The 288,358-nt window shown below is 49.0% G+C and overlaps 3 protein-coding genes and 2 long non-coding RNA genes across 35 annotated transcripts; 2 read left to right on the top strand and 3 right to left on the bottom strand.

The window, feature by feature from the left end:
- Positions 1–47,619: 47,619 nt before the first annotated feature.
- LOC140635873 (uncharacterized) lies at positions 47,620–52,186 on the bottom strand. Its single transcript, XR_012033195.1, has 3 exons — positions 51,924–52,186; positions 49,993–51,297; positions 47,620–48,096 (listed from the first exon to the last, which is right to left on the bottom strand). It is a non-coding gene; the product is annotated as an uncharacterized lncRNA (long non-coding RNA).
- Positions 52,187–52,249: 63 nt separating this feature from the next.
- FRMD1 (FERM domain containing 1) lies at positions 52,250–85,423 on the top strand. Of its 10 annotated transcripts, none has more exons than XM_072831131.1 (17): positions 52,314–52,381; positions 53,299–53,408; positions 54,376–54,510; positions 54,692–55,356; positions 69,056–69,177; positions 69,333–69,468; positions 73,188–73,278; positions 76,354–76,433; positions 76,708–76,784; positions 77,707–77,893; positions 78,030–78,185; positions 78,729–78,794; positions 79,252–79,320; positions 79,940–80,114; positions 80,687–81,019; positions 82,151–82,230; positions 83,297–85,423. In XM_072831131.1, the coding sequence occupies exons 6-17, from the start codon at positions 69,400–69,402 to the stop codon at positions 83,420–83,422; spliced, it is 1,509 nt and encodes a 502-aa protein (XP_072687232.1). In that variant the 5' UTR covers positions 52,314–52,381; positions 53,299–53,408; positions 54,376–54,510; positions 54,692–55,356; positions 69,056–69,177; positions 69,333–69,399; the 3' UTR covers positions 83,423–85,423. The 10 variants fall into 10 exon arrangements, with proteins under 10 accessions (XP_072687203.1, XP_072687232.1, XP_072687193.1 ...); XM_072831092.1 differs by having other exon boundaries at positions 53,299–53,418; XM_072831112.1 differs by lacking the exon at positions 52,314–52,381 and adding an exon at positions 52,597–53,021 and having other exon boundaries at positions 53,299–53,474.
- Positions 85,424–86,251: 828 nt separating this feature from the next.
- Positions 86,252–93,268, top strand: LOC140635876 (uncharacterized). Its single transcript, XR_012033209.1, has 2 exons — positions 86,252–92,526; positions 92,635–93,268. It is a non-coding gene; the product is annotated as an uncharacterized lncRNA (long non-coding RNA).
- KIF25 (kinesin family member 25) lies at positions 90,186–140,952 on the bottom strand. Of its 3 annotated transcripts, none has more exons than XM_072831073.1 (15): positions 140,840–140,952; positions 132,330–132,395; positions 127,304–127,438; positions 125,864–126,002; positions 125,081–125,184; positions 121,540–121,628; positions 119,443–119,479; positions 109,590–109,657; positions 102,599–102,673; positions 99,936–100,085; positions 95,141–95,317; positions 94,009–94,163; positions 92,613–92,780; positions 92,097–92,252; positions 90,186–91,137 (listed from the first exon to the last, which is right to left on the bottom strand). In XM_072831073.1, the coding sequence occupies exons 1-15, from the start codon at positions 140,909–140,911 to the stop codon at positions 90,983–90,985; spliced, it is 1,746 nt and encodes a 581-aa protein (XP_072687174.1). In that variant the 5' UTR covers positions 140,912–140,952; the 3' UTR covers positions 90,186–90,982. The 3 variants fall into 3 exon arrangements, with proteins under 3 accessions (XP_072687174.1, XP_072687177.1, XP_072687185.1); XM_072831076.1 differs by having other exon boundaries at positions 127,316–127,438; XM_072831084.1 differs by lacking the exons at positions 109,590–109,657; positions 119,443–119,479.
- Positions 140,953–143,306: 2,354 nt separating this feature from the next.
- Positions 143,307–280,892, bottom strand: AFDN (afadin, adherens junction formation factor). Of its 20 annotated transcripts, none has more exons than XM_072830825.1 (35): positions 280,735–280,892; positions 243,216–243,411; positions 239,567–239,682; positions 237,293–237,456; positions 234,627–234,787; positions 228,786–228,943; positions 221,015–221,126; positions 219,719–219,886; positions 216,831–216,875; positions 211,528–211,622; positions 210,168–210,430; positions 204,488–204,557; positions 200,516–200,634; positions 196,464–196,525; positions 196,136–196,341; positions 194,192–194,212; positions 193,313–193,458; positions 192,937–193,031; positions 192,247–192,512; positions 190,801–190,944; positions 189,145–189,343; positions 185,610–185,713; positions 183,273–183,359; positions 168,706–168,771; positions 168,421–168,494; positions 167,855–167,973; positions 166,258–166,452; positions 165,519–165,610; positions 164,994–165,179; positions 161,151–162,149; positions 159,162–159,197; positions 152,428–152,562; positions 149,290–149,584; positions 146,043–146,127; positions 143,307–145,252 (listed from the first exon to the last, which is right to left on the bottom strand). In XM_072830825.1, the coding sequence occupies exons 1-35, from the start codon at positions 280,837–280,839 to the stop codon at positions 145,099–145,101; spliced, it is 5,538 nt and encodes a 1,845-aa protein (XP_072686926.1). In that variant the 5' UTR covers positions 280,840–280,892; the 3' UTR covers positions 143,307–145,098. The 20 variants fall into 20 exon arrangements, with proteins under 20 accessions (XP_072686926.1, XP_072686955.1, XP_072686933.1 ...); XM_072830854.1 differs by having other exon boundaries at positions 152,428–152,556; XM_072830832.1 differs by having other exon boundaries at positions 159,162–159,194.
- Positions 280,893–288,358: the final 7,466 nt, after the last annotated feature.

Genomic DNA, 288,358 nt, shown 5'->3' with positions numbered 1-288,358 from the left:
ACACCCTTGGAGTTTGAACAATTCTAGAGGCTTTACTGTGTTACAGAGGGATCCTTCAAAAGTGAGCGCGGCCAGCTGTGCAAGGAGGAGCTGCACACCGAGCCTCACACACCAGGGGCTGCCAGGCTCCTGTTTGCTCAGGCTGCCAAGCCCCCGTCCACCCGGCCACACCCCAAGCAAAGTAGTGTTTTCTGAAACACAGGAAAGTTGTGTCACATCAGCACATGTGTGCTCACATGCGTGTGGTGCATGTGTGTGGGCATACGTGTCTGTGTATGAATGCACGCGTTGGGCTGTCTTCATTCTTTGGCCTTTATGATGCCTGCTTCTAGAAAGAGTTCGTAAATTTTATTTTGTAACGAAGTCAGTGAATATTACCAATTAAAGTTGTAAAACACTGAAAACAATGAGGAAAGTAAAAATTACCTACAATCCCATCAATGGGATGTATTTACAAAACGGTGACATTTTGGTGTAAGTAGAGTGTGCATGCTATTGTGTGTGTGTGTGGTGAACAGGGCATAGGCTTTCGTGGATACATGAAGATAGAGCCATGTCGTGTGTGCGTGCATGTGTGCATGTGTGTGCATGTGATGAACAGGTCATAGGCTTTTGTGGATACATGAAGATAGAGCCGTGCCATGTGTGTATGTACATGTGTGCACATGTGTGTGCATGTGATGAGCAAGTCATAGGGTTTCATGGACAAGTGAAGATAGAGTCATGTCGTGTCCTGTGTGCTCATGTGTGTGCATGTGATAAACAGGTCATAGGCTCTTGTGGATACATGAAGATAGAGCCATGCCATGTGTGTATGCACATGTGTGTGCATGTGTGTGCATGTGATGAGCAGGTCATAGGGTTTCATGGACACATGAAGATGGAGCTACGTCATGTCATGTGTGTTCCTGTGTGTGCATGCACTCACTACTCCCAGACTGCTGTGTGCAGCGTGGTGGCCTGAGGAACACCCACACTGACTTTAGAAGCTGTGTGTATTATGTGACACATATCACAGATGGAATAGTAAGTAGGTATGATTTAGTCCGCTGTTTCAGTATTATCGATAATGCTAAGGCATTTCCTTATAACAGAGTATAAATTCCTTACAAGAATTACAATGAAAAATATTATATTTTTTAGGAGCTGAATTTCCTGCATTCAGGAAATTTGTTGCAGGCAAAACTAACCTGAAAACTCTGCCTGGCACCAATGCCTCAACTCAGGCTTTCCAGTTACGGTCTCTCAGCGCTCCAAATTTCCCAGCATGGCACTCAGTGCACAGAGTTATTAAATCTGTTCATTGCTCATTTGGCCCCAGAACAGCACAGGGGTTAGGGGCGCTGACCCCCTGCATACTCAAAAATCCACATGTTCCTTTTGAATCCTCCTCAAAACTTAATTACTACAGCCTAGTGTTGACCAGAAGACTTAACCCATAACATAAACAGTAGATTAACACATATTTTGTAAGGCATATGTATTATACACTGTAGTCTTACAATAAAGTAAGCTAGAGAAAAGAAAATGTCATTGAAGAGTCATCAGGGAGAGAAAATCATTCGCAGTGCTGTCCCGTATTTATCAAAAAAAAAAAAAAAACAAAAACAAACCAACAAACCTCCACATACAAGTGGACCTGCACAATTCAAACCCATGTTGTTCAAGGGTCAACCACAGGCTGTCACTGCATGAGGGCAGGAACCAAGCATCCTTTTCTCTGCTCTATCCCAGTGTCTATGATTGGGAAACTGAGTAACAGATGTTTAATTCATACATGTGTTCAGCCGATCGGCATCAAGGGCTATCACTGCAGATGAGGCAGGGCACAGAAGAGCATCCCTACTTCCCATCAGGCTGGGAGAGAGAACACACACGCACAGGTGTGTATCCACATGTACACGGCGTAGATGTCACAAAGAAAGATGAGCATAGCAAGGGGGGCAGCAACGGGAGCTGGGGTGGAAAGATCTAAGGACCACAGTGAACGGAAGGGTGCTCTGTGCTCATCGGCTGGACACTTACTATTATAGAGACAGTGATTATTGTCCAAGATGAACTAGAATCAACAAAATGATTCTACATTTACAGAAATGCAAAAGGCAGACCCGAAATTCATATGGAATTTGAAGAGACCCCCTAAAGTCAAAATAACCCTAAAGGAGAAAAAGTTGGAGGACTCATGTTTCCTGAGTTCAAAACTCACTACAGTGCTACAGTAACCGAAATAGTGTGGTACTGGGGAAAGACATACATTGGTATAAATATAATGAATAAAAACAATGGCATATAAAGTGATGGGACAGGAGTGAGAGTCCAGAGATAAACCTGCACATCTATGGACAATTGATTTTCAACAAGGTGTTATGACCGTTCAGTGGGAAACCAACAGCCTGCAGAACACACGGTTCTGGGCCCGTGGACATGTGCACACGTGCACGAGCACTATTGTGTACTTATCTCCACCACATCCAAGCTCCCACTCAAGGTGAGTCAGACCTGGGGCACCTGGGGGTCAAGTCCATTGAGCGTCCAGCTCTCGGTTTTGGCTCAGGTCCTGAGCTCAGGGTCCTGGGATCAAACCTGACATCATGCTCCGTGTTCAGTGGGGAGAGTCTCCTTCTCCCTCTCCCTCTGCCCCCAATCCTGCTCAAAATCTCTCACTCCCAAATACATAAATAAAATCTTCAAAAGAAAAACCAAACCACAAAAGTTTAAAGTGGGCAAAGGATACAAATGGACATTTCTCTGAAGGAGACACACAGATGGCCAACAGGCCCATGGAAATACGCTCAGCATCATTGATCGTTAGGGAAATACTCGTCCAAACCACAGTGAGACACCATGTTATACCCACTAGGATGGCCGCAATCAGGAAAATGGAAAATAACAAGTGTTGTGGAGGAAAAATGGGAAACCCCCCTCCCCCATACATAATGACGGAATCTAAGATAGTACAACCACTTTCAAAAATAGTTTGATGGCTCCTCAGAAAGTAAATATAGAATGACCATATGGCCCAGCAAGTCAACTCGTATGAATCGTGTTAAAGGGACGGCCAGGGGTTAGAGCTAGAGCTGCCTGCAAGGAGAAGATTCTGGAAACTCAGGGAGAGGTTGTTGTAAAGAGCTCTCCACGTCATGCAAGAATCTTATGCCACAGGAAGTAACCGCTCAAGGAGGCGGTGTTCCTGGTGGCCCCGCGTTAGGAGCACTGCTCTGGGGGCGAGTGGAGGGTCATCGGGGAGGAGGAGCACTGCGGCAGAGGCCAGGGAGGAGGCAGGACTAGTTCAGGAGGATGGTCCACTGACCCAGAGGCCACGGTAGCAGAAGGAGGACCTGAATCCAAGCAATGGTCAAGAATCGGAGCACGAGGACCCAGCGTGTCACCAACAAGGCCTCATCCCGCCCGACGTGCACACAGTCCGTGCTCTGTGCATGCTGGCATCACTGACGCCGCTGTTTAGAGCAGATGGGCTCATGCACAAGGAGGACAGCACTGCTGTGGCATTTCTAGTCAGAAATGCAATACCAGTGAAATCGCATTCTTCCTCACGCTTCTGGACAGTTCCATCCTGGGAGCACAGGTTGTGAGATGAAGTAAGTCGAATCTGTCACAGAAATGGTCTGTAAGGAGAGAAGATGGTGGGGACAAGGGTCTATTTGATGGTGTGACTTGCCAGGACCCTGCTGCCCCCGCATGTGTCCCCAGAACTGATGCATGCTCTGGAATATGCGCCTATCACGTCCAGTGGTGCTGCTCTGTTCTGTGGTCCCAGCACTGAGTGGGGGGCAGCAGCCTCCGAACCCCACCGTCCACCCTCCCTGCTCCGAGGTCCTGCCCAGGAAGTGGCCTCTGCTGACAGATGGGGCAAGGCCCAGGTGGTACACAGATCAGCTGCTCAGACCCCTCACAGGGACAAAGAGGAGGTCACTCTGCATCCTGTAACTGGTGGTGTCTCACCCCAGGATGGTGGTGAGGAGCAGCTCGGCTCCAATCCCTCAACACAGGCCAGTTGAATCTGCTTGACCTGCTTCCGTAACACAGGGTCTTCAGGGACAGGCTGAGGCTTGCTGAGTTCCCGTCCGGTCCTTCCTGCCTCACACACCCCATGGCGGACTCTGCACACCGGGAAGGAAGGAAGAGGGGCCACCATCGATCTGCACACGTCTTGTGCTCCTCTGATGCCTCTGGGCTCCTGGACCTCTGTGCCCTTTCTCCAGCGAGGCTTCCCCAGCACGCCTCACTGGTCCCCAGCAGCACCAGACCTCATGGGAGAGACCCAGTGCGTTCCCAGCGTGGCTCTGGGCCTAACTTTCTAAAACACCAGTTCATTTTAAGTATTTGATTTTTACAGATTCAGAGCCTCTGGTTGGTAATTATACCAGGCAGTGGGGAGTTTCCGCATGTTCAGAGGAGGGATGGTTTGCTTATACCTACTCAGTCATGGCCCTGGAACTAATCTAGGAAGCAGACAGCTTTCTACTCAGATGGGAAGTTCTCCGGGAACAAAGTTTGTGGCATATTGTTCTTTGTATTGTGACACAATGGAAAGTTTAGTAGGTTGTGTTTTTTTTTTTTACCAACCAAACACTTGCATTGTGATATTGTAAGTCGATCTCTTGGCTCTGGCTCTGGCTTTTATTTGGGATGACTGCTAAGGAAGCTAACAGCCAAGCTTTGATTCTTTGTGCTGGGTAAACTCACGGTTATTTACATTGGCACCTTGCAACCTCACCTGTCCCAACTCCCAGGTAACCGAAAGCCCTCTGGGTCTTGCGGGCAGAATGAGCCATTGAGCTGAAATTCTACAGGATAGCACGTCCTGTCTCTGCAGAAGGAAAACCTTCAGAAATCTGAATGCGCAGGCACACGTTATGTGAGCCTGGTGTGATGTTTGTCTGTCCCATAGTTCGCGGGAGGCTGGTGCTGTCCAGGGGCAGCGAGACGGGACCCGCTGAAAAAAATCATGGCAAAGAGTTTAAGGAAACAAGTCACATTTTTACACTAAAGAATTCGTAAGCTTTTATGAGAGCATTTCCATCCTGTGACTGTATTTCTGTGCCAGCAGTCAGTGCTCTGAGGACACAAGGAAGGTGTTAGAACCATCAGAAGATGTGGATTCCAGCTCCCGCCTCCCCGAGTGTCTGGCCTGGGACCTCCCAGGTCTGAGGAATGGGGAGAGGTGCCGTGACCTGGCTCACGGTCCCCCCACAGCCTCAGAATCTACCAAGAATCCAGCGAGTGTCTCCTCCTCGAGGTTTGTGCAGAGGAAAGGGGTAGCAACCAATCGTCAGCACGTGTGCTGGGCTCCTGGGAGCCCCCGAGAGGCAGCCCCCAACCTGGGGACCAGACTGAGAATCTGATGGGAGCCTCAGACCCTGTTCCCAGGAAAGAAAATGACAAAGCACACACGCACACACATGCATGCACAGGCACAAACACACATGTACGGTCACACATGCAGGCAGGCACACACACAGAGGCATGCACATGCATGCCCACAAAGAGGCACACACACAGTCACACATGCACATGCATGCATGCACAGAGGCGCACGTGGGCACTCAGGCATGTAAATGCAAACACACACAAGTGCACACACAGGGACACCTACACCATACATGCATACATACGCACGCACACAAAGCACATAGACACACATGTGTACATATGCACACAGACACACATGCATGCATGTGCACATGCACAGACACACAAGGCACACAGACACACACACATGAGCACAGGCACACACAAGTATACATATGCACACACATGCACATGTGTATACACTACACACAGACACAGACACAATGCACACATATGCACATACATATGCACACACAGACACACATTCATGCACACACACGTGCTCACATGCAAGCACACGCACACACGCAGAGGACCAGGTCTTAGGGCCCTTTCCTCCACCAAAACCCACTGTGCTGGCCCCATCAGGCAGCCCAAATGGCTCAGCTCAGACGACTCAGAGGAAGCGTCCATGCATCACATAGTCTGACATGCTCGGGGTCAGGGAGCTATTCATGGCAGAGTCAAGGTGAGGTGCAGGTCCCCTATGGCACGGGCTTGCCACATGCCACCACCAGGCCCCTGGCTCCATCTCAAACCTGAGAGCCCAGCACCCCCCGGGCCGGGGACACAGTGAGGACGGCTCAGATGCAGCTCCTGGGCTGCAGGCCTCATTCTAGGGCAGAGTCACAGACGAAATAATCACGAGTGCTTATCTCACACGTCACTGAACAGACGTTCATGTTGACGCAAAGTGACAGCGATGTTAAGAGTAACAGGAGGTCTGACTTGGGGATCAGGGACCTGAGGCTGAAATTCGTCCCTTGATTTGACCCCCTCTTGGGAGCCCCCAGGGCCCGGGATGGGGGGCTCGTGATCACACGGCCTACCGAGTGCCAGGTTTGGGAAGCGACCTTGTGAAGGTGTGGGCAGTCCCTGACCCCCCGCTGGCTTTTGCCAGGGCTGCCACAGACACAGGACAACCAGCGAAGGGCATGAGGCTGCTGTGAGGGACACACGGGGCAGCGACCCAGGGCCGGGGTCGGACACGCAGTGCTCCCCACTGGCTTGGCAGTGAGGGAGGCCGTGCTGGGCAGGGGGAGGCTTACCACAACCATGACAGGGTCCTGGGGCACCAACGGCTGCCCACAGGGAGGACGAGGGGTGGGAAAGGCTCTGAATGCTGTGCCCGGCCGGCCCTGCACCGGTGCTGTGTGCCCGAGCTTCGGGCTGCCCCATGTCTGCTGCAGACACCCCGGCGCTAGCTGGTGAATCCTCAGTCTCAGTGAACGCACGCCCGTCCTAGGACAGGCACCTGTCTCTGCAGCCTTGTGCCCTCCCTCACCAGCCATGTCCTCACGTGGGGTCACAGAGTGTGGGGGCCCCGAGGCATGGCTGCAGGGGTGCAGATGTGCCCACCGCCTGTCTCCTGACCCTCCCTGCACTGGCATCAGCTCCAGCCTCCAGCGCCCTCCCACCTGAGCGCCCAAGGAGGCTCCTCCTCCACTGTTCTCTTTCTCTAGTGGCTCCTCTCATCCCCTTCCCTCACTGTCAGGACTCCGGTTCTGACTCTGGGGTCCCCCCATTCACCCCCAAAACCGGCCTCTTTCCAAGTGTGTGTATAGCCAAGCAGCACCTCAAACCTGGGGCATCCAGTCTGCATCCTTTCCATCTTCCTTCCTCCCCTCCCCTTTGTGGGATGGAGGCAGATCCTGACCCTTGGCTCCAGGGTCACCTTCAGAGGTGCCCCATTTTCTACCTGATGGAACTTGCAGGGGGGCTGTGACCCTGCACATCGCCTGCATTCACCACCCCCAGACCCGTCCTCTGCAGGTCCCAGCCCACACTCCCCGCCCTCTGCAGCACCACCCCTTGTGTCCTACCTTATCTGCCCTCATATCCCATCCCCTCACTCCCAGGGCCCCCACTGCCATCCCTGCACCTAGTGGTGAGCTGCTGTGCCACAAGTGCTCAGTGAGTCCCTATATGTTCACGTCCTTCGATGACTTTTATTTAATAATATGTTTCCCACAACATTAAGATTTTAGTAGGTAATATGTGTAGGATTCCTGACTAAACGGCCAGCTCAGCGTCCAGGTCCTTCCCTCCCGTGAATAGGAAACAGTAAAGAGATGGCAGTCATGACTCTGGGGCTTCAGGGACAGGACAGGGACACAGGGTAGTGTGGTGACAGGATGCCCCGATTCTTTTCCATGCCCACATTTTAAGTACTAATCTGCTTTCCCAGCTTAGCTTGGAAAAATAGAATTTGATCTTAAGAGAAGAAACTGGGGTGACATGTCGGTGTCTCTCCATGCACCCATAAAGAAGGAAGTCTGGGGGTGACACAACAGTCCTGCAGACAGGGGAAGGGATGTTTACAGGCTTACGTGCTTAAAAACAAATCTCTGGTGGGATGATTGAGCACACCCAACAAATGTTTGCTTCTTGGGGGATCTGGCGAGGAAGAAAACACTGTCATGACTCACCCCCCACCATGGCCAGGGTGCACGGGCAGTGGGGTCCCTGCTGCCAGGTGGCAGACCGAGGCAGCATGGCCTTGGAACCGATGGAGGGACTCTGGAAATCTAAATATGTTCAGTGGTTTGAAAAGAGAAAGGGGGAGTCACTCACATGGCCCCCAGAAGCCCCCAGGACAGCCCTGCTCTCTGGGGCAGACACGTTGGGTGGCCCTCATCCAGGCCCATGACCTCCAAGTGCTGGGGGCCTGTGACTCAACCACCCTTGGGGTGCCACATCCACAACTCAGAGACCCAGCTTGCTTGGAATCTGCATTTAGATTTGGAGAGGGGTCAGTGGAAATGAGAGTAAGGGTGTATTTTATCAATAAATAAATAAATAAATAAGAAGAAAGAAATGGCAGGGACACACCCTTCTGAACAGTTGGGGTAACCACACCTGGCAAACCTCAAAGGGCAGATCTCCACCACAGAATGGCAGCTCTAGGGCGTTCTAGGTGTGAGCCCAGAACACACACCCTGCGGGAGCCCTGGGAGCTCAGGGGCGGCCCACCCAGTGACACACCCCAGAGGACACTGTGCATGCACCTGCAGGGTGGGCTGGACCAGGCCCTGAGGGCCACTGACAGCACTGGTTGCCCCCTTGGAGAAAGCCATTCAGTAGATAAATGCCTAATCCCGGTTCATCCTCATATCCTGCGCTGCCCACCCCTCCACAGCTTTGCTTCCTGCAGATAGGATGCCTGGGCCTCCTAGCACTTTATTATTCTTCCCTCCCCGTCCCCAGCCCCTTCTCCCACTGCCAAGCCCACCCAACCCACCAACCGCCACTCATTCTTCAGACCAGTCACATGCCTTTCCACCTCATCTCCTCACTCAACTCGAATGCTCTGACTCCAAAGGCAAGCTGTGGATGGTGGGCTGCAAGTTGGGGCCCTCGTTGCTCCCGGGGAGGTGCTGACAGAGTCACCCACTAACTCCTCTGCACGAATGGGCTGCCTCGACCCAGACACTCTGTTACATGGCTAATTAGGGAACGACTCAGTTTAATCACATTCATATTAAAAGCAGACACTATTTGCCTGACGGAAGTGAATTCTCTTGCAGGCTGGGAGGGAGGGCACCTGGGAGCAACACTGAGGGGAATGTGGTAACCTGTACTGGAGCAACTGATGTAAATGTCACTTACCATCCACGTGTCTGTGCAGATGGCTCGGTGAGCATCCATCACCTCAGTTAAGAGGACTGAAGCCAGGAAATCCTCTCACTTTTTTAATAGAATTGCCAACGAGATATTTGCAGGCAAGCCTTGTGGGTTCCCTGGAGAATTCCCCTGGCCAGAGGCTGAGGAATCCAAAATTAGAGGCATGTTAGCCTAGTGCTGGAGTTGGGGTGCAACCCAATCCTAGATGACCCATCCACCCCCTGAGACAAGAGAGAGCCACCTTCGCTGGAGGCAGATTGTGGCAGTGCCACACTGAGGCCAGGGCATCCCACAGAACTGGGTGGAAAGTCATGTGACTTAAGTGTTTAGAAATAAGAAACAAATCCCTTCAGACCCAAGCAAGAGGAGAGGAAGAGAAGTGGGCTGCTGAGTTAACGGTCCCCTCCAGGAAGGGAGTGGGTTCCTACAAGACTGTATGAGCAACTTTCTGTTGTCCCATGACAAACCTCCAGCAGTCCCTCAGGGACAACCTGACTGTGGACCAGAAATCTCTTTCTTATGATTGTTTCAGAACATTATCTGGCCACACACACACTCCACCAAATCTCTTCTCCTCCACCCAAAAAAAGTTTTTAATTATTTTTAAAAATTTATATTGGTGAGTTTGAAAGGACACTTTGGCACATCCTTGTAATCAGTTTATCTGAGAAGCTTTCACAACAAGCATAAGTTGGGCTCACCTGATACCCCAACCCCCTAACACCCTGTGTGGCACAGAAGTGCTGTGTCCTGGTGGGCAGAAGGGAGAGCCAGGGACTCCACCTCTATGCTCCTCTGTTTCTATACATTCTTCCATGACCACTTCTCATCTTCAGGTAACGTTCTTTCTTCAAAAGATACTCTGGTTGGCTCAGCCAGGTGATGTCCAAATCTCACACATCCTAGAGTCTTTCTGCCTTAAGAGGTGAGGCCAATAACTTTGAGAAGATCCAGGTACATTGACCACCAGTTCCTTGAGTTCAGGCCAATCTGGGGACTGGCTTCAAGAGGGACATTGAGGGGACGCCTGAGTGGCTCAGTGTTGGGCTTCCTGAGCTGGCGCCTGCTCCTTGCTGGTGCACACAGAGGTTCTTACAAGTGATACCAGCTTCCTGACAGTGGAAGAGTGTGTGTCCCCTCCCTGGTCATTGGCATTGAGACTCTCTGGAGGACTCATCTGGTGAGGAGGAAACCACCCAGGGACAACTGGCAATACTCTGTGTGGCTCTTCCCTCCTCTGAGCAGAGTCCCTGGAGGCCAAACACCAAGGTTATCCCCAGCCTCAGCTGTGACCCCTGTCAGGCTCAGGGAGAAAGGACCCTTTTGAGGCTAAGGAATTATTTCATTAGGTTCACTGGATTCATCTAAATCCTAATTACCATGCTGCAGTTTTATTCTTGACAAAGCAGCTCTACGATTTACATTATATTTACATTTTTCTGGTGGCAGTCCCGGGCCTGCGCCATCCCAGACTTGGAATGTAGCAGACACTCAACATGGGGAGCATGAACCACACATTTGGTCTTTACTCAGAGACTAAACTACTTGCCCACGTCACCGAGCCTGAGAGCACGCCCACATTCAGGTGGCCTCCGGGATCCTGAAGCCCTCCCTCACCCATTCTCCATCATGCCTCTCCATTCCTGATTCTTTAAGCAAAATGAAACCAAAATGAAAGGAAATTTATTGCATGTTTGAGGGAGCAACCCATCAAACAATTTTCGGTAGACTTTAAGTTGTCGATTTACTTTTAACTAATTATTGTTATGGGGATAGATCAAAGGACATGGTTATCAGTAGCAGTCAGCACTCACAGTGAGACAAAACCCCGACAAAATGATCAAAATCTAATAACAGAGAGTGGCTTCTCATACACAGATTTCATCTTATTTGATCTTTTCTGGCACCAAGAGAGCTCAAAAAACATATTATTAGTCACAAAAGACCACATATTGTATGATTCCATTTCAATGAAATATCCAGAATAGGCAAATCCATGCAAACACCAGTCGATTGTGGCTGCCTACAGGCAGAGGGATGGAACATAAACCTGAAAACTTGGGGTTCAGAGTTTCTTTTAGGGTGATAAAAATACTCTAAAATTGATTGTGGTGATGGTTGCACAAGACTGTGACTGCACTAAAAACCACTGAATTGTGTACTTTATAGGGATGGGTTGTATGGTATGTGAATTGTGTCTCAGTGACATTTTCTTAAAACAAATTTCTATAGCCACCTTGGGCCACACTTAACACTTACTGAATGGCTACTTTGTGCAGGTGCCTTACCTACATCATGTGGCCGGATGCATCCTCTCAACAGTCCTGCCCACAGATATGAACCCCAGTCTCCAGGTGAGGAGCCAGGAGACTGAGGAATTTAGAGATTTGCCCTGAGCCACAGAACTGAGAGTGGGAGACAAGAACTCCAAGTGCTTCTGATGCCATCACTGAAGCTCCATGCTCCACTCACATCCTGCCTCCTCTGCTCCACCCCTACCTCCCCTGCTTCCTCCTCCCCTTCCCATGCCCCTCCTCCTCTATCTCTCCTGCTGCCCATCCCTATCTGTTCTGTGACCCCTTTGAGGGAGGGAGGGCAGGCAACAAGGAAAAACAGGAATTTCACAAACCTTTCCATTTGATACTTTCTTAAATAAAAGTAGTAAATGGGGGAGGTACTTCTTTGATCCTCTTTGGGGAGGCTTTCCATATTTGGACTGTTTTAATGTGGGCTTTGTTTTTCAAAAACAGCAGCACAGTTTTAAAGTAAATGCAATTTGGGGAAATTTTCTGTCTCTGGCAAAAACAGAGAATGGAATATGGCAGGATACTGAAAGCCAAGTTTCATTTCTGTGAACCCTTTTACTGTGAAAAGATCCACACAGGAAGCTGAAGATATGTGTGCATGACCTGGTGCGTGACAGGGGCACACCTGCGCCTCCTGGAGGTAAATGTCCCTACTTCACCCACATAAAGGGAAAGGCAGCGCCACTAGGCTCCTGGCCTCCCTGAGAGAATTATCTCCCTCACCCCAAATATGCTCCAGGAGTCTGATATCCATGCTCATGCATGAGGTGCCCAGAAGTAGATCTTTGTATTTAAACTTTCTAAGAGAGATTAATCCAAGGTCTTTCATTTATAAATGATAGTGTTCCCAGCCCCAGACTCTCCTGATAGCCAGATAGCTCCAGAAGAAAGAAGAATGGAACCACCTCACTTTCAAGTCAAATCACAAAGAGGGAAACTCTCACATCATAATTTGCTGTTATGAAGAAGTGCTAGGGGGCACCTGGCTTGCTCAGTCAGTGGAGCATGTGACTCTTGGTCTCGGGGCCATGAGTGCAAACCCCACGTTGGGTGTAGAGTTTACATATAAATAAATAAATAAATAAATAAATAAATAAATAAATAAATAAATAAATAAAAAGAAATGCTAGAGATTGAAGGAAGAGCCAGGTAGCCTGAGGGGATGGGCAAAATCCCTGTAGGCAGATGCGCCTATAACTCTACCAATCTCTCAGGGTTACTCCCTCGAATGCCAATGTACAGTACGTCACTTATTCACTTATTCCACACCCATTCTGTTGATAACCAAACACAACTTGAGCCAGTAATGGTCATTAAAGTGCAGTCCAGGAATGCTCTCACCCTGTCTCATGTAATAGTCAAGGGGTCACCACTCCTTGGCTGCTCTCTCTATAGCCCTGTCTCTTCACAGAGAGAATTAAACTGAAAACTCTTCACAGAGAGAATTAAACTGAAAAGACCTAGTCGTTCCCTGAGTAAGGCTCCTATTGGTCTTACTATTGTGTTCCAGACTTTTTAAAAAGGCCATGGGAAAACAACCAAATTCTTTCCATTCCACAACTTAAATGTCTCGAGATATCTTGCACGGGGAAGGGTCCTTGACTTAGGGGTTATTGTAGGGAATGTTGCTGGGAGATGCCTGTCCTTGCTGTGCTCTGAATGTAGGTCTGCTGGTGATCTGGGATAGCAGGAGCAGTAAAGGAATCAGTAAAGAAGTGGAACCTCCTGGACCTGCTGCAACCAGTTCTTTGTTGAGAGAAACTTGATGGTGCCCTCGAGTGGAGCCATATCATGTCATGTGGTAGCTTGAAATGCACCTGTTGCAACCTTCCCATAAACCGTCGTTTGTCAGATGAATGTAAATATCTGGAGGAAGGATCACCTTTTCTAACTCATGTGAAGACATCTTCAGGCTCATGGTGGCACTCGATCTGAGGAGGAGGACAGGATTATAAAGTGTTTTTGTTGGCACAGGCCCTAGACCATGTCATCTTCCCTGTCACCTCTATCCCTCATGTGACAGGGGAGAAAATAAGGCCCAGAGAGAGCAGATGCCAGAGCTACTAGTTGGGATATGTGTGGGACATGCAAATGCCCAGACTCTTCTTTCCATGCATATTTGGGGAAGATGTGAGTTGCTGTTGGCTGAGATTTGAAAACAGAAAGAAAATATTTGAGCCACAGAATTGCAACATCCCATAATTAAATCAATAACCTAAGTTCAAATCACTTTATTCAAGTACCTTAAATATTTCTTAATGCCCATTTTCTTCTCTTTTTCTTCTGGAAACCATCACAGCACATCCAGAATATTCCAACACCCTGGAAACGTAAACATGCTCCCTACGTTCTCTAACCCAGAAAAAACCCTGAGACTGTACCTCTGTGTGTCTATCATATTTTGCATTGTAAGTCCCCCAAGGGCTAAGAACCATTCTTCAAGTTTTTCCTTCCAAAAATGATGTGTGGTAGAGTGTGTACCCCACCCAGGGAGGAGGACAGGGCTTCAACTGTGAGGTCAGTTCTCAGGCCATCCCCACTGGGGTGGCGAAAGGACTTGAGCCACGTGATGACAGAGATGGAATATCCTGCATGAAGTAAAAGTGAAGTCATGCTGTTGCATGGATCTGGTGACCTCAGGGCATTAAGTTCCTTCCATCTTTCGGCACTTGCTGGGACTCATTAGTTATATCTTCCTATGTTATGCAATCCACCTTTTAATTAAGCATTGCTATGCTGATGTCCTCATTAGCAAGTATGACAGTAGGTTAAAGGTGGAAAAATAATTAGTAGAAAGTCGATGCTTCCAGCTATGAACAAGTGAAATTGGAAAATAAGAATTCATTGCCATTTACATTAGCATCCAAAAAAAAAAAAAAACAACTTAGGGACATGATTAACAAAGTATATACAAGATCTATGTGAGAACAAAACTCTAAGGAAAGAAATCAAATACTATCAAATAAATGGAGAGCTATTCCATGTTCATGGACAGCAACAAGACTCAGTGTTGTCAAGACATCAGTTCCTCCCAGCTTGATCTTTGAATTCAGTGCAACCTCAATCAAAGCCCAGCAGGTTATCTTACAGATGTTGGCAAACTGATCCTAAAGCTTATATGGAGAGGCAAAAGTCCCAGGAAGTCAGAATTTCCACACCCACCCAAATAAGGGCTTACATTGATTGACACAGAACCTTTCATACCATCCGTAGCCAAGGTTATGGAGCCAATTGACCATGGGGAGAGAGAGACACAGAACATAGTTACTCTTTCCTAGGTCTGAGAAAATAAGACCAAGTCCTCAAAATGCCAAGTCCTAGTTAGCATCCGTATAACACAACGTTGCCTAATTGCTGCCTTAGCCATCAAAATGCACCCTTCTGTTAATTTTCCAAGTTACGCTTTTGTACATGTCACCCCAGACTCCAGAGAACCACGTGAACATTCCCTCCTTCAGCTAATCCCTGAAATCACTGTTGTGCACCAGGCACTGTGCTAGACCCTAGGAGCCAGCACTGAAGGGCAGGTGGGGTCCCGGGTGCAGCACTGAGGGGCAGGTGGGGTCCCGGGTGCAGCACTGAGGGGCAGGTGGGGTCTCGGGTGGGAGGTTTCAGTGGTGACAATCTCTTCTATTTTATCATAGCAGTGGGTTGTGCCCTGGTGGCTCATGGCCTGGCTTCCACCCCCGACCTCGCCGCTTCCCTGGGTGCATTCTCTGTGCCTCAGTTTCTTCATCTATAAGCGGGGAAAACAACAGTACCAGGTTCCAGGCATGTGAATTCATCCTTAGAATGATCCTCAAAACTTGGCAAGTACTTGGTGAATATTAACGGTGTTTATTACCACCATTACCATTTGTTTTCCAGTATGGCCACCCAGGTCATCATATTTGAAGGAGATAAAAAACATATAGAAAGAAGAGCTATAATAATAATGGCTGAGCAGACAAAATTCAAGCACTTTGTTAAAGAAATGCTATATGTCTCATTTAAAATTGGTCCATTTTTATTTAGCCAATGATTTGTATTTTAATTTAATTTTGATTGCTCATTTTCCCATGAATAAGATTAACAATACTTGGGCAGCCCTGGTGGCTCAGCGGTTTAGTGCCACCTTCAGCCTGGGATGTGATCCTGGAGACCCAGGATCGAGTCCCACGTCAGGTTCCCTGTATGGAGCCTGCTCCTCCCTCTGCCTGTGTCTCTGCCTCTCTCTCTCTCTCTCTCTCTCTCTCGTGAATAAATAAAATCTTTTAAAAAATAGCTGCTTTAAAAAAAAAGATTAACAATACTTACTTTAGAAATCAATCGCAAATATTAAAGTTCAAACGTCACCAAATCGTCTAGGACACACCTCCCTCACCCCCTCCTGCCCCCCGCCAGTGCGATGGAGCAAACGTGCCGTTTCCATCCTCCATGCAGGACCAAGGGAAGCCCCTCTGGCCCCAAGCCACATGTGAGTGGTAAGTGACTTGCCAAGCGACAACATGTGATGAGTTTCCTGTTTCTGTGAACACAGACGGCGGTTCTACCTGAATGGATGAAGGGATAGGAGACAAGAGGCAAATACCCCTAGAATTGAGGACATTGGGGTCACTGACACTTGGTTGGACGCATTGACTGAGCCTAACACAGCCACTTGGGGCCCAGATCCACAGCTACTCAGTGACCTGACCGGAGCACTGCTGACAGCCACCTCACAGAGTGACGCAAGATGGCCCCATGGATCCCTCAAGAGCCTAAAACTATCCCAAGTCCCTTAACAAGAAGACGACGGGGTCCAGTCACATTCTCAAAGCTGAAGATTGGCTGTTTTGATCACCTTTCTAATGTTTTTTCAGGGTTAACAGAAAAGTAACTGGAAAATAACCCACACAATGCAGATTTCCATGAAGCCGCACAAAAATGATTACATTTCAGTCAACAAGTGGCTAAAAGCTGGGAACATGAAGGAGCATCAAGGAACATGTGCCCCATGACCCATGCAGAGCAGCTCAGTGGCTGCCTTCACCCTCGGTACTGGTTTGTGTGTGCAGAGCACCGGCGTGGCCCGTGGAAGTCTGGAGTCCACAGAGATTTTGTTCATCGTTCTACCCTCTTCTGTGTTGAACACAAGACCTCATGTCAGAAAGTATTGGTTTGAAGTAAATCGTACTTTAAAAAAAAGGAGTCCACTGGGCCAACTCTTGCTCGACCCGAGGTCAACCACTTCATGCCTCTGTGACTCCAACATGCCACTTGACATTTCTGGGCTTCTTGGCTCTTCTGGAAAACAGAGACACAAAAATAACCAGATGCGCATCTGAGCCAGCATTTCTGAAAAAAAAAAAAAAGTCACAAAACATCTAATATAACCAAGCTGAACAAAGAATCACTCTTTTTCTTTCTGTGGGTAAAAAACCCCGCATCAGCATAGATGTAGAATCTCTTCTCTTTGGAGCAGGACAGCGATGGGCACGGATCAGCCTGTACGCATACCGAAGCCTGGGCCTTCACCCAACTTTGTTTAGTCTAGAAACTGGATTTGAAAGCTTGCACAATATTCTGGGAGGGTTTTATTCTTGCTTTTCTGTTTAAGCAAATATGAATTATACAGCAAGCAAAAATCTTCTGCATGATACAATAGATATTGTTCTAGAAAGAAATGCACACTGTAGGGTGGTGTCATCACAACCAAATTTTGTAAATAACATTTGGTAAAGCTGTGAGAATGAAGATAAACGTCCCTCCACCCATTCGAGGGTTCCAGGGACAGCTGGTGTTCCGGAGCAGGCAGGGTCAGGTCCTCCACCCCGCGGACAGACTATGAGGAGACAGAGGGGTCGACAGCGCCATGGGTAGCTTCCTCTCCTGCATCCCACAGGGCTCCTGGATGGGAGGACTTGCAGAGCTGTGGGGTGAGGCATTGCTCATCATGTGGGACCGTCCTACTTAGGGCAGAAAGTTACTGTCCTACCCTTCCATGCTGCTCTAACAAAGCACCACAAAGTAGGGGTTTGCAGACCACAACAACTATTCCTCACAGTTCTGGAGGCCGGGAGGCCAAGGCCAAGGCTCTGGCAGACCAAGGCTCTGTGCGGACCTGCTTCCCGGTGCACAGATGGGCATCTTCACACTGCGTCCCCACATGGCGGAAGGAGCAAGGGAGCAATCTGGGGTACTTTGTAAGGACACGAAGTCCACTCCTGAGGGCTCCACCTGCCACAGGCCCACCTCCAAAAGCCATCACATTGGGGTTAGGATCCTAGCACATGAATTTTGGGGAGGGCACACACATTCAGTCCATAGCATTTATTATCCATAACCCATACCCACTGGGTGACTGTGGTGACCTGCCAATCAGAAATGACCCAACACCCCAGGCAAGCCCTGGATGCAGATAGCCCCCACCCTGCCTGAGTGAGAAGCACTCATAATACGACTCGGTCAGGTTAGCCTGTGACCCATGACCTCGGGGGGTGAACATTCATGACCCACGCAAACCAGCAACAGCTCCTGACATAACTTTGGAGCAGAAGGGCCCCAGACCCCCACCTGCCCACGGCTGGGACAGAAGGTCTAGTCCCAGGGAGAGGAGCCCCACGGTGCACACACAGCTCCCACTCGGATGTGAGTGCAGGAGAGAGCCTCAGAGATGGCCCCTGGAGATGCCCTCTTCTCCTGCCTGAACCTGGGGACTGAGGGGGTCCAGGTACTGCCTGGTCTAACCCTGGTGCAAGTAAGGGTATCCAATGGTAAAAATGTAGGTACTAGGGTAAAATTTTGTTGAAATAAGAAAAGCAGTCACACAAAGCACTGGAAACTAGGGGATTGTGGTTCCTTTCTTCTGAGATCTCTTTAGGTAACCCACCCCAAATGTCTCCTGATTGCAACCTGCCTCCCACTCATCCAGAATCCTTGGCCACCCTGGGCATCCAGGACTCATGGGCCTGTGCTTTCACCTCCCTTAGTCTGTGGCCTGGGAGGCAGCCCAGGGTGAGAGCAGCACCTTCCATGTCCCCCTTCCTCCCATCTCCATAGGACTGTGGGGAGCTGCGGCTCCTGGCGAGTGGATGTGGGGTCCGTCACATGATGCTGTCAGGGACACTTACACCAAAGTGTCTCAGAGGACCTAAGTATGCTGGAGGATCCACCAGGGTGAGCACCTCCCCACTTAGGAAAGATCCGGGAAAGAATTAGGATGAGGGGACCCTTGATCCAGGGTCAGCGCCTGAGCCACGGGATCGCCAGCAAGGAACTCGGCTGTGTGTACCTCAGTGGCTGACGCTTGGAAATGTTAGGCACAGTCTGCTTTTACTTAGCAAAGGACCTCAACAAAGAAGGTGGAGCCCGGGGTCCCCTCACCAGATCTGTGACTTGAGCCAGATAGTTAGCGGGAAGGTGGCATCTGAGGGACCCACCGCCTGGCTGCACGTGGCAGACAAGACACGCGTGTCCTGCTGACTTCCACACTCGAGCTGTGCCAACCTGGGCAAGCATGGATTTTTAGGTCAAGCCGCCTGAGCTCTGATATAATAGCAGCCAAGCTGTATTACGTGGGGGACCTATACCATCACCTGTGAGTGACGGAGCAGCAAAGAACAGGTCCTGGGGGCGGGGCACGCAGGTTACCCCATGTGCTCAGCTGCCTGTCACTCTCCTTGATGCTCATTTGAAGAGAGCTTTTATTTTTTTATTTTTATTTTATTTTATTTTATTTTATTTTATTTTATTTTATTTTATTTATTTTTGAAGGGAGCTTTTAGACACAGCAAAGCACATATTTCCGTAATGTCTTCAAGCTTATGCCTTGGTCGTGGCTTTAAATGTTTAAACCTATCTCCAACGGGTTAAAATGCCACAGAGATCACAGCACTGATTACCGCTTCCACCTGGGAAGGTTTCCTGCATGTACCTTGTAAACCTGAGGTCCTCCCTGCATGGAAAGGGGCGCACATCCTCAAGGAGAAAAGACAGAGCCGTAATTATGAGCGCCGTGCACGCGTGTGGCAGAGGGATGCTGGATTCACGGTTTAATAACGCGAGTGGAACATCCAAAGGGACGTCACCAGCTTGAGGAGATGAGGTGACAGGACTCAGAGATCTTCGAAAATAAAATAATTCATCACTGTTACTCAAGTAATGAATATGCCCTTTACTCTCATTGCCGGCGTTCGCAGCAGGGCTGTGACAAACGCAAAAGGCAACCCAAATAGGAACAAATATTGAAGCCATGTTCCCTAAAATGAAGGTGTGGGTGCAGTTGGAGCAGAGCCAAGACAAGGCAAGGGGGCACGGAAGTCTCCGGAAACAGCCTGTCCCCCGGTCCCCTGCAGGGCCCTTCAGGTCAGGTGGGCCACAGGAGCGTGTCAGAGGGGCCAGGAGGGGTCACCCCAGACCTCATTGCTTCCTCAAGTGTGAACTTGGTGCTGCACCATCCGCTCCAGTGAAGGGGGGGTGCTCAGCCCACAAGGGGAGGCTTACACCCAGGCCCAGGCTGCTCCCGGGGGGCTTAACCCTCCGCATTCAGAGCTCTGCATCTCCCGTTACTCCTTGTCACTCCGCCACCAGACAACTGCTGCCCTCAGGGCTTCGGCCAGCAAGCCCCAGAAGGTTCAGCTGAATACAAGCCTAAGTCCTGATTTTCATCTGAAAAGTCAGTGTCCACCATCCGGTAAGATCAAGGACAAGCCAGTGTCAGCGCTGGAGGGATGGGCGTCGGGGCCTGGAAGCAAACTCTGACGACAGGTGCTCCTGGAGAAGAGGTACGTGTGGTCCCAGCCCCCAGGGTACGGAGATGACCCCATGAAGAAACCACTCCTCATGCAGGGGGACCAGCCGCTGGCTTGTCAGACCACCCCCATTTAGCTCCGAAAGTCCCAACCAGACCAGGGCGGTTGGGTGGCCTGTCGTCAACGACGGAGGACAGAAATGTGGTCTGGAAAAACTTCTGCTTATTTCATTTGCTCTCTTTGTTATGTTGTCACAAGACTGATATATAACACCATTTGCCTAAATTCATCTGAAATAACAAAAAAATCTCTAGGTGGTAAGAAAGCTTTGATTCCTGGGTTCATTGGCATCACTTTTCTCTTTTTTTTTGACATAACTTTTTCTGTAATGAAACAAAAAACGGTGGTGTCCTTTCTTCTGGTGGTTCTTAGGTTCATCCAATGGTGTGATGGGCTCACTCCCGTGACCCAAGCGATCTAATAACAAGGCCCAGCACTGCTAGAGCACGCTGAGGAGGTGCCAGCGACCCCTGGTGTCGGGCACCACACGGACACGGACAAGGAGACATATGCATGGGGACGACCTTCACATGGTCACAGTAGCAAAGCAGATGTGATTGGCCTCCCGTCCAGGAGGCCAAGCCAGTGCCCTGGAAGCAGGCCTCCACCCTCACAGCCCAGAAGCAAGTGCTCTTGCCCAGGTCCTGGGGAGCCACAGAACCCCTCTCCTCGGGCACCTCCCTCCTGGCGCTCCCAGATGGACGAGCCAGGCTCCAACCCACTCAAGGCAGGAGAGGAAGGAGAGAGGCTTCCATCCGCTCCCTGCTGGGCTCTGGAAGCCGTGCTGCCGTCATACGGAGCCTCAAAACCACCAGAAAGCAGGAGGTGAGACTTTGCTTTTGCCATGAACTTGACAGCTGAAAAGTCACTCTCATTTCCAAAGCACAGGGTGGCCTTCTAGACTAGCGCTGCTCAGGGGGGGCCCACTTGCAGGGCTTGCTACCCAGCTTAGGGGTAAGAAGGAGCGGCGGGGCATTGGCCCTGGCGCCAGCGCAAAGGGAGAAGGCCGACACTCTGTCTTGCGGGTCAGCATCACGGGTGCACCAAATACAGCCCAGGCGCCCTTTCTGGCCACTCCCTTGGCCACGCGGAGGCTCCGCAGGGATGCGAGAGGATTAGCTGCCTTTGTCGAAAACTGTTTGGTTCATCAGAAGCAAAGACAAGTCCATTACTGACTCACTTTGCATCTTGCTGGGCAGCAGAATTTGTCACATGTCGATGCCAATTTGTTTTTTCCAGAGGGCAAAAGTGTCCTTTCAAAAGGGCCGGGACTTGGCTTGGCAGTGGCTTTTCCTCTCTTGTCCGACGTCGGGCCCCACTGCTCCCGATTCCGCTGGAGGCGTGTTGTTTTAGCTGCAGACACTGCAGCTCCTCTAATCCGTCCCTAGGATCACCCGGCATCGGCTGCTGCGCACCTGCTGCTCCTGGGGACGCGGCTCCGCGACCCGCTCACCCCCCTCCGGCTGCAGGGCTGCTCCTCCAGCAGATGACTAAGTTGGTGCAAAGTGTGTCTCATGAGTTTGCAGGTTTTAATGTCTTCATGGCTTACAGGAGATAGGGAGGGGTTAGCCCACTTAGAGACGCGACATCACGGTGAGGGGCTTTATAAAATTTCAGCTAAATGGAAGAATGCCCTGTTCATTTGGAAATCAGACCCTTTCTTTCCAGGGCCATTCACCCGGGGTCCCTCAGCCACAGATGCGTGATCTCTCCTCCTGCCACCTGCCTCTTAAAAAGACCTCTTTCTGGACTTTCCTACCAGTTTTGATTCTAGATCATCACAATGTGCAGCCCTGTTGGCAATCTTTAGTTTTCCTTCCTGACCTCTCCGAGATGGAGAGGGAGAGAGGAACGCCCCTCGATGAGAATGTGGGCAAATCCGTGAGTCCAGAAAGGATGGCAGGAGAAACGCATCCCAGGCTCCCTGGGGAAGGCGGGCCGCTCTCCCGGGATGTTGCTGGCTGCCCTGCAGGTGAGGGTCAGGGACCAGAGGGCAGGACGGGGGCCACCACCCCCTCGGGGAAGCCGGGAGCGGCCCTGCCCCTCGCTGTGATCACTAAATGCCGAACAGCACGAAGGCATCAAGGAGGCTTAGATTTCTGACAGCAAAGCTGGAACATAAACTCTGGGACTCGGGAGGACGTGCTGAGAACGGTGAGTAATGCAGAGGTCTGCTCTTGTGAGTCAGGAGGCCCGGCCTGGAGGGAACCCGGGTTCACACACACACACACACACACACACACACACACACACAAGCTAAAGGATTAGCAAGCGACGATTAGCAAGATCGGGCTCAGCTCTGGGTTGGGCATTTTTCTGTGACGCCTGGCAAGACCACGAGGTGCTCCCGAGCAGAGATGACCCTGTTCTCCCAAGCTCGAGGAGAGGCCGCGGAGAGAGTGGAGGTTCGGATAACGCCTAGGGTGTGCTCCAGGAAGCAATCCTTTGACTTTGTAAAATACTAGCCCTGCAACAAAAATGTCACCCTACAGACTCTTCCTCACGTCGGTGGCATCCCGCTGGGCGTCGGGCAGGCAATCAGCATCGCGAGAGTCTGGGAATAAGACGTGGAAAGCAGGTGCTCCCAGACCCTCACCCCCCACCACCCACACTGAGACCGGATTTCTGCTGCTGGTTCGGGGTGTTTTCCAGCAACTCAAGTCAGGCAGACGGTACAGCCCAATCTTTCTCCCCAAGATCTGCTGTGGGACAGTTAAGATATGAGACCTAACATGGTGATGACTTTATAGGTCTCACCTGAAGTTAATAGCAGATTTGAAAATACAACTCAGGGGATGCCTGGGTGGGTGGCTCTGCGGTTGGGCGCCTGCCTTCGGCTCAGGTCCTGATCCCGGGGTCCAGGATCGAGTCCCACATCGGGATCCCTGCTTCTCCCTCTGCCTATGTCTCTGCCTCTCTCTGTGTGTCTCTCATGAATAAATAAATAAATCTTTAAAAAAAAAAACCTCAAGATTCTTGATGGACAATATATTCCTTGAATTAATCTAATCCAGACAGACACACAGCACAGTTATTGACACAAGAGATGACATCTCCAGGATTGTTCTTAAAGGTTGATGGTGACATACTTGTCATGTGCCCCAGTGGCTCACCATGCACCTGCCTGGGACGTCTGGGCATTGAATCCACCAAATGTACAAGCACGGCAACTGCCGGTCACAGTGTGGCTGCAGCCCACCTGCCACCTCATCCACAGCCTCCACCCCCACAATCTCTTTTTGGGCCTCTCAGGAGACCCTGCACAGGTGGCCATGCTTTTTCTCCACGTAAATGGTTCTTCCTCCCCATCATTCTCAAAGAGATATTTACACTCATCTTTCCAGACCTGGTTCATCTTTCCAGGCCCTTCTTTCCAGGCCTCCTCCAGGTCCCTCCCCACCGTCACCCACACCCCAACCCTTGCCCTCCCCTCCTCATTTCCTCACCCCCCTGGAGGCACGTGGCTCCATCTGTGATATGCATTCCCCTTTCTGTCTTCCCACTGGGTCCCCTGCCCTTATGTCCCTGCAAGTGTGGGGCGCACGTGTACTAGCCATTGCACACGGAACCGCCACGTGTGGAGCGTAATAGAAAACACGTCAACCAGTCGGACGGACTGCTCCCGAAGCCTTCCACTTCACTCTGCCAGAAGGAAACAGATATGGGGAAAGCAGGTGGATTTCTGTTCATCTAGCTGGTAGGGGGAGAGAAGCCTGCTCTGTAGCTTTTCCCAATTTCCATGATGCAAATATTCCTTTCATGGTCGACTTCAAGCTACCTTGACATCAGGCTCCCAAAATTTCTAGGTATTTGAGACTCGGCCCTCATTAGCAAATTGGAGCCAGCTCCAGCGCACGGGGCCACACCACTGTGCCTGGGAGGCAGGGCACAGAAGACCTAGAGCCAGCCTGGCTTTTGGCACTGCCAGCTTCCATCCTGTGCCTCTGACCAGAAAAGGATACTATTTTTTTTTAACATTTATTTATTTATTTGAGAGAGAGGGAGAGGGAGAAGCAAACTCCTCCCCCAGGCAGAGAGTCCCACGCGGGACTCGATCCCAAGACCCTGAGATCATGACCTGAGCCAAAGGCAAACGCCCAACAGACTGAGCCACCCAGGGGCCCCACAGGGATACAAATGTAAAAGCTCATGGGAGAAAATATACAATCCAGCAGGAACGCAGCCCAACAAGGGCTCAGACAAGACCCAGGGAAAATCAGGCCTGCCAGGCAAGGGTTCGATAAACCAAATCCTCCACCCTCTCTGTTTCAGGTGGGCTGCTTTTACCAACACCGAACTCGAGGTCCTGTTTTCCCGTGAATTATAAGTGAATTCCAACAACATAAATCACTTTATCATCACCTTTTTATTTTGAAAATGATGTTTGTCCTGAAGGAAAATGAACCAAGATCCCAAATGGAGAGTATCACCAGTTAGAGACATGCTTGAGTCTTATTTTAAAACCATGAGGAAGGGAATCCCTGGGTGTCTTAGCAGTTTAGCACCTGCCTTCAGCCCAGGGTGCGATCCTGGAGACCCAGGATCAAGTCCCAGGTCAGGCTCCCTGCATGGAGCCTGCTTCTCCCACTGCCTGTGTCTCTGTCTCTCTCTGTGTCTTTCATGAATAATAAATAAAATCTTAAAAAAAAAAAAAACATGAGGAATACATGTTCTAAATGCCAGAAGACATTCACTCTACATCAATGATTCTTCAGGAGCCTCTAATGAAATGCACCCAGTCTGCTGTGTTTGAAATATCTTTCACAGACAGCAAAGCCAACATCTTGATATGTTTTATTCTTTTTTTAAGATGTTTTATTTATTTATTCATGAGGGACACAGAGAGAGGCAGAGACATAGAGGGAGAAGCAGGCTCTCCCTTCGGGGAGTCCGATGCAAAACTCGATCCCAGGACCCCGGGGATCACGCCCTGAGCTGAAGGTAGATGCTCAACCACTGAGTAACCCAGGCGTCCCTCAATCTGCTTTATTCTTAATAGAATGTTTAATGAGCTCAGTTAAAATCAAACGAAAGCATTATGATGTTAGCACTGACTAGATCACACGCACTGAACATCTGTCCGGAGGCCTCTGACACCCCTGCCTCTGCAGTGGAGCCGAGCAGGCTTCCAACCAGTGGTTTTGGGGTCAGAGAACAGGACTGTGAGGTTAAGATGCCCAGGGGCAGGGAGACCCCAGATGCACCTGTCCCCATCACCGACCCTCAGGGAGGCTTCTGGGCTGCTTGCCCGCCTCCATCTCTGCCTAGTTTCTCCATCTTCCAGCTGGGGAGGGGTCACCTTGTGCTCATCAGAGTTAAGTCCCCAGTACTCATGGGACCATAGGCTTCAGCTAGTCTGCCTGCCTGCTTGCCATCAGGAGGACGCACGTATAGGTTTTACAGCTGATCAGAGTTCATGTCCCCCTAGTGCTGCTGTCTCTGGGTGATTCCCACAGCTCGTGTTGCCCTGCGGATGTTGGGGGGGGAGGGTTACTATTCGTCTAATATGACTTCACTCGGCTTCAAGCTCTTCATGTGGCGAACCAAGGAGCCATTGACATGGTTTGTGAGATCCCTTCCAGAGCAATTCTCTACAAATTTAAAATTCTACTAGAAAAAAAATGCAGCTGCAAGTACCAAAGGTCAAGGGCTCGGTCACGACCTGGAGCCCAGGGACCTCGGTGAAGGCTGGAAGTGTCTCCCAGCACAGAGCTGACCCTGTGAGCCTGGCTTCCAGCCACACAAAGTGATTTCAGGTAGGATAATAGAGAGAAGCAAAGTCTCCATTTCCCCGCCACTGCGGTGGGAACTCCTGCAGATTGGGAGTGCTCCTGGCAGCAACACAGATTTTACATCAGGGATGCTCGCTGGAAGAACCCCAAGAGCCTTGTCAATAACCAAATCAACATTTGGCCAAGAAAGCCACACGTAAGAGAAAACAGCCCACAGGACACAGTGGAGACATAAGACCTTCCAAAAATGCAATAAAAATCTTGCAGCTTGCAGCTCCCTGTGACTGGGAACACACTGCCTTGGCACATTTCCTACCCGAAGTCTTTAGGTCCCAGGATGAAAGTCATCGCTCTTATGGATGGCCATCTGGGGTGTGGGGATGTGGGACTCCGCAGGAAGTGCAAACATTTGCTCCCTCCCCCTAGACCTCGAGGCGGGACAGGTGTTTATTATGCTCAGCACTTGGCCCACTCCAAGGGCTGGGGATGTATTAGGTCTGTCCCAGGTGGGACCACATGTGGCTTTGTGGGTTCTGGCCCCGCTGATAGCTGGAGCCCAGAGAGACAGTGGCCAGGGCAGTCATGGGAAACAGAGTCACCCATCATTACTTTGGATGGTCCACACCCCAAATCAAGGGTCCTGTTCACTATTCACCCCCATTCTGGTTTGTGCTTGAGCTCTCGCCAAAGAAACAGGGACAAAGAGAGGTGAGAGTTCATGCCTCCTCTTCCTCATCTGCAGAGGAGAATGTAGCCTCCTGCTGTCTTCCTCAGTCCTCAGCCCCTAGTATCCAGCCCTGAGAAGTGCCTTTAGAATTACCTGCCATTTGTTATTATTTTCAATCAACCCAGACCCTGCGCTCATTATTCGGTGTGCACTAGCCTGGTTGTTCCCACAAAAGTCGTATTATAGCTCCCATATGATAGTTGGGGAAGTGGGATAGAAAATACATGGGTGTTCCCAGGGATGTACCTCTCCGAAGGCGAGGAGCAGAGATCAAACTGGAGCTACCGGCGAAGACCAAAGATGATACGCCCTCGGCACTCTCCTCCTGCGTACCTGCCATAGGAAACACTCATAGTTCTCTGCATACAAATTTTATTTAATTTTTTTTGTTTTTTTTTGCATACAAATTTTAGAATTGAAGCAAATGGATGGTATTCATAACATTAGACAAAAATAAATAAATAAATAAATAAATAAATAAATAAATAAATAAATAAAAATTAAATAAATAAATAAATAAATAAATAAATAAATAAATAAAGAGAGTTTCACCCTCCGTGAAGAGACCGTGTAGACAGCAGAAGAGAAACAAGCCCATTGGAACGGGGTCCCTGCTGCCGGAGAGAGATGTGCCATGTTTCCAGACTGGTCACTACTGTTGAAAATTTGATATATCACCTTCCAGATAGTAAATTTCCTTTTGCATATATGAACATATAAAATTTATATATGTTTATATATAAACCTACTTGTGCATGCATATGCATATGTAACACCTAAGTACTATTTGGCAACTTTTTCAATAAATAAACCTAGGCATCTACACACATCTGTACAAATTCAGCATTCCTATCATTTTTGATGGCGTACCGAATGCTGTTACCTGCTATTCTACTTAGCCCATTTTATTCCATTCAGAACCTTTGGATTTCTTAATATTTTGTTATTTCAAACAAGTTCTGCAATAAACATCTTTGCACAGAGGTGAGTTTCTGGCCTATGAGCAGACGTATTCATAATTTCGACAGATATTGCAGGTTGACCTCCAAAAAATAAGGAAATTTATGGTCCACCAGGTCGATGAGAACACCTGTGTGCCCGGCCTAGGTTCTGGGTCTGTCTCCACGGATGGCTGAGTGGAGTGGAAACGGAAGCAGCCCTGCCGTGGGGAGCCGCCCCGGGTCTCGTGGGCTTCAGCATGGATCCTCACGCTTACTGGCCATTGGTATTTTTCCTTGAGGATTATCTCTTTGTATCTTTTGCATATTTTTCAATATTTCATCCCCCCCATTGATATGTGGGTAGAGTAGAATCACAGTCTTTTTATTTGTCACATGAGAGAGAAATATCTCCTCTACTGTGATGCTTATGTTTGACTTGGCTTCTTCCTGCCAGACATCTTTACGTTTACAGGGCACACACTGTCTGTTTTCATCCTTTCTATCTTTGGGGATTTGGGTCATGCCCTCGTGCCCCAACATCATGAATACATTTTTCCCTTTCCCCTCTAGTATTTTATGGTTTCCATGTTAAAAGGTGGCCTGTGAGCCAGCTGGACTTCATGGCTGGTGCCAGGAGCAAAAGGTATCTTCAAACCTACTGCATGTGCTCCCTGCAGTGGTAGGGTGTCAGGAGAGACGCAAAGTTCTAAAAAAATCAGAGCTATCGATTTTATATCATGAGAGATTTTCTCTTATTACTCATTCTGAAAACCCAGTGAACAATTCTCTCCTTCCGTGAAGGAGAATCCCACCTACAAACCGTCCTGGGACCGATCCTGATCCTGCACATCCCAGGCCTCACAAACCCCTCAGGAACTCAGCCTGCATCTCGGCATCAGCAACAGGCTCACATTGCCACCTGCTGGATGTAGAGGCAAAGACCAAATAAAACAAAAGCAAAAAAAAAAAAAACAACGGTCTTGCCTAGAGGACCTTTTACGATAGACAGAAGTAATAAGCATCTTTTGATTTTGGAGACTTTCTCACAACAGCCGTGAGATGGGTCAGATGGGGGATCCCAGGTCAGATGGGGGATCCCGGCTTAGAGCTCAGATGCTTTCTGCAACCCTGTAGTTTAACATGACACCATATCCAAGGACCTAAGGATTCCACTGGAATGCGAAAATGTTGATGAGAAAATTGGTGTTCGAATAAGCCTTGTCACCTAGGAAGACGTCATCATCTAAGTACAGAATAATTTATAAGCTTCCTGCAAGCCTCCCCCCTCTACTTGAGATTGCATCCGTCGGGGTGGCGGAGAGGGTGACAGTGACGGTGATGGGGGCGGTGGGGCCAACCAGCAGACACACATCACCTCATCTAAACCCCTAAGGACGCCAAGGAGGAGGTGGTCCTGGTCCTAAGGTTGTCTTCACTCTACAGATAAGGAAGCCGGCGTAACGGAAACAAGAAGCTACCCAGGATCTCGCACATCTAGAAGCCGATGAAAAGGGCATCCATCCACTTCTGCAAAATTTCGTCCTGGAACCATGTGCACTTTCCAGGTGTGTGACCCGCAGGATGAAGGCTGTTTCCAGTTTGGCCCACCTAACACAATTGGGAAGCTGCGTTCTCAAAGCAAGAAAAGTTGTGGAACGCATCCCCCAAACAAACACGGAAGATGTTCCCACTTCTGCTGTTGGGTGCCATGAACGTGTTCTCCCTTGGGGAAGATGTGGGAGACGTCTTGCCCGTCCTGCCCCCGACCACAGCTCGGAGTTCCCTCACCCCTTCCAGGGCATGAGGTTCATGGTTCCAGAGTCGGTGCAAAGAAGCCACTCGGCCTGCTCCGGGCGAGCCTGAGTTTCCGGTAACGTGTCCCACAGCCAGAGGAAAGTCTCACCGGGGACCAGGCTGGAGCCCGGGGTCTGCACGCGGCCCCCACTCGGGCTTGGCTCCAGGCACCAAGGAAATGACTGCAGGAGACGCCCTGGAGACAGGTTTCTGCTTAGGAATGGAGCAGTCCTCGAGATCTGGAGAGAAAAGGGGTGCTCTGCTGGGGTGAGACACACCCGTCGTGTGAATCCGTGTCAGCCCTTCTGTCCCTGTCATGTCACTTACAACCCATTTTGTCTGCATTTCTCTTGCTTCTGTTGGACGTTCGGCTCCTGAGGGTGGTGCTGCGGTGTGCTCGCCCTCCTCCCTTCCTGGCCCTGTTCACAGGGCGCCCTCCGCAAACACCTGTCACCAGCAAACGCTAGCCCAGGGGCTCCGTGCAGCGGGCTTGGCCGGATGGGCTGCGGGACCCTGTGCACTGCTCCGGAAGCCTCACCCCGTCTACGTGAGCCTCTGGTAGAGACGATGGTGAGGAGGATGACACTTTTCCTGCATGAGGTCAGCAGAGCATCCCAGACAGACAGGCAGTCCCGCCAGGGGATGAGAATCCCGGGAGCTTCCAGAGAGCAAGAGGAAGGTGTGTGTGTGTGTGTGGGGGGGGGGGGTTTGTGCAGCCCCACGTGCCCTGAAGCCAACACCCCTGAGCTCCCAGAACCCTTGTTCCACTCTCCAGATCGCCAAGGTGGAGTGATTAGTGTGAAGCCACCTCCCAAAAGGTTCCCCAAAATCTGCCAAACGGTTCTCAGTGGGCATCAAATTCTGTGTTCTTATGTTTTGGGTGGGAGGGATTAAGTAAACCTCCTTTAATATTGTCACATAATCTTCAATGTTATCACAATATTATCAGATTGTTTCCAAGACCACTGCTTGGGCATTCTATTAACCCAAGCAATCTAATTAATTGAAGGGTTGAGGCCAGTTTGTGGAGAAGCCATGAGCTGAGCCGTACAATCAGCATGTGGAATGTACTGGAAACATCTGATGCCCCATCAGCCTTCTCCTGCAGCCACTGCGAACTTGCTGTCCGTTCCCAGGTTACAGGAGGACACGGTGGGCAGCTTGGGGACCCAGGCAATGTCCCACAGGGCTCAAGGTCATGCACCGTCTGGCTGCCCCAGGTGAGTCGTCCCCTCATGCAGCAAACACTCACAGGTGCTCCAGGTCCGCCAGGTGTTCCAGGACCGTGGGGACACCGCACCACGGAGCAGACATTCCAGCAACAAGAGACAGAGAATAAACAGAAGATGTAGTAAGTAGGTAAATGAGAACTTACCGGAAAATAAACCAAGAGAAAGAATTAAGTGATCATCCTGCCCTAAGAAAGAACAATTTACACTTCGGGGTAACCCTAAGTGTGACTCTCGCACCCTAATTGATGATTGATTTTTGAAAATTAATTCCAGTAAATAATGATTGATTTTTGATTATTAATTCCAGCAAATTCCATCCATCTTTGAAGAGATGACAGGGATAGAAAAATGGAACTCAATTAAGAAGTTGCTTTATCAGCAGATGATACCACCGGATGACAGGTGCATGCGGAGCCTCGCGGCAGAGGTCCGGGGCCACGCAGGAGCCCAGCGGTACCAGGCAGCCACGAAGCCTGCTTCCTCGGGTGCAGAGGAGCCCAGCCCCGGCAGGAAGCACCTCGTCCAGACTCTGCAGAGCTGAAGTCACAGACAGATCAGAGGGACAAGGCCAGCGGCACCAAAATGGGAGCAAATAGCAGAACTAACAAAAAAATGTGGGAGCTTCCCGGGGACGCGGGTCAGCCTGCCGGCACGTGCACGCCACCAGGAAAAGAGAAGAGGGCCGTGGGGGTAACGGTGCTACACGGCGGGAGGCTGAGGTTTCAGAGCAAGTGCAGGCCGCCCCGTGTGGCTGTCCTTCCCGGAAGACCCCGACCACCTGGGGCTGAAGCTGACGGGGTTCCCCTTGCCGCAGCCACACGGGCTCCACCGGCCGGCGGGGGTGCATCTGCCGCAGGCTGGTGAGAGCAGCTTGCCCTGGATGGGCCTTGGGAGGCGGTTTGCGGAAGGGCTGAGGACGTAGCGGCCCACCTGAGATGGGGTGCTCCGGGGCCAGTGTGCTGCATGGGCCCTTCAGGGTGTCCTGTGGACGCCAGTCAGCAGCCACCGCGGGCTCCGCACCCCTGCCCCCCCCCCCGGGCAGCCCCTGGGTGCAGGCACTTACATAACCCTCTCTGGGCACTGAGGGGACACACTGTGGCCAGCACGAGGACCCCACGGGACCCTCCCAACACCCCGAGGCCTCACTCGCAAGGAGCCTTGGAAGCCTCGAGCACCCAGCGGGGCTGGGGGAGAACCCGCTGCTGGGCACCTGCACCCTCCCTGGGGCCCGGAGCGCAGGGTGAGGACCGCACCTCCGTGGTGAGGAGCAGCGCCTCTGCTCAGGGGGCCGGCGGCACCTGCCCTGAGAACTGGCACCCGTCCTGTTTATGGACCGACCGGAGGATCCATCCGTGAGCTTGTGGCGGGCCAGAGCTGGGGTACTTGAGACGCGCTCTCTCTTCCAAGTCTGAGGAGGTTCCCCAAGGTCAGCATTGTGACCCCGATGGGTCAGTGAGGAACTGAGGAGCACCTGGCGGAGGTGTGGGATGTGGGGCCCCACTGGGCTGCCCCTGACGCTGTCTCCAGGCCTCCCCGCTTCCCCCTCCCCTTTCCCCAATTCTTTTCTCCCCCTCCCCCTCCTCCCCCATCCTTCTCTTCCCCCCTCCCTCCTCCCTTCCCCTCTTCCCTCCCTCTTCTTCTCCTCCTCCCCTCTCCCTCCCCTCTCCCCCTCCCTGTCCTTTCCTCCCTCCCTCCTCCTCCTTCCCCCTCCTCCCTCCTCCCCTCCCTCCTTCCTTCCTCCTCCTCCCTTGCCCCTCCTCCTCCTCCTCTCCCCCTCCTCCCTCCCTGTCCCTCCATCCCTCCTCCCTTGTCTCTCCTCCTCCCCTGCCTGGATCGGCTTCATTTCCCCAGTGTGCGGCCTTCTGGCACGGGACAGATGCTCTACTGTTGTTTGGTGAGTGACTAAAGGCTGGCAGCAGGGACGGAGTCCCGTGGGGGGCTCTCTCTGCCCAGGCCCAGGTCCACCACTGGAGAGTTCCCACCAGGGAACTGGGTGACCGCAGCATGGCCAGAAGAGCTGGGGGGCTGTGGGGGGTCCAACCAGAGCAGCTGCTCTCTCTCCCTCCAGCACCCCTTTGTGCAGATGTTTTCCCAGAAGTTAATTATTTGGGGTCTGTGAAGGCATTGGAGTTGAAACATGGTGACCGTGCTGACTGCTTTGAAGCAGCGCTTTCCATGCCTGGTTGTAATCACGGCTGTGAGCATCCACAGATGGCAGGATAAAGCACTCCATGGCTCCTGGGAGGGGAAGCCAGGTCTGAGGCCAGAAGAGAAAGGGAAACTGTGCACATGCCAGTACCCACTTACCTTTGGCCAGTGAGGGGGACACACATTTCCCTGCAATTCAGATTCATTGCGTCAAAGTCACTGGGCCGCCCAAGCAAGATGGTGGCCATCTATGGCCACAGTCACTGGGAGTCAGTGTAATAGGGGGTTGCCAGGAGGTGGTCTTCCCATGGTGAAATCACTCTCTCCATGAACTTAGCAGAAGCTAAGTTGTTTGCTGAATAAATAACACATTATTTCATGGAGGGTTTAGCAAACACATCGCTGTGGTCTACAAACTAACATTTGTTGGGTGCATATTAGGTGCCATGCTAAGCCTCTTATGTACATGGGGCCATTTGATCTACACAGCACCTTCATTAGGAGGGTATTGTTATTATCTCCAGCTTATAGATGAAGAAACTGAGACGGATAAAGTGAGTTTAATAGAGTGCACTGGGCATGATTGTACCCTCTGGAGTTGCTGCCAGAGTTTAAAACCACTCCATCACTCCTATCATTTTTGCCTTAGATAGTTTATGTGTCAGTGATGATAGTGATAATGCAGTGATGATGGTGGTGGCGGTGGTAATGATGGTGGTGATGATGGTGACAATGGTGGTGATGATGGTGGTGAGGATGACGGTGACAATGGTGGTGGTGATGATGGTGGTGATGATGACAGTGACAATGGTGGTGGTGATGATGGTGGTGATGGTGTGATGGTGATGGTGGTGGTGATAGTAGTCACAGTTATATGATGGTGATGATATGACAGTGATGACAATGATGGTGATGAGGGAGATGGTAACAATGATGGTGGTGGTGATAGTGATGATGGTGGTGATAATGATGGTGATGATGGAGATCTTGATGACAGTAGTGACGGTTTTAAAGTAGAAGCTGGTGGCTGCCATAAAACACTCCGTACTACTAGGTAAACTGGCAATCCAGCAGCATGAGAACAATACTAAACCTCTTCGCAAAAAAAATGAAATATTAGGAGAGAAAATGTCTAGACCAAGAGGCAGAGCTCTGTCCATCAGGTGGAAGATGAAGTCACCTGCACAGTGATGAGCTTGGTAAACAAAACAAAGAGCTCCATCAGAGGGCACTTGAAGAATTTCTGAACACTTGGCACTGCCGGTGAGAAACAGCCCAGACAGACGCCTCCCACGCAGCGGGGTGTTTATCCTGCCATCTCAAGTACAGCCGGCGGGCTGGGTGCATCTGAAGGACCACTCAAATTGGAGAGGACAATTTTCTCGACTTTGAAGAGTGTAGATCAAGATAGCACGCACCTGGATCTTCTCGAGCAGGCTTTTGATACGGATGGGAACGTTCCCGGACAGACACCAGGCCACACCTACAAAACTGTGAGGCTGTACAAGCATACGCAGGTCATCGGGCCTGAGAAAATGAGAGGTGACTGTTGAAGCAGATTCCCATGACACGGATGTAGAGATGCGGCGTGAGTCCTAAGCTAATAATGTACAAATACTTACTTAATATGCAAGGCAGTCTAAAGAGGAAACTGATGTGACAGCAATTGTCAGTATGGAAAGGAGGAAAAAATATTGATAGCGAAATGGTTACTTATTCTTCAGAGTAGGAAGTGGATCAGATGCATTGAGATCGGACGTCATGAAGGGACCTGTGGGGTCTCAGCATGTTGACTTGATGTAACTCATTTCTTTTTTTTTTAATTTATTTTTTATTGGTGTTCAATTTACTAACATACAGAATAACCCCCAGTGCCTGTCACCCATTCACTCCCACCCCCCGCCAACCTCCCCTTCCACCACCCCTAGTTCGTTTCCCAGAGTTAGCAGTCTTTACGTTCTGTCTCCCTTTCTGATATTTCCCACACATTTCTTCTCCCTTCCCTTATTTTCCCTTTCACTATTATTTATATTCCCCAAATGAATGAGAACATATAATGTTTGTCCTTCTCCGACTGACTTCACTCAGCATAATACCCTCCAGTTCCATCCACGTTGAAGCAAATGGTGGGTATTTGTCATTTCTAATGGCTGAGTAATATTCCATTGTATACATAAACCACATCTTCTTTATCCATTCATCTTTCGTTGGACACTGAGGCTCCTTCCACAGTTTGGCTATCGTGGCCATTGCTGCTATAAACATCGGGGTGCAGGTGTCCCGGCGTTTCATTGCATCTAAATCTTTGGGGTAAATCCCCAATAGTGCAATTGCTGGGTCGTAGGGCAGGTCTATTTTTAACTCTTTGAGGAACCCTTTTTGAACTCGGCCATAGTAACTTCTTGCAAGATACATCCACGAAGGCAAAAGAAACAAAAGCAAAAATGAACTATTGGGACTTCATCAAGATAAGAAGCTTTTGCACAGCAAAGGATACAGTCAACAAAACTAAAAGACAACCTACAGAATGGGAGAAGATATTTGCAAATGACGTATCAGATAAAGGGCTAGTATCCAAGATCTATAAAGAACTTATTAAACTCAACACCAAAGAAACAAACAATCCAATCATGAAATGGGCAAAAGACATGAACAGAAATCTCACAGAGGAAGACATAGACATGACCAACATGCACATGAGAAAATGCTCTGCATCACTTGCCATCAGGGAAATACAAATCAAAACCACAATGAGATACCACCTCACACCAGCGAGAATGGGGAAAATTAACAAGGCAGGAAACCACAAATGTTGGAGAGGATGCAGAGAAAAGGGAACCCTCCTGCACTGTTGGTGGGAATGTGAACTGGTGCAGCCACTCTGGAAAACTGTGTGGAGGTTCCTCAAACAGTTAACTCATTTCTTTTTGAAGCAATTTTCCTTTCTCTTGATCCAGGCATTCTGCGTGAGAGGGTGTGGGGTATGGGCAGCCCGAAGAATGCTAGCGCCCAGCAGGAAACGGCCCCAGCACGAGCTGTGGAGAGAAGGAAGAGAGCCCTTAGCACAGGGGCCGCAACCCCAGAGAAGTCGAGAAAAACACAGCGAACGGCTCCAGCTGCTGCCACCAGATGGCGCCACCAACACGCCCCGCGATGCTGGTCTGGGTAATTTACAAAAATAAAATACTATTCTTTCGTGTGACCGGCTATTTGCGACATATTGTTTTCAACTCGCTATGACACAAGTGTGTATTAAAATCCTGCAATTCTATAAGGCACAGCTGACTTTTTAAAAACACACGTATAACCTTAAATCAAAATACGCTTTGTCAGTCTGATTTCTGGCCTTTTGCAATCTGTGTGTTATTTCCCGTCATTCTGTCTCAGACCACAACCTGTCTTCATTTCAATTCAACAAAATACAGTTTAGTTTCATGTTCTGCCCTTAGATTTTCATATATGCTGAGTGTTTTCTTACTCGCCCCAGCCTGTGGTTGTAAAAACCAGGTACGCTTGGGTGGTGGGGATAGGGATAAAGTTGTCACCTCCCTCGCTGACTCATACAGGTGACCTCTGCCCTTTCCGAGGACAGAGTGGCTTCTGCACATGGTTCAGACCACCTCCACCCTCCCTTCTTGCTGATCCCGTGGGAAACAGGATGTAAAACCGGCAGCACCCCAGACAGGCGGGCGGAGCAGGCGGCATGCCCTGGGGCAGGCCGCCCGCGTTCCCAGGCTTATCATCACGGCCCGGGCACAGACCAGTCTTGCCAGCCACCTGGCTGAAGCCCACATGCCACCGCGCGATGCTGTGGGAGGAAGACCAAGGCGGAGAAAGTGTCTCCCAGAGTGCAGGTGGCACCAGAGCAGAGTGTGACAGTGTAACCCACACAGGCGGTGGGAGGCAGGGCATGATGGGGACACGGTGTCCTCGCTGATTTCACGCGTGTGCGCTCTCTCCACGGCAACCTAGCTCTGACTTACCGACAGCCCGTGGGCCCCCAGTGCCCATGCCTGACTTGCTCCGAGGGGGCTGACCTTTGGCACCTGCCCAGGGGACAGATGGGGCTGTCACAGTGGAGAAAGCTCCAGTGTCACTGATTCTGCAAACGCCCTGTGAAGGTGTGGTGCAGCCGCCAGGTCCCAGCTCTGGGTCCTCCTGGTGGTGTGAGTTCAAGCCAGTGGTGTATCATCCACAGTGAAAGCAGGAGAACCCGGTGCCAGAATTAGCGTGAGGGCATGACCTGGTTGTGTGTGTGGTGAGTTCTGACCTCACAGGCTGGTAAACGGCTGGGCTTCAAGCCTGTTCCAGCTAACTCTTGCTGTGTAACAAAGAGTCCCTAGAGGTGAGGGCTGCAGGGCAGCATTTCTATCCACATCCTGGGAAAGCTGTCCTTGGTCTCCGCTCGGGACAGGATCACAGGGGCTCACGGAGCTAGAAGCAAGACGGAGGCTCCCTACCACACCGCCTCCTTCCCAGCACAGAGCCTGGGCCCCGGGGAAGGGGATGCCACGAGCTGCCAGGGAGGGACACACACGAGTGAGGGGGTGGCCTCCTTCATTCAGCAGGCCTGCCCGGCACGGGGGAGGCCCAGGGCACCAGGGGGTGGGGGAGCAGGAATACACTGTCTGCTGCAAACCCGAGCGACCTGCCGTGTGGACACTGAATGTGGAGTCACGATTACCACGGAGCCTGTTCCTGCCCCTCGGAAGACAGGCGTCTGGCCAGCTCCAGAAACATGGTCTGGGCACCACGTTTCACCTGCCGGCCTGAGGGAATGAACGAGCTGGGGTCAAGGAAGTGTCCCGTGTCCTGAATTTGTTTTCTGGGGGTAGTATCAATGCTGAGGAGAAAGCAGAAATCTGTTTAGACTGCTCTCTAGGCCATGCTACAAATTCAGACCACACACACACACACACACACACACACTAGGTGTTCATCTGTGCTGGGAAGTGCCCCCAGGGTCCAGCCTCAGCTTGGTGGTCAGCCCGGGCCTGGCCCGTGTGCCGTGTGCACAGTCACCTGGAGGAGCCCCGGACAAGGGGCCCACATACCTGCCAGGCCGGGCCATAGCGCAGGGGCCGCCTTCATGCTCCAGAATGTCCAGCAAGACCCCCGTAGGCCCCGTGTGCCAGGGCAGGGGCTTCCTCTGAGGGAGTTGGAATGGGAAGAAGCTGTGCTTCTATGAAATCACCAACTTCTGGGGATCCCTGGGTGGCTCAGCGGTTTGGTGCCTGCCTTTGGCCCAGGGCACGATCCTGGAGTCCCAGGATCGAGTCCCACGTCGGGCTCCCTGCATGGAGCCTGCTTCTCTCTCCTCCTGTGTCTCTGCCTCTCTCTCTCTCTGTGTCTCTCATAAAAATAAATAAATAAATCTTTTAAAAAAAGAAAAGAAAACATCAACTGCTGCAAATTTTATAAAGTACTTATAAAAACATAGGCTTGCGTGTTCAGTCCCTTAGCTGGGCCCTGGCAAGGTCAGCGTCCAGCAGGAGCTTCATTCTCTTGATGAGGAGGCTCCCCGCACAACCTCCACAAGCTCTGTGAGTGAGCCTCTGTGGGCGGGGCAGCCCCTCGGAGGACTCCTACCCGGAGGCCCAAACCGCCAGGACCCTGTGCAGCCAGGGCACCTCCTCCAGGCAGGCCGCAAGGTTGCACCGTGGGATCGGCGGGTGCCAGGGAGGTGGGATGGACGTCAGCCCCACAGCAGCAGAGGCACGAGTGCCCCAGACACGTCCCAAAGCTCCACCTCAGTGACCAAAGAAACACACTGAAGTGAGAGTTTTAGAGGCTTTTTAGAGCGTTTTTAGAGACTTTCACCTGTTGGTTTGGTGGAGATAGTTTAGAATTCTGTTAATATTGCCGAGGAGGTGAGAGAATGCAAATTGGCATGAGTCTAGAGGCCAGTCTAGAATAGGTGTGAAAGCTTTAAAGTCCCTGTGACCCGGCACAGAGACCTGGTGCTGGCTGCCATCTGCTCACCGCGGTTTCTGGAGAGGCCCCAAGGCCTCCTCGGGACTGGGGCCTGACCAGCTATCTCAAGGCGTCTCCCAAAGAGATGGCACCTGAGGTAGGACCTCAGGATAAATCCAGAGCCTCGGAGTCCTGCTAAGATGAAAAGCCTCCATCCTTTGCTGCTGACCACCCATGTCCTGACCTGTGGAATCTTCTGGAAAGGCTGCTGATGGGGCAGGGAGCTGCCTAGTCCATCTCCATCCGTGGGTCTCGGGGCGAAGGCAGGACCGACAGGGAGCAAACGCACGTGCTTCCTGGGGTCCCTCCCCTTGTTGGACAGAAGGAGCAGCACAGTGTGAGGCGGGTGGCACTGCCGAGGAAGGCTGTGGCCTGTGAGGGGGCGGGAGCCAGGTGCAGGGAGACGTCCCCAGGGTGCTCTGCTCCGGCCGCAGAAGAGCCAAGAGCAGCAGCCGTGGGTGCTCCCGGGAAGCCCACAAATTCCCCAGCAGAAAATGACGTCTGAGCTTTGACAGGGCAATACACGCCGTATGCTCTTTTCCTGCTTTCTCTTTTCTTGGGGAGTGGGTTTGGTCCTATGCCCCCAAGCCCACGAGCATCCTGCATGGTCCCTGTGTACCAGGCTCCCGCACGGCTCCGCAGGCTCACGGCACAGGCAGGTGTCTGGTGTCCCCACGGCACCTGTGACCCAACCCAGGACTCTGGCAGCCTCTTTCCATTGCGTGGTTCGGCCGAAGTGTACTTTTGTGGGTCACGTCCCAAGAGATGTGTGCACTGAGCAAGGTCGATGGTGCGGGGAGCTCTGCCCAGATCAGGGGTTGGAGCGTGCACCCTACGCCAGGCTCCTGGAGAGGAGGGCCTGCCTCATAGAGCAGACCCCACACATGAGACCCCTCCCCATCTGGCTCCCACGGGGTCAGCGTTGCAGTTCCGAGCTCCATACAAAGGCCCTCTGTCCCTCGAACAAACTTCAGAGGTCAAAGGCCGTGAAGTAAACGGAAATGGGGAGTGGGGGGAGAGGGTACCACGGAGCTGGCAACTCTTCATTCACCAGGTGTGGCCTTGGAGAGCACCCCAAGGCCCACTCACACAAGCATTGCCTCCAGCAAACTTGAAGGGAAAAGTCTTTAAAACGTTACCTATCACATCACCCCGAGAGAGCAGTGTCTCTCCCCCCAGACACGGTGCCCACCAGCCGGCTGCTTCAGTCTGGGGCCTGGCATCCCCGGTGCCGACAGCCATCCTCACGTGTCCGCTGACCGGGGCAGGTGCTTGCGGCCACTAGGCACCTGCTACCCTCTCGTCCCCGCCACGGTCTGTGTGTCTCCCGGTCGTATTTGCTGTGTCGATGTCACCAGGTCTGTGTTTCTGGTTTTGTTCTGCTTTATCTTCCACGGATCTCATTGGTATCTCTTACCAAACTCACTTTTGTTCAGGGTGATAAAAGCTAAAATGCAGAAGGCACGAATGAAGATGGAGAATGATGTGTCTGTGTGAGCGGGCTCACACCACAGTTGGGTCCGCAGGCTCCAATTCATTAGAAACGGTCCTAAGACCAAAGAGAATCCAGCATTTTTTCCGGAAATATAAATTTTTTTGAAGGATAGAAACTGCAGTATTGGTAAACTTGAGGTGTCCCTCCAGTGTCCCTGAAATGTGAGGTGAGAGCCCTACTGTCCTCACAAGCTCGGCCAGGATCCTCCTGATTTCCTGCTGGCGAGGCTCGCAGAATGTGCTGACAGCACCGCTGTGTAGATGAGCCCCCCACCCGGATGCTGGAAACGCATCTGCACACGGTCCTCTGCCAGCATTGCCCGGCCTCAGGACCAGAGGGTCTGCGTGAAGCCCTGCTAGAGCTGCAGGTCCGCAGAAACCACATAGAAAGATCTCGAAGTCCGCATCCATCTGACAGCACTTTGGTCTGCAGAGACACGGGGAATAGTAGACTAAGCTTGACACATGTCTACTTACACCTGAAAGGAGGCTTTGCCCCACGACCTCCTCTTACAAGGAGCAGGTGAGCTGGGCTTTCACAACTTCGTTTTTTATTATAAGACTAGCACCTAAAATAGCAGTATCTATGCTAATCAGTACTGTTAAAATTCTAATGCATTTCCTTCCACTTTTAAAAGTTGCATCTGGATTGTATTATATATGGTTTTATATCCTGTGATTTCATATGATGGCAATTTTCATGTGAAAAAAATATTCTTCTAAAACACAGTGGGTACAATCTGCAGAAATATTTGATTATCTTGAATCAAAACAATACTTTCTTTAAAAGATTTCTTGGGACCCCTGGGTGGCTCAGTGGTTGAGCATCTGTCTTTGGCTCAGGATGTGATCCTGGAGTCACAGGATCGAGTCCCACATCGGGGTCCCCGCATGGAGCCTGCTTCTCCCTCTGCCTGTGTCTCTGCCTCTCTCTGTGTGTCTTTCATGAACACATAAATAAAATCTTGAATAAAAGAATAAAATAATTCTTTATTTTAGGCAGGGAGAGGCAGAGGAAGAGAGTCTCAGACAGACTTCACGCTGAGCATAGAGCCCGATGCAGGCCTCGATCTCACGACCCTGAGGTCATGACCTGAGCTGAGATCAAGAGTCGGACGCTTAACCAACTGAGCCACCCGGGTGCCCCAAATCAAAACAATATTTTAAAACCTATTCTCAACTGCTGCTCTAAATGGCATTTCCTGTATTTGTAATATTAAAAGTGATAATGCATTAGCTTTCTTGTATATAGATATTAATGCACATGAGGTCCTGGGAAAGTGCCCGACCCCAACTACTGTGTTGTTGTGTTTTACTGTTTACATCTAACTCATTGGTTAACACAGACTTGGTTTACTGTATGATATGAAATAATCCAAATTTCCCAGATGTTTGAATGGTGCTCCTAGCACGGCTTATGGAACAGCCCCCCGTCCTGACCTACGCTGTCATGTGACCAGTGTGCATGGATACACATGTCAGGATCTGTGTCTGTCTCCACGGACACGTAGACCCGTCTGCCTGTCCTTTTGCTACTACCCCGCACTTGTGACTGGTGCAGCTTGAAGATCACACAATAAAACAATCATGACTACGTCCTGTTCATTCCCCATTTCCTCCAACATTTTCTTGACTATTTTTACACATTTGTTTTTTGTCAGAAATTTTTTATTTATTTATTTTTAAATATTGTAGTTATTTATTCATGAGAGACACAGAGAAAGAGAGAGAGGCAGAGACACAGGCAGAGGCAGAGCAGGCTCCATGCAGGGAGCCCGACACAGGACTCGATCCTGGGTCTCCAGGATCAGGCCCTGGGTTAAAGGCGGCGCTAAACTGCTGAGCCACCCAGGCTGCCCAGAAATTTTTTAAATGCACTGGGATATCTTATTATAAATGAGGTACCCTTGTAAAATAATTTTACAAAGAAACTCCTTACAATATCTATTTCACAATGATTATATCATCTACGAGTAATTATAATTTTGTGTCTTCCTTACTAACATTCTACCAATTATTTCCCCTTCATATTTCATATATTTCATAGCATTTCTAGAAGTTCCAGAACAATGCAATATGCACTAAGTAATAGTAGGGGCACCTGTTTTAATCCCAGTGGGTGCATATCTAGTGTCTCACTGCCAAGAAGGATCTCGATTTGTAAAGAGACTCATCTGTTTAAAAAAGTGTATTTCTTGGTGAAAGGGAATAAAGGGGAAAGGAGAAAAAATGAGTGGGAAATATCAGAAAGGGAGACAGAACATGAAAGACTCCTAACTCTGGGAAACGAACAAGGGGTGGGCGGGGGGGGGGGGTTGGGGTTACTGGGTGACGGGCACTGAGGGGGGCGCTTGATGGGATGAGCACTGGGTGTTATATGTTGGCAAATTGAGCATCAATTAAAAAAATAAATAAATAAAAATAAAGTGTATTTCTATATCAGCTCAATCAAATATTTACCAGGAAAATATCTGGAACTTTGAGAAATAATTTTAGAGCAATTGCAAATTACCATATAATTGTAATATAATTTCTCAATATAATGCATTGTGATGATGGGTTTCACTGTGTTTGGTTACACATCCAATCCTAGAATGGTCATGGCTTCTTAATTTTTTATATATTAAAAGAACTTTGTGTAGGGCAGTCACATCTGTTGCCATGGGGGGAGAGTCTGCAGCTGGTGTGTGTATGTGCATGTGTGTGTGTGTGTGTGTGTGTTTGTACACACGGGTGGTCACCTCTGTTGCCGTGGGGGGGTAGCAGGTACACCTGCTGCAGGTGTAGATGCATGCACGCCTGTGCACATGTTTGTACGCACATGTGTTTAGCAGAGAACGGGAGGGGTCCTGCTCAAGGAAATCTCTGAGGAGCACTGTGCCCTTAGCTTTTTCCTCTCCTCTAAATAAATATTTTCACATACTAAAAGCTTTCTTAAAGTAAAAAGAAATTTTTTTAAAAAGTAAAGCTGCAACACTTTCAAAAATTATTTTTAAAAAAATTATTATTTAGCCTTGACACTTTAGATCTTTTTTTCTCCCCTCTACAAATTATTCACATCATTTTAGTAATAGTGAGGTGTGCGAAATGTGGACTTGCCCATTTCTCTGGTCATCTCTTTATAAATAATTTTCAAATGGTGTTATGATCCTCACATTCCAATTTTTAACCACCGCACAATATGCTGTTGCTACTTATCCCTCCTTTTTTTAATTTTTATTTTATTTATGATAGTCACAGAGAGAGAGAGAGAGGCGCAGAGACACAGGCAGAGGGAGAAGCAGGCTCCATGCACCGGGAGCCCGATGTGGGATTCGATCCCGGGTCTCCAGGATCACGCCCTGGGCCAAAGGCAGGCGCCAAACCGCTGCGCCACCCAGGGATCCCACTTATCCCTCCTTTATATGTTTCCATTGTTATAAATTTAATTAGCCTCTTACAAAGGTAAACTTGATGAGCATCTTCATATATGTCATTTTTTACGAAATACATTTGACACACAACATTGTCTAACTGCAGGGTGCACAAGTGTTGATTTAATGACTTAATTTTATGTATTGCACTAGGATTGTGGGTGTAGCAATAGTTAGCCTCTATTACATTGCTTAATTATCCCTTCTTTCCAGTGGCTGGAATGATTATGTTCTGGTATGTTAGTAGGTTTGACGGCTGTGGTGCGACACAGCTGTCCGTGCTCGTTATACTGGACACTGGATCACTGAGGTCCATTTATTACTCACTACAAGCTTGGATCCTTAAACACCATCTTTCTTTTCCCCCCACCCCCCAAACCCTGGTAACCACCATCCTACTGAGCTTGATTCTTTAGGTTCCGCGTGTGAGATCATGCAGCACCTGTCTTTCTCTCTCTGACCTCTCTCACTTCGCATTCCGTGCTCCAGGTCCATCCGCGGTGTCACAAATGGCAGGCTGTCCTCCCTGATCATGGCTGGCCTGTCCTCCGTCATGTCATGCACCACGTCTTCTTTATCCCTTCCTGCAGGGATGCACATGTTGTCTCTGTGTCTTGGCTCTTGTGAGCGATGCTGCAACAAACTTAGGAGTGGGGGTGTCCTTTTTTAAAGCACCCAGGAGTGGGGTGGGTATGAGAAGTGTGGACATTTTGGTGACTCTTTACAGTAGCCAGATGGTCTGGGGACTGTGTTGGTCGGCTCTGGCCGCCACGACAAACCACAGACCCCACGGCTTCAATTCTTTCCCAGTCCTGGAGGCGGGAGGTGGGACCCCCAGGCTAGGGCAGGCTCGTCTCTGCTGAGGCCTCGCCCCTGGGTGCACAGACGGCTGTTTTCCCCCATCCCCACATGCTCATCCTCTGGGCGTGTCTTGTCCCACTCTCCTCTTCTCTTAAGGACACCAGGTATCCTGGATCAGAGCCTGCATCCCTGGATCCCTGAGCTGGGGATGCCTCTGGCCCCCCTGAGCTGACCTGGCCTGGGGACTGGGGGTGGGCACTGAGGTTTACTGGGCTAGGGCCTCCAAAAAGAGGCTAGGGCAGGCTGGTATGGAAATGACCACGCAGGACCCTGTGCCCTCGACCCGACCGGCCCTGAAACCCTGGGCACCTGCCTGGGCACCGGCCATGCTCGCCCTGCCTGCCTGGGCCGCCCCAGGTCCGCTCCGGTGCCTCTCTTCCCTCTGGCTTTGCCCTGGGGCTGCCGAGCAGAGGCCACTCAGCTTTTTCTCCCCGCTGTACTTCTCCTATTTGATAAGGATCTTTTGGGCATTCCTGTAAGCTGGTGCTGAGGGATTATTACAACCCGCACTCTTCTCATGTTACTCTTGCTGTCCCTTTAGCCTCTTGGATTTTTTTCTCCTCCTTCTCTCCTGCAGACTCCTGAGGGTGATTTCCATCTGATGCTCTATGTTACCCATCTATCCTGTTCACATCCACCTGTCATGTAGGGACTTACAATAAGAATTATATATATATTTGGCCTTTGTCCCAATTTCCTGCATAGAACTCCTAAAACCCTTGGAACTTCCCAAGTGGCCAGACTGACAAACGTGTCTTGGGTGGTTAAATGAGGTGACTTTGGGAAAGCCATGTGGGTAGGGGCAGGTTGCCAGTGGAACCAATCACCTGATGAGAGGGTTAGCACTTTCCATCTCACCCCTGACCTCAGGGGAGGGGAGGGCGCTGGAGGTGGGGTTCAGTCACCAGTGGCAATGATTTCATCAGTCAGGTCTGTGCGATGACCCTTAGTGAAAACCCAAAGGATGGATGTGGAGAGCTTCAGGGTTGGTGAACACGGGGGATCTGGGGAGAGCGGCATACCTGGGAAGGTTGTGGAAGCCCCAAACCCTTTCCCCTTTCACCTACCCTTTGTGCAGCCTTCCCATGTGGCCGCTCCTAAGTCTTATTCCTTCCAAAAATACTGGTGATCTCCCAAGTTTCTTGAGTTTAACTAGTGGAACCAGTTCAACTGGTTTGCTGAGCCACTCTAGCACAATAATCAAACTCAAAAGAAGGTTGTGGGAACCTCTGATGTTTGAACCTTTTGGTCAGGAGCATGGGTGACAGTCTAGAGGGGGCAGTGTGTGGGGTCTCTCTCCAGGTAGGCGGTGGCTAGGTTGGGTAGGACACTTAGCTGCTGTCTAGAACTGCTGGCCCCAGGATACCCCACTCCCCAGCCCAGCCCCCCCACACACACACATACCCTCTCCTTATCCACTCATGCCTTTGTGGACACTTAGGATGTTTCCACATCACAGTTACTGTAAACAAGGCCGCAGCGAACGTGCTTTCCTTTGTTGTCACACTCATTTGATTTGAACTACGAAGCCAGCTCAGGGGCGCCTGGGTGGCTGAGTTGGTTGAGGTCAGACTTGATTTCAGCTCAGGTCATGATCTCAGGGTCCTGACATTGAGCGCAAGTGCGGATCTGCGCTCAGGGGGACTCGGCTTGGGTTTCTCCCTCCCTCCCTTTGCTCCTCCTCCTGTTCCAGCCTCACTCTGTGCAAGGGCGGTCTCTCAAATAAATGAATAAAATCCTTAAAGATGAAATACTGTGCTAGTTCAGTCCTGAACAAATACAATTAACAGTGAGTTAAATAGTGCAGCTTTGCGTAGGTTCTGGAATCTGTATCTTAATGTCAGTGTCTCCAAAGGACTCGGGAGCTGCCTCCAGCTCATTTCCAGGACTTCTGGGACAAGTGTTTTAACAGCATCACACCCTGCAGCTCGCTTCGACGTCCACCTCCGCGCCTCCCTTGACAGGCACGCTTGATGCCCCCACTGCACCCTTAGTGGGTGCGCCACTCTGGCTCCTCGGAGGGTGGCTGCAGGATGCGGGCTGCTCGAGGTCAGCGGGGAGAGGACAGCAAGCTCTGAGGTTCCCCAACAGGGGAGCCCACGGGATTCAGGTATGGATTCATGAGGACAGTGCATTCACTTTCCACAACAAATCCAAGAAGGGCCCATCACAGTTTCTACCACCCTCTTCCCACCTAACACTCTGCAGGGCCCTCAGTACTTGATTCCTTGTTGAACCATCCTGCCCGGCGTCCTCATGCCAAGTGACCCTCCCTGTTGGCATCCTCACTCTGGGTCACCCTCCCCACCAGGTCCTCACTCCAGGTGACCCTCCCTGCTGTCGTCCTCACTCTGGGTGACCCTCCCTTCTGGTGCCCTCACTCCGCGTGACCTTCCCTGCTGGCATACTAACTCTAGGTGACCCTCCCTGTCAGTGTCCTCACTCCAGGTGACCCTCCCCTCCGGTGTCCTTACTCTGGGTTCAGAGCATGTTTGCCCCTCTCCCTGGGGCCTCAGGACAAACAGTGAGAGCTCAGTAGATGGTTTTCGATTGGCTTAATGCATCCCCAATCTGAGAGGGGATCTGAGTGGAAGGCGCTTGAAATCATCCTAAATCTCATTCTCTTTTCTCCCCTGTCGGCAGTAACAACACACATAACCTGTTTTACCAAATATAACAATGTCTGTTCTACCAGAAGGTCACTGATAAACTCAGCTGTCCACACCACAACCAAGAATTAAGACACAGACCAAGAAGATCTGTGTGAATGATGGAAAGGAAACCCCTAAAGCTTAGGAGCAGGGGTGCTCACTGTACTCACCTAGGAGTATCTGGGCCATTTCCATGGGGCCAGCTCACTGTATCCCAGGATGGTTCTGACCCTCTTCTGAGCCATCACTGAGCCATCGCAGAGGACAGAAGGGAAAGGAAGGGGTGACAGGGGACAGAGCTTACACACCAAGTGGATAACTGACAGATTAATAATGGACAGATAGAAAAGTTAAAGTAGATAAAATGAAAACCGCTTTTTTTTATTTTATTTTAGGAGGGAGAGAGAATCTCAAGCAGACTCCCTGCTGAGCATAGAACCTGACCCAGAGCTCGACCTCACGATCCTGAGATCCCAGCTGAGTGGAAACTGGGAGTCTGACACTTAGTCTGCTGAGCCATTCAGGCGTCTAAGGGAAAAATAAATTTTAGACTGATGTTGGCAGCCTGGGCCACTAGAGCGGGTGCAGTCCGTGCAAGACGCCTTATTCGTCTCCAAGGACATCACTCTGTGACATAGGAAATTTGAGAAATATTAGCCAGATTAAGTTTTTTAAAGATTTTATTTATTCATGAGGGACACAGAGAGAGAAGCAGACACAGGCAGAGGGAGAAGCAGGTCCATGCAGGGAACCCGATGCGGGACTCGATCCAGGGTCTCTAGGATCACACCCTGGGCTGAAGGCAGGCGCCAAACCACTGAGCCACTGCAGGTGTCCCTAGGCAGATTAATTAAAAAAAAAAAAAAAAAGCTTACAGGGTGGTGAGTAGATGATTTAGGTAGAGGCAGGAAGATAATAGCGTGTATTTCACAGGTACCCGTCTATAATGAGCACGTTCTTAAAGTGACTAAGTATGTGCAGGCATCGCTCCCTCGGCTGCTCGTTTCCCCAGGACATGGTACGTCACCTGTAAGCTCTCGCTAGAAGGACAGAGGCCGGTGGCAGCTGGTTTGTTTTGTTCAGAGAGACCTCTGACTCTGGTCCCAACATAACGTTCCTCTTTGTTTCATGACAAGATAATAAAATGGGTCCCTCTATCCTTTCTGTCACCTGCACCCTGGAGGTGGCAGGGGCGTGGCTTCCTGTCCTGAACACGGTACTTAGGTGTCACGTTGGCGTCCTCCCACTGGAACACCAGCGAGGACTGGCGTCTGATGACACTCTCGCTTCATTTCTGAGCTGCGGGCAGCACCCAGGGCTCCCGGGGGTGCCGAGCGAGAGGCCAGGTCCCTTGTCACCAACGCAGCGGGCAGCCAGGAGACTCCTCTCGGCTGGAAGAGCCATCACCGGCAAGGAAACCCCCAGCTTATCCCCCGGGGCCATCGGCGCAGAAGCTAGATCTGTTCCTGGAAAATACTGCCAATTCTTCTAGAAGAAACCACTGTGCCTAGTTGCGGGTATGACTGTTGCCAACCCCCACTTTCAGCCTGAAGAGAGCCCCACGTCCCTGGGGAAGCAGCCTTTCCTGTGTTCCCCTGAAGCCCCGTCCTGCTGAGAACAGCCCCTGGTCACGAGAAACAGAATTAAAGAATCTGGGATGGGGGGTTAACTAGTGTCCCTTCTCTGAACAAAGACATGTTCATGTCTGAACCCCGGCACCTCAGAATGCGCTGGTTGGAAATAGGCTGGTTGCAGATGTAATTAGTTCTGATGAGCTCACACTGGAGCAGGAGGGTGAGCCCTGGCCCAGTATGACCAGTGTCCTTATAGGAAGAGGGAAGGAGAGGACTCAGAGACCACAGCCCGGTGAGGATGAGGAGGAGATCAGAGCGGGCCGTCTATAAGCCGAGGGATGCCCCACGTGGTGGCAAGGCCACATCTGGGATGGCGTGGGGTGCCGCCCTGCCCACACCTGGAGGTCGTACTTCTGGCCTCTGGGACCAGGGTAAATAAATTCTTGTGGTTTTAAGCCTCCCACTTGGTGGTACTCTGTGCCAGTGACCCTGGGAAACTCATCCGGGCTGCACCTAGCTGCACTTGGCACCTTTTCCAGGAAAACACAAACGCTTTCAACACAGAGGGCCAGGCATCTCCTGGCACAGTAACGTGAAGGATGGGGAGCTCTTCGTGAGGTCGCTGGAAACTGTACCTACGTCCCCCTTCAAACCACACCCCAGCCCCACCTCACTGGGGCCTATTCCCAGCACAAAACACTGAGAAAATGGGATACGTGGGTTCCTGTTGGCCTCCATTTGCAGGTACCCCCTGATGCCGCTCACACGCAAGAACACGCGGAGCCGCCCCGATCTGTGCCACCGTCAGCCCGAGCCCGGGAGCCACGCACCACAGCCACATGCAGGACGTTAGCATCCTGGGACGGCGAGACAAAGGAGCCCGGACGGGGCTTCAAGCAGTAAATTCTCTTCTCTCACAGATCTGGTGACCAGAAGGCGGAGATCCGATGCCCCCGAAGGCTCTGGGGGAGGGTCCTCTCTTCTTCCTCATTGCCTGGTGGTGCCAGCCTTAGTTTACAGACGCCTCATCCCATCTCTGGCTCCATCCTCATGGCCATCTCCTCCCTGTCTGCCTCTGTGTCTCTTCTCCTCTTCCTCTAAGGACACCGGTCATATTGGATTGGGGCTCCCCGCACCCCTGCACATGACCTCATCTTACCTTGATAGGCCTGAAAACACCTGATTTCCAAATAAGGTCATGTTCACAGGTTCTGAAGAAGGACTCTGCACACCTTCCTGGAGAGCACAGCGCCGCCGCCACTCCCAACTTGCAGCACTTGACAGAGAGGGGATTCCCTGAGGCCCCACCCCTTCTGAGGACAGGACAGAGGGAACAGCTAGGGGGGGCCTCCTGGCCGTCGGTGTGAACTGTGACAAATTTTGATGCAAGCTGGGAGTATGGGTCCAGGAGAAGTTGGCAAAGCTCTCCTACAGACGTGTGAACCACACACACCTGCCAGATGTCATGACCCCTGGACCGTAGCCTTTCTTGAGGTCTGCATCTGGCAGGTTATCTCCTGAGGAGGCTCTGAGCTGTCTAGCAGCTGGTCTGCGATGACCTGTCCCCAGCACCAAGGCCTTTACCATCCATTTGTCCTCCTTGTGCCGGCTCACAGATGGCACAGGCCATCTTCATTCAAATGGGTCATTGCTCCGTCACCCCTGCAGCTATCAAGGAGTCGAAAGGGGAAAGTAAATTAAGACCGGCCCGCAGGAGCTCCTGGCTGTGAGGGGAAGCACCTGGTGCTTTCCACCTGCTTGACACAGTTTAATCACGTGGCCACATACTGTTCTGCTGTGTAGACAAAAGTAGAAAGGCTAAAAGTTGCGTAAGCCCTTATGATGCCAGTTTCTGAATGTTTTATCAATATTGACTCAATTAATCCTCACACAGCCTTGCAAGTAAGTACTATGATTAAGCCCATTTTACAGATAGAGAAACAAAGGCAGAGAGATGCTAAGCTACCTAAGATCACAGAGCAAGGAGGTGACAGAACCAGGGTTTGGGCCTCAAAAGTCAAGCTGCAGAATCCACGTGCTCAGCTATGGGCTCATACTTCCCTTGTCAATTTTTGCTTCGGACCCATCACGTGAGTTAGTGGAGAGGGTTGTTTCGAGGCGTATGAAAGTTAAATAACAAATGCAACGGTGTACTTTATGATGGTTTGCTAACATGCTCATCTCTTCAAGAAGCTCCTGCTTGCTAAGGAGACGCGCCCACTAAGTGTCGGTGCAGCAGCGAGTAAATGCCATCAGCGGGGACGAGGGAGGTTCCCCGGGCTCCAGAACAGGGAAGGCTGTTTCCTGCTTGTTAACCACGGGGCCTCGCAGCCGGGATCTTCTCTGAGCCTCGGTGGCCTCCTCCGTAAATCGGGAAGGTTGGTTCCTGCTCAGCAGAATTCTATATAACCACGAACACGGCGCAGACGGCTGGCATGGCTGACGCTTGTGCACAACTGTGAGGCTGTCGGGATGGAATGGGGAGACGTAAACAACCACGCTGCGAGTGAACCTGTGATAGGATGGAGGTCTGACCTGAGGGTTCAGAGTCCAGAGGAAGAGCCACTAATGAGGTGGGAAAAGCTTTGCCTGAGCTGATACTTTTAAGTGTGGCCCTGACATATGAACTTCCTCTGGGTGTTGGGATTTCAGCAGTAAATGAGAGAGACCGTGGTGGGGCTCACACTGGAAGTGGGGGCGTCTGTGCGCAAGGTGATGCACTAGGAGATACAGGAGGGAAACCAAAGCTGGGGATAGCCAGGCGAGGGGCAGGCAGGAGAAGGAGAGACCTGAAGGAGAGGCAGAAGCAGCCTCTCAGAGGCTGGGGCTGTGATGGATGCTGGCACTTGGAGCCCAGGGGTCACTGAGCTGGGGCACCTTCCAGGATGCGGGGGGCAGCCCAGCCGGCCTAGGAGGAGAGGCGCCTGAGCCCATTCACTGCCTGCCGCAGGCCTCAGGGGTCTGTCCTTGCTATTCCAAGGTCTAGGCCCATTGACCCCGCCCCTAAAGGTTTCTGCGGAATGTCACTGGGTGGCTGGTCACCCCCAGGGAGGGATCTGAGAAATCCCACCGGAGCCAGTGACGTCTGACCTGCGGACCCCTCACTCGCAGCCACTCCCGCCGTCCAGGGTCTGCCTTTGCTCCTCGGACAATCTCAGTCCTTCCTCGGGGACATCCCTCCTTGGGGCCCCCGCAATTGCAATAGCTTCGTGTCCACAGCAGTGGGACCAGCACCCGGCACCCCTCATAGCACCGCGGGCCCTCCCCGCGCTGCCGGGCCGACTCTCCCTCTGAGGGTCCCCGCAGTGCGCGGCACCTGCGGCGCGAGTGGGTGCGGGTGCGCGCGGGGCTGCGGGCGGGGCGGGCTGCGCCGTTGGCTGCGCAGGGGCGGGGCCGGAGCCCGGCAAACGGGGTCCAGCTCGCGCCCAGGGCGGGGGCGCGACCTCGCGGGGGCTTCTCCGAGGCCACGCGCTCCCCCTCCGGCTCGGAACGACCCCGACGGGCGACCCCCGACGGCTGCAAGCCCAGGAGGCCGAAGCCCCGGGCAGGTGCGCAATCCCAGGGTCCACGCACCTCGGCAGGCTGCGAACCAGGGGCCGGCCAGCCCACCTGCCGCAAGCCCGAGAGCCTCGCTCCTCCCCTCTGGAGTGGGCACCCGGGGCGGGGGAGGGGCGGGGCCGACGCGGCAGGGATGGAGGAGGGTGGGTGGAGGGGAGGGGACAGGGCGGGGGCGGGGCAGGAACTGGAGGGGAGGGGAGGGGAGAGGGCGGGGCCGAGCCGGAGGGGCGGGGGCGGGGCGGGGCAGAAGCTCCGGCCAATCCGCAGCCCCGGCGCGCCCCCTCGGCTCGCCCCCCGCAACCGCCTCCTCCCCGGGCTCCACCGAGATCCCGCATAACGGCTGCCGCCTTCACCCCGCTGCGCTCGGACCCCGACCTGGACCCCCACCCCGACCCGGACCCCGACCCCGACCCCGACCCCGACCCCGACCCCGACCCTCACCCGGAGCCAGACCCCGACCCCGACACGGACCCGGACCCGGACCCCGACCCCGACCCCGACCCCGACCCGGAGGCGGACCCCAACCCGGAGTCCAGTCCAGACCCGGAGCCCGACCCCCGCCCACTCCCCGACCCCGACCCCGACCCCGAAGCCTGAGTCCGACCCGCGCAGGGACTGCGACCCCCGCAGGTGAGCGCGACCGTCCCGCCCCCTCCGGCGACCCCGCGGTGGGCAGGCCCGGGGGGGGGGGGGGGGTGAGGGGTCGCGGACACCGGGTGGACGGGCTGTCGCCTCCACGCCCCCGCCTTAAGGGCTTTGCCCCCAAAGTCCCGAGCCAGGGGCTCAGGGGCTCCCTCGGTGACGTCGGAGTCCCTGCTGCCCACACTCGGCCTCTCTGCCCCCACCCTGGGTCCCCCCACCACCCTTCTCCCTCTCCACCCTCCCCTGTTTCCTCGTGGCCGAGCAGGTGCAGGGGCGCTGGGGCTCCCGGGCCTCCTTAGTTTCCCGGCCCCAGCGTCCATCCGTGTGGCCTGAAACTTCAGTTTCCTGAGCTTGTCTGGAGAGGGCTGCGCCCAGGTGCCCGGAGGTGCGGGAGGCTGGCTGGGGGCCTGGGTCTTCGGTGCCTGCAGCTGGCAGCTGGAGGTGGGGTCACCACGGGGGTACCTGTTGGCAGGCTTAGGTGGTTCGGGTGGTTTGTGTAGAGGTGTGGAGGGGGGAGTAATGAAAAAGGTGACAAAATGACACATTAGCATCCAGTCACAAAGTGGAGGAAGCCCGGGGAAGCTCCTGCTTTCTTCCTTCCCTGAAAGTAACACTGCAGCGGCCGGGGATCGGGGAGGTCGTGCAGGTGTGCGAGTGCGGGCTCCAGGGAGCCCGTGCATGGGTGCTGGCGTGTTCCCACCAGAGAGGACTTTTCAGCCAAACGTGGGAAGGCTGCTGCCGGCTGGGTGGTCCTGAAACAGGCTCATCCCCCCTTTCTGTGGGGGCCTCAGCTTCCCGACAACTGTTGGCAAGAAGTGAGCTGCATCCCACACCCACCCAGCAGGTTCCGGTGGGGGAGATGGGAACACATCCAGCCTGTCTTAGGAGGGACAGACAGAAGAAGGAAGCCTGGGGGGGAGGTCAGCCTAGAGCTCATGTTGGTTGTGCACTTTTGGGGGCCTACAAGAGGAGGCTCTGTAAGTGCCCCCATTTAGCGGGGTGCTTGTGTCCACGTCATTCTTTTTCCGGAGATGAGGATGGTGGGGACGTGAGGGCGCCTGCGGACCTGACCTGATTAAGCTCAGTGCAGTCCCCCAGGTGCTCAGGGGTAGCACCGAACCCCTCCAGTAAACGAGAGCTGTGGGGTGGAGCCTCAGAAAACCCTCAGCCCATAGACATCCAAGAAAGGCAGGAGCCCTAGCGCTTTGGTGTGCAGCAGGACGCGGCAGGAGTGGGTGACCTGCTGTCTAGACCAAGGGGCAGCGCCTGCTTCCCGGTCCCCTCGCCCGGCCCCAGGACAGCAGACTGGTCTGCTCAGCCGCGCACCCCACCCTCCTGACAGGGTCCCGGAGGGGGTCTGCGTTGTGTGTCTTCTACACGTTGCTGTAACCTCGAGGAGCTTTGACAGCCGGCGTGGGCTAACCGGGGCCGTTTGCTCTCGCAGTGGGTTAAACCATCCACGGATAAGGCATAGGATGTGAGTAAATCCGCAGCTTCTCCGGGACACTTTGTGTTCCTTTACTCCATCCCGGGAAGAGGTTGCACAGGGGCACATGGGGTGCAGAACCCGGGGAGGTGCTCTACACCGCAGATTTGTCTGCGGCTGTACAAATGCTTGCTCTGTGCAGCCAGTGACGGAGCTATTTCTTTACTTGTAGGAGGTGTCAACGTTTGTTTTGAAGTCTCAGGATTCTTAAGACGGTGGTTTTCCAAAGAACTGTCCCACCCAGAATCACTTGCTTAAATACTTGCGTGAAGTACCATCCTAAGGCTCAGGCTGTGCATTTCTGTACCTGGCAGGAGTTTTGCATTCTGCTCTTAAAAAGACGGGGTTTTGAAGAGCAGCTCAGGACCCCAGGCCCAGGGCACTGTCACCATGATGGCGCAGGGGTCACCCGATCTTAGCTCTTCTCCCTGAACAAGTGGCGTGACCCTGGGCGCCCAGCGTAGGGGTGGGTGGGGGCAGGGCAGCACGGTGGGCCTAGGTGGCCAGCCACCCTCCCAGCCTCTTCCCTGCACCCCCCTAGCAGGGCCAGCCTGCCTCTCCGGGCCTGCATGTGCTGGTGCTGGGAAGCCCTGGCCAGAGGCTGATGTGAGCGTGTGCGGGAGAGACCGTCACATCCTGATGATGCTTACAGTGGACTACACGCCGGCCCCAGCTAAGGGCCGTAGGGGGATCGGGCCCCTCAATTCTGGCCTGTGCTCCTCCAGCTGCCTGCCTGGCCCTGGGCCCTCACTGTGCTGCTCATGGCTCCTGGCCAGGACCCTGCATAGAAGCCCCTCTCCCCTGGGAGCATGGAGGGACGGTCGCTGGTGGCACCAGGTGAGGGCTGGTTCCCGGGACTTGGCCCACCCTCGGGGTGTGGGTGCAATGCTGAGAAGCAGCCAGTGGTCCTGGGGGTGGTCATTTCCCATGTTACCTCCACTGACAGTTTCACGGAGGAGGAAGGAGTGGATGTGTATGGAGTGTCCATGGACACCCAGGACACCAAATCCTGCTCTTGGGACGAGGCAAGAGTGACCCTAACAGTAACCGTGGGTGGCGTGCCCACTCCTCACCCACAGGGAAGAGGTGCCTGCCTGGCGGGCTCGTAGCCACCTGGAAAGGGCACAGGTTCCCCTTGCCTGCTGGCCTGGCTGGGACTGACGCGTGGCCCCAGACAAGGCTTGAAGGGGGGTGAGGAAGGCCCTGTTGACACTGGAGTCAGTTCTTCCTTCAAACACTTGTGGAGGGCCTGCTGTGTGCTGTGAGTGGGGTTGGTGGCGGGATACACTGGCCTGTGGGCGACCGGTCACCACTCTGCTCCCACCCCAGACCCCTGGTCAGAAAGCTGCCACTAGGTCACAGGGAGAGGTGGCGCTGCAGCCGGACTGGTGCTCAGAGGAGACCTGCAGATGCTGCGGGGGCAGAGCACCTATGTGGGGATCAGCCAGGGGAGTCTGGGGGGCCGAGGCTGGGGTGGGAAGGGGCCAGGGTCTGGGGTAGCACATGGCAGGTGAGGGAGGGAGGGAAGGCCTCGGAGGGGGGACTTGGGGGTTCCTGACCAGGAGAGGGCAGGAGGGAGGCTGGGTCAGAGGGGCCAAGGGACAGTGGGACCCTCATGTTGTCTTATCACGTTGTCCGGATGTCTGGACCCCTGTGTGGAGAGACAGAGGGAGGATGGGAAGCTGTCAGGGTGAGCAGGCTGCCCGGGGCCTCATGCAGGAGACCCCCGGGTGGACAGAGGGACGAGGAAAGCATCCGAGTGACAGGAGGACGCATCGCCAGCAGGGAGGGCAGGAAGGAAAGCCATCCCGTGGCAGCCGGGCACACAGGCCAGCTGGGCCCACGGTCTAGGGCCAGGGTGGGAGGCTCAGGTGCCTCCCTCAAGCATCGAGCACCCCTGGGTGCCCTCGAGGCCAAGGCTGTGCACTTAGACAGTGGAGCGTGGAATTGGGAGCATAGTCCGAGTTCTCCAGGGCAGTGGAACCGCCAGGATATGTGTATGGGGGAGATCTGGGGAGAGACTGAGTTTAAGGATCAGGCTCACGTGGTTGTGGGGCTGGCACTCCTGAAACCTGCAGGGCGGACCTGCAGGCTGGGACCCCCGGAGACCTGACACCGCGCTCGCATCCAAAGGAGAACCCCTCCCCTCAAGGAACTCAGGCTTTTCTTTGGACATCTTCAACTGATGGGGTGTGGCCCACACACAACGTGGAGGAGGCTCATCTGCTTCCTCAAAGTGGACTGACAAGGGTTAATCTCACCTAGAAACCCCTCCCCTGGGCACTGCGGCCTGGCCAGGGGACACGGGAACTGACGTCCCCGGGGCTCTGCAGGGCAAGGCTGTGCTTGGTTCTCACAACTGGGCAAGTCCCTGTTGGCCCCTCCGGGTGCTGGGGGCACTGGGGCCCCAGGGGCTATGAGCCCCCACAAATAAAGGTTACGCCGTGCTCCGTCACACCCTCCTGAAGCAGGGGCACAAATTCATGGGGCAGCATCCACTGTCACTTCATCTGTGCTTTGCCATTTGTTGGTCTGAAACCCCGGGAGCTTCCTGGGTGAAATTCAAAGGGCCCAGGGGAGCAGCTGAGGAAAGACCCAGGCCCCTCCCGATGGGGAGGCGGCTATTTCAACAAGCCAGGGGACTTAGAGGGAGGCTAGCGGTGGGCGACCTCAAGGCCCGAAGCTCTCCGCACCTGCCTGCCAGGACCTTACAAGTTTGTAGAGCCGCCTTCATGGGGTTCAGTCATGTGTAGTGTCCAGTGGGTCCCAACACCACCTCAGTCTCCCGAGGCTGAGGCCACCGGGCAGAGTGTGCCTTCGGGGTCAGGGGAGCAGGGTGGCGCCGCCAAACACAGTGTCCAGCCCGGGGTGGGGTGAAGGTGGGGAGGTGTGGGCCTCCTGAAGACCTCCCCCAATACCAGGGCACGCAGGTCAGTGCTTAGTGGCCCGGTGCCGGGGGGCACTGGACGTGGGTACCGTGTGCCGGGATGCAGGCCCACGCCTGACAGGCCTGATGAGGGCACAGGACAAGGTGAGGGGAAGCCAGTGGCCTCACGTGTCCTGCAGGGCTCTACACACTCTTACGTGTGCTCCAGGTCACTAGATACACTGCTCCACGGAGGGCCGCGGTCAAGCAAGTTGGAAGAGGCCCTGGAGCGCAGCCAGGCACTGTGGAGCTCAGCATCCGGGGCCGTGACTCAGTGGGACTCTGGGCGGCTAGCCCAGTCCCCCCCCACACAACCCGACCCCAGCCTCCTAAACCCTTGCGAGACCACAGTAGGAATCAGAAACCAGGAGTCTGGGCCACACAGTAGGTACAAAATAAATGTTGTCTGAGGCCGTTTGGGGTCCACCCAGTGTGAGGAGCCTCCACCCTCTGGGGACATTTCCCACCACACCCTACCTTGGGCATGGGAGGGTCACTGGTCGCAGGGACTTGGCCTGACTCATCGTCTGCCTGGGGCCTTAAGTGCCCCGGGGCGGCGCTCCAGGGTGCTGCTAACGAGCAAGTCAAAGATCAGAAGTCCTGGTGTCCGCCCGGCAGAGGGTGTGGTTGGACAGGACAGGCCCCTCTCAGCAGAACCTGGGGCCAGGCGCGCGCACACACACACACACACACACACACACACAGAGCGGTGCCCCACCCCCACTGCCACTCTGTCCCCTGAGGAAGGGGACACATCACAAAGGCTTTGGAAGGTCTGAGCAAAGTCTAGGGGCCTGGCCCTGGCCCTGGCCCTGGAGCCCCGGCCCTTCCCTTCCCCAGGGCTGCGCCGCCAGCAGGCCCCCTGCACCCCCCCACCCCCCACGCCACCCCCCCAACCCCCGGCTCTGGCATCTGCCCCCCTTCCCCAAGTCTGTGGCGCTTGCCAGGTGACTGGCTAGTTCTGGGCCACCTCCCCCGCAGAGGCCAGCGCCCCTCCACCCGCAGGCACAGGGACAGGCTGACCTGTCAGCTCTGAGAGTTTGCTGACAGGGTTGTATGTGCATCTGTTCTGCTGGGCGTGGGACCCCTTTGTCTCGCGGTGGCTGGAGGGACACGGCTCCCTGCCTGCGCTCTGGCCCTGCTTTGTAAATTCATGACGGGACGTCCGGAACACCCAGGCGCTGTCCCCTCGCGTCAGGCTCCTGTGCTGATTGTCTGTGGGGTCACAGGGGTGGTCTGTGCCGTGGCAGGCTGGAAGGCCCGTGGTCCTCGGGGGCTGCACCGGGGACAGCCCTGGTCCCGAGGCCCCTGGGAATGTAGGCCCCGCCCCAGGCCTGAGGAGACAGAGAAGGGTGGAAGAGCACCTCCCAGGAGTTTGTTACTAGCCTCGTCAATCCGTTCTGTTCTGGAACATTCGTCTTATCCCTGTTGGGCCTCTGTCTCCTCCAGCCGTAAAGTGGAGCCAACACTAGCCTTGTCTTATGGGACCGTGTGTATGAAAGCGCCTGGAACAGCTTAAAGCATAAATGTGACACATAGTAAATAAAATATGAAGTACAGGTGTCAGGTGTCAGCCAGGCTCCCCGGCGGTTACACCACAGCCGAGAAGGGGGCAGAGGGTCCAGGGGCCGCCCTCCTGGGAGAGCTGACGCTCCGAGGCCACGTGCTAGTGAGTGGCTGGTGGGCCCCGGGTCACCTGTACAGCACGGGCACCTGTTACGAGGGGACCCGGCTGATCACCAGGCGCCGGGGTTCGCTGTTTAACATGGTGACACAGCGCCACGCCACTGGAAATGAAACAGCAAACACAATGAGGCCAAAAACCTAACAAAAGGGGTTTGTTTGCATCTTTAGCTCCGGTGTACCTGCCCTCGAAGTCAGCTTCCTAAATGAAAGAGCAGAAAGTTCTGGTGAAGAGCAGCTCTCCAGGTGGCTGTTCAGAGAGTCTAATCATGGAGGTCCAGACTACATTTATTTTACTCCACACGAAGGCGCGATTAGAGTCTATAAAGAGTTCCAAAGACTTAGCCTCTAAATCCCATGTTTGCTGCAAAAATCTAAGAGCCTCTTTGGAGTTTCTGTAAAAAGACTGTGAGTTTGTTTGGGTCTGCCCTTCTGGATACAGCTACCAGCTTGAGCAGATGAAAACTTTGGAGTTGGTCCAGGAAACCTGAATCATGTTGTAAAAGTTAACGTATAAATTTGGATGGAACCTCATTCTGATCTACAGTGACATCCCCATTTGTGGCTGGACATCACCAAGTGTAATACTGAATGTTTCATTCAGTGTGTGACAGACTAGGAGAAGTAGTGCACGAGTGGTGAGCGTGACCTTGAGTTCTAAAGTACAGGAGCATAGGACCATGACCCTGAGCTCTGAGGTGGGGGAGCATATGTGATGACCGTGACCTTGAGCTCTGAGGTGGGGGACCACATGTGATGACCATGACCTTGAGTTCTGAGGTGGGGGAACCGTGTGATGACTGTGACCTTGAGTTCTGAGGTGGGGGAGCACGTGTGATGACTGTGACCTTGAGTTCTAAGGTCGGGGAGCACATGTGATGACCGTGACCTTGAGTTCTGAGGTGGGGGAGCACGTGTGATGACCGTGACCTTGAGTTCTGGGTGGGGGAGCACGTGTGATGACTGTGACCTTGAGTTCTAAGGTCGGGGAGCACATGTGATGACCGTGACCTTGAGTTCTGAGGTGGGGGAGCACGTGTGATGACCGTGACCTTGAGTTCTGAGGTGGGGGAGCACGTGTGATGACCGTGACCTTGAGTTCTAAGGTCGGGAAGCACATGTGATGACCGTGACCTTGAGTTCTGAGGTGGGGGAGCACGTGTGATGACTGTGACCTTGAGTTCTGAGGTGGGGGAGCACGTGTGATGACTGTGACCTTGGGTTCTAAGGTCGGGGAGCACATGTGATGACCGTGACCTTGAGTTCTGAGGTGGGGGAGCACGTGTGATGACTGTGACCTTGGGTTCTGAGGTGGGGAAGCACATGTGATGACCGTGACCTTGAGCTCTGAGGTGGGAGAGCATATGTGATGACCATGACCTTGAGTTCTGAGGTGGGGGAGCACGTGTGATGACTGTGACCTTGGGTTCTGAGGTGGGGGAGCACATGTGATGACCGTGACCTTGAGCTCTGAGGTGGGGGAGCACATGTGATGACTGTGACCTTGGGTTCTAAGGTGGGGGAGCACATGTGATGACCGTGACCTTGAGCTCTGAGGTGGGAGAGCACATGTGATGACTGTGACCTTGGGTTCTAACAGCTCTGGGTCCTTAGAACCATCTTCCAGGATTGGATGCTGTGTGCTCCATACAAGTCAAAGGCTGCCTTTGTGCTCTCTTCTTTGGCCAGGCCTATCTCATGGGACAGTGGCCATGAAGGTCAGCCCAGTGATGGCCTTCTACCTGGGCCAGGTGTCGTCCATCCACTTAGTGGGTTGTTATTGAGAACTTAACCTTAGCCCAGATGGTCATCAAGGCCGTGGGGACGCAGTAGCCAGGACACACATACTGGCTGTGGAGGAGCTTGTGTCGGTGGGCAAGGCATGTAATCAGCAAGAAATTAGGGAAGCCATCTCAGTCCCACTGCATGTCGGGAGGAAACAGAAATGGTGATGAGCCTGCGGGTCGCTGGAGGGAGAGCTGTGGCCTGGGTGGCCAGAGGAGCCCCCTCCACAGAGGTGGCATTTGAAGGAGACGAGAGTGAGCCATCGGCCCTGCTAAGCAGCTCTGAGCACAGCCTTGGGGGAGAGATCCCAGGGAGTCGGGGTGCACAGGGCTCCACTGTTCCAGCTGCCGAAGGGCGCCCGCTGGCAAGGCCAGTGGTCGAGACCGGGCACTGCAGCTGTCCAGACAGTTTCTTCATGACGGTAGATCTGCTCCAGAGTGAGGGGGAGCGGGGTAGGACCGGGCTCTGGAGGGTGGAGGGGGGATGAGACGGTCGGCCTCATACCCGGAGGTGAGCAGCCCAAGGCCTTTGTTTCTGATCGACCTTTGCACGGCAGTGAGTAGACACGGGGTCCCTCAGCAAGGTTTCTGGGTGCCCGCTGGGTTCGTGTGTCACTCCACAGCCCTAGTTCTCAGGCACGGTCCTGGGGACTGGATCAAAATGCAGATTCTCTGGCCCCACCGAGCTTGCCGGGCCTGCCACAGAGTTCCCATGTTACAGATGTGCGGTGTCAGAGAACCCTGCTCCCTGGGGCAAGGGGCCCCTGAAGAGGCAAGACAGAGGCCCACGGGTGGGGGGAGTCTGCAGACAGCACCCCGGGGAGGAGGGCCGGCGGGGAAGCGGAGGTGCTCGAGCACCGACTGGAGGAAGAGCGTGGGGAACGTATTCCAGGTGGAAAGATCTAAGGTGGGCCTATGAGGCGCAGCAAGCAGCTCGTGGGCGAGGATTCGGGGCAGGGCCTGTAGGGTGTGGGTAGCATGGGGCCCGACGAGCCACTCGCCCCGCAGGGTCCCCTGATGCCAGGGATGTGAGCAGTCTTCTTCATAACCAGGGAAGATTTGGGGTGGCCTTAGTCTTTTTCCATCAAGTCCTTGGGAAGTTGGCAGCTCGCACTGGCGATGGCAACTCCTAGTAGTTCACAGGGCACCTTTTCCTACTGAGCCCAAGGCAGTGAAGAAATGGACCCAGGGACCCCACATACGCTTGGAGAGCCTGCAGCTCCTTCCGGGGCCTGCAGGGGTCGGCAGGCCAGGCAGGTCACCCCAGAGCCCACCAAGCAGGCCAGAAGTGAAAGCGGTAGGAAAGCCATGGGTGGAAGCCAGGAGAGCTGGTCTTCAGAGATGGTGCGCCTCAGTTTCCAAATCTGTACAACGAGAGTAATAGCCCCTCTAGAGGATCAGTGCACTGAATCAAGTCGGCAAATGTTCTAGGCAAGTAGTGGGTATTTTTTAACTCCGCATATATTTGTTGAGCCCACACAGCAGGCCTAGAGCTGCTCTTACGGGGGGCTGCAGCAGTAAGACTTTCGGAGCTGCCTGCCAGCGGGGACAGACAGACATAAATGAACAAACGTGTCCAGTTACCTCAGTGCTGTGGGAGATGGTGAGCGCTGGAAGTGAGGATGAGCCTCCCCAGCAAGGAGACGTGAGCTGATTTCTGAATGCAGCGAGGTGACAAGCCAGGCAGATGTGCAGGACAGAGCCTTCCATGCAGAACAGCAGGTGCAAAGGCCCCGGGGCAAGAGGGCAGGGAGGTCGGGGAGCAAATGGACCAGCCGTTGGAGGGGCTCGAGGGCCACTGTAACTTTCCAGGACTCCAGCTTCTCCCTTGAGAGAGGGGGAGCTATTTTTGGGTTTTGGGCAGGAGTGTGGTGATCTGCCCCTTGTTCAGCAACATTCTGGAGGCTAAGGTGTTGAGTATGGGGGGGAAAGTCTGGAAGGAGAGACTTTGGGAGCCTACTGTCACTGTCCAGGCTGGAGGCGAGAGATTTGGACCAGGTGTGCGGGGGCTACGTGGGCAGGTAGGTGCAGGGGTGTTTCCAAGGTAAAACATTGGGATTTGCTACTGTCTGGGCTTAGGGGACGGGGAGGGGGGAGAGAGAGAGGAGGTGGCCACAAGCCCTGTGTCCTGAGCAGTGGGAAGGACAGAGCGTCGTCGCTGAGCAGGCCATCGTCTTCACTTCTTGGTGACAAGAGTAGCACCTGGCGGCTCGTCAGTGGGGCTCAGCACTTGTCCCCTGGATGCGTGAAGGGGTCCTGCCAGCATTGGGGTGACCTGGGGCCTGCTGGGGACGGTGCTCCCCACTCCAGGGCTCCGGGCTCCTGGCTCCGGGCTCTAGGGCTCCTGGCCCCTGGCTCCTGGCTCTGGGCTCCTAGCTCAGGGTTCCTGGCTCCCAGCTCCTGGCTCCTGGCTCCCGGTTCCTGGCCCCAGGCCCCAGGCTCCTGGCTCCAGGCCCCTGGCTCCGGGCTCCTGGCTCCGGGCTCCTGGCTCTGGGCTCCAGGCTCCTGGCTCTATGGCTCTTGGCCCCTGGCTCCGGGCTCCTGGCTCCTGGCTCCTGGCTCTAGGGCTCCTGCCTCCTGGCTCCGGGCTCCTGGCTCCTGGCTCCAGGCTCCTGGCTCCAGGTTCCTGGCTCTGGGTTCCTGGCTTCTGGCTCCTGGCTCCTGGCTCCTGGCTCCTGGCTCTGGGTTCCTGGCTCCTGGCTCCTGGCTCCAGGGCTCCAGGGCTCCCAGCTCCCGACTTCAGGCTCCAGGCTCCTGGCTCCAGGTGCTGGCCGTGCCTGCCGTGTGGGGTCTTACCTTCCTCTGGTACAGACTCCTGCTTTCGCACTAAACCCCAGAGGCACTTCTGTCTAAAGCAGAGTGTTGCCGTGGCCACGTCTACCCGAGGTTCCCTGCCTGCACGGTGCCCTCGGGAATGTCCAGGAGGCCCAGGGGCGGACAGTGAGGATTGAAAAGCACCAGAAGCCAGGTGCTTCTTAGCATCCCAGGCACAGGGGCTTAGTGGTGGGGGTGAGGGGCGGGGCGGAATGAGGAGGACGGCTTGCTTCCTCCCCTTAAAAGCTGTGACAGAGGGCACACTGACACCCCTCCAGGAGGCCTGGGGCTCAAGGGCAGCTCTGTCTGTGTGGTCAGGGCAGGGCAGGGCCTGGATTGGGGGTGGGAAGGCCTGGGTCCCCACAGGCACCCCTGACGGCCGGGAGGCCTCTCCGCATGATTGCACCTCCAAGTTCTGTGCAGACTTGGTGCTTAAAGCCGTTCGGGGCTAGACCCCCTGACAGACAGGTGGACCAGGACGGGGCAACCTCAGCGTCTGGGGCCTGTGTCTGGGCAGCAGGTGGCATAGGAGGCCCGCAATGCCCCTTCTGCTTGGAGGCAGGGCCAGTGACGGGGGCCGCCCTCCTTCCCAGGCCCCTGCACTCTGTGGCCCGCCCCAAGCCCACCAGGGATGAGCTCCCTGTGGCCAGGACGCCCTCTGCCCCCCCCCCCAGGCTGTGCTGTGGGCATCACCCTCGGGACCGTGCTCCCTGACCACCTGCCTGAGCAGGACAGCCACCGCCACCGCCACCGTCATGGAGGCCCATTGTCCCCCTAGACAGGGAGGGATGGCATCTGACCTCGGGGGGCCGCCCCCCTCAGCTTCCGTCTGTGCCCCGTGCCTGGCAGAGCCGGGTCTGGGGAGAATAACATGGAAAGGATGAGGGTTCTGGTTTTTCTACAAAAGTCTGCATTGTCGTGACCTAAAGGGCAAAGCGACCTTGAGCTGAGGCCCGGCTCTTTGGGGGCGGCCCGCTGGCTGTGGCTGGGAAGCTCTGTCCCTGCAATTTTTCTGCTGGCAAGGAGGGTTGCAGTCTGTCTCTGGGGGCCCCACGGAGGCCGATGCCGGGGCACCCCAGCACCTGCTTCCCCACGCCTCCGCTTCTCCCGTGACCCGTCCTGCTGGGACTGTTGACTCCCTTTGGCTTTTTTAACCTCGTGGTTACAAGCGTTTGACACTGAGGACGCACAAACATCCCGCACATCCCATCCTGACACCCCCAGATGTGAAGTAACCACCTTCCCTGCATGCAGACCCCATGTCCCCTGCTCTGCTCATGCCCCAGAAATGCTCCTCTGGCTGGTGCGCAGACTCCCAGCCCCGGGGACGGGGTACCAGCTGCAGTCTGACGGGCGACGACCGAGCAGGACGCGCTAGGGGCCGGGCCAACTCCGCTGGCCAACAAGCTGGTCTCACTGCCTGTCTTTGTCCCCAAAGAGGCCCCTGGGCTGCCGGCCACCCCCACCTGGTGCTCTGTGGGGCGAGTACTCAGGCTCCCCGTGAGCCTTCAGGGCCAAGCGGGGGGAGACCCTGGCTCCGGGAGGTTGGAAGTAAAGCATCATGTTGTGATGAATGGATTCATACAGTGGTTGGGGGGGGGGGAACGGTCTTCTCCGTCTCCCCGGGGTGCAGAGGATGTGCTGTGGCCCCCAGCCTGGGAACGAGGGCGCGTCCCTGTCCTTGTCTGGCAGACCCAAGTCTGGGGCCCCTGGGGACCCCGTGTTGGTGCTCGGGGGGACTGAGTGCCCCCACCCTGCCCGTTCCCATCCCCAGGTGCTCTTCTGTTCAGGTCACTTCACGTACGGAGCCTCTCGCTCAGCTGGGCGGGCTGACCTTTCTGATTTCGGAACACGTGTTCGCTGTGACTCACGGTGATTCACCTGTGAAGGGGAAGCCTTCCGTAAGAATTTACACAAAAAGCACACACCATTGAGCGAGAACGTACTGAACGGTTTCTGAACACTCCGTGGCTGCTTGAAGGGTGGCCAGGACGTCTGTCCCAGCTGGCCTAGGACAGTGACCACCTGCCCCTGGCCTGGAGGTACCCTCCCCACCTCTGATGCCCGGGGCTGGGCAGGGCCTGTCTAGGAGGGGAGGCGGGAGCACTGCTGGGGGCCTGACCTGTGCTCCACCGGAAAGAGATGATGGCACGCTGCATGGGCCTGGGGGGCGGTGGTCTCTGGTGCGCCCAGGAGGTCACTCCCCAGGGGCCCAACAGCCTTGTGCTCTGTGGCTGGGACATTCACAGCCCTCGTCCCGCCGTGTCCATGCAACCTGGGCCCCACCGGCTCCCCTGGTCTGTCCCTTCCCCGTGCCCAGAGGTGCCCCGTGGCGGGGTGCTGGGCCGGGCTGGTGGCTGGACGGGTGTGAGCCCAGGGGCCCGTGCCCACCTGCAGGATGGAGGTGGCTTGCTGTTCGACCCTCGAGAAGTGTGTGCAATCACATGCAGGGTGTCACACACACATCTGTCCAGGGTCGCAGGCTGTCCCCTGCAGCCCGCAGCAAAGGTCAGAGAGGAGAAAAGGCAGCTGGCGTGGCCCGGAGCCGAGGGTGCTCGCACCAGCCCTCCCACACGCCCTGCTGTGGGGCTGCGGGTTTTAATTGAGGTCAAGAATTCTGACGGGGCAGCAAGCAAAACACGGCCCTGCGTGGTCAGCACACAGCCTCCGGCCGCCTGTCCTGTCCTTGGCAAGCTCCTCCTGACCCTTCGGGGGCCGGGGGCCCCCACCTGCCCTGCCCTGGCACGCTGCAGATGTCTCGTGCTTCCTGAAATGCTGACGGCTCATTCCCGAACTGTTAGTAGGAGTGGGCGCCTTCTGTGGGATTCCAGCAGGTTCTCAGCAGGCTTGGGCCTTAGAAACGCCGGAGCCAGGGGCCCTGGACAGGCCTCTCTACTTTCTGTGCCTCCATTTCCCTACTTTGAAAATGAGCAAGGCAGGCCGCCCCGAGCCACCACTCCGTTCTGGGAACAGTGGGGATGAGGGAGTGTTCGTGAGGTGCTGTGAGGGCCCACGAGGCCCGAGGGCGAGGTGCCACAAGTCGACGCACGGTGTGTGCGCGCCGGGCGCCGGGGCGCAGGCGAGGGGAGGCCTCGTGACCTCTGAGCTCAGAGTCCTTCCCCCTAAGATGGGTTGTCGTCCAGGCGGAGAAGGGCCAGAGGAGAGGCTGGCAGCCGGGTGCCCTGGGTCCCCGAAGCTGTGCGCACCACACACCCGCATGCACATACCCACATGCCTACACGCACATACACGCACGCATGTGTGCTCACGGCACGCCTGCCGAGCAGGGCCCTAGCTCTGCCATCTGCCGAATGACTTCTGTGCTTTTCTATGATTTTATACCATGTTATGTATTTAAACAGCTTTATGGGGTCTGACTGAAACACCGTAAAATACGTTCGTCTTCAGTGAACGGCGTAACGCATTTTAGTAAATCTGTGAGTTGTGCAACCACCACCATGGAACCTTCCCATCGCCCTGAAACAAAACCCCATGCCCGTGGGCGGCCACAAACCCCCTTTCTGCCTCTATGGGTGCTGCCTTTTCTGGACGTTTCAGGGACTCACACAAAATGCGTGCTGTGGGCTGGCGTGTCCCGGGCAGCAGGACGTTTGGGTGTCTGTTCGCGTGCGGGCCCGTCACGCCTTGGCATTGCTGAACGGTGTCTCTGCGCTGCTCGTGAGCCTGTGCTCTGCGGACTTAGATGTCAGAAGCTTTATTTTCAGAACATTCTTAGCAGAAGACGAAGACCAGGTCTGCAGCGCGGGGGGCGTAGGTAGGGGGCAGCTATCGGGGGGCAGCCAGAGAGGGGCTGGCACGGCCGCAGGATGGTCGGGGTGCAGGGGGGCCGCTGCTTCCCTCACGCCTCTCCCGGCTCCTCCCCACTTTTGATGGCGTGAGCTCATCCAGAAGACAATTAAGCGTTGAGAAGTGGTGTTTATTTTGGGGCCTCGCCACATTTCTGTTTTCCCAAGGGAGGAAAGCTTTTACCCTCCTGACAAGCCTGAAAACAGTGGTCGGTGACAGGTGGGCAGGTGCGGAGGGCGGGGAGCCGGCCCTGGGGCCCGCGGAGCTGGGCTCACCTGGAGGCCACGTGGCCAGGCCCGTGCCCTGGGACTTGCCCCCCACCCCAGGGACTTTGTGAGGCGGGTGGGCGGGGGTGGGGGTGGGGGCTTTCCATCCTTACAGAATCCCTGGGTGGCACTCTTGGGAGGATCGCAGGGGCTTCTTTTCCTTGTTTCTCACTGGAGTGTTCGGAGCTCATTGGCCGCAGGTCCTGTAAAGCTCGCGGAGGCACCGTCACCCCCTCGCACAGCGGAGGAACCGAGGCTAGACGCATCATGGCCCTGGGCGTCCGCTGCACTGGTTCTCAGCTCCCCTTCCCGGGGGGTGCAGCACCTGCTTCCCTCCTGCCACGGCCCAGGGGCCCCTGCCCACCGCTCCCCGCCCCGGGTCTGGCATGTGTGTGCTCTGTGGAGTCGCCCTGCCGCTGCACGTCCTCGCCGCGTGCCTACGCTCCTGGCCACGTGTCCTGTGCTGTGACGGGAGCCGTGGGGACCGGTAGTCACTGCGCCACAGGCCGCAGAAGCCAGTGAACTCCCTGAAATACCGGTTGTGTTCTCTCGGGCTCTTCGCCCTCTTGAAAGGAGATGCATGTGTCCAATGATGAACAGCTTTGCACCTGCTCCAGGGAGAGAAAGATAGGGCAGCAGCTCTCAGGGGCCCGAGTCTGGGTGGAAGGGGCGGGTGGGCCACCCTCATGGGACCCCCTGGGTGGCCGGGTGACAGGAGCACCTGCTCGGCCAAGCAGAGACCTCTCCGGGGGGGCTTGCTGTCCGTCCCCTGTGCTTCCGGGTCTGGAGCCACCGTTCTGCCCAGAGGGTCAGGGTTCACGGGCAGCAGCTCACCCGGCCTTCACCCGTGGCAGGCATTACTCACTGTGGGGCAGGTAGCAGGTGACCCGCAGCCAGGGGCCGTGACCGGAGTTCCTGCGCTAAAGGGAGTCGGACTGTGCCTACAGGACATGTTTGGGGAACAGTGTTGCTACACGCTCCTGATTCTCTCCCCTCCAGGAGGGGGTGCTGGGGCCGGGGGAGGCACCCTGATGCTGCAGGTGCCCTTCTGGGTTCTGCTCTCCCTCTGCCCCCACCTTCTCCAGGAACCTCAGGAATGATCCAGGTGCTGGCTTTTGTGTCCTCACGGGCTTCTGCATGGCCCTCTGTCCCGGGCCCCGGGAAGGAGGGGGGCCGCGAGGTGGTCCCGGTGGAGCTGGGGTCACAGGAGCCAGGGGAGGGCGGGGCCGGCCTGACACTGTTTATTTGCATTCCAGCCAACGCGTGCCCCAGCTACTTATAAACCTGGACCTTGTCCTGGCCCAGCCGCGGGCTGCCTTCCGCCTACCTTCCCAGCCAGCTCAGCAAGGAGCCCGGCCCCCGGCTAACCTGCAGTGGGGTGAGTCTGGGGGTGCTGTGCTCCCCACCTGTGGCTGGGGGGCCGGGCCGCGCCCACCGGGTGGTGACAGGGGGCCCCGGGCGTCCGGGTGGCACACAGGCTGTTGGCAGCTCGGCCCCTCCCCGGCCATGCCCCTGACCAGTCCTTCCCCGCAGGAGGCCATGGAGGAGGCCCCGTCCTGAGAGCCTGCGTGCAGCCACGGGAGCGCCGTGACACAGCGAGATGACCGCAGAGGCCAGGGATGTCCTGGTTCTGCTGCCCACGCGGGAGCAGCTGCGGCTGGTGGTGGGGGTGAGCGTGGCGGAGAGCTAGGGCTGTGGTGGCTGTGGGGGGAACAGTGAGGGATGACCGTGGGGTGACCGTGGGGGGATGGTGGAGGGACCGTCGGTGGACCCAGGGGGTTGACTGTGGGTGACTATTGGGGGGACCGTGGAGGGCACTGTAGGGGGGCAGTGGGGGTGTCACAGGTCTCTTCTTCCAACAAGACAAAGATGTTAGGAAGTACGAAGTGGCATTTTGTGGCACATTTCATCTCAAACACCAAAGCTCTGTGGTCTTGGAAACCAGCAGGCAGCTGGTGTGGCCTTGCCTCGGTTCTGGACAAGTCCCCTCGGCCCTTCTTCCCTTTTATTCTTCATCGGCCCCACTTGGCTTCTAGCGAGGCCCCACTTTCCCGGAGCTCTCTGACACCCCGCCTGCCCTGCGTCTCAGGGAGGTGACCCTCTTGGGCTCTTCTGCAGCGCCTGCCCCCTCCCCAGGGACGCCCACCCATGAGGGCCCCGCTGGCCCAGGCGTCCGCCTCCCCGCAGCAGGTGCAGGGATCCCAGCCCCCGCCCCCCGGCCAGGGCGGTGCCCCCAGGGCTGCCTGCCTTCGTCCAAGCGCCCGCGCCCGGGCTGGGGGTGCCCGCAGGAAGATCGCGGCCGTGGGTTCCCCGTGACGGGCTCCGCCGCGGGCCCTGCGTGGCCTCCACCTATCCCAGCACTCAGGCCCCCCCTCGCGAGATGCCGACCCCGTAACCCGTCAGTTCCGCGGTTCGTTGAGTGCGCCCGAGCACGGCTGACAGCCCTGGGGAAGGTGCGGCCGCAGAGGCCGGGGCGCCCTGACCTGGGGCTGCCACCCACCTGCCCGCCACCCACCAGACCGTGGAACCTGTGTTTCAAACGGGATCAAGATTCCCTGGAGCTTTGAAGGCTGATGCCTGAAACTCTGCTCACAGGGCCGTGTGGCTCTTCTGCAAACCTCCGTCAGACGACGCAGTAGCTTGAAAATCCAAGACGCGTAACGAGAAGTGGCTTGTGTACCCGATTGCAGACAAACTTCCTTGCTCACCCTCTGCATAGCCCACTCCGGTGGACCTGCCCCCCGGACACGGGGCCATCGTGTGTGCAGCCACGACCTCCTCCCGAGCCACCCTTTCCCATGCGACCCGTCACTCCAGGGGCAGAACAGTCCCCAGGGGCATGTGGCAGGCCCGGGGGACAGAGCCCCTTTGCCGTGCTTCACCTGTTGGGGTGCGTGAGGACTGGTCGTGGAGCAAACTTCAGTGGGGACCTGCTGGATGGAAAACTCCAAGCACCGCCCAGCCGGAGCCTCTGTCTGAGCTCTGAGGGTGCTGCGCTCTGGGCCCTTCCTCATGGGCGGTTAGCAGGACAGGTCAGGTCCAGGTTGGGGGGAGAGGAGGTCCCTTCCAGTTCTCATCAATTGTTTGAGTGAAAAGTGGAGGGGTGTCGAGCCCCCCTAATGCAGGCAGTCTCTGGTGCGCAGGGGACCGTGCCCCTCCACCGTCAGCATCCCACGCGCCCCTCCCTGTACCAGAAGCCCCCATGCCGAGCACCCCGGGGGTCATGCACACCGGCTCACTCAACCCTCTGTGCACGCTCCTCCTTGGTCTCATCAGTCGTGTTTTACAAAGGGGACACTGAGGCCCAGCAGGGTGAGCGCTGAATGGGTGTGTGCCCTCGCAGCAGGGACCAGAGCAGGCCCTGCGGGGTCCCCTGCCTGGAGCAGCGGGAAGGACGCCCTCTCACCGGCCTCGGGCGGAAGGTCCCTGGTGCACACTGCCGGCCGGGGAGCAAGTTCAGTCCCAGCGCCTCATCCTGGGAACACGGAGGGTCGGGGCCGCCTGGCAGGGGCAGAAGGAACCGCTGTTCCCCTCCGCTCTCCCTCACCATGTTTCCATTGAGTTGAGAGGGACAAGAAAACCCTAGAAGATTAGCTGACCCAGGAGATGGTGTTTTCATTTTGAGGGAAAGTGGGGTTCATGATAATGCAGCGCGAACGTGGGCGAGGCTTGGCAGAGAGCGAGAGCCGCCCTCGTCCTTTGTCCCACATCCCGCGTCCCGCTGCCCACTCACGGGTCCCCCCTCCGGGCGGGTGGGAAGCGCTTGGCCTGCTGGTGATGACGCACTTGGAGTCCCTCTGGACTTCTGGATTTGGGTCAACGCCAACGTTGACATCAGCAACAGAATCTCTCCAAGCCTCAGTTTACCCGTCTGGTGATGAGAGGCTGGAGCTGCTGGGAGGGTATCCCGGGGGTCCTTTGAGGTGCCTCTGACCTAGGAGCGATGGTGGGGTGGGACAGTGGCCTTCACCTGTGTCCTCGGCGAGCCGGAGGTACGCGTCACCCCTGTGGCAAGCTTGGCTCCACATCTGCTGCCAAATTAGTAGATGGAAGACACTGGAGCCGGTGTTACAGCGATTCACGGCTGCAAAGTCGAGGTGCATCATTTGACTTGAGCCTGTGGGGAGACAGGTCCTGGAACCCCTGGGGCTGTGCCGTGCCCAGTACACCCCTTCTGAGCAGAGTGCTGGGCGAGAGCCCGTGGATTCGAGCTCAGCACTCGGGTCTGTCCTGCTCCCGCCCGTGGGTTTGTGCGAGGGCACCCCTCTCGCTGCAGGGCCCAGAGCCTGGGTGGCCCGCGGCAGGCGAGGCATTTGCTCTCAGAGGACACAGGTAGGGCATCCGGTGCACACCGGAGACGCGGGCTGGACCGTGAACCGGGACTGCCCGCCAGCCCCAGGAAATGCCGAGGACAGAGGAGCGTGCCAGGCGCCCGGAGGAAAGGCGCCAGTGGGTGCAGACGCGGGCAGCACCATGGGGGCCCGGACGGAGCAGCGGCCAGAGGGAGGGCAGCCTGGCAGCGGGCCCCAGCGCCGGCCCTTTCCTGAGCCCTGATTCAAGTCCACAAAGTGTGAAAAAGTTGAATTCATGAGACAGCTGGAAATACGAACACTGGCTGGATATTCGATATTAGGAGATGGTTCAGTTTTGAGGTGTAACGAAGCGCTGTTGGGGTAACGTGAAGTAGACGGGACAATCGATGCGATGGGCGAGCGCGCCCTTCCCCGCTGCGCAGGCGAAACCCAGCTGAGGAGCGATACGTGCTCAGGAATAGCGGCAGCTCCCGCCCCGTGGGTGGGAGCCAGGGGGCCTCGCAGGTGATGGGGGAGGGCCGGCGTTCCCGGAGGCTTGGGGGGTCCGCCTGGGCCTGACGCCCGGCAAGAGGCACCTGCGGGTAGGCTGAGGCAGGAAGGTCCCCCCTCTTCGAAGGCCCAAGGCTCAGATCCCACAGCCGACCTGCTCAGACTGCGGGGATCGCTGGGCGGGCCCAGTGACCTGAGAGCACCCTCAGCCCCTTCTGACTTCCAAGCAACCAGGCCCACTTCTGAGTGCCCACACCCCAGGCCTGCTTTCAGGAGTGACCCAGGTGAGGGGGGTGTACATGAGGACAAAGGCCGGACGATGCCCTGGGGGCACGAGAATCCCCCCTCCCCGTCCTTGGGCGGCCCCTGCACAGGCCAGGATGAGACAGTGGGCTTCTGTCCCGAGGTCAGGGCACGCTCAGCCTCCCCCGCCCTGGCTCCCTCGTGGCCCTGCTGGGTTGGTGGGCACCAGGGTCCAGCGCGGGCAGGAACCCAGGGGCCTGGGTGGAAGCAGCGGTGGCCCTCCTGCTCCTGCTGGACTGTCCACCCCTTTTAGGGGCCCTCAGCCTCCACCCACACCTTGCAGGTGCAGGCAACCGGCCGTGAGCTCTTCCAGCAGGTGTGTGACGTGACCAGCATCAAGGAAGCCCACTTCTTTGGCCTCAGCGTGGTCAGAAGTAAGTCCGCATTGCCCCGGATGACCCGCCCATGGGCCCCGCTGCCCCCTCCATGAGGTGCAGCCTTAGGGCATCCTGTGTCGGCGGTCCAGGCTGTCAGGCCCCTGGACGGTCCCCTGCTCTGCTGTTTGTGGGCAGCACCTTCCAGTTCCGGGGCTCAGACAGAAAGATGGGACCACAGGCAGGCAGCGCGACCGGGGCTGGGTTTGCAGCAGCAGCTTCTGGCTTTGCTGTTAAATTTTAATACTGGTGGACTTTCCCCAATTTGCACAGAAAGCTGAGTTAATGGGTAGTTTTACCCCCAGTTGGAGGTTGACGTCTACAACCCCCACTTTAACCATTTGCTGCTCTGTGTCTGGGTCCACAGAGGTGACACAGCCAAGGAAATAAACACGTACATAAAACCCCACTTTCTTTGGGGGTGTGTGTGCCAGGGGTTAGGTTTTTACGCTCCGTAAGTGGAATTACTCCTGGTTCCTGGGACAGGGCTCATCAGCGGCAGGAGGCCCCCTGACTTCCTGGGGGGCCCCAGGGAAGGCCAAGCAGTGAGGATCCTGCTGGGGGACTGCTGGGAGCCCCTGGCCCCTGATGTAAGCCTCATCTTCCAGGACCCCCAGGGCCCAGGGCTGGAGCTCGCTTTGCAGAGAGGGGCTCAGGGATGTGCAATGAATTCCTGAGCCCGGGGCCGGTGGAGCCTGGGGGCCTGATCTGGGGAGGGAAGCAGTGGGGGGGCGGGGGGCAGTGGTGCTCTCCCCTCCCTGAGCTGTACCGCCTAGAGCCCATGTCCCTCTAGGGGACTTTGCCGCCCCCGACGTCTCTGGTCCTGTGTAGCCTCCAGGCCCACCATCCACCTGCCTGGCCAGGAGTTGAGAGGACAGGCTGCCACCACCTGACCCATCACGGCCCCGCTGGGGCTCTGGGTGTGGGCCTCATGTGGATGGATGTGCAGGGAATGTTCTGGACTCAGGTGTCACCCAGAGACCAGTGCAGGGCAGGAAGCTGCAGATGCGTTTCCTTCCAAGTATCCCCCAGAGGAGCCAAGGCTGCCAGGCTTCCTGTCTTTAAATCGCTGCGAGGGGGCAGCCCGGGTGGCTCAGCGGTTTAGCACCTGCCTTGCGGCCCAGGGTGCGATCCTGGAGACCCGGAATCGAGTCCCACATCAGGCTCCCTGCATGGAGCCTGCTTCTCCCTCTTCCTGTGTCTCTGCCTCTCTCTCACTCTCTCTCTCTCTCTCTCTCTCCGTATGTGTCTCTCTTGAATAAATAAAATCTTTAAAAAAAAATTGCCACAAGGTGTGCTCCAGGATGGCGGTGTCCGCGCCAGGGAGCTGGTCTCTGACCTTGGCTTCTGTGGTTACCCCTCTGTGGCCTCAGGAACCGAGAGGACAGTCGGTTGTCTGCAGGGAAGTAGAGGGGGGCGTGTTCCCTCTGCTCTTGGCCCCCTCTGGCATTTGAGGGTTTAGAGGAGCTTTAAGAGAAAAGGATCAGGAGAGTGTTTAGGGGCACGTTGGAAACCCCACGGGGTGGGTCGAGTCAGTGCCAGAAGGACGTGAGCCAGGCTTGGAAGCAGTCGTCTCAGGACGGAGGGGCTGGTTTCTGCTCTGCCCACTTTCTGTGTGCTCCCGGTTTCCTGCCCTGGTTGGGGGGAGCACCAGAGTGTCCCGTTTCCCCTGGACTCGATGGCCTAAGGCAGCCCCAAGAGTCCCCCCTGCATGTGCTGGACAAGCAGATGGACCCTTGAGGGTCCCTGCGGCCAAGAGGCCTCATGAAGACGTGATGGAACAGCAGCGGGGGGCAGTTAATGTTGGTGGAGGGTCCTGCCTGTAAGTGGGACGGGGACCACCTCTGGGCTGGGGTCCTCACAAGGAGGGATCATGCCCTCAGCAGGTGGAGGTGAACCCCTGTCACAGTGGAGGCCCTGGGAGCCCCCAGTAGCTTGTGGAGCAGGGCCTATGGCTCAGCGTCGCTGGTGTTCAGGCTGGTGGCTTTGGACCCAAATACCTGAATAATGATGCTGGGGAGTTGGAACCCAAGCAGGGACCACATCAGCTCTCAGCTGTGACCTCCGTGTGTGTGCACGTGTGTGCGTGTGTGTGCATGCATGTGCATGTGTGTGTGCGTGCACCCACGGAAGTTGTACCCTCCTCTGGGCATACAGACTGACCAGCCAGGCTGCGGGGTCCCAGGCGGGAGTGGGGGCCCCCAGGATCAGTCCAGGGTGGAGGGGGCCGGCAGGGGCTGGGGGCCGAGGGGGCTGGGGGTGGTCTTCCTGGAGGAGGTGCATTTACTCAGCGGGGCTTCCCAGACGAGCGTCTGCTGCTCCTGCCAAGCGGCCCTTCCTGGTCACTCACCTCTTCTGAGTCGGGACATCTGAGATGGCCACGCTGAGAAGCGGGTGGGCAGGTTTCAGGAAGGAATTTGGGGTCACTGCCTGCCCGGCCTCCTTCTCTGCAAGGGGAGATGGTGCAGAGCTGCTCCACCCGCCACGAGCACCCAGTGCACGTCCAACGCGGCCTGTCCCTCTGGCTGAGCCGCTGGCCGCGGGGCCCTGAACCACTGTGCACCCTCCTGGTCATGGGATGGAGCCCTTCCTTTGGGGACCTGCACCTTTCAGGTGGGAGGCTCATGGAAGGTCATGCTCTGGTGACCCCATGGTTGTGAGGGGTGCACATGTTGGAGACTGAGGTCTAGAGCCAACACCAAGGCAGGAGACCTCTGCATGCAGCCCAGGGGCTGGGACAGAGACAGAGAGACAGAGAGACAGAGAGACAGAGACAGAGGCCGAAACAGGCGCTGTGGACCCCAGGCGGTGAGTGGCCACCCTGCCCGCAGGTGGGTCTGGCCGTGAAGGACCCATCGGGGGCTGGAGGCTGCACCCCACTTGCCTGAGGCCGAGCGTGCAGCAGGCACTGGCGTGGGTGGCTCTGCCCGTCCCCTGGAGCGCCGCCTGGTGGAACGGCCACCTCCTGACCTGGCATGCGTGGTGGCCCGCTCCCCCGAGCTGTGGGCGATGTGACCCTGTGACCCCCGCGGTACCTGGGGTGCAGAGGCGCTGACGAGGCCCTGCTTCCCTTAGACGACGAGTACATGTTCATGGATTTGGAGCAGAAACTCAGCAAGTACTTCTCCAAGGACTGGAAGCGGGATGCGCACGAGGTAAGTCAGACCCGCGGGCGGCGTGCGTCTGCTGTGTCCCCAGAGTGGTCCCTGGGGGGCACAGCCACAGCCCGCGGAGTCGGCAGCAGGGAGGGGTGCTCCCGAGTGTGTGGACAATGGGCTGGGATGTCCCCTTCTGGGAAGGAAGACGACGTCACGAGAGTCCTGGAAGTGCCCCGGCTATCACCGCCGGAGCCGATGTGGGGGACCCAGTGGCACCGAGCCGGGGCCTGCCCGGGTGGCCACTGCCCTCCGGCTGTGCTTACCCCCCCAGGCCGGAGGGCAGCCCCGCGCGCCCTTTGTCACCTTCCTCAGAGTGCGGTACTACGTGGACAACGGAAGGGTCATAAGGTAAGTCGCCGCCGTCCGAGGACGTTCAGGGGATGGAGGTGACCTTCCCGGATACCGGGTCGTGGGCAGGGCGGGCTCTGCTCAGCAACGCGCCCTGGGAACGCGTCGCCCTCCCACTCGGCTTCTCTCAGGGGGATCTGTGCCTGTCACCCGGAAGGACTGGCCTGTCCCGCGGGGGGCGCCGCTCTCGGCCTGGGGGCAAGGGTGCCGGGCGGGCACCCCTGGGGCCTCCTGCCTTGTGGGGCTGCTTTCTTGAGGGGTCGCCCCGAGTACCACATGGGGACCTGAGCCGCTGGACCAGGTGAGCGGAGCCCGGCCCCCAGGATGCCCTGAGCTCCTGCCGGGGGGCCAGTGACAGATGGCTGGGGAGGAAGGAGTGGGCACGTGTGGTTGTGTGGAAGGTTCTGGAGAGTGGGGGTGGGTGGTCATTTGGAAGGTTCTGGAGAAGTGTAGATGGGAGAACTGGAAGGTGGAGGGTGGCGGAGAGAAGTGTGACACCAATCACGTTACTAGTGTTAGAAGATCTGAGCCTGCTCTCTTGCCTGTCATGTTGGGAAATTAGCAGAAGGAAATCCGTGTAGGCTGGGTGGGCCCAGTCCAGTGGATCCCATGGGATCCCAGCTAGCGGTGCATGAGCTCCTCTCTGGAGCACTGCACGCGGCCCAGGGCGTGACCTGACCAGGGAATGAGCCTGATCTCAGCACTTCCACTCTGAGCACTGAGGCTCCCTGGCTTCTCGGCTGCAGAGGTCACCGGCCAAGGCCATCTGTGCCATGCTGGAAAGTGGCCTGTGGTGTGACAGGGACGGGAACCCCTGGGACTCGGAGAAGCTCTGAGGGCTGGGGCGCGGGGGCAGCAGGTGGGCCCCAGGCTGTGGCGGGGCAGGAGCCGCCTCCCACCGGCACCACCTGCTGCCTTCCAGCGACCGGACGGCCAGGCACCTGTACTACTGCCACCTGAAGGAGCGGGTGCTGAGGTCCCAGTGCGCCCACCGTGAGGAGGCCTACTTCCTGCTGGCCGCCTACGGGCTGCAGGCCGACCTGGGCAACCACCGGGAGCCGGTCCACGTGGGGAGGTACTTCGAGCCCCAGGCCTACTTTCCGCCGTGGGTAAGGTCACCTGCTACTCAGCAGCGGTGGAGAACCTTCTCGGCCCAGGCCCTGGGGCGGAGTCCCTGGAGGCCAGAGGGGCAGGCGGGGGACAAGAGAGCAGGCAGGGACCAACAGGCCTGCGGCCCTTCCCCAGATCATCGCCAAGAGGGGCCGCGCCTACATCCTCAGGCACGCGCCGGCCATGCACCGCGAGCAGCGGGGCCTGAACCCCAAGGAGGCTGTGCTGTGCTTCATCAGAGAGGCCTGCCGGCTCGAGGACGTCCCCGTCCACTTCTTCAGGCTGTACAAGGTCAGGCCCTGCGGGACCCGGGACTTCAGGCCGCCCCACATCTGCTCTGCCCAAGGGGCCCAGATGAGCTGAGCCCACGGGGCAGCCAGGACGTGTTGCTACCACTGGCCTGGGCCCAGGCCCTGACCCCGGGACTGGGTGGAGAGTGTCCCCACAGCCAGCCCGGGACCGGGCCCTGACCCTGGGACAGGGTGGACGGCGTCCCCACAGCTGGCCTGTGCCCCAACCCCACCGGCCTCCTATGGTGGGAGCTGCCCCACCTGGAGCCCTAGCGAGGGGGACCGTCTGTGGAATGGGACCGATTCTGGCATTTTCCTGCCGCGGTCTGCGGGCAGCACGGTCTGGGGGAAGCTGGGCGGAGGGCCCGTGAGTGGGGCTCCAGGAGCTCAGCTACCAGGGACGCAGAAGTTAGAGCAGGTGAAGGAGGCAGGGAGGTGGGACCAGGCCTCTGGCCTCACAGGGAAAGGGCCCTGCTGTCCCTGGCGGGACCCACCCACCGCCCGGCACAGGGCTCTGGGCCTCTCTGAGGGTCGTGTCCTCCAGGACAAGAAGGAGGACAGACCTACCATCATCCTGGGACTGACCCTCAAGGGAATGCAAGTCTACCAGGTACCGGAAGAGTCCCTGCAGCGTCCTTCCTCCCCCCTGCCCCTCCTCCCTGCCCCTCCTCCTCCCCTTCTTCTCTCTCTCCCCTTCCCCTCTCCCTCCTCCACCTCCCCTGTCCCTCTCTCACCTCCTCTCTCCCTTCCTCCCCCTTCCACCTCCTTCCCCTCTTCCTCCTCTCTCACCTCCTCCCTCCTCCTCCCCTCCCCCTGTCCCTCCCTCCTCCCCTCTCCTCTCCCTCCTTTCTCCTCTCTTCCCCCTTCCACCTCCTTCCTCCTCCCCTTCCCCTCTCCTTCCTTCCTCCCTGCCCCTCCACCTCTCTCCCCTCTTCTTCCTCTCTCTCCTTCCGTGCACCTCCCCCTCCCCCACCTCCTTCCACCTCCCCACCCCTCCCCTCCTCTTGGAGGGCTGACTTGGTGCTCCCTCCGGTGGACCCTCCTGAGCGGCTCTCTCTCCTTTGCAGGAGGTGAACCGTGCCCCGGAGCTGCTCTATGACTTCCCCTGGTCCCACATTGGGAAGGTGGCATTTCTGGTACGAGCTGACAGAGTTGAGGTGGGAGGGCCCAGCCCACCCTTGGACTTCAGGCCATCCCCTGAGCCCTCATCCTCTGTGGGGCCCAGCCCAAGCCCCCGCACCTGGGGCGTCCAGGGCCTGGCTCTTCGCTGCAGGGCATAGTGGCCCTGCCCTTGGGAAGTGTTTCGTGGCCGCCGCCCCGGCCTTCGCCTTCTGATCCCCAGCGACCTTCCGGCTCCCTCGTGGAGACCACAAAGGGAAGTGAGGAGTCGGCCATAGAAACGCACCTCTGGGGTGACAGCCTCCACGTGCCCCCGCTGTGTGTCCTGGCCTCACGAGGCCTCCCCGGCTGGGCCTGGCACTCGGGCTGAGCGCAAGGACAGTGAGGCCCCGGGCAGACGCTGGCCCTGGACCCTTGCTCCGGACGGCGAAGCGAAACCTGGCGCCGCGTCCTGCAATGTGGTCAGCCCCCGGGTTGGCCAAGGCTGAGGGCGGTGTCCACCTTAGACTCGTGCCCCTGACCGCCCGCCTGCGCACCGGCTGGCTTCCTAGTTAGGGGTCGGGGCCGCTGCTTCAGACACTTCTGTCCTGTTGTCACGTGGTTTCCCTGCAGTTACATCTGGTCTCCTCTGTCCAGGGGAAGAAGTTCGAGATGCGGCTGGACGGGCTGCCGTCAGCGCGGAAGCTGGTGTACTACACGGGCTGCGCCTGGCGCTCGCGCCACCTGCTGCAGCTGCTCAGCGCCAGCCACCAGCTGCACCTCAGCCTGCGGCCCGCGCTGCAGAGGCTACGGCAGCGGGAGGAGGCCGAAGGTGCGCACCGTCCACCTGCGCTCCCGACTCTCCGGGCACCGGGGTTCGCCTGCGCCGGACACAGGGCACGGCGGCTGGTGGCACCTCCGCTGGTCCCATTGTGGGGCGTGGCCCCTTGGCTCCTGTGTCCCCCTCCCAGGGGGATGAGGCGGCTCCACTCCTCCCGGGGCGCAGTTCTAAAGATGCGGCCTAGAGACCTATTGGATTCTGGGTCAGAGTTCTCAAGGGGCTGGGTGGTTCCTGGGTCCGTGGCTGTGTGGGCAGCGGCGTGCCTCAGTGTGACCATGCTGCTCGCGTGCAGGCACGGCTTCGGGGTCCCTCGAGCTGAGAGCCACGCGAGAGCCCTTGGGAAACTATCACAAGGGGCTCCTATCTGGAGCTTACTGGCTGAGGGTGACAGATGCCACCTGGGCAGCCTGGGCTGTGACGGGGGTACCCAGGGCCACAAACCCCTCATGTTGTGCCTCCTGGGCCTCAGCACCAGCTGACGGTGGGCGGCCACTGTTGGCAGCCTGCGGCTCCGGGAAGGCGCTTATACCTACTGTTGGGGTGTCGGTCCTGTCCCCGCACAGAGAAGGAGCACTATCGCGAGTCCTACATCCGCGACACGCTGGACCTGGACCTGGACCTGGATCCGGACCCGGGCGGCAGGGGCTCCCTGGGCAGCGGGGGCAGCAGCCAGCACGTCCCCCGCCGCCTCTCCCTTGGGTCAGCTGACAGCTGCAGCAGCTCCCACACGTCAGGCGTCAGAGAGGCCGGGGAGATGGCGGTGGACGAGCCCCCGGGTGCTGAGGCCCTCCACGTGGAGATGCCACCCTGCGGCTCCAGCTCCATCCGGAGCGGCCACGGCTCAGAGGCTGGCAGCAGAGGCCGGCCGGAGGGGGACGGCCGGGCCCGGGGAGACGGTGAGTGTGCCCCAGCCGGCCCCTGGCAGGGCCACTGCTGTGGGCACCAGGGCAATGAGTACAAACCGTCCCGAGAGAGGCTGCGGTGCGCGTGACCGGGATTTCCCTGCGACTCCTTCACCCTCCACCCCCATGAGGCGGGCCTTGGGGTCAGGGGTCAGACGGGACGGCAGGGCCCTCCGTGGGGTGCAGCGTGATGGGGGTCCTGCAGCCTGCTCTGCAGCTGGGCACAAGAGGCTCCTCGGGGCCCCTCGTTCATCATCTGGCCATCAGGGAATGTCACCCAGATTTTCCTGCAGCCACACGGATCAGTGAAATCACAAGATGAGAGGCCCCCAGGAGTTGTAGGACCCAGTGTCCATTCAGCTCAGCCCTCAGGGGTGTTTCTGCGGCGGTCTGGGCCTGTGGGGCCCTGGAGCGCCTTCCCCGGCACCTCAGGAAGGTCCCACTGGCTCTGCTGTTCCCTCGGCTGCGAGGGGCATTCGTGGGGACCAGCTGCAGGTCCCAGCCACTAGGGCCACCCAGGGCTACCCAGGGTCACCCAGGGTCACCTCAGGACACCAGGGCCAGCCAGGGGCAGGTGGTAAAGGACCACGTGGCTTCCGTCTATGTTTCTGTCCAAGCTCGTGGTCTGCAATCCAACGTGAACGATAATAATGATACGGAGCTTGCCCAGTAAGAGCGCGCTGTGACTGGACATCAGAGCGTTTGGTCAACCAAAGCAGCCTGGTGCCAGTGAGGAAGGATGGGGCGGTGCCAGCCCACGGGATGGGGGTGGGGAGGGCCCGGACCCTTGCAAGGCTTACGGCAGAGGGAGCCTGCAGGGCTAGTCCCATGGGGGCCCCGAGGGCGGGCGTCCTGTGCTGGGGCTGGGGCTTCGGTGGGCGAGGAGGAGCCAGGTGGTCCAGAGCGTGGCCCGCATGCTCAAGGAGGCTCAGACACGTCAGTGGGGAGCACGGGTGACCAGGGTGTGACCGCCGCCGACCTTCCCACCACCACGCTGCAGGTCAAGGGCCCTGGAGGGGGGGGTGCATGGAGGCCCAGTCCCAAGTCAGAGTGAGGGTCCCCAGGGGAGAAGCTGGGCAGCGGGGGCTCATCCCGGCTCTGCTCACGCCTCCTCCTGTCTCACAGCCTCTGGCCCGGAGCCCTCGGCAGTCGTGCAGGTCCCACTGATCAGGATGAGGGGCAGGTGTGCGGAGGCCCTGTACCAGGTATGTTACTGTGGCAGCCCCAGGCCAGGCAGCCCGAGGCCGGCTCCGGCACCTGCTCTCCTGGCCCGTCCAGGCCCACCGGAGGTCCCCGGGTGGAGACCCCTGGACCTGTAGTCAGGCCGTGGGGGAGCTTCCGGGGAACAAGGCAGGCAGGGGCTGGCCCCCTGGGGTCTCCACCTTCCTGGTTGAGTGCTCAGTGGGTGGCAGAGTCCACCCCCCCACCCCGGGTAGTGAGCACTCCAGGGGCTGCTCCAGGCCCCCCTGGGGCAGAGGAGAGACCGACCCCAATGGTTTGGGCTGAGGGTTCCTCACCTTGCTTGGAGCAGACCTGGGGGTGGTGCCCTGGACAGACAGAACATAAGGCTGTGATGTGACTTCCCAGGGATAGAGAGAGAAGCCGGTGCCCTGGGCAGGGTTGGCGCCCTGTGCAGCTGGGGGTCCTTGGGCAGAGACAGTGGATAGGACATGCCCCCCAAAGGGCGATGAGACAGCCTGCATCACCAGTGCGCTCAGCCCCTCTGCAGTGGTGAGCTCGCCCTGTGGGGTGCGAAGTGGCTGCAGTAGTTTGGTGTGGTGGGTGCGAGCTGGACCCCCACCTGGACAGGACCCCCCGCCCCAGGCGGCCGCCTCGGAGCCCGGGCAATGGACAGGCTTCCGCACACAGGAGATAGAGGCAGGAGGCTCTCCTTGACTTCGAGGATGCTTCCAGGTCTTACCCCTAAAATCATTCAAATAGTAACCAAGTCTGACAGGGGTGGGCTCTGTGTAGGGGCCCCGGGGGGACCCAGGACGGGGAGGAGAGGGAGGAGCCAGTGCAGAAGGAGCCGCTCCCTGCCTGAGCCATCCTGGCCCGTGCCCCTCTCCTGCCCACAGAGCTTGCACCCGTGGCGGGCACTCGGGACAGGAGAAGGCTGGCTGTGCAGACAGTGGGCCCAGCAAGGCGCAGTGAGGGATCTGGGGGCGGGGACAGAGGGGGTGTGGGTGCAGGGAGGACAGACTTGGAGCCGTGGCCAAAGATGAGGAGGCAGGGCGGGAAGCAGAACGCACTCGCACTGTCCCCCTACAGATGCCAGAGGCAGAGCCACCCCACCACAGCCTGGACCGCGCACCGCCGGGAACCTGCAGGTCCACCAACAGCCTCTACCTGGTGCTGTGCAGGGAAGACCAGCTCCTGGAGGAGTTTGTGGTGTAGACGCCTAGAGATGGGGCTCTGCGCCCTTGGGGCTCACCCACGCTGCACAGTTTGTCCACGTGGCACAGCTGCATCCACGAGGCACGGCTTGTCCAATCGGGGCTCCGTCTACACACATGGCTCGTCCATGTGGCAAGTCCTGTCCACGTGGGGCTCTGTCTACACAGCACAGCTGCATCTGCACAGTGGGCTTGGCCCACACCTCCTCCCACCTCAGGACAGTCTCTGGCCCTCACCCCCTCCTGCGCTGGAGGCTCCGGCCACGCCCTGGTTGACTGAGGCCCTCCCCTCGCCCCCTGCCCCCCCTCCTGTATGATCACCTGTCAGTGGTGTGGAGCAGGCCCTGACGTCAGGCCTGGAGGGGACCTGGAGGGTTCCACTCTCGAGCCAGCCATGATGGGTCCAAGCTCCATCCATCTGTGTGACCAAGAGGCAGAAGTCAGGGTCCGACCATGCGGTCTCCAGGCGAGTGGGGGCTGGCCCCTCGGGTAGCCCTTCCCCATCTATTCTGGGAAGGAGGATGTGGTAGCTGTGCCCACACGGTGGCGAGACCCCGCAGGTTCCCTCTGCACTGACCCCTGATGGAGGCCAGACCACGCGCACAGCCCTGTGGGAGTCTTTGACCCAAGGCCACAGTCACCTGTCATTGCACTGGCCACAGGCCTCCGCTAGCCCAGTGTTTGCAATCCCTCTGTGAGGTGTGGTCCCGGCTGCCACCCCAGGCCTGGCTGGTGGATGACCCCTGTCCACCACCCACATGACACGGACATCCCGGGAGGCACCATGCCCGAAGCTGCAGGGTCACCTGGACACCTGGTCCCTGCGGAGCTCACAAAACCAGACAGGCAGCTGGTCAACCAGCAAAGCCATCATCTCGATTCTGAATCCTCCTCCCTCGGCCCCAAGACAGAGCCCCGTGTCCTGGTCCTCTCCCATCACAGGTCACACGGCAGCGGTGATCTGCCCACAGGGGCGGCCAGGGCTCCTGCCCTGGGACAGTGCTGGGCACCCTCTAGGGGTCCGAGACTGCAGGTGAGATGGGGCGGAGCGGGGACCAGCCCCCCGCCACCCTCTGCACCCGACCCACGCTCCAGGGCTGGGGTTGGGAGAGTGTTCCCAGCTTCGCCATGACGCTGGCAGGTTCACAGCTCCTGCGGCAGCGATTCCTGGGAAAGTGTGCTTTTGAGGGACAGCTGACCTTCTCTGTGCCGTGGGTGCATCGAGAGCCCGTGAGCAAGCAGCACGGGACGGCAGGTGCAGGGCCGCAGCCGCAGCCCCAGCATGGGTTGGCCCACGTGGGTGGGAGGCACGAGGCACGGTGACAGCCACCCCACGCTGGGAGGATTTGCATAGTTGTGCCTTCCTTTCAAAGGCAGGCTGGCTTCCCTGAGGCTGAGCCCCGCTTGCAGGTGGCCTCCACCTGTGGAGGGACTGCACACCCCGCCCCGGGAGGAAAAGCAGGGCCTGTCTTACCTGCCTCCTGGCCCCAGGTGGGCCCTGCAACCCTTCCGGAAGCCCTGAGAGCAGGGATGCGAGACGGTTAATAACAAGCCCCGAGCCAGAGGCTCCTAGTGGGGCTCAGGGTGCGGGTCAGCTCGTTTGACCTGGGGCCCCTCTGGGCTGCCCCCACCCAAGATCCGCACCCGCACACCTGCTGTCCCCTTGACCTGGAGGGACCGGCCCCTGCCTGTCTGGAGGCCCCGAGCGCTCAGCGGGCGATGGTGAGCCCACTGCCACACAGCCCTGCGCCCGTGATGCCTCCCCGTCTCTGGTGCTCGTGCTGGGGCGGCCGCAGCGGCATGGGAGCTCAGACGGAGGGTGGAGCTGGAGCCCATGTGTGAGCGCACGTGCATGCACATGGCTGGGCGGGTGGGTGCGTGCACACTTGCACGGTGAGGTTGATGCCCCCCACGCTGGGCTTTTGATCCTTTCTGTGAAAGGTGATCTTGTGTGTGTGCACAGCGGGCACGTGTAATAAAGGACTGAACCCACGCCTTCACACGCACGTGCACCGGCCTGCACTGGGGCGGCCACGTCACACTGGTAGAGGACCAAGCTGGGAACATTCGCCGCCGCCGGGGGCTGCTCCGGTGAACATGCGCTGTGTCCGAGCACTCCCCGGACAGGGACCACGGGGACCTCTCCTGCCCCGGGGCGCTCAGAGTTACCAAATTTGTGCCTCGGCGAGAAGCAAGGCTGCTCTGGCCTCCTTCATCTGCAGCCTGAATGGGGATGGGCCAGGGGGTTGCCAGGGGTCGCTGTGGTCACCTAGTCCCCCTCACCAGACACGCGTCAAGTGTCCACCCTGGGCAGGTGCCAGCAGAGTGGGGTGCCTGCCAGGGGCTGGGGTGGCGGGCGGCCTCCCGGGCTGCCCGTCTGGCCCCTGTGTAGGAAGCACCCAGGCCCCAGGCCCCGGAGGTCACCCAGCCTGGTGGCCCCAAGAGCAAGTAGCTGAGGGAGGGGCCCCCGAGCAGGATGGCTTGAGGTTGGGGCTGCAGCTTTCCCAGGAGTCTCCAAAATCACACCAGGACCAGTCCCCAGAGCAACAAAGGGGTTGAATCTGCTCTGAGCTGTGTCTATGGGGATCATTTTCCTTCAAAGAAGCGAGGGCACAGGAGCTCAGCCCCCAGACTGGTTTGCCACGCCCGAGGAGCCCGGTGCCAGCCAGCTGGGGGTGCCGGGCCCTGCACACGCCAAGGCGCCAAGGCTCAGGGATGCGGTGAGGGGCAGGGCTTGGAGGAAGGCCCTGGGGGTCGCTGCATCTGTCCCCGGCTGCCACCAGAGGGCGCCGGAGATCTGCCGCAGGAGGGTGCCCCCCCCACCCCCGCCCCCCACTGCTGCCCCGGCGCCCCAGGCCCCAGGCCCGGCTGTCGCACCTGCACCTGCGGGAGGCAGGCCTGGGCACATCGGGGCCATGTGGCTTCTGACCAGCTACTCTGGGTACAAGCCGGGCTCGTCCAGGCTCCGTCTCCCATCACCCTGACCCCAGCCATCTGCGACTTGAGGGTGGCCAGGCCGGAGGAGGAGGGAGGCCAGGACCAGTGCCCTGTGTCCTTGGCAGATGGGCCGCAGGGACCGTTGGCTGACCCCGAGAAACCACTAGAGCCCGGCAGGGGCGCCTATTTCTGTCCTTCCTCCAGGCCTCATACAGATGAGGAAAACGATGCCAAGTGTCTGTTGTCCACTGGGTCATCTGGCTGCTGGGGTGAGCGGGGAGCACAATTAGAGGCCACGAGGGGGCCGGGGCAGTGGTCTCCAGCCCTCCCTGGTCCTGCCCACCCGGAAAGAGCGGAGGCAGGAGGGGCTGGAGAGCCAAGTCAGAAGCACCAGCTTCTCCTTTCGGGTAAGATTAGGGTTTCGTCTTTCAGGCAAAACAGGTATCTTCCCAGAAAACGGGCTGGATGGTTTGTGAGAAGAGGCAGGTCAGGGCTGGTGCGCCCAAGACCATGGGTGACCCCTGCGAGGAGGGGCATGTGGCCCCCAGGGGTGCAGCGGGCAGGGCCACAGAGCAAAGCCCCACACGCCTCCCTGCGCTACTGCCATCGGGGCTGGGAAGGATGCCACCGGAGGTCAGAGGTCAGGTTAGCAGGTCTACATTCACAGAAATCCTCGAGGGCTTGTTCGATGTGGATCCTGGGTCCACCCCACCACCACCCCCCCCTCCCCTGCCCGGCCTTGTGACCCTGCCTACCCTGGGGTGAAGCACGGGCGGGAGCCCTGCTGTGGCACTTTGGGCGGACTGCTCAGTGCACGGGGCCTGTCACCCTCGGGGGGACCCACAGCCCGTTGCCGTCATGCACCCAGGGGAACTCTGCCCTGTGGCCCCGGGGTCGCCTAGCCCAACCTCCTCCAGAGGAGACGACCCCGTCCGTGGCCGACCGGCCCAGAGCCGAGGAGCAGCGCAGGTGGACTGAGGACCGTCCAGGGGACCGGGGGCTCCCAGGAGTCCGGCCTTCGCAGGTCTACCCAGCACCAGGGGAACCGTAAGCCCCGTCACTGTTAGGCCTGGGGCCCCATCAGCTCATGGCTGCCAGGTTTTCTAAAATGTACAAAATGAAGAAGATCTTAACCCTAAGTGACTAGGACCCACGGACTCCCCAGTAAGGACTGGTTCCATCGCCCCTCATGGAAGGGCCGTGGACGGAGCCGGAACCTCTGGGCACCCCCGCTGGGACCCAGCCAGGGGGAAGCAGTCGGAGGTGTGTAGGTCAGGTTTGGTGTCTGTGGGGTTCATGGGTAACTGTCTCCCTTGGGCAGGGACAGCAGGGGCCTTCAGGGTCTGGGGACAGCGGGCGCAGGCCTGTGGCCCCCCAACCCCTCCAGCCCCCTCCAACCCTCCCAGCCCCCCAGCCCCCAGTCCTCTCCTTCCCCGATCACCCTCACAGGGACCCCAACCACCTCCGCATGGGAAGGCAGCGGGCTCCTTCCACCAAGCTGACCCACTGGGGTCTCTCAAGAGCCTCTGGGAAACGTGGGTGGCATCTTGGGGTCTCGGGCTTATGCTCTTTGCCACATCCTAGCAGTTCTGACTGGATGCTTTTCTACGTCATTGAAGGACTTTGCTCACAGCTAATAGCACCGGGTTTCCCGCAGGGGGCCCCCAGCAGTGCAGGTTCTGGCCTCAGAGCCCGGCCTTTTCCTCACCCAGCGGCTGGGGGTTCCCAGACACGGGGTGCCACAGACTGCCCCCCCACGCGCTGACTCCCCTCCCTGCCCACAGACATGGCTCAGGGCCCCAGGCTCAGGCCTCCCCCGCCCAAACTGAAATATGCACCGAGGGGGGACGTGACTTCCCCCCACATGGGCCCCCGTGTGCAGACTCCCTTGGGGTGGGGTGGGGGCACCAAGCCCGGGGAGAGAGCTGCCCGGTGAGCAAGGCCCAGGGATTGGGGGCACAAGCCCCGAGGGCGTGGGGGTCCCTGTGTGTGGATCCATGCTTGGAGTGTGGCTGGGGAGGGTCAGGCTGCTCCATCCCCAGGGCAGGAGGGCAGGGGGATGTGGGGGTACAGGGGGAGCTGCCCAGCCTGGGACTACAGAGGCGGGGCTGGGAAGCCAATTCCCCGCAGTGGCAACAGGTGACCCGAGGCAGCAACCTGCCTGGGCCCCTGAGGACGCACGGGCTGCCTCCCCTCGGCCCTCCCGTACCAGATGTGTCGGGGGGACAGTGGTGCCGGGGCCCTGGCCTGTGGAACAGGGTCTCATCCGCACACCCGCCGTGAGCCCTGTGTCTGCAGACGTGTCCATGTGGGGGGCCAGGGTACGGGGGAGGGCAGGCTGGGGCAGGTCCGTTCCTGCCCTGGCTCTGTCGGGGTGACCCCACGTCCCCCAGGCACTCTCCCTCCTATGCACTGGGCCCTCCCCTCTGGGACACAGGCCCCGAGGGGTGACTGGGTGATGGGGACAGAGGCAGGCTGTGTGCGGGGGCAGGGGGAGGCTGCAAGCCCCGGGGCCACCCTCTGGCACCCCCACAGGGACACCCACCGGAGGCCAGGCTCCGTTGCCGCTTCCTCCACAGATGAAGTGTTTTCTGCGTCTGCCAAACACGCCAGTCGAGGCTGGAGGCTCACGTGGTTATCCTGCCAACTCGGAACAGCGGCCGAGGCTGCGCGCTGGCACCCTGAGGCCTGGGCGCTCCCACGGCCACGGCCACGTGCTCACAGAGGCCCTGAGTGCGAATCCGGACGGCGAGCCTGCCCCCGATGCGCCAGCCCCGCTGTCAGGGTTCGCGCCACGAGGCTCACACAGGGAGGCCTGTCACTGCCTCCACTTGGAGAGGCCAGCGCCCGGCTCGAGGGCCCATCCTGAGGCGGCACAGGTCGCCGGGCTGCAGGGAGGATGCTGGGGCGGAGGTGGCCACACGCAGGGCAGAAAGGCCTCTCTCGGGCAGCGGGCCACACCTGCCACAGCGGCTGGCCTCCTGCCGTGCCCGCGAGTGGCTGGCGACCCGCTTCGCCTCTCTCCAGGGCCCGGTGCGGTCCCTGCCCAGCACACCTGGGATGGAGGGACCCGCCCTGGGGCCGCCCTCGCAGACGTTGGGATCTGCTTGAGCCACAGGGTGTCTCGGAGCTGGTGGGTGCCGGGTGCCCCAGGGATCCTGCGGTGACGGGACCCCCCTACCCGCCTCTAACACCCCGCAGGCCCTTGCAGGCAAAGACTGCCCGGCTCTGCTTCCCTCAAGTCTCGGGGGACCGTTTCTGTGACCATCACCCCACTCTGCAGGTGGGGCGTCTCCCACGTCAGGATCCCCACACGGACTTGTCCTGAGTCAGGATCGAACACCGCGTCCCCGTCACGCTCATGGGGCTGCACACACACTCGTGGCTGTCTGTCCTCGAGGAGCCAGTCCATCTGCCCCCTCCCGGTCACCGCCAGGCCCCGCCGTCTGTGGAGCCCGCCCCCCGCGGGGTGGGCAACCCGGTCAGCTCAGCACGGGCCCCGTTGGCAGGCTGCCTGGGCGTCCAGCCCCGTCCCTGCCACACGAGCCCACGGCCGGGTGGACACTGGGCTCCCGGCAGGTGTGGGAAGGAACGGAAAGGCCAGCGAGTAGCCGAGGCCCTGGACGTGCTGCCCGCCCCCGTGCTGGGGAGACCGAGGCAGGCGCGGGTCCATGCACCTCCCTCTTCACGGCACCGCACCTCATCCCTGGAGCGGGCTTGCGGGCTTTGTGCTAATTATGAGAAAATACATTATGACATTATGTTCAGTCTCTCGTAAGACAGGCTGAGGTCTGAACAGAGCTTCCCCACACTTGGGCCACTTGGGCTGCGGAAACACGGACCGGGACCTGCGTCTGAGCGTCACCTCCGAGCCGCGCGGCCGGCACACAGCCAGGGCTCGGTGGCCCGTGGCCCGCAGGTTCAGGGGCTTGGTGGCCCGTGATGCCCCGGCTGGGGCCCGTCACCGAAAGGCTCCAACCAGACGACCGCGACACTCGGGCTTCTCAGCGGGCGGCCCATGGTCAAGGAGGGTGTTCGCCATACGTCCAAGTTCCCGGGGCCCCTGGGTCCCACGCCCCCCATGGCCCCACCATGTGTCACGCGTCACGACCAGCTCTGGGACGTCGGCCCGGGACAGCGGGTCATGATGAGGAGGAATCATGACCAAGAACATCTGCTCTTCGGGGTATGTGTGCACACTCGGCATCTTGCAGGCGGGAACCGGGCCTAACGGGCTAAGGAATCTGTCGGGTCACCGGCCGCCAGGAGAGCCCCAGGCTGTGGTTCCGGAATGTGGGCGCCGACCCCAGAGCCTCGTCTGGTCTTCTCACCTCCTCACCTCCCCTGCCGGCCGCACACAGCGCAGCTCCTCTGCTCAGCCAAGAGCGCCCACCCCGGGGGCGTCAGCCCCCAAGTCCCCGTCCCCCAGGGGCTCCTCGGCCGCGCCTGCTTCTCCCGAGGAGTCTCCTGCTCCTGGGTGGCGGGTCAGCGCGTCACTGTTTCCTTGGAAGACAACAGGTTTATGAAGTTGAACATAAATGAGCTTATCGCAGGGCACCTACGTGGTCAAGCAACGACAGGGCGCGGAGCCCGTTAGCACATGCGACCCGACCACCATCCTCCTTCACCTGGGTTTTCGGGGGGCCGGACTGCCTCCACTCGCTTGGCCTCGCTGGACTTGCCTTGCCCGGGCCCCAAACCCCAGACACCGCAGCGTTTCTGCCACATGCTTCCGGCAGGGGGATACGCACAGCATCACCAGGAGCTTTGCGTCGCCTCCTTTGAAATAAGAAGCAACCGCAGGTGAAGAGAATCCCAAGAAAAACCCCGCGTCGCTAAGCTGCTGTGGAGCCCGCGGGGAGTCGGGGCGCCGGTGGCCGGGGTGAGGGCCTGGGTGCGGGCCACAGTGGGGCGGAGCCTGTCCCGGTGGTGCGGGCGGGGCCCTGCCCTGCAGGGTGGGGGAGAGCCCCCGGGGCCCAGCCGCTGCCTATAAGACCACAGGGAGGCCCAAGCGGCGTGGAGGGGAGAGAGACGGAGAGCTGAGGAGGGACGGGAAGGCCAGCAGCGCCGGCATGAAGGCCACGGCAGGGGCCCGGCCACGCTCCGCAGGGCCTGAGGCGCCAGAGCCCTCGTAGCAGCAGAGGGATAAGGTGAGCCCTGGACCAGCCCCGCCTCATCCTGTGCAAAGTCTGTCTGCAGTGAGGAAGAGGACATGCCACGTAGAAAGCCCTAGAACATTCCACCCATGGCTGTCCTCAGGACGGGCTGCGGCCTAATCCCCCCATCCTGTCCCCGTGGGCAACTCAGCCTGGGTTTCTGGCACCTGCAAACGGCGTGTGGCACGAGCAAGAGGATGGGGCCTAGGGAGCCCAGCACGCCGCCATGTGCCCACGTGGGCTCGGCAGCGTCCCCCCAGCCCAGACACCCATGACATGCCCAACAGGGTGGGACACAGGACATGGAGGCTGCCCTGCCGGGAGCCGAGGACCAACCTGGAGGGCTCGCCAGGCCGCTGCAAACAAGCCAGCCTGGTGCAGGGTAACAGGAGAAAACACGCTGGACACACTGTGGGAGGGACCACAGTGACCTGGGGAGCCAGGAGGTCCCCAGGGAGGTATGGCCAGGAGGAGCGAGCCCCCCACGGGAGTGAGTGCGCCCCGGGGCAGGGGACAGCGGGTGTGACACGAACTGGGGGTCCTGTGGTCTGGGGCCTCCCAGGGGTGGGGGGCTCACGTTACCCAGAACGTCCTGGAGAAAGTGGGTGAGCTGGCTATTGCGGTACGGGATGTGGCCTCTGCGCTCCGACAGGGCCCCCAGGACATCCGCGAGGGCCGCCAGGCTCCGGTTTATGAACGAAGTCTCCCTGAGGGCCGATCCTGTCACGCCGGACACACCTAGGAACGCGCGAAAACCCAGCCACATGGTGAGGATATGCAATGAATATTCTGGCTACATCAAGGAATGAACCAGGAAAAGCAAAACTGGTGCTCCTCAGGAGAGGAGCACGGGATGGGGAGACCCTCCATCCCATCAGCGTCCTCCTCCCACACCCTGCATGGCCTCGCCTGGGGACGGGCTGGCCCGCAGCCGAGCCATGGAGAAGGGCACCACATTGGGATGCACGCGTCTGGTGGCCGTGGGGAGACAGCTGCCCCCGAGGAGGAGCAGGTGCAAGACGACTGGACCCTGGGCAGCTGGCTCACGCACCCCCACATCCCCACGCACCCCAGAGAGAGCCCCTGCTCTGGGCTCACCTGCGCACTCGCTACCCGCCAGGTCCACGAGCTGCAGCTTGGCATGCACCTGCTCCTTGGGCTGCTGGGCCCCCGGGGACCCGGCCGGGGCTCTGCCGCAGGAGGCGCCCCCCCTGCTCCCTGAGGCCGGCCGCCCCTCCAGCGGTGGTCGCTCTGCCTGCTGGTCAGCTGCAAGGGGATGACACACACCCGGGAATGACGTCCAGGATGCCTCCCTCAGCTTCCCACGGCTGAAGGACCGGACCGGCCCTCACCCCAAGGGCCCACGCACCAGAGGGTGCTTGCTCTGACCCACAGACCCACAGCCAGGGCAGGGCCGCCCGCAGGAGGGGGACGGGCGGAGGGCAGCACACTGCCCTCGAAGGTGAGGTTGATGCCCACTTGGTCCCCAGGACGCTGAAGGATGTTCCCAGACACGTTCAGTAATGACGGGAACCTGACGGGCCCTTACGGAGGTCATTCCACAGTGTGTTTCTGAGCCCCCGAGCCCCCCAAGGAAACCCTGACAGAAAGCTTCTTCATCCCGCGTGTGCATCAATGTCATCGTGCATTCTTCCCAAACAGACTTCTTAAGGAGATTATTTTAAACCTAAACGGTATATACTCATTGTGGAAAGCATAAAAATTTACCAAAATAAAAAGAACATAGAAACCGCTCTGGTCTCACTGCCTTCCCACGTGTGACCGTGAGCTCCCTGAACTGCTCGTGTGCACGTGTCCATGAGGGGCCCAGCCCTCCCTGCAGGCGCCCTGGCCTGGGGCGAGTCGGGCTGAGTTCGGGGGCAGGGGGGGTGGGTGCGGTCAGTAATCTCTGGATGGTCGTGCCTCCCCATTGATGGCCACAGGGTTGGGAGGGCGCCCTCCACGCTGGCCTGCAACCCGAGTGAGGTGTGGCCTCTCCAGTGGCAGCCCACCAGGACCAGGCGTTGGTTCCTCTGTGTGAAGGGGGGCCCTGGACCCTCCGCCCTCCGCCAGTGGGCTCTGGCACCGGAGCCTGCAGAAATTGGGGTCCTCGGGCCCATCATCCCTCCCCCCGCCCCTCGGGGGCCTGCTGGCTGGGCGGCGCCCCCATGCTTCTCAAGCCATGCAGGCGACCCTGTGTGCACTGGCCCAGTCGTCACTGACCAGGACGCACAGACCTTGCCACACGTCCTTACTTTTCTTAAATACCTGGCACCATTTTATATGCTGCCCGGTGACTTTGCAAACCCAAACCACACTCACTGTGCCCCTCGTGGCGCAGGCATCATATTCCCAGGTACGAAGATGCCCGGCCTCCCCGTGTTAACAAAGCCTTCCCCTCCCTCTCAGAAATCCCCTCCCACCACAGCCCGGCTCCGGATCCCCCAGAGGCGGGTTTGCAGTTCCCGCCCTCGGCCTCGGCGTGGCCACTTACCGGGGCTGCCGCCGGCAGCGGGACCCCTGGTGAGAGTGGCCGTTATTATCAGGTGGGATCTAGAGGAACGGGCGTGCACGAGGGTGGCCAGCTCCGCCCTGAGCCGCAGGCTTCCGGCAGCGAGCGCCACGAAGTCCTCCGCGCTGTGGACGGGCCTGCAGGAGAGCGCGCGGGATGGGGAGCTCGGCCACGGCGCGGCGACGGACGCCCTCCACCCTCCACGTGCACCAGGGCCCCCACTGTAAGAAAGCAGACTGAAGCACATATTAGACAAAACAAAACATAATAACATCAAACGCCTTCCTTGCTTTGAGGCCTAAACGACCGACGTATCACGAATTGCTTAATCTAGAATAATCAAGGGTCTCAGATCTTTTTACCACCCAGCCTTCTGTTGCGTGTCCCCATGGACCCCAATAAAACCCTTCTCCCTACTTCAGTTGGTGAGGGATGGCAGCTAGTCAGACCTTGCCTTTGGCAGGACCTACTTTGTTCCGTGTCTTATTGGTCAAAAGTTGAAAGTTCTGGTTGCCTCGTGCAGACTCATGGCTCGATGCATCATCCCCCCATAGTATTTTTCCAGATGCGAGAAACAGCTGCAGCCCCTCCCCCTTGCTGCCTCCTCCCCAGCACAGGCTCACTGCCCTCCTCCTGGTCAACACGGGGAGACGGCTCCCTGCCGCCCGTGAGCTCACCGGATACACGGCCGCGGGTCCAGGGAGCATGCAGCTGTGAGGAGCCTACCTGTCTAATCAACATGAGGGGACTTCTTGCTTTATCACAGGACAAATAATTACCGTCTTCTATAAAATATTGAGACGTGCAGGTGGCACCGAGGACGTCCATACTTAACGCAGGGGCCGCGGGCAAGTCCACGTCTCCAGGCTTGCCCCCTGGTCTCGAATACAGGGAGAGCACCTGTGCCATGCATTTTCCATCAAGATATTTTAAAAGGTTGATTTGTTCATCTGTTTTAAGTGTGATTTTAAAAAGATAATTTCTCCAGCAAATTGAAAAATACACAGCACGTCTTAAGCAGGAGAACAGGGCGAGCCACCTCAGAGACAAACATGCAGATCCTGTGATGCAGCTGGGGTCCCGGGAAGGTGCTGGGGTTGGGGGGGATACTCACTCTCGGGTCAGCAGAGGGACCTCCCGCCTTGCATCCTTGGTTGTCAGTGCCTCACGCCTGCACCCAGACGCCGCCATGCCACGTGCCTTGGCCAGAAGGTCAAAAATGTTGTTATTATAGACTTCTACTATGGACAGGTCAACCTGCAGGCGCCTCGACGGGTTTTCTGCAATGAGCCTGGTGGGGAACAGAGGGGGGCAGGACACGAGGGACTCAGCTGTGGTGGGCGCTTGGCTAGCCCCGGGAGGAAGCTGTAAGACAAGCACTGTCACAGGGAGAGGATCAGAGTCGTGATGAGGCTCCACGAGACCCCGGCCCGGGAGTGCAGGGCCGCATCTTACCAACGGGGCAGGGGTGGGGGGCTGCACTGCAAGGCGAGCAACTGTCCTGGGAAGAGCTGCTGCACATGAGCTGTATCTAAATCAATGATTTCGGCCATGGGTGCCCAAGATTGCAAGTACACGAGAAGGAAGCAGGGAAACCCCATGGTCCCCCTCCAGCCCTTTGCCTGGGTGTCACGGCTTCGCACGAGCCCAAAGCGAGCTGCAGGGACAGGAGGGCTGTTGCACCTTTCTGGGACCGGGGTTCACTCTGCTCCGGCCAAGGCTGAACACAGACTTCTGGACCCAGCCCCACGTGCCCAGGCCTCTGGACAAGCCCAGCCTGTGACCTCCTGACACCCCACCCGGGCTCCAGAGACAACTGCACATCTTGTGTTTCATCTTGTCAAGTGCTATGTGCTGACTGCAGAGAGGTTTAAAAATACGGATACTACCCGCCTAGAGAAACCCCAAAACCCCAGGCAGGGGAAGAGTGACTGCCAGCCCGGCTCCTCCCCGCCCACGTCCCTGCTGGGGCCTTTCCACAAAACTCCCCACACGGCCCACTTCGGCCGCCTCTGTCTTCTGGGGACGTTGCTTCTCTGACACGTGCACAGTGAGACCACTCTGACTCTGACTACGGTGCTTCCTCATCCACAAGGGAAGTCTGGATCTGCGGCCTGCGTGCGTCTTGCACAAGCACGGCTGGATTGCGTTTTTCCTAAGGAGCTACAAGGAGCCAAGAATATAACGAGCAGTTAACATCCTCTGATGATACAGTCAAGAAAACAAGAAAGACTAAATGAAAGAAAAAAAATAACTTCTCCAGTAAAAATGATTTTGGGCAAAGAGCTCAGATGTGGCTCGTCCTCCGTGCCAGGAGGAGCCTGTAAGAACAGTAACGGGGGCGGGGGGCGGGGGAGACCTAGGTCTGCTGAGCTGGGGGCTCCAAGAACATGCAGGTGCAAACCTGACCTCAGCGTGTGGCTCCGTCCCCTCGTGTGACTGGCCGTGTCCGTGGGCTCCACAAAACCCAAATTCAAAATTTCTTATCTACATAATAGCAGGGAGCTAATTTGAAGATTTTCTTCCATGAAATCAAGCACCTGATGTGCCTCCTGCGTCAACTCATGTGTCCCTCAGGTATTTAGTTGTTTCCCAGATGCTCCGAACGGTGTTGAAAAGTGGCGTTCGGTCCTCGCCTTGGAGAAGCCCAGTGTTTAGGAGGCAGGACGCACGCATAAGCAATCACTATGCTGTGCCGTACATTTTACACGAAAATGCGCATAGGCTCCTGCGAGGTTACAAAGGGGGCACTGATCCCCGAGGCAGGGCAGACGGGGGCACGTCCCCCTGGCTCCTCACTGTCAGTGTTCATTCTGGGCTTTTCGGAGGCTGAAAATGGTCACGCACATGCCCTGTGGTCCTGCGCCTTCAGGTGGAAAAGCCTCCTAACGTTTGTTGAGAAGCTGAGATCAGCCGGGAAGGAGGCCGATGAGGCTCCAGAGAGCATCCCCTGGTGGCGTCCACTGCATTTAAAGCGCCACGGGAGTGCCTTCCTCTGGTAACGCCGCAGACTCCGTAGGGCAAGCAGTTCACTAGACCCGTCCCTGGTGACAATGCCTGAGCTTGCTACGGCCGTGTGCTCGGGACAGACAGACTGCCTGCATTCTGAGCTGGGCACCAAACCACCTGCAGACGGAGCTGAACACATTCCTTTAAGGTTGTGTCTGCTCGGGCTTCGGAAACAAAGCGGCACAAACTGTTCTGCATCTGGGCTGTTAGACTCGTTTTTTTTTTTTTTTTTTTAAGGTAAGGATTATTATTATTATTATTATTATTTTTATTTATGATAGGCACGCAGTGAGAGAGAGAGAGGCAGAGACCCAGGCAGAGGGAGAGGCAGGCTCCATGCACCGGGAGCCCGACACGGGATTCGATCCCGGGTCTCCAGGATCGCGCCCTGGGCCAAAGGCAGGCGCCAAACTGCTGCGCCACCCAGGGATCCCTAGACTCGTTTTTTTGCAAACAGTGACTCCAGGCTAGGGAGGCCACGCGCCCCCAAAATCAGAGATGCAGACCTCCCTCCGGAGGACTGGACGGCCCTGGCCCACTGCGCTGCGCGGGCACGCCCAGACCACGTTCAGTTACCATCCATGCCCGACTCAAAACACAGACCACGTCAGAGAGCAGGTGAGTGAACACCTGTCCGTGATGCCATTTCTCCACCTGGTGAAGCTGCGGACCCCATTCCTACCGTTCCTTCCTGACCTCCGAGCCCGTGCCGCCTGTTTGCCATCCTCACGGGGAAGGCAGGTCTGTCTACCACCCCGGCTTTCCACAAGCACGCAGCTTGTGTCGGGAATATGATGAACCGAGACTCAGAGTTGCCATCAAGCCACGTCTGCCCCGGCAATCCCAGCCGTGGCTGACTCCCAGGGGCCCCGCTGCAAGACGACGGGGCCAGGAGGCCCGTGAACCTCGGCTCCTGCTATTCTCACCCACACCGGACCTCGGGCCTCGGCTCTGTGTCGGGGCCTTGAGAGTTGGCTTGGCAGGAAGGAAAAGCCGTGGTTGGTGACTTAATGCCTCGCACGTTCCACCCATCGAAACGGATGTTGTCCAGATCGTGAAGATCACGATGCCAAGGGAGCAGTGAGCACAGGGCTGGAGGAGCGGTCCGGTCCACAGGCGCCGGCGAGGACCCCAGAGCCTGGAACGGCAGTGCTCCCGGGGGGCCCTTCTCTGCCACTCCCGGTCTCTCCGATGTCCCTCTTTCCACATGACGCCCAGGAACGCCAAGAGCTGCTGCAGCTCTGCTGTAGTCGAGCCGTGGCCACTGCTTGGCCAACGTGGCTGCTGCCCGGTGAGGACTCCCAGAGGAGGACAGATGGCTCGCCTGCCAGCACCGGCCCGGCTCTGCTGAGGACGTCTGTGACTCACGCTGCAGTCCCAGCCCCTTGAAATTCTGAAACTAAACCGAATACTTAAAAAAATAAAAAAAATAAAAAATAAATAAACCGAATACTTGATGGAGTGCAGCATCCTCAGAGGAGGTCTCTGTGGCCTGAGTGATGGCCCCGTGTCCACAGAGGCCCTGCCCTGGGCTGGTTTACGCCGAGGAGGCCACACACCTCCTCAGATCGATGCCGCGAGGGCAGGGTTGACGCGCTCTTCCTGGAGAAGTCTGCAGGGCTGGCCACAGGCCCCTGACCTTCTCCCGCATCTCGGAAATGCACAGACACACTGGGGAGTGGTGGCCCCGAGCAGAGCCTGTCATCAGCCTCACGGCCCCTGAGATTCCCAGAATGGCTGTCACACAGCACAGCCTCACCTGTGCCGACAGGTACTTTTCAGAAGTAGTAAGAGTGAACATCATAAACTCACTATGTGCACCAACAGTTACAGGATGTTGATTTGAAGAGGCACCAAAATATCAGGCTGTGTGGGGTTCTTGCGTCTTTATCTGGCCCTGATTTTAAGACATGGAAAGCTCGGCAAGGAGACACGGAGAGGAACCGAATCTCGGGCGATCGGCAGCACGGAACAGCCCTGGCTCCCCTGGAGACCTGCTGCTGGGAGGCGCCTTCTCCTCTCAAGGAGCTGCCAAGTTCACGGGGACGTGACACATAGGCCACAGGGTGAGCCCACAGCACTCACAAAGCAGGTGCCCAATGAAAATGAGTCTCTAGCACAGCGGCCCCCTGAAGGCAGGGATGGTCAGCGTCCAGGCCTCGAGGCTGGAACATCACTTGGGCTGCCAAGGACAACTTGTCACGATTTTTTTTCCAGGTAAAATCATGAAAATGCAAGGCGGGGAGGGGGGGTGTCTCTTCTGGGAATGTTTCCCCAGAATAGGAGCATCTTTAACGTGCCAGCTTGCCTTAACTCAAAAAAAGAAAACCAGATGCGTCTACTCTTTCCAGGGCCAGGAGGCAAGGAAAAGACAACGGGGTCTCGCTCTGTCCCCTTCCCGTCTAGGACAGAAAACCCCCCTGCTCCACCCTCTCTTGACCAGGAAAACTGTCTTGCTAGGGAAGCTCTTCCAAGAAGTTTTGTCTTGGGGCACCTGGGGGCTCCGTTTGCTAAGCATCCGACTCTTGCTTTGGGCTCAGGTCATGACCCCAGGGTCATGGGGTGGAGCCCCATGTTGAACTCTGCACTCAGTGGGGAGTCTGCTGGAGATGCTCTCTCCCTCCTTCCCCCTCGGCCCCTCCCCCCTTAAAATACATAAATAAAATCTTAAAAAAGAAGCAACTCTTTATAAAGAAAGAAGTTTTGTCTTCACGACAGAATTTCAACATCAGTGTGCTACAAGAATTCCTAGTGTTTGTGGTCCTGAGGCCCCGAGTACTGAAGCACCGTGGATTGCAGCACATTCCCACAGGAGCAGCAGGTGCGGTCTCTGCAGAGGGGAGCTCTCCACCCCCCACACCCCCTGCTGCTGTGGTTGTCCGCTCACCACCCCCAGGTACCTGAACAGCTCCGCAGCAGCCCTGGGCATGATTCCAAGGTCACTGTGAGGTCCCCATGGTGGGATGCGCTCCTCCTTAGAGTGTGGACCCAGCATGGTGTAGCTCTTCCCACATCCTGTCTGCCCGTAAGCCATAATGCAGACGTTGTACCTAAAACCCAACACTGATTTCAGTGCCACAAAATGCACAGTGGGTCTCTTGCCATACCTGGATTTTAAGAAAAACGTTTACTTGGATGGAAAATTCAGGGTGCCTGGGTGGCTCAGTGGGTGAAGCGTCTGCCTTTGGCTCAGGTCATGATCCCAGCGTCCTGGGATCCTGTTCAAAAGGGAGTCTGCTTCCCCTTCTCCCTCTGCCCCTCCCTCACTGCTCATGCTCTCTCTCTCAAATAAATAAAATCTTAAAAAAAAAAAAAAGAAAAGAAAATTCAATACATTTTCTCTGTATTCCTCCGTCACTTGGTTCCTTACAAATCAGGCTTTCCCAGGACTATAGCTGTGTTTTGCATAATCCGTGTTGCTGTTTGGTTGCACGCTGTTGGGTTAAACCACATTTGCCTTTACACATGCACAGCATGCTCCTCATCGACACCTGCTTCTGCTCGGTGATTCGATATTTGCTCTGGGCGTCCATGGCTGGTGCCCTGAGCTCAAGGCCCATGCAGGGTCCCACCCTGAGCAAGACCCCTTTCTCGCCCACCCACTCTGTCAGCACAGGGTTGGGGTCACCAATGCAGGTGCATCTTGGTAAACCCGGGCTTCTTCTAATGCATGTGAAATGACACCATGTGTGCACACTTTCCTGAGGTTTTCTACCAATGGTTCCCACATTACACATACGATTGTGAGCACTGCCGACAGGACATTTGTTGCTTATTCTTAGACTCCCTGATTCCGAGGGACTTGGAGTTTGCACATCCACAGTCGGCCAGAAGGTGCCGGCGCTGTCTCTGTGACAGGCGTCATGTCACAGAGGACAGGGACTGTTGCCAGCTCCCTGCATTTCCTTCCAGCTGTTTTTTCAGCCCAAAATGTCAATGGGAAGGTTGAAACATCGAAAGAATATTTGAAATGCATTGATACAACAAGATATGCATTTGTGATGTAAATCTACAAATGCTATACACGGACATCCTTACATGAAGGTGCAGGTGATCCAGACCTCAGGGGCTGGATGCCAAGCCCTGACCTGCCTTCATGTCATGGAGGGGACGAGTCTGTCCCCACATGGGCCCCATCTAATGCTCTGATTCCACCCGTTCGCCTTTAATCAGATGCATCCTTCAGCTGGAGGTATTCCCAGAGAGTCAGATTGGCAGGGGCTGAGACTTGGCCACCACAACTCCGAGGAGGAGCTGGCTGACTGGCGCCTCCAACATGACCAGGGCCCTCCCTCCACCACGATGGGCAGACCCGGTCCATCAGGGAGCATGTGTTAGGGCGAAAACTGACCAACAGCCTCAGAGCTACCACCCCATCTTTTTTGTCTTCCAGGATGGAAAAGTCTCAAGGTCTTCATAACAGACACCTCACTGCCTCCCGATCTCACCCCCTCCTGGAGGAGAGGCGTGTGGGGGTCTCTGGTGGCCCCAGCAGGTCAGTGAGCACTCACCCTACCTTTCAAGCCCCTGGGGAATGTGGAGAGGAAAGAAGCCTCTTGAAGAAAGCAGCTCAGGACTTAAAATAATGCCATCTGTTTCACATTTAAAATGGAAAGGCAACTCTGGCAAAGACCATTTAACCACCATGCCTATTTTATTTCTGGAATCTGCTTACTTAAAAGAGGCCTACTTAAAAAAAAGAAAAGAAAAGAAAAGACAAAAGAGCCCCCCTATCATTTTCCATGGAAGAACTTTTTTTTTTTGGGGGGATGCATATAAAAGCCCCAACATTCCAGAAGAAGAGTGGAAGGAGAAACCAACCGTCCTAGCAGGAGGCTCAGCCCAGCAGGTGCGTGCAGCGAGAGGCACGCGGGTCTCCTGTGGGGACCTGACCCATCACATCATGTGCCTTCCTGGCCCCTGTGATGTGCTAGAGGTGCTGGAGCAACCGTGGGCGGAAACACGGCTGAAATGACAGCTTCCACTTCAGGGACATTGGCCACGCAGGAGCCTTTGCTGGGCAAACACAAATATGCCTTCTTCAGGACGCTGAATGCACCAAACCAGAGTTCTTGCAGGCACCCTGAAGTGGGAAGTCTCGGCGTATTGTGTCTCAGCCACACAAACCTGGTTCCATTTGTTGCTGAAAACATGATCTTTACTCTGAAGGTGTGACATGCGGCCTTGGGAATCAGGGGTCATGTCTCCGGGACCAGAAGCTCCATCCCAAAAGGATGAGGAGTTCCTCAGTCCAGCGTAAACATGTTCCACAGACATTCTGAAAACTCTAAAAGGCAGAAGGAATCCCAGAGAGCACATGAGCAAATGCCCATGGTCTTCACCCCATGCACGTGTCACCAGGTGTTTACTGACAGCCAATCCTCAGGTCCTGCTTAGGCCTCTTCCTGGCAGGCAGACCTACTGACCCCTGATGGATGCTAATCGGCCTGGGGCCATGGGTTTGCTCTGCCATCGTATAAAATGCTCATTGTGTAGCTTGAATGAGATCTACCCACCGTTACATGTAACTGTGATCACAGACCTTGAAGGTCTTTTAACTCACCCATCTATGAGAGACGTAAGCAGCGGGCACACATCCCCAAATACCACTTGCTGAGATTCTTCTGGACCATAAACTCTGAGAGGCAAAGCAAATAAGATGCATTATTGGAAGAAACAGAGGTTTACATTTGTAACCAAATTTGAAAACCCTCTAAGAACGAGAGCCCCATCCACTTCCCATCTCAGCCCCCAGCACAGTCAAGGTCCAACTCTGCCAACAATGAACATTGATTCCATTACCGTTCAGGCTGACAGAGGTTAAGGAAAACTGAAGAAATGTCTCCTGTGTTATAAAAACACAATTATGAATGCTTGCAAAGCAGAAAGAAAAAGCAAGCAAGCAAGAAAAAAAGAAGGGATACCATGTAATTATCTTGGAACTAAATTAGCTCCACTTAAGTGGGTCCAACAATAATCATGTAAAAATCATATGCTGGGCAACATTTGATATATAATATTTAACTTTTATGTTCACGCTCTTAAAGGATTGTTTTCCTGAGGCCCCAGGTTAGTGGAGCAGAATGTCCATACGTGTAATGGGACTGGAATGTCTGCTATGGAGAAGGGACTCCGATGTGGTTCTGTGTTTATAAGCACGCACAAACACAGCTAAGTAGGAAGGAACTTCCAAAAAATGCAGCTCGCTGCACAATTTGAAGCAAGACTGGAATGCAGCTGAAGAGCAGAATTTGTGCCAGACTGCCAAATATATGAAATAAGCACTCGTGGTCGGTTGCATTGAATCTAATGTGCTTGCATTTAAGCTTAGATGCCTGAACTACAGGTTTTTATTGAGCTGGGCCAAATGCTTCTCTTCTTTCATTTTCAAAATGTGTCAGTGTCCCATTGATCCCTAGTATCTCTAGGAGCAGGAGTAATTTTAAACTTATAAAATGTTGCTTATGATGTATGATCAGGATGGCATTTAGGGCAAGCGGTGTGATGCTGATCTCTTGAATCTTTTTTTTTTTTTTAAGATTTACTTATTTATTATTTTAGAGAAAGAGCGTGAGCAGGGAGCTGGGGCAGAGGGAGAGAGAATCTCAGACAGACTCTGTGTTGAGTGTTGAGTCCAATGTGGGGCTTCACCTCATCACCCTGAGTTCAGGACCTACGCCAAAACCAAGAGTCGGACACCTAACCAGCTGCACCACCCAGGAGCCCCTGGAGTCTTTTTTTTAACTTATCACCAAATTCCCCAAGGCCTGCTACTCAGCCCAAGCCCGCAGCCCTCCACCCAGAGCCTATAGAAGCAGACCTCGCAAATATTTCAGTATCTGAAAAGGGTGAAGACTCTTCCAAAAAACATCATGGAATGTTACCATTACCACATTTTAAAAAATTAATGGCAATGACTTAGCATCACCGCCCCCCCCAAAGTCAGTCTGTGTTCCCTGACATTCCTCTGGTTCTCTGGTAAGCTTATTTTTCCTCTCAGTTTTTAAAAATCATGATTCAAACAAGACATTCCCGTGGTTGCTGGCCGAATGTCTCCTGAATCTCTAATCTATGGCAGGACTCAGCAAGCATTTCCTTTTTTTTTTTTTTTAAAGATTTATTTATTTATGATAGTCATAGAGAGAGAGGCAGAGACACAGGAGGAGGGAGAAGCAGGCTCCATGCTGGGAGCCCGACGCAGGACTCGATCCCGGGACTCCAGGATCGTGCCCTGGGCCAAAGGCAGGCGCTAAACCGCTGAACCACCCAGGGATCCCCAAGCATTTCCTAAATAGTAAATAGTTTAGTCTTGGTGAGCATCGTCAACGCTCAGCTCTTATTCACCACCAGGAACCCAAGGTCAAAGGTCCTGCCACTTGTACCTGGTAATGCTGTACCAAGTCCAATGCTCAGGGCCCCAGCAGTTGGACATAACGAAGCAGCTGAGTGGTGGCCAGGACCCTCATCCCTCTAGCGGAGATGTGGCCAGGCATCCAGGCACTCCGATGTCAAAGGACCAGACGCTACTGAGCCAGAAGGGGGCTTTAGCGAGGTCGCAGGCTATAGGGTTTGTGCACAAATGTCAATCGTGCTCACACTTACAGACAACTGAGTAAGAGGATACCATGGGAGGAAGGTCCCATCGATGGCAGGAAAAAAGAAAACCAAGAACCTAGCCATACGCTTCATCAAGAATGTCCAAATCCTTTCGGGACAACAGTAATATTAAACTCTCCGGAAAGACACAAAACTCAACTTGAACAAATGAAAAGATGGACCACATACTTGCGCAGCAAGTCTGAGCTCTGTAAGGAAGCTAGACTTTCCAAAGTCACTTTATAAACTTGCCTTAATCCCCCCAAATGCCATATACACCATCAGGTATTTTCCGGAGCCAGACAATGTGTTTGTACAATTTATTTGCAAAATGAGAGAGCAGAATAGAAAGAAATCCCTGGGCAGGAAAGGAGCGGGGCCGAGGGTGCCCCAGACAAATCCAGGACCAGACCTGCCTGCACGTGGCAGGTGTAGGACGAAGGGGGCACCTCAGATAAGCAGGGAAAAGGTGTGTCTCACTAAGGAGTGTCGAGGTCACTGGGGAGGGACGTGGGCAAAGGTGAAGTAGGATCCATTCCTCAGACATTGGTTATTCTAGGATACATTCCAAATGGATGGTAACGTAAAAAATAAATCACTTGAGTACTGGAAGAACACGTGAGTATATTCTTCTCTAACCCGGTGGCCTTTGTAACTGTAATTAAGTTAAAGGGGAGAAAGCTTTTGCGTGGCTAAGAGATATCAGAAAAAAATACAAATAACAAACCAGTTGCCACTTAAAATCATGGACAAAAGATCAATATTCCTGATACATAAAGTGCTCCTAAAAATAGGGAAGGAAAAGGCCAATACTTTCTGTGTTAAACTCTACCATGTCCTCCTAACGTAGGAATATGCTCCTTATTAGGTTAGAAATAAGTGTCTGTAGAGGAGCACGTCACAGAACCGCACGTGGCTCTCGTTGCCCAAAAGAACGTCCAGCTCCGTGAAAGAAGTGGGTGCAGGTGACACTGCAGCCACAGCAGGCGGGGCCCCAGGGGCCAGCATGTCCCTAGGGGAAGCTGCAGGTGCTCGGGGTCGGGGGGTAGGCCAGGCCAGGCCACGCGGGGTGTTCATTCTGCACAGCCAGCACCCCCCTACCGGCTCCCATCTATACCCAGTCCCACTGGGGGGTTCCAGGGTCTCTGACCCTCTTCTTCTTTCTTCTCTGTGTCTTTGACCATCTCCCCACCTGGACTGTCCTTTCTCTTCTCTACCTGGTTAACTCCTGGCTAACTGAGCTGTCAGGACCCGGGTCGGACGCCCGTGGCTCACCAACAGCCCTCTGCCTACTTGTAGTGGGAGCTCGGGGAAGCCTCGAACTCAGGACCACAGGGGACTCAGCACAGACCAGTTGCAGGTGGCATGAACGCATGTAAGGAGAGGACGACACAGCCAGGAGTCCTTCGGCCACCCCATATGTAAATTATACTCGAGACAATAAAATTGCTCGGTATTTTTCTTATGGCATTTTGGGTCAATGGCTGTTCCTTTTAGTTTGCCACTTTAACAAATAATAACACATCTTTATTCCACTCAGAAGGCAGTGACTATTTTCTGACTCTGGGCCCATTCATATTTTTCCTGAATAGTAAGGAGTGTATTTTCCTTTGACACACATTTATTTTTAAAAAGGGGCTAAGCACTGAAACTATTGAAATTTTCTTTCAGAACTGAAATAAGATAATTTAACGTCTATTAGTTCTGTAAAAAGCTGTTATAAAAAAAAAAAAAAGCAGTGTCCTGGTTTCACAAAACCCATCTGCTCTACTGTTTGTGAAGGGAGACAGCCCCGAGCACCAAAACAGTGTTTCTGCAGAATAAATTCCTATGGAGACCTAACTTTAAATTCTTGCTTCTCAGCCTCCACATGCAGCGGCGTGCACACATTCCTTCATCTCTTTTTTTGTTCCAACACCACAATCGAGATCTTTCCCTTCCGTCTGAACTCCAGAGTGTGTGACGACTGCGGCAGGGCACCCCAAGGATCCTGGCATCTGAGTGACGTGTGGGCACCCCCCACCCCCCAAACAAGGCCCCCGTGACTGCCGGCCGCAGCGTCCCCACCTCCAGCGCCCTCGCCAGCTCCTCTCGGCCCTGCAGGCTGCAGCTGACATCATAGGGAGAGCAGACTTTATTCCCCAGAAAGCTGTGTGACCTTTCCTGACCTGTGCCACCTGCCCAGGTGATCCTGTGAAGGTCCTGTGACTTGATTTACACAGACCTGCTCTGAGTCATCTGAGGAGCCATGTAAATGAGGCGTGGATTAAAGAGCTGCCTGGTGGCAGGTGGGCTTTGGGGGGGGGTGCGGCTGCCTCCCCCACCACACGCAGGTCACACTGATGACAGGTAACCAGAAACGCCAGACAAGTGCTCCAGGGGCACGAGGAGAGACCGCTGGCCCTTGGGGAGGCCGGAGCTGCCCTGCCGGTGGAACCAGGGTTGGAGCAGGAGTGCTCCAGGTGGGCCCGCTCTCTGCAGGGGGGACACCTGGAGCCAGGGGTGGGGGGCGGCCCTATGCCAGGGCGGGGCCAAGATGGTACAAAGTGTGCTGTGTGCCTTGGGCTCTGGATGGGGTCCCCAGGAGGAGCCATGGCCACAGTCCTGCAGGACACGGGAAGATGGGGACATAAACCCCAAATGGAGCACTCACATGAAGATCGGGTCAGGGTCTGGGGGCTCCTTCACAGCCCTCCCTCCTGAGAACAGGCCTGTGCTCCCCCAGGGGCAGCGCCCCCTCCAAAACCCCTTCTCCTGACCCTGACAGGCTGGCACCCCGCGAAGCTAGAGGTCCTCTGTGCAACAGCTCTGCCCTTGTGCTGGACGATGACCCCGTCCCCGGCCATAATAACCCTCCAGGGAAAGTCTCTTCATGTTACGTCTGCACATGCCCATGTGCCCATGTGACAGCGCGGGACAGGAGCCCCGGTGCCGAGCCTGTTGTCCCAGGGAAGGTGTCATTCAAGGCAAGGACCCGAGACTTTGCTACTCGTACAGCGTCACCCAGGACCTTGTGCTTCGGTGACAGACTTGACCCCAGAAGACGATCCCACCACACTGGCGTCCAGTGTGTCTTGCGGGGACTGTCACCACCCCCACGCCACTGTAGCTGTGACCAGAAAGTCTGCAGGGTGGGTCTGACTGCCTGTGTGTCCTCTCCCGACCTCCTGGGCCAGACCTGCCCGTCCTTCTGTGCCACCTGGTCCACTGAGGTCTCTGGGGCCACAGCCAGCACTCTGGGCCCAAGAAGCCTTGGAGCCGCCTCTGGCGCCATGGGGTGGCAGGATGGCCAGTGGCCCGAGCCCTCCTGTGTCCTTGCCAGCAGCAGGGTGGCAGGGGCCGACCCCTGTGTGGAGGTCGGGCTCCCTGAGAGCGTCCTCCCCAGAGAGGATGCAGAGGCTGTGACAGCTGGCGGTGAAGGGCGCCGTCATCTCCTGCACGGTCCCCAGCCGCCACAGAGCCTGCCGCAGGACCACACTTCCCTGTCCCCTCGTCCACACCACAGTCCTCGCAGACCTGCTGTGGCCAGCTCGTCAGGGGGAGTGATGGAGCTTCGGGCCCCTGAGCCTGGGGAGCCCACAGCCCAGGGATCTCCGTGTCCGATCCCCGCGGCGCTCTGACCGGGAGGTGGCGTGCAAGGTGCAAGCCCGAGTGGCCCAAGGTCCTTCGGTCATTTCGGAGGAAGACGGGGAAGCTGGGTGACTTCTACTCCGCTAGGTCGAGCACACGCGCTCAAGAGCCTCTGCCTGCCGCTCGCCGTATCCGGTTCCGTCGTTCCTGAGAGGGCCGTGAGGTCTCCTACCAAACCTGGGGTTTGCTCCTCTGTCCCTTGGGCCCCATTCGGTCCAGTGTCACTGGTTCTGAATCTCTGGCCTCACACTCTGGCCTGGTCGCCCCCGTGTCGACTGATGCCTCACAGGGACGACGGGCCCCTGCCTCTCCCTGGGGGCTTGTCTGACACCAGGCGGCCACTTGAGCGCTCCTGTACAAAACCCGGGCGGGGCTTTATGGACTGAACCCGGATCCACACATCACAGCCGGTTCCTCTGTCTCTGAAAGCCTCTTTGAAAAACGGACACAGAGAACAGCTCACTGAGGCGAGCGCTCTGGGGGCGTCGGCACATGCAGAGCGAGGGCGCCCCGCGACAGAGCAGCAATCCCGGAGTCCTTGGGCAGCCTCTGCGGTGACAATCCCGGCCCAACCTCCCGACCCGGGGGACTCTGATCTGTTCTCTCCCCGCTCCCAGGTTTGTCTTTTCCGGAACGTCTGGGTCACAGAGTAAGCAGGTGTTTAATGCCAGGGAAACTGGCAACTGTCCGAAGTGGCCACGCCACCTTTCGCTTCCGTCAGCCCGGAGATGCGGGGCGGCCAGCACCCGGCGCGGTCAGCCCGGAGGTCCTCAGCAGCTCACGGGGAACTAATGACATCGGCACCTGTCTTCAGTGGGACGTCTGTCTAGACACTTGGCTGGCTTGCTGATGGGGCGGTTTGTTTTCTTGTTTTCTGGGCACAGGTGTTTGGGGCACTCTGTGATTTCCAGAGGTTTTCTCACGTGGGGCCTTTGTCAGTTCGTCCCCCTAACAAGACCACACACAGAGCACATGGCTTCGTTGTGGTCAAGGTCAAGGTCTTGTATGGATCACGCTTTTAGTGGCGTTTCTCAAGGTCACAAAGACCTTCTCCTGTGTTTTATGGTTTTATGCTTCATATCTAGGTCTAGATTCCATTTCAATGACTTTTTTGCAAAAGGTGTGCTGCACAGGTCAGGGCTCTCGTCCTGCCTGCAACGCGCGGCTGCACCAGCTCCACGTGCTGAAAAGACACACTTTCTCCACGAGATTCCCTTTGCCGCTTGGCAATGAGTGCAAATGACAGGATACATCATGAATCTCATTAACCAAATGCTAATGCAAAATTTCTCTTAGTGTAACTTTGCTTCATGCGTCAAAGCACTTACCTCTCAAAATTATATGTCTTATTAATCAAAGGGTGAGCAGGCTGGGCACATTTCACCAGGACCGTTTCCTGATTTAAAAAAAAAAAAAAAAAGTGTAAACAAAGTGTAAGACTCAGCCAGGGCTCCACAGACAGTACCAAGCAGGGTTGGGCAAACCACCCCGCCCTGGGGCCAATCCAGCCTGTCGCTTGCTTTTGTAAACAGAGTTTTAGTGGAACACAGCCACACCCTGGTTTACAGATTGTCTACGGATGCATTTTACTCAGCCACACAATTGAGTAACTAAGACAGAGACCATATGGCCCCCAAAGACTGTAACATTTACTTCCCATCTAGGGGAACTGTGGGCCAGGCACTGAGATGAGAAGAAAGTCGCGTCTGTGGAGGAATGCACAGCAGGCCTCCTCCTCCACAGAGACAGACGTGCAATGGCCCCGGACAGTGACTCTTGGGGCAGCCCGACAGCTCAAGTCAGGTGTAAGGCTAGCCCAGGAATAAAGAAGTCTCATCTCAGACCTGTTATCATTTAATTATAACACGTAAAGGCACTAAAAGGTCTGTTTTTTTAAAAAACACATCAATTTTGATCTTGCTAAACCATCTTCTTCAATGTCATCTCGTGTGAGGGAAGCCAAGGCTGTCTTCAGCAAGAAATGCTGCCTGAGATTACTTTTCCTTAGGCAAAGAAAAAAAATAAATATTTGGAGTCTGTTCCGATTCTAAAACAAAATGCAAATTCATGAAAACACAGGCGTATAGAAAGAAGCAAAAAGAAAGAAACCAACAATTGCAGTGGTGAATAAATAGCCCATAGACATTTGATTTTTCTATGAGAGCTGTTGGAGGACGTGGCTCCCCATCTTCTTACAGGTACTTGGAGAGACAGAGCAAGAGAGCGATCTGCAAAAATAAGTGCATGTCCAAAAAGTGGCCAGTTTAGGTGTTAAAGACACAGCTGTGCGATTCGGTAGCTATTTGTTCCAGATGTGGTTGTTTTTGTCACTTACTTAACTGCCAACCACTTGGTCTGGGCTGTGGGAGTGATGCTCTGTGCGTCTGGACTCTGTAAGGCCCCCTGGTTTAAATACTGGTCTTGCCAGAGGCGTGAGCCTTTCCGGTCTTCATAATCGAAGGCGACACGCTATAGGAATCACAGGTGTGCATCCGGTGAGTCGGGTTGTGAGACAACTGTTGAGTAGTAACCTTGCCAACACACTCAGTCAAGCGTCTCCCCCCATTCTGCCCTGTTGTGGCCCTCCCGACACCTGCTGCTGCTGTGGCCTGCAGGGGACCATGGCGCCCGCCACCCAGGCCAACGGGATGGTCCCCTGGCCCTCCCCTGAGCTGGCCTGGGTCTCCAGCTTGGTGCCCTTCCAGTTCACTCTTTATGTCACTGCCTTGGAAACCTTTCCTAAGTGTGAATGCAGCAGGAAGGGGAGAAGCGTGTGTGGAGTGGGTGGTGCAGAGCGCCAGTGCGGGGGAGGTCACTCGGGGGGCTTGTCCCCAGCTCTCAGTGACTGCACCCGGCAGAGTCGAGGCTTCCTGCTACCACAATGAAAAGTTCAGCACAACAGGTGGGGCCTCCTTCACATCACGCAGATGCCTAATCTGGTTAATACACAAAGATTTGTATGTGGCCCTGTTCCAACCTGGCTTTTAAGAGGTTTTATTCTCGGGGGGGGAGAGGGGTTGCTAACAGAGTGTTCGTTTTTCTGCTGAGCATTTATTAAGCACCTACTATGCCAGCAGCTGCTTTAGGAGCTGTCTGTAGGACAGTACAGGAGAGTAGTGATATTACTATGCATCAGTGGTAATCTGACCACCGGCCTCGGTCCCTTGCTCCCTCCCAGAGGCATATTTTCATTTTCCTGTTGCCTGATGGTGGTGGTATTCCTTTAATATCATGCCAAGACGTAACCCCAGTGCCCCAGGATGAATTGCACAGGGACGCACACCCCAAAGTGTTTTACTGGATGTTTTCAAAAGCTGAAGTTTTAACCATGAAGAATAACAAACGAAAAATGCTAAGGTTCACAATGTCTCACCCAAAAGCTCAAGGGACACCATGTAAGGAACATAAAAAGCCATAAAAACAAGCCTGCATCCAAGAGCTCCCCATGGCTATTTAGAGTGTCGTCCCACAGTGTGATCACTAGATGTTAAGCATCTGAAATGATTCCAAGAGCAAACTTCCATTTCACCCAACACAGCTTAAATGTTCTTCCAAACAAATACCTCTTCGTTCGTAGCACTAAACATCCCTTCTCCTCACAAGTAAGATTCATTTCCTTGACCTTTTAACATAATTTCCTTTTATCCAAATTTTCAAGCTCTTGCCCTGTGACATCCTTCCTCTCAGGAGGGGACTGGCCCAGATGCACAGAAGTGATAGATGCAGATCCTTGCGGCTCCCCCGCGGGGTGAATGCACCTGCTTGTGGAGCTGCTTGGCTCCCCGTGGGCGCCACATGGCAGGTGCCCAGCTCAGAGCCCGTGACTCACAAAGCCATTCTCCCGACATTGAGCTGCTTCTGTACCTGTATCCAACCTCTTAGGACACCTTTCAAAAAAAATCCAGGGCATACAGTTCTTTGCCATCAACTCACATCAGCCATCACATTTTGAAGCTAAAAGTCCATTTTAATCCAACTGCCACATGCTGAGACCAGGAGGAGGTAAGTGAAGTTCATTCAGAAGAAGAACCCAGGGGATCTCTGGGTGGCTCAGCGGTTTAGCACCACCTTCAGCCTAGGGCATGATCCTGGGGTCCTGGGATCGAGTCCCACATTGGGCTCACTGCGTGGAGACTGCTTCTCCCTCTGTCTGTTGTCTCTGCCTCTCTCTGTGTCTCTCATGAATAAATAAATAAAATCTTAAAAAAAAAAAAAAAAAACAAGAACCCAGGCCCTGCCCAGCCCATAGTGCTGCTTCCCAGTTCCTGGCCTTCTGCACGATGACCACAGGGAGCTTGCCCACCTCCACTGGGAAGAGTGCAGGCCGGGGGCACACGTGCTGTGACTCTGTGGCAAATATCCCAGTTCTCTCTCCTGGGGATGCAGGCACTAAACGCGATCTTTGGGGGGTATATCATCTCCCTATTCTGAAAAACCTACTGGATGGGCCATGAGGTTTGCAAATATAAGGCAACAATCCTCTCCCAGGAGATGCTTTGGTTCTACAGCCCTGCACAATGACATAAAAGATGGTCACCTCTGTGGGCAGTAGGTCTTTACTAGTTACCTCTACGTAGCAACCCGCATCGAGTTGGATACAGCTTAGCAAATCCATGTTAGAAACTCAGTGGCCCAAAATACAACTAAAACTTAACCAATGACTTTTTAGGAGTAAATAGAGATAGAAACATTTATATGCATGTAAACATCTATAGTTTATACAGTTTTATTTGTAAGTGTAGTTCAGATAAGTCTTATACATAATTTATGAGTAATGTATTTGTAAACATTGTATAATATATAGGTGTCCTCAGTATCTATACCTGTAGTATCTGTTTAATGCAAGGCACCTCAAAATAAGATGTGAAATAGTGACGGTCTTAGACGGGGAGGCAGGGTGGATGCGGTGAAAGTCATTGCCATGTTCCAGCTTCCACACTGGGTGGTGGATTCAGAGGTTTGTGTGTTATTACTACAAACCTGTGAGCATGGCAGGCAGCAGGGCTGGGAAAAGGTGCAGAGACAGGAGGGCCCACCTGGCGCTCTCGGACCACCTGTCCACAGCCTCGGACGCATTCCTAAAGGATTGCTTTGTCTTGAGAGCATGAGTTTTTTCCACGCATCTCATGAAAGTCTTCAGGGAAACCACTCTGTCATGTTCCATGCTCCCGTGGGTAACAGACGGAACCCCCGTCCTGCTGTTTCTTTGTGCACCCTGAGCTGTGAGAGCTGCGAACCAGCAGGTGGGCCCGAGCCTTTCTGCCTTGGACACGTTCTAAGATGCTCCTTTTGTGTGCAAATTTGCCCCTAAGACATCCCTCTTTCCCTCCCTGGTTCCTGTCATGGGGAACAGAGCCAGCGTGGGATCCATCAGTGCCCGTCCCCTACAGCTGGTCTGCGGGGCACTGGTCAGCCCCCCTTCCATGCATGGCTGCTCCTGCACCGCACCCCCTCACCCCGGGAACACAACCCCTTGCCTTGCCCCCTACATACACTCTCTGCTCACTGGTGTCTCGCTCCAAGAGTCAAAGACTACAGGCAGGGTACCCAACACCAAGTGCCAAATGATGTGTCGTACATTTTTCATGACAACTTGAGGACAGAGAAACCTGGTGCAGCTGGCGGGTAACCGAGGAGGGGAGCTCCAAGGACCCCCCACGCTGTGCTCGCAGATGGTGAGCGACCAACCTCTGTTTGAATTACCATCATTTACATCTCAGTATTAGGTTACACTGCTTGACCGCTAACCTGACGAGGACACAAAGGATGGTGTTCATTTCTTATTGGAATTATTTTTCAAAAACAGCTGGAAGAATATATTTATTGTTATTTTTGTGTGTTGCTAATACATATTATTAAGCAGCTCCTGGTCCCCTTCCACATTCACAGCGTGCTGGTAACCAACAGGGTGGGCTAGGTGTCCCGTGTCCCCACCTGCCCCCTCCGAGACCAGGAACCCAGTCAGGGAGGGGGTTCAGGCACAGGTGCAGGTGTGTACATGCATCAGGGCGAGGTGCTGGCAGGTTTCCACATGTGGAGAGGGGACAAGACTTCACAGTGTGAGTGATGAAGGCTTCAGTGCATCCAGCTCCACCTTGCCCTCAGGGACCCTGCACAGGGCCTCCGGGACCGCAGACGCTCACAGGCTCCGTGGTTCTTCGGGGTCTGTGGGTGAAAGGCAGCCACAGATGTCTTTACAACTAATAGAGAACCTACTTGCTAACTCTGACTCTGCTACAACTTGCATGACCCTGGGGTGTCATTTATCCTTTCGAAGTCTCGTCTCCTGCCGTCTGTGAAATGTGCTGGCGTCAGAGTCTGGTCCCAGTGGGACCTCACAGTTGTGTAGCTCGGTAAGTCCACAGATCTAAAATACAGATTAAATTTGCCATTCATGAAGGAAAAAATGTAGTAGGAACTTCTACTGTAGTATATACTCTGGGGGCATGATGCAAAAGAGAATCACTTTTGGACCCCAGCTGATACACGGACAGCCCCCACCTGTGTCCACATCCACGCACAGGTCGCTTGGCCGCTGGGAGCGCATCTTCCGACAGGAGCGTGTCCTTCCCTGTGATGGTGCACATGCTGGAGACAGGATGAGGGGCAAACTCGCTGAATCTGGTTTAATGATATGAAATAACCTACTAGTAGGAGAAGAAAATGTAAAATAGAGAGCATGAGTTCAAAGTAAACAGACAGGAAGAGAAAGAGAATTTCTTCCTTAAATCCTCATAACTCCTTAAAAATCCAAACATCTTTCTCTGACCACCAAGTCTGTAAAAGTCACACTTGCAGTTATAACAAATTTCAATTCTTCAAAGTTGGTTTATATTTGAGGAACTAAATGTTGCTTCTAGAAAACCCCCTTGAGACCCACAATTTTACTGCAGGAAAGAGCGGATCTTGACAGGCCTGGAAGCACGGCCGAAGCCACCCTGTCAGCCTCTGACTCAGGTAGTCCGATTTCCACCATAGCTGGTGGGTGCCGGTAAGGATAAGAACGCCCTGAGCCACAGAATGAACTAGAAGTATGTGTTTCATTCGCTTGTGTGCATGGAGAGAGGCTGTGCCAGGTCCTAAAGCGAGTCTCATGGCGAATACATGGTACGAAGCCTGCTGTGGTGAAGTAGACAAATTCACAAATTGGCCACAGAAAAATAGGATTCCACCAAGAAGCTGGAAGAAGTAAATGGATGCAGGGAGGTGGCACAAATGGTCCAGTTCAGACTGGGACACCCAGGAAGGTTTTTGGAGGCGGTGATGTTTGCACTGGGCAATGAGGGTGAGGAGGGCATTCTGGTTGGAGGAAGAGCAGGTGCAGAGTCCTGCAGGTGGCAAAGGGCTTGTCATGTTCAAGGCCAGTGTGGCTGGGGTCAATGCATGAAGGGGCTGGTGCCACAGATGGACAAGGAAACAGAGGTCAGGACCAAGAGTTTTTGATTTTGTCCCCAACTTGTTCTGAATTCATGGAAGAGTTTCAAGCCGGGAGGCCCTCTATCTGATCATGCTGCATCTTCAAAGACTGCTCCATGGCTATGGAGTGGATCAACACAGGCAGACGACAGAGAAGCAGGTGGGCTGGGTCCAGGGAGGGGACGTGATCCTGAGTGCGAAGGTGATGGTTACGGCGAAAATGAGACCCAGGGAAGGGTTTCCTGCAGAACCCACAGGATCTGCTGAGCACTCATCAGGCAAGTGTCAATGGCGAGGTCTGGCATGAGAAACTGGGTGCTCGGAGTTACCATTTGCAAAGACGAGATGACAGGAAGAGGAGTCCATCTGAAGGGAAAACCAAGAGCTCAGTGTGGGGCGTCCTCTGTTCGAGATCATGCAAGCCATCCCGAATATCAGTTCCAGGACTCAGGGCTGCCTGGATGAGGGATGCACACGGGAGAGCTGGGGCGTCCCTGCGGGGCTTGACGCCAGAAGACCCAGGGCACGACCACGAATCTCTGCTTTCCGCAGATGCCGAAGCGGCCTGCGGAGGATGCCAGCCATTCCAGATAAGTGAGGACCAGGTGAACCTGAGTTAAACGACAGGGAATCTGTCAACGACCGTATGAAACTCTGATCATTAAAAATTTTGTCTTCGTGTGCCAAATCCATCATCCATCCACCTCTCAAAAATAGCTTTGACCTCAACTACAGATAATGCCTAAGAATCATTTGACCCCTGGGCTTTGTTAGCTGCATTCAGACACTCAAGTCTGGGACTGTCAAACTGAGCGGTTCAACACGAAGGAAATGTTAGGGAGAACCGCAGACAGGCAGATGAAGCCGGAGATCTGTTCTTGCACATCTGAGTGTCGAACAAGCCGAGAACCAGGACAATGGCAGCTCCATCTGATGTGGATTCTACGTACAGGCTGAACCTAACGCTATTAAATGTTGAATTCGATGACGGACTGAAAGGAAATCCAACACAAACACCAGCCCTCTTCCGACTCTGGAGCCGAGAGCTGCCCGTCACGGCCCCAACCGCTCGCCCCGTCAGCAGATTCAGAGATACCAAGTTCCTGAACAAACAGCTCCGTTAGGTTGAAAAACAACTCGGATTTCTTTAAGCAAAACCCAAAATGACCCAATCAAAAGAAATGTTATCTTATCTTGATGAGTAAAATATCAAAAAACCCACAGAACCTTCCAACTTTGGAATTTGAAGCTTCAGCGGGACTCTGACATGGACGGGAGAGGACAGACACGGGGTGAAGGTGGTGACAAAGACCTTCAGTAACACGAAGCAGGTGCCTCTGCAGGTCCACAGCCCGGGGGCCCGGGGGTCAGGATGCACGTTCCCACTCCAAACCCGAGGGTGACCAGCGCACCCACAGACTGCACCGAGTGTAGAAGGGCCTGCGCTTAGCCACGAACACTCAGTGTCTTCTCCTACAAGAGGACATTAACAGGATGATCATGACGGCACCTTTTAACTCAAATTCCTAATAATGCGAATTTAATTTGTCTCCTGGTGTCTAAGGCAACATACAATGCATCAAATGATAGGCAAAAGCATCCCTAAAAACAAGGACTGGGACTGTCGGAAGGTGTATTAATACAGCACTAACAGTTTTCTGGGCTTTTTGGGAAAAAAAAGAATAAAGCTGAAGAGTCTGAAGAGTCGTTGCAAGTTAGGACATGTGACCCTCTGCCGGAGGGCCTCCAATGGGTGAACTTGTGGCAGAGGGGCCGGGGCCAAGCGACCAGCCACACGCGGCTGCCCCCGGCCCCACGGTCCAGAGGGCTGTCATTATAGCTGCGGGCTCCCGTTCCCTGTGCTTCCTTTTTTTTTTTTTTTAATTTTTTTTTTTCCCTGTGTTTCCTAAACTCATGCTGTGATGCTCATAACGTGCTGTGCTGAAGGACAAGCCTAACATATTTTTAACTTTTATTTATGGAGACTCTCAAACATGCACAGAACTAGAGGAAACAGGACAGTGAGCCCCCACCCGCCCACCCAGCCTTGCTGACATTTGGTCCATCGTACTCTATACAGATGCTCAACCCACCTCCCATTTCTCTGGTGTATTTTAATTAAATATCAGACAACATATCATTTGATTTAACTGATAAGGAATCTTTTTTTTTTTTAGCATACCCACCATGATGTTATTCATCTCACTTTATAAAGTTAATTTGACCCCGTACATACCCCAATTTCTCTGGCTGTCCCCAAAATGTGTGGCTGACAGCTTGCTCAGGTGCGGTGGCAGTGAGCTTGCAGCATCTCTCGTTTTGTGTCCTGTCTTCCTTCTTAGTGTAACTGACTGCTCAGAGAAATCAGGTCACTTGTCTGGCTGGGCTGATTGTTCCCTCTCGCTCAGAATGCCAGACTCAGAGATTCCGTGAGATGCAGATTCAGTTTCTCCATCGTGGGGCTGGGGAGCACCTCCACACCCCATCACCACTTCCTAATGACTGAGCATCTTGCTTTCAGGGAAACTATGAGTGCTCTGGGTTCCCAGGGATTCCAGGACCTTCCGTGGTAAAGATCCCGTGGACCTCTAACAGTCTGGCACCCACTGAAGGACGTCACCCAGAGCCATTAGGGCTTTTAAGTGGTGACTCCTAGTTTTATCACTTATTCTGAATTTGTCAGCTAGAATCTTCTACAAAGATAAACTTTCCCTCGTCAATGATTCCTTTACACTGAATGCATTTCATACAGGAAAGGCGTCGTACGTGTTTACCCCTCTGTAACTCTGATGTTCTAGCACCCTGCAGAGGTCATTGTGAGATTTTAAGGGCATAGTACTTATGAACTGAAGGGTTTTTTTATAAAAAGATTTTTATTTATCCATTTGAGAGAGAGAGAGAGAGAGAGAGAGCACAAGCAGGGCGAGAGGCAGAGGGAGAAGCAGCTTCCCCGCTGAGCAGGGAGCCCGAATCAGGATTTGATCCCAGGACCCTGAGCTGAAGGCAGATGCCTAACTGATGGAGCCACTCAGGCGTCCTGAAACTTTTTATGTAATTACATATTTCATCCTGGCTCTAGTCATGCCTCAAGGTCCATTATTTTACCTTGTGTCAGTGGGCACCCCTTTATGTGGGTTTTGGGTTTGTGGACACAACCACATCACCTTTGTCACTTGCCTCACTGCCCGGTGCAGCCCCTGCCCAGGTGCGCCCTGCACTCCTAAGCCCACCATCCTCAAGGAGCCCCACTTGCCAGCAGGTGGAAGCCACAGCCTGGGAGTTGGGCTCCCAGTGCTACTGCCAGGCCTTCTGGGCAGATAAAGCTAGGAAACGCGGTCGTAAGGAGACCACAAAACCGTGACCTGGGAGTAAACCTGTCCATTCCATAAATTTAAAACTACACGGTTCATGCTCAGCTTCGCCGGCTCTATGCTTGTGCTTCTGTCCTTAGGCTTTAAACTTCAAGTCCCGTGCATGTGTGCACATTGATCGGGGAGACAGAAAACCAGCCGAGGTGGAGTGACTCTCCTCACTCACACCCTCAGTCAGGAGCCTTGTGGTTTCACAGGAGGGAAGTGCACCCAGAGCCTCATTAATTCCTCGCTCCAGCGGGAATCAAGAAACCACCCATCTCCATTATCCAGGAGGCATGGGGTGAGGGAGAGGATGATGGTGCGTTCACCCATCTCTGGATGACTCTGGGGACTGTGGGAAGCACCGAACAGAAGGCTTCTCCAAAGACAGCGTGTTGGGAACGTCACTCACATCATCGATGGCGTGGACCACTCCTGCTGGCACCGAGCTGGGGGGAGGACGACAATGACCATACACATCACTGTGCAGTTTCTGTCTGTGTCCCCAGGACCCAAACCCTTCGATGCTCTTTCTTTCTTCCTTTCGTTCTTTTTAGGTAGAGAGTGAGAGAGAGAGAGAGAGAGAGAGAGAAGGGGCAGAGGGAGAGCATCTCAAGTAGGCTGCACATTCCGTGCAGAGCCCAACGCGGGGCTTGATTTCACGACCCAGAGATCATGACCTGAGCCAAAATCAGGAGTCAGATGCTTAACTGACTGTGCCACCCAGGCCTCCAACTCTTTGACACTCTTCATGCTGCTGAGCCATCCTTCTGTTTTCACTTTCCGGTCCTCCCCACTGGTCCCATCCTTAACTCTGGGCCTATCTCTCTGCCCCTCTCTCCTGCTCTTCACACCTCCCTCCTATATCAACATCTCTCATTTTCTCCCCATTCCTCATTTTCCTCTCTCCTCCTTCCTTTTCATGTTCTCTGGAAATGTTTTCTATGACACTCTGCTCTTGGTTCCAGATCCCCTGTGTGTTGTGAGTGATATGCACAGCTCTACCCCGGTGCCACCTACACATCCAGCCTTGGCTCAGAACCTCAGGGGTGACTGATGTACAAGAAGCCTTGCAGCGCAGTCTCTGTCCTCAGGAACTCAGGTGTTTGAAGGCAATCGTGAATCTGGGAAAATGCAACAGGCTTCAGAACAAACCCTGAATGAACATAATGATGTAGGAGCACAAACGAGACTTCATGAAGCCTCTGGTGAAGTTTTGAGAAGCTGAATAGCCAGGAGCAACACTGTTCCTCTGACGATGGAAACAGCCCAACATCAGCAATTGAAATGTCACTAAGGTAATGGGAAACCACGCGTTTGTGGAGACACCACGCTGCAGGACCACCGTACTACGCCGTGGTACCTGACACGGCTTGCTCAGGCCCTCTGGCCAATGGCTAATGGCCAACACGGCACAACAAGTATTACACTAGCAAAACAACAGAGTCGAAGAAAAAAATATTCAGTTAATGTCAAAAAGGTACAAAGTGTGTTTTGTACTGTAGGGCTGACCAAGAGCTTTCTGAAGACCTTCCAAAGTCACCTGCTAGACTGTACGACGTAAACATCAGTGAGACCCCAGAGAGGCCCTTACAGAGGAGCAAAATGTGGGCAGACAAGGGGAGGACCCCGACAGGTGAGTGCCTGTGGCCGCAAGCCCACCGAGGAGACCCAGGAGGTGGAAGCGGGGGCGGGGTGGGCCACCGCGGGAGGCCGCAGCACCTGGAACCTGGAATCCATTCAGCAGGCAGCAGGGAGGACCTTTCCATGTGGATTTGTTTCATCAGGGGAAGAAGGGAAAGTCCTATTGAGTGTGGTTTTCAAGTAAACAGCCAACTAAAGGAATTTCAGAGAATTCTGTGTTATTCATTAACACCATCAAAATCCTAAGTCACAGACACCAGCTGTGTCAATACTAATGACCTCGTCACATCCCTGAGGGGTCTCCTGAGTAAGTAAAGAAGGATGCCGGGCAGCCCGGGTGGCTCAGCAGTTTAGCGCTGCCTTTGGCCCAGGGCGTGATCCTGGAGACCCGGGACTGTCCCACGTTAGGCTCCCTGCGTGGAGCCTGCTTCTCCCTCTGCCTCTCTCTCTCTCTCTCTCTCTCTCTCTCTTTCTTTGTGTGTGTGTGTGTGTGTGTGTGTGTGTCTCTTATGAATAAATAAAATCTTAAAAAAAAAAAAAAGGATGCCGCCTCCCCTCTGATGTACCCACACACAGAGAAAGGACCAGCCAGACCCCATTGGGCAGCAGAACCCCTCTGACACGTACGGAGCTTGCTCAGAAACTCTGGACACACTCCAGCCGCATGCCAGCGGCCTGCTAACTGTTCAGCTCCTTCCAGAAAAGAACCTTCACCCAGAGCATGAGAAAACCTGAACTGGGACCAGGGGCAGGAGAATGGGATACGTGGGAAATTGCTGCACTTTCTATCTTCTTCCTTAAAATAGCCACACACACACACACACACACACACACACACACACACACACATGCCAAAACAAATTACCTGTCCTGTGAAGTTGGATCACCAAATTCTTTATCAAAAGGCAGCAGAGGCCGGATCCGACAGTGAACCCTGATATTCCCTTTCAGCTCCTACAACAACAGAATTAGTACCTGTGAGCTGAGCAGCGAGGCTGAGCTGACCTACGGATTTCCTCAAGGAACTCATCCGGAGTACCGCGTCCCCAGGATGTGAGTGTTGGATTTCCCACCCACTCCCTGGCTTCTGAACAAGTCCCCAGGGACTAGGACTGAGCCGTCGGTGTTCTTTTCAGCTTTTTAAAAATCCACACTGAAATTTGTTCACTTGTCAAGTGGTCATTACAGGGACGTATCAAGACAACACCTCTCAACTGCCACCTGCATCCACTTTGTGAGACATTTTAGGAGAAGTTTCTGAAATCTGGTACTTCTGTGACTTTTACGGCCCCTGCAAAGTGTTCATCCAAACCGTGACAGGATGTGATATTGTAGAGACAAAGGCAAAGAGTGAGAACTGACTAAACTATGTCGCTCCTGTGCGGAGGAAGGGGAGCTACCATCTGGGACGTTCGCTGATTTATGGAAGCTGGTCAACATGTGCTAGCGATGATGGATCTGACTCCTCCTGGGTGACCCCGGCTCCACGCAGCACCACTCTCTCTGTCACCATGCTGGTGTCTTTTACCCACTGGTCCTTTTATAAGGTTGGGAACACAAACTCTGCCCTGCGTCCTCTAGAAACCGTCCGTCTCCACTCACTCCCACCAGCGCCCTGGCTTGCGGTTGCGTTGGGCATTCCCCAAATGGCTAGAGGCGGTCTGTTCTTATCCCTCCTGAATTTCCGCATCCAGAATGAGAAGTACATCTCTAGGTCACGTCTCTGACGTTCTGATGTTCTTCCATCAGTGCAGCCGAGCAACCACCAGCTTACGTGTCAGCCCCTGACACACATGACCCATTCTGTGCTCAGGATTATCACCTAAAGCCAAGAATTCTGCACCCATCCCAAGGGAGCCAGCAGCTCCTCCCCAGCCCCTCAGAGGATAGACACACCCATGGGAAAGGTGGGAATTGTCAGCATGGACACGGCTCCGCCAGGAGGCCAACAATACTCCCAGCCAGAATCCAGCATTCTGTGGGAGAAGGCATGGCCCAGAACCAAGACCACACTGTCACAAGACAGGAAAGACTACAGGAAGGATGGGGAGGGCCAGGCAGGAGCAACCTGGAGAGGCAGGTGAAGGGTGGTGTCAGGTGACCTAAGAGGTGGCTGCATCCATGTAGTGAAGAGATGTCACCCACAGAGAGGGACGGCCACCTGCACTTCATGTACACCCGAGCATCATGGGCACAGCCCAATGTGGTCTGTGGGGACCAGGACGCCAGGCTGAGCCTGCGGTCCGAGCTCCTGTGGCAGGGCGGTGAGAGGGACTCCTGCTAACAACCACAAGGATGATGGTGATGATGGGAGTTTCAACATGTTCTTCTGTTTAAAAACTGATTCTTAGTTCACAGGGTGATGCTGTTGCTGGCAGTCACCTCTCTCGGGCACGTTTCCCACACACCTGCTGTTGTCCCACTTCAACTGCCTGCACCTGTGTACTTGGCATTTCATAGCCTGTTTGCTCAGGTTAAGCCTAGTACTCTAGCCTGTGGAAATATTTTAGGACACTCCCATTCAATATGCTTGCTATCAATCTCTTTCACATTTCTATTGTCAAATATAGTAGCTTGCTTTGCTGTCTCCATCAAGTCAATAAGAATTAGGACCTAAGAGTTTGGACAGAGCCCAGAGGCTGTCCCTAGACAGCTCCTTCTGGCTGTCAGCTGGGCCGGGATCCCTGGCTGGGCAGGCCTGCCCCTCCCTCAGTGTGTGGCCTCCAGAGGCCAAAACCCAACAGGCACCTGGCCTGTGAGGGACGGCTTGCAGCTCTTCTGTCGATGTTCTGTTCATAAATATTTCATGTCACACTTTTGCAAATGCTTGGCTGCTGACCAGATACTCTACATCTCTCCTATTTTCTTGATGTAATACCTGGAAAGGACGTGAGAACATTGGCATGCTCATAAACTGCTGGTTCCAGTGAACAACACTTTTTCCTTCCAAGTGTTCAGAAACCATTCTTTGGTGATCCATTCTGAATCTTACCCCGGACTTGCTGCCAGTTTATTTAACTAGTTGTAAAGCACAGCTCCTTTTACTTTTTGAACACTGAATAAGTGATACACATCGATTGGTTTATGGGCTGTAGGTCCTCCAGGACGCCGAGACCTGCAGTTCCATGGGTTGTCTTCCAGGGCATGGAAGGCAGCTGGAGAGCCAGGCCTCATCCCACCCTGGCCCTGGTTCCCGTAGGGACCCCATGGGAGAGCGGCGGCACCACAGCTCCCTGCTCATCTCTCCCTTGGTCTTTGCAGCAGGGCAATGCTGCTGTTAAGACCAGGTAAGAAAATGCACCAAAGCGCTCAGAGTGGCTGGTGGGCAGGAAGCCTGCAGTGGACACGCTCTAGGGTCATGGTCTAGAGCCTGGGAGACACTGGGAGACAGCCAAGCCCATAGTGAGAGCCACTCTCAAGTGAGTCTAACCGCTGGGGGGCCCAGGGCCCAGGGCTCCCAGGAACACAGGCTCTGCGGCTGCAGGTCAGCAGGACCAAGAGGAGGCCGGGGCTCCAGCACACTCCCCAATCTCATGGAAGCAAAGTTCATCCAACAAACCACCAGCTCCAGCCTCACTGTGTGCAGAAATGGAAATCTGTCTTCACACCTCCGGGGCCTCAGACCTCACACTGCTTAAGAGAGGAAGGGCGAGTTGGCCTCTGCATCCTGCTGCCTTTGAGGAAAGCTGGGGGCAGTGCAGGCCAGGAAGGCAGAGCTCGACGGACCCCGGCTCATGCGCTTTGTGGGCACCCTCTGCAGACCCCTGCACACGCGCGCTCAGCCTGGTGTCTGACCACCCACCACCCACTGCCCACCAACCACCCCCGGGGCTGGTCCCATTCACCCTACCCCGAGGCTGCTCAGCCCCGTCCATCCTGCATGTGGGCCCCCGCCTCCCCCTGAGCACGCCTCCTCTGACCACGCCTCCCCATGGGCCACACCCCTGCTAGCCACGCCCCCACTGGCCACGCCCCCATGGTTCACGCCTCCCACTGGCCAGACCTCCCCTGGCCACGCCTCCCTGGCCACACCTCCGTTAGCCACGCCTCCCACTGGCCACGCCCCCACGGACCACGCCTCCCACTGGCCACACCTCCCTGTTAGCCACGCCCCCACTGGCCACGCCCCCCGCAGGCCACGCCTCCCACTGGCCAGACCTCCCTGGTCTGGGGCCGCATCTCCCCCACTGGCCACGCTTTCCAGCTGACCATGACTTCTCGTGTGACACATCCCTTGCTGGCCATGCCTCCACCGGCCACACCTCCCCCTCAGGCAGCACCTCCTTGCTGTCCCATCCCTCTCCCCTCCCCCGCCCCCCCTTCCCGCCACCCCACCCCCCCTACCTTCCTGAGGAGCCTCCTGGAGGTCACGTCTCCCACCCTTCCTGGAGCCCTGAGGTGCTCACCACCAAGCGATTGTGCAGCACCCTCCTCTTCTGCTTCTCCAGCTGGTACCGCGCATCTGCTTCCTGCAGCGACCGCTCCAGCTGACCCACCTTGGACTGCCAAGCTGCGGTGGCAATATCATCCGAAGTTCCGGTGAGGTTTGCAGGGGAGGACCTTCACGCCACTAGCCGTGACCTGCTCTGCCTGCAGGAGGCTCACGTCCTTGGGGACAGCCACGGCTCTTCTCCCTTCCAGTTTTCTGTAAGGCCCCTCACTTTTCAGAGCGGGGATATATTACTTCCCACTGGATGACCGTCCCGTCCCCCTTCCTGGAGCCTGAGACTTGGGAGGACCTCAGGTGTACACGCACATGCCAGGAAGGTATCTGGCTGGTACTGGGGGCCAAAGCCCCTTCCTCCCTGGGTCCTTGGACAGAGTATCCCCATCTTGACCCAGTCATGACCAAGCTGCGTGGGGCTCTCAAAAATGAAGAAAGAGTGAACAGATGGACCAGATGTCCCACTGCGCCCCAGGAACATCTGAGTCAGGAGGCTCAGTGGGGACACGGCCCCGGTGCAGGGAGCGCATGAGGGTCAGGAGACCCTCCAGAGGACCCGGGAACCCCATAGGGGCGCCTGACCCAGACCTGGGCCCCACACTGGCCAGCCAGCGCCTCAGGCGGGGTGCTCTCCCCTGTGTGCCCAGGCGGCTGCACAAAGGAAGGCACATGGAAACCTGAATCCCTGACAGCTGTCTGTGTCTGCGAAATGGCCGAGTCACCGTCGGGTTAGGGCCATGCTTACCCAGCAGAGCCTGGTGGCACAGCTGTGCTCCCTGGACAGCTGCCTCCACTGCAGAGAGACCGTCCTGCAGGTGTTCCCAGCAAGCTCTGAAAGCTGCCAGAGACGAGGCTCGCAGCGCCTTTATGTCTTGCTTCAGTTTCTGTGACACAAGAGCACACACGATGAAGATGGTTAACGTTACTGATCACAGAGCACCATGGTTAGCAGTTACGTACGTGTCTGTAAGATGAGAACCAGCCACCCCCTGGGAGCCGCGTGGTCCTGAGCACACGCTGGAGCCATGGTGGCCCCTCAGCGCCTCTGACACACGGCCAAGTGCACATGCAGGAGCGTTTAGTGGACTCTGGGGACAATGGGACCGATAAGCAGCATCCCCCACGTCAGGGGCTCTTCCTTCTGAGGCGCTGGGGAGGCAGACTGGCGCCAGGGCCAGAGGCCCAGAGAAGGAAGGAGCCCATGTCCTGCCACTTAACATCTCCTAGATGTCCTTGTTTCTGGTCTTTTCTTTTCCATAGAATGGAGACCGTTCCATGTTTGGGTTGCATTCTGATGAAATGCCAATACCTTACCGAATTACAGTATGTTTATGACATGGAATGCAGATAAAGTTAGCCACTGCGGTCAAAGATGGATCCCTGCCACTGAGTGTCAGAAGACAAAGGATTCATTCTGCGTCAACCTATTCTGCATGCACTCCGGCAAACCTCTCAGGGCCGACTAATCAGGTTTACAGATGGCATTTTTGTTGTTGTGATAATGGTCTTTTTTTTTTTCCCTTCTAATTTCTACCCCGGTCACATTGTTTGTAACGAAAGGTGAACAATGCTCCTAATCAAACGATGGTATAAAAATACCCCAGCGCGGTTTCGCCCTGGAGAACTGCCAGGCGGGCTGCAGCCACGGCCACGTTTCTGACTTTTCTTTCCAGACGCCCCCGCGGTACAGCAGGAGCTGCTTCCGTGTGACCAGTGGCATGTGCCCTGGCTAACCTGACGTGAATAGTGCCGTCTTCCACCATTGACCTCAGCGTGGAGGAGAGGCCCCCGGCTCCCAGTGGAGCAGGACCAGGGCTGCTCCCCACCGCCCGTCCCGGGGCCTTCCTTCCTTCCTGTGTGCGGGCAGGACCGCGGCCCGCGGGCCCGGGAGTTGGACCTGCGTTGGGCAAGTCCTAGCGGAGAAGGCCGAGCTCCCGGAGCAAGCGCCACCACAATGGGTCCCGGGTGTAGGGATGCTTCTACGGCCTAGGAGAGGAGGCCCGGCCCCCCTGGAAGCTGCGGGGACATCCACCCTGGGAGCTCTGCTTCCTTCAATCAAGGCCACTTTGAATCCCGAAGAGTAGATGTAGTCTGACGAGCAGAACAGCACAGGTTCACCAGAAAACAAGCACCGTGAGTCACGGACGTGACATACAGACCTCCACTTTCGGGGCATTGCGCCTACCTGAACTCCTACCTGAACTCCGCGGTGGAGCTGGGGTGCAGCCGGGGGCGTGCTTCTCCGCGGTGGGTCCTGCTCCAGGCACCGGGGGCACAGCCCTGCGGCCGCGCTGCCGGCCTCTCCCGTCATTCCTCGGCACTGTTGAGCCAAAAAGAATGAGAAGGTTTGAAGTCTCAATGCCTTGGAGCAGGTGCACGTTCTCTGAGGGGAGAACATTCACAGGGTGTCCGCTGAGCCCCACCTGCATGCAAGCAGCTGCTGCCTGGCCTTGTAACCACTCACGCTGCACAGGGCCCGCACGGGTGGGGTGGCACAGGGACGGGGCACAGGTGGAGCTCATTGGACAGCACTGGGACGGGGTGGGGGACGCGGGGGGACGGCACAGGGATAGAAGTGGGGGGTGCAGGTGGGCGGCACAGGGACGAGAGTGCAAGGACAGGGGTCACAGGGCAGTGGAGCCTGAAGGCATCCGTGTGCAGCATGTGTGCAAGGCTGGGGCAGTCTGGCTGATGAAACGATGGACACAATAGTGAGGGGGACAGGGTTGAGGGGGAGGCCGCAGGTGACCAGGGTCACTTCCTGGGTGTTTTTTTCAGGGCAGTGCCAAGCCAGCAGAGATTCTCACAACAGGCACTTGTTCAGAAGGATGGTTCTGGGAGCGAGGTGGAGAAGGACAGAGTGAAGGGGGCTGTACCCAGGGACAGAGTAGGTGAGTCAGGATAATACTGGCATGTCTGGGAGATGACACAGTGGGACAGGACAGGAGCCCCGCAGCTCCCGAGTCCCCGGCCTGCATGCCGGCTGGCACGGGGCCATAACTCAGGTCCTGAGGGACAGGTGATGGGTCTGGGTTTTTGCTTTGTTTTCCAGTCTGTGTCTGAGTGGTGATGCTTTCAGGCTGAGTCCTTGGACTGTCAGCCCCACTGCCCACCTTCCAGGAGGTGAAACATACTGCCGAAAACCACGGTGCCCTCCTGACTTCATCACCCACGCAGTGAGATAGATTCCTGTGTATTCAGACATGAAGGTCACAGCTCAGAAGCTGGAGGTCATAGCCGATACTTGCTCACTGCAGCTGCAGGATCGGCTTCTTCTCTTAGGGCAGAGGCAGAGGAGGGTGGGTCAGTGTGGGCCATGCCAGGCACCCACCCAGGCCCCTGCACAGAGAGGAGACCCGGCGGGGCCCTGGGCACGGATGCGCCTGGAGCGTTGGCACCTGACTGGGGACACTGGGAGAGTGTGGGACGTCTGTGCTGGGACAGGCCAGGGTGTGCGGTGATGCACCCTGAGGACCCGTGTGGCCTGTTCCAGGAGTGGGGGCCTGGCTGCTGAGCACTGGGGCCCGGGGGCCACCCTGGTCATGGAGGGTGCAGCCCGGGCAGGTGCCCTAGGGGCAGGAGTGCCTCAGAAACTGCCTTGTCCAAGGAGCAGGAGGCAGGCTCATCTGCCAGGGCTTGGGAGATCAGAGATCCTCCTCTGCCTCAGGGGCAGAGACCTGCGGAGATCCTGTCAGGGTGGGTGAAGGGCCGCTGCCTGTGGGGTGGGGTTGTGGGTGGTGCAGAGACCCCAGCAGAGACTAGCATGGGAGCCTCGGTGGTAACCACGTTGCTATCTGGGGGGCAGCCTCGGGCAGTGTGGGGGCCACTGGGGAAGGCCGTGGGATGCATGGAGCGTGGTGCTGGGGGTGGCAGAAGGACAGGCCCGGGGCGGAGAGTCCTGCGCAGATTTGAGGTTGGTTTGTCAGCTTGGACTTTTTCTAAGATCTTTCTCTGTTGCCAAATGTGGTTTCACGGGCGTTTGCTCCTCACTACCGTTCACTGTACCGCAGGTAGACAGCGGGGCAGAGGCTGGCGCCGTCCACGCCCCGCGGGAAGCCGGCCCTGCGGCTCTGAACGCTGCAGCCCATCCGACCCCGCCTCCGCCCCGGCCACTGCGGGACAGTCCTTATGTCACGGAGATGAGCTCGGGAGGAACGTGATGACCCAGGCTAACGGTCTCGCAGGCCTGGGCCGCTCCTCCGGTGACAGGAAATAACATCAACCAGATAGCAATTTCATTTAATTTAGCTCATTTGCTCGGTGCTGCATCAGGGAGCTTTGGGCCGATTTCTGCTCATAACTTAGAAGGAGGAAGGCAGCATGATGTTAAATAAATGAATTCTGTCAAGAATATCCAGGGAGGCACCGGAGGGGACAGAGTGCTGCTAACTTCGAATGGAGTTCCGTTCCCTTCTTTTGTTGATTCTGCCGAACGGGAGAAGTCAGTTAAGCTCCAGAGGTGACGGGTGTCCTCGCCCTTGGGATGGACCTCTCCGAATGGCCAGAGCCCGTGCCCGCGGCCTCCCCACCCTGCACACTGAGGCTTCGTGCCAGCTCACGTGGTGGTTGAAACCAAAGTCTTGGGCAGCCCAGGTGGTTCAGTGGTTTAGGGCGGCCTTCGGCACAGGGCCTGATCGTGGAGACCTGGGATCAAGTCCCACGTGGGGCTCCCTGCATGGAGCCTGCTTCTCCCTCTGCCTGTGTCTCTGCCTCTCTCCCTCTCTCTGCCTCTCATGAATAAATAAATAAAATCTTTAAAAAAAAAAAAAAAAGAAAGAAACCAAAGTCTTCCTTGACTCCCAACTGTTGGGATGGGTGTTTTCTTTTAATCAAAGCTGTGATGCTGAGGACACCACATCAAGCAAATCCTTCCCCTGCACCAGGAGCAGGGTGAACGCCCAAGCAGCGTGTGACAGTGAAGGGGACATGGAGCTGGCAGCTGGCAAGGGCCGCGGACTAGGCTGGAGAGTCGATTACTTCTTGATGTGTGAGACCTTCACACGGAGAGTCGACAGGACAGGGAAGCTGAGGAGAACCCACCTGTCAGTGGGATCATAAAGACTACAGAGCATCTCCACAGGGCGCCGGCCTTCAGTGCAGCAGGTGCCACGGGCACGGGCACAGGTCTGCAGACACCTCAGAGACTGGGGACGCCACGCGGTGGGCTGCTCCTTCTCCTTGTGTCACTAAAGACAAGACTGAAGCAAAATGCAGGCCCTAAATTCAGAAGACTCAGATTCTCTCTGGGAAAAAAAATCATGGACATATAAACATGAAGACCTACACCCCAAGTCTCTGGTACCGGCTGTGAACCCAACAGGCATTCAGAAGAAAATGAAGTAGAGAAACCGAGTCCTGCACACTGGACGTCAGGTCGCCTGGCTTCCGAGGCTGGTTTGCTTTGGGAGAAACATGCAGGAAGCCATGAGCCTCTGGGGACAGCACACGGGCTCCCGAAAAGAGGGCCGGACTCATCCTGGGAGAGACATGAAGCAGGAAGAGTGTCCAGGGCAGGAGCAACCAGGCTCCTCCTGCACAGAGAGAGGCTCCCCGACAGTCCTGTGCGCACCGACCGTCTCCATCCCAGGCCCGGAGCCAAGCGGAGCATGTGCCACACAGATGACAATGTTCTGTTTTATAATCATCAAAAATGAATAGGAGGGACTTAGCACACAAACAACAAAAATGTTACAGGCTTTATCTTACTGACATGTTACGTCTAACAATTCCCAATGTGAAAAAAGAAGTTTTTAATTTCATCTCGGTGATGTCTGGAAACACCGGTGGTGCTTGGCGGCAGCCCTGGCCAACAGAAGGTCGTGACCTCAGCGATCCCACCTGCTGTGCACCACTAACCCCGCAGCGGGGGTAAGGACCCCAGCGGGGCTGGAAGTCTGCTCTGACATCCGTCCATCCGGCAGCTGCCGTAGGAGCCATTCCTGCAGCGGAGCAGGTGAGCAGCGCGGCACCCAGGCACTGCCTCACGCCGCCCGCCGGCCGCTCCTTCTACCGGCCGGTGCTCCTCGGAAGCTCCGTGGGAAGGTTCTGGCTGCCCAGGAAGGCTGTGGTGCGCGGCTGGGGAGATGTGGCTCTCCAGGGCCCCGGCTCACAGGCCGCCCGCTTGCTGTTGGTGACAGTCCACGTGCGTAGCTGTGGCCAGAAGCGCCAGCAATGTCCACAAACACGTTAATACTTGATTTAGGAAACAGTGCAAATAGCCCTACGTTCGTCTACAATTGAATGCAACTAACTTGGGTGCGGTGAACCTTGGGAGGGTTATTCAAGGAGCGTCGGGAGTTGGAAGGCTCGGTCCTGCCGTGAGGCCCTAAGGAGAAGTCTGAACAGGTGGTAATTTAAGGATAGGGAACTCACAAGTGCACCAGGTTTCCAGACTTGCCTCTGTAACAAATGACCACCCCCCGAGGAACTTAGGACAATAGAGGTGCGTCCGCTCATGGTCCCGGAGGCCAGCGTCCGGGATGCAGGTGTGGGCAGTGGCACCAGGGCACAGGCTCCCGGGCAGAGCCTGCCCGCCTCTCCTGCTCCCGTGGCCGCCGCGGCGCCCCCACCGTGGCTACGGCTGTGCGTCTGCAGACGGCCCCTGCTGTCTCCACGAGGCCTTCTTCTCCTGCCAGGACTGCCGTGGCAATGTGGGGCCCACCCGGGGCCCCTGGGGCTGCTGTTCAGCCCGAGGGCAGCAGGGGCCGGCGGGTGGGAGTGGAACACACGATGCTCCCTCCCCTTCCAGTGTGACAACACATCTGCAGGCAGTTGCCTCGGATGCACAAACGTCTGTGCCAGGTTTGCCAGAATTGATCTGGAAGTGGCGGGGGGCATGAGGGTCTTTGGGGTGTGGGTGAAGGGGGTGTCACGACGGCGGGGCAACCACGGGCGGACTGAATACTCGCTGGCACACGTCAGCTGGGGGAAGGCATGGCCAGTAAGGTAGACCTCGATACAGCTGTTTTGAAAAGTGCAGGAACCTCATGAATTTATTACTCATTAGTAACAAATTAATATTCAGTGACATTAGTATTTATTATGACTAAACGCTCGTGGGCGCAGGGACTGAACCTTGTGCGGGATAGGAGGACGGGTCCCTGCCACATCACTGGATGGGCAAAGAGAGAGGCCCGGGACGGCCCAAGGACCAGCACGGCCGCAGCCCCGAGTGGCTGCGGCTCCACCTGCCCGACGCGCGGGAGCGCTACCTGTGCCAGTCTCAGGTGAAGGACAGCATTCTCCATCTCCAGTTCAACTATCCGCTCTTCTTTGGCCTACAACCAAAGACCCAAAATGGGAAATTATCAATGTAATTGATATTCATCAGTAAGCATTCCACCCTCAGAAGGAAGCGAGCACCCACATCAGCAAAGATCTGCGGGGTGGGGGGGGTGGTCGGCTGGCGTCGGGGCCACTTGCCACGTGGAGAGGCGCCCTCTGCCCCGAGGCTATGACCCGTGCTCCAAGTGTGGTCACAGAATCCCTCACTATGGGACGTAAACTATACCCCAATCCAGTTGCCCGAAAAGGCCCCACCCCAAATCTACCGGAGTCTGCATGTAAGCTAGTGCCGGGTGACCCCCGTGCAAGTGAAGGCCTGGAACACACTCCCTTAAGGACTCTGCTCATCAAAACCAGCATTTCTTTCCTTGCATTAACTCATATTCAAAAGCTGTGTGTCAGCAATCTGTCACGTGCCAGGCACTTGTCTGGGTGCTGTGGACACCGCTGCGAACCCATGAGGTGTGGGGTTCCCATCATCGTAAGTGAGCCGGGGGAGCGACACCACGGCTAAAACAGTGATGTGGGTTCAGAGACAGAGCGGCCACCCGAGGGGGAGGAGGGCTGGAAGGGCCAGCGAGGAAACCCAGAGCAAAGGATAAAGCTCGTGCAAGGGCCCTGAGGCAGGAAGGAGTTTGGTGAGTTCAGGGGCAGAGAGAAGGTGAGACTTGGGAGGATGGGGTTCTAGGAGGAGGGACAACAAGGAAGAAGGGAGTTTTGTCTGCAGCAGAGGAGTTTAAATATGAGCTATTTACAGTAAACGCTGAGAGCCAGCAGCTGGAAGCCTCGGTGGACAGGAAAGCATGGGGCTGCAGGACGGTGGCTCAGGGGCCATCCTGTCTGTGCAGAGTCCCTCCCCAAGCCTGCTGCCTCTTAGAAAACTATGATCACTTTAAGGGCAATCTCTTTGGTTATAAAATCAGAAATCTGGGTATCTAGGCTTTCTGCTACCATGTTCAGACAATTTTACCTCTTTTTTTTTTTTTTTAAAGAAACACCGAATATTTCCACAAAAGTCCACTTTGGCATCCACTAAGATGTGACCCCTTTGTACCCAGGCAGCTGCAGGAGCTGATGCCGCCCCTGCCTGCGGCTTTCTGGGGCTGTGGTTCACAGAGGTGCAACTCGCCCGCCCACACTGCACAGGCCAGAGGCTTGAGGACACTCACAGTTGTTCCAGCATCACCGAAATTCGTCTACTATTCCATCACCCTGAAAGGACACCCACCCCGTGGCCGGCACCCCTGACTACCCCCAACCCAGCTCTAGGAAAGCATTAACCTCCTGACTCTATGCACATAGGATACGGAATCCCCTTTGAGCAGCTTCCTTCCCAGGGCACCCGGTTCCCACGGCTGAAGCGTGTGGCAGCGCCTGCCAGCACTTCATTTATCTCCCGGGACTATTTGATTGTAACAGCTGTGCCCCGTGTAATTCTCCACTCATCAGGTGGAAGACGTTCGGGCCATTTCCAGGTTTCGGTCATTGTGAGGAGGGCGGCTGTGACGTTCCTGAACGAGTCTTGGTGGGACACACTTCCCTCTGCCCGGGTGTGAATCTAGGAGGAAGTGCGTGCGGCACCTCTGGTTAGCACCGGAGGACCTGCCAGCCCGTCCCACCTGCAGTGCCTGGTGATTCCACGCTGGCCGCACGCTTGCCAATACCCAGTGGCTACCTCTCTGGTGGCAGCCATCCGAGTGGGTGGGAAGTGGCGTGTCCTTGCGATTTGATCTGCATGGCCCTGAGGGCGACTGCTGACCGTCATTTTCAATGTGCAAGTCATGCACTCCTTGGTTAAACTCCCTCCAAAGCGTTTTATTATCTTTGACGATATTGTAAATGGAATTATTTCTTAATTTCATTTTTGTTTCTTTTTCACTGCTATGATGTAGAAATACAATAGATTTTTGCACCTGGATCTTGCATCCTTCAACCTTGCTGAAATCACTTACTAGGGCTAATAGTGTTTTTTGGTGGATTCCTTGGGATTTCCTATATATGAAATCATGTCATCTGCAAATGGATATTGTCTTCCTCCTTTGTGATATAAATACCTTTACTTCCGTGGTCTCGCCTAACCACGCTGACGACCACGTCCAGGAAGAGGGTGAATGGAAGTGGTGAGAGCAGATCTGTTCATCTTCCTCCTTCCACCATGTGTCAGCTGGGGGGTTTCATGAACGTCCTGATAAAGTCAGGTCGAGAAGTTGTCGTTTGTTCCTAGGTAGCTGAGTGTTTTTATCATGAGAGGGAGCTAAATTTTGTCAAAAGCATTTTCTAGATCTATTGAAACGATCATGGGCTTGTCCTTTCTTCTGACTTTGGAATGCTAGACCATTTGGGGATGACTCCCACTTGATCATGGTTATAATCCTTTTTATATCCTGTTGGAGTCAGTTTGCCTGTATTTTTTTTTTTTTAAGATTCTTACATTTATATTCAAAGCAAGACTGCTTGAGTTTTTTTGTGAGGTTTTCATGTGGTTTTGGGATCAGGGCCATACTGGCCTCATGGAATGGGAAGAGTTTCATCCTTTCTATTTTTCCAAATAGTTTGTGAAGGATGGGTATTAATTCCTCTCTAACTATTTGGTACAACTCCCCAGCGAAGCCATCTGGGCTTGGGCTTTTCTCTGTGAGATCTCTGATTCCTCAGGTAGCCCCAGCGCACTGCAGCTGTGTTCATGTCTCCCACTTCTTCTTGAGTCGGTTCTGGTGATCTGTGTTTGCAGGAGTCGGAGCATCTCGTCTAGGTTAAGTTGTCAGCATTGTTCACTTCATTTCTGCAAGTGGGTACTAATGCCATCCCTTCTATTCTTGATCCTATTAATTTTATTAGTCAAACCAAGGGTCATCAGCGTTGTTCATCTTTGCTCAGGGCCCACTTCTGGTCCTGTAGGTTTTCTGTATAGTTTTTCAGGCTCTGGTGCTCTTATTTCTGCTCTCGTCTCTGTTGCACCTTCCTTCTGCTGCCTTTACCGTCTCGCTTCCGTGCTTCATCCAGTGTCTTGAAGCGGAATTTGAGGTCGTTGGTCTGAGAGCTATCTTCTTGTTTACATAGGAATCTATGGCTACGAATGCTCTCAGGTGCGGCTTTAGCTGCATCCTGTAAACTTGGCTATGTGGCATCTTCATTTTCATTCCTCTCAAAATATTCCCTGACCACCTTTGTGATTTCTCCTTTCACTCACTGGTTATTTAGGACTGTCTTGTTTAATTTTCACCTATTTGTGAATTTCCCAAAATTATTTTTATTATTAACTTCTAGCATCCCTCTATGGTTACCAGAGAACATACTTTATATGCTCTTTACCTTTTAATGTATTCAGGCTTCCTCTGCAGCCAGTACATTGTCCAACTGGGAGGGTGCACAACGCATACATGAGAAGAGTATGTCCTCCTGCTGCATGGACTGGGATTTTGTGCACATCTGCCTGTCAGGTTGGGTCAGTACTGTCATTCAAGTTGTCCATCTCCCTGCTGGTCCTCTGTCCAGACTGTCGGTCCATTACTGAGAGGGGAGGGTGCACATCTGCCACTATCATCTTTGAATTGCCTTTTTTTTCTCTTCAATTCTACCAATTTGGGGGCCATGTTCTTAGCTGCACATAGAATTGTCCCATCTTCTTCTTTTTTTTTTTTTTTTTAGGATTTTTTTATTTATTCATGAGAGACACAGACAGAGGGAGAAGCAGACTCCATGCAAGGAGCTCCATGCAGGTCTCAATCCTGGGACTCCTCCAGGATCATACCCCAGGAAGACAGGCACTAAACCGCTGAGCCACCCAGGCATCCCAGAACTGTCCCATCTTTTGATGGATTGACATTTATGTCATGATCAAATGTCCCTCTTTATCTGCAGTAACATTGTTTTCATCCCAAAGTCGATTTTGTCTCGTGTTAGCACAATCGCTCAGCTTGTGTGTCGCTGACAGTAGCATGATGTGTCTTCCTCCACCCTTCTGCTTACAACCTGTCCATATCTCTGAATCTAAAGCAGGTCCCCTGTCAGCAGACAGCATGCAGGTAGGTGTTGCTTCTTACCCAGTGTGACAGTAGCTACCTTTGGAGTGATGGTGTGTCCATTCATAATGAATGTCACTGATGTGGGTTTATGCCCGACATTTCATTTTGTTTTCTATGTGCCTCGCATCCCATTGGTTCCTCATTTCCTGCCTTCTTTTGCAATAGGTGGATATTTTCTGGTGTGAAATCTTAATTTCTTTGATGACATTTTCTACTAGTTTTTGAATAATTTTCTTAGTGGTTGCTCAAGGGCTCATCTGTACCTTGAACCTGAACAGTCTACTTCACATTTACAGTCAGGTTCTAGTGAGATCCAGAAATGCTCCTGTTGTAACTACAATCTATTGCTCTATCTGTTGTGTTAGTACCCATCACATCCATGTATATTACAGATGCAACAATGCACCGTGATCATTGCTACTTTACCTCATTGCATGTTCGTTAAAGAAGCTGAGGGGAGAAGGGACAGCAAGTATATATTTGTAGGGTTTGCTTTGCTGGCCTCCTTCACCATTTTGACTTCTCTTCACTTGGTCCTGTGCATTCAAGCTACCATCTGGTGTCATTGCCTTACTCCAACAAAACTTTGCCCCTATCCATGTCCTTTGTGTTACTTTTGTGAAATATATTCCTGTTATAGTTCCAACAACACAGTTATACGTTATTGTTTAACACAGTTGCCTTTTAAATCAGTGAAGGAAAAAAAGAAGAAAAATACACCTTTACTTTGTCCTGTATAATTACATGACTGTCTTTATTGGAGTTCTTTGTGGATTTGTGTTTCTGTGGGGGGGCACTTGCTTTCAGCCTGAGGGACTTCCTTTAGCATTTCTTACAAGATAGGCCTGCTAGCAACACATTTTCTCCGATTTTGTTTATTTGGAGTCTTTTTTTTCTTTTTTCTTTTTTTAAGATTGTATTTATTTATTCATGAGAGACACAGAGAGAGAGGCAGAGACAGAAGCAGAGGGAGAAGCAGGCTCCCTGCAGGGAGCCCGATGTGGGACTTGATCCCAGGACTCTGGGATCACGACCTGAGCCAAAGGAAGACGCTCAACAACAGAGCCACCCAGGTGCCCAGAAATGCTTCTCTTTTGCCTTTGTTTCTATAAGATAGTTTGGCTTGATGTAAGATTTGTGGTTGGCAGGATTTTCCTCTTTCAGCACTCTGAACATGTCTCCCAGTGCCCTGACCTCAACTCCGGCTGATGCGAGCCTGCTCACAGCCATCATGGACTGACATGGCTAAAGATTCTCTCCCTACTTCTTCTCTTTATTTTTACTGCAGTGCAGGGGGTGTGGGTCTCTTTGTATTTATTCTAACTGGAGTTCATTAAGCTTCTTTTATGTTTACCAAATTTTAACAAATTTGGGGAATGTGAGCAATTATTTCTTTGAATGTTTTTCCTGCTCTCTTGCTCTCCCTTCCTGATACTTCCAAGATGTATATGCTGGCACGCTTTTGGTTTCACACCTTTTCCAGAGGTTCTATTCATTTCTCTCTCTTTTTAAAAATATTTTATTTATTTATTCATGAGAGACACACACAGAGAGAGAGAGGCAGAGACACAGGCAGAGGGAGAAGCAGGCTCCATGCAGGAGCCTGATGTGGGACTCGATCCGGGTCTCCAGGATCACACCCTGGGTTGCAGGCAGCGCTAAACTGCTGCATCACCAGGGCTGCCCTCATTTCTCTTTTAATTGCATAATTTCTACCAATCTGTTTGCTGATTCCTTTTTTGTGCATTCAAATCTAGTCTTGAATCCTCTAGAGAATGTTTTCATTTCAGTTATTTTCAACTCTTGGATTATAACTAAAAGAAAATAATTTCTATCACTCCTCTGATATTTTCTATCTGATGAGAAATTATATTTTCCTTCACTTCTATAATGCAGGTTCCTTTAGTCCTTTGAACATATTAATACTGACTGCTTTGACTTATTAATTCCAACATCAGGTTTTCTCATGGGCAGCTCCTGTTCCTGTTTCCCTGCAGTGGAGAAGTCTCATTTTCCTGTTTCTTTCATCTCTTAATCATTTTTTGTTGAAAACTGGATGTTTGAGGAAATATATTGTATAAACTCTAGAGAGTGGGGCCTTTCCTCCACCTGCAGTTTGTTTTTGTTGCTGTTTGTGTGCTTTGTTGAGTGACTGAGCTCGACTCTTCCAGGGAAGTCTCTTTCCCCTCGGCAGGAAGGACACAGCTGTGGGCACGTGCACAGGCCCTGGGAGATGGCAGCTGAAGTGGGAATCTTTTTTTTTTTTTTTGAAGTGGGGCTCTTGTTAACCTCTTTCCCTGATCTGTTAACCCTGTGTCCCTTGGCATCACAACCATTCCACTAATTATTGAATTGTCTTACTGTTTTCAATAGTTGCTTAGTGCATACAGTTCTCTTGGCCTGGTCCAGTTACACTGGGAGAGGGGTACTTCTGGAAGTTGGTCTTTGAAATTTGTCCTAACCCCAGACTCTTCTAAGCCTGGAGTAAACTAGGTGGCCTATTGGCTTGCTGCTCATTATGGGCCATATCCCCCCAAATTCACTTGTTGAAGTCCCCTGTCCAGGACCTCAGAATGTGACCATATTGGGAGACATGGCCATTAAAGGTGTGATTTAGTTAAGATGAAGCCATTAGAGAGGGCTCCAATCCAATCTGACTAGTGTCCTTAGGAGAAGAGATTAGCATGCAGAAGGTGCTCCAGAGATGTCTGCATACAGAGGAAAGAGCACATGAGCGCACCACAAGAAGGCAGCCACACACAAGCCAAGGGCTGGGGCTACACCTTGGTCCCAGATCCAGTCTCCAGAACTGAGAACAATGTATTTCTGTGGTTTAAACCACCTGATCTGTTATGGTGCCCACACCAGCTAGTATGTCCTATTAATTAAGAAGAGCTCTTGTTTCTGAACTTCCCCACAGTGTGTTTCAGATAAAGTCTGTTCCTCTGGGAAGAGCTTCAGAGCTCTCTCTTCTTATGGTCGGCCTCTCCCCCTGGGCTGAATCTCCAGAAATAAAAATCACCACTCAGGGCACTGGGTGGGGCTGTGGCCTCAGGTCCTCTGTGCTGATGGAACTGAGCTGGGGAAGGGCGGTGGGGATCCCAGTACTCTTGGCCTCTGCTCTGGGGTAAGGCCTCTGTCATGAGTGGGGAACCCTATGAACCCCCAAAGCTTCACCCCACTCACTAGTAATTTAGCCTCTTCAACTGTGTGCTGGTGGTCTGTGCCAACTGGTGAGATGGTGACCCTAAGTCGAGAGCTGAGGAGAGGGGTAGGCCCATCTTCTTGGCCACACAAGTCCAGAGTGGACCTTCTGTCACTGAGCTTGGGTAGTGGGATGGAAGGAGCCACAGACTCTCACTGTTCTTACAGAGATTTTTAGCAGATTTCTTGAATATATGTTTCTTCATTTAATGGCTGCCATTAGGGCAGTTTCCAGGGGCTTTAAACCATTTTTCTGGTATTCACCAGATGTGCTTGCTTTGCTTGGGAGCAGGTTCACAGAGGTCCTGGTCTTGCAATCCCAGAAGTCCTGCCCTGCGACTTCCAACTCGATCCTACATCTTCATGCTTGCCCGCCTAAGCACTACTTGCTATGAGTGAGTGACATTTTCAACATAAGGATCTGTGTCTTCCCTCTCCTAAAAATCTCTTCAATAGTTCTTCCTGGCCCTCAGGATAAAGACAAATGCCCTTGGCTGCTTGACCCTGCACAGGCTGCCCTCCTCCCACCCCTCAGCCTCAACCAGTTGCTGTGTCTCGGGCGCCCTGCCAGTTTCTCTGGTGCCAGCCCCGCCCGCCACACACCATGATAAGGCCCTTCTGTCCTTACCCGATAACCCGTGCCAGATGGCACCCTCCCATCTCAGCAGAGCTCAGCTCCACCCCACACACAGGAGGGTCCCCCACTCTCCCATTTAGCCAGGGTTGCACTAGAAACCCTAATGAGACTGGCTCCCCTCTGCAGCATGACCATGGGACCCCTGTCACGGTTTGCATTTTGTTTTGTGACTACTGATTCCTTATTCAAGGGTATACTGCACAAGAGCAGGGGACAGAAGGATGGGATGTGAGGTTGCTTAACCACTGTATTCTGCGTTTAACGCGGAAAATAGTAAACGTTCAGTAAGTGCTGGGCGGATGACACAGGTGCCCCAGGGGAGGGGCAGTGAGGCCTCAGGTGGGGGTGGGGGTGGGGTGGGGTCAAGACGGGTAACGGACTAGGGCCTCGCACCCTACAGAGCTGAAGGTGGAAGGTGGCAGGGCCTCTGCCCCATGCGGCCATGGGGTACCATCACTCCAACCCTCCCACGCTGGCCACGCCCCCAAGGCTGAGGCGGGAGGAGGTGGTGGGCCCCAGGTGGATGGGGCTGCAGGTGTGGCTGCAGCTGCGTCCACCTGCACCTGCTCACCTGCACCTGGCGCTGCAGCTGCCGGGCCTGGTGCTCCGAGAAGCGCCCCCAGCGCCCGGCCTGCGCGGGCATCGCCAGGCCGACCCTCCGAGGACCGCTCCTCGTGGGTGGGCGTTGGCCCCCCCCCGCGGTTTCCACGGTGACCGGGGAGGGTGGGGCGGGGCAGGCGGGGCGGGGGAGGGGCGGCCACGTCTGAAGCCTATTTCCTAAATACTGTGGGTGTCCCAAACCCCGCATAATTACAAGCCTGTCTGGGTGGTGCCGAGGACTGGACTCCTGTCCCTTCATTTCTGCATCTGCCAAATGACCACGGCTTCCCGGGCGTAGGAAGGCCTGCGGAGAGGGGTCATCTGTGCAGGGACTCAGGTCCGCAGCTGCTCCTGGATGGAGGCACAGAGCGGGCAGGCAATCGGCACCCTCTCCCCACAGGGCCTCCCCGGAAGGGGCTGCCCACACCTGAGGAGTGACCAAGACGGGCCACGGGGTCGGGGTCCACAGCAAACAGCGCCATGGGGATGGGTGGAGGCCAGGCACCAGGGTGGGGCCTGCCCTGGGGCTCCTGCACGGAGTGATGCACACACAGCCCCGTGTGACAGGTGCACGCGTGCACGCTACAGTGCTCCCGGTCCTAGAGGAGAGCCCCTGGGGCCTGGCACCAGGACAGGCGGCCTGCTCGGCTGTGGTGGCCAGGTGTGGCGGTCCCTTCTCCCACCCTGTGTCCCTGTGGCCACGGCACCCGCCCCACACAGCTCTCAAGGCCAATTCCGGGGACACAGCCTGGCACTTTCATCAGAACCGGCGCCTCCACCACAGTGAGTACAGGCCGAGGCTGCGGGCAGCAACCAGCCCTCCCTGAGGCTGATTCTGGCCACACCCTGGTTCTGGAGGCTTCCCACGACAGAACCAGCTACCTCATGAGCTCGTTTCTGTGCTGATGGCGTATGGACAGGACGCTTTTCTAACATTTGGGCTAAATAGAATATATGAAATTTACTTCCCTGCGCGACACCCTGGCTCTCCCGGGGGGCAGGCGGCTCCAAGGGATGAGGCAGCTGCTAGTTAGCAACAGACCCAGGTGGTCTCTGTCCTGTGAGGCTCCCCGCTGTGCTCTCTCCCCACGCCACCAAGCCGCCCCCCCCCCCCCCCCAGAGCCACGCGAAGCCTGGGAATGTGCTTTCCGAGTGCACGGCCCTCCTCCCTGGTGCTGCCGCCTCCCGGCCTGGCCCCGGGCTCCTGAGCCCCTGCGGGGAACACTCTCATCGGCCGGGGGTCTCCTCTGCCTGCAACAGCCCCTCCTGTCATCAGGGGCCCCACCAGGAGTTAGAATGGGCGCCCTGTGCACCTGCCGTCTACAAACCATTTCCGTAGCAGGGGACCTGCTTTCCTGCACCTGTGGGACACTTGGAACCAGCGTCCCCACTGACCCGAAACAGCAGGTGCTCATGAGTTCTATTTGTGAAATAAATTGTGAGGAATGGCCTTGCATGTCCCACCAGGGAGCTGCACGCACATCTTCTGGGGTGCCGTGACTGAATAAACTGGAGAGTGGCTGTGCACTGGAACCTGTCCCCCAGCGTCTCCCTTCCCGTGGGACCCTGGTGCAGGTGACACTCGGGTGCGGAGGCCAGGCTGTGGCTGCTCCCACTGCCAGTCTCTAACGCTGGCTTCCCACGTGGGGTGCTGGGCTGGCTGTTGGCGAAGTGGCCCCTCCCGATCTCCACTGGGGTCCCGATCTCTGGGCAACCAGGTCAGGCGCTGTTTCGAGGCTGGAGCTTAGGATCCTCTCTACAGCCCCCAGCAGTCTCCCATGCGATAGAGCAGCAGAAATCCATTTCCAGTGGCACCGGCTGGGACAGTTTGCAGTGAAAGCCTCATCACCCCCATGTGAGGCCGCACAGCAGTGCTCCTGGAGACAACCTGAGTCCTGAGTCCATGTGAATACGGTCCTGTCTCTGTCCTCCCACAGATGGCAGATGGCAAATGCCATCACTCCAGCATGGCAGCAGCCGGTCCCACCCCAACATTCTCCCCCAGCATCTGCAGCCCTTAAGACAGTCCCTCCCTCAGGACAGACCTTGTAGAAATGCCCAGCATGTCCGCTCCAGGGCCACACAGGAAGGCTGACAACGGGGCTGGGAGAGGCCCTTCCAGGAACAGCGAGCACCTGGCCCCGCTGCGGCGCCCTCCCATGAGCCACCTCAGGCCAGTCCACACCATCTACTAGTTACAGGGTGTGTTCAAGAATCGAGAGGTGCTGAAGGTGGCATGTGAGTGTGAGGCAGCAGGTCGGCTGACCTGTCGGGCAGGTGGTGAGAGCGAGGCTGGGGAGCTGTGCGTGGGACAACACGACCAGAGTGGCTGCAGCATTCGCAGGCAGGGGGGGGCCGTGGGGCAGTGCGGAGAGGTCCCACAGGTGAGCGCACAGGGGAAGGTGATGGGAGGCCAACTAAAATAACAGTGGACACACTTAAATACATACAAAGTTTATTAAAAATAGATTGCAAATGAAGTACAGTAGAAACGGGCAAGTACAGCAGTCGTGACGGCCCCACAGTGACGCAGTTACGAAGAGCACGTGTTCACATTTGACCCGACGGCCCCAGGGTGGCCCCACCCACCTGCTTACAGGCCTTGCGACCACACACAGACACCCCGTATATCAATATTTACATGTATTTGCAGGTACTTACGTGTATTTGCCGTTTTTCTATATATTAACACAAAAGTAAATCATCTGCATCTTTTTCGTGAAAGAAAGTGTGGGTTCAGTCCCCGTAAGGCGGCCAGTGTTCTCGAGTGATCTGGGAGGGGCCTGCTTTTCCTGGGACCTCCGGAGCAAGCACGCGCATCCTTCATAAACACTTAGAACCACTCTACTCTCTTCAACAAGGGGAATGGTGAGAGCACACTTCCAAATGAGAACCCTGATAGACGTAAAAATATTTACACTCGCTCAACGATTTATCATACAGCTCTTATTAAAGTGATTTCTATGGCTAAAAAGCCTCTCCCTCTTCTATTTGAAAGTGTGCATATTTTTCTAACATATATATTGTAAGAGAACAATCTGGTACATAAGAATCATCAAGATCCCACAGCAGGGCTTTGTCAAATAGAAAATTTGCTCATAATCACAAAGTAATTTAGCACTTTCACAGCACACAGTATAAAACGAAGTGAGATCCATCTCCCCAGCATCAGCCACGCATTCACAGCTGAAGAAACAACAGTGATCACCAATGACTCAAAATGAAAATTAAATAACTCTATTCGGTGTAAAAAAATAGCTTGAACTGCCAAACAAGCCCCTGACATTGTAAGTCACAGATGCCACGTGTCACCGAACCTTCCTTCTCAGACAGCACATGGAGGTGAATCTTTCTTCCTCGAATTTAAAATCTCTGAGCAACAGTCGTGCTCAAGTGTCACTACGAACCTCCCATCCCTTTCAGATACTTCTCTTTCTATTCACATCAACACGGCCCAGCTAAAGATATCTTTTCATAGATTCCCTTGAATATCTGAAAGATTTAGCGAACTTCCTAACTTAATTGCCATCTTTAAAATCACCAATGATTTATTAGTCTAACAATAATCTGGCATTTATAAAAATAAAATATCCTAAGCTTAAATCCTCAAAATTTTCTTCTTGGAGAATTTTTATTTTTAAATCACCTATTTATACCAGGAGGGCTGTCCCTGGTGGAAGGAAGGAGAGGGCCGGTCCCGACAGGCAACACCTCCCTTTCGGGCTGTGAGTCTGAGCTGCCTCGGGCCCACCCAGCGGGGACACATGGCGCGGCCTCCCGTCTTCTCTCCTGGACGGGGACAGCTCACCCTCCCGGGAGGCCGCTGCCACTGCTACTCAATAGTGCAAACAAGGTCTGGGCAGCGCCAGCCGGTTCCCGCCCGACGGCCGCAGTGCCGTCCATGACAGAGCGCCACACGTGGGGGTGAGAACACGTGTTCTCACTCTGCTCTCCTGCCCTCAGTTCTCCCCTCGCCCACTCAGACTTTAAAAAAACAAAAAACTTATCTTCACATGAGTCAGATAATTAAGAAATTAGACAGTGTTTTACATTGTAGAAATGATAATCTCTTGGTGAGACAAGAGACATTCTTGGAAGGGGACCATCCCGGGATCCCAGCCGGCTCCAAAGCAGTGCTCCCGTGACTCAGCCCTGTGGCGTCCGGGCCCGCCCTCCAGAGCCATGCCAAGGGGACCCTGGGTGTGCGCGCACGGGCACCGCGTCCTTGGCTCACTTGGTGTTCAGTTCGTTTTCCAGTTCTGTTAATTTACGAGAGGCTTTTACTTTATTGGACACGTCCTGACCTTGTGAGAACAGACGCTGGCGCTCTTTGAATGTCAAGTTTTCAGGGGCTCCAGAGCTCCCAGGTAAATCTGCCTCGTGGCTGCAGGAGAGGGAAATGCAAGACATCACCGGTCAACGTGGAAATAACCCGTCAACAACTAGATAACTTTACACATTGGGTGATTAAGTACAATTTCCTTAATTTGCCACAACCCTCTCCATAAAAACAATCACTGGGGCTGTACTCAGAGGCATGTAGGAAAACAGGGCAGCATGTTCTCCTGACTAAAATGTTAACTTTCTCCAGCCACATCCCACTCTCAAAATGCCGGTAATTTCCATTTTAGAAGACAGGGAATTCTTAATAGGTTAGTTTACTAAAGAGATACAGCTTCTAACATGTCGTTTTCATGAGCCCGCGGGTACATGGTGGATGCCTCCGTGTACCCGAGAGACATCCATCAATATACCTACCTTAACAAGTTAGTGTTCAGATACTAAACATTTTCTTGATTAAATTTCAGTGTTCTAAGAACTATCTGGAGAATAGTTTGAGTACGACCTAGGTGAGCGTGCTCAGCAGACGGCAGGCCGGCTGGTGTGCATCATCAGGTGGGCCTCAGGTAGCCTAGCAGGAGGTCTGCACACTGCCCTGAACCTCCCACCTTTGCTGGAGGAAGCAGACAGCAGCATGCCCAGTTGCTTCTGATGGTCTGACCAAAAGCCTGGTACCTACATCACTGGTCTGAAACAACTGTATGAGCAAGACAAAAAAGCCTCTAGGCTCATACACTTGTGTACAACGAGGAAGGTCGGAGAGGACAATACAGCCTCCTACAAAACTGGTGTCCCGCTGTGTGACGCTGTTCGTCTAGCGCAGCTCTCAATACCTTTTAGACAGTCTTTCTCTCGGGTCCCGAAAGGCATCGTGGGTGCCAACAGCTGTCCCGGCAGATCCCAGGTAAGAGTTTGGTCCTTCACCACAAAAGGAAAAGTCCAAGTTAAAGTGACTGCATAATCTCCAAAACTATACTCATGATCAAGATGCAGTGCCCGCAGAGGAGACCGTGGGTGGGAAGCTCACGTCGCTGGGTGGCCTGAGTAACCCAACCAGCAGACTGTACAGGTGCCCAGCTCCGAGCCAGCCGGGCCATCTGTTACGTAGGCGGGCATGGCCAAAAAGTTCCAATCAGTTAAGATGGGTAATTACCATGAATTCAGAAGAAAAATTCACAGAAGACGGGCTTCAGTGGGGAGACTGTGAGGTACCCCTGACATGAAGAACTTCCTTACAAAACCGCTGAGAGCAAATGTCACCCAAACAGTAAGCAGTGACCACACACCTGCAGTTTCTTTTCAGGATAGCTACTGAATTTTCTCGCTACATAAATGGCTATCATTATTAACACAAAACTTTTTAAACAAATGAGTCACAAAAACCCTATGTTTGATATAAATGCTGCAAATACAAACTCACTGAAAACAAGACCCCGAGCTGCGTGGGGCAGAGGAGGCATGCGTGAGCGTGGGACTCCCAGCCCAGCCCCCAGCCTGGGAATGGCACCGCCCACTTTATCTACTCCAAAGGGTTTAAGTTAAAGATCAAAAGAGATGATGCAGATATAAAATTTAAAATGCATCCAAAGATAAGATACTATTACCACTAATGATATATTATTAAAATCATAGTGCATTGCATCAATACTGAGGTACTCTGCTAATTAGGAGATGAGCAAGGAAAAAAAAATCTCACGAAGAGCCTTTTGCTTAGGATGATACAGGACAGGGCAGTAAGTGCTCAAAATACTCAGCAAATGCTGATGGCACGGGGTCACACGATTACTACAGTATCTCAACATTAAAATTATCCTTTTTAGACAAGCTGCACAAAAATGAATTTTGCTTCTTTTCTGTATGAAGAGGCATACTGTGCAGACGTCGACGGAGCTCGGTACCCGCTGGGCTCCTCCTTGGGGCACTGCATCTTTTCCATTCCTTAGACAGGTTCCCTGTGATCACCACATGGGAAATCATCCTCCACAAAGACTCAAAAGACGAAACAGACCCGTATCTCCAATGTGGGGTAACCCAGAGCGGGCCTCACAACAATTATCAGCAGAGTGCAATTCTTTTCTATTTTAATTCTAAATTGTCTTTGTTTTAGAAAATGCCGTGTTGCGTCTTTTGAGCTTTAAGAATGATACTTGCTTCTTCCGCTGGTAAAAACCAATTCTTCAAAATTGTCAAAGTTGTTTAGAAGGTTAAATACTTCCAGTGGACTATATATAACTTATTACTGCACACTTCAAGTAATTTTCAAAGAGCTCCAATTAAAGAACGTTTTTTTTTAATACATTGCTATGCTAGAATGGGACAGTTTATTCCCATTCCCACGCCGATCCTAGTCCTCAGGGCACCCAGGGGAAGAAAGCAAGTCCACCTGCAGAAGCATGCAGAGCGCTCACAACGGAGAACCGAGCCGAGCCCAGGGGCACGGCCATGTTAGTGGGATGGCGGTGACGAGGTCAGAAACGTTCTGCATTTGGTGCAGACGGCTTTGTACTTTACGAAGGAAGTCTTCAAAGAGGCACGAGCCATCAGACGCAGGATATAACCTGCTCTCCTACGTGGTCTTTTCGGTGTGAAATAAAATAAGGGTTAGTGGTATGAGTGGCAGCCAAGGTGGTCAGAAGCGAAAACCTAGCCCAACGTCGTGCTAGCGAACCGCGTCTGTGTCATGACACGAAACACCTCAAGTTCCGCTTGTAACGTGATGCAAGAGGACTGAAGGCATCTCGCTCCAAAAATTACTACTATCCCAGAAACGTCTTTCCAGATCTCAGCAACAGAGATTTTATAAAAAAAATTTAATTTTGGCTTCTGAGTGACTCAGTCTCAAGATTACATGCTGAGCCTTCGGGGTGGATCAAAGCTCTGACACCAAGGTCACATGTTTTTGATCATTCACCTTCTTTTAGAAACGTAGTCCCGTGCATTGCACCAGGAACAAGTAAAACTAAATCTGAGAACATTTGTTGCTGGCATTCTAATTTTAAGAGAGTAAGATGAATTTGCAAATTTGAATCCTGGTGATTTACGGTTATATTTTAAACATTCCCCCCTCAGTGCCATCTCGGACACTGGTGATGACAGATGTGCCCGTGTGCAGGGCCACCGTCACGCCAGGCAGTCCCGTCACAGATCGTCAAGGTGACTGCACGCCTGTCCAGGCCGGAGTGCTAGGGCTGTGACGTGCAGGGAATGTCACGTAACAGGAAGGAAGGAAACCAGCGAGAGGGAAAGGGAGTGATTTCACAATGACTGGGTTCTGTGCCCCTGGCGTGAGGCAGCTCGCATTAAAGCGGGCCCATCAACTCAGCACAGCACCAACTACTCCGCCTGAACGACCAAGGCAAGTAGGGGTCGTCTTGTAAACCCCTGCCACGTGGCACATAACCCAGAACACGGAGAGTCCTACTCATGTTAAAGGATGAAACTTAGCGTGTGACCAGGACACTACTGGGAAGACTATCTCACTCTTAGCTTCAGACACCAAAATGGGTGATAAAAACATGTGTTCAACTCAACCTAAGAGTTACGTGAAGAGGCAGAGAATGGAGGCCAAGACCAACAGTACTTCACGTGACTGGGGAGGTACAGAGCATTAACCGCCGCCGGCCGGCCCAAGGGACGGAACCTTCCAGGCACAGAGCAGGGCTGGGTTGCTGGGGGAGCTGCCCGAGGGGCTCTGAGCACAGACAGGACTGAGGGAGCGGGCGATGAGCACGCCGACACTAGTGATCGAATAAAATCACAACTCCCATGCGAGTGTTGATTGAGGGGGTGCAGAGTCCCGATTCCAATCAGGAAGACAAAGAGGGCTTGATTGGTGATCCCACGGTTTACCTCTACCTTTCGAGTGGCTGGGCTGGTAGAAGCCTGGTTTTTTTGGAGGGGGTGGGGGCTGGCCTGCTTTGTGAGCAGTACTGTTGGCTCGGGCCAAGGGGGGCCGGAATGAGGTGCAGAGAAAGATGCCGTCGGAGGCCGGGCGCGGCGGGCGGGGGGGCCGCTGCGGCTCAAGGGCGGCGGGAAGAAGGTGCCCGTGGGACTTCCTCGTGCCAGAGTGCTTGTCCTGACCTGCCAGACTGCAGTGCTCCTCCTCCTCCTCCTCCTCCTCGTGGTACGCAACGAGCCTGGCGGTGTACAGGGAGTCTGGGGAGAGGGCCTGGGCCTGGAGGGAGGAGGCGGTCCGCTGAGGCGGGGGAGGAGGAGCGGCAGCCGGAGGGGACGGGGACGGGAGCTCGTAGCCCCGCGGCAGCGGAGGTCTGCACAGACCCGGCTCCTCCGGCTCCAGCAACCTGCGCTCGGCCTCCGCGTGCTGTCTGCGCCTCTCGGCTTCCAGGCGGCTGTAATAGCCTTCTTCCTGACGCCTCTGCAGGCCGAACAGACAAGAGTGCAAAGGTCAGAGTCGGGACGGGCCTTGGGGGGATGAAAGGGCACCGTTACCCTGTCTCCCGTCGCCACACTGACAGTGAGTCCAGGGGACGGCAACTTTCAACGTTAACAGGCTACAACAGAAGCGGTCTTGAGACTCACGGACCTTCATCCTACGGTGGGTTATGGGTCATGAAACCTCCGAAGCATGGAGCGGACGGACTCTCAGTACTTCAGGCTCCAGCTTCCACTTACTACGCCACCGACCCCAGTCAGTTACTCCTCCAGACCTTCGTTCTCTGCTGCCTCTCTCTCCTTCTGCTCTTGTGGGTTTTAACTTACCTGTTACCGCTCGGTTTAAAGACAAAACCAAACCCAAAACAGGCTCTACGTGGCTTTCTACAGCGGGCACGTGCAAGGGCAGCAACCTCGCATGTGTGCTTTCCCTGAACCCCGGGAATTCAGAGAGCCCTTCCTCGACCAGAAGGACGATTAAGTCACCTGGTTTATTTCCAGTTATTCAGAGGAAGTTAACAGAAACCAGAAACCGTAAAAAACATCACTCATTTTCCCAAGGCAACAATCTAACAAATAAGCTTTCCACAGTTGTTAATTTATAATTCAAATCTTAACAAACTCCCTGGCAGACAGAAAATTAGAGAGCCAGGCGTGAATAGCAACAGCAACACGATATTCAAATATATTTTGACACATACTGTACATTTTTTTCTGACATACATCTGCACAAACTACAGTTGACAGAGTTGAAATTATTTTAACATTAAAAAAGGTAACAGCATGGTTCTGTTACAGATTGACAAAAGTTCTAGAACACATGAAAAAAGTGAATGTAAGAAAAGGGATGCAAGATCAGAGAACCATGTGCCTCAACCTGGATGCGGTGTTGTGCTAAGGAGTGGAGTGGACTTCCAATCCATTCAACCAAAGGAAAACTAAAGTCAGGGACCATGCTGGCATCAGGGTCCACTTCATCTCATCGTATAGGCTTGTGTTTCCTCCCTGCTCCCTCTTGAGGCTCGCACACGACGACAGTGGTCGGCGCATCCCCTTTCAAGGGAGGAAACTCTCGGAGCAGTGCCAGCCCCAATGCCTAGACCAAACTTTTCCCTTTAACTTCTCACTCTGTGTTGAGACCTTCTGAAGGAAAGACAGTTTTTACCTCATTTTCTACACAAAGTAAGTGTCTACTTGGGGTGGGGAATCAAATCCAGAATGACCTCAGTGGCCTTTATGTCGTCAGGAATGTTAGTGTGACATGGAGCACATTTTAAGAGGAAACCAAAATACCCTTTAGTTACACTGAGAGCAGATACAGTTACATGACTCGACAGTTACTCTGCCCAACAGATGAATGGCACATTTTCTATAACAAAGCAAGCCCATCAATTGTGGACATTCGATATAAAAAATAGGTTATTCAGCTTCTTTTTTACAGTAAGCACTCAGTTCTAGAAGCAGTTCCTAAGACACAAGCATATTTGACATAATCGTGAGTTGGGAGCACACACGCTAGAAAAACCAGGTAGCCCGAGAGTGTCCACAGAAGGCTCACGCTCATGCAGCGGGTCTGTGCGGGCCATCCGGGCAGGCGGAGGGTCCACGCAGCCACGGGACAGCAAGACAACACACACATCCCAACAGAAAGTGGCTCACATTTCGGAGAACTGATTTTGATTCTGACTTATCAGGACACGAGTGAAAGAGTCAAGGGAGACCTAATCCTGAAAGCTCAGACTCCTCCAGAACACTGTAAATCTGCTGGGACACAGCTTTGAAAGATTGACGATAGGCTTTAAGGAATGGTGAAGGTCTAGAAGACGCAGAAGTCGCTAATTTCCATACAGGTACGTGTGCTAGCATTATGTATCTACTTTCATTTAATTGAGTCACATCGTTTCTGTCAATCTTGCTTTTCACTCGTTATATACTCAGAGAGATTTTATCGCTATAAAAAAGCTTCCTACAAGTTCTCTTTTTTTGGGGGGGAGGAGGAGGGTGCTCTATGAATACAGTTCACTGGACTAGCAAAGGAGGAATGATGAATAAGAACCAAACTTTCCCCCATCGGCAACCGTGGCACTCCCGGCCTCTGCCTTCACAGAAGGGAAGTGGCAGAGGAGATCGGCTTCTCCCGGCCAGCATCCAGGACAGGCGAGCCCTGCAGGGGGCTGCGGGGCACAGCGTCACATGGGCCCCATTTCTCAGAATAGGTCAAATCAGTTGTCACTTTAAAATTCAACTTAAAAATTGCTTTCATAAAAAAATCCACATATGGAAACAAAGTAGGAACTCAGGATATTTATCAGAATTACATCCTAGTTGAATTCTCCTTGTATGGTGTTTTTCATAAGCCATCTGCTCTCCTTCCCATCAACCAGAAGTGAGTGATGTCAGTGAATGATCTGTTTCAAGTGCGGAGTGTTAACGGACTGTCTCACTACGCTCCCGTCGCCTCCCACAGCTGGGACTCCCTCTGACCGACTAGCGCACAGGCATCGCCCTCACGGTAACAGGCTGGACCATGTCCAGGAAAGGGAAGAGCCCGGAGTACGCGGGCAGGTTGTGACAACCAGGCCTATGAGTTCAGAAGCGGGAGAGAGACAAGACTCGGGGGGTAAGAGCATCTGGACACAGTTCGGAAGAGAGGTAGGTGGGCCAGGCCGGGCTCACGTGTTGGGTCCGATAACACAGGTGGGGGTCCAGGCCCTGTTCTGTCTCGTACGTCTGAGGGTACAGGTAAGGTCTAGCCCCTCTGCCCCAGCCCATCGATTGGGTTCAGGCTAACTGGGTAAACTCTAGCTGCCCCTAGAGAACCATAACCTTTTCTTCAGCATCTCGCTTTGCTCTCTCCTCCTCCTGGCGGCGCCGCTCGTCCTCCTGCCTGGCGCGATCTTCTGCTTCTCGCTTACGCATCTCTTCCAGCTGCTGCTGGCGCCTCCGCTCCTCATCCTGTAACTAACAACAAAGTGACTTTAACCCCCGCTCTGCAAACCCCCCAAGCACAAGGTGTAGCAGGCACATATGGACACGGACAGACACACAGACACACACACACACACACACACACACACACACAGTTAAATACGAGATATCAGGCTAGAATCACTGTTGAAAGACAGTAAAACAGACACATTTTATAGTGCTACAGTTTCAAAATAAGTCACCTTAAAGCACGGTCCCCACAGATCCATTAATTTTCCCATTAACTGTGAATCAAACAAGAAGGATTGTCTCATGCATTCACACATTACACTATTAGAATAAATAGAAGTTTAACCAGCTCATGTAAAACAGCAGACTCGAATGACAGACCCTCAAATGATGGAACTATGGAACCCACTTGAGCCCCCTCCTCCCTGTGTTTCCTGGCCTGCGCTCCTGTGAGGTGTGGCATGCGGATGTTGGTGTCCCCGGGTTGGGGGGCTCATATGCCAGCACATGACTCCAGGGGGACGTGGCACCTGTTGGAGAGCCCACTTAGGGCGGCTTGCCTCTGCTGGGCACCATGGGCCATCAGCTCTCTCTGGACCCCATCCTAGACTTTGAGAATTTCTCCTCAGCCCGGGGATAACCAAACTCTGAGTCAGAGAATCTGAACCTGAAATTTGGAAGGAACCTTACTCTACCTTCCTCCTGCTACATTTCTGCCAAGTAATTATCTGCTCTGTCTGAGTAACTCTGGTGTCTGGTAACCCACTGCCTACCTCCCCGAGGCAGGGCTTTCTACTTTCGGGTAACAGCTAGTCAGAAAGTTCTTCTGTGGGTCTAATATTCATCACCTACTGGCTTGCTTTCTATTTTTCATCATTCGGGTTCTACCTTTTTGAAACAACACAAAACAAATTTAATATCTTCCCTTCATGCCATGCAAATGCTTCAAGATATCTTCAAAAATCTAAGATGTAGCCCGTCCTGGTTCTAGCCTCTTTATCCTTCTGGTCAGATCTAAGTACTACAGCTTCCAACAACCTTGTCTAAAAGGGAGGTTTGGATGAACACCAGACCAGAGCTTGCTTCTCTGTTTCCATCCTCTGTGAGAGCCGGCCTGCAGCAGGACTCGCAGCCCCGTGCCCCGTGCCATCCCACATCAAGAAGAGTGGATTTAAAATGTGAAAAATTAAAATGTAACTTAATAACACCTAAAGCCACTACAGGAATTCCATATGTAAAACTGCTCAGGGTGTGTTTCAGTGTTTTCAGAATTACTAGTTGTTGTATAAATTTTCCATAGCAAAAAATAGAAACTGGACTTGAAATGCATTTATGTTTGTTTATTTAACAAAAACCTAGCAGCTTCACTCTTTCCAGATTCTGTGGAGTGAACACTGCATCTGGTGGAAAAGTAAAAATTAACTTGCGTCACTAGACTTTTTCATGTCAGCAAACAATATTAAAACACCTTAGGGAGAAAATTAAAACCTGCCTCCTCGAGAAGACAAATTTACTTAACTTTCTCTTTTAGTACAATCTAGGAGTAAGCCCTGGAGGGAGGTGAGGATAAGTGCTGTCAGGGGCTCTGCTAGCAGGAGCAGGTGCTGCGGCCTGAGAACCCCAGAAGGACGGAAGGACTGTCACCAGCATCCCGCCCCAGGGAGAGCCGCCCACAGGAGGGCTGAGAGCCAGCAGCCGCAAGACTGATCAAGCAGGTTACAGTCATCAGTCCAAATGAGGAAGAGGATCCAAGTAAAAATAACAAAATAAAACAGTGATTGATAATATTAAATGTTTTACAGAAGAGTAATGTATGGAAGAATATAAAACTGCATTAATGAGTAGTTTTCTGGTGCCCAATAAAGCACTAACTCATCATGTTATATACTTTCTAGACCTAATTAAAGACAAGTCTGAGCAATAAAACCGGTACACGGTGAAATAGCCCACTCACTCCTTTAAATTAAAGAGGAGTAGAATTTTAAGAGTGAGAACAGTTACAATTCTCATTACAGATACAGAATGCTATCTTATGAATCTGTAAACAGACTCTTTCTCTTAAAAACCTTCACTCTTCTAAATCTGGACAGGGGTAAGCAAGGAAAGTTCTCCCGTGGTAAGTTCCCTGCCCCAGCCCATGAGGCAGGGCTGTCTCCACTGCTGGTAAGCTGCTTCTTGCACTCTCATTTTCAAAACACAGACTGTTTTGTTCGTCGTACATGTGCTGCTGCTGCTTTACTCTACCCTCCTCCCCCCAAGCCCATTAAGGACAGAAAAGACAATCGAATCTCTTCATTTACTCCAAATAACAGCTCAAAACGGTACACTGAGCTGCTGTCCAGTTCAACCTAAGTTACAAATTTCGTGGCCGAGATCCGATGACAAACTATGTTATGTTAACACTGGGGTTAAATGAACAGGAGATGAGCTCACTGTTTTACAGGAAAAGAATGCAGAGTGACATGAATCAAAGCTGTCTGGTAGGAGGTTATGTTCGGGGGAACAGATCTGCATAGACAGAATGAGAATTCTTACAGAAAGAACACAAGACAGTGTCCAGACTCGAGCTATTCTGAACCGAGAACGAAGCTGGGATTCCAAAAGCTAGTGCTCTAAGCCTGAACCAGGTTTGCTACCCTGGTGGTCCCCATTTCTACAAAAGGCATTTTCAGGTTAAAAAAAAAAAAAGTTGAAATTTATGTGTTTATGACTTGATACCACAAAAAACACTAACCTGTACCCCAAATTGACAGTAAAAGCCCCATTAAGGGAGACAATCATGTTGAAATATCTGAATACAAAATGGAGTCCAGCTATCCTTCGCTTTTTGACATTTTCACTGAAAACACAACTTAAAGTCTATTGAACAGATTGCCATTAAGAACTTTGGCAAGGGGGATCCCTGGGTGGCTCAGCGGTTTAGCTCCTGCCTTTAGCCCAGGGAGTGATCCTGGAGTCCCGGGATCGAGTCCCGCGTCGGGCTCCCGGCATGGAGCCTGCTTCTCCCTCCTCCTGTGTCTCTGCACCCCCCCCCATAAATAAATAAATAAATAAATAAATAAATAAATAAATAAATAAATAAATAAATAAATAAATAAATAAATAAATAAATAAATCTATCTTAAAAAAAAAAAAAGAACTTGGGCAAGCCTTTTCTACGTTCCCATCTACTATTAAAAACATGTTAAAATTTTTAATGCAAGCACCTCTGGCACCTGACTCGGCCCCAGAGCAACTCCTCCAGCCCCACATCCCAGTGGGCATTCACTCTAGGTGAGGAAGGGGTTTCTTCATTAGGAAAGCCATCTCCATGGTGTAGGCCACTTGGTATATGGGCTCCCTGCCCTTGGCACAGCCCATGCTCAGCCTTCTCAATGTGAGGACAACTTCACCAGGATCCGAGAGATCTAGAGCTGAGTGGCAGAGACAGGAGAGTCACCCCTAAGTCGGGCCATGTGGCTCCCACAGCTTCCCCTGGCTCTGCGGGGGCCACAGCTCCCTCCCACGCCAAGCCTTCAGCCTGAAGAGGCCGAGGGCAGTCCACATCTCCTTCAGGACTTCTCTCAGAAAGTGCAACTCTCAACAGGATTTCCTACTACATGTTCGAAGCCCTGCTAATGCTTTTGCTTCAAGCCTTCTACGCCTGGGGTTGCTGGGGGAGGCCTGATTCCTACTGTCCCATGGGAGGGCAGATGGAGAGCATGGGCCTTCCTACGAGGGCAACAGGAGAGCGTCACTTCACTAGTGCTACCCCACGGTGGAGGGATGCTCCCCTTGAACTGGCAGGTCATCTGAGTCAGTGCATGAGCCATTAAAACAATGACAGGACAAAGCCCGAGACCGGCCAACTAAGCGACTGTCCAGTCACGTCACTTTCTAGTTGAAAGATGGTTCCTAGCAAGAGTTTCATGAGCAGGAGACATTTTTGTGTAGCAGAATATGAAAGAAATATCAACTCAGAAAATGCTAGCCAGAAATATCCTGGTTAGAATCCTCTCACTCTAGACAGTAGGTCAACCTCTTCAGTACTGGCCTGTCCCTTGGTCCTACCCACATCACAGGATTGTCATAAAGAAACAGGACAGTTATGCATGTATGAGGATCTACAACCTAGGCAGCAGAGGTATGAGCTGCACGCCCTTTGGACATTAGCCAGGTGACGCTGCTGTGACAGGGGATACCACCCACCCTGAATCATAGGTGTGACAGGCGTAGGCAGGCATGGCTGGCCAACAGCCCCTCCTGGGCACAGGAAGACTCAGGATGCTTCTCTAAGTGACGGGAGCTTTGGCAGGGTTCTGATGGTTTTTAACTAGGGTCCCTGGAACTGCTGGGCTGAGAACAGCCTTTTTGGGAACAAAAGGAGAAGGGGGATGCAGCAGGAAGTCCTTTGCAGGAGGAAATGGCAGGGGCTCATGCCAGCGTGGGTGTCGAGGGGGTCAGATTCTGAGAAGGTAAAGACAGTAGAATTTCTCGATGCAGAGAAAAGGGGGTTATGCTAATGAGGGTTTGTAGACGGGGCAGTTTAGAGTCTGCTGGAATGGGGAAGGCTGAAGGCAGAGCAGATGAGCAGCATCCTGGGGAGGGGTTGGGGGAGAGAAGGAATTTCAGGCAGAACTTGCTGGGGTTTGCAGAGTCTTGTCTGACTCCCACTGGAGATGCTACACGGGCAGATGCTTACAGGTCTCCAGTCTGAGATGGCTAGGCCTACAAATACAAAGGAGGCTCCTGGGTTGGGAGGCAGAGGCACTGGGCAGTGGGCACAGGCAGCGGGGAGCTGGCCCCACACAGGGGTGCAGCCCACTCTGCCCACTCTCAAGATTGCTGAGACACAGCTGCTTGGAGCAGACGACCTGACCTGCTTATCCCACTCATCATCAGAAACACCCCGGGATGTTACCTACAAAGAAAACACTGTGGAAACTGCACAGGGGGTGGTTCCTACCCATCTGGTTACATGTGCCACCACCCTTCTTATCTTAGAGAAAGAACTCTCTAGGATACCTCGGTGTCTCTAGGACACCTAGCAGAGGAGGCCCCTCCAGAAACCTGTCAACTCCGACAAAAGGATGCTGTGGATAATGACACTGCCAGGAATAACACTAATATTCCCTGGGGAAACAGACTAAGAAATGCTGAAGAATGTGGTGGTTACGGTCAATATTAATACTCAAAATAATTACCTCTTAAAGAAAAAAACCCTCTAAAATGTGTCTTTAAAATAATCTTTTTTTTTTTAATTTATTTTTTATTGGTGTTCAATTTACTAACATACAGAATAACCCCCAGTGCCCGTCACCCATTCATTCCCACCCCCCGCCCTCCTCCCCTTCTACCACCCCTAGTTTGTTTCCCAGAGTTAGCAGTCTTTACGTTCTGTCTCCCTTAAAATACTTATCTTCATGTAATGCTTTATCCTTGAATATTATTCACCTGTCATGTGACCTGCAGAGGATTCTGGGCCACTGAGCTGGGGCTGTGAAATATCTTACAGCCCATGCATCAGGTTAGCACCTGGCATGTAACAGATGCCCAGCAAGCGTATGCTAAATGAGCATTGAGCACAAAGAAGCCACACTAATGGATATCTTCCGGCCACCTGCCATAGGTACACCTCAACACACTGAAGTGTGGAGAAAAACGTACATATTTTATCTTTGTCTCATGCAGAAGAAAAAACTAGAATCATATGCCCTTCAGCCAGCAAGGAGGGGAGGAGCTGTCTCCATGAGCAGCTTCTCTTTAGAGAAATAGTGCCACTACAACACTGTTTGAATTAAAAAAGGAAAAAGAGAGGAAAAAAAAAGTAAGAAAAAAGGGGTGTTATTTGGTGAAAAGGTCAGCAAAGCCAGACTTGGGAGCTGGGGACTGTTTACGGTTCTGTGTGATGCCACCCGTGTTCACGTAGGAGCCAACTAACAAAGAGAACCTCAACTCAATGTGTCAGCCAGTACATAATTCTCTGGCCGGTGACACAGACACAGCTCTTGAGCACTGCATACACTGAAGGACCAACTGAATTTCCCCAATACCGACACCAGACACACTGAATTTATAGCATAAAAGGACTCCAGCATTTCTTGGCAGACAGTAAACTGGTATGGCTGATAAACTAAACCAAAGTCCATGTGAAATTATTAAAGAAGACAGAATAAATGCTTATCGAAAGGCTTTTTCTACCAACACACATTGTATCCTAGTTATATCTTAATGGGCAAAACAACATGAATATCAGGTCAATTGAGTTTCTAGTAGGTGATTATTCAAAATCTGCTACCAAAATAATAAGGATGAAATTGGTTATGGTCATTGCAAAATTTCTTTCATTTGCTCATGTATTTATGACTATGCAAGTGTACACAGAATCAATTTTAGGACTAAAACTGGGAAAAGGTCAAAATCCATAAACAAACAGTAACACTTAAAATTAATGGAGAAAACCAAAGAGTCACTAAATCTAAAAACATAGGAAGGCATGCTTCTTACGAGGCACGAGCTATACACTCTGCTCTCGGACACCCCCAGGAACTGGGTCTACTAGAAACACAAAACCACCACCACTGAAAGAAAAAAAGAAAATCAAGACAGGAAAAAGTACCAAAGGGAAAGAAATGAGAACATACCAAATCTAGAACAGAGATTGCTGGCAGAGCAGTCTGCTGCAGGTAACAGAGAAGGAAAAAAAAAAAAAAAAAAAAAAGAAAGATGAAGTGTGAAAAAAAGTCAAGTTTAGACCTGTATTTCCACCACCGGTGTATGTGCTGCTCCCATGCTTCGTCTGCGTCTGAAGGACAACCCAATGAGAACAGTCACACTACGGACCGGCTTCCGGTCCTCAGAAATAGGAAATGTCCATATGGCATTAAACACTTGAGTTTCATTATTAAGATACACGAAAGAAACTTTAAAAAAATAATATTCCCCTGAGCTCTCTTACTTGGAGCCTAAGATATTAATCTTAAATATGATTAATGATAAATACACAGCTTTTAATTCAATTACCGAATGAAACTTTCTGAATGTCGTAATTACTTAGAGGCTTTAAAACAGTCACTGTTCAAACTATATGGAAAACCTGACAGACCTTTAATAAAGATTTGGTACAAATAAATGCAGAAATCCTACAATGTAGGTGCTACCTTTTCACCATGGGATACAGTTCTCACAATAAATGTTAATGAGTGGCCCCCTGGGCTAGTGGCACCAGCCAGAGCAGAGGGAGAGGACCCTCCACATGGCCGGGCGGGGGGGAGTCCTAGGCCTGGGGTGGAAACCGCACAAAGGACTCTGACATTGTACGCGACTCACTCCTGATCCAACAGTTCCTCTTGCAAATAAACTAATACTGATACTAAATAGAGTTGTTTCTAAGGGCGTTTTTTTTTTTTTTTTTACTGGTGACTTGGAAAATACTAATAAAATCATGTCACAGCTAAGATTTGGGCTTGCGTTTAAGACACTTCAGTGTTCCAGCTAAATTCTGGGCCAAGTTCCATACACCTTTCGGTGAGAATATGTGCATAATTAGATGTGTGTGACATGTTTCAGGAATATAATTCATAGAGCAAACTTGAAAAGTGGTCAGACTGCTAGCTTTATGTACTAGTAATTATCTAAGATTAAACTGCATCACGATGTAGGAAAGACTAAAACGTCTGACCTAACAGTTATTCGTTTAGATCTCTAGTACAGACAGTTGCAATTAGAAACAAAATCCAAAAGACATGCTCCAGGCTGTCTTTTCCCAGAACACTGCACTGTATAAACACTAAACTAACATGATACGGTCAATAGCACTTTCTGCAAATTAATACTAATAAATGCCTCTCTGTTAACAATTCTCTTGACAGGGTAAAAAAAGAATCTTGAATTTGGCACTTCAATTTATTGCATTAAAGTAACTTAAATTTCACTTCTTTTATTTGATACAAGAACAAGTTATTTTTATCATATAGAGAAATAAGGATAAATTCTCAGTATCTACTACTACTGAAATGTGGTTTAATTATACCTGCTTCATCAACTGTATGAGCACCTGGCAGAGTGTCTTCCTGGTAATGACCATTAACTTTGAAGTTCTCAATAGTCTTCATCACCCACCACCCACTGCTGATAATCGAGACCAGGGGTCAGCATATGTCTTGTTAACTGTCTGGGAAGCACATAGCACCCTGGCTGCTCACAGTCTGTCAAGGCGGCTCTCAGAGTTCGACAGCAGAGCCGTGCCATTAAGACAGCCTGTGCGGCTCACAAAGCCTAAGGTACTTACTTTCCAGCCATTTAAGAAAACATTTTTGCCAACCCCTGATGAGGATTATTACTGGTCACTAACAGGTTAGTGGTTATTAGCTTGTTTGCTCAACTAAAGCGTTAATGAGAAGGGCAGGAACAACTTTGCTAAATTAAAACAGCAGAGCTCCATGTGGATGGTCTAAGACTTTGCAAAGTCTGCCTTTAACCCGGTTAGAGGGTTAGAGGGGTTAGAGGGTTCACGCTGCAGGATGCCTGCACGCAGCAGTAGCTACAGTACCCCACTACAGGCCAGGGCCCTTGCCAACCCCCCATGAGCGACACGCACAGAGACGCATGCCCACAGCACTTCTCCCCTTTACCCTTGCTCTTCGCTCGGCCTCGAGGCGCTGCATGATGAGCATGGTATCCACGTCATCATCCTCCTCCTCCTCGTCATCCTCGTCCTTCTGCTTGGACTCCTGGAGCCTCTTCTGGAACTGCCACTCCAGCATGAGTTTCCGCAGGCGATCGTTTTCCTCTGCACTGCGCTCGGGCTTATTCTGGAGCTCCTGGATCTCCCTGCTCAGCATATCCACGATGTGCATCTGCTGCTGCTTCTCTAGCTTCTCCCGGGCATCCCGCTTCCACGGGTCTGGGGACAGACTATCTCCTGAGGACAGCTCCTCTTTGCTGACTGTAATGTACTGTAAGTCTCTGCGCTCAATCGTGCGGGGCTGCTGCTGGGGCTGCAGCTCCCGAATGACCGTCTCTTGGGGCCTCTGGAGTGTAGAAGGTTTTTCTGGCTTCACATGGGGGACAGTTACAGGAGAAAACGGGGCTGGGTTCAGTGACTGGGAGCGCATCTGGCCCAGCTTTCGCTCCTGCTCACGGCGCTTCCTGTCCCGCTCCTCCTCTAGACGGGCCTTCTCCTTCTCATACCAGCGCTGGTGCTCCTCCCTCTTCTTCCTCTCTGCAGCCACCACCTGAGCAGAGGCAGGTCCTGTCTGGCTAGCAGGAGGTGGTGGGAGAGGCAGGTCTGTTGGGATCCCGTCGAAGTCTCCGGCGTAGTGCGTGGGGGGCGGCGGGGGTGGTGGGGGCAGGTCAGTTTGGACCGGCTGGGAGCCAGCCACAGGCAGGGGCTGCACAGCGGCTGGCGTCTTCCAGCGCCCAGGGCCACTCTTGGTCAGAGTGGAAGCGGGGGTGCCGGCCTTGGAGGGGTGGTCCAGGTGCTCTTGGCTGGAAGTGCTCGAGCCCACTGAGGAGCTCTGATGGATCCACATATCGCTATCAGACTTGCGATCCAGGACTGCCTCGATCCGATGCCGCTCTAGTTGGTAAGCCTTATCCTCCCGAAGCTCCTCCTGGGAACGGGTAACACGCTGGAAAAAGCAAAAAGGAAAACTGTTCTATTTCAGCTGCTTAGAAAAAAACTACTAAAAATTCATAAATATCTTATCCTCATGGAGAACACATTTTAGGGAAATTATTAGGTGAGTGTCAAACAGAGGCTGAGACTGTCCAGCTCTGTGGGGTGCACGATGTGGAGGAAACATGTTGGGGATGGAGGGCAGGTGCAGTGAATTTCTTCATCTGTGCAAGAGCTGTACTTCTGTCTGCAACACTGGCAAAAACACACAACACACAGACATCCGGGTACTTTCTGGACAAGTGGGGCCTTCCCCACTCTTTGACGATGCCCCTTGCATGCATCTGCACTGTGGTTCCTCACACAGCTGACTTTCAAAGGATGAATGTGTTTGGTCTAATTACATGAATAGCAACAAATTTACTTCTCCATAGTAAAATTCTGAATAAGAGTAATGATCAAATCATAGCCACTGGAGCCACAGTTCCACCAGCTGATGACCGGCTTTGGGGACACTGACAGAACGGGGCATGTGCCAGGACAAGCTATGCACCTGGGTGTCTCTGTTCCGACCTTAGAATAAAACACAGTGCTATAAATCTGCTGGACATGAACTTCTGTGTATGTGTGGAAGAGACAGAAATGAACCCTCTCTTCCAAAGGGCTAGTCTGAAGTCTGCACAACAGCATGAATAAAAGTAGTTTGATAGAAATGATTCACCAGGATGTCAACTTTTTTTTTTTCCCTTGTCCTGTTAATGTGTAGAAAGTGAACATGCAAATCTGGAAAATAAGCTGTTTCCTTTCCTTAAAAAAATCAGCCAACAACAAAAAAATGAAATATCACTTGAAAAAACAGTGTGATAGGAAAGTGGAACATTTATTGTCCACGTTTTGCTATGGCTTCACTCTGCACACAGAAATGGCTTCCACATCACTGGGCCATCTACAGACCCTCAAATAAGGTGGGGGACGGGGGCACTGAAGACTGGGTGGCCAAAAATCTACATACAACTTCTGACTCCCCCCAACACCTACCTACTAATAGCCTACTGTTGGCTGGAAAGCCTTATGGACGCTCACAAATATGTGTTGTGAGCACATATTTTGTATGTCTTACTAATCTACTGTGTTCTTACAATAAGCTATAGAAAAGACGTCATTAAGAAACACATCAGGATGAGAAAATACATTTGCAGCACTTGTACTGAAGAACACGTGCATAAGAGTGGACATGAGTCCTTCAACTCATGGTGTTCAAGAGTCAACCATGTCAATACACCTGCTGTTCATAGAACAGACAGAATTTCAGAGTTCAGGCCTCAGACTGCCCATCTGCTCTCCCTCTGCTGCAGTTCCCAGGGACTCCCGAGTCACTCCTCTGCTTTCCTTGAAGACTCATTTAGGTCCTGTGCAACCATCACCCCATCTCTCCGTGGATCCCCTGGCAGGTCCTATCCTAATTCTTAGTCATTTTGAGATCCACATCAACCCCTGGACCGGTTTCCTGACTTCTTCTAGAAGTATCCTCTACCTCCGAGGTCAGGCAGAGAAAACAGCAGACACACACTGTGAATGTGGAGCTTGATAATGTTATTCCCATGCAACAGGAGAAAACGTGTACATTATATCTTGACATAGGGGAAGGAGATCCTCCTAAGGGTAACAACATATGCCAGAGGAGGCAGGACACACAAGCACTTCATTGTGAAATGAAGTCTGGAGGAAGGTCTCTTTTCGCAGCTAACTCCAGCTCACTGACAGCTGGCAGATGGGTGGAGGAGGGTATCCAACGCTCCCAGAGAAACTGGGCTTGTGGGGGTAATCAGACAGGACAGACCTGTGGACAAGGCAAGATGACACTTCTTGCCCTCTGAGAACCATGATTCATGCTGCCTCCCCACAACTATGACCCTTCCTCTGTTCCCCTGGCCTTCATGGCTCAGCTCAGCCCTACGGCAATCCCCAGGCTCCTCCCTCCACCCCAGTTAAAGCACCACATCCAGAATTCGTTATCCAGGACTCGTATTTGTGACACAGCCTAGACTGCACCTCTCTCCTAGCATACATTTCTTCTCCCAGCCTTTTACAATGCAAAGTTATCTTTCTAAACAGAACAACACATCTGATAATGTTCTGCAGCTCACCTACCCAGACTGACACTCCCTTCTCCACTAACTGGGATGAAACCCAAACCCTCAGCTTATCACTTCAAGCATTGGAATGTGGTTCCAGGCTGCAAAGGCCTGCCACAGCTCCTGGAGCCAGGTTCCTACACATCTCCGAGCCCTCTCCCTCAGTCTGAAAAGCTCTTCTGTTTAGAGAGCTGTCATGTAACGCGCGCGGGGGGGGGGGGGGGGGGGGGGGGTGTCCAGGTCCAAGTCCCATGTAGATGGAATGGCAGTTGTGTCATTCGGGCAGACCCAGATCTCCAGCATGACTTACTACACTGAACTGACTTTATTGTCTCATTTCTCAACCACATCATTAGTTTCACAGGCAGGGACCATGGTTAGGTCTGTGTCCCAGCACTTGGACAGCTGGTACAAACAGAAAAACACAACATCCCTCATTTCTCACTCCTTGAATTGGGGATCCTGCCTCACAAACTCTAATGAGGATGTCCTATTACTAACACTAATCCAACATCAAGGGAACAAAGCATTGCTCTTCACATTTGTATTCCTGCCTCTCCCCTCTTCCTCAGCAAACCAGGAGACCAGCAAAGAAGACAAGGTAACGGCTACAGTGCTGCCTACAGGGTAACAACCATATATCTGAAATCATTCAGATTTCACCCTGTCAGAATGGTTTATCTTTGAGGGCTGCAAATGTTCGTGGGATCCTCCTCTCTAACCTGAATTGCAATACTGGAATGATTATTGTCCATGTGCATGTGTGGCTTCTCCTCGTAATTTGGCCACTGGTTCTGAGGAGGAGCCATCCGGTCCTGGGATTTGGAAGCTGGGAAGGTGAAATACTCTCTGGTGTATGTCTGAGTGGGGATGGGGTAAGCCTCAGGTCTAGGTGGAGGGGTCTGTTCCTGTAAAATGAGAAGAAGACAGAAAAGTGAGCTTTTGGCACAATTTGTGTACATAGATTAATTTAATTTCCAATGATCTGTTTTAAAATATAGCAGATACATATATTTAAAACAGTGTTAAAAATTAGAAGTGTTTGATCCTATACTGAGAATAAAGAAAAACATTTTATTTTGCCCTGGCTTATTAATTTAAACTTAATTTCCTTATTATGTTAAAAATAAAGCAGCACTCAGGAATTCTAAACACTGCTGATGTGCAGAATGCAAGTTTTAGGAGATAATTCAGGTCTTCCACGGGAAGACTGAGTGCTCGTCATAGTGAGGATGTTTTTTTCTGACCTCAGTGCAGAGGTTCCCAGTGGAGACAGACGTTATCTTAGCTGTTGTTCCAGGGGCGTATGCGCTTTTCCCTCCAGGGCTAGGAGGCTGATCTGTTGGAAAGAGTCAGGGAAAAGACAGTTTAGTATTAGACAAACACTCGATGCAACATGACAAGAGCTCTGTAAGGGTAGTGACCATGTGTCATGCATCTTCAAACTGCCAGTGAGGAGTCAGCGCAGACACAGAAGTAGGGCATGTGAGAGACGAAGGCTCATCAGACCCACTCCCCGCTCTTGAATAATCGGAAACCAGAGCTGCAAGGTTTCATCTACAGACCAGGGACTGGCAAACATTTCTGGCAATGGGACAGACAGTAAATATTTCAGGCTCTGCAAACCTTGTATGTGTTGCACATCCTTCTACTGATTCTTCTTCTTGTTAACAACACTTTAAAAGTATAAAAACCATTTGAGCTCCCAAGGCAGTCTGCCAACTCCCGCTAGAGACAGTATCAATGCACTCGGCTAGGGCATCAACTGAATCAAAGGTTTTCCAGCTTGGTTTCTATTTCCTACTGGAAGAACATTACTTTTGATATGTCTCATGAAAAGCACATCTCAGGTAGCCAATATATGCAGGTAATCCTACTGTTCTGATAACTAAGAGAGCACAGGGCGTCCCCTTCACGCTGTGACCGTGCTGTCCTGGGACAAGAGTGCAAGGCCAGGAAAGGAAGGGCCAAAGCGATCCCGCTTACTTGCCACGTTGGGGCTGGAGCGGTGATCAGCCCGGTTCTTCATCAGTCTGTCATCGCCAGGCAATTTCTTGGGTTCAGTGTATTCTGCCCAAGGCAGCTGAGGGCTCTCAGGTGACCCGTTTTGAGCTGAATTATTATAGAGCTCGAAACCTTCACTCTTTGGTCGGGGTTTACCTGAGCCACGACGGTCTGAAACTGCAATCAAAGTGCATTCAGGCTCTCTTCATTTGTTCAAGATTTTATTTTAAACACTCTTATTTGGTCTTTAAAGAAAGATGAATCTACAAATATTTAAAAATTTCGTAAGACCTTATTTTTAGCCAAAGAAATAAAGTAATTTTTAATCTAAGAGTAAAATCTTTCTAGAGAATCTTAAAAGCAACATCTAACTGGCTTTGATGGATAAAGGTGTTCTTTCCAAGCTTATTTTCTCATAAAGTTTACCTGTTAAGTCCTAAGACTACTTTTAAAGCAACTTTTTAAAAGTAAAACAAATATACTTCTCTCACTTTCTAAAACACTAATTCTTTCAGCACCTGGCACTGCCACCAGCTAGGTGACTGTCCACTCTCTACTTTGGCTTCCTGTCTCCCTGTGTGGCAGCCTTGCTGTGTTCTCTGTTCTAACTCACGGTCAGGTTTGCTTCTTGGAAACTGAGCTAATGTCATGAGCTAGGACATTAGACCACCAATACGGGATGATGTCATGAAAAAAGTAAGAAATGCGGATTCAAGGCCTAGGCTACCACACAGGGTTGTGTTAAGACATGCTTTTTGTTTATTCCAGTAACGGTAGGCCCAGGTTCTCAGAAGCTGTTGTGTTACCATAAGGTGGACCTCAGGTCCTGGACTTTAAAGCTACCAGGACACTGACCTCAATGGAGAAGACAGTTCCATCAAGACAGATCTGGCGGCTGTGCATAAAGTTAGCCAAGTAAAGGCAAATATATATTGATTTAAAAGGTAATATGAGTCCTAATGTTTCTTCCCTATGATTTCTGAACTAATCCTCTTAGAAAGCCCTACATTCATATTGGTTTTATTATGAGATTTCTGATGTAGATACAAAATCATGGTTCCGACTAACAGGTTACCTTATCTAAATAATTGAGCTTTTAATTTAAAGTCCGTATATCAGGATAAATGTGTCCACACATAATACTGGAATATGTATTCATACACACACGGACCTCGTTTCAGTAGAGAATTCCACTTGTTCTTTGAAGACTTTATAACATGCATCACCCACCACTACGACTAAGTGCCCAGTGCCAGGGGGATGGAAACCCTCTCTGGTGGCCGGCCAGGCCCACGGGGCCCCTGGGGGCAAGGACTCAGTGAATGACCACGTGGCCAGAGGGTCAGTGGCCCACCCTCAATGCTTTTATTGGCTACATCCTGCGCGTCGTGCTGAAGCGCCTGTGTCCCCAGCTGGGATAATGAAAGCAGTAACATCTAATCCACAGAGTTTTCATGACTACGGAGAAGGTCATGACCGTAAACTGCATGGCATGCAGTAAGTGATCAGCACAAGCCAGCTATTATTGGCGATAGTAAGAGGCGGCAGCGGCATGCGATTTTCCACAATAAGCTCTTACTTCTTTGCATCATTGGGGATGGCTGATTAAGCAGCGTGGCGAGGCCGTGATAAATTGCTCCTTGCTTTGCTACTTCTAGTGTCACCACAGAACTTGTTCTTGTCATGAGCTCTGCCGCCCTAGGAAGAAGCAAGCATCACAAAGGTAAGGAAAGTGAAATGTAGTGCTTGCTCTCACAATGCTGGCCTGTAACCAGAGCAACCATCGGCAATTCTGAGGAACAGTCTGACCTTCGGACACATTACCTACTGCTCATTCCCTTCCTTTAAAGATTAACTAAGCACACACCTCCTGTTATCACATTAAGAACGGTAAGATGATACTCAGAAATTCCCAGGGCATGCTAAGAGTAGGGTTTTTTTAAGCTTCCAAGAAACTGCTCCAGACCAAAATACATATTTATAATCTGGTAACAAATGAGGTGTCACATACACCGTTTTACATTTAAAAAGGTGAATAGTAAGGGCATAGCTTCCTAGCTTTATTCTTTGTCTTCCGATTGCAAATGTGCAGTATCCTTAAACATGTTAACATCGAGCTTTAAACAACAAATACATAAACGATACCTTTCTTGAGAGAGTCCTACCAGACTTCGTCCGTCCACACTGAGGAGCTGGTCACCCGCAGCCAGGCGTCCATCCTGTGCATACCCAGGTGGCACGTATTTTGGGCGGTAGGGACAGCCAAGGGCAAGAGGTGGAAGGGGAAAGTCAATAGAAAGGAAGCTCACATTTGTATGTCAGCAAGCAGTGTACACGGTATGCTAGGACTACAAGCATCCGTGGGCACACTGCAGGCCATCTGTTGAATAGGACATACTGAAAACTTACAACTTTAAAAATGATACTAACCACATCCGCAGCACCGCCTTTTACAACAGACTTGACATAGATTCCAAGTTTATCTTGACCAGCACCCTGAGCAAAAACAAGGAAACACTGCTTGACAACGCATAGTAAAAAATACAATACTCAGTAAAATAAAACGAAAAATAAAATTTGCACAAGGATAATTGCAACACAAGTCCTGATTTTTGGTTTCATGTGAAAATTAGTACTAAAAAAATCAATACTCTATTTGGTAAATATAAAGGAAGGAACAGGAAGTGTACGTATTTTATGTTTCTAAATGAACGAAAAGTACTCCTGAAAAATCAATTAATAAACCAACTGATGAGAAGACTAAGACCTGGAATCCTAAAGGAAATTCAACATAAGTTCTGAGAGCCCTAAGTGAGCTAAAGCTACCCTCGTGATGTATTAATACACTATTAATCACTTTAATGTAAAAGTCATTTACTAGTGTTTTTATATTCCAATATTTACATATATCCCCTTATTCTTTCCAAAGCTAGATTTCAAAATTTAAAACAAGAGGAAACATCTTGTGGTGTACAGGAAAGGGGACTTAGGTAGTCCTAGAACAGTCTGTAGAAAGTCCTCTGTATAGATTCAATGTAAACGTCACACACTATAACTTGAGGTGAACACTGAAGCCAGGAGCCCCAATCCACACGGATGCACACCAGCTGTACTTCATGTTCTATCACCAGAGGACAAGCAACTGCTGTGAAGCTGGTTTAAGGAACACATGCAACTCTTGTACAGAAATCACCAATGTTCTACTTGGATATTACAACTGCAACCTAAACATCAAATGTGGATAATTATCAGAACAGCCTAAGGAAGCAATCAGCAATCGCATGAGTGGAATCTCACTTTCATTACTGCCAATGTTCCATAAGGGAATACATGTTCCTTAGCTCAGGGTAACTTCAACAGTTACAAAGTATTGTGTCGTAAAAGCAAAAATATAAAGGTATCACAGAGAGTTGTAAAGACCATGATTTCAATAAATGACTTAATTGAAAGAGATTTTCTACAATGCTCTGGAAGCACATCATTTCTACTTGAGAACTCTTCACTCTCTCGCTCACAGAGCAGGTCTGGCGGGACAGTCTGGCTGCCAAACATGGCTGAGGCCATCCCACTCTCCCCTCAAGGCAAGTCTAGCATGAGCCACTGTTTTGGACTAAAACCATCTATTATGTATCTCGTTATAAAAAATGGTATAAAATGTCTCAATTTAACAAAACAACTCCACTTCAGGAAACAGTATGTTTCAAATTTCATGTGGTTACATCATCTGTGAGCTGAATTTATAAAAGTCTTCTACAAGATAAAAATCAAGTCTCCTCTGTGGCAGCTCCCCATTGGCCTCCGTTTTCCCATCCCTCCACTCCCATGGGTTCCTCGGTGCCCATCTGTCTGTACCCGGACAACTCCCGCGTCCCCTTGCTACAGCTCTGCACAGCGCCAGACATCTAACTGCCTCCCATACAGATGCCTGCCCTGCAGAAATCATCCAGCACTTCCAGTATAGCAGGACAACCTGTGTGACCTGTACCTGGTCCTTCCACCACACACATACAAGCAACAAAAAGCACTGAGACAGTTGGGGAAGCTTGTACTTTTTTGTAAATTTGAGATGGCACAATAAAAAATATATATAGTAGGCCCTCAATAAATGAGGACTTTTCTATATTTTAGCACATCACTTAGCAAAAGAACAACAGATAAACCTCTGACCCAACTTCACTCAGGCCAATGCTGGGTTTTTTGAACCCAGGGACCTAACATGCACTCAGGGAAATTACATCTAAGGCAGCCTCCACCCTCAACCCTATCTGTTACAAGGTACAGGGAATTCCCTCACATGTCATCTAATTAAATCATTTTCCCCATATATTCTATACTTTTATGTAATCTGTGATTGACTAATTCAACAACTCAGCTGTTTATTTTTTGAAAGATTTTATTTTTTTGTTTGAGAGAGCGAGCGAGAGGGAGAGCGAGATAGAGCATGTGCACAAAAGCAGGGGGGAAACACAGGCTTCCCACTGAGCAGGGACCCTGACGTGGAACTTGATCCCAGGATCCTGGGATCATGATCTGAGCTGAATGAAGGCAGATGCTCAACCACTGAGACCCCAGGCACCCCCAACAACTCAGATGTTTAAATGACAATCTCACTCACTAAACAAATAGTCACTGAATGCCTCCTTACACTGTCCTAAGCCCTGTACGTACATCCATGAATGAGACAAATGCCCCCTGCCCTCACAAAGCTTACATTCCGGAGCAGTCTTCTCTGTACCTAATAATTTTGACTGGGGCACTGAAAATCCCCCTTTTCCTTTTCTGTAAATGGTACATGGTATTTCCTTACACCTAACACCTGAGGCCAGATTGTTTCCTCAAAGACTCTAAGAGCATAGCCACCTGTTTCCAGAGTTCTCCATCGGGCTAGGGAGAAGCAATGCTCGTGGCGTCTCAGGATACAGTTTCAGTGTCAATGGTGGGCACTGACATCTTCAGGATGCAGTACAGATTATAAAAATTGTCCTTATCAGAAGATACTCAATTACTACCATATTTGAAAAGAAAAATGTTTACCACTAATAATAATACTTTTAGTAACAGTGAAATAAAAAATTAAATACCAAATATATACATTCTAAAATAATAAACCAAGACCTCTCCCTTCCTGATATTCTTTATAAGAAAAGATTACTATTAATAATGGAAAAAATAACATTTAGACAAACTGTAAGAGAACTCTTTTTCTTTCTAAAATAACAAAATAGAATGATAAAAGAAAAAGACAAAAATACAGTTTTGCTTCTCCCTACACCAAGGCCCTGCTCTCACACTCTCTTTTGCCCATCGGTTAGCTTCTGTATCACAATTCTCACTCTGGGAAGAGGGGGATGGTTCTACCCTCACCATGAATAGTAGCTTCGCTGCGATGTCCCTTTATGCTTTTAGCCTCCTCGTTTAGAGGAGGAATCACACCCCCGAAGGGAGCCACCAGGCCCCATATCCCACGACCACTTTACATTTTAGAGAACTAATACATATTTACATATGGGAAACTCCATATGAATGGCAAACAATATGTGAATATCCCGAAACCCTGTAGCACCTTTAGATAGGCAGTTTCATATCCTTCATGCAATGTGATGTTTACAAAGTCTAAGTTTACATATCCAAGTACAACTGATGATGTAGTGTAGACACTGGACAGCATCATAATCGTCACACCTTCAAATTTCCAGTGTAAATCTCACAACAGTCCTGGCAAGCACTCCTTGTGGCTATCCTGCCGGCCTCCCCAAGCACCACACCCTCTGAGCCCCTCTCATGATACACAGGGCCCGATCCAGATCGTCCTTCCCATGACCCCATTCCATCCTGTTTCCGTGTTCTGGCCCTTGTTTATGTTGTACTTTCCACACAAAATGTCTGATGCAATGCGTCTGCCAAAATGCTTTTGTCATTCAATTCCTGGGCTCACCAGCCACCATTCACCAAGCCATAGACCTTCCCAACATCCGCACAATAGAAGCTCTTCCTCACCTCTATGCCCCAGATGGTTGCTCTGTCCTGTGTTCCAACTGTGTGATAGTATGGGCGGCTCTCCCCCCAGTTCCATTCCCTGGTCGCTGCCTTCTCTGTTCCTCCTACATGGTCAACTCTCTACTCTCAAACCTACCATGAGACAGTCCAGAATCTTACTGAATGGACACGTTAGTATTAGTGGGTTAGGAAGCAGCAGATGCAGCCATCACACACTGAACTGGTAACAAACACTGGTAACACTGAAACTTCCCTAGTTTATAAAGTTGGGAACCCTCAGGATTTCTGACTACAGCACTACATGTATTGTTTTGGAAGAAGCACTCCAATCCATTACTGTCAGGTATGGATGATGAGAAAGGCACAGCATTTAAGAGATGCTACTATCTTCTCACATGATGGAATTTATCTATGTTCTAAGCTACAATCACATCTTTAATTCCAAGTTCAATTTATCCATGCACTTCCTAGTCAGAAAAGGAGGTCTTTGTCTTAGGAATTACAAGACAATGATTAGAGAACTCAATTCCAAACACCCAATAGGCTTCTAAAAGATCCTTTTAAGGTTGGTCATACAATGGACTTTAATTAGGTCACTGATGGTGAATGATGAAATACATTTTATATATATATATGATATACCAGTGAAGAATGTAGATCTAGAATATTCTAAAGAAGTATCCAAGCTTTCATTGATATTTGAATCCTACTAGTGTAGTGTCAACCTTGCACTACTTACCTAGAAATATTCTTTATCTAAAAGATTCACTGCTTAAATTTCTATAAACAGGTTGCCATCCTGCTAACCTTTTACCTTTCTGTAAACACATTCTCTTTAGTGACCTACTCCACTGGAACTCCCTTCGCCCCTTCCACTCTGGTCCCTTCCCACCTCTGCTTATTTGAATCTCATCTATACTTCATTTGCAACTTCATTTCCACAGGCATAAACCGGCCATAAAAAACTGCAAGTACAATTGTTACACAGAGAAATGACCAGTTCTACTGGTAATTATTTTAGAAAAACAAAATTACAGACAGATACTCAGAAATCAAAGAAGTCTAAGGAATTTCTAACTACACACACACACACACACACACAATATGGGTAGTTACTTTCAACCCAAAATAGCACACCTCTCTGACAGACTCTAAGGGACCCACTATCTCCATCTGGCCACAGCAGCCCTGGTCTGGAATGTCCACCTTGATAGGCTGGACAGAAGGGCATGGAGGTGCTGCTTTGCCCTTGCTAACTGTCGCTCCAATTGGGGCCAGGTCGGCTCTTGTGAGCACCCAGGCAAACTTACCATTTGTCAACCTACAAGAACTCCTTAATATTACAGAGCTCTTACTACCTGCCCCACTTCATCTGAATAAAAATAAGAATATTATACACTATGATAAAAACTGTATAAAACAAAATTTTAGCAACATTTAATCACTTATGTCTTATTTCTGAATAATAATGCACACACTAACCTAGCCTAGAAAAACTGCATTTGTACGGCAAATCCATTCTTTTTTTTTTTTTTTTTTTTAGATTTTATTTACTTATTTGAGGAAGGGGGAGAGAGAGACAGACAGACACCAAGCAGAGGGCAGCAGGGAGCCCGATGGGGGACTCGAGGTCCCAGGACCCAGACATCATGACCTGAGCTGAAGGCAGATGCTTCACCCTGGGACAGAGTCCCTGAAGCACCCTAAGTCCACTTCTTTTCTAAGTAAGACAGGAGAATGGGTCCAGGAGTGTTTTGCTGCTAAGTACCAATGTAACACATCTGTCAGTAAAATAATGTAAATATGAGCAATATAAACATTAACTGAAGCCAATTACGGAAATATAAAGAAACAGCTTTTCAAATGTTGGTGGAATGGTATTAGACACTATAAAACTGCTGTCAGATACAGCAGCCATAAGCCACATGTAGCTATACTGAATATGTGGCTGAAATGTGGCTCGTCCAAACTGAAATGTGTTAAGTACAAATTATACCCAGATATAAAAGCTTTTTTATGGAATAAAGGACCTGAAATATCTCATTAATTACTTGCATTTACTACATGTTGGAATTATAACATTTCAGATACATTGTATAAAATAAAACATTACTAATTTTTTTTTAATTTAGCTAATACAGTATTTAAAGTTACCTTGGTGGGGCACACATTCTATTGGACAACACTACTACTCCAAAACTATAGACTTTTTATACTATATGTTATTAGTAAGCACAGGTACTAGCAATAAATTTACAATTAGGCAGATAACCGGGTAAAAAACAGATTTTACCACAATATAATATATAACGTTATGCACCCTGGTTTCCAACCATGGGAGGAGTAACCACAATCATTAAAACATAAAAGCTAAATAACTTTAAGGATTACTTGTTTAAAGCTACCTAAACTGGCATCTGAAGATATTACTGTATTTTTAGTCTTTTATTTGTAAAATTAAAAGATTAATAAGCTGGATCATCTAGAATTATCCATTACCCCTTTAAAATCAACTTCTCTTTTATTTTTTAATTTTTAAAAAAGATCTTATTTATTAATTGGAGAGAGAGAGAGAGAGAGAACAAGTGAGTGAGTGCACAGCAGGGTGAGGGGCAGAGGGAGAGGGGGAAGCAGGTGCCCCACTGAGCAGGGAGCCCAATGTTGGGCTCCATTCCAGGACCCCGAGATCATCACCTGAGCCAAAGGCAGACACTTAACCAACTGGGCCACCCAGGTGCCCCTCAAATTCCCTTCTAAAAAGGGGCTCCTGAAAAGCAGGTATATATTCCAAAGGCATCAGGGATTATGAATTACACTAAATACAATTTTAGAATTTAATTAAACTAATGAGAAGTGAAGTTTTAAATGTCAAAAACACATTTTCCTTTCTGAAGACACCTGGGGGAAGAATATGGTGGTACGGTGCCTGGGCTGCTGTGTGGTGCCTGCCCTCTCCAAAGTCACTCCAGACTCCTAGAGAGTGGTCGGTGGTGACCGAGGTGCACCAGCCAGGCTGGACAAAAAAAAGCAGAGAGCCAGATCCTCAGTCCTTAGAAAAGCAATGAAAACGGAGTAACAGAGATCACTACATGTGTGATCTCAGCATTTAAGGTTAAAGCGCATCTTGAGTTTGCTTCTCTCTCCTTGAAAAGGGAAAGAAGGGGTTAGGAGGGAGGTGGCGTTACTGCGCAAGAGGAGGACAGGGCAGCGGGGGACGGGTTAGTGGGAGCATCCCAGGCTTTACTTGGGGAAAGGGGCAGAGGAAGGCTGGCAGTAAGTTACCGAAACAGGCTCCCGGCTGCACCGATGGAGGCAGAGAGGCCCCGGTTGCCAGGCGCCCGACTCTGCCCAGGACTCTTGAGACACGAGCCGTGCGCCCGGGCGACAACCAGCTGCAGGGGCCAGGAGGCTCCGGACAGACGGATGGACAGCTGGTCTGGGTGCCTGCTCCTGCACCTGCGGGAAGCCGGAGGGTGAGGTCCGCTCACCTCGGGCACAGAAACTCTGTCAGGAGGAACCTCCACCTCCCACGCTCCGTGGCACACTGAGTGTGTGGGGGAGGAGAGATGACGAACAGCATGAAAACATCATTAAACACAATCCAGAAAAAAAAAAAAAAAAAAAGGCAGCGGCAGGAGGAAGGAAGATATGCAGGCACAGAGTCAAGCCTATTGTTCCCAGGGCTGGAGACACAGTCCGGGCCCTTTACTGAAGGTTCCAGAACAATAGTGGGCTGGGGGACTTCAGAGCTCAGCAGTATTGAAAACTCATCAGGCTATCGGTACAACACTCTGCCACGTGCTCCTCTCAGTGTCGGAAAGCTGCTTTACTTCTCACCAGACAAGTTCTCATTCATAAACTATCAAAATTCAGACAAGGGTTTTAAAGACACTGCAAAGCTCTCTTCTTCGTAGGAGTTACCTTAATTCTGAAATAAAACTCATTCTTGATACACATTCTACCCTCAAAGACACCAAAAGTTCACACCAGGTGCTCCCTGACAGGTGCAGTGCCATCCGCGAGTCCCCACGTGGCTCCTGTGAGCCAGGCCTCAGGTCCAGCCCTGTTCACGTCCCTTGAGCATCACACACAAGACGAACACATCACATCTATCGTTTCCCTCTTTATAAAACAAAGGAAATGACCTGAATGGTGGGGGGGAGGGATTCTTAAGTTGGGTCCCTTGGAGAGGCTGTAGGAGGCCCGTGGATCCCCAGAAACTGCACACAACACGTGGTATGTGTGTGGAGAGCAGGGCTTTCCCAAGGTTCTCACAGGGCCTCTGGGTGTGAAAGGAGTGAGACCAATGCAGGCGAGCTCCTGGCTTCTGTAGAAGCACTGCTCATGCGGGGACTGGCCTCTGCAGGGGTGTGTCCTGACTCCCCGGCCCGCTGAGAGTGGGCAGGGGAGGCTGAGGCAGTCTGAACCTTCCTCAGACCCGGCGCTCCACCAGTGATTATTCCCTGTGTCCAGCAAGCCACAGAAAGATCACTTCTTACCAAGAGTCCCACCATGTGGGAGTATTAACACTTCATGTTCCTATTACGTTACGTCAGTGCTGTAACAAAACTCAATAATCCCATCAATCCAAGAAATTAGCACTTAGACTATTAGTATAAGAAGGTAAAAAATTATTCTTTTATATAATTCGCTATTTTGATTGATTGATTGATTGATTGATTGATTTCCGAAACCCGGGGTGCTATTTTGCTTTTAGAATGAAAATATAAAACGTCATTTCCAAATTCATGAACAGCCATGGAGGGCACTAGTTAGTTCATTCCACTTAATGGAAAATTATTTCTGGCACTTCCATGGAAGAAATGCAGTCGCACTGGATACTTTGAAAATGATTTTAAAAAGGAACCAGGAAGCTCCTGACTTCATCTTTCCGACTAGGTCTTTCCCATGTGGTGGTCACAATAAGGACATTAAAGAAAATTAAGAATGAAAGTCTCAAATTCTTCAAGGGACTTAATTGTAGTTCACGTCCAGATTTTACTTTTCAAACAGTGAGATATATTAGGTTAATAAACACTGTTTGCACCATCTCTTTTGTAAGGCACGTGAATCTTTTTTGTGTTTAAAGCTAATTAAGATTTAAAAACTTAAAATCAGCAGAGTCCAAAAGAACAGACTAACACATTTTTAAGATCCTACTCAACTATTCATTTTTAAATAACATGATAATATATCCTAAGTACCTTTAAAATGATCATTTTTAGATTCACTTTTAGCAAAAATGGGTTTCAGAGACAGTAAAAGCCACCCAAAGTGCCCACGAGAAGTTACACCACTTACTCTCAGTAAGTTATACAACGGCAGTCGGTATTATTTCAAGCAATTTTCACCACACTGTGATCAGCAGGAGAAAATTTATGGGGTTCTTCCTTGTGCAAAAAGGGTATAGGAACTTTTTATTTTTTATGAACTTAAAGAATGTGCAACATTAAAATATAGCAACAAACTTCTGGGTGTGGAATCACAAGCTACAGTAAATGGTTGCCTCATGAGCAAGTTAATTATTGGCAGGTTTAAACAAGTTCTAATGGAAGCAGCAGCATTCTTGGAAGGATCACAGCTCAGAGTTTGCATAAGAACATCCACATCCACAAAGACACCCTAAAGAAACTCACCACCGATCCTGTTCTTCCGACAACAGAGAACCACATTCTGATCTCAGGACTACAGCAACTTCTCCAACTGAGGAAAAAACAACTGTGTGCTTCCCTGGTTCTCAACAGCAACCCACACAGCTGGTCTTTCAGGACCCGGGTCGGCACAAGTCTGAGCTGGACGTCGGGACACTGTATGGCATTTATCAGCACGGACTGGAGCCAGTGCCACATTCAAGCTCTTACGTAACCAGTCAGCTCTGATTTTTGTTCATTTTGTACTTTATTAAACTTTAAAAAGAGCTAGAAAAATAAAGAGGGAATTGTTTGTATTTTAAAAATCCAAATTAAACAGGAAGCATCGTATTGTCCCACAGATGAGTAAGAAGGAGCATACTAAAACTTCCCCAAAAGCAATGTTTTAAAGAAGTAAACTGCACACACATACTGTTCCAAATCATCTGGATTTCATAAAACTGAACCGCAATGTGGAAGGGGCGTCAGGGAGCTTAACATCAAAACATCGTCCAGGCTCACAGCAGCTAGCCACACACTAATTAGGAAAAAAAGAATCAAAAAAAGACTGGGCCAGATACAAAGACCACAACAGCTTAAAGAGAAAACAAAATACACAGACACAAGTAAGCGTTACTGAGGGTAAAGCCAGCTGGTGGGGCATCCAGGCTCCAGCAGCAATCAGGGAACAAGATGACAGCACCGTGCGGCGCACACGCAAGATCTGCCCGGAGCTCAGGCATCCCATGGCATCAGACTGCCGAAGGACCTGAGCTGTGCCAGGGCAGGACGGAAGGGACAACTCCCAGTCTCCCAGTTGTGCTGAAACCCTTCCCAACCCTTCGCCCTGGCACTGGCCTGCCTTGTGCTTCACATATATTCTTGAAATCTCCAAAATAAATCTGTTCTATTGTTATAATTTATGCAGACCCACACTATGTATCAGCTACGGTGTAGTTTTTTAGCAAAAGTGTATAAATTAAAGGACTTCTTTTATTGCTGAACATTCCTTTCCTAATTCCAAAGACATTACAAAGAAATTGGGGAAAAACAGGTTATGTGAAGCAAGAGGATATACAAGGGAACTGCAAGATTCGGGTCTCATTTCAAGAATAGGCACCGACACCCTATTCATTTTTAAAGTGGCACACTGTCCAGTTCTGACCATATTCTAGACCATATTCTGTGAGTTCCTTTCTCTGAGCATCTCTGGCTCTCACTCCCTGACTTCCATACCCATATACTCAACTGTCTGCTGCACAACATATCCACTTGCCTGGCTCCACAGGCATCCCAGATCTCAAATGCAGCATGTTCAAAACTGAACACTTGACTCTCTTGTTGCCCAAATCTCTCCCCTGCCCCCAGCCCTGCTTTCGTGGAAGCCACTTCCACATGCTCAACAGCTGAAGACAGAAACCTGGTACATTCTACTGTTTCTCTGTCACCCACTACAGCCAATTCATCGTTTGCATGGAAAATTACTATTCAATGAATATGTATTAGCACCTACGATGCATCAGAAACTGTTAATCCTTAGCAGTGAACAAGACAAAGTGCCTGACCCCAGTGAACGTGCTCTACCTGCCTCCAGCCAGTGGACTGCCCATCTCTGCTGCCACTTCCCAGGCCGAGCCTCTACTACCTTCCACTGGGACCTAATAGCTTAATTACTATTGGTCCTTCTGTTGGTGCTTCTGAGCCCCTCAAACTTGCAGGCTCAAAAGATGAACAATAAGCTTTCAAAACCTCACTCTGATCCCCTTACACTATGTGAACCCCTCCAATGGCTACTCCCCGACCTACAGTAAATGCACAACCCCGTCAAGATGTCAGGGACTCTAAGTTCCTCTGGGACACAGCCAAATGCCCTCACTGGCCACTGCCCTACGGCTGTGTTCCCGCTGAGGCCACACAAGCTCGTGGCCGCAGCAGAGGTCCCACGGCCCATAAAGCAGAGAATACTTGCCACCCAGCCCCTTGTAGGCAAAGTATGCCAACGCTGCTATGGGTGACAGGGCCTCATGCTCTCTATCCCAGATGCACCTCTGCCATGCTTCCTGTGCTCCAGATACCTGGCTGTGCCTTCGCCTGGCGCTCCTCTTCTGAAATTCTCTGCCCACCATCCTCCACCTGGCTAACACGCAGGCACCCTTGAAGTTTCAGCCTAAAAGGCATTTCCTCAGGAAGGCCTTCACTGATCTCCCTTCTCCTGAGGCGTTTAGACATCCAACACGTATCCCTGAATAAATAATGACCTCTTGATGTCATTCACTCATTGGGATGTTCTTTGCCTCACCCCTCAAGTGATCAGGGTATTTACTGATAAAGATGTTCTCAGTGGGAGAAAGGGCACAAGAGCCAAGTATACACTCAAGTTGTATTAAATCTACTGGATAAACTGATAAATTAACCATCTTAACATCAAATCTGGAATCTCTTCAAGAAATGTGTATCATTACTTTTTTTTTCTAGTCTAACTTTATACTTTCCCAGTGGAAAGCATTTAAAAAGACCAGAAACAATAAGTGTGTGGAAATCCCAGAGATGTTGGCGAGAACGCTACCTTCCCAGCTTACCCTCACGGGGCCTGCTGTGAAAGACAGAGAGAGAGTACGAGAGAAAGAGGGAGAGCGCCCGTGAAAGAGAGAGAGAGAGAGAGACAGAGAGCGAGAGAGGAGAGCACGTGTGCACAGGAGAGCAAGAGAAAAAGAGAGAGGGCGAGAGCAAGGGGTGGGTGTGAGATGAGGGCGGAGACACCCCAGGTGCTCCCTGCCTCGGGTTCTCGACTCTGAGGGGAGGCCTGTGGCAGGAGCCACGCAGAACGGGGCGGGAAGGAGAGCACACTTTTTTTCAAGAATCAGGCATCGGCTAGTCTGCCGCGGATGTGACAGGAGCCGTGCTCTCCACACCAGCCTCAGGTGGTAAAAAGGTGATCTTTACAATTCCCTGTGTTGTTCCTATTCCCCATGAAGCCCCAACTGTATCATCCTACATCCAAATTACAAATACTAAAACTGGTATTTTCCAGTTTTTTCTTCAAATATCTTTTTTTAACATGTCAGTACACCAAAAGAAACCTGGAGACTGAAAGGCTAAAAAGTGAAAATTATACTCTATTTTCACACAACAGGCATTCAGTACTCTCTTAGAATAAATGTCACCCTAACAATTAGCTACTACTTTCACACTGAGTTTATTCTAGTATTAATGAAACAACAAAGACCTCCTCTTAAGACCACCATGTAGCCTGAAACTAAATCCTCCGTGTTCCCAACTTACATGAGGCTAAGAGCAGTCAGTCACCACCGTGCTACCATGATTTCTGACCACAAGTTACAAACACTTATGTGATAGCAAGGATTTCAGAGTCATTTCCATTTTTGTAACAAAATACTTCCTCCTCATTACAGAAAGAACAGGGTCTTCTCCAAACTTCCCTGTAGGAAAGCATATACGAACAGAATACAGTCAGCAGAGGTGGGGGTGAAGAGCTGGTCGAGAGGACACGAGCACAGCTCTGTGGCCAGCACAGGGTGGGGGCAGGGGAGAAGGCCCCTAGACCAGCTGTCATCACTGGTCCTGGCTGAGCACCGCCACGCAGAGACCTCCTCATAGGCCTCAGTTGAGGTCCTGTCCTCCACACTCACTCACTGCTTTCTCACTCCTTCTCCTGCCCCGGTCTATAGAAAGATGGAGGGATGCCACCTGGCAGTAAGTGGACTCTCCCCACTGCCTGTCATTAGACCCTTAGCAGGAAGCAGTCCTGGGGGAGACCAGAGGCCTTTGGCCAGTGCCTTCCCTCCCCTGCTCACCCACGGGCACACGTATGGGAATCAAGGCGTGACTGTGACTTCAGCCCAACTCCTGGTTCTAACCGCCCACTGATACCTGGCTGCCTGGCAAGAACAGAGGCCTAAGGGGAGGGCAGGGGTGCTCATGTGGGCCTCACTGGGTACACGCCTGTCCTTTACACATCACCAGGTGCTAGGGAAAGGATCAAAGACGCTTACGTAAATCAGACTTGAATCTTCAGAAAATAGGTAGTTCTTTACTAAGAGAGAGCATAACTTTTTAAGCTAGAAAAGATGGAGGTGCTAATAAATGGTGGCCCTGCCACCCCAGAGGTTAGTACTTAATATTCCAACGAGTATTGGAAAGAAAATGTGTATATGTATACACACCCACCAGAAAACATGCACATTAGAGCTTTCCTGTATATCTTAGTGCAGCCAGGTAATGTATCATCCGGGTATTTTTTTTCCCTAAAAATGAGCATCTGATTCAAATGGTAAACAGAAAATAGTCCATGTCTAATACCTTTCCATTCATATTTCCAAATGTTTTGAGTTGTGAATTATTAAATTAGGACAGTCTGAAAATACGGCCCATGTGCATGACCCTTAACGATGTAAGGGACTCTGGACTATGAGCTGTACTACCAGGCTCTGGACCTACCCTCTTCTGGCCCATCTTGGGTGACCCCATGCTAGGCAACCCCCTTCCATCCACACCTACAAAGGCTCACCTCGGCCAGCTGATTTCAGCTGGAATCACACCTGTGGTCTCAGGTTCTTCAATTCAACCTACACACCACGCCTTTTGCAGACACAGCTTCCTGAAATGTCCCTCCATCAAGTCCCTGTTATTTCTCTGTGGTGTCATTATGCAGTACAAACCCCTCACCTCTCGATCATGAGCTCCAGAATCACCAGAGCACCACATCCCTCAGTCCACTCCTGCCACGCAAGACAGGTTTAAAATTATGCAGACAGCCTCAGCACAGCCCTGCTTTATGCCATCCCTGCTTGTTCCCAAGGACTTACACTAAGGATAGCTGGGGTGCACTTGGTTCACAATCCCCCCACAAAGAGCCCATGTGCAGCCCAGTTGAAGGATGTGCTCTCCAGGCCCCTTGGAAGAGACCACCCGGACAGGGAGCCACAGTCTGCCTGGGTGACACATGCCCAGTGATGCCCATGTGCAGGAATACTTGAGAAGTGTGTCTAATGTCCCACCTCTGACCATGTGCGAGACCTCACTCCTGTTTCAAACTCAGGAATCTCCTTTCTCCCATGCCTGTCGTGCCCCATCACATTCTGACTCTGCTCACTTCTCAGGAGCACCATCAGCCAGAAATCAAAGTTACACTCCCTGCAGCTCCCATTTCCAGAGCAGATGCCATCATGCAGTTATGTGAGCCTGAGCACCTAGATACATTCGTGTGACACCCCCTCCCCCACAAACACAACTGCACGCACCACCTGTCCATGGGCAGCGAGGGGCTCCTGCGCACTCAGCTCTGGGCCAATGCTGCTCAACATTCAGGAATGCAGTGTGACAGCCCTCACGTCACCAATTGCATCCTACCTTTGCTGCAACGATGCTAAGGCCCATCCCATTTTGCTTCTTAAGAGTCACAGTGATTATTTCAGGTTCTTTCCTCAGAGGCTGAGCCTGAAGGATGAAAACAAACGTTTACTTTATGGCTGAAATGAAGTATATCTAGGTTAGACAACTCATAAGTTGACCTGCTGATCACACTCACTGTGGTAAATGGCACAGACCATGGGGGAACAGGCAACTGAACAGTAAAGAAGAACAAGTTGTACAGATACTGCTCATGGATTAACCCAGCAGAGGAAGTATCAATACTAAACTCAAAAGCTGTGAAGGTGAAACTAGTCATAAATGCTATCCAAATATTATTTGGAGAACTTAATATAAAACTACACTTCCATTACCATCAGGTTAGAAAAATCAACCACAAAAATAAAATTAAAATCTTACTTTATTACCTTTCAAAATAAATTACTAGTTGTTTAAATAAGAAATTTAAACTCCTTTTATACCATCTATGGGGAGGTCAGCAAAAGACAGTTGTAACCAAGATGATCCAACATCTCTGTCTCTTAGGAAAATGCAAGAGTTGCTGGATGTTAGACAACCCAACTGCGACAATCCCATGATGTGGGCAGTTCTACTCGAATCAGTGAGAAGCTGGTTCTTGAACTGATCCATAAACAAATAAACTGTCCACAAAGTTACATGTTATACACATGTCACTCCTCACACAAAGAATGAACAAAACAACAGAAAAGAATTACCAGTCATACACGTTAAGGGATAGTTTAATTAATCAAATACACATGTATGAAGGCACATGGCCAACAGGTGGTAATTATATGTGTGGGTTGTTAATCTAGAACTAAGGTCAGTGAGAGAACATTTTAAGGAAATAAGTAAGATTAGATGACATTCCAATTTTTTTTTTCTTTTAGATTAAGACCTGAAAGCTCCCAAGGAATCTCTGATTACATGAAGAAAATGAAAAACCTGTGATCCCACCCAAGAAGGTACTCACTGTCCTATAAAATCTGGGAGTTGGGAACTGCTACCACTTGGGAAATCGCTAGTGAGGTTGAGAGAAGATATGAGGGGCACATCCTGTGTCAGTGGCCACATGCAATCAGCTCTTTGGTGGAACAGTGGCTGTCAGCCAACTCAGCTGCTAGAGGTGGACAGTATACAGCCTCCAATCTAAAGCAGGCTACTAAGTCATGACTAATAATTATTTGGAATTTGATATAAAAAATACACACTACATGATTTTACATTAAGTATAATATTTGCATAATCTATGTTTTCTCAGAAATTAGATATGTAATAGAGACACACAGCTCTGACTACTGATTAGTATTTTAGGGTGGTACTAGGAAGTCTCCGAAGCTTTAGCAGATTTACGGCTGTTTCCATACACATACCACAATCTCTGCATCTTGGCCTAGGCACACCGGATATTCCACCCCTACTGGGAATCAGTGGACCAGTGAATAAATGGCCACATTGAATCACACATAATGCACTGACCCCCAACCCACAGGAACCTTGAAAGAAGTACTGGCACATGGGTTTGCTCCTCTGAACCCTTAAGTGGGTTCAAAAATGAAAATGGCAATTATAGAAAGATACTTAGATGAACTCAACAATGAAGTTCAAAAAGGAAAAATTTCATTTGTTTTTTTTTCTTGACTGATATGTTAATGAGAAATATGCCAGTATATGCAGTACAAGACAATTGTGTCTGCCGTCACATTCTAGGGCACAAGAAAACATTCTTTGTTGTTTAAAACTCTCCACAGAGAGCAAAGCAGAATCTTCCATAAAATGTGTGAAGCTAGCAAACACTGAGACTGACTACTCTTTCAAAAGATACAAAATTAAAAAAAATAAAAAATAAATAAAAAATAAAAATAAATAAATAAATAAATAAAAATGAAAAATGAAAAAAAAGATACAAAATATCAGCGACATGATACAATTAAAAAAAAGGTAGAACCAGCTATAAGGAGAAAATATTTCTACCAATGAAAAACATTTTCTGATAAAATTCGTAAGATTATTTCATTCATATTTTCTTCAAAATATCTATTAACATTAAGGCTGGTATAGCTGTGGGTAGAAATATGCTTTATTTTTTAAAAATCCCATTTATTTATGGACACAAGTATATATATATGGCCTGGAAAAAATATATATGTAAATTATGGTTTCAGATTTTTAAAAATAAAATTGGTATTTAAAGATGATTTTAAAATATACTTATCACAACAATGCTCACTATAATCAAGGAATGGGTTTGCATTACATTTTCAAATCGTAAGGAACACAGGTCTGTGTTCCACCCATCACCCTCACAATACTTGCCAGCTCCGTGTTCTCACGCAGAAGATGGCTCTCGTAATCTGCACCCTCAAAATATATTGTCCAAGTACCTGGTGAACGTGCATGAGGGATTAACCTGCAAAATCCTAAGGAGAAAACAAGCAAATGATGAAACTGAAAAGCATGTCAGCTACATCATCTTCAAGAAGGGAAGCAACATCACATATCAACTGCTCACTACCTCATGATGACCTGTGCCCTCCTTTCTATACAACCCTTACTCCCTCTGAAAACTGAACTATCAGACACAATCACTGTTTGTTTGGGTCCAATGGAATTCAACACCAAGTGAAAAGGGAAATTGGTCTTCCCTCCTTTTTTGTTCCACAGCACATTCTTCCTTACTTCTATGAGAAATTACGGAATCACACTGTGAGTCCTCTCCTGCGGCCCAGGCTCTCCTCAACAACACCCAGGATGCTTTCCACAACGGGGACCGGCAACAACACGAGTACACACGGCCGTGCACCGTCCCACAGCACACTCAGCTCCATGGTTTCCAGGAAGATAGCATCTGCCCTGCAGGATGGACTCCTTCTTGTGACTCTGTCCAGATTTCCTTACTTAGTCACTTACATTTCTCACAAATTTTAGAATCACTGTATAATGTTTTAAGGAGTATCTTTTGATATTCTCATCACGAACAAATGACATCTTTACAAAACCTAAGCTTTTCAATTAAAAATAGGTTATTCATGTAGTCAGATCTTATTCTATGTTACTCAGAAATTTCCTGACAAAGTCCTATCTCATAGGCCTTGCACAATTCTTAAATCTTCTCCAAAGAGTCTCACTATTACTAGAAGCTACCATTTACAAGGAGCACACTGCGTGCCCGACTCCGCACCGCCTCAGCACGGCCTGCGGACCTGGGGCTGGGAGAGCCCCAGATGACGCCACCTGCCACTCCTGCACTCTCAGATTCTACCAGTAAGGAAAGCTCGCCCATTATTTTGGGGCACCTATAAGGTTTTCTTTGCAGTAAGGGAAAATGGAGATGTCACAAGAGTACAGTTAAAGATATAAACTTATCTTTTTTTTTTTAAATCGTTTCAATCCATTTTCATTAAAACATAACCTACAACTTCTCTTTCTCCTGCTTGAGGGAATTGTAATTACCACAATTTTGAAATGAACACTTTCTATAATTTTTTTTTCATATGTCAGGGTTCCACAATGAGGCTTGATCCCACACGAAGCAGACATTTTCTGCTTTCTTAGCTGAAGGAATGCATCTCAGATCAGGTATGAGTCTGTGCTGGTTTTATAGCCTCCTCTCACACAATCATGTTATAGGACAAAACAAAAGGAATATAAACCGAGAGCACATAGTAGTTCTTTATTTGGCTTACAAAGAATTGAGCGTGAAGAATTAAAAACACTGATGTCATAAAAGAAAACACCGAGTTCTTTGTAAGTCTTGTAAAGGCATCTCTGTAATAGGCTGTGCTATCACCTGACACATATGGAATAAGGTGGGGACGCCAAGATCATGATGAAATATCACCTATGTCCTGAAATCAATCATCCAGGGGAGCCTCAGGGGAAGTCCTGAAGCAAACTCCACTGCCAAGGCAAGAGCTCACTCTTCCCATCTGGCAAGCATCTCTGCTATGGCACACATCACAAAACCGACAGCTGTGTACACACCACAAATCACACACACGTATCTGAAAAATGCCAGTAAGTGAGCCTTCCTGTGTGCTCGTGCATAAGCCATAAGCAAAAAGTGCCACCGCTGAGCACTCGATGCCCAGCAGCCCCATGATAGGTGCTGAGGAGAAGCCCGCCCGCCTGCCAGGACTCCAGCTCAACCCCAGAGAAGGCACAGATGTGCACTTCAAGTGATGTCACAAAAACATCCTCAAAGAACACAGAATCACTTGTGGGACAAGTGGCTTAAGCGTCAGGAGGAGGCGGAGGTCTTGCAGACAAAGGGCTACATGATGGGGACTTAAGGAGATGAATGCTAGGGGGCACATGGAGCAGCGGGATGAGGCTGCCAGCCTGTCTGCATCCTGGGGGCGAGGGGCCGAGCTGGGGCAGAAGAGCCAGCAGCGGGGCGCAGCCTTGGGCACCTGCCACCTGGGACCTCGGGGGGCAGGGAGTGCTGCTGCAGTAGCCCATCCATGGGTGTGTGAGGTGCTGGGAACACATGGCTGATGGCAGCGGGTCTGGGGGTGTGTTAAGTGGAACCCACACGGCGATCCATATCCCCGGGCTCAGTGCGGTGGTGGGGCAGCAGGAGACACACTCTGCTGGGATGGAGGGTGGCCCTGACAGGAGTCCTGGCCCACTCTGAGGACAGCACTGACTGCTCACAAGAGGCAGCATTCCTGGCAGGGCTGCGGCCACACCTGCTGGTAGACATCCAAACACCTGATCCTTTCATTATGAGGAGCAGCCTTCATAAAATGAGAATTCTGAAGAAATCTCTTTATTGTAGCATGTGCAATAACCATTGAAATTAAAAATCACGCTGACTAAATTTATATAGACGAACACAAAACCTTAACTTTGCAATTATTATTTTTGTTTAAACTAACTCCTGAATTTTGAATCTATTTTTCTATTCATCTGAGCTCAACGTTACAAACAAGTAGCAGACTGGGACTGAAATGTGGTCTAATTTAAAAGTTTACGCTTCAGATGGAAGTGTTGTATGTGGAGGGGAATGACAGAGATGAGAGAGAGAGAGAGAGAGAGAGAATCTCAAGCAGATTCCCCACTGAGTGCAGAGCCTGACATAGGGCTCATCCCACTACCTGAGAGCACAACCTGAGCCAAAACCAAGAACCGGATGCTTAACCAACTGAGCACCCCTGGGCACCCTAGAAGTGTGACATTTTTATCAACACATAGCCAACAGTAATATGTAAAGAGACACAGGATCAAACCAGAGAAAGCTGGCTGCCCTTAGACACGATGAGCTGGAGTCTGGCCCACAAGCATGCAGTAGGTGACAGTGGCAGCAGTGCCGACTCAGAGACCAGCTCTGTGCCAGAGGTGTAAGGGCTCCATAGGCTGCATGCCCGAGCCTCACAATGATCCCAGGAGGTACACGCTATCCACCTGCCCATTTTGTAGATGGCATGTCACAGGAGTCAGAGTGGGGGTTGGAACTAAGACGGTCTGATCCTCCTGACAGCTCTGCTGGTAGCAACACACGGTGACAATACAGTTCTAGCAGATGAGCCAAGCCACCAGGCTCCCAAAGAACAAAGTGGGGAGCAACTCCTATGAGCCTGGGCAGAACTGTGGCTGTGACAGCTGGTAAGCGCAGCAAGTACCCATGGAAGGGTCACAGCACATCCACAAGAACTTTGTGGCTGGATATCTGACTGCCCCCGCCTCCCCGTCACACGCTTATGTCCAGATCCTGGAACATTGCTTTCTCCAGAAGCACACGGTGTGGGCTCGACCCAAGCACACTGCCCCACAAACACACAGAACTGCTAAAATGCTCACTTCAACCCGGGTCATAGCGTAAACTCTACGTACAGTAAATGATACTCACCTCTCTGGCACAAAGGGTCTAAAAATTCTTGTAAACCATTTGGAATGTTCCTGACAACATCACAAGAATAGCCGTCTTCTGGCAAAAGAAAAGGCAACTGCAGATCGGGGTCCTCTTCCAGCTGCACCTCCCGGCCATCACTGCGCGCCAGCTCGTCAGCCGTGTTTTCAGCCACAGCCACCACATTCTCTATCAGGTCCTGGTCAGAGTACAAGAGTACACTGACATCATAAACACGCTATCTGACTGGCACACAGACTTCCTCGTGTGCAGTGAGGCCACACACGCACGCAAGGGCCACAGAGGGGGAACACATTTCTCAGTATGTTTAAAACCAGCTTGCAAATCAATGGATCAGAGAAGTACATACTGTTAACATACAAACCGAGAGAGTAATAATTAATCTCAAGTCCTCTTCAGCCTTAAAAGAGAAATTATTCAGTCACAACAAAATGGTTTTACCTTTTGAATGGTAGTCCTTTTTTTCCTGTGCAATTTTTTAACATCTAGTTGCTAATAATCCTATTTTTGTAAATTTTTAATGACAGAAAAAGCTCACACAACGTTAAATGTAAAACAATCAGGACAAAAGAATCTATTCTCAGCCAATCCAGGGGAAAATTCACCAACCTGACCTGTACAGCCTGATGATGTGAACACAGCACCTCAACTCTCCCCAGCAGTTCCAGGAACGGCAGCCTCATGGGGGAGAAGCAGCCCCTCACTACCCTGTCTCTCATCCTAAGGTCAGCTTCCTGGGCCTCTACCGCCACAGATCCCACGTGCCTGCTCTTGAAACCCACACTGATGGAAGCCGATTGCATCTCTCTGTATCTAACTTTTGTGCAGATGGCGCAGTGCATTTCATCTGCAGTGCAAATTCACCCCTCGGCGCCACTGTGACAGGACCATCGATAGATACACTGTTGTGTCGGTCAGCGTTTGCGGATTTCTGATCCTGGGTGACTCTGTACACCACCTTTGTTGGCATAAAGTTAATACTAGAAGCTGCCCCATCCCCCTGATGATCTTCCCTTATCAGGGCTCCTGCCTAGAGCAGCTTTTATCCCCCTGTGACAAGTGCTTGCAGCCTTTCTCACTCTGTGAATAGAAGCTGTAGTACACATTGTGGGCAGGCTGCTCACCCTCTACTCCTCCCCTTGAGAGGCATGAATGCCAAACCTTGATTCCTAGCAGTCTGATGCCTCTGCGTGGGTTGGAGAGGCCCTCTTGCTGCGCAGCATGCTGTTGGCAGCATAAGAGGACGTGAAGTGGATGTGAGGGGACACTCCATGCCTGCAATACAAGGATGCCTATGGCTGTAGCAAGAGCTCTTGGGCCTCTGACTCTCAAGTCGCACCAGGGTAACTTCTTAACTTCCTCTCCCCCAGTCCTTCCAATGATTTTCCAAGAACCTAATTCCCTGAATTCAATCCTTTTCTATTTAAAATGCTTGTGTATTTTCTACTTCTTGTACTAAACCCTAACTCAAATACCAACAAAATACGATCTTACAAGATGATTAAGTAACTTTATTAAAGAAATAAAGTAATTATTATAAATGCTCCCCCCCCAACTGCTTTTTTAAATTAAATTTCCCTATGCAAACATGTCTCACACTGTGTGGCTAATGTGCTGTCATTCACATTCACTCACCGTGGGAATAAAAGGCTCATCAGGTGCACAGTGGTAATTCTGTAACAAGGCTTGAAGTTGCAGTGAATTTAACTTAAAGCAGGTACTGTTTATATTTGGAATGTCATCAGGTGCGTATTTATCCATTGTAAGCAAAGTGGTTGCCTGTTTAAAAGAATAACAGGAGATATGATTCAAAAGTGTTTTATAAGCATTCCCCTTAATGTAACACTTAAAACTGTAATAACTTGCTCATTTGATTTTGAAATCCAGAATCTTTTTTAGGGAAACACACTTCCATTCACATGGAATTGAACTGAAAACCCGCTGTCTAGTAAAGGTTTACAGATGGCCTCTTAATTTTATTAAAATATGTACGTACTTATATTTTACTAAAAACATAAAATGTAAATAAAATTCAATTACTTATGTTCATAAATCATTTAAAAGAATTCTCTCAGTAACTGTAAACATTTACAAGGCCATTCGATCACCAATTACTGGGGTCTAAGGAAAGTTTCGTTGGAATGACTTTTTACAGCCAGCTAATGCGATCCAAGGAGGAGGAAGTGCCCTCCTTCTACTAACTTTAAAAGAGATTAAGAAACTGAAAAAAACCCCACAAAATTATATACTATAATAATAATCACAAAAACCCGCAGTAACTTTTGAGGCTTCTGACCATCACTTCCTTGATTGTAAAACCCATCTCTAGTCCAGGGCTCCGTAGGGACACCCGGAGAACTGGCCAAGCTCTTAGCATGCAGCTGTGACACTCCTCGCCCCCTTCTCCATCTCCTGCTCCCGTCCTCTGGGATGTGAGGACCGCTGAGTGCTTTGCCCTTTCTCTTCTGTGCATCCCCTACAGGTTTCTGCTTTGTGGGTCACCTGGCTCTGTAGGCTAAAGAACAAATTATTATCCAGTTTGAAACTGGAATCCACCCATCCAGTATGGAGATTCACAAAATACACCCACTGGTCTCAGGATATTTATTCTACTGCTTACCACTTGTTATGGTTGAACTGTGTTCCCTAAAATTCATACACTGAAGCCCTAACCCCGTGTACCCCAGAATGTGACCTTTGCAGAAAGGGTCCTGACGGAAGCAAGGACAGCAGGTCTAACAGGACTTGTACTGTATAAACAGTGGATGTGTGGGGAGACACGTGCGCACAGGGAGACTGCCCTGTGAAAATAGAGGCAGAGAACCCCCCTTCCACTTTGGCCTTGGCCTTCTGGCTTCCTGAACCGTGAGACAGTGTCTGTCATTTAACCTTGAGTTGGTGATCGGTCACGGCGACCAGGGATACCAACATACCATCATTTCCTTCCCCATACACGTGGGAAACCCCAGAGGGGGTAACTGATGTTCTCCTGATGAACCCACATTCTGACCCACGACAGGGTGAGAGGCACTGGTGACAAAGCCCATGAACCGTGGGGAGGGGAGAATCGGCACAGCCCACCTGCACGATCCTGCTGAGGTGACAGTCTGCTGCCAGCTCCAGCCCCTGCTTCTCTGCCCAAGCTTCCACGTGTCCTAGCTGCTGGCGAATAATCGCCCCCCAGTAGTGGGAGCACAGTCCCGACTCAGGGTCGGTCACCAATCTGTTGAAGAGCCACATGTTGATAAAGTGGAAGAGCTGAGAGAAGAGCTGGATGGTCAGGGCAGCATTGACTCTGCAGCGCCGCAGCAAAGACATGGCTCCCGTGAGCGTGTGCAAAACATCATCTGTTCAGAGACGCAGGATGAAAGCAAGAGTCTTTTGAACGAATGGTGAATTCAGAAAACGGCAGTTATGGTCAGGCCTACTCAGTCACTCCTGAGATCCCAGTCTCTCCAGACAGGAGACAGTGGTGAGGTCTGAAACCACACACAGGAGTGAACTACGCATAGCGCAGCTCGCCCCAGGAGATTTTCCGAAAAGGCATGACAACACACCAGAACCAGAGCTATTCTTAAAACAAAACAGATGGTAGTTACTATTTATTAAAGAATGCCCAATCCAATAGGTTATCTCATTTATTTTGAAAATATCTCCTCCTTATGCATATTAAATATTAAAATGAAGTTAAACAGGAAGGAGGGAAGAAGGAGAGTGGAGAGAGAGGGTGAGGAGAGAGGGAGAGTAGGAGGAGAAAAAGAGCCTCCTGACCTATTTTTGGTCTCTGTAGGCTGTTCTCCTCGGGGTCATCCAGGAAGGCTGGCATGTAATTATTCAGTTCTGATTGAAGACAATGAACCAGATATCTGAAAATACGTAAGCACTTTTAATAACGTCAGCAAGACGCACCGCTATCAGCAGACATGACATCATGAGTGAAATAGTTCATACTATTTAGAAATATTTTCCATTTACAATACAACAGTCTTACTCTCAGGATTCTTGAAACACGGCTCAATAAATTCGATTTGTTAAATCAACCCATTTGGCAAATAGTCATGCTTCTTGGTACTCATCTTCGATCAGGGTAAATAAAAACCTTTAAAGAAAATCTCTACAGAATAATCTCCAAGAACGTGATCCTTACTTAAACGCCATCTGAACCAAGTGTGCTAAAACGTCCTGGGCGTCCAGTGTGATTCGACTAAGATCTCGGTCCTGCTTAATGAAGTTGAGCAGCTCAGATGCATTGGCCATCCAGAAGGCAAGGGCCCCTGCAATATTCTTCTGTTTCTGTAGACAGAACACATTCCCATAAGCAACCCCAAGACAAACAAAAAGAATGCAAATAAAAAAGGAATGCTCTTGAAAAGCTGCTGGAGATAGACCAGTGCCTTCCCACTGTCACCAGGGTATTTACCACAGATACCAGATATTTGCAAAGGAATTTGGATACGTTCACAGCAATGGAACTGACAACGTCTTCTTAGGATTCATGTATGGACACATGGATCCAGTCAGCCACCACGTATGGCATCAGTGTAGAAAACAGAGATCCCAAACCCTCCGACGCCCAATTGGAGATCGTGCATTATCTGGTAATCTGTGAAGTACACACGCGTCTATCCACGGTTACCCACAGCCACCCTGATACGCGGGCCGCTGGCTCGGACGCCGAGCAACTCGGTATCAAGTACTGATCTATCGCATCATCTCCCGACCACATGTGCAGGCCAGGCAACTTCAGATGAGATCCAAAGAATAGGAACCAAGGATAAACAAGAGAGGAGAAACAGAACTTTCGTCATTTCATATCCACACTCAAGTGCATGAAGCAGAAATTATGAAATGCTGGTAAAGGTTGCACAGTCAAGGAAGGATTTAGTACTGCAATGTTTCAGTTGCTGAATGAGTGTTATGAACCGTCCAGTCCACTTGCTGGGGTATTGTGTTTTGACATGGAAGCAGCGCGAGAAACTCAGCTAAGCCGACACAGCCAGGACCAGTTCCCAGCAGCACGTCCTACCTGATCAACCTGGTCTACTTCCTGGAGAAAAACAGACGGAGGGAAATCAAGCAGAACGAGAGAAAGAAACTTGTAAACAATCATGATAGTTCAAAAAAATCAAAACACTACTATGAAGGTACGACATGAAGGTACGACATTTGGTTACTTCCCAATTACATGTTCATTCCTGGCCCTGAGGCGCATGCCCGAAGGGGCCAGTTCTACGTTCTGAGCGCTGGCGCAATAAGGGACGGGACCCCTAGGGCTTTTAGGAAGAGACGGGACAATAGACACAAGAACACACGGATCTCTTGGGAAGGCCTAGACGCGAAGGACTTCTTAAGGTCTTTTCAGGACACCATGTGTCTGACTACTTAAGGGTACGTTAAGAGGAGTGTCTATCCCCGGGTTTAACGGGATGAAAGAGACAGTAAAGACCAACAGAAACCATAAAAAATAAAAGTCAAAACTTTAAAAATGTACAAAAAAAAAGACATAACTGTACTAAAACGGAGTAAATTGGCTTCTGAAAGTAGGTTTTTACAAATTAAAGCATTCATTACTACAGTTCTTTCCTAAAAACTTTAAGATTCCCCAATCACATACTAAGTAAGGCTACATCTGAAGTTTAAAAGACCGGTTTCGATAATGATCATCTCATTGACTAGTTCAAATTCAGGCAGAAAAAGTCTATCAACAGTAGTCTGAGGACAGGAATTTCACAATTTGAAACTGGCTTTAGAAATGCAAACACGATGGAAAACAGACGGTGGCTCTGAACTAAAAGGAAATCCTTGTTTCTTTATAAATTAGTAAAAGAGGAATACAAACTGGGATCCAAATAAAGTGACAATCCTTTTTGGCTGTTTCCTCATTTGGGTGTAAGAATCCTAAGCCCATTAGATTCATATGCTAACCCCTCCCACATAAAAGAAACAGTTCTTGAAAAATCTGGCCTTTTAAATCAACAGACTAGTTTGCTCAAACTATCCTCACAGGAGAAAAACAACCAAATCATCTAATTACGTTGCTTAACAATGATACATAACTAGGGTTTAAATTCCGTGGCTGAATAACAGCACTGATAAGAGGTTTAGAAAAACTTTGAAAAAAGTCTTAAATTTGCTTTTAAGGACGTAAGATTAAACCTTCAAATTATCTGTGAGTTTGGAAAACTGCTATGCCAATTTTACCAACCACAGATGAAGAGTACTTAAAAAGAAACGAACCACTCTACAAAGAGAATACCCTTCCCTCCTTAAACTTTCAACATAGTTTTATTAAAGAATCTGAACATTTCATCATAATTGAGAAATGTCATGATGTCCATCACACCTATAAAAGTGCTACCAAAAAACCCAGGTAATTACTACTGACATCATACACTCACTATAAAAGAGCAAATGCCCTTCAAACCATGAAAAAACTCTAAGAAGGTGGTTGCAAGGGTCCGGGGGAAGGGATTATGAGGACAGACTGCTCAATGGGCACGGGGTTTTACTGTGGAGTGATGGAAATGTTCTGGAACAAGAAGTGGTAGCTGCATAACAGTGTCAATGTATGGAATGCTTACTGAATTAGTCATTCTAAAATGGTTAATTTTACGTTAATGTGAAATTCACCTCAACAAATTATTTTTTTTTGATTCTACAAAAACCCACAAGTCTCAATACATTGAGACCATTGCAAATTTTAAGGACCTTTACCATGATCATTATTACATTACACATACAGTACCTTCCCTTACTTCTAACATTTGTAGGAAGAATAGAAAAAAGTTCACATTTCTTTTCAACTTGTAAAGCTATGCAATTGTCAATGCTATTTATAGAATTTTCATTTCAGAAAAGACTCTTAAGGTAAAGTCACACATGTAACCAATGGGAAACATTGAGCCAACTGGCTTCACTGGTGTCAGACAACAGGCACACTTACTGACTGGCTCTGCAGGCGGAGGCTTACCTGAATCACCCCCTCCATCATGCTCACCATCTTGTTGACTATTGCAATCACTTTGTGAGTGCGCTCTGTAGGGCTGACGTCGGGTCTGTACTGGCTTGACAATACATACCGACATGCCATATATAATACATATGTAGGTGACAACTTAAAATGGACTGTAGAGCTATTAGTATAGTTTATAATGGCAGATAAAAATGAATCTTCAGCTGTGAAAAGATTTCAAAAAAGAAGAAAAAGAAAAAAAAGAACAAAAAAAAACCATGAAAATCAGATGGAGGAAAATGGAACAAGAAATAATTCACTAACAATGGAATCTGAAATTACTCACAACTTTCCCTGAATTCAATGCTTGCAGGCAGTATCAGCTCAGGCCCAGGAGCATCCTGAGTTCTGGAAGAAGAAAGTGGCCATCTCTTAAAATCAGGTCACGTGGCTAAGAATATCAATAACAATCTATGCAGATTTCGGCAACTATTTTTACAGTCTCCATACAGTTCTTACAAATAATACATGGCCCAGTAACTCGTGTTCACGTGGAAACTACTCAACTATTCAAATGAGCATACTGGGGGCGAGCATATCCCTACTCTTCACAGAGGTCAGTTCTTTGAAGGATCTGCTTTCATCATGAGAACTGATCTGACCACAATTCTCTATTATTCATGAAGATTTCATGCGGAGTAGGGCAACCAGGCTGTCATGCACCTGCTATGGCAATGGCTCAAGTCACAATGAAAAGCCACTGCCAGGACACACAAGAAAAACTAAACCACAGTGAGCCTGACACTTAGCTCTCATACATGGAGGAGAACCAGTTCCTACGAGCCAGACTCTGCCCTGGCTTCTGATGAAGCTCAGAGCAGATGATCACTCACTCCATATTAGCATTTTGTGATGCTCACAGGGAAGCACGCTTTAAAAAGAAGACATCCTACTCACAATTTTTCCCAAAGTCATATCAATTCATTATTTAGCCTGACTTTACAAAAATAAGGTGCTGCTGAGAAATAAAAACCAAGAGCAACTATGATTTGGAACACTTCTAAGAATTAGCACTGTCCTCATGTTTATATATATTCAGGTATTCTGGATCAAAGTACTTCAAACATTAGGTATGTTTCTGTTTCTATCAAAGAGTTCTCCAAATAGTGGATCACCCTGCTCTCACTGGTAGGACAAAGGTTCACTGTTCAGTGAAATTCTTCTCTCAGCTACAAACATATACATATGTAGGTATGTGTCCACCAGGCACAACATAAAATACGATCCTGTGTTGTATACTATGGTCAAACAACAGCTGAAGCCTTTAGTAAAGCACGGGATTTCTAAAACGCGCAGGATAAAGAATTATAAATCCAGTTTAGATCTCCTTACCTTGGATTTATACTATTATCGATGGAGTAGTACATGAACTACTCCTTCATGTAGACAGGTGCTTAGGATTTCAAGCAATTTAATCATCACTCTGAGTTTGCTACTAGCTATGTTTTATATATAAAATATACGTAAGTCACCCCTCACTCCTAACAAATTGGCAAGTGATTAGGTTCCTTAAGAGTTTAAATCTTTACCATTTTAGTTCAGCTCTAACAGAGGACCAGGAAAAGTTTTCCAAAAATCTGTCCTCAAAAAGATTAAGAAAATCAAAACTGACAGCAAAAGTAAAGAAACATGTGTTGTGCCTTCCCACAAACTTAACTGGAAAGCAAAGAGCAGGCCTTGATGATTTACATGGGAATGAAAGCGACTATTGAGGTAATTATCAGCTCAGAGGAACACGGAGCTCAGTGTTCACAGAGAGCTTCAGATCTGGAGGAAGGGACAGTCAACACCTCCGTCGGTGTTTCTGAATGTGTTCGTGATTGAAATGACCGTCATTTTCAACAGGAACACTGCGGTCTACTGATTCTGGACAAATGGTGGCGAACCTGCCAAACCTTTGTGTTTGGAGTCACTGGGACAACCGCTCACTCCCTAAGCTGGCTCCTATAACAACTTGTTCAAGAAAGGAGATGAGAGGGAGAAGAGCCCATCATGGCCACAGACCAGTCACTGGTCCCCAGCAGCGATGCTCCCTCCCACCAGTCCGCCTCCCCAGGCAGTGACTGAGTAGCAAGGAGAAACACAGCAAGGCACCTCAAGCTGTTGTAACTGCCAGAAGGAAAAACAAAAGTCTTCTCATCAAATTATAGGCTTCAATGTCTCTTAGTCAATGATTGAATAATTTGGATTTAACAATTTAGGTATAAAAAGGCTCTTATAAACAATAGAATTTAAATGTCCAATTATGTAAACATATCTCTCTTAACTGCTGTATTTATAGACATCTAAAATTGTAGATAAGCAGTTATTTTCAATTTAGTATCTATGCAATAAACTGGATGAACCATACCAATCATCTGTTTCATCAATTTTACACATCTGGAAAAATAAGGACATTAAAATCTCACCAAAAAAATTAAAAAATGTATCAAGTGATAACTTAAGGTACTCCATTACTAAAAACGATTGTTTTCCTTGACTTAAATCAGTATTTTAAACATGTCTATTAAAACAACTTTGATTTTTATGAATAAACGAATTAGCATTGCTTATACCCACAATGTCTATGTGAGAAACACAGACTGAAACAGAACTACCATCTGTTGCTATCACTGCTATAGTATCAAGAAGGTAGGACATTGCTACAATTCCAGTAACACCTTTAGTACAATCTTCATTCACAGGATACAGTCAATTCTAACATACAGTGAACCATCGGATGGCTACCTGACCCTGTACTAACATACTACATTACTTATCGACTATTTATATATACTCATTAATTTTGCTTGTCCTAAAAGAATTACCCTAATCAGCTTCTTTCATCTCCCCCATTTCTTGATTTATTCACTTGTTTAAGAGCTATGATACCTTCCTCTCGATCACCTTTTAACAGAGGCACTCTCTTTTGATACCAGTTTACCATTTAGAATATCTTATTCTAGAACATACCACCAAAAACAAGTACGGACTGAGAAAGTAGACTTATTATTACATCTGAAAAAATTCACCTAGCCAACAAAAATCTTGAATAATAACCAAAAGCGCAAGATAAAAACAAGGTAAAAATCTGAGATTCCCACAGGACGCCTGAGTGGCTCAGCAGTTGGGCGCCTGCCTCTGGTTCAGGGCGTGATCCTGGATTCCCAGGTTCGAGTCCCACATCGGGTTCCTCGTATGCAGCCTGCTTCTCCCTCAGCCTGTATCTCTGCCTCTCTCTCTCGGTGGGTCTCTCATGAATAAATAAATAAATAAAGTCTTTTTAAAAAAAATCTGATATTCCCATATAAATCTACAAATTGAATTACTGTGATGAACGATATTAAAAACTTGTAATACACAGCGCCCTCTACTGGAAGATAGAAAATTAAAGAAATACATCAGCTGCCTGTCACCAAATTGATAAGTGACCTTGGGCCAGTTACCTGTCTCAGTTACCGGATCTGAAAGGGAACAGTTAGAATGGCTTCATCAAATATCTGAAGAGCACCAAAAGAGGAGCACTCCCGGTTCCACTGCTGACAGAGAGTGTGTGATTCAGTACTCGTATTTCCCTACGGCCATCTGAGTGGGTTCAGAGCCCTGCTGGAGAAGCACCTGAACCACATCACGCTGCGGATGAAGCTCATCAGGATCTGGAGCTCATCACCTGTTATTTCAATGTGTGAGGCACTGACATTACTTTGCAACATTTTTTTTTTTTTTTTTTTTTTTTTTTACTTTGCAACATTTTTAAGCAATAAGTAGAATTCTCATTAAGGTAACGTGTACTTAAAAATCATAAGAAAAGGAAATCACAAAAGGCAGAAGATCTCGGTTCAAAAAACTTAGGCAAGAACAATGGCAGAGGAGATAAGAGACCCTCCCCCCTCCCACTTCCGCAGGGGGTACGACCCCATAACATGGCACTTTGTAAATTCTAAAAATGCTGCCTCGGTCATGTTTGGCTTTGTATATTTAAATACGTGAGGATTTTGTATACAAATGTGTGAAATGATTAGTTTTACATAAACTAAATATAAAAATTATCAAATATTAAAAACCTAGAAAAACTTCCTCTCTCCGTGTTTTACAGAATAGCACATTTAAAATAGAGACATTTTTAACTGGAAGTCCCTCCTGTGTCAGCTGGGTGGAGGACACCGTGGTACAGGAGGACAACCACTCAGGAAGCGTTCTTTCTTCAGCTCAGTAACATGAACAGAAAATAATCTTTCAAATACCACTAACATCCTAAAAATGTCAGCTAAACGTCAATAGAGTCAATAATCTTTATCCCAAGCCCTTTCCAGGAATACTTTCACATCTTCTGTAATTCAGAAAAGCAGTATATCCTACCTGTTTTCTTGCCTGCGGTAGTCCTGCTGCTGCTCTACTCTCATCATCGGCTTCACCATCCCTCGCTCCGCTGTGCTGGAGGCAGACAATACCCTGTCGCCGTCCAGCCGAGTGGTGCTCTAAGCCAAGGGGAAAACACAGAGCGTTTAAACACACCATGCAAACGAACCAAGCGTACACTTCCTGTGGCAGGTGAGGCTCTGGTGCAAGGCTGCCAGGCAGGGGACGGCAGGAGAGGGATGCAGAGGAGGAGCACAGACCAGAAGAAGGCGCAGCAACACGGAGGATGTCATGCCCACAGTGGAATGCCCCAAACACACCATCATTGAAAGAATAATAAAACAGCCAGGGAAAAGTGGTACATATACACCAGGGTTCTGTACACAGTACAGTAACAACAGCGACTACTCCAGAAAGTTCTCTTAAAACAGGAGAGAGCTGAGAGAGTATGTCTAATAAGAAAAGTCAAGGTCTTTGTTTTACTTAAGGAGTTAAATATCTGCTCATCACAGTGCAACACCCAGTGAAGAATTTGGTACAGAAACTGGTTTATTTCTTGCCCTTAATCAACAGAGAAAAACACATTTATAGCAGCCCAGGGCAGTACATGTAAGCTCTTCCAAGCAGGGCACATCCCTAACCAACCTACGGCAGACAAAATGGATAAGCTACCTATATCAGTAAGAAAATAATTAGAACAGAATCAATAAAATTATACAAAGAAAATCACTGAAGCAAAAATTTTATGTAAAATTTCTCATTTTATTTGTTTATTGTAGAAATTGAGCTTGATAATAGAAATCATTCTTGTCTTACCAACCAGATAGTAACTCCTGGCTATATTTTTTAGTTTTTCTTATTTTCCATAAATGAGGTTATACAACCTACCCTGTAAAAAAATACTCTATGTTGTAAACATTTTACAATATTTTTATGTTATGGAACTGTAATGGCTGTGTAACATTTTGTTGTCTGTTCACCAAAGTTCATTGAACTAATCTTTGATTACATTGCTTAAAATGTTCACCAGGACAGGGTGTCCTGACAAGCATGCTTGTAAATATATATATTTTTTCACATGCAGTGATTACTTCCATAAATACATTTACAGAAATAAAAATGCTTGGTCAATGGATGGCAACAGACTACAAAAAATTGTTATAAGTGAACAATAAAAAGGCAATGGATAAACTAGGTTATGTTTATGAGCTTACATATTACAAACAAAATAATTTTAGCCTATTTTTGAATAAAACACTTACAAAATCATAACCGAAGGCTAAAGGAAAGTGTGTGTGTGCGTGCAAGTGCACACAGATATTTAATTGAAAGTGTACGAATTAACACACCTGCAACATAAAGAGTTCAGAAAAGGATCCATGAAGATGTTACCAATAGCCAGCTATAAATTGCAGGTGAATGCTTTTCATTTCTGTATGTTTTTTTCTTAATTTACCAAGTTTTCTGTTTTGACTATATACTTTTCTCAATACTAGTTTACACTTCTATAAGAAACTAAATTTTTTAAAAGATTTTATTTCTTTGTTTTAGAAAGAGAGCATGAAAAAGAGTGTGAGCAGCATGCATGGGAGGAGGGACAGAAGGAGAGAGGGGGAGAGAATCCTCTAGAAGATGCCCTGCTAAGCATGAAGCCCGACAAGGGGCTGAACCCCATGTCCCCAAGATCATGACCTGAGCTGAAATCAGGGCTGTACACCCAACTGATGGAGTCACCCGGGTGCTCCTAAGAAACTCAGCTTTTTGTGAAGAAAGTCACATTTGGTTCCAAGAGCATGTGCTCATGCAGTCACTCAACAGCTCTTTACTGCAGCTCTTCCATGCTCTGGGCATGTTCTGAGCACACACAGCACAGCAGTGAATGTGTCAAGTGAGATCCCTGCTTGCACACAGCTCACCTTCCAGTCAGCACACAAGAGAAGTATCAGATAGCAATACAGGCCAGCACAAAGAATTTAAAATAAGGTATAATTATGCTTGGGGGGTCAGGGAAGATTTCTTCAAGGAGCTGATGTGTGAACTGAGGTCTCACTGGGAAGGGGCTGCTGCATGAAAACCAGTGGGAAGAACATTCAAAGAAGAGCAATCATGCCCCACCCTTCCGATGGGAGAGAGGTGTGCGGTCAGTGAACAGACACCAATGTGGCTGGTGCCGGCTAAGCCAAGGGGAAAGGTGAGCCAGGTCGAGGCAGTGGTGCGAGCCAAAGGGAAGAGTGTGTGATATGTGGGATGAAGGGCTGTGAAAGCAGGGCAGTCACAGGATCGAATTTATATTTTCAAAACATCAGGGTATCTGCTGGGAGAAGAGTGACAAGCCAGGGCAGCAGAGGAAAGGCTGCCAAGTCCGAGCCATGCAGATCTCCTGCCTATGGCAGGCCACTCACAGCAGCGATGGAGTAAGGCAGGCACCTGCAGACTATTCCAGACGAAGAGCAAATGGAACTTGCCAACGATGGAATGGAGAGGCTGAGAGAAGGAAGGAACCAGGATAAGCAGTGACCAACCTCTGTGGGGACAACACTGTGGATGAGGATGCCATTTACTAAGATGGGAAAGGATCAGGGAAAGAAAGAAAGATGTTTGAGAAAGAAAATCTAGTCTGTCTTAGCTATGTTCCACTTGAAATACATGTCAGACACCGCCACAGCTACATCCAGCAAGCCTGTGAGGTCTGCAGAGGTCAGGGCCAAAGATAGAGTGGAGAGTCATGAACATAAAGATATATTTTAACTCCCTGACTGCACAAGATTCCCAGGAATATGCATACACAGGAGGGAAGGTGCCCAGGTCAGAAAGCAATGGGAGGAGTCCAGCGGAGGAAGGGGGGAGGAGGTGCCACCCCTAGATGAGCACAAGGAGGAACACCAAGGCGGGAGAGGTCGGGAGAGTGACACCCTGCAGTGGAAATAAAAACATGGCCCAGGTCAGTGGTGCGGACCTCGCTCAGGCAGTGGACCAGGCTATCTGGGTGTGAGCAGAGCTGGTGACAAGCACCGTCCCAATGAGGATGTGGGACTCAAGGGAAGATGATGGAACAACAAGAGGTGGACCACAGAGCGATTCCTCAAGAAAACGTGTGACGAAGAGCAGCAGAACACCGGAGGCAATGGTTGGAGGACTGGCACAGGTGTTTAAGAGCAGGAGGTGCTGAGCCGGTGGGGATGGCTCCTTGGCAGGCCGCACCCGGAGTAGCCCCTTTTCTGAATCTGCACCAAGCCCGTTATCTGGCTTTAGGCAGTGGAAGGTGAAGGAATTGAACCTGGGTGCCAGCTCTGGCCCAAGCCTAAGAAGGCCTGTCAACTCTCTGATTCTGTGAGGCCCCGAAACATCTGGCTGCCCTCAGGGAGAGGACAGGGGGACAGGGAGGCCGGCTGGGCCATGACCCAACATACCGGAAGCCGATGCAGCAACACCAGTGACCACCAGCAAGTCCAACAAGCCAACAGCCTTGGCCAGTCCAAACCACAATGCACAACAGTTAGTAAATAAAACACGTGCTATTTTATTTTAGTCCACTAAGTTCTGGGGTGGTTTGCTATTGAACAATAGATAACCAAAATGAGGACGTAGGTTCCCGGATGATGCAAGATAACAGAGAACTGTGGAAGCAAAGTGCCTGAAAAAGCAAGCTGGCAAAAAAAAAAAAAGAAAGAAAGAAAGCTGGCAGGTGGATGAGAGCAAAGTCTGCTATCTTCAGAGGTCGCCAGACCCAGAAGAGCTGCTTCAACAGAGGATGAACCTAGGATACACTGCCTGGAGAGGGCACACTTCCCCGGCCTCAGCCCTGCTACGTTACCACTATGAGACACAGCAGCACCAATTAGGACACCCCTCAGTTAGAGACCACTGTGAGGTCTGTGCTCACACTAGTTCTATGAGCATAGGAGCAATAGTGCATCCATAGTGCCTATAACTCTACACAAACAGCCCTGTTGGGTTACGTAAATGACCTACCTTACTTGTTGGTAATGCTGTTCCACTGTGAACATCTCCTCCTAAATCAAATGTTGTCTCTTGAACAATTCTTTCAGGATAAAAAAAAGAAATACATAGAATTAGTAACTCTCAAATGAGAAGACATCCTTTTTCTCAATAACAGAAAAGAGCTAAATATTCCAATTTAAAGATCTTCAAGAAATCACTTTATTTTCACATATAATGTTAGAGAATTAAAAAGCTGTTAAAACTTCTACATTTTTCTTACTGCTATATCCTGAATATTCTCAGGATATTTTTTAAGACTATATTTTAATAACAATAAATTGAAAAAACCATAAAAGGAAAAAGCAAGCTACTTCATCACATAATGGCACACAAACGAAGGGCATTATGTCTATGGTGCCAGAGCCCACACACTGACATAGGGAAGGCAACTGTGTCCACAGGAGGGTAAGGCACAGGACCTGAGCTGCCATCCTCACAAATCAATCTGATGATTTTTTTAAAAGCTCATGGATACCACTACTTAAGTTATGATAAAGAAATGGGGAATTTTTATATAATGTTAGTAATCAGATTAAGTTACATTTTAAACAATTTTTTAGAATATCTAAAAATACCAAACTTTTAAACCCATCATTATGAAAAATTCAGAATATAAACAAAATCTCATTTTAAAGAGTCAATAACCTGAAACAAGCTATGGTTCTTTGGCACAATGAGGGTAAATACCACCCATTAATCCTAGTCCAAGGGAAAGACCCCAATAAAAGGAAAAAAAAAGAGCCCTAAAACACCTGGAAACCAACAGGATGGGTTAGTGCTTAAATTCCCTGGGCTTCTGCCCAAGATAATAAAAAGAAAATGACAATCTTTTTCTTATTTAAAGACAACACTCTAGTTTCACAGCACTGTGGTAACTTTAAACTTGTACTTAAGCCCAATCTATAGGATGAAATCACAAGTGATATAAAAGTTCAAAATTGTTTTTCGAATTAGAAAACCAGGTACAAATTCCACTTCTATGTCATCACTATGAAAATAAAATCATCTTGTAATGCAAAATAATACAACACTTTAAAAAAAAAAAAGATTTATTTATTCATGAGAGAGAAAGAAAGGCAGACATAGGCAGAGAGAGAGAAGCAGGCTCCATGCAGGGAGCCTGATGTGGGACTCAATCTCCGAACCAGGGATCATGCCCTGAGATAAAGGCAGACGCTCAACCGCTGAGCCACCCAGGTGTCCCGATACCACTTTCAACAGGAAGTTGAGAAAGTAGCAGCTTTTCCTGAGGCTCCATACTTTGTCAGCGATCCTGTCACCAAGATAGTAACAACAGAGAAACTGTTCTCCTGGTCTCTAATGGTTAGAATGGGAAATTTACTTTAGTCATTCTGTCTCTGATAATGAAAAGATAGTTCACCTCCTTGTCATCTATCAAAGCTACACATGCACTGCACCTACCCCTAACTCCATGCTGTTGATGTACACAAATATAACCTGATAAGCCTTCTTGACTCCACTTGTAAAATAACAAATTTACTCAATACCATGCAAAGCTTGTTATTGTTCCCCCAGAGTTAACAAGACATTAAAGTTTAACATGGACACATTTATACTGCACTCTATAGATACATAAATGATTACAAAATGATCTCATTCATGACTCTGAGGACATTATCTAAGAATGACCACTGAGGATAAGAACCATGTCTTGGCCACCTCAGCTCAGAGCACTGTGACATGTGACACTTGTGCTCCAAGAATTCAGGCTAGATGTATACATGAAGAGATGAAGGAGAGCACTGAATGTATCAACAGAAGTCCCATACTGACCATCAACATCAAATTGTGCTACTTTGCTCATACATACACCATTACTAAGGCTTTGAAGACACTGACCGTGAAACCTGCAATTAAGAATACATGCATCAAAAAAAAAAAAAAAAAAAAAAAGAATAAATGCATCATATATCCCTCAAGGAACTAGGAAAAGAAGAACAAACAAAGTCCAAAGTTCCTAGAAGGAAGGAAATGAAATCAGAAATGAAAAGAGAAGACTTTACAACTGATAACCAAAAATAAAACCACATATCAGACCACTATAAACAACAGTTTGCCAACAAACTGGACAACCTAGAAAAAACAGATGAAGTCCTAGAAACACACAAACTATCTGGACTGAACCATGATGAGATAGAGAATCTGAATAGACAGATTAATCCTCCCAACAAACCGAAGTCCAGGACCAGATGGCTTTACTGGTGACTTCCACCAAATGTTCAAAGAAGAATGGTTACCAATCCTTCTCAAAGTCTCCAAAAACTAGAAGAGGAGGGATCTTTTACAAACTAATTTTACGAGACCAGCATTACTCTGATACCAAAACCAGACAAGGGCACCAGAAAAGAGAATTACAGGCTAATATCCCTGAAGAACATACACACAAAAATCTTCAACAAAATATTAGCAAACCAAATTCAACATTACATTAAAGGGATCACACACCATGATCAAGTGGGATTTATTCCAGGGATGCAAGGATGGTTCAACATCCACCCATCAATCAATGTGATGTACCATATTAACAAAAGAAAAGATGAAGATCACAGGATCAACTTAACAGATGCAGAGAAAGCATTTGACAAAATCCAATATCCAATTATGGTAAGAACTCTCAACAAAGCAAGTATAGAGGGAATGTATCTCAATGAAATAAAGGCCATATGTGACATGGCCACAGCTACATCACACTCAATGATGACGAGCTGAAGGCTTTCTTCTAAGATCGGGAGGAGCAACACAAGGATGCCCATTCTCATCATTTTTATCCAACATGGTACTGGATGAGTTAACAGAGCCATTAGGCAAGAGAAAGAAATAAGAGGCATCCACATTGGAAAGGTAGAAACAAATCTGTCACTATTTGCAGATAACATGGTATTACCTATAGAAAACCCTAAGGACTCTATCAAAAATATATATATTAGTTACGGAGTGTTATATATATATTTTTATATAAAAATTACATAAATAAGTATATATATACATAAACATACATACACATATATATAAAATGGAGTATTTCAGCCATAAGAAAGAAGGGAAGTTTACCATTTACACAGCGTGGATGGACCTGGAGAGCAATGTGCTCAGTGAAATAAGCCAGACAGAGAAAGGCAAATACTATATTATCTCATATGTAGAATCTAAAAAAAAAAAAAGAAAAAAAAAAAAGAAATCTAAGCTCATAGACACTTAGATGTTCTAAGTGAGAACAGATTGGTCGTTGCCAAAGGCAGGGGTAGCAACTGGGTAAAGTGGGTCAAAAGGTAAAAAATTCCAGTTATAGAATAAATATAAGTCATGGGGATGTGATGTATGGCATGGAAACTACAGTTAATAATACTGTATTGCATATCTGAAAGTTGCTAAGACAGTTAATCTTGCAAGTTTTCATCACAAGAAAAAAAAATGTACCAATGTATGGTGATGGATAGTAACTGGACTTATTATGGTGATCATTTAAAATATATATATATATATAACATATCACAAACACAGCTGTGAAAAACACCCATGGATTATCTACCTAGACATGTGTGTAACAGTCTGATGACAGAACAAAATCAGTATTTAAAAAAAAAAAAAAAAAAAAAAGAAAAGAAAGTTCTAATTTATGTATGTACATGTAAGTACTGGCATATTCAACCACTACACAGTTTTTACTAGATTTGTAGGGAAAAGATGTTAACAATAATAAACCTAAAATTTCATTGCACACTCCTGTAAAAGAAAACTAAGCTATGTTCTTAATAAGATACTGCTTTTGAAAAAAAAAAAAAAAAAAGATTCTGCTTTTGGCCAGAGAAGATGAGAAAAGACACCTGGAGGCCTCCAAAGCAGGTGCAATTATGGCAAGACAACTAGGGAGCGACCTCGCCGAGCAGAACTGGACGGCTGTAGTGATGGGACAGGCAAAGTCTGATAGGCACAGCAACTTCTACCATCAAAATAAATCTGATTTAGGAATCAGGAATGAAGCATGATTGGGAATAACCATAGGCATCGCTGTAAACATGCAGAAGGCCAGAAGGAACCGATTTCTTTGACCGAACATCATACAGCTAAGTGGCACGTAAGACTCTCAGACAGATACCCCTCACCCTGTCCCGTCTGGTGCTGAAAGAAAGACATGGGCCTGAAGAATAGAGGAGGGTCAGAATGGAAAACATCTGAATAGGACTGTTGGCTGAAGCAAAGGGGCCACAGAGGTCACAACGAGGGGCAGGAAATGTGGACATGGCTTGTAAGTAAATACAACCTTAAGAATGGAATATAAAACACACAGTCCTCCCAGACACAAAGCGGGAAGGATGAGTTTAGATACACATTCTGTTTAAAGCTGAAAGTCAGACAGAAACGGGCTTTCTTGAGAAGTCAAGGTCCATGACAGTGTTCCTTGGGAACCAAGGGATGGGTCCTTGGCCAAACCATGGAGCTGGAGGTGAGCGGCCGGGAACAGAAGGTCTCACCCAGCCTGTGACATTTCCCACATCCCCTGTTGCCCACCGGACGGTGTGTGATGATCCATAAAGTATCATCCTACAGAAGGATATTAAGCATTCCTTGTACTAGCTGCCTTCTATCCTCTTCCTGGGCCAGGATTCAAGATGGACACAGAATGAACTAATAACCCACCAGGAAGGATCGAGGCAGAGTTTACAATGCCGGGAAACTGGCAAAAGACCAAAGGAAGAAACTGCAAATTTTTGCCTGCCCCAGAGTATCAGTTCTGGGAGGCTAACGAAAGTGAGGTCACAGCACAGAACAGTGGGACAGGCAGCAGCCTGAAGACCACCCACATGTGGCATCCGCAGGGCTTGGGGCAGAGGGCTTCCACTTAGCAGACTCTGTGGACCCTTCAAGAGCCTGCAGGAAGGGCCATGGGAGCTGTTGCCCCAAGACTATGCCCCAGCAGCCTGCAAGACGGGTGATAATGGAGCCACGCAGCATATTCCTTTAAAAATCACCATTACTGGGCAGCCCAGGTGGCTCAGCAGTTTAGCGCCACCTTCAGCCCAGGCGCGATCCTGGAGACCCACATTGGGCTCCCTGCATGGAGCCTGTTCCTCCCTCTGTCTGTGTCTCTGCCTCTCTCTCTCTCATAAATAAAATTAAAAAAAAAATAAAAAAATAAAAAACAATAATAATCACCATTACCATAAAGGAAGTCCTACTCCCTCCCCCATCAATGTTTTCCCAGGTCCTCAGTGAGGACTGTTGTTTTCTGGTCACACTGCCAGTCCTCACAAAGGCGCTAGGTGGAGCTAAAATATTCTAAATTCCTTAAAGAGCTCAGCGTGTCTCATCACTACTAACAAGAAAAAAAAAAAACCAACAAAAATTTAGCTACATGGGATTGTTCCATAATATATCACAGTTCCTCATAAAAGAATAAACTATTGACTAAAAAAACAAGATTTGAAACCAACTTAAAAACCAGCTACAACTGCCAATTTTGCGATGAAGTCAAGACCTGGAAGTTTCTTCTTCCCTCTGCAACCAACCCAGATCAACAAGAACAACAAACCCCACCATGAATTCCTAAAAATGAAACCACCTGTAACGTATGCCTAATTCAGACTCTGCTACACATCATCGAACCAGCGTAAACTCTTAGAGCAATTACCCAGGCTTATGTCTGGGACCCTTGGCGGTCAGGCTTCCATCCACAGATCGCTTTGCCAGAGCGTGGTCCTGGCTGGGATCCACAAACTTGAACACGTGTGACGCCCCAAACTGCACTTTCATCCCGCTCTGTAGCATGGTTGTCTCCGAGATGCGCTGTCCTTCCACGTAAGTCTCAGCATCCATGCTTCTCGGCGTTACAGTGACAACTCCATCCATGTTTGTGAGGTCGCAGTGGTGGGGCTGAATTCCTGATCCGAACAGCTAAAATAAAATCAAAGAAGCTTCCATCATAAAGGACACAGTATTGAAAAACAATCTTAGGGGCGCCTGGGAGGCTCCGCTGGTTAAGGAGCTGACTCCTCATCTCAGCTTGGGTCTTGATCTCAAGCTCATGAGTTCAAGCCCTGGACTGGGCTCCAAACTGGGTGTGGAGCTTTCGTAAAAGCAAAGAAGCCAGTATTTCAAAACAGTGAGTTCTTCTTTTATTATATAAATATAAGATAAACTGGCTTTCTGATACTTAAGTGGATTCTCCTCCTACAGTATAAAAACAAACAAACACTATCAAAATAGTGTCAAAGTAATTGAACACATTATGTTTGGCATCCAGTAACTTGTTTAAGACACCCTGTAAGTTTGAATTGAAAAGTACATGGTCATCTTAAACATTTATGAGATAGTCAAGAATAAATCTGTACAGATCATTAGGATCACAAATTCTATTTATGCATTTTACTGCTGTGCTGAAAGAAGGGATGCCAGAACTAAAAATGACACTGAACAACCTGACCCATCATTCATAGCTGGGATAGGACAGCACAGGGGAAGGGCGGTTTGCCGAAGTGAGCTGAGATGGGTCAGGTAATGAACCTGGCCTTCCTCCTTTAAAGAACATGCTATGCTGTTTTAACAAAATACCTGAGAACCACATTGGCTAACACTGTGACTACAGTTCAGGGAATGCCCACTGTTACGGGCAACAGACCCAGTGGCAGGCTACCTCCTCCATCCCTGAAAAAGACCCATGGAGTTATCACCACCTTCTGGAGAAAAGCCAAGTCTCGGAAGAACCCCACAACCAGGCCAAGTTTCCAAGGTGGAGAGTGGACATAATTTCACAGGCTGCTCTGTTCATGCTGAAGCAAAGGAAAGCGGCCCAAAGTACACAGTTATTTATATTAAAATGCAGACTTTCACTCAGCATGATACCCTCCAGTTCCATCCACGTTGAAGCAAATGGTGGGTATTTTTGTCCATTCCTGCACTTGCTACTGTGCGGCAGGCCCTATACCGGGTGCCCTCACCTACCCAAATGTAAGAACTACAAAATGCGTGAGAGCTACAGCACGCCTGCGCACCTGGATGGAGTTCTCATCAAACTTTTCCGTCCCAACCTCAGTAACGCTCAACTGAAGGCGGTAAAGCTTGGGCTTATCTCTGGAGTCAGAGCCATCTGCAGAGAGAAGAACAGAGCTTCATTTGCCAAGTCTGATGTTCTCATCACGTTATTTGAACAAACCAACAAAGCAAGCGAACAAAAGCTTATCTTAGAAATGATATAACAGTTCCCAATTCTCAGGGTTTCATTTCAAAGAGTTCTCCAAACTTAAATCATGCAATTTAACTAACTGAATATAGAAAATTCAAATTAAGACACAGACACGTCAGCTTCTGTTTAATACAATTTAAGGGGCTAACATCATCATCCATAACCAACATTCTTATCACATAAAAAGAAATTTCTCCACCATGCAGCCCTGGATTTTTGTTAATGGCTCTGAAGAGCAATTCTATTAAGCAGATAAAGATTAGCAAAAATAGACCTTCCTTTCAGAGCAAACCTGCCACCTATATATATAGCACAGGGCACTATATGGATGGACTGACAGGGCACAGCTGCATCGCTGATGGAGATTTTAAATGCACAACTTCCCAGCCCATCCAGACCTTCAGACCAAGATCTCTAGGGGTGGGGCGCACACACATAATCTCCCCAAGGGATTCCAATGCCCATTCCTGACATTAAGTTCCAGTAACAACTACCATTAAAAGTGCTTAGCTTTGTGGAGTGGAGTGTGTGTGTGTGTGTAGGGAGGGAGGGACAGAAAGAGATAATGTGTTTTTTTTGTTGTTTTTTTTTTAATACCTCTGTGAACTGCTACCATTATTTGACTTCCCTGTGCATGAATTCCTATGATGGGGTTGGTGTGTGGAGAAGGAAAAAGAACCAGTGTCAAGACATCTGGTCCATTTACACCCTGATGTTCATTCACTTCTCACCTACTATATTCAACCTAACACAGGCTGTCAATCAAAGATTTATTCTGATTTCAGAGCTGTTAACATACTAGGAAACAAGCCTCACAGAATCAGTGAATCATGATACCATCTCCCAGCCATGACAGCCAACCAGGTGTGTGCCATCCACAGTGCAGAGTCCTTAAGGGGGCCACGTAGAGTCTCCCTGGCCTACTTTAATGCATTAATAAACTGCTGATCCATTTATTAAGTTGCCAGTTAAAACCTCTGGTCACTGGGACCAGGAATTAAGCTGTGAGAGGTTCAGAAGTTAGACACCGGGGTAATGAGCATGAGGTGTTATATAAGATGGATGAATCACTGACCTCTACCTCTGAAACCAATAATACAGTGTATGTTCATTAACTGAATTTAAATTAAAAAATAAAAATAAAATGCAGTTTGAATTTAAAAAAAAAAAGAATTAAACACTGGGAGTGTCTGCAGGTTTAAGACTACTAAAATCTCTTAGCTGTGGTGTGGTCTCAACTCTCAGACAAAACACACCGTGAACATACAAGTTCTATTAGGATTGTTGTTAAATTTAGAGTACACAAAATAACATTCTAATAACAATATTTCCCATTTCTGAAATATTTTAGAAACCTGTCAAATCTGGATAAAAGTAGCCTGTATTTGAGAACCACAACACCTAATATGCATGAAAAGACTGGTTCATAATTGACAATGCTGTGCAGCTGGAATCTCCTCATTGTGTGTGGTGGCAACTGGAGCATTTTTTTTTTTTTAAGCAGTTTTATTTTCAACTCCAACTCCACGTCCTGATCCAAAATGAGGCATCAGAACCACGTGGGCCTTTCCTGGACGTAGGCAGTTCATTCCCTTCTAGAGCTGCTGAGTCCAGTCCCCCAGGAATGTCTATTATTTTGCTTGCTTTAAACACCACAGGCGGTCCCAATAAATCCTCCCAGGCAGGAAACCTTGTGTGTTCTTCCCATCCTCCACAGGCCTGTACGCTACTTTATCGTCATACCACTAACCCTAGTTTATGATTATTTCCATTTACTTGCCTCCCCTATCTCTGAGCTCCTTAGCAGCTAGATTTAAAAAAAAACAAAACAAAAAAAAAACAAAACAAAACTTGATCCTAGCACTCAGTACAGTGCCTGGTCCACAGTATTCACTCAACAAAGATTTAATTTATTACAGTTAATTAACTAGTAGCTAAAAATGAAGAAAATAAAGCGCTTTGGTGACACAGATATTATGTAATTACACAAATGAATTACAAAGGGAGCAAAAGAAGCAAATAAATGATGAACAATTATTTCAATACAAAGTTAAAAGTACAAGAACATGAAAAATACGTGTCTAGGGGTAGAAAAAATTCACATTAATATTCTGCATTTTGAGTGCTTCTGGAAAGTATCCTGTGAACCAATAAATGGATGTTATGGACTTTTCTACACAACAGATTCAGAAGTATAAAGAAAAAGGGGTAAATACAAACTTCGCCTCCGGTCACTCGAGGGGAGAGTCAAGCTGCTCCCCACTCCCTCTTTTTTCACTACCACATAGCAACAAAAAATACAGAGAAAGCCTTTATGGACAGACAATATGGTTATTGAATAACCCAAATGGTGGCCACAGAACTTACTAGATACAGTGGTGTTTGGTTTGAGTCAGGGAGGAAGGGGAGATGCAGGCAGGTAATCTTCAAATAACTAACATCTTTCTTTTTGGAATAACTCACTCCCTTCTCCTTATTAAGAGCACAAGGACCATCTCATGGGCATTAATGAACACAGAAAAGTTGCCAAAAACAACCGCTTCTATTTTCTCCTTGTCCTCAACTGAACAAAAGCACCTAAGCACTTCTCTTCCTTACAGATCTGGAACATCTGTAAGAGCAGAGACACATCTAAGTAACCCTCCCACACATAACACTGCTTCTATCAGAGGTCATTTCTTCTCTTCGTGTCATAATGTAGAATTAAAAATCTATAAAATATTCATGCAGTTTGAAATTTAAAAGACATGGGAAGTATACAATGAAAAGTACCCTTCTTTTCCTGGCCTAATTCCCCATCCAGAAGCAAATCTCTAAAATCTGTTTTATGCACATATAGTTAAGCAACTCAATACATGCATTTTTCTTTCTTTGGACAAACATTAGAATACTCCTTAGGGTCAACAAATGAAATATGTGGCATCTAGTCAAATGGGCGATTGTCGGGACCCATTTACACAAAAACCTGGTGTTCTTTCTAAAATGCTAATGTCTTTGGGTCTCCTGAATTTCATTTGCCAACTCTGGTACCCCTAAATTACTGTTCACACTATTCTGCATCTTGTTTTTCTGCTTTTGCTTTTCTAAATTTGAGATGTAACCTGAAGTTTTCTTTAGTATGCTGAATATTAAGGGAAAATAGACTATTATGAACATAGCATAGGAAGAGTCTTTAAATAGCACTTTTGTTTTTACAGCACTTCTTTATGTCCAACTCTGCTTTTGTCTTTGCTTGCTTCCTGGGATGAATTCCCCAGGGTGAGCCTCTGGAGGTTAGTTTGTGGTGCTGTCATCTTTGCCACGCCACTTAGGGAAAGGTGCCACTTAGAGAAAGGTGGGGACTCCTTCATTTCAAGAGTGCTGACCAAGCACTTGCCGCATCCTAAGCATGGTGAGGAACTGAACACATTCTCATCCCCACAGAATTTACTTTAGCCAAGTCAACCCAACAGTTCAGAAAGCCATCAAATTTCCGAAGCTTACTGAACCACAGAGCTTTTAGAGCATATTTCCACTAACTCTATTAAGAAAAGCAAACAACAAACTGGCACTCCTCAAATACAACTGGAGAAAGGCACGGCACCTGCATTGCTCAGTGGTTGAGCATCTGCCTTTGGCTCAGGTTGTGATCCTGGGATCGAGTCCCATACTGGGCTCCCTGCATGGAGCCTGCTTCTCCCCCTGCCTATGTCTGCCTCTCTCTGTATGTTTCTCAGGAATAAATAAAGTCTTTAAAAAAAAAAAAAACTGGAGAACTAAAAGCACCTCGGTCAAAGTTTTGATGAGTTTGGTCCATGCATTTTTTATATACACAAGGTAAAAAAGGAAATGCCATTTTATCCCTAGTTTCCATTACTTTATAGTATAAAATTAACACACACATAAAAACGTTAAAGAATCCTTTTCAGGAATTAAAAAAAATAATAATAAAAGCAGGTCTTAGACTCTATGCATATGAATATCAAAATAGGTGATAAATACCACTTATTCATTTTTTTAATTTTTTTAAATTTTATTTATTTATTCATGAGAAACACAGAGGGAGAGAGAGAGAAAGGCAGAGACACAGGCAGAGAGAGAAGCAGGCACCATGCAGGGAGCCTGATGTGGGACTTGATCCCGGGTCTCCCAGGACCACATCCTGGGCCGAAGGCAGGCGCTAAACTGCTGAACCACCAGGGATCCCATCATATATTTTTTAAAAAGAACAAAAACCAAAACTGCAAGGTCAGTCAATAGCCAATGAAAGTCTATATGATCAGTATGGAGATAATTCAACAAATACAAGATGCTAAAAAGGGTGATGAAACTTTATGCAGCATGGGAAAACATTTGTTACATTCAACATGTAAAAAAATATTAAAAACATAAAAACAGCCAAAATGTATTTCCATAAAACCAATAAGTAGCTATACTACTGAAGATGACAAAGACAGATACACACAAATTTGAGAAGCATATTCTAAGAAAGTACATCTTTGCTAACAAGAAGAAATGAATTTTGATGAGGCAAACAAGGAGAATCCTAAGGAAACTCTAAAACCTGATCATAATGTAATAAGCTAGTTCCCTACAAAACAGATGGTAAATATGAGTGAACGCCAAGCGTATGGTTGACTCTCTTCCTCTCACTCTCCCAAATACTGTCAGACACAGGCCACTGACTGGGACACCTGCTCCCCATCAGTGTCATAGCTGGAGTGTGTGACCGCGGAGCCCCTCCCACCTGCCCCTCAGTCCTGGGCACATTCTTACCCACCACCCTCACTCTCTCTCCCCACCATCTCCCCTCTTCCTAACCTTTTGGGGGGAGGAGGGGAAAGATAGGAACACAGCTCCCATCATTCTTCAGTCCAATTTCTCACTTAAGACTTAGCCTAAAAAAAGGAACTAGACATTTCTGTAAAATAAGCTTCTGTGAAATGAAGCGATAAAGCATATGGAACACTTACTAGATACGAATAAAGTGACAATACATTAAATTTCTCAGAATAAAGTTATTTCTATCAATTCAAAAACTAATACATAAAATGTTTGGCCAGTTAACATTATTTTGCTCAAGAGGTTCTGTTAGTGCTCTAGTTAAAAAAGTAGTATGAAGCAAAGCATTACCTTCATAAGTGTGATAGTTGTAGTAGGCAAAGTGATTCCTTCTCCCTGGGATTAGAAACACATGCACGGGACCCAGGTGAAGGCAGCATCGTCAGGACAGAGGTCATGCAGAGCACGTGGGAGGGGGGAGGAGAAGAGAGACAGGAGAGGGTGAGCTGCAGTGGGACACCTTTCAGAGGATGAAAATTACGGTTCACCCATAGCTTTCAGAGCTGTGAGGACAAAACAACAGTGCTCCAGGCAGTGTGTGTGTTAGAAACCAGTGCACACTGTTAAGGAAAACACCAAGACAACAGGTGAGTCACCAAGCAGCAGGAGAGCAACAGTTAGTTAATCATCTAGAAGATCACCAGCCAACTCAGCTATTCCTTCTGTTAAAAGAACACATTCAAATCCAAACCAAAGGATAAAATGACATTTCCCCCCATCTCTCCAAAAGACAGTCCAGACAGTATAAGCATACACCCATACCTCAAAAACCTCCCATCTACACCCCTGCACCTCGGCCCAACCCTGAGGATACCTGCGGGGCTGGTCACGTGTCCAGTGCAAGTACAGCACTTATCTGTTTGTGACAAATCAACATTTACCAGTATCATTCTCTTGTCCATGTAAGAAGGAATCAACCACATTGAGCATGCTGACTGTGAGAAAGACCTGGGCCCAGCCTGCAGGCTGTGAGAGCCAAGCTCAGGACGTGCACCTGTGTCACCGCAAGCAGGTACCAGCCAGGCAGCCCAGGGTACTGAGGAGGGGTGGTGGGCTGCAGGGGGCTCACACACACTATTTGGGAGTCACCTGAAGGCAGTATCTCCCCTCTCCACCTTTGTACTCACTGCCTTCCCTGAAGCAGCAGCCCAGTAAATGCTGAGTAAAGGCAGCAGAGCACCACGAAGGGAGATGTGTCATGAGCAGTAACCCGATATTTGGTGAAAAGTAGTATAGAATTAATTTTTACCTACAGTCTATCATGTTTCCACACCTACAAAAACATATATATATATATATATATATTTAGCTGGGAGACTAAAAGTATGAAATAAGCAGTCAAAATAGCAATTCTCACTAGAATGGAAGTTGCCAAGGTCAGCAGGTTTTGTTTGTTTTGTTGGTGCTCCATGTCAAAGACCCTGGACAGGGAGGGTCTGACACATACTAAAGATCAGTAAGTACTTCTCATTATAGATGACTGAATGCTCATCCTGTCTCTGCTACCCATCTAAACCACCTTTTCATTATTCATTTGAAAATTATTTTATGTCGGGTGCTATTTATCAATTCTCTCTAGACTAATATTCCTAAATCCTCAAAATTTAGATTTGGAGAAAACAATCATTAGTTTTTAGCATGTAATGCAAAATTTTAAAAAGTAGACCCGATGCCCAAAGATCCTGAAAATGTTTAAGTTCCAACATAACGGCTGGCCCTCAGCTGCCTCCGTGACCAGCACCCGTGCGCTCATACTTCACAGCACACAGCAATACTGGGACATGTCTCCAAACCACAGCGACAAAGTTCAGCGACAATGCTGAACTTTTCAGCCAGAGAACCAAGGGACAAAGCAACACTAACATGTTCCTCACAAACAGCAAATCAATTTTAAAAGCTCCTCAAACATAAGTATAAAAACTACTAGCTGCAGCAATATTGCCGCTGACTGTAAATCACAGAGCATCAGTCGAACCAAGACCATTTCTCCTGAATCGACAGCTCCTCCTTGTGCCCTAGGACTGTAGGGCCACAGGTTTCTCATCTATTCATGGGGATAATCTCATAAATAAATGCTCATGAATCAAAGAAGACAAAAACATAATTTCTGTCCAAGCAACCATAGATGATCCATATCATCATTCTGGCTTCAAGTTTTTTTCCGTACTTATTACTAACTGAGCTTTATTTTAACAGCAGCTCTGGGGGAGCCTGGGGGCGCTCAGGTGATCATCCGACTTATGATTTCAGATTAGGTCACAACCTCAGGGTCCTAGGATGAAGCCCAACGTCTGGCTCTGCACACAGTGGGGAGTCTGCTTGGGGTTCTCTCCCTCCACCCTTCCCTCCTGCTGGCACACATGTTCTCTCTCATTCTCTCGGCCTCCAAAAATAAATAAATCTTCAAAAGTAGAAAATAAAAGCAGTTCTGGGAAGGAGAGCACAATGCTCTATTCTTTATAATACAGGTTACATACCATGATTTGACCCAAATGAGTAATAAAACGTCACATACATGTACACGTATCTCCTATACTCACACATATACGCACACTGGGATGTATATGCTCACTTCTTCAAGAATGTCAACATATTTCTCTACCTCATGGCTAACTTAGAGTAACAGCTTTAGCTTAAGGGAGCTCTAAAAAGAAATATGTAGAGGACTAACATGAAAAGAAACCTGGTCTATTATAATTTTAAAAGCAAACAAATATCCTTCCTCTTACAGATAGATTTCTTAAATGTACTGTTAAACTTAAAGGTTTTTTTTTCAGACACGGTTCATTCATTAAACAACAGTATGGTAAATACACACACACTTGTTTCTATTAACTCTGCCCTAAGAGTACATCTATTTCAGTTTCTCACTTTAGTAGATTTTTAAGATTATTTTAGAAAAAATTGAAAAGGAAGTGGATCATTTAAACTTCTCCTTAAATTCCCCATATTCACTATTTTAAATGCTGTTTTTCAACATTCATTTTTGTCCATGTGAACTCTACTTTTATGAATATACATATCCTGTGACACTAAGGTTCTGTTATTTTAATATCTTAAGAGACTTTTTAAAAAATAAATGGTCTAAATGTCAGTCAAGAGAAAGGATACTTAAGTAAAATTCATTAAAAGTGTAAACATGAAAAGCTAAAAAAATGTATACTGACAGTATTTCTCACCTGGGCTTAACTCTACTAGATAGGGCAGTTTCTCGGGAGGGAGTGCAGAACCGTAGGCTGACCCCTCTGCTCTCTCCTTTCCCTTCACCAGCTTCCCATCGACGTGTTTCTTAGTTTTCTTTGGAATATAGTCGGCTGGCCTCCTCTTCAACTGAAAGACTAGAAGCCCTAGAACAGTGCACAGCGTCAATCATCAAGCAGTCTCAAGTCAGCATGCACAGCCAAATAATTGACTGTCAATTCCTCTAAGATTTACCAAAAAATTTAATTTAACATCTCCTGAGGGGTGATTGAGTGAAGGCTTATCCAGTTTATACTGGAAGGGAAATAGAGGAAATAGTATTTGTGTTCTGAGAAACTCTCATAGCAATTTGCAAAGATTATTTTAAATAACTATTTTAAATAACTACCCAAGTACATTACATGCTGGAAAACACCATAGCATTTGTTTAAGAATAAATGAATGTTTATACTGGTAAATAACCCTATGATCAATAAATACATTCACATGACACATACCACATGCATATACAAATATATTTTTAGTTGATCTGATTTTTAATTCAATTGAATTAACTCAGATGTCAAAGTAACTTGATTTTATAACACAATTTAACTTTAAAACAGTCTAAAAAGAGGTAGACTAATTTAATTACTTAGTTTACTCATTTTAATTTAAACTACCAATCTACATTGCTGATAGGATGAATGGGCAATCAATTTGTAGGTCTTCATTACATAAAGGCCTCTGCTAGAGGACAGCCAGCTTACGGTGTAAAACCAAAAGCAAGAAAACTAGATTTCATCAAAAACACAGCTTTCAACCTTTGCTGTTCTGAAATCATTAAGGGGAACTGTCCGCAGAGTGAAAAGTCTGGATTTCTTATTTGAAATGACTGAATTACTGGAGAGTCTCTAGGGCTGCAGGTTACCATCCTGTCATCAGCACCCCCCTGCTCATCTGCTCAGCGTGGACGGAGGAGTGCAGTGTGCTGGCCGACACAGTGCAGCACTCAAGTCCCGGTCCCTTCCAGATGAGGTTCTCCTTCCACAGTGGGACTGCCCACTCCAGGTCCCCAGACTTACATAAGCTGTGTGTGGCCCTCAGGACAAGGCTGCCACGTAGGAACCATCCGGCAGATCTATGAAGGAGCTACAAAACTACACCAGCAAACAACCACAAAACAAATACTTCCCTGCACACTCCCTTGCGTCCTCATTGTTAAAACTCACGTAGCTGACAGAAATTTAATTCGTCATGTAAATCATTCTTTAACAAATAAAATTACCCTTTACCTTTGTCGCTTGGCCATTCCCTGAAGATTTGTAAAGGACACTCATCATCATCCAGGATCATTTCTTTAGCACCTTTTTCATCAGAATGCTGGGCTCCAGGAGGAAGCATAACCTGAAAGGGAAAATTATAAAATCAACTGTGCTATACCTAAAAAGTAAAGCACCAGGATTCACAAATAAGAACTTAGTGTAAATAAACTGACCAAACACTACAAACAATTCTCAAACTATCAACAAAAGTGAAGGAAAATAGCTTCCAATAAAACGTTTAGCCAGCTGATGGGGCCATTTCTATTCACCTTGTTCTCCGGCCCCCAAAAGGTACTAGTTGAGCAATTTTTATTTATTTATTTTTAAATAAACTCTTATAGGAAAGGATGGTATGCAATGGGCAAATTGTGAGTAATTTCTTAAGGAAAGATCACTCCACCATTGCTCAGTCTCTGGTCCCAAACCCACCTTCCCATCATTAAATAATTGGTTTTTTTTTTTAAGTAGTTTCATCTAATGTGAGATCTCTCAAGATAAATGTCACCTAACAACAAAACAGCAAAGCATTCTTTTTCTTAAAGATAATCTATCTTTACGATTAAATTTTAATCAGATCATTTAGCTATACCACAGAGCGATTCATTCAACAAATGTGTTTAAGCATCTGTTTTAAAAGACTGCATTCATGACACTCTAAAAGTTCATAATGCTCTTTACGCTTTTATGGTAGCCAAACGACTTTCGCACACACCATCCTCCCCCCCGGTTATACAGAGGAAAAATCTAGGTGACAGTGGCCCAATAAGCTCACACATCTGCTGGATTTTTGCCCCTCCTTCATTCTAAGGAATGAAGTATTAAGTATTAACGCAAATTGAGACACAATTATAGAAAATATGAGAAGCAGCCAGACCACTGGCCTGTGAACAGCTCAACCTATAGTAGTGCAGTAATGTTATCTCAGGAGACCTGGCCACCCAAAATATCATCATACTCATATACCAGTGGACTAGACTCTTCTGTAGAACCCTCTAATTTCTCTCTACACTGCTTCAGATTACCTTAGTAAGACAAATGTACTATAAAACACCATCTTCCTAAAGTAATTAATCTTTCCTTGTGCTGTTTTATATTGAATTTAGTATCTTGGGGTTAGAACACACATAGTTCAGAACCTGAGCTTCACACCTCTCTCATGTCCCAATCTTTGTCCTGCACTCTGTTAGACCCGGGCCACACCGAACTACTCAGAGCTCTCAGATTAGGTCGTGAGTTCCCACACTTCCATGATCTCTTGAGCTTAAAAGGCTTATTTCCCAGTGTCCAAGCCTAGCTCAACTACAGCCCCTCTAGTAATCTTTCCCTGACCACCACTCTCACTCAGGCACTCCTTGTTTTATATTTTTCACTCCTGGCTTCTCCGTCTCCTTTCAGTTTAAGTTCTTTTAGAGACAGCTCTGGCTTTTGTATCCCAGCAGAGTATCTAACAAGTGAGAGGAACTTAAGTATTTATTGAATAATTCAATAGCTAAAATAACAAATGAATGAATATGGAAGCACTACTTACTACATAACTGATAAGATGACAGACCAAGAGAACAAAGAACATCTCATTCAAGATTAAAACAATAATCAACTCCTGATTTCTACTGCCTAAGCTTGCGAAGCAGAATTTCCAAGGACTTAATAGAAGGAAAGCCCAAAGTAGGAGACCCTCAAAAGAAAACATCAAATGACTTCAAAAAGGCCTGTCACTACAAGCCCATGGTAGGCTTTTATATTTCATGACCTCGACTGGGGTGCCCTTTCACTTGAATGTCGTCAGTAAAGGTATGGTAGAAATTAAGGAGAGGGAAAAAATGGTAAAGGTCATTACCACCTATTGTATCAAATGCAACTTTACATGCAACTGAATATTATTTAGTAGAGTCATATGCGTGGACACAAAAACGTGCCTTGGCAAACACGTGAGCAATCCCAAGTCTCACATGCAAGGCTAGGTGTGGTAAGGCACCCTGCCCTGGGTGCTCACAGACCAGCAGGGGCACAGTGGAAGAGGGTCAGGTCTCCACTGAGCAAGCTGGGCCCTGGGCACACTACTGATTTGCTGATTTTATTCCGACCAGGAACATTTTTATAGTCATTACTAACCAAAAGCTGACGGAGCCTGTATCCAAATCCATCCTCATCCATGGGCCTATTACTCCAAGGGCATAAGTGGACCATATACGATAATGCTCACTACATAGTCCTCCTGAACAGAAAAGCAACGAGCTCACAAAACCTGGCATCACAAGATTCTCTTCTATTTCACACTTAACCACCAGGAGGAAAATGCATCAGAATGTCCTGTATCTTAAGCATTTCCCCTTCAGAGGGAATGCATAACTACCGTGACTACCTACTCTCTCAACCTCACCCCAAGAGTCCCCTCCCTCACCAAAGTGGGATAGAATTTCAATTCAGGATACTGTTTCTTTATCTATGAACCCTATTCTCCAGAAATTCAGTGTAAAATATATCTTCTATTTCACTTTCCCTTCTAATTTATCAATACTATTTCTTACTCTCTCTTAGTGAGACCAAAGAGAATGAAAAAGCATATCGAAAAACAAACACTCATGATCACTGATCTTTCCCCACCTCACTAAGAAATGATCTTTGGGGTATGTTTTTTTGGTTCCAAGTAATACAGGTTCACTGTAAAAACCTGGAACACAGAAAAGTATAAGGAAGTAAGAAAAAAAAAACCCACTGTGAGATGACTGTTTTTACGATCATGCCCTCATTAATGATCTTTATGCATCTACCTATCTCATATGAGAGCTCACATTTGAATCACATGTGTATTTCAAAGTCTTCTTTCCTTCCCTCTTCTCTTCATGTAGGTAACTAGTAACCTGTGTATCTTTCCTGGGCATCTACCTTTCTCTATGGTCACATACGCATACACACAGACTTGTGTAGTTCCATTTTATTTTATGGTATTGGTTTTCCAAAAATGGGGTATTTTACAAAATGTATGTACCCCCAAGTCAATTTGTATAGATTTAATTCATAATATTTCATAGCAAAAGGTATCCAATGGCATAAGCAATCCTTTAGTGATAGGTGTTTTACTTCTTATTTATTGCTATAACACAGAGAACTGAAACAAAGTTCTCTTAGAAACACATTCAGGAATTTACTTGCCATTTGTTTTAGATAATATAACTAACATTTATAAACACCATTTTCAATCTTAAACCCCATCCCCACAGTGTAGTGAGCACTATGCAGGATAACTACACAAAACACCTTCCAGACTGTTTCCTCTACCATCACCCATGGGATAACTTCCTGTTTGGGGAGCCTGTACCCTTCTCTTTCCTGGCCCACTCCATCCTGCTGGGGGATATCCTCCACTACCTGTTTGAGAAAGGCTGAACAGGTGGCCAATTTTGCCTTGAATGTTTTGAAATGTCTTTATTCCACCCACACCACTCAACAGTTTGGGCTAGAAATCATTTCACTGTGAATCAGAGACCACTGGCTCAGGTATTCCAGACTCCATGGTGATGCTGAAATGACTGGCACCCATCTTGCCCCCCAACACTTTATGTGTGACTGCAATCTTTTTCTTTGGAATCATTATCCTCTTTTCTCTACTGTTCTACAATTCCAAAATAACACACCTTGGTGTGGCTGTACCAACATTATCCTACAGGCCATTCCTGAGCTAGAAACGCACACGCTTCAGTTCTGGGAGACATTCCAGTACATATCTTTGATGACTCTACCTCTCCATGTCCTCTTGCTTTCATCCCTGGCTTTCCTTTAGCCAAGTGTTAGGAATTCTACAAGATGTCCTAACTTTCTGATCTTTCCTCTTCTATCCTTTCTTTCTGTTCTACACTTGGACAGATTTCCTGAGCTTTATCTTCTACCTCCTTCTGTTGACACTGTCTCCTACCCCTTATTTACTTACATTTTAAACTTCTGAGGCCTCTTTCCCTGGGTGTCCCTCATGATAGCACTGTGATCTTACTCCACAGATGCACTGTCTCCTTACCTCTCCAAGTCTCTCAGTTCTTTGAACACTTCCCTCTGCTTTCTGCCTTGTATCATCCATGGAATAAGATCCGGTTCTTTACCTGTTTGTGTGGGTCTGTCTTTCATCATAGAGGTGTTTCAAATGTCTGCTGAAGTTTGGCCATACATTCACATTCTACAGTGAGGCACAAGAAAGTTCAAGGTGGGGGCTATGCTTATGGGCAAGGGGTATTGTCGGGAGCTCTCTGACTGAGGTTATCGGACTGAACTTCCACAGGACAGTTTCCATACAGATCTTTCTCATGTGGCCAGAGAGTGCCTTCTGGGAGAAATCCTGAAATCTTCTGGCTGTCAGTATCCTGGCTAGAGCCTTCCACTTCACCCTCCCATTTTCAGCAAAGACCCTCGCCATACTCTGTATGCCTGCTACCCCGAAGTGCAGGCCTCTGCCCCATCACCTCTACCACAGTCTCCAGATGGAGAGATGACATGGGAGTGGGGATGGGGAGAGGAATTTGGTGGGTCTACGGTTTCTTATGAAAATTTTCGACCCAATTTCATTTTAGTTCAACTTTAATGCTGACTCAGAAAGTGCTAAAGCCCCTTAACATTCCTGAGTCTGCTTAAGGATAGGATACGGGCACTTGACAAGTTTCTTGTTGGAGGTTCTCTCTGCAGGTTTCCTCGGACCCAACGAGTAGGATATCAGAATTACTTCTCCAGAATTTCATTCACAGCTCTGGTCTTTTGCTGTCTCTTCTTTCATTCTCTTTGTTCTTGCACATTTATACAGATTATTTAATTTTTTATTATCATTTTAATGGGAAAAAATCTGTTTTCTTATTTTCAGCTGAAAATTGAGTTCTATTCATAAAATTACAGATCTGCCAACAGTTTTTCCAACTGAAGAGAATTTAGTTTTTAGCAAAAAGATAAAAGCCATAAAGCTCAACAAGCCCTTTTATATAATTCCATCTATAGCTAACAAAAGAGGTCTAAGACCTCTACAGTGAATGCTACAAAATACTGCTGGGGCTCAAAGACCACATAAACAAAGAGGCACACTGTGTTCACAGCCTGAAGACCGGACACTGCGAGGCTAGACGTCTCTCTGACTCGTCTACAGAAGCCATGCAAACCCAGCCACAATCCTAGCACATTCTCTGTACAAACTGACAAGCTGATTCTGAAATTTATTCAGAAGCACAAATAACCTAGAATAATCAAAGCAATTTTTAAAAGCAAAAGCAAAAAAAACAAAATTGGGACTTAGTTTACCTGACTTTAAGACTTATTATAAATCTATAGTAATCAATATAGCTTGATGCTCACAAAAGGATACAAGATGTACAGATTAATAGAACAGATTCCAGAAATAGAACTATATATATATATAGTCAACTGATTTTCAACAAAGGATTCGAAGCACTCAGTGGGAGAACAGAAACCCTTTTCAACAAATGGTGCTGGATCAACTGGGTATCTACATGGAACAAAATGAACATCTACCCTAACCTCACACCACACACAAAAGTTCTCTTGAAATGGAATGCACAGACCTACATGTGAATACTAAAACTATAACACTTCTATAATAAGACACAGGAGGAGGAGCACCTGGGGGACTCCATCAGTGAGCATCTGCCTTTAGCTCAGGTCATGATCTTAGGGTACTGGGGTCAAGCTTCAGGTCGGGCTCCCTGCTCAGTGGGGAGTCTGCTTCTCTCTCTTGACCCCCGATCCCCGCTCATGCACACTCTCTCAAAAAAATACATAAAATCTTACAAAAATAATAATAAGACATAGGAGGAAAGTATTTGCAACCTCAGAAGAGACAAATTCTTATATAGAACATAGAACAAAATAGAAAATATGTAAAAAAACAAAATGATGAAAAAAAACCAAAATGATGTCCACAAAAATAAAAAAAAAATCATTCTCTAAAGGGTAACATTAAAAAGATGAAAGTCACAGACTGGGGAAAAGTATTCACAACATATGTATCAATGGACTTAATATATATCTCAACAGGGAAATTAAAACCGTTTTCCACAATGAGACACTACTATAACCTATCAGAACAGCTGATATTTAAAATAATTGACCACATCAAATATGAGTGAGGAAGTAAAGCAACCACAGCTCTCACATACTTCTGGCGCTAATGTAACAAGATATAATCACTTTGGATAACAGTTCCAGAGTTTCTTAAGAAGTTATACGTATACCTACTATTGAGTATTTCTGGAGAAAAAAACAACACCTATGAGAAGACCTGCACACAAATGCTCATGGCAGCTTCACTGTAACAGCCAAAACCTAGAAACTGAAACAACTTAAATGTCCATCAACAGGAAAACAGATGAATAAATTCTGAAGTATCCATATAATGAAATACTATTCAGCAACGAAAAGGAAGCAAGCATGGATACAGACAAGGACACTTGAAATCCTTACAGCTGAGTACAGGAAAAGAGGAAACCAGAGTATAGGCTGTGTAATGCTACTTACGTAAAAATTCTAAAAAATGTAAACTGCTTATAGTGAAAGCAAACCAGTGGCTGCCTAGCAAAGGGGGAGAAGGAAGGGATGAATTATACAGAGGCACTTAGAGCTTCCCGCAGGTGAATATGATGCTGCTTGTGCTGGTGCGCTGATCCTGGCGGCGCTGCCAAGGGTAAGTACATGAGGTTTGCTGCATTGTCATCACTCCTCCATAATCTTTTGGGGAGGGGGAGACCAAAACAAGTAACCACACTATTTTATTATTTAATAATCAACTGTTAAGATGAGGAAAGGAGGGACAGGGCACCTGGGTGGCTTAGCATTTGAGCGTCTGCTTTTGGCTCAGGGTGTAATCCTGGAGTCCAGGGATCGAGTTCCACATCAGGATCCTTGTATGGAACCTGTTTCTCCCTCTGCCTGTGTCTCTGCCTCTCTCTCTCTGTCTCTCATGAATAAATAAATAAAATCTTAAAAAAAAAAAAAAGGACGAGGAAAGGAAGACATCTCTTGTAAGAACCCAGGCCAATGCGACTGGACAGGGAAATCCTGGTAAGGAAGAAGTCAGCACAGACACTTGTGTCTGCTGTGTCCAAGCAGTCTGTCTCACAAGAGAAAACCTGCTTGATTTATTTAATGTGGCCCACTCTGTTCTGAGGAATAAGAGCTCACTGTCCTTGGGAGAACTGGGTGGAAGATTTCTGCAAAAAATGACAGATGACTAAATGTAGCACCACGTGCTAGTTACAACAGCAAACTGGGTTTGTTTAAAAGTTTAATCTTCATAATGTATCTTAGTGAAAACCATAAGAAAAACACTGTTTAAAAAATGCTACCTAAATAGACAAAACAAGAACTAAAAGGATATGTATATTATATATATGTATATACACACACACACACATATGTATTTACACAGTTGTGTATACACACGTGTCATATGTATTACCCTCTCTAGTCAGTAGTGGTTATCCTTTGGTATTAGAACTATGGGTGATTTTTATTTTCTTCAATTCATCTTTTTATACTTTTTTTTTTTTTTTTTTAACTTTACAACAAGAACATCTACTACTTCTATAATGGAAGGGAACATGCCACTTTTTAACACATACTTAATACAGCGTTTACATTTATTACATTTTAAGTGATACCGTGGAAAGAAAATCATTTAAAGAATATCTTTCCACTTAAATGTGAAGTTCTAGCATGGGTAATACTGGTGAGTTCTGATTTGACAGTTACTTACTCGGGCAATGCAGTAATCCTTAGGATTTTCTTTCTCTAGACCATATTTCTCTAACGCTTCAGCCACAGCAAAGTCTGCAGGATCTGTGGTAGACAGCAGGATTGTCTTGTAGGGAATATTTGGTTTTAAACTATCGGCATAAATTCTCAATGTTCCACCTGTAAAAAAAAATTTTGACATCTTTGAGTCCTACTTTATTTTATTCCAGCAAAAAGATAGCTAACATTTATGATCACTTAAAAAAGGACACCTAAGCTGCAGTTTCAAGGACTGCGAAGATGGAATCTGGGCAATAATTCGATACTCGTGTCCTGTTAGACAACATACATTTACAGTCACTTGTTGATCTAACAACACTTTGCTACAGTGACTAATCCTGTATGACAAAGACTGGTTCTGTCCTCTCCTTAAGCCCACGTCGTTTTTATAATGATGAGCAGACTTTCACTATGGGTAAAGGATGAGTAAGGGAAGAGACTCCAGAGTGTTTTGATAGGGCTGCCTGTCAACACATTTAGCACGTACAAACACTGACACGGGCTCACAGGCTGAGGGCCCCAGTGTTCCAATGCTGAGGATGCAACGACACACAGGTCAGAGTCCCTGCCAGCCAAAAGCTTACCCTGTAGTTGTGGGGGGCAGGAGGAAAAGACCGACAAGCAAACAGTTAAGACAGTGATACATGTTGTGGAAAATACAAGCAGGGGAAAAAAAAAAAAAAAGAAAGAAAAAGAAAATACAAGCAGGGTTGTGAGAAAGAAAATGACCAAAAGCTTTCTAAGCTCACAGGACTGTAAAGCCTTCTATGAAGATAAATTCCTGCCCCGAGCCCTGAGTGACAAGCAGCAGCCTCAAAGCCACCTAAACTTTGCTTTCTGGGCAGAGGGACTAGCAGGACGCTAAGGCCGACAGCTCGCCTGGGTCTGGCTAGGCTCACCTGTCAGAGATGAACCCCAGGGAAAAGACAGAAAGGCAGTCAGAATGTGTGAAGCCAGGTCCTACAGGACTTCCTCACCCACAGTCACGAGGCCAGACCACGTGGGACACAGCAAACCATGATCATGAGGGTCTGGATTTTACTCTAGCTCAAGTGGGAGCCATGGGGAAGCTCTCACTCACTATGTGTGCACATGCATGGAAGCACTAGCATGTGTGTGTGCCTGTACAGGCAGGGAGGTGGGAAAATGCCACCCGTGCTTTCCTAAGACGGCCCCAGCTTCTGGGTAAGGAACTGTGGAGGCAGGGCCAACAACCCCAGGGCAAGGCCAGTTTTAAAGTACACGTTCTAGTCCACCAAAATGCATTACCTTCTGATTTAATTATACCCTACTTCCAAATGCATATTTGAACTAATTTATAAGAAAAACGTATGTACAAGAGAATGAGTAAAAACAATTCTGTAGACTTAGGTAATATCTGTGTGCTTTAATTAGACAACCAAAGAGCAAACCAGACCACCTGATTTGAGAGTTGAAGAAATGGACTTGTATCCTCACCTACAGGGTTACAAAAAAAAAATGCAAATGCTCAGAAATTTAATTTTTCTAAAAAATGTTGCATCTGCCAAAAGCCGAGACAAGTACTTTGCAATCCCAAAGTTACAGACCACCGCAGATGAAAGAATATTTGGTCTGAAAAAATTTAAGGTCAGGGTTAACCAGAAAATCATTTAAAAAGTCGGTATGGTTCCTAGAGATAATATAATCTTAAGTAGCACTTCTTCTAAAGGACACATCATGATGAGGAAGCTGTAAAAATTCATACTCACGTAGCCGAATGAACTCGCCATTGGATGGAATTACTTGTAGCACCCATTGGAATGTTTCAGAACATCTGTCTAAAACCTGACTTGGTTTTGGTATCAGGAGTGTGAGGCAGTCTAATTCAGAGGGTTTTCAGCTGACAGGCCTACTAACACCCAGTTTGCTGAGGAAGAACACAGGAGCAGCTGACAATTTACAAGCCCTGCTGTGGACTAACCTGGATGTGTAAAAATGCACGTTTCGGCTCTACGACTAAGGTAGGTCTGCTGCCCTGTCTGAGGAGGACACACCGAGGCCCGTGCTTCGCAAGGCCCCCAGCTATGGGGTCCTGTCACAGTGCTCTGCCACCCCCAAAACTGCTCCTGGAACGGTGGAGGCAGGAGGACAGACTTGTAGAGCAGCCTCACGCCGCTGCCAACGATGTCTCAGGAGGAAACCCAGGGCCATATCAGACAGCAGAACACGGTGCTGCAAACCAGTCAGCGGCGATCGCAGGGGCCTTCTGGGCCAACTACACTTTGAGGAAATTACAGACTGAATATACCAGAGTGTCAAAAAAGGCTTTTTTACAAAGTCCAGGGCCCAAGCTTCTTACAAGTTAGGAATCTGATCAGCTGTGCAGTGAGTCAGGTCACGAGAACTTAGGGAACCAATCCCTAGGCTAACCAGACAGGATTACTACAGATGGAGCGGTCACTCTCAGAAGGCTCAGCAACGTGTGACCACATCCCCCGTATTTTCTGCCAACAAAACAGCAAAGCTAATAACTATAACATGTTATGACAATATATTTTCTAAATCAATTATTAAGGACAAAGTAGCTGAACTTAATATATTTGACTTCCTTAATATTAACCATAAACATCTATTTTGCTAACAGTATTTAGTTTTTTAGGATTTCCAGGAAGTCTATATAGAAAAATGTTCCTTCTGCTCCCAACTATCCCTTTAACCTCTACTTCTTGGATATTCTGGTAGTCTTCCTCCTAATTCTTGGAAGGTTTTTTTTTTTTTTTCTGTTGTCTTTGCCTACCCCTCTTAATAGTCACCTTGCTTAAATTTTTCTATTACCTGCATATTTTCTACCAAAAAGAATCTCACTCATGCCCAATGATGCCTGCCTGGCAACCACAGATTACTCCCAAATCTCTCTCTGACACTTCAGAACCTGGTCTAGAGCCACTGAACTACCAGCCCAGAACATCCCCCAGATCACACCAGCACCTCAAGGAAACCTGTATTCCATTCCCATACATTCTCTCATTGCAGTCCGTCAACATCCATCCAACTGGAAATGGGTCTTCTCCAGAATGCCCCCCTCCCAAGACAAATCTAGTCTGTACCAGGTCCTGAGAACTCCACTTCTTAGATACATTGCTTCTCTTTTACCAGCCTGTTGCCAGGGACTGCACTGAGACTCATCCCTCACATGGGCAGCATATGCCCACTTCCAAATGCAATTTCATCAGATCCATCCTCTACTGTTCCCACAGAAACCACTCCAGATCTGGAACTTAGGCTAAATTAAATGCTTTCTGAATCCCCACCTAAAATATATTTGTAAGTTATTTTGAATCTTTCACCAAACAAGACAGGATATATATAAACAGATTATCACCTGGACCTCATGTTACATTATTTATCCAACTAATAAGTATCTCACTCTTCTAGCTGTTTTGAATCACTGAGGCTACAGCTCTCACGAAACATGTAACTAAGACTCCCTTATAAAGGTGCAGAGGTAAACAAAGTAAACACAAGACAGCAAGAGTGGCAAACCTTTGAGGCCAGCTTCTACCATGGCTAGTGGGTGTGGGGAACATGACATTGATACAACACCCTAAGTTCTGAAGACATGGAATCACAACAGTTTTTGTCAAGTGACCAAGCATATCAGGACCATGGTCCACAGACAAATTCGCAAATGAAGACAGGAGACTTACTAATGAAAAACAATGCTGTTCCCATGAACGTAATACGAGTGTCAACACAGCCTTCCCACACAGATCTGACCTGCTGCCACATACGTATATTGGGCAATGTTACAAAAATGCTAGGTAGGGAGTATAACCCTTCGACTCAGGCTTGGATTAAAGAGAAGGGGTCCACAGTTAGAAAAGCGCTGCCAGTCTCATCATTCAAAACCTTAAAGCTAGTAAGTGAGCTGACAGGTGTACGTACAGGATGCAACACAACATGAGCAGTTCTGGAGTACGCAAGTATAATGTTATAGAAGAACTACAGAGAGGATGGGTCACATTAGGTCAGACATTTTTGGAAAAGGCTGGCTCACTGATCTAGTCTTCCAACAGAAGGCTCTTTTTTGAAACTCAAAATGATTATGCTATCATTTTTTAACAAGCAAAACTAGTAAGTTTATAACAAGTATTTTCTTGGATGAATATAATTATAGGTTAATTACAAATAAAATTTTATGTCAAATAGCTAAATAGCTAAAAATACACAAATCCAATTTATAACTAAAATAATAGTCATTTACTTTAACTCTCTTTATAATCTCTATTTCCCTCAGAAATACAGAGTAATCTCCAGTGTATGTGTAGGTGGGAAAGACAAGATAGCAAAAAGTATACAGCACGCTGTCATTTGATTAAAGGGGCTGACCAGGGACAAAAGCTGAATTTCTCTGAATATACCTTATTTTGTAGATTTGACTTGGGAACAAATAAGTACATTAAATTTTTAAGAAGCAAAATAAAACAAACCTAAGTATAAATCAATATGAATATGTAACTACTACACAGGCATCAATTCCGTGACTTCAAAACACAGTAACATGACAGTACATCCTTATGGGATTTACTCACAGAGAAGTTTCCCAAAAAAGATTACAATTTTTTCAGCATCATGTTGCTAATCATAGCATTATTTTTATTTTGGTATCGCTATTTATCATAGGGAAAAGCAAATAATTAATTATTGGTGTTCAGTGGAAAGAATTTTTATCATGAGAAAAGATACTCAGATTTTCTGAAATCATAGTAGAAAAAAAAGTATTAAAACTCTGTCCACTAAGTAGAATTAAAAGCAAACACTGACCAGTAACACGGGACACTCCTGGCAACCAAAGAATACATCCCACCAAACAGAACAAAGACTCCTTAGAGAAACAGCCACTCCCTAGAGCCTGGGGTGGGAAATGCACTCGGGAGCCTGGATGTCCAGTCACACAGGGAGACTCCCCAGGACCACCGGGGACATGCAGAAGCCTCAGGTGCCAGGTGGAAGGGATCCTCACTGACTCCAAGTGACAGATCAAGAATCAGTAAGGAGATAACTGCAACAGACGGAACAATACTGAGAAGTTTAACTCCATGAGTGCATGAAAACATCTCACAAACTACTGCTCGCCTGTGGATGCTAGTGAGTTAAGTGTTTCTGCCACATTCCCTCCCACCCCACCCCCCAAACCTAAACCTGCCTCTTCACCTAATGGAGGAAACAGAGAAAGCAAGAGGAAAAGATGGTGAACTACCGGATGCTGTCAGCAAAATCTACAAGACAAACAACTGAGGTTTTCTAAACAAACCCCCAAATGCACAAACTGAAAGGTGAAATGAGAGACAGGGGCCACAGGCAGGTCCTACTAAGACCCTGACCAGAGAATTATCTGAGGCAGGTGGGAACACCTGAACAGTGACAAGACATCTGATGATGGGAAGGAATTAGCATCAATTCTTTTGTATATCATAATGGTACTATGGTTTCTTCTGTTCTTATTTTTTAAAAACCCTGACCTTTAGGAAAATATACTGAAATATAAGATGAAATATGGGATTTGCTTCAAAATAGTACAGTTTGGGAACAGGAACAATACACATAGGAGAAGATGGGACATGAGCTGTCAGTTATGGAAGCAGGGTAATAAGACACAGGAATTCATTGTATCTTTCTCTTCTTTCATAGATAATTTTCCAGAAAGCAAAAATTAGGGGAAAAAAGAGCCCCACTGGGGGAAACCGTGTCACTAAACAAATCTCTACGTATTGAAGGCACACTAGTGGGGCAGCAGCCACACAGGGTCCAGTGCCCAGTGGAGTAGGCCTGGTGTGGGTACCTGAGTCAGGCCGCCCATCCGAGCTGCGGAATTCCTGCATCCTCCTCTCCAGTTTCTGCTGCCTGCGACGCTTCATCACCACCTCTGGGTTCGAAATTGTTCGGGTAAAGCTGGTCTCAGGCATGTCTTTGTAGACCTCAGCAGCCAGTCGGGAATTCTCACTGGGAGAAAACAAAGCACAACATTTTCTAGCTATTACAGGAGCAAAAATGGCACCAAACTCAGACAAATGGCCTGGGCAGGTGTCCCTGGGCCCTGGCCATCACACACTGTGGCAGATAGGTGACCACGTGCTGACCAGCATCGCATACACAAAATGAAGTTCCTCACAAAACATGCAACACACTAAACTCAATGGAAATTTATCATTAAAATATCAGTGAGTTCCTGTCAATTATTGTGGATTCACTGACGAGGCTAAAAGAAAAATGGGTAAGTTACACTTGGTCAGCAATTTGCACCAGTGTTTTCCTAAAATAGACTCAATGAGTGATCAAACATTCCAACCACAAGAAATAAAGGACTGGATTTACTTTTATTTAGTAAAAATCCTCATAAAATTATAGTAAATCTTGAACTCAAACCACATGGTTTTTAACTAAAAGATTTACTAACATTCACTTTCTTGAAGCTAAATTTTCAAAAGGAAACATTCCAGCAGTTCCTCTGATAAGGAATCAACTGTAGAGAATGAGGACTTGAAGACTATGTATTAAAAAAAGATTAATGGCTAAATTTTGATGAATACACTTTAAAGATGTCATTTTTAATCATAAAAATAATTTAATTAAAAACTAATCAACCATTGGGGCGCCTGGGCAGCTCAGTGGGCTGAGCATCCGACTCTTGGTTTCAGCTCAGATCATGATCTCAGGATCATGAGATCAAGCCCTGCGTCAGCTCTGCACTCTGCACAGAGTCTGCTGGAGATTCTCTCTCTCTGCCCCTCCCCCAACCACCAGCTCACTCTATCAAAAAAAAAAAATCAAGCTTTGAATCAACAGAATTGAACAACTTAACTCATTTTAAGTAGCTAATTTTCTAAACACAAACAACATATCACCCCATAAACTAAAAGTTAATAGGACAAATCATAGCCTAAGTTTCAAACTCTCCTTTTCTTCGATATTTTTCATGTATAAGCAAAATACTCATATAAGTTCTGCCTATTGTTTATGCTAAATAGAGCATTACTATGTAATACTATACTCAAGAGTTTATACTCATTACACAGGCATCACTGCCTGACAGATTAGTACCTTAAACCCACTTCAATGCCATCCAAAATGGGCTTGAGTCCACTCTAAAGTAACCATCATTAACTAACAAATGATTAATAGTCCTTAATACATACACTTAGTATTAATCATACAATAAAGAAAGACTTGAAGAAGTCACTACCACAGAATATAAATGGTTAGTCAATGTGCAGAAAGACATCTATCTTAATGATAAAATACATTCAGGTTATTGGATGTGGGGAAGAGAGAGTGTGTGACAATTGTCAGGGTCCGAGGAAGTGAGGAAGCTGGTGGGCTCTGGAAATATGCCCAGGCTGCCCCCAAGCTGTCCTTCCAGAGTGCTCCCAGAGTTGAAAAGCAAGGAGTATTATTTATAATACCAAAAACCTGTGAACCACCTACAAGTACAAAAAAGAGGTCAGTGAAATAAATCTTGAAAAAACTATGAGAGACTATGTAATCATCTAAATTGTTTTATACTTTTATGAAAATATATACGTGTGAATATATATATGCATTTATGGGATATAGTAGAATGGAAAAACATTATGTGGAAAGCCTATGGGTATATTTTAAAACTCTACATAAACATATGAAGTATATGTGTAGTATATATTTGTGTATCAAAAACAAACTATGGTTCTCTTTGAGCTCATGTGGTAACAGGTGACTCCTCCTCTCTTTCTGACAAATCTGCATATGTTCTGACTTTCTAAAATGAACGTCTGTTACCTCAGCAACAGAAGAACACTGAGGACACTGTGCTGCACTCACCACCACGGCAAGGGGGCCCAAGTTGAGCGCCGACACATGGCTGCCCCATGAACAAAATGACCCACGTGAAATGGGCAGGACTACACCAACACCTCCCCCCGAGGGGAAAGGTCAGTCTCCTCTGCTGTCTCTTTCCTGCTATAATCAAAATGCAGTGATTTCCCTTATTCCCTCAGCTCTGAGGTCAGAAGCCGAAAGACCCTTAGACAGGTCAGTACAACTTGATGGGCCTGGGTCACCTCATGGTGCACCTGAGCCTTATTGCCCTCACTGGTTCTGCCAAGCTCTGGGGAGCATTCAGTGTATTTAGGGGCTGGAAGAAAACACTGCAGCCTGAAGGTCCAAACAACCAGAAAGGAGAGGTCAGACAAAAATAATACACTGACAGCAAGGGTCTGCTCAGAAACAACACTGTACAGCTCATTGCTTATGTGGGATTAGCAAACCCATGAGACAGGATGGCCGGCCATAATCTCCACTGAGCCGAGACCCTCCACCTTCTACACACAGAAGAGACAGAGGATACGGAAATTAACTTTGTAACAGATGTTCATCCTTTTCACAGTTTGGTGATTTAATGAGGTCTGCTACATTAAAAACAGTCAGCTTATTAAAGCAAAAAGAAATAGAAATATTACCAGAATTACTTACATGTCATCCCCTTGGAAAGGCCTATCATCCTTATCAGATGCCTGCCTCACTGCCTCTTTTTCTCTCTTCTTTTTCTCCTTCTTTTCTTTCTTGGAGAGAGTTCTCTTGAAGTTCTGGATAACACCTTCTTTCTCCTGCTTTTCGGGTCCATTGCTCTGAGCCTTCTGATAAAAGTACCAACATCATTATGGCAGCTGTTACACAGAATCACAGGAAGCTCTATACGGCCTAGCTAGCTTCCTTTCACGTGACTGCTACACCCAGCTACTGGCAAAGGGAAGGGCCCAGGGGATGGGAATGTCCTTCACCTTGGGCTGACAGTTACAGGCATGTATTTAGCAAAACATAATAGATTATACATTCAAGATCTGTGCACTTCACATGTGTGTAGTTTATCTCAGTTCAAAACTAATATGTAAGTAAGCAAACAGAAAACCAACCCCAGTAAAAAAAAAAACCTGGGGCAAGAATCACGAAATCTGATTTTCAATAAATAAAAATCCAAATAATTTATATATAGTTACTTTTTAAAAAGGAGCCTAATCAAACATGGAAATAACTGGTGTGCCTGGGTGGCTGAATCAGTTAAGCAGGGGACTCTTGATTTCGGTTCAGGTCAAGGTCTTGGGGTCATGGGCCTGAGCCCTGTATCGGGCTCCACACTCAGTGCAGAGTCTGTTTGTCCTTCTCTTTCTCCCTCTGCCTCTCTCTCTACTCTCTAATAAATAATATCTTAAAAAAAAAAAAAGGAAGTAACTATTTAAATCATTATCTACTTTATAGACGTTTCTCTAGCTTCAAAGGAAATGGTAGGTATAGCTATAAGAAATAAGCTTTTTTGAAACAAAATTGTAAGTACTGTCTTTGCAAAACTTCTTTTCCACATTTTGTTTATCTGCTTGGTTATTCTTAATTTACAACATGCCCTACTAGCAGATAACACAGAGACAATTTTTGGTATGTATAACTAATAGGTTGGTAAAAAAAAAAAAATCAAGAAAAATATGAAAGCGTGGTTACTGTATTGGGAAATAAACTGCCTTCTGTTTTATCTAAGTTACGATTTCCATTTTCATTGCTGGTCACGTCAGCATTATCCTGACCCTACTAAGAGCTCTAATCCATGTGAATGAGGGTCTCTATCCCACAGCGAGGCATATCAGCTGAAATCATGGTGCAGAAATAAAATAAAACATGGGCCAAAAAAAGAAAGAGATGTCCATTTTTACTGTCTATGTATTTGCTACAAATTCTAAGCCACTAGAAGCACAGTTAACAAGGCCAAGAATACCTTCTGTGTGTCTAACACTCTTCCACATGGAGCACTCACATCAGACAAGCAAAGTGAAGATGTTCTGTTTCCACGAGTGAACAATGGCACTCTTTCCCAGTTGGTTAGGGAAAATAATTAAATACAAGATTTTTTTTCAAAATATTCTTGACTTCTGCATTTGCTCTCACTTGTCAATACTGAATTCTAGTGTAAGATGCCATTTGATTTAACACAGAAATTATATTTTCAAGTCTTATCTGTGTTCCATAGTGTCCCACAAAAGAACAGCGGCACATGAATTCCAGATGCCCTGGCACCTGAGGAAGTTTCAGGATCACTGCATTATGTCAGCCCAGAAAGTCTGCTCATCTCTATCCTTACACACAGAGTACAGGAAAGGTTTTAAATGTGCCTTATGAAGTTGTGTCCAAAAATTCATATAAATAGGCTATTAAAGATTTTCCTTTGTGATTCTTATTAAAACATATTTTGACTTCCTAATTTGTTATAAACACAAAAAAACACAAACAAAAAAACTTGGTGCTGACTACTTGGTCATTAAATCTCTTCATAACCAAAGTTACTGTGACGCCTGGGTGGCTCTGTGGTTAAGCATCTGCCTTCGGCTGAGGGCATAATCCCAGAGTCCCAGGATGGAGTCCCACATCGGGCTTCCCCCAGGAAGCCTGCTTCTCCCTCTGCCTATGTCTCTGCCTCTCCCTCTCTGTGTCTCTCATGAATAAACAAAATCTTAAAAAAAAAAAAAATGTTACTAACTTTCAAAGGTAGAGAGCAATATTAGGATTATTCAGTGAAACAGGATGAAACAGAAAGAAATAGAACTTTTTTTTTTTTTTTTTTCTGGGAGGAAGGTAAAAAAAAGTCATTTAGGAAAAGAGGCAAAAAGGCAAGTTCAGTGAACTCCTAGCACATCAACATCAGTCTTGTGTTCATCCCCGTGGGCCCCGGGACCCCCTCCATGAAACGAGGAGGGATCCTACCTTAGGAGCAAGGGCATCGTTCTCATTCTTAAGAACAAATCTGCCCTCTCGATCATCTTTATTCCAATTCAACTGCACAACTAGGGGTTTCTCATCTATATCCAATCTTCTTTCTTCTTCAAATCATGAAACGAAAAGAAATTAAGTCATGGTTATTTAATGGCACTAATACAACACTCCCATATACATTTAATTTTATAGACATAAAATATTACCACAAGGACTTACTAACAGGCTGAAATGTAACTCAAAATGTTAAGTGAGAATTTTAATTTACCATTTTGTTGCTTCTACAATATATAGTACTACACCCAGTGCCAAACACTGACCAGGGATAATGTCCTTAAAACATTTAGAATCCAAACAGGAGAACAGGAGAAATATACACAAACTAGAGAAAAATATATATAGGTCTTTGCTATAAGCCTAATTCTGTAAATCAAATTATCTCATATAGGCAACTGGAAAATAAGAGAACAGCATTCACACAGGAGACCTGTTGACCTGTGTCTGTGTATGTGACAGCTGTACCCTTCTTTGTGTCTCTGTGCATCTAATCCCTCTCAAACTCACCAGGCCCAGCCCTCACAGTGCCTTCCACCATGAAACTACCACCATCCCATCTCTTCATTAGAATAAAGTGCTAGACAAACATTGTATGTTCTCATTCATTTGGGGAATATAAATAATAGTGAAAGGGAATATAAGGGAAGGGAGAAGAAATGTATGGGAAATATCAGAAAGGGAGACAGAACATAGAGACTCCTAACTCTGGGAAACGAACTAGGGGTGGTGGAAGGGGAGGAGGGTGGGGGTGGGGGTGAATGGGTGACGCGCACTGAGGGGGACACTTGACGGGATGAGCACTGGGTGTTATTCTGTATGTTGGTAAATTGAACACCAATAAAAAATAAATTTATTATAAAAATTAAAAAAAATAAAAAATAAAAAAAAAAAGAATAAAGTGCTAGGTTTGGAGTATTCCTTCCCTGCCTGCTAGATATCTAACACACCTCAAAGCACACTGATCAAGACCCTGCAGTCTACGGAGGGGGCTCCCCAAGGGCTAGGCTCACCCTGACCATCTATTAGAAGCCTATAGTCAGCAAAGATTATCCATGTAACTGTATATAGGATGTGCTACAATGGGGGGAGCACACACAGGAGGCAGAGACCAGCGGCAAAGGAAACAGGAGTTAACAGGATAAATTTAAAAGATAAACAAAAGATAAACTTACACAGGCTTTCAGTAAATACTCTATATAAACAGTAATGTTAATTTTAAGTATATAGGAAAAACAAATTCTAATTTATTATTTTATGAACTGAAAATATGAGAAATGAAAATTAGAGCAATAAGTTAGGGACTGAATGAAGAAATCTGAAATTCCTGCTACAAACCAAAATTACCAAGTTCTTGTTGTTGCAAAATTTGTACTAGATTGAAATCCGTTATAGTATATTTTTTAGAGAACTAATTTTAAGAACAAGAAAGTCTAAATTATGAAAGTAAAATAAAAACAAGGGTGAGGTAGCTATTCTAAAGCATGTGAGCCTAACTATTAAAATATAAATACAGTCAAGGTCCTACACAACTTCATAACTTTAAGATATCTTTCTGCCTTAGTGGTTCATATAAACATACATATATATACATATACATATACATATATATACATATACATATATAAATATATATATATATTTTTAACAGCAGACTCCTTTTTATTTTCCCAATTGATTTCACACAAAGGATCCTAATATACAGAAAGGGCAAGAGTGGAGTTTCCCTGGTGGTGGAAATGTGGGTTGGGGCCTGGGATTCAGCCCACCGGAGCAAAGCTCTACAAGCACTGCTGAGGTCCCTGAACACTCACTCAGAAGCACTTTAAATTTTCAGGGAAAAAAGTTACCTCTGGCATAAGCCGCAGAAACTGCTAGCTCCAGGAAGCCCCTAGTCCACACCAGACTGCACCACCACTTCTGCCTGTATCACATCAGTGTCAACCTGAGATTTCCATGGTGCTGTACAAAACAAGCAGCACCGCCCCTAAACTCACAGATAGGAAGTGAGGGCCCCAACTCTAATCTAGGAGCTGTGCAGGGCCCAAGAGGCACACACACCCATCAGGGATGAAAATGTTAGTTTTCCTTTCCTTTTATGTATACTATTTTGTCAAACATCTATCATGTTGTTAGTGCATAAACACTAACTTGTCTGAATCGAACTACTCAGTAACATGAACTGTTAAGTATGTCCTCTGGCCCAGAGGTGACACCCTGAGGGCTTCATGACCCTTGTCCATGTGTCCTTGTACATGGAGGACGGCCCTTGTGGAAGCCACTCTGCTAAGCACAGACAGAGCCAGACGGTCCTTGCCACTCAGTTCAGGGTTGTGAGCAAGCCCTCCTCCCTTTTCTCTGCACACCTTTATTGTATTTTCACCTCCTTACAAGTAAAACGTTTTACTTTTTAATTTAAGGAAATTAAAAGAAAACTTTTTTTAAAAAAATATCAATATCATTCCACTTTCAGATCTCAAATTCCAATCTTCATTTGGTGGTTTTCAAATGATCGAAAAGTGAAAACGCAAAAAGGTGTGAAGAGCATTTTATTCTTGATAACCTGGTTATACTGATTTTGAGGTAAAGGAAAAACTCAACTTCAGAAAAACTATCCAGAGTGTATCCTCTGTTGTCAAATCTAGTTTTTGTATTATCGATGTAGTGGGATACCCTCATGACGTTAGCAGTAATAACGAGTGTGGGCCCATCTCATATTCTAGCAGGGAAAATGATGTGTGGTCATATACAGATTCCAAACAGTACAAAACTGTTCACCCAATTTCAAAGGTACACGGAAAGCTGTAATTCTGAAGTCAAGACAAATAAATAACTTATGTTCAAAAAGGATTTGGGGATGGAATTGAACAGGTATTAAAATTTGGTTTGGGCTGTTAATATAATCCTTTATTTGCTTCATTAATTGAGATTTGTATTTTTTTATAGGTGACTTGATATATCCAACGCACTCATGAAAAAAAATCTTAGAAATGTCTACATTTCTAGTCAGTCCAACTTAGAATTGCTATTTGACATAGATCCACAGGATATTTTCAGAAATTTCAAACATTAAAAACAAGTAAAAATTACTAACTACATAAGACAGTTTCCTCCCCTAATTATTCCCAAAGAATAATAAAAACATACTGTCTCACATTAGAAAATACGCGTTTTTTAAGACTGATGACATAATATTTAACTGGGTTAAAGTTAATTGTAACATCACAATCTACACATGAGTTATGTGAACTATTCTTCCCAAAGCAAGTGGCATACCGTATGCCTCAGCAGTGTGTACACGACACCTAGGTCTGTTGGCTAATTTTAACGAAGAAATGTCACCACCTTATTGCTGAAGAAACCAGACTGTGTAGAACTGACATTATTCATTCTAACTTCCCACAGCGTGTGTGCTGGGATCTCACAAGAACACTTACCAGACCCGCAAATGCTCTGCCCGCCTGCCATGTGCCCCCCAGCCCCTCCAAAAAGAGAAGGACCCTCGGGAGAGCAGTGCTATCACTGCACTGCCCTCTGGACAAATGGGTGTTTTGGGAGCTATCTACACAAGCAGGGACGCACGGACCTCCACTGACATGCACTTCGTAGAGGGAGTACTTGGGGGACGACAGCATCCGCATGTCAGGCCGGAATTTCTCTGCCAGCGTCTCGATCACATCTTGAGTGGTGGCAGTACTAGAGACCCGAATACATTTTGTTGCAAAGTTTCCAGCAGCTTTATCTTGAAAATAAAATCTCATCACTCCATGGAACTCCAAATCCTAAAAGAAAACAAAAAGATAGATTTTTGGAAAAATAACATTCTAAAAAGATTCACTTATTACAACAATAATAAATGAAAAAGAGCTATCCATCACTTTAAAAAAATGTTTCATTACCATAAACATCTGAGATGGAAACTGAGAGACATGGCTTTTGAGTCCTCAAATTTAATTATGTGACTGGGGACAAATTATTTATAGCTTTTGCCTTACTCATCTCACATCCAAGACAATGGCTGCAGAGTAGCTGATGTTAGTAACAGCTAATTTTAATGAGTCTCCAGCAAGTACCAGGCACACCTTGACATGCTAAATTTTACTATGTACTCATAATGGCCCAGTAAGGTAGATTTATTACTAAATCCTATTTTCAAGATTTGGCCATTAAATCACAAAGTTTAAGTACGTCGCTTGGGTAGTTATGTGGCAAATCCAGAGTTAAAACCCAGACCCACTGGTCCCCAAAGTCCACACCTACAGGTCCCTGAGGTCCTACCCAACCCTGAGATCATAAAGCCTCAATGAAGAGACTACTCTAGAACCACAGGGCCAGCATTAGCCCAGATCTATCATGAATGTGAATAAATGGAAACTCCTAACTTTTGCAGAATATAATGGTGGCTGATTTTAATATGAACTACTTGCCCAAAATCAATGAACACAACTTAAGACTTTTTTCTCAATGGTCTTACAAGCAAAGACAGACTGAAGCCCATGCAACTATGGGACGCTCTTTCCTGTTATTTCCTTGTGTCCCTGTTTCATTATCAGAATGCAGTCAGTAGGGTGAAAGTTGCATGAGCTTCCAGGCCTTCTGCTACAACCATAACTCAGCGGTCCATATTCCACAGGATGAACCACTGCATCAGAGAGAACCTGGTTCTTGTTTGGTGGGTTACACCTTCCCTTGGGGTGTCAGGGGGAAAGGTCGAGAGCTCCTTTGTACCCTCTTACTTCCCAGAACACAAAAAAGCACAGCTCTCAACGAGATTCCCAGGAGCATTTCTAACTATTTGGCCACCCTCACTGCCCCTACACTACCAAAGGCCAATGGCTCATCGGTTCTCCCCTCTTCTCACCCTCCATGCTAGCACATCAAATCTATCCCATCTTCAATATACACCTAGAATCCATCCAAATTTGTGTTAAAAGTTAAGTGAGAAAATGTCAGTCCTTAGCTTTACTCCAGAGATGGCTTTTTCTATGGGCTCAAAGGCCATCACAGGTAAGCTTTTCTCTACTTCTTCCCAATCTATTTGCTTAGTCTTCGCTAACAATTATAACCTAATAATTATAATAGTTATGGGATATTAGAATTTGGGTAACTGCATAAGCTATATAAAATTAAAATAGAAAATGAGACGACAAGACATTTCTAGCCCCAAAGCTTTACTGTGTTTGCTCAAAAACTTCTACGACCACTAGGCAGTCTGTCCTACCCATTTCCCATTACCCCACGGAAAATACAGAGTACGTGAGCATGTGTATTAAAAAATACCATCAAGGGCAGCCCCGGTGGCGTAGCGGTTTAGCGCCGCCTGCAGCTCAGGGTGTGATCCTGGAGACCTGGGATGGAGTCCCGCATCGGGCTCCCTGCATGGAGCCTGCTTCTCCCTCTGCCTGTGTCTCTACCCCTCCCCCCCCCCTCTCTCTCTCTCATGAATAAATAAATAAAATATTTTTTAAAAAAATACCATCGAGCCACAGATCTTGGGTTGAAGTAGGACCATTGATTATGGGGGTGAGTGAAAAAAGCTTTGAGTTAGCAGAATGGGAGCATATTAGTAGTCCTGCTCTGCTCTCTCAAAACTATATAAGCTGTCTTGTTCAGCCTAGGTCAAGCAGCAAAGTTAAACAACATCCTTTTTAAACGTTTATCTACAGTATTAGTCTGGCAACCCCCAAAGCTCCATAAAGTAACAACGCACGTGAAAGATGCTCCTCAGCTGTAAATGTGCATGTAAGCACTAGTGAATATTAATAATAGCTACTAGGCACCAACCACTTACTTTCCTTTCCCCTACAGGGCTTCCCCAGCACTGCTCTGGCGGGCCCGTGCCCTCTCCAGGCCCTTCTATGCTCCCACCTCAGGGGGTGCTCTCTCTATCCACCACCTCCTCAGGCTACGGTAGGAAACAGGAACTACTCTATATGTTTAGTTACATATATTTAAGTGTTTATTATGGGAGTCATAGTTTCATCCCAGGCTCTGATACTTTCATCATCACCACGCTCTGAAATCATCTTTAGATTACACCTTACAGTTCCAAATGTTAATTGGCAAAACTACCCTGGCTCCTCCCATGGCTCATGCTTTATGGAAGTTAAACCAAAAAGGCAAATTAACCTCCCACTCGATCATTTTGCTAAGAGTAGTTTCACATCATTTGTGACAAGAATAAAACAGTTAGATGTGCCTATGGATTCCAAAGACACAAACGTACCACTTTCTCTGATGACTGTCCACAAATACCTCCAAATGACCAGAAATCAAAGATCTGGGAGGGAATGCCCAACTTGGCAAGAACACAAAGGAAGTGATCGTGAATGAATGTGGTTAAGGCAAGCATGGGAAGGGGAAGATCCCTCAACTGCCCTCATGAAATTCCCTTACACAGAGATGACTACCGTTTGTAAGAAGAAACTAAATACACAAAATCCCCATTATTAATGTGGTTCAGCTACTGATCTCACATAAAATGCCGAGGTAAAAAGAAAAAAAAAAGAGTAAACCCAAGGGTAGAGATCCAGCAAGCAACAGCTCTTGTGTCTACAGAGAACTAACAATATCTCTGTTGATGTTTTTAAAGAAACAAATCTCGAGGTTCTACACCAAGCCTCAACAAAGTAGACTATTAAAATTACCTTTGAATTCATTTGTACTAGATAAATGATAATAAATATTAACTTAGTTTGGTTACCTCAATACCACACAGAATACCTGAGTGTACCTATTACTAGAATAATACCTTAATAAACTAGCATTGTGTTTATTCTGCCAAATATAAGTTTTGGCCTGCGTGACTAAGTCCACAGAATATTTTTTTAAAGATTTTATTTATTTATTCATGAGAGACACTGAGAGAGGGGCAGAGACATAGGCAGAGGGAGAAGCAGGCTCCCTACTGGGAGCCCAATGCAGGACTTGATCCCAGAACCCCAGGATCACGACCTGAGGCAAAGGCAGAGAGGCTCAACCACTGAGCCACCCAGATGCCCCAATCTACAGAATTTTATCAGACCTGAGAAGATTGATAAGATCAAGTTGTGAACCTAAAAATTCTGTGCGTGATGACCCTACAAACAATAATATTAACAGCCAACATGTATTAAAGGCTACTATGTGCCAGATACTAAAAGTTCAGCATTTAATTTCTTAAACACGAAATAAGTACTATTATCATTCCTACCTCACAAAGGGTTAAAGAAGGTCCACAGAGTTAGTATTAAGTCTGATTTAACTACAATCACACAGCCCGCCGAGGAGCAGGACCCAGATGCAGCCAGCATTAGCTGTCCCTTGAAACCTCAAGTGTTAAATCACCATGCTCTGCAGCCCCTTCAAGTCACTTCCTCATCTAGAAAAGTCTGGGATGACTTCCTTCCTTTTCTTTACAACAGGTACAAGAGTCGTCCCAGAAGAAACAGTGAAGATAAAGAATTTTGCACGCAGTGCTGTCAACGACTTGCTGCAGTCACTGCCTAGACAGTGGTGGCATTTGGATCCGAGTATTACTAAAGCTCACTTTGGCATCGGAGGCCAGGCTCGGACCCTGAGCAGCACCTGCTTCACTCCCATCTCAGCCTGTGACCTGCCAGCCCGCCCGGTGCACGGGGCAGACACCTGGCATTTGCAGCACGGCAGAGGTAAGCTGGCATTTATCCCTGAGAGAGCTCTCTCACACACATGTGAGCTCCAATTTCCTTAATTATAAAATGAAAATAAGCTTGTTTTGAAGAGTAAACTATATAAAGAACTAGCAATCAGAGCTCCCGCTAGACGGCACCTTTCCTGAGGGAGCCTCTTATTCATTGTTCTAGGCCCTCCCACAGTCTCTGATATAATGCTTCCCACATAAAAATAAAAACAAATTTGAGTCAAAACTTCCAATAACCATATCCAATTCTTTCAGCTGTGGTTTGTCTGTTCTCAACTGATAAGAACTCTGGAACAAAACTTTAAATCTGTAATAAGTGGCCGTGAAGTTCCAATAATAGGGCTAATATGCTGATAGTGTTCGTTGCAGCCAATACAATTATAATTTTACAAAGACCAATGTTTCCGTAAAAAAGTCCTTATACAAATATCCAAGAGATAATAGTATTTAAATGAAAAAACACTGTTGCAATGTCCTCCAGTATCAAAATGAAGTACCTACTTGCTAGCAGCCTATTTTCAGGACCAGGAGCAGGGAAGCCAGCGGCTAACTGCCTGAAACCTCTGTAATCAGCACAGTCCTGCTCCATGTGCCAAGGGCAATAACCTGAGTGAGAGGCACCTGTTTCCTTCTCTTAAGGGTTATGCCTCCTGACAAGAAAACAAGTTTCTTTCTTTCCTAAAGGTATATATTCACCTTTGCATAAACTTCTCCCTGAGAAATAACATCACAAGGATTGTAACAAAAGAAATGGAACACTACTTGGGGTGGATTTAATGACAACTCCAAAACAAAATTATGTTAATACTTACCAGAAAGAATGTAACAGACCCAAAACAACAACAAAAAACCCAAACCACAGAAGGCTGTATTATAAATTACTGAAGAGCCAATGCAAAGAACAAAGGATTAAAGGTGGAAATTCATTTTTAAATATTTTATCAGTATCTTATTAATAAAACTGATAATCAGCCCTCTCCAAACCAGTAAAAACTCACCAGTGCAACCTCAAATCTCCTTTTTGCTCACGCTGCTCAGAACCATTTGTTCTAAAGCTAAATAGGTCGACCATACTAATCCATTTTTCTTCTCCTCATGTCCAGCATTTATGTGAAGCCATTCCCTAGCCTGCAGCAAAGCAACACCAACTGTAACAGGTAATCGTCCAACTCCCCATGGCAAAAAGGGCTGTGGACAGAGCACACCACTTTATCACACACATAATTTATTTCTAATGCTCGTGCCTCCAAAAGTAGGTGCAAAACGTTAAGAAAAAATACAGCTATGCCTCTGAAGACACACACACGTTATTAGTACATAAATCAATCAAATGGACAACAGTCATTTGACTGTTAATAGTTTAGGTAGAAAATGAAAAAAAATACTTGAATATGGGTTTTTGGAATCTTACTTGTATAAAGACTGTTTCTTAAACACTAGTACTTCAAGGATACTCTTTAAAATAATATGCATTATCTAAAACTTTCACAGGAGAAATGATACCCTGGCAAGCTTAGGTACTTAACTGTACAATGTCCTCCTCAGGCTCACACTTAATCTTCCCATGGCACTCATTATTACCAAGGGGTCCTTTCCCTACTCTTCCCACCTGCTCCCCATTCCTATGGGTGGGGAGCTCCTAAGAAACCCCATGGTTCTTTTTTAAGAAATTATATATTTATTATCAAGTATCATCAACACACAGTGCTATTTAGTTTCAGGTGTATAATTCAAGGATTCGACAATTCCATAGATTTCTCAGTACTCAGCACAAGTGTCCTCTTACTCCCCTTCACTTGTTCACCCACCCACCCCCTTCCCTGCAACCACCAGTTTGTTCTCTGTATTTAAGAGTCTCCTTTTAATTTACTTGTCTGTTTTATTTTTTAAAAGATTTTAAGTAATCTCTACACGCAATGTGGGGCTCTAATTTAAAACCCTGAGATCAAGGGTTGCATGCTCTACCCACTGAGCCAGCCAGGAGCCCCTATTTTGTTTCTAATAACAATATTATAGTACCTTGTAAATGGCACCTTAAGAGGTTTCTCTAAAATCTAAGTAAATGGGTTTGTTTTATATTGAACTACCTTTCAGATAACTATAGAGTACAGATTAAGAGTTTCCTCTCTTGGGTGCCTGGGTGGCTCAGTCGGTGAAGCAGTGAAGCATCTGCCTTAGGCTCAGGTCATCCTCAGGGTCCTGGATTGAGCCCTGCAGTGGGATCCCCACTTGGGAGGCCAGGTCTGCTTATCACATTTTCTCAAGCAAATAAAATCTAAAAAAAAAAAAAAAAGAGAGAGAGAGAGAGTTTCCTCTCTTCACTTGTAATCCCATCTCTATCATGAGGTAGCTCAACATTCCAGAACCTGTTTTCTCCTCTGTGAGAAAGGACTCCCACAGGGCACTGTTACTCTGAGGGTAGGAATGTAAACTGGCATCGGATTATAAGAGAGCAACTACTCCCTGACCCAGCAATCGTCATCCAGGAAAAGACTTTATACCTGCATATGTGTATTTGTTTTTTTTTTAATTTTTTTTAATTTATTTATGATAGTCACACACAGATAGAGAGACAGAGAGGCAGAGACACAGGCAGAGGGAGAAGCAGGCTCCATGCACCAGGAGCCTGATGTGGGATTCGATCCCGGGTCTCCAGGATCGCGCCCTGGGCCAAAGGCAGGCGCCGAACTGCTGCGCCACCCAGGGATCCCTGTATTTGGTTTTTATAAAAAAATTATTCCATCAAATATTTTTTTGTCTGAAAGGTATGATTTCTAACACATCACAGTGTACACCTGTTCAGTGCAAGCCAACTACTTTTACTTCTAACATCTTGATGCTAGTTCACTAGTTAAGACAAAGTTTATTGAAATGGGGGAAAAGTCATCTTTCAGGTGAAAAGCAAATTTTCTGGACTAAAACACACACACACAGCCCACAAAGAGAACATAAACACATATCCCCTTTTACAAACTCTTAACAAATCCCAGCCGGTACAAACACCTCTGAACATTAGAAATAAAACAGTTCTCCTCCAGAAAACACAACCTACTGTGAAAACCAATAAGCCAACATATTATTTTAAGTACCTCAGTTATAACTGCCAACAGTGTCTACTAAACAACTATCTGCTCACAGTGGCTAAACATTTGTGAGCTGTCTACTTTCACAGCAAGGTAAACCGTGTTCTGCTGCTAGACTCTACTGGAATCAGAAATCTACCTAATTCCTACATCAGCATTGGGGAGGGGGATCAAAAAGTGAAAGTTTGCCCCCATGGTAGTCTTAGAATTTTTTTAAGTCTCTATTTGACTAGCTACCACACATACATATATTGGGGATTTGAAAGATGATCAATTAAAGAATACATTAAATCCACATGACAAAAGAGCCATTGTCACATTTATGATCAAAGATTATGTCTATATTTCTATTATAATATTTAAATATATTTGCCTAAGAGATATACAAAAACAACCCTAAAAGCCACCTATCTAGTGCAGAAGTCCTAATCAATTTTGCCACGGATCCTTCGGAAGTCTAATAAAGCCCATCAACCTGTTCTCAGAATCAAAATTTTAAATGGATCAAATAAAATACAAAAGATTTTACAAAGAAACAATTACATTAATACACAATTATTAGGGATGCCTGAGTGGCTCAGCGGTTTAGCACCTGCCTTCAGCGCAGGGCATGATCTTGGGAGTCCTGGGATTGAGTCCCACATCGGGCTCCCTGCGTGGAGCCTGCTTCGCCCTCTGCCTCATATGTCTCTGCCTCTGTGTGTCTCTCATGAATAAATAAATATAATCTTTTAAAAATAAATAAATAAAACATAATTATTTAAATATTTTTAAAAAATCATTACCTAGCAAAAATTAGTGCTTCTTTATTAACATACTAAATAAGTAGATTCACACAATTCTGAGTAGATATGAATATAAACTCCTAAGTGAAGAAAATGATAATTACAGTTAGAGATTTAATAAATATTTATTTACCAAAAATAAAGATGTAATTATCTTCTCATCCATGTTCAAAGACTCCATCATGTCCATTCACGGACCTCAAGTTAAGAAGCCCCTATGACAACTCCAGTGATGGCAAACTCACTGGCCATGTAGTACATTCTTTCTTTGTATAGCTCAATAGCATGAAAGTATGGTTTTATACAAAAGCAAAATTCACCTCCTATAGCTTTACCCTTTGGTATTATTTAGGCCTATATTTAACCATGGCTTATGAATGACCATTTTTTTCCATTTATTAATCAAACAGTATACAGTAGAATAGATTTCTACTGGGTACAATGCACTCTGGGTAAGGAAACGGGGCAAGTACCGGCTCATGAAATTTTAATTCCAGTTTTTTCCTGTGTATGCCCCAGGCTACAAGGTAAAATGCAATTCTTTATCTCACTACAGGTGACAGTTAAGCAATTTAGTCCGAGAAAGGGTATTCTGGCCTCAGCACTGTGACATTGGGAAGGGATCACTTTACTGTGGGATGCCCGAGAACACCCCTGGCCTCTACAGCCTAGATGCCAGCAGCACCCACCAAAGCTGCGAAAACCAAAAAACGTCTCTAGACATTTGCATAGATCCTCCAGGAGAGAAAACTGTCCCTGTGGAGAACTGCGGATTTAGAGCAAGTCTAGTCCCTCTCCAGAATGGCATTCTAATTCTAGTTCCTCCAACTGTTCTCTTTCCTGTGACAAAATTCCAAAATCACTTACTATTTTGCTCACTTCCCTCTTAAACACATCTGTGTTCTATCCACCCGGCCTGACACCGTTTCCAGAACTGATCACAAAACTCCGAATGTGTAGTTCTGATCAACTCTAAGTATATTGCTAACAGGTTCTAACACGACACCTGTAATTAATTCAAGTTAAGGTTACATTAGCTTTTCGGTTACCACCTAATATTGCTGATTCTCATGAGATTCCAGTAAAGTTTAAGTTCTTGAGTCATTTGCATGTTAGTTACCAACTAATAACATTTCTCCAGCTTGATGCTAATCTGTTAAACAGCCTTTGAGTACAACTAGTTCCTCATTCATCTAACTGTACTGAGACCCAGGTCACAAACACAAGAATATGATGAAAGAAGTTGCTGAATTCCTCGATGAAGTTCAGATACATTATGGTTGATGCACTTCCTTGATCTACAAACCTGGTAACCCTACTCTCTCTCAGACGTGAGCACACACGAAATGCCCTCGTTTTATCCACTGAGCCATGATGGTTCCTTTGAACAGGATTACACAGCTTCCCTAACCCCACGCCAGTTTCCCCTGCAGTCTGGCCACAGCTATGGAGAACATTTCTATGAATAGTTTCAAAGTTCACCTTTCCACCGTGTCCACACATTCAGGTCACATGCTGCTTCTGAAGTTTTTATTGTGTAATAAACATCTTTATGGAAATCTGTATTTTAAAAATTATATCCTAAAATATAAATGTAGATCGCAGAGCACATAAACAACATGAACAAATCCGACTATATAAATTTCCATTTGGAGAAAAGAAAAGCACAAGTGTAAAGACAAGTGACACACTAGGGAAAAAAACAGAAAAAGAAATACAATCTCTCTAATACAGAAAAAGAGTTCCTAGGTGGTTACTGGGACCATGGGGCTTCTGACCATATTCTGAAAATGAATCAGAAAGAGTGGGAGCTGCGAGCACTCATGCTCAGCCTGGAACGTGCTGGCAAACAAACAACCCCTCAAGAAGTTCAATGGGGAAGACATCCCTGATGCAGGGCTTGAAAGGAAAGGGCCCAGAGGACCAAGGATCAAGCTGAGCAGCCAGGGTGTGAGCACCTTGCCCGCGGAGCTGCTACCAGAGCACAGAGGGCCTCACTGGGAGGTGGGCCAAGCCGACCACCCTCTGCACATTGGCTGCTGCAGAGGCCAGCAAGGCCAGAGCAAGCCCCCCTCCAGTCGCCACCCAGCAGGGGCTGCCCGGACCACTGACCTCTGACGCTGTCCCTGAGGCTTCGCAGCTAAGTCCAGACGCCCCGGCATATCCAGGGCTGTGGTGCCCACACCGGCGAGAACCTCCTGCCTGGTGCTGAATGGCTCCTGGATGAGATTTCCCGCTGGACCGATCCGATGCCCCTTCCCTCCCAGCCCACCCCTACCCCAGCCCTGGTGAAGCACCAGCCACGGAGGAACGGGAGCCAGTGGGCCTAAGGCTGCCAGCTCTGCTCAAGAACCAGCTGCCACCACTAATGATACCCCATGGCTGCTCCATGGCCAGTGGCCACCTCTGCTGCCACCAAACTGTGGGCCTCATCCTTTGCTTGGCTGTGAGAATAAACCGTTCCCTGTGCCACCCCCCCCCCCATAAATAAGTAAATAATAATAGAGTTCCTAAAATTTGAGAAGAAAAACACCAATAACTCACTGAAAAGGGGGCCAAAGAACCTCAAGAAGCTCAACAGACAGCTCAGAAAAGAGGTAAATAGGACTCAAGTCTAAAAAAAGGATGAACAATCTCATCAATGATAAAATGACTTCAAATAAAGATAACAGTAAAATGCCATTTCTCAACAATCACAGTGGTAAAAATCTGAAATTCTGACAACACTCTAGTTTGAATAGTGCCAAAAAAAAAAGTACATACCCAGTTTGAATAGTACCAAAGAAAAGTACATACCCAAGGAGAATTTGGCAATATTTGGCAAAATTAGATACACATGTACATTTTGACAGAGCAATCTGACTTTTGTGGATCTACCCAGAGATGCGAATGTGAAATGCTTTATGCAAAATGACTCACTATAGCACAGTCAAAAACAGCACAAGTGTAGAAATGATCCAGCAAAGGGCATGAGCAGAATAAACTCTGGTACTTTCAGATAACAGAATAAAATGCTGCTACTGGCAGGAATGAGGAAAAGTTTTTACCCTGTGATGCAGCATGATGCACAAGATACAGTTAGCTGGAAAAAAGTGAGGAGTGTGACACTATGCACAACAGGCATCTTTTACATGAAAGGGTAGGAAACACACACACACACACACACACACACATACACACACAAATGTACTTGATCACATCTGCAAAAGGAATCTTTCCTTGAGTGGATATACCAAAATGTAATAACATGGAAGCAAAGCCTTTCCAAATGCAAGTGATTAAACAGTTTCAACTTTGAAACCCTGGGATTATTTTAAATAATAAAAATTAAATTTTCACACAAAATAATACCTAAAAACTTCAAATAAATTGAAATTAATGTCTAACAATATATCAGGTTGGTTATATTACCATACAGAAGAAATTATTTTTTTTTCAAGTGATTTTTGACTTTACATCCCCAGACTCTAAGGACAAGTATCTCACATTGAAATATTCATCTTCATTCAGAAGTCCTACTGTTAGTAATACTGGCATTATAATGTAAAATACAGGAACTATATGACAAGATAAAGCACACAAGTAATTGTGTTAATTTAATTATAAAAAAAGATCTTCAATTTAAGAGAAAGGAGATTAACATTTTTAAAAATCAAAGTAATTAAATAAAAACCCTATAAGGTCAAATCTGAATTGGAAGCATCAGAAGAAATTCATGGACTTTTTCTCACACACACACACACACACACACACACAAATATTTCCTAGCTCTTTCCATTGCAAAGGCCTTGAAGCAAAAGACAAGCTGTAAAAAGTAAGCATCTGTAGCACCTAGATGATGAGCTCTAAATATGACTCACCACTAAAAGGAGTCAAAGCTCCTTGGAGAAATGGCTGAATCCAAGTGTAAGTCAGAAAATGGACAAAAGGAGTTTGGTACATCTTGATATGCCAAAAAAAGGGAGTTCTCAAAAATTAACTAGCTCATTCAAAAGAACTTCCCAGTCAACCAACAGGTGCACCTGGCCAAATGTGAGGAAATCTAAACGCCAGCAACAATAATGACTGCAGTGACAGAAACACAGACAAGTCCTCACGAGCATGATGAGTACAGCAGCCAAACCACGGAAGCAGCCCAGGTATCCATTCTGATGGGTGGATGAGAAAGAAGTGGTACATGCAAGCACAACAGAGTATTATTCGGCCATAATAAAGAATGAATTCTTGCCATTTGCAACGACATGGATGGAGCTACAGAGTATAATGCTAAGCAAGGTAAGTCAGAGAAAAGATAGATACTATATGATGTCACTGGTATGTGGAATTTAAGATAACAAGCAAAGGAAAAGAGAGAAAAACAAATCAAGACCTTTAACTCTTTGGAGAACTGATGGTGACCAGAGAGGAGGAGGGGAGATAGGGGAAATTGGGGATAGGGATTAAAAAGGACATTTTTCAAGGGGTGCCTGCTGGCTCAGTCCCGAGAGTACATGCCTCTTGGTCTCCAGGTTGTGAGTTCAAGCCCCATACTGGATGTAGAGATTACTTTTAAAAAGAAAAACATAAAATCTTCAAAAAAAAAAAAAAAAAAAAGAGTACGGTTACCCTGATGGGCACTGAGTATGTATAGAATTGCTCAATCACTACACTGCATACCTGGAACTAATGTAACACCGTATGTTAACTACAATGGAATTTAAATAAAAAGCTTATTTTTTAAAAAGTGGGGAAAAAAATCCTCACATCCATGACAGTAAAGAAAACCAAGCAAGCCAAAAACAAAATCATAATCACTGTCAGCACTGCAAGTAACTAGGGCACCAACTCCTTGGCCTGACAATAAGCAGTGAAAATAAAAGACCTCAGCAACTCTGCTTTCCTTAACTTAGATGCAGAAAATGCGTTTGTATTTTTTTTAAAGAAAAATGCCAGTCACTCAATGGGACAGAAATGATAGAATTAGAAAGCCACTACTTTGTAACCCCTACTTGACTGGGCAGAGATCCACGAGGATAAAACCTACACCAAGTTCTTGGCTGCCGAGTCCCTCCTGCTGTGCATCCATGTGCTGCCACAGGCCAGACATCACTCCCAACCCAAGCATTCTTCTCAAATAGTTGGATCTGTAGCCACAGGGGCCTTAAAGCTATGGAAACAAGTCAAATACCACCACCATCCCTGGAAACAAAAAAAGGCAAGTCCAGAATGGGGATATTCTACAGAAAAATGTAGCCAGTTTTTTCCAGCATGTCTATGACAAGAAATAAAAGGCAAGTTGGAGAGGGGTGAGAATGCTCTAGATTAAAGAGACATAAGATAACTAAACATAGCGTGTGGACCTTGTCTGGATCCTCGATTCAGATAAATTAACTGTAAAAATAGTTTTTCAGAAAGACAGGGAAATCTGAATTTGGGCTAGATATTAGGAAATAGTAAGGAAATACGGTTAACTGTTGGCAGGAGTACTGCATTATGGTTAGATTTTTTGAGATATACACTGAGGTAGAGGAAAAGAAATATGTCAGCTTTAAGGACTTGCTTTAAAATAGCTAAAACAACAAAAAACTAAGAACAATGAAATTCTGAAAATTTTTAAGTGCAAGGGATGGCTATAAATGAATTTCATCTATTAAATTTTCTTATTAAAATGTTTAATATGGGGACGCCTGGGTGGCTCAGTGGTTGAGCGTCTGCCTTTGGCTCAGGGTGTGATCCTGGAGACCCGGGATCGAGTCCCACATCAGGCTCCCTGCATGGAGCCTGCTTCTCCCTCTGCCTGTATCTCCGCCTCTCTCTCTGTCTCTCATGAATGAATGAATAAAATAATAAATAAATAAATAAATAAATAAATAAATAAATAAATAAATAATTTAATATGAAAATAAATTCCAATTACAAACTATTATATATAACATAAACCTAGTTTCATGAAAATATAGATTCTTTAGGACAAATTCAAGGAATCAGATTCTGTAGATAGATAATGAACATCAGAGGCCAAGCATCTATGGCTTGCACTGAGCAAGCAGCAGGTGTGTGGAGGAGAGATAGGGAGAGAGGCAGGGCCTTAGAAATAGCCAGACATTAGTTCAAACCCCAGTATTTTCACTGATTGCTCATGTGGCTCCGGGCAAGATGTTTGAGGTCTCTTGTTCCCTGTGTACAAAACAGAGAGGTTACTCTATTTCACAGAGTTTTGTGGTTACTACATCATTTATGGTATGTAAAAGCACCTGTTATGAATAAGGCACTTGATGATAAAAGTCACTTCCTGTGTGCACATTCTCAAGCCCTCATACTTACATGAGAACTAGTTTGAAATCCCACCTCTAGCAAAACAAAATACAAAAGCAAAAACAAATGAGCGCATATTAAAAGTATCTGAAAAATGCAAAATAGTAATCGTTATAGAAAAAATGACACTTTACAACACTTACAATGGTTTTTGAAATTCAATATGCAAAAGTTCAAATCATATCCAATGATAAGACTGTAATCAAATCAACATATACAAAATTCTGAATGGTCGTCTGTAAGAAAATAACCATGTTCCTGAACTCAGCCTCAATATCATATAATATCAAAAAGAAATCCAAGAATATAAAATAAGAAATCATGTTTTTATAACCTGCTTCTTCAAGCTGTACTGAGATTCTTTTTTTAAATATGTGAAATATTAAAAAGGCATTTTGGGGCGCCTGGGTGGCTCAGTTGGCTAGGCATCTGACTCTTGGGTTTCTTCGACTCAGGTCATGGTCTCAGGGTTGTGGGATGGAGCTCCATGTGGGGCTCCCCGTTCAGCATGGGAGGTCTCTCTCTCCCCCTGTGTCCTGCCCCCGCCTGTATGTTCTCTCTCTCAAAAAAGCAAAACAAAACAAAACAAAAACCTAAATAAATAAAGACTTTCTAAGTATGAACAAGGATAATGCACCATACAAACTGTATACACAAATTAGCAGACTATCATTTACTCTATTTACAGTAATTTCACATCAAAGTAAATACTCTGATTCAAAGAAGCTTCCTATAATCAGAATGCTTCTATCTGTACCTGTTTACTATAGTAATATAGTATGATAGCATAGTGGACTAAAAATTGAATTCACATTCAACCTCTTTTGATTAAAAAACAAAACTTCATGCAAATTACCTAAATTAAAAATATCCTCAACTGTCTATGGTAGTATTGCATGAGTACTACTGTTTGCTTACACAAGATACTTGAGAGGGGCCTCCAACAGAAGTGAAAAGAACAAATTAAAAACAAAATAATTTTGGGGGTAGAGGATGCAACAGTAGTGACAGACTATTATGGTCTTAAGAGTTGGGCTTTTACAAACTAAACACTTTGTTGGGTGCGAGTATTGTTTTGGTGTACATATTTGACATTCTCTCCCTCCGTATCGCGAACGATCTTGAACTGCGTCTTTGGTGCCAAGCAGTACCTCCCGACTGACTTCCTGTTTCACTGGGCATGATCAAATGATCCCAGCAGACTGGAATGTCACTTAGTACCAGGCAAGAAAAAAAACAAAAAGGTAAGATATATAAATCAGTACAGGGACTTCAAAAAGAAGTCCTGTTGTTAAGGGGGATTTTTAACAGCACTAATTTAGAAAAGGAACATAAACCTCTATGCGGGGGCAAAGTGACACTGACATGAGCTCACAGATTCCACTGAGACGTCTTAACAGAACTGCTCAAGAGAACTATCAGCAAGAGAAGCAATCAGTGAATAGATTCTCACTTCATGTTACTAAATATTCTCACTATGATACTTTCACCTACTATTCCAATCATCTACACTGTACAACAAACATCTCAAGCTAACATACATACAGAAACACTAAAAAAAAACTACATTCTGGGATAAATTCTTTAGGCAATTAACGGAAGGTCAGAGACATGAACTCAAAAACAAAAGATATAGAACTATGGTAGCTGTTAGGTTCTATGAAATGAAAACCTAAAAATCACTGTGTTTATATATAAAATTACACTGTTCACGAAACCTCACTTAAGAAGGCTTCTGCAGATGACATTACGATATCTAGATATGATTGCACACACCATCACACTGTAAGAAACAGCAACAAATAGAACTATTTTTTTTCAATTTAAAATATGGAATGCGGAGTCAACCTAAAACGTACACTATCAAATCTAAGCATGTTGTTGGAAACCCCCCTCTCCCCCACAAATAACATCAACTGATATGGAGACCAGCAGACAGATCTAAATTTCTGCCCTGAGATGAACAAGGAAGATGTCCTGCTACAGCAAACAAAACAAGAAAGGGAAAGAAAAAAACACAAATAATGATGATGATAATGTAATACAAAATGTAAGACCACCTAACCACCATCCTAAGAAATCTCATTAGTAACAAAAGAGCCAAGCATGGTGCTAGGGCTCTTTCTGCATCCTCCCCTTCACGGCTAACAGCAACCCTATGAGGCTAGTACTATTACTTTCCTCCTGTCTTGCAAAGGAGGAACTGGGTGTGAGAAAGACACCTTGACCTGATGGCACAGCTAATACCAGACTTTGTATTGAGGCAATTCTGAAACAGGAGGCCATACTTTTAACCATGAAGCAACTCTGCCTCTCATTTACTCTGAGGTATTAAAATAAGACTGTGGAACTCCTAGTTCTAGCAAGATGGAAGAACTAAGGGTTCAGGAACCATCATTGCCATCATATGGTAGATAATACGAAATAAACTTTCTCTTAAGTATACTGTTGAGTTTCTAAAAAAGAAAGAAAACTCTAAGAAGGCAGGACAGAAAAACAGGGATCCAGGATGGGCTCCCGAGCGGCCAGCACTGAGCCAGGTGCTACCAGGAGGACAGCGTGTTACTACACCACAGACAGATTCCAGTTGGCCCACACCCCTAAACGTAAAAAGCCAAACTGTAAAACTTTCAGAATAAAACATGGAATACATGCACCTAACAAAAAGTATAAAACTTAAAAGCAAAACAAAACAAAAAGATAAACCCAACTACATTTCAGGAGTTTTAAAATCTGTTACAGAAGACACTGTGAAACATGAGAAACCATTAATATAAACATAACAAAATACAAAATACGTGGCAAATTAGGATTCAGATTCTACAAAAAATTTCTGTGAGTCAATCTGAAAAAGACAAATAGCTCATAGGAAAAATTACATGCAAAATCTATAAACAGGCAATTCAAAGAGAAAATGAGAATGACCCTTAACATAAGAGAGCCTGTCCACTCACTGAAATTAGGGTCATATATAAACAATATTTCATATATTCCAGGTTATAAAAAAAACCTGAAAATACTGAGAAAGTGGGAAATTCTGAAATTTGGAATGCAAATGGACATAATCATCTCAAAGATCAATTTGCTTGGCCTGGTCAATCAGAATCTCTGCATGGCCTATGACCAAGAAATTCCTAGGTGTCCATGCTAAAAATTCTCATTAGTACAGAAGGAAGCATGGACAAGGATGTTCATTAAATCCACATCTCTAACAGTAGAAAAATATAAACAACCTGATCATTTCTCAGTAGGGGGCGAGACAGATTAACTGAGACTCATCTGGACAATGGAATACTAGAGAACAGTTACAATAAGTGAATTATCACCCACAACTTCCAGTAAGTACACATCTCTGGAAAGGCAGAAAGCGAGAAGGAAAGGCAGAGAAGCCTTCTGGTTATGTCTGTAACTATTCCTTAAAACTTCTGGGTCTTGAGGATCCCTGGGTGGCTCAGTGGTTTAGCGCCTGCCTTCGGCCCAGGCGTGATCCTGGAGTCCCTGGGTCGAGTCCCACGTCGGGCTCCCTGCATGGAGCCTGCTTCTCCCTCTGCCTCTGTCTCTGCCAATCTCTCTTTCTCTCTCTCTCTCTCTCTCTCTCTCTCCCTCTCTCATGAATAAATAAATAAAAATATGAAAGAAAAAAAAAACCTGCTGGGTCTTGATTCAACTGAAAGAAAAATAATAAACAAGTCTTGTTGCTCTGGGAATTAAATGAAGTAAGAGATTGGTTGCAGCACCTACATCACTAGTAGGTGTGTAATACGACTTCGAGTCCAGGAGGCAGTCAGACAACCTACTGCCCAGGAAGAAACTCAGTTCCCACAATCAAAGAACCGCCCAGCAGGCAGGCTGCCTTCTACCCAGGTCTCCCTGGAGCTGGTGAGAGCCTTCAGGACAAAGGTTCTCTGCATTCTTCCAGTAAGAACTCTCACAGAACGAAGAAGAGAAAGGGAACAAACTGTCCACAAGGGAGGAAAAAACAAAAACCAACACCAGAGTTCAGAATTTCCAAAGCTGGGGCACACATGAGTTCAAAGATAAACCTCACTTCACAGTAATGCTGTGAATTGCATTAAAAATGTAAAAACTACACCTTTAATAAATAAATGTAAACACTAATATGGGAATAATAACTTAAGAGTAAATGTTTTAAAAAGAAATGAAAACTTTTAATTTAGTAGCCAAGGAAGACTTAAAGAAATTAAGCCTAGGGATAGAACATTATTTCCAGTAACGTCGTGGTTGTGGTCCTCCTCCTCCTCCCCCTCCCCGTACCCCTCTCCTCCCTTCTTCCTCCTCTTAGTTCTAGGCAGGGGGAAAGAGTAATGAACAAAATAAAACAGCCCCTATTCTCAGGACATTATAACCCAACAAGAGGAGATACACAGTAATGAGAGATGGTGGCACACAAGAAATACACAGGGCAGAGGGGGGACGTAGGTGGGAGGGAATACTTGAGCAAAGCCCTAACCCTCGGCAAAGAGCATTCCAAGCAGAGGGAACAAGTACAAATGCCCCCAGGACAGCAGCTGGCTGGCATCACACTGGGCTTGGGAGGTCAAGGTACGTTCTGAGTGATGTAAAAGGACAGGCTGGTCTGGGCCAGGAGCGAGAAGGGAGTTGGATCATGAAGCTTCTCTGAAGGCAGAGCTACCAGAACATGCTGAGATTCAATGCGAGGTCTGAGTGAGAGAAAGGACTCAACAACAACGGCAAGGTGGGGAGCATAAGCAACAGACAAGTGACTTGCGGGATGCTTACGAAGATGGGGAGGACGGTAAGGGCAGCTGTGACTGGGGCCGTCGCAAGTCAGAGTTCAGTCCTGGACACGGTAACCCCAGGGCAATGATACACACATGGGCCATTCAGTGCTTAAAGTCACAAGGAGGGAAATTTCAGCAAGCGAGCAAGTGGCAGAAGAGAGGAGGTACGTGGTCAGACCCTGGAGTCTCCTTCACTCAGCAAAGGAAAGCCGGCCAGTGTTGGAGAGAGGCCCGTGGAGGATGGGTCAGCATCAGGAGTTACAAAATAAAGTCCGCACTGGGCAGCGTGAAGGTCACGGGTGACTCAGGAGAGATTTTGGTAAAGTCAGGAGTTCATGGGACACCTGGGTGGCTCAGCGGTTTAGCGCTTGCCTTTGGCCCAGGGCATGATCCAGGGTGATCCTGGATCCCCTGCAGGGAGCCTGCTTCTCCCTCTGGCTGTGCCTCTGCCTCTCTCTGTCTCTCTCATGAATAAAATAATAAAATACAAAAAAAAAAAAAAGTCAAGAGTTCAAACTCTTAGGGTAAAAAGCAATGAAAAAGTTGTAAAATTTAACTTTCCTGTTAAACAATTCAAATTGACAGCAGAGTATATATCCAAGCCTAGTGTTTTTGAAAGAGCTGAAGTTTAGTGCAAGAGCCAGGTGTGGGACAGTGTGCCCTGGTGTCAATGCCTTCGACCTTGAGCTCTTACACTTACCACCTAATCCCTGGAGCATGTTCATCAGGCCCTCAGCTGTACGCAGAGCGCCCCGCAGCCACTCTATCTTCACAAGTACTAGGGACGAGAGACCAGAAGTTGCTCAGACAACATTTCCATAATCTCTAGTCCTGGAGGTGTGGGCGTTTGGGAAAATTATTTGAACATTTGAGCACAGAACGGCCTAGAAGCAAAAACATCAATCAAAAGCTGTGCTGAGAGACGCCTGGGTGGCTCAGGGGTTGAGTGGCTGCCTTCGGCTCAGGGCGTGGTCCTGGAGTTCCAGGACAGAGTCCCACATCGGGCTCCCTTGCAGGGAGCCTGCTTCTCCCCCTGCCTATGTCTGCCTCTCTTTTTGTGTGTCTCTCATGGATGAATAAATAAAATCTTTAAAAAAAAAAAAAAAAAAAAAAAAGTCTGTGCTGAGGAAGACTGGTATGCTCCTGCAGACTTCCCTGAGACAGAATGCTGGAGGTGAAGGCAAATCTTACCTCTAACCCAGCCACCCAAGCACACCAACTGCTACTGGATTCCCCCAAAATATAGTTCATTTTCTTTCTGCTCCTCTACTGTTCCTCATTATCTATTCCATTTCCAAAGCTCCTCTCTTCTAAGACTGGCCACCGAAATCACACAGTTTTTGCTTTGTTCTTTAGGCATTTATTTATGGCTAATGGGGAATGACTAAATGTCCACGCCTGTGACATCACTGGAGAGCACTGCAAATGATCCAGGTGGAGGAGGAAAACCAGCCCCGGTCGGCACTTCCCGAGGAACAGTCACCAACTGCCCATCAGTCTAAACTCAAAAGCAATACCAGATTTCAGCACAGGTAGGCCGTCACCTCGACTGCCCGGTCTAGAAAATACATCCTCCAGATTCCATGACCAGAGCCACAGCATCCGCAGTCCAGTCCTGGTCAAGGAGACGAAGAAGACGACCCCACGGGACGAAGCAGCTAGCGGGGACCAGGCCTCCGTTAATGCCTCTCACAGAGGACCCCGTGACCCAGGAATACCAGCGACATTTTTTAGTATCTAAACGGGCATGAATAGTGCGAAGTCAACAAATGCTTCTTTAGAAGCGTATCACGTCAGCCACGGTCAGTGTCAGTTTGTCCCCGTGGTCTCAGAACAGTCCCATACTTACAGGCCTCTCTTTACTTGAAAATGTACGTAGAGCCCAGACTCTGATAGTAACACACTTACACTGCCGAGAGAGGGGAGCAAACGGAATCACCCGAGGGGGAAGGGCAGGAAGGAAACAGGCTGACACCTTCAGGAAGCAAAGGAAAAAGCCTTTTCGTGGTCCTACAGTGGGCAAGTGATCCTGGCGCTCAGAACATCCGGGTTACCCGGGAGAGCAGCTGACGAGGGCAGCAGGGCTGCAAGCAGTGCTCGGGCCGGAGAAGGCCCCGCCGTCAACCTGCCCTCTGGTCAGGACGCGCACACAGCCTCCCCGCGTCAGCCCTCTGGGCCACCCGTGAGTGCTCCCCCTCCCCCTCCCCCCGGCTCCAACGGGGTGTTCTCAGGCCTGCGTCCTGGGGCTCTCGGGGCTCTGGTCTCTTCCACACAAGTCTCTCCCAGTCTCATCTCTGCCTTGGCTCCCCCCTCCGTCCCTCCCTTCCTCCACAATCGTCCTCCTTGCTGTCCCCTCCTCTCTAGCTGTGAGCCTAGGAACCTTCTACCTGGAAATCCACAAGCACCTTCAAAAGCAAACTCTCTCAACGACAGCTTCCTATTTCCCCCCCAAACCTCATCGACCACATGTACACTTCTTTTTACTTCTGGCTCAGGGTCCTACCATGTGTCCAGGTGGCCAAGAACAGACCTGGGACGGGCCTGGACTTCTTTTCCTCTCAGACACTGCCTCATCGGTCTCCAGGCCCCGGGGCACTTCCTCAGCCACCTCTCCTGCCCCGTGACCAGTGTAGCCTGAGCTCAGGCCTCTGTCTCCCAGGACCACCGGCCAGATAACCCGCCGGCCTCCTGCCTCCAAGCTCACTCACCCTACACTTGCCTGCTCTGCTACCAGGAGGTCTGCTGAGCGGCAAACCTCATCCTCCGGTTTCATCTGGAACATTCCTAACTCAGCCAACAAGGCGCTGGTTAACACCTCCAGGTTCCCAGGTCACAAACCGGCTCCTTGGCTCCTGACGCACTAGGACGCACACATAAAGCACGCTACCCTTCAGCCACCGGGTTACGCCTCGAAAATGAACACGCCATCTCAGCGGCTTATGACAACTAAGATTCAGGTCTTTCTCATGACAGCACATCACTGTGTGGGTAGCTGGGCCTGTTCCCATGGTCTTCATTCTGCTATCAGGACAGCAGTGTGGCATGGGGCTTAACGCCTGGACGCAGGCTGGCCCGTGTCACTGACCGGAGCAAGCCACACAGTGAAGCCTGACACTCGGAGAACAGGAAGCAACCCTCGCTCAGGAAGGAACAGTGGACACCGAGGAACAATGCGCTCCACAGGTCACCCGGCACACACGTGGCACCTCTCCTCCATCTTGGTCCTAAAATTCTTCTGGATTCAGAAGAAACACTTCCTATAGCTCGGTTAACCTTGCTGACCTGCAATGCAGGAAAGCTCTGCTGCCCAGGTCACTCGGGTTGTCCCTCCTCACAGCGCTGACTGCAAACACTGTATCTGCTGAGTTGCGAACGTCTGCTGCCAAAGGCATTCCTGACCAGTGTGCTCTTGCTCATCTTTTCACAATGGGTACCAGATGACCCAAGTCTGCTGAATCAATAATGTTCTCTGCCAGGAATGCCATCCCTTTTACCCATACAGAAAATTCCAGACAATTCTTTACAGAAAATTCCAGACAATTCTTTACCATCTAAGGACTCATCTCGATAGTCTATAAAAGATGTCCCTGGTCCCCACCATCCAAACAGAGCACCTATCATAGTACTGCCATGGTTTTTTCAATCTATCTTCCATACTAGAATGGGAGCTATCTGAGAAAAGAACCATGTGTCCATGAAGTTCTGCAGGCTCAGTACTTGCAGCGACTGGCCCATAAACAATAACTGCTAAATGATTGACCTTGTAAAGGAGACAGAGAAGGACACATTTACTGAGTGGGAAAGCCAGGATTCAACCTCTGGCCCGAAGTGCAGTCAGCGTTGTAGGTTGCCACTTAGGCTCTGCTCTGACGGCACAATGGGGCCATCCATGATGGTCCATCTGCATCCCTTCTTCCTTGGACAGCAGACCATTTCATCCTCTCACCTCTGCAGGCTGTCTCTGATCAAGCCTGAAACACAGCAAGCACTCAATGAATACTGGCCAGAATGAGTGCTGTGCTGACCTAAGAAAAATGCAAAAGGAATGTCGAGATGTCCACAGTTTTAACACGGCAAAGCCACAAAAAAACAAACATAGAAGCAATTTCTCTTATCACCGGGCCTGTGATATAGGTGCATAACTATTCCAAATTTTTTTTTAAGATTTTATTTATTTATTCATGAAAGACACAGAGGAAAGAGAGAGGCAGGGACACAGGCAGAGGGAGAAGCAGACTCCATGCAGGGAGCCTGATATGGGACTTGATCCCAGGACTCCAGGATCACACCCCGGGCCAAAAGCAGGCACTAAACCACCAAGCCACCCAAGGATTCCCTATTCCAAATTTTTGCTCACAGAAGTAGAAAAAAGCAAACAATTTTCATAGTATTTTATGTAAAATCTGCAATGGGTCTCAACAATCAAGCTGGTGATATCAATTATATGCATTTGTAACCACATACTAAAGATAAAATATCTAAAAATGTCATTACACTAATAAAATGCAAATATTCCAGAAGCACTGGAAACTTGCTCAGAAGTGTGCAAATCAGAAACAAGTGGCATTTGGTGGCTTAGTTTCCACTTGGTTAAAAAATAATAACTTTTTACAGTTAAATTATACTTATACTAGGAAACCAGAGCAGGAAAACTTGGCATGGCATGTGGCTAAACACCCTATAACACTAGTTTAGAGACAACCTTAGTTTGCTGCTGTTACAGAATTATATACTAACACATAAATTACATATGTATGTAATGTATACATGCAAATATTACACTCAATTATTCAGAGTCCTCAACTCATAATAGTACACTTGACTTCCCATCTAGAAACTTCCTCCATGTGAGAAAAGACCAGACAAGTGAATTTGTAGGATCTGAGAAGGTCCACTACACTGCCCCCTAAACCCACCATTTCATCTGAAATTCCCCCTTCTAATTTGAGAAAGGCAAATATATGCTCAAGAGATATTAGGTAGAATTGTTAGTAACAATCAAGTTATTATCTCTAGAAAACCGTTGAAATTCAAACATTACCTAGGGGGAAATCGCTAATTAATATGTAAACAAAACGTTACGAAATTAAATTAACTGAACCCCAGCAGTGATGAGAACAAACAAGTTTCATTTGTCCTTTACATGGAAACGTGGACCAGGGAAGGGCTGAGGCGACACTGGAGCTAACTCAAGAAGGAAGCAGAGCGAGAGAGGAAGGGACTACTACAAACTCAAAGGGACAGCCATGCTGTCACCAAAGAGTCTGAACCCTGGGGAGCCTGCCTCTCTCTCCCTCAGGCACAGGAAAGCTATCTACAAAGTTACCAAAATTCCCTCATATCCTTCACTCATACTCAGATTTTTAGTAGTTCCAAGTCTAGTTGCTCCAGTTTAGTTGCATATTTAGAACACAAAATATGGCAAGCACTGTGCTGGCTACAAAACACACAATCATCTGTTACAAAGATAAAAGCTATAACAGAGCTTTAGAAAATCAAGATGATCTATATATCTGTGTATACAATATATAAAAATATACATATATACACACAACATACGTTTCCTTAAACCATGCTTGTGATTCTTTCTGAAGATCAAGCTCTAAATTACCCTATTTTTTTTAAGATTTTATTTTTAAGTAATCTCCACACCCAAAACGGACTCGAACTCGCAACCTGGAGATCAAGAGTCACATGCTCTTCTGAGCAACCAGGTGCCCCTAAATTATCCTATTTATAAATTATTTTCCTACAAAATTTCCAAATTTCATTGCAGTGATTTTAAATTTCTGAATTCTACAAACACACTGGTTAGGGTTCAAGCCAACACACAGGTTCATTGCTCCTCAGCTTACTACACCTGTACATCCTTGAGCATATTATTTCATCTCCCTGGGCCTTGGTCTCTTCACCCAAAAATGAGAACAGTAGAAGTACCCACCTCACAGGGTTGCTACAGGAACTAAAAATACATACAAAAACATTTATTAGAAAACAAATTGTTTTAATTTAACTGCGTAATAAAATACAGGTAAGAAATCTTATTGGATGAATAAGGGAATTTGTAAGTATTCCTCTGTAGATCAACTAAAGCTTCTGCTTATTCAAGCAGAGGAGAGGAGTTAGGAGAACTGTAGGATAACACACACAAAGCACCCACGTTTGTATCAGGCATGTGGACATAGCATGCACTCACAGAATGTCCAACCAACCTAGGCAGCTTTTAAGAACTGGATTCCCAACAGACATATGCTTGGTTAAGAAAAACGACTCAGGGATCCCTGGGTGGTGCAGTGGTTTGGCGCCTGCCTTTGGCCCAGGGCGCGATCCTGGAGACCCGGGATCGAGTCCCACGTCAGGCTCCTGGTGCATGGGGCCTGCTTCTCCCTCTGCCTGTGTCTCTGCCTCTCTCTCTCTCTCTGTGTGTAACTATCATAAATAAAAAATAAATAAAAAAAAGAAAAACGACTCAGTACTGACTAAAAATGCAAACAATAAACACATAGAGCCAAACATACACGCACGCTTCAAGCAATTTCCAACTATTCTAAAAGATGTATATTTCTTTCATAAAAGAAAAGTATTTTTAAACGTACAATCTCACTACAGTGAAGTAAACACATAAACTCCTTCTAACTAAGCTTTCAAGAAGATACTTTACAAATAAAACATAAAATAGTATCATAAATGTTTCCTAATGCTTTTCCAGATTTGCTGGTCTTAACTTCACTGTCCCCAATACTCCCAAAGTAACTGTTTCCTGAAAGTAATAAATAACTTTTAGAAACTGAAACCAGAAAATTTGGTATAAAAACATGTCAACTATAGCAAGAACTCAACAAGGCCACCTTTGCCAAACTTGAATTAAAAACACATTTTTAAACACTTGAAGTCCTAAATGTTAAATGTACACTGTCCATGGTACTCTGGGAGAGCTCCTCCTCTTGAATAACCAACCAGCAGCTTAGCTGATCTACAAAGGAACCCTTCACAAACTGGCTTATTCAGCAAATATGATTTCTTATCTGTAATTTTATTACCTTGGTAAGTTAAAATAATATGTTTACTAATAAACACGTTTCATTTGATGCTTAAAAATGGTGTATCAAAATAATTTAGTAATGCTAACTATAAAAAGGAAACAGTCACCAAAAAATTGAAATGAATTTACATCTCGCCATAAATTAATACCACAATATATTTGTTGCAAGACAAGTTGCCAGCAAGTAAAGAAATTCATCTTAAATGTCAATTCAGTAAAATATTGTTTTTAGCACATGTTTTTAGAATATATTTTTAGAATATATTTTATAAATTTTTAGATTATGTTTTCTAGAATATATTTACAAATTACTTTGAAGTACTAAGATTCCATATTCTGTATGGCAGGTTTAAGAAACAAGTATTATCTGTCTGTATTTGTGTATTTGTCCTTATGTTATGAAATACACTAAAGCTAAGGGAAAATACAACCAAAAAAGCAAAAAGACATCCTCACAGAGTCAACGACTGGCATAATCAGAGTTTACAGGTGGGAAGGAGAGCTTGAAAGGACACACAAGTGCCAGAAGATGTGAGCCCGCATCAAACAAAATATCCACCCACCACAACGCTTGGAATACATTAGACAGCATTGTTCTCTAGGCTAGGAATGGACCCACCAGGAGGAGTGGCCTAAGTCTTATCCTGGGTGAATCAGAGTAATAAAATCCATAGGTCACCACTTTAGTGAGGTCGTGGGACAGTATTCTTCAATAACAAAAGTATAAACGCTTGTATCTTATTACTGATAAGTAAAAATTAAGGTATGTGCTTATATAGAAAATAAATATATAACATGCAAAAAAATGAACACTGTTGAAGTCTACTCTTCTATCATATTGAGCCTTATGTTCACATTTTAAATGATATGTATGTTAATTTTAGAGCTATAGTTGGAAAATACCATGAATACAGGCTTTAATACCTACCTTCAAATATAAACCAAAATTCAAATGTAAACCAAAATTCTTAATACCCATCTTAGTATTCTAGGGCAGTAGCTCATAACTATAGTCCAAGAGCCCCTGGGGTTCCCCCTTAGACCTTTCAAAACCAACTGTGAAGTGCAAACTTTCGCACGCTGGTACTTACACAGGAACAGCCTCGCACTGTGCAGGCACATGTATGATGGGCCGAACCGATGCCCGTTAGCACAGATCAAGGCAGCAGCAACAAACTGGACTCAGAGCCAATGAAGTTTTTCACTGCTATGAGTAAACACTTAAAAAACAGAGGTGCTGTTTCACTTAAGAGTATCTTTGATAAAACAGAAAAAATTATGAATTTTATTAAAACTTTTGTTTTAATAAATAAATAAATAATAATTTTAATTAATAAATCTGTGTTCAATAATCTATGTACCACTCTGGGAAACACTTGTACATAGGCTGCGTACCAGTTTGATGGATCTCTCAAGAAAAAGCACTTGTGAACCGCTGAAATTGTAATCAAGCTGAGCCAACTTTTTCATGGAATACCGTTTTTACCTGAAAGAATGACTGACAAGCTACATTTATTCAGGCTTGAGTATCTGGCAGGCATTTTCGCAAACACGAATGAAGCAAGCCTATCCCTTCAAGTGCTGCCTCTGGCACTGCTGCCAGTAATAAAATTTGAGCTTTGATAAGGAAGTAAGACGTTTTGAAAACTTAAGATTTTTCTGATCAGTGGTAATATTAAACAAATGTAGTATTTCGGTATTGTTTAAATAAATGTCCCAACATTTGGAAAATCCACATAACTCAGTGAACCAATATTTTCTGTATAGTCAATGCATGATGGCAAAAACTATGTATGGGTAAAAGATCCACTCAAACAACAAGACAAACTCTAATGTAATAGAACATAAAAAGTATTTTAAAAGATTTTTCAAGAAGAATTAGTAGCAGAAATTAAAATACTTAGGCTCAAATAAAAAACCTTCATATAACTGATTATTTTATTACTAATGTCTCTTAAAAATAATCACCCCCAAAATTACACAAGTTTTTGTCAATACAAAAATTGATTAATGTGAAATATAATTTAGAAACTCATTAGAGAGCTCATATAAAATCATGGTATATTGTAAACTTACGTAAAATCATGGGGTATTTTACAAGCATTGGTCTAGAAGTCTGGTGCCTTCAGAAATCTACTCAGATAACAATGCCAATAACCACCTAAAAATAACATATTTGAAAGACATCTTCCCAAGTCATAGGCTTTACACAAACCATGTATATAAGTTATGCATTTTTCTTAAAGATTTTATTTATTTATTTATGACAGACACATAGAGAGAGGCAGAGACAAAGACAGAGGGAGAAGAGGCTCCCTGTGAGGAGCCCGATGCAGGACTCGATCCCAGGACCCCGGGATTACACCCTGAGCCAAAGGTAGATGCTCAACTGCTGAGCTACCCATGCATCCGGAAGTTACACATTTTAAGAATACAATGGTTTTTAATTATTTACTGTGTCCAACTGTGTGCATTTTTTTTTTAAGATTTAATTTATTTGAGGGGGAGGGAGGCAGAAGGAGAGGGACAAGCAGACTCTGCTCCCAGTGCAGAGCCGGAGCCGGGCTCCCATCTCAATCCCAGGACCCTGAGGTCAGGACTGGAGCCGAAACCAAGAGTCAGACACTGAGCCAACAGAGCCACCAAGGCGCCCCAACACTGTGTATATTTTTCCTCCCACTTCATTTTCGCAACTAAACATATGGAACTAGGTTCAAAGCAACAGGAAAAACTGACAATCTGAAGCCTCGGCACCAAAACACTGTGACTAGTAACAGGCACAAAAAGAAATAAGATAGAAATCTTGTTGGTTCTCTTGTAAAAGTCAGGAAATAAAAAGAATAAGTAGGTTACCATGGAAAGTACCATTATTAGCAAACAAGGGTATAAAAAGAAAGTACATTCTTGCAAGGGACAACAATTTAAATTTGCAAAGGGCAAAAGACTAATTTTCCTTAGTAAAACATAAGTGAAATCAAGCAAGAGAGAACAATAAGCTAGAACTCTGAATATAACAAGTGCACTGGACTGCACTTAACCCATAAATACCCAAACAAGACTAACAAATAAGCATTTTTCTCATGGGTCTTAATTTTAGGATTTAAACTCTGTTCTACTACAAAATTCCAGTGGAAGCTCTCAGATAAAGTTTCAGAAAGCAAAGCAAGACTTCTATATTCGAAACAACCTGTCACACAGCATTCACTACAGGTGGGGGCCGAGCTGAACTCAATAGTCACATGCCCTCTTCCTACACATGCTTCTGTGCTACCCAAAAGGAAGACTTTTTTTTTTTTTTTTTTTACACAAAGAAAATATCTGATATTCTGTGAAAAATGGTCTCGCCAGTTCAGCCTAGGTCAACCAAGCACTCCAGGCAAGAGTAAATTTAAAGAAGTCTGAGACTTCAGAAACTGAAACAACAAACCATTTACTCAAGTTTGTATTGTTTGCACTTACTGTGAATGGAAACAATTCTAGTTTATCCCTCTTGTCCTGGTATAATCATTACTCACATATGTTCCATATGGTTCACTCTAACTATTATACAGTAACAGCATTTAAAAAGCAACTCTCAACAAGGGGACTATAGAGGGATATCTCAAAATAATAAAGGTCACAAATGACAAACTCACAACTAATACCATCTTTAAATGTGAAAGGCTAAAAGTTTCTCCCCTAAGATCAGGAATAAGACAATGATGCTCACTCTTGCTTTTTTTTTTTTTTTTTTTAGATTTTATTTATTTGAGAAAGAAAGGGAGAGTGCTTGCTTCAGGCAGCACATATACTAAAAAAAAAAAAGAAAAGAAAGAGAAAGAAAGGGAGAGAGAGAAGGTGAGCACGAGTGGGGTGGGTAGGAGCAGAGGCAGAGAGAGAAGACTCTGGACTGAGTAGGGAGCCATAGGACTGGATCCCAAGACCCTGACTGAGATCATGACCTGAGCTAAAGGCTGACGCTTTACTGACTGAGCCACCCAGGTGCCCCTCACTCTCGCTACTTTTATTCAACATACTATTGGAACCCTACTGGAATAAAAAAAATTCAGTAAAGTTGCAGGATACAAAATTAATACTCAAAAATTCATTGTATTTCTATGGACTAATAATGAACTTCAGAAGGAAAGATTAGGAAAGCATTTCCACGCACAATTGCATCAAAAAGAATAAAATACCTAGGTATAAATTTAACCAAGAAAGTGAAAGACTTGTACACTAAAAATGATAGACACTGAAAAAATGGAAGATGACTCAAAACAAATGAAAAGACATAGATAGGGCAGCCGGGGTGGCTCGGCAGTTTAGTGCTGCCTTCAGCCCAGGGCCTGATCCTGGAGTCCCGGGATTGAGTCCCACATTGGGCTCCCCGCATGGAGCCTGCTTCCCCCTCTGCCTGTGTCTCTCCTCTCTCTTTCTCTCTCATTAATAAATAAAATTAAAAAAAAAAAAAAAAGAAAGAAAAGGTATAGATAGACCTTGCTGAGACTGGAAGAATATTCTCCCAAACCATGAGAAGAATACTGTTAAAGCATCCATACTACACAGAGCAATCTGCAGATACAATGCAATCCGCATAATTTTTCACAGAACTAGAACAAATAATTCTTAAATTTGTATGGAACCAGATAAGACCCCAAATAGTCAAAGCAATCTTGAGAAGAACATAACTAGAGGTATCATGCTCCCTGATTTCACACTGTACCTACAAAGCACCAGTAACCAAAACAGGGTGATACTAGCACTAAAACAGATCAATGGGAAAAAACAGAGATTCCGGAAATAAACACATTTATACAGTCAAATAATCTTCAACAAAGAAAGCAAGAATACATAATGTAGAAAAGACCATCTCTTCAATAACTGCTGTAGGGAAAACTGGACAACTATGTAGAAAAAATGAAACTGAACCACTTTCTTAATACCACTTACAAAAATAAACTCAAAATGGATTAAAGACTCATATGAAATGGGAGACTATAAAACTCCTAGAAGAAAACTCAGGCAGTAAGTTCTTGGGCATCAGTCTGAGCAATATCTTTCTGGATCTGTCTCCCCAGGCAAGGGCAACAAAAGCAAAAACTGATGAATAAATCTACATCGAATTAAAAAGCTTCTGCAAAGCAAAGGAAACCATGAAGAAAATGAAAAGGTAACGTATGGAATGAAAGAAAATGCTGGCAAACCACATATCAAATCTACCCAAACAGACAAAGGATTCACACAATGTAATAGAAAAAAAATCAATTAAAAAATGGGCAGAGATTGTGAATTGACATTTTTCTAAGGCGACATCCAGATGGCCAACAAGCACATGAAAAGATGCTCAACATTACTACTCATCAGGGAAACGCAAATCGAAACCACAAGATGATATTACCTTACACCTGTTAGAATAGCAATTATCAAAAAGACAAGAAATGACAAGTGTTGGCGAGGATGCAGAGAGAAGGGAACCCTCCTGCACTATTGGTGGGAATGCAAAATGGTACAGCTACTATGAAAAATAGCATGGAGATTCCTCAAAAAATTAAAACTAGAACTACCCTATGATCCAGCAGTTGCACTTCCGGATATTTACCAAAGAAAATGAAAACACTAATTTGAAAAGATACAGGCACTGCTCTGTTCATTATAGCATTATTTACAATAGCCAAGATATGGAAGCCACTTAGGGGGTCATCAACAGGGGAATGAATAAAGAGGTGGTATACATACACAATGGAATATTACTCAACCATTAAAAAAAAGTGAAATCATGATGCTGACAACATGGACAGCCCTGGAGAGTATTATGCTAAGTGAAATAAGTCAGAGAAAGGCAAATACCATCTGATTTCACTTACGTGAAGTCTAAAAAGCTTAACAAACACCACCCAATAACAACAACAAAACTAGAAACAGATTCATAGATAGATAAAATAATCTGCTAGTTGTCAGAGGAGAGACAGGGTAGGAAGATGGGCAAAAGAGGGGAGGCGGAGTTAAACGCTATACACTCCCAGTTAGAAAATTAGTAAGACACGGAGACATGATGTACAACACAGGCTTTAGTGCATACATCTCATAACTCTGGATGGTGACAGATGGTAGCCAGATTTACCATGGAGACCACTTCCTCATGTATGTAAATGCACACTAATGTACTTCTCTGTTGTACACCTGAAACTCATAATACTAGACAGAGATACACACACACACAGTAGAGCACGCTATGTGCAATCAACCTAAAAACACGATAATGCAAAGAAGTATAACAAAAGTTCACATCATTTTCTGTAAGCCATGCTAATTTTCTTTAACATCAGTTTTGTTTTTTTTTTAGTAAAATACAGAAATTCTGGCTATTTTCCAGTCATAGTAAGCTATGCAATTTCAGTTCCTCTAAGTTCATTCATGACACACTCATAAACTTACAAGTATGAAACTTCAAATTATCCTTATCTTTGGAATCAAGTTATACCAGGAAGATATTTTCCTAGTTTACATAGACTTTTTTTTTTTTTAAAGATGTTATTTATTTATTCATAAGAGACACAGAGAGAGAGAGAGGCAGAGACACAAGCAGAGGGAGAAGCAGGCTCCATGCAGGGAGCCCGATGCGGGACTCAATCCCGGGGCCCCAGGATCATGCCCCAGGCCGATGGCAGACGCTCAACTGCTGAGCCACTCAGGCGTCCCTACATACGAACTATTTTATATATGCTTACTTTCACCTTATAAAGTACATTCACTTTCTAAGTTAAATTATAACAGTTTTGGTCAATCACATGTACCAAAATGATGAGTGAAGCTTTACATTTTTATTGTCACTAGAACCAAACTTCAACCAGATGACCTCAACTAGATCCACCTCCCCAGCTCTCTATGCCCACTCTCTTTGGCCGTGACATATGACTGGGTAATATTAAGAAAAGTTTCTGCTCATTCATAACTTATGCATAAGGATGGTCCAACTTTGACCGTATGCCCACATCTGCCATCAACTCATGGTACTAACTAGAAGCCCACCAGTGGATTTTCAGGCCCTGAGCCTATCAGTGTCAGCTAACAGACTGGGACACACCCAAAATAGGTTAAAGGGTCTGCGAGATTTGGCAAATTGTTTACTATCAACTCACAAGTGTAAATGTAGGTCAAACAAATTTTCATCTCTCTCCTAAGACAAATGAGTGCATCCTAAATACAATCAGCCAGGAAAATAATAGAAACAGCAAACTTCTGAACAAAAAAAAAAAATCAACAGAATTCACTTAACCTGGAAATAATTTTCAATTAAGAGATCAGTTTAGTTTTATGTTCTATAAACACTACTCAGATCCATTTTGTTTTTAATAAAGGAAAACAGATTTACACCAATGTAACTGCTAGTATTATTCATTAGCATTTTCTGACATTATACCCAAGTTCAAATCTAATAAAAGTGTTTATAAACAAATTAACCTATGCCACCAGAATAGGCAACATCTAGTAATAATGCTTTACATATTACAACTGCTCAATTAAATCCTTAATGGCATAACCTTAAATCGTTTCTCTAGCTTCCCACCAATTTGGTATATACTCTGATCTTCTGTGACTCGTACTTTTTCAAGAATATGAAAGAGCCACTTCTACTACTATGCTATTAACCAAAATCAAAATTTTATAGTTCTAGAAAAGCCTAGTTACAACAGTTATATTCCATTAAGTCTATAAACTGCAGAAATTAAAATTAGTCTTCACTGGCAGAAAGAGGGCAAACTGAAGCCAGTCTAGATGCAGTTTCAATTTAAGATTTGAACACTGTCAGACAAGGGTTTACCTCAGACTGACAGGCTCACACCCATACAAACAAATCTTAACCAGTTATTACAGGAAATAAAGGTTAAAAAAAAAAAAGTTACAACCACCATTAAGTTTCAAAGAGAAAAAAAAAAAAAAAGACAGAGATGCCTATAAATACAACTGCCTGCATCATTATATATTAATCACTAGAAAAAGGGATCTTGTAAGTATGGATGTTCAATAAAACAACTGTTGTTTTCAAAATAGTTTCCAATATAGTTAAGTCTTATGATAAAGCACAGTTACAGCCTAAGCTATATAGTCTGGACTATAGATTTAGCTATAAATTATGCAACTTATTACTACTTCACCTGAAGACTTCCTACTCCACCTGTGCTGACAAACCAGAAGTTGTTTTATACACACACCTCTGGGTAATATGAATCACCACATTACTTCTCAAGATTCATCAGAATATTAAAATACAACACATTCACCTTTAATACAGTGTATATGGATGGACCTACAAATTCTAGGTTATATTTTCCCATCAACATAAAAAAGAAAATAATGAACTCCGGAAGTTATTTTTTAAAAACTGACTTTAAGAACTCTGGTGAAGCAAAATGGTCAATTAAGAACAGTTCCTGCATTTAGGTGTAACCCTTATACAAAAGAGTAACACATGAAAACAGAAATCTCTAATCACCTAACAGATAACTCCAGCCAGTTCTTAACATGTACGTACTCTACGTTTTGTCAAGAATAAACGTATGCAGAAAGAGGTCATATTCAACACCTTTTCCACATAATATTCCTTGAGCACCTACCATGGTGACAGACATAACAATGTTAAAAATAATAAAATTCAAAGCCCTTGCTTTCATGTAATCTCAGAGGGACACAGAAACCAGTGGCTACAATGAATGACAAGACAGAGGACCAGAAACCAAGAGGGGAGCTCTGGGTAGGCAGAGAAGCCCTCTTCCGAGAAAGTAATGGAAGTAAAGTTTAGCAACAAGCATTCTGCCATAATAATTAGAAATTCCTAAAAGAAAGAAAGCCTTAACATTAAGAAAACAACAGGACTAAAAAACTTTAAGAAGCTTTATTGGGAGCTACAGTTTTCCACAGTAACCAACACCTTAATTGAACTTAACATCAATCTCCTAGTGATAAGATATCAACATTAAGTTTAAGTCAACTCTTATGAGTCCAAAAGAATCTAGGACTCAAGTGAGGAAGGACTGAAAAATATGCAATGACAACATATAACTTGCTTTTTCTTTAGAAGCTCTCCTTTTACACATAAACATGAATATGAAAGAAAAAGTAAACTTAACCAGGTTGATTTCATAACATTATTTTCTTAAGAATATAATCCAAAAAGCCAAGTTTACCATCTTACTGAATATAGAAACCACCGAGTTATCAGTGCTTATCAAGACTGCCTGAAATCACCAAACACAAATGATCAACAATTAACGTAGCCATAAAATGATAATAGACACTGATTACTGTGCCCCCCCCCAAGATGCAAAGAAAATAAACCACAACGAAGCTCTCCTATACGCATATAAAAGATTATCTAAATACTTAAATATAAGGCTTAAAGTGCAATCCTATAAATCAAATTCTGTGATAAATTTGCTTAACGTTTACTAAAAATAATAAAGGCCCGTATCCCACTTACATTCTTAGAGAAAACTAAGAAAAATCATTTGTGATGGCCAAATAAGGTAAGAATTCATCATCAGACGGTACAAACTTTAAGACACAAGTTTAGGTAAATAAAGCAAACTGAAACCATGAATCTTGAAATATTGGTTTAGAGAATCACTAACATGAAAGTTCACCTACATCATAATGAAAAATACACCCTGTTAAATGGGAAGCTCAACCTGCAAGACCAGAATAAATTTAATAGTATGCCAAGGTTCTCCAGAACACATAGTATTAAGTGTGAACTAGTTCTAGAGAATAAAAAAAAAACTAACATAAATAGCATATATTTTTAAAAATCAACTTATTTCATTTTGCAGAGCTTTCCCACACAATTCTGGAGAATCATTTCTAAAAAGGGACCAAGTGTTGAGTAGGGACGAGAAACTACTAAATGCAATTCATAACCATTTTCAAAACCAGCCCTTCAAATCTGCTTTGCTTCAAGACACATACATACAGCAACTTTTCACCTGCAGGTCAACTATGTAAAAAGCAGCTCTCCAAATGACAGGCCAGTTTTAATACCTCCTACGATCTCTAAGAAAATAGAGAAAAAATTTCAATTGAGCGCCTAAAAATGGAATTTTTTGAAACCAATGAACTATAAAATCTGTTTCTGATTTAGATTTTTTTTTAAATGCCAAGTCAATTCCACATCCCAAAAGAATAAACTGAGTGATCTATTAGTAAATCGAAAAAATATTCCTTTTCTCAACCAGACTTGGGTAATCTCTCTCAAAAAAAAAAAAATTATAAATAGATTCATTCAAACAGAAAAACAAATCAACCACGTATCATGGTTTTGCATCCTCGGTTTTTAAAGCAGAGATAAGAAGGATGAATCCATGATGCTGAAAGACCCCAGAGAGCTCAAAGTACTGCACAGCACCTTGGAGAAGAGGCGCTAACAGTGCAGGCGCCGGCACGGTCCGCACACCCAGTCATGTGCAGGCGAGGACCTCGCTCGAGTGCCCGAGCCGGGTCGCGTGCACCATCCCCAACCCAGGAGGGGCTCCAAGGGGCTGGGCCCACCAGGCAGAAAGCAGCCCCCAACCCGGCCCAGCCCGACGCTGACCTCGCACGTGTGATAAAAAGGGGCTCATGACACCAAAGAGGATGAAACGTGGTGGCGGGGGGGGGGGGGGGGGCGGGGGGGGGCAGATTCGGCCCAGAGGGCAGGTGCGCAGGGCTGCGGCTGCCTGGACGCGGGCTGAGCGGGGACCGCTCACAGGTGCGTCCAGGACGCGGGGCCGCACGCCGGGCAGGTGCCTCTGCAGCTCGGGACCCCCGCCCCGTCCGCCACCCGCCCGGCGGCTCGGCCATAAACAACGGCCATTGTCCCGGGCCCAGGGCGAGTGGGATTTCCTCCGGGTCTGGGAGCGCGCCCGGGGCAGGGCAGGGCAGGGCAGGGCAGGGCAGGGCAGGGCCGGCCGCCCCCGAGGAGGGACGGGGGGCGGGGGGCGGGGGTGGGGGAGGGGCGGGCGGGGGAGGGGGCCCGGCCTCCGGCCTCCGCCCCGCGGCCCCCTCCCCGCGGCCCCGCCCCGCCCCGCCCCGCCCCCTGCCCCTGCCCCTGCCCCTGCCCCGGTGACCGCGGACGCCCGCGCCGGCCCGGCGGGGGGAGGGGCGCCGCGCTCCGACCCGGCGGCCGCCGACCAGCGGGGGAGGCTCCGAGTCCCGCGAGCTCCGTTCCCGGCGGCGCGGCAGCAAACGCGCACAATGAGAACTTTCCCGGCGCTCACTCTGCACGCGCCCCCCGCCCCCCCCGAGCGCCGACCCCCGGGAGCCCCGCGGCGGGGCACAGGCCCGCCCGAGTGACAAAGGTCCGCGCTGCCCCCGCCCGCGCCCCCCGCCCGCGCCCCCGCCCCGCCCCGCCCCCGCCGCGGCCCCGCCCCCGCCGCCCGCCGCCCGCCGCACAGGTGACCGCGCCGCGCCCCGCCCGAGGGGGGTCGGGGTCCGGGGGAGCGGGGGGGAGCGGGGCGGCCTGCGCACCTCGGTGGGCTGGCTGATCTCGAACAGGTCCAGCCGGTTGGCGTTCCAGTGGTGGATGATGTCGGCCAGCTTCCGCCGCTCCTCGTCGCGGCCGCCCGCCGACATCCTCCCGCCGCCTCGGGCCGCGCCGCGCTCCTGGGCCGCGGGGGTCGGGCCCGCCGGGGGGGGGGGAAGGGAGGGGGCACCGCGCGCGCCCGCAGGTCCGCGGGCCCGGCCGGCCTTCCCGCCGCCGCCGCCGCCGCCTCCCGGGCTCCCGGCTCCCGGCTCCCGGCTCCCGGCTCCGGGCTCCCGGCCGCGTCCGCCGGCCCGCCCCGCGTCAGCCCCGCCGGCCGGTGTGCGCCCGCCGCCCGCACACGCCGCCCGCGCCCCGCCCCGCCCCGCCCCGCCCGCCCGCGGCCCGCCCCGCCCCGCCCCGCCCCGCCCGCCGTGCGCGCCCCCGCCCCGCGTGCCCGCCCCCGCGCGCCCGCGCCGCCGCACCTCGGGGCCTCCGCTAGGTGCTGCTGCGCCCGCCGCCGGAGGCCGCCGCGCGCCGGGCCTGGGCGGGGCTGGGGGCGGGGGGCAGGTCTGCAGGGGGCTGCGTTCCCCCGGGGAGCTCGGTTCGGAAGGTGCTTGCTGGGGTCGCAGGGGCTGGGTTCCACCCGGGGCAGCTGGGTCCGCAGGGGGCTGGGTGCCGGGGGTGGAGGTCGGTTCGGAAACTGCTGGTCTGCAGGGGGCTGGGTTCCGAAGTGCTTGGTCCCAGCGGTGCCGGGTTTCAGGGGGTGGAGCTGGGTTCCGAAGGTGTTGGGTCTGCAGGGGACTAGGTTCGACCCGGTGGAGCCCGGTTCCGAAGGTGCTGGTTTGCAGGGGACTGGGTTCGACCCGGTCGGGTTAGGTTCGGAAGGTGCTGGGCCCGCAGGGGGCTGGGTTCGGACCCGGGGGGCTTGGCCCTGAGGGGCGGTGCTAGGTCCGGGCGGGGCGGGATGGCCGTGGGCAGCAAGACTGGCGGAGGGAAGAACCGGAGCGCGGGAGTCCGCAGGTGCTGACCTCTGCAGCAGGGCCTGTGCCCCCTAGTCGCCTCGCCTGGGTTCCCGCGGGCGTCTGTGGGTCTCTAAGGCATCCCTTCCAGGGTGATACCCTTTTTGTGGGAGTCCAATCAGAGCGAACCTTTTGGGCGGTAAATTATCATGCTGTGGGCGTGTTTCAAAGATGAGGTTCCTGAAGCCCTCCAGTGTCTGGAGGCAGCCCTGTCCTTGGCTGTCCTGTGTCCTGGGAGTCCCAGCACTGCGGTCCGCCTGCCTCTGCTCTGCGTGCCGGGCTGCCTGGCTCCCTTTGTGCGCATCCACTCAGAGACTACATCTTCTCCCAGACAACTTGTATCTACAGACGCAGGTAGCAGGCTCTGCAAAGTTACAGTAACAGAGGGGAAGAGTCACCGCACCGGCCTTTTTCCTGCAGGGGGAATGCCAGCTCACCTCTCAGTACACGTGGAGGCCTCATTAACTTTGCTAGCAAGGTTTCTCAATTTAAGGTGCTTTCTCTTTAATTGCCCCCTACCTCCCCCCCCCCCTCAAAAAATTACTTTTTGGCTGCAGACCACATTCCAACAGACTGTTTCCTCCATGCAATGCTCATCCAGGTGAAGTGTCTTATATTCTCTATCTTTGCGTTGTAACCAAAAGCCTCCATCGTTGGGGAGCCAGAGCTAAGTAATAATGAGAATAGTTATATTTGACAAAGCCTCTTTCTTTTGGTCATTACTCTGTCTTCCAGAATGGAGGTAATTTTTCTCGCCACCAATCAGATTTTTTCTTTTGTAGGCAAGAGGAGAATCCCATCATCCCTGCTGGGCTTTGTCTCCCGCTTTCCTTTTCCACTGCTCTAGTACAGTCCAGCTGCGTACAGAGGCTCTTCGGCGCAGAAGCCTGAGGTGCTGAACCAGTGCCAGGGATGAATGAATCCTTTAGTAGTTCTGTGGCCTTCTTTCTCAAGATTAAAGGGTGGTGATTTGCAGAAAAGCCTATGTGTGTGCAAATGGTACCTTCATGTCCTGGCGTTCTGTTCCTTTCTACCTCTGTATTCTCAAGTTGCTTTTGGTTGTTTTGTTTGTAGTGAACATCACGTGTCAACACGGCTCAGAAGCGTGTCGCTAGGTTCCACATGCCCTGCGAGTCATCAGCCACCGTGTCAGCCAAGTTGCCACTGTAAGAGCTTGATTGCTCATGAAGCTGTTACCAGGAACGACTTTGCTCCTTCTCTCGTAAAGATCTATGCCATTTGCAAAGCTGGTGAGTAGACTGCTGGTGTCCAAAGTAAGTATGCGTGGTATTGCTAGAGAAAATTCAGCATTGCTAGAAAATAAGTACGAGTTCCCTGCAGTATTTTTGTCATAAAACATGGCACACAGGGAATGCCTACAGTATGATGCAGGACACACAGAAGGCTCTTAAACAATGTTATTATTATAGTCTCTATTATAATAATAGTTATTATTATAGTTTTCCTAGTCTCATTAAAAATCTCCATTTGTGTTACATGTGAGCGGTAAATTGATATCCAAACTACAATTCATAGTAGATCCCAACCACCATTAGTTTATTGACAAAGGTTTAAAAGCAACCCAGAATCCAAAGAATACCTTTCATTTCTAAATCACGAAGAACTGGTATATGTTTAGGCCATGAAAATGTCCAGGCTGACATTCTTCCACTGTCAGTGTTCAAGATCTCAAGATAACATACTGATCCCTCTGTTAATTTTGATTCCACATTATACAGATAATTAGACACGATCTTCTATTTTCACTGTACTGCTGAGTACTGATACATTTAAGAAATCAGATTTAAGTGCTACTCAAGAAATGCTGTATAAAAATAAATTCATGTGGGAGTTATTATTCACCCCACCCTATAGACAGAGAAACCAAGATGTGAGACCAGAGATGAGGCTGAAGGTGAACAGAACGGCAAAAGAAAAAAAATCTTTTTCATCTATACATCTGTTTTAAAATTTATTTTCCAATTTGTTTCTAACTTTTACTTTTCTTTTTTAAAGTGTTTTTTTAGTTATGCTTAAAAAACACAAGAGCTCCTGCTTAAATATGCACTGATCAGCAAATATTTTAAGTATTTCTTGCTAATACTTCAATCTACTTAAAATCTTAGAGTATAATATAATGGGAAGAAATTATGTAATGATAACTTAAAATTCTAGTTAAACTCTGAACTTAAAAGAAGTTTTTTTTTTTTTTTTTAATATTAGGAAAACCAGGCTCTAAGACCAACCAAATGTAATAAACTTATTCCTGCCCCAGTTTTCACGAACTTTGGAAAATAGAAAATGCCAAGAGAAAGATTAAGAGCCTAATCCATCTTGGAAGAACAAATGGTACAAACATATCAACTATGATTAATGGTCTATAGGTCACTTCTAGCCACCAATAAATTTCATATTTCAGTAAATTAGTTTTGAAATATTTTAATCCGAAAATAGCACCTATCATCTTAAGAGCCCTTTTGCTAGATCTGTTGATTCAGAGGACGGTCTTTAAATAAAACTTCAAGTAAAGGTATATAATAGAGTTACAAAGAGCCAACTTTCCGGGTTAGCCTACCTTCCACCGTAGCCTCGCCAAGTAGAAGTTAATCTAGCTAGTTGTAGAAAGTTAAATAACCAGACTCTTCTTCTGCCTAACCCATGGCCAAGAAGGTCAGTGTTGTCAATTTAATTTTTAAAAAGAGAGAGATTCCAAAGGATTAAGTCTCCAGAAGTAAGTAGGGTACGTGCTACTTTACTGGTGAATGGAGGAATGTGCCTTTAAATTTTTCCTGCATTATATTCCCATGTTCTTGATGGTTAAATTTCAGGTTACCTGTTAGAATTCTCAGGAAACAAGTTTTCACAGAGAAAGCAGAGATACAAAAAGCCCTTAAAATAGGACTTTAATCTTACCAACTCAGACATCAGTGGTTAAATGTGTTTTTTTAGCATTTTATAAGTTAAGATAATGCTGCAAAAAAAGATGCCACATCTTAAATAGATAAAGAAGGTATTTACACTGAATGCAAAGGAAATAGACTGTGTGTGTTTGTGTATGTGTGTGTGGAGGTGTCAGGGGGAGAATTACACTGTTTGAACCCGGTCACTCACCCCTAATGTGTTGGAGAATTGCTTCATGTTACCTTAGTTTACCTAAGTAAGGGCCCTTGGTGCCGAAGACCTGTCTTACTGACTCTGCTTCTGTCCCCCACTCCCAGCACCGAGCGCAGCACTGTGCTTTGTGTACAAGGCTGTTTGATGAATAATCGTTGACTGGAGTGGAGGCCCACTGTGGGGTACGGTGCACACCCCACCGCCACGAGCTGTTGCAGTCTGGCCATCACTCAAATGATGAGTCTTTACAAGGGTGGATGCCACAGCACGGAAGCCACAGATGGTTTCTACCCAGGCTTTCACCTTTTCTCTGGATAATAAAAGGTATAGTTCCAGATGGTGGGGCGGGAAGGAGAAGGTATGTTTGCCTCATCCCTACAATAGAAGTCTTGATCTCCTGAGCTGTTTTCACATGACTCCGCCCACTGGCTGCCATTGACTCAACCAAAGCAGAGAGAATGCAAGAGACATTGTGAAAAACAGGTTCTAAAGTGAACTAAGTGTAATAAACCTGACTCCTGCCCCAATTTTCATAGGCTCTGGGAGATAGAAAGTGTCAGGAAAAAGATCAAGAATTTCACAGACCTAAGAAAAAACAAATGGTAAGAATATATCAATCTTTACTCTCTATGTCTCATGCCCCTGTCTGTATGATACTTATGTATATACACATATATTTGGTAATTATGTTTTATAAAAATAATATATAAATAAAATGTGTCACAGAATTATATAAACGATATATAACATATGCTGATGTATAGAATGTATATAATTTTGCTAGAACACATATTTTTAAATACAAACTCCCATTAAATTTTATTTCAATAAATAAAAACACAGACCAAATGAAGGGAACGTGGACTATTAAATACTTTACTGGCAGTAAGAAATGGAGAAACCAAGAGAAATAAATATCGAGAAAGGTGCTGTCCATGAGAAACCTGAGAGTAGAATATCTCAGGACTTCTCCTAGGCCTCTCCTTTATCCACTGGCATCTCTGGAAATCAAAAATGCCAAATTATAGGTGCCCGCTTTCGGAAATGCAGTACAACTCAAGCATTTCTGTTTCTTTTTTTCAATGTAGACATTTTTAAAAGTACTGATGTTTGCAAAACCTTGTGAGAAGTGAAAATCTTGGCCTGAGGATTTGGTTAAGACGCTGTTGTTTTGCTCTAGGCACTGGTGCCACACACATGCACCTGCTCTAAATATATACCAATGAGAGATGAAAGACAGAGAAAATATGAACTTAACGGGTACTTGAAACAACCAAACATCACTGAGGATCCACATTGGACCCAAGTGCCCAGATGAGAAGGAGCTGCAGAAGCCATCCTGCTGGACTTGGGGCCCAGAGTTGGTCCCGCGAGGAGATGTGGTCCTGTTTGGTGGTGGGGACTACAGAGCCCAGAGGGAGGGGAGGAAACACAGATCCAGCCTTCTGACCGGGAACTGAGCTAAGCCACACAGTGGTATCTCTGCTTCCTGCCAGGACACTACTCCCTCCAGGATGAGGGAGGACCAGGATGACCACTTGGACCAGGTCAAGGCCTTTGTTAGACAGAAGGAGATGTGAGCAAAGAGGCATTGAGAGAGAGAGTGAGAGAGAGAGATTGAGAGAATCACGACCTAGGATGAGTTGACAACCCCAAAATTCCAAAACACATGCACAAACCAAATGCTAACTGACCATGAAAAGCAGCAATTGAAAGATGAATTCACTCTAGACTAAAATTAACAACTCAGGAAATGACATGTTGGCAAGGGTGTGGAGAGAGGGGAACCCTCTTACACTGCTGGTGGGAATGCAGGCTGGTGCAGCCACTCTGGACAACAGTGTGGAGGGCCCTCAAAAAGTTAAAAATAGAGCTACCCTACAACCCAGCAATTGCAGTACTCAGTATTTATACAGAGGATACAAAAATAGTGATCTGAAGGGGCACATGCACCTCAACATTTATAGCAGCAATGTCTACAATAGCCAAAATATGGAAAGAGCCCAGATTATGTCCATCAACAGATGAATAGATACAGAAGATGTGAGATATACATACACATGCATGTACACACACACATATACACAGTGGAACATTACTCAGCCATAAAAAAAGAATGAAATCTTGCCATTTGCAATAATGTAGATGGAACTAGAAGATATGCTGAGAAAAATAAGTAAGAAAAAGACAAATACCACATGATTTCACTCATGGAATTTAAGAAACAAAACATGAACATAGGGCAAGGGAAGGAAAAATAAAATTAGCTGAAAACAGAGGGAGTCAAACCATAAGAGACTTAACTATAGGAAACAAACAGGGTTGCTGGAGGGAAGGGGGGATAGGGGATGGGATAACTGGGGGATGGGCATTAAGGAAGGCATGTGATGGGATGAGCACTGGGTATTATATGGAACTGATGAGTCACTCAATTCTAGTCCTGAAACTAATGTACACTATATGTTAACTAAATTGAATTTAAATAAGACATTAAAAAAAAGAAAGATGAATTCACTCCAAATAAAAAAATAATGAAACATTCTGAAAAGAGCTTTAAATAAATATTTAGGAAACTTAAGAAATATATGATGGGATAATACCCATAAAATAGGATAAGAAATTGTGTAATACAGAACTGTCAGACATTATATGGTCTCATTCATTTGGGGAATATAAAAAATAGTGAAAGGGAATAAAGGGGAAAGGAGAAAAAATGAGTGGGAAATATCAGAGAGGGAGACAGAACATGAGAGACTCCTACCTCTGGAAAACTAACAAGGGGTGGTGGAAGGGGAGGTGGTGGAAGGGGGTAGGGGGTGACTGGGTGACGGGCATTGAGGGGGGCACTTGATGGGATGAGCACTGGGTGTTATGCTATATGTTGGCAAATTGAACTCCAATAAAAAAAAAAAGTCAGAAATAAAACAAGCATATATTTTAAAAGAACCAACTAAAATCCTAGAGATGATAAATGTAGCGATTGACATAAACACAATAGAAAGAAGAAACATGCTGAAAAATGCATCTGGAAAGAAGAATGGAAAGATACTTTTTAAAGACAAGAGTCCTATGAGGGACAAGTAAAACAATAAGCCAGGAGTTCAATCTAATCTCATTAGAATTCCAGAGGAATGAAGAGGATGATAGGCAAGCATAATTAAAGCAATAAAAGGTGAGAATGTTCCAGAATATCAGAAACACATGAGTTTTCAATTTAAAAGTGCTTCCAAATACCAAGCAGAATGAAAGAAAGTAAACCCACACTGGATGCATAGTTTCGAAACTACAGGGTAAAGGTCAAAGTGGAAATATTAGTAGTTACCTAACAATGGACTATGAATGAAGAAAAGAATCCCAGAGAAGCCCTAGAAAAATATGCCCATTTTTGAGACACAAAATGCAGGGGAGGGGGCTCAGGCTCACACAAGTGGATGTCTATCCACTCTTGCTCACCAGACTTCACTACATCCCTGACCCTTGAACAACACGGTTTGAA

The sequence above is a fragment of the Canis lupus genome, chromosome 1, assembly GCF_048164855.1.
Source record: "Canis lupus baileyi chromosome 1, mCanLup2.hap1, whole genome shotgun sequence".
Classification (NCBI taxonomy): Eukaryota; Metazoa; Chordata; class Mammalia; order Carnivora; family Canidae; genus Canis; species Canis lupus.
This window is presented reverse-complemented; position numbering and strand designations above follow the sequence as displayed.

What these genes read in the sequence shown, in the direction of transcription:
- FRMD1 (XM_072831102.1), top strand. Translation starts at nt 69,400, where the DNA reads ATGACCGCAGAGGCCAGGGATGTCCTGGTTCTGCTGCCCACGCGGGAG. An exon ending in AGCTGCGGCTGGTGGTGGGG is followed by an intron (nt 69,469 to 73,187) that starts GTGAGCGTGGCG and finishes CACACCTTGCAG; the next exon opens with GTGCAGGCAACCGGCCGTGA. An exon ending in CGGCCGGGCCCGGGGAGACG is followed by an intron (nt 81,020 to 82,150) that starts GTGAGTGTGCCC and finishes CCTGTCTCACAG; the next exon opens with CCTCTGGCCCGGAGCCCTCG.
- KIF25 (XM_072831073.1), bottom strand. Translation starts at nt 140,911, where the DNA reads ATGCCCGCGCAGGCCGGGCGCTGGGGGCGCTTCTCGGAGCACCAGGCC. An exon ending in TTCACCTGAGACTGGCACAG is followed by an intron (nt 127,439 to 132,329) that starts GTAGCGCTCCCG and finishes TTGGCTCAACAG; the next exon opens with TGCCGAGGAATGACGGGAGA. An exon ending in GATCCAACTTCACAGGACAG is followed by an intron (nt 119,480 to 121,539) that starts GTAATTTGTTTT and finishes TCCTCCCCCCAG; the next exon opens with CTCGGTGCCAGCAGGAGTGG.
- AFDN (XM_072830825.1), bottom strand. Translation starts at nt 280,839, where the DNA reads ATGTCGGCGGGCGGCCGCGACGAGGAGCGGCGGAAGCTGGCCGACATC. An exon ending in TACCGCAGGCAAGAAAACAG is followed by an intron (nt 196,526 to 200,515) that starts GTAGGATATACT and finishes TTCTTCTTCCAG; the next exon opens with AACTCAGGATGCTCCTGGGC. An exon ending in AGAGAAAGACTGTCTAAAAG is followed by an intron (nt 145,253 to 146,042) that starts GTATTGAGAGCT and finishes CCTCTCCTGCAG; the next exon opens with CCACGAGGCAGATTTACCTG.